The sequence below is a fragment of the Choloepus didactylus genome, chromosome 18, assembly GCF_015220235.1.
Source record: "Choloepus didactylus isolate mChoDid1 chromosome 18, mChoDid1.pri, whole genome shotgun sequence".
NCBI classification, from domain to species: Eukaryota; Metazoa; Chordata; class Mammalia; order Pilosa; family Megalonychidae; genus Choloepus; species Choloepus didactylus.
The window spans coordinates 10669740-10938216 of record NC_051324.1 but is presented as its reverse complement, the minus strand read 5'-3'; the positions used below and the strand labels follow the sequence as shown (position 1 = coordinate 10938216).

The following is a 268477-nucleotide window of genomic DNA, read 5'->3' as shown; positions in this document are numbered from 1 at the left end:
TGTCTTAGTGACCTGCTGGCTGATCTTCTGGCAGGACGGAAGTTTCCAGAAGGATGAGGGAGGTGGGGAGGGACCCTGGGGCATGAGCTGTGGAGGCCCGGCCTGGCTCTTGTTTGCTGAGTCCCCAGGCTAGTCAGAGATCGCGGGTGTCAAGGAAGAGCAGGGTCTGTGGGCCAGGGGTCACCCCAGCCCCGGCCCTGGGGCTGCAGGGGAAGGTGTCATAGCCGTGGAGACCCCCGCAAGCCCTCTCAGACTCCTACCCTCTTCTGGAATTAGCACCCCCTCAGTCGGGTCTAGAGCACCTCAAGTACCTTCTACATATGGCAGTGACTATGGGGTTCTTCAGGGATATGGCAGGAGAGGGGCCAAGGGCAGAACCTAGGGCTCAGGCCAGTTTGTGGGGGTCGCAAGCTAGAGAGCTGCACCCCAGCTTCACTGGGCAGGCTCTTTCCCGCCCGTGCCTCCTTGTGCCACATTAATTAGGCTGGGGGTTGCCATGGTAACTGGGAGGTGACCTAGAAAGGAATTAGGGCAGGGAGGAGACCCAGCCCCCAGGGACCCTAGGGCCTGGCACCCCGTCACCCAAGGACCAGGGCAGCATCTGGGGCTGAGGCCCAAGGCCTGAGTCCGGAGGACAGCCCCGACCCTCCCAGCATCTCTGGCTCAAGTTCCAGCCTTGGGCTCTTGCTCTTCCCCGGAGCAGGAGGCACATTTGCTGTGTGCGTGTGTGGGGAGGGGTTCTCTGGATCCGGCAGATGCCCTGAGGAGGGCCACCCCCACCCCCGCCTCTGTTGGGCTTCTGAAAAGTCTGCCTGGCATTTGGAGAAGTGCTCAGGGCAGGCTGGTGGGGGTGGGGAGGGGTCCCCGCCGGGGCTAGCGGGGTGGGGGGGTGGGGGATCCGGTCTTGCCCCCCAGGGATGGGAGTGACATGTCCCCTGAGCTCCGGGCTGGTCCTCAGCAGTCCTGGGAGCTGGGCGGTGCTGCTTCCGGGCTGACTGTGTCCCTGTCCCCCACCCCTGGCCCGCCCGCCCCGTCCCCTCGCAGATATCCGGGACTCCGGCAAGAAGCCCGTGATGCTGTTTCTGCACGGCGGTTCCTACATGGAGGGCACTGGGAACATGTTCGACGGCTCCGTCCTGGCCGCCTACGGCAACGTCATCGTGGCCACGCTCAACTACCGGCTGGGCGTGCTGGGTGAGGGCGGCGGTCAGCTCCGGGGGGCGGGGCCTGGGGCGCTGGGTCCGGGGGGCGGGGCGGGGCCTGGGGGTGGGTCGGGGGCGGGGCGTGACCCGGGGCGGGGCCTGGGGAGCTGGGTCGGGGGGCGGGGCGGGACCCGGGGCGGGGCCTGGGGGTGGGTCGGGGGCGGGGCGTTACCCGGGGGCGGGGCGTGACCCGGGGCGGGGCCTGGGGAGCTGGGTCGGGGGGCGGGGCGTGACCCGGGGCGGGGCCTGGGGAGCTGGGTCGGGGGCGGGGCTCTGTCAAACTCCGCAGAACCGCCTGGGGGCTGTGAGCTGCCAGGAGAGGGGGCAGGGGCGCCGTGACACCCCCAGAGTCCCCCCTTTCTTCCTCTACTCCCAGGTTTCCTCAGCACTGGCGACCAGGCTGCAAAAGGCAACTATGGGCTCCTGGACCAGATCCAGGCCCTGCGCTGGCTCAGTGAAAACATCGCCCACTTCGGGGGTGACCCCGAACGCATCACCATCTTTGGGTCCGGGGCGGGGGCCTCCTGTGTCAACCTTCTGATCCTCTCCCACCATTCGGAAGGTACTGGCAACCTCCCCGGCCTGCCTCAGCCTTGCCCCTCCCCGTGCCCCTGGCCTGCCGGGTCCCCCTCCTTCTGCCGGAGCTCAGGGCCCTGCCTGAGCCCTGCCTGTCCCTCCAGGGCTGTTCCAGAAGGCCATCGCCCAGAGCGGCACCGCCATTTCCAGCTGGTCTGTCAACTACCAGCCACTCAAGTACACGCGGATGCTGGCGGCCAAGGTGGGCTGTGACCGCGAGGACAGCGCCGAGGCTGTGGAGTGTCTGCGCCGGAAGCCCTCCCGCGAGCTGGTGGACCAGGACGTGCAGCCCGCCCGGTACGGGGGTGGGAGCGGGCCGGGGCCAGGCCATCCCTCTCCTTGCAGGTTCCAAGGAGGGTGAGGTGACAGGTGCCTGGAGAGGTGGCCTTCGGGCCCTCCGGTGACCCGCCTTCTTGTCTCGGAGGCCGTTCCTAAGTGGAGGCGCCTGGCCAGGGAGGGGTGCGCAGGGTGCAGTGAAGGGCTTCAGGGAAGAACTCCCGGGCAGCCCCAGTGTCCCGAAGGACTCAGGGGTCTTTCAGTGGGGAGGAGGGTCTTCCAGCGTGTGATTGGGCTCAGCAGGCTCTGGGCTGGAGAGGAGGCCGGAGAGCGGGTGACGAGACCCTGACCCCTTCTCCCCAGCTACCACATCGCCTTCGGGCCCGTGGTGGACGGCGACGTCGTCCCGGATGACCCTGAGATCCTCATGCAACAGGGGGAGTTCCTCAACTACGACATGCTCATCGGCGTCAACCAGGGCGAGGGCCTCAAGTTCGTGGAGGACTCCGCGGAGAGCGAGGACGGCGTGTCAGCCAGCGCCTTCGACTTCACCGTCTCCAACTTTGTGGACAACCTGTATGGCTACCCCGAGGGCAAGGACGTGCTGCGAGAGACCATCAAATTCATGTACACGGACTGGGCCGACCGGGACAATGGTGAGATGCGGCGGAAGACCCTGCTGGCGCTCTTTACTGACCACCAGTGGGTGGCACCAGCCGTGGCCACCGCCAAGCTGCACGCCGACTACCAGTCCCCCGTCTACTTCTACACCTTCTACCACCACTGCCAGGCCGAGGGCCGGCCCGAGTGGGCAGACGCGGCGCACGGGGACGAGCTGCCCTATGTCTTTGGCGTGCCCATGGTGGGTGCCACCGACCTCTTCCCCTGCAACTTCTCCAAGAATGATGTCATGCTCAGTGCCGTGGTCATGACCTACTGGACCAACTTCGCCAAGACTGGGTGAGGGCCTGGGGGGGCCTGGGGGGGGCACACCCTCCATCCTCAGCTTGTCCTCTCCTTCTTCTTTGCACAACCATCCATTCCGCCATTAAGGCACCTGCTCTCACCTTCTCTTGCTCGCTCGACACTCTCAACACCTGCTCTGTGCCAGGCACTGAGCTGAGGGTGGGAGACTCGGGAGAGTTGGAAGGGTCCCTGTCCTCTCTGCAGGTGGGCTCATGCGGTGGCTTTGGCTTGGTCTCTGCCTCACCTCCCCACCCTCTCTTTCTCCTCCCAGCTCTTCTGTCCATCCATCCGCCCCCTTGGGTCTGTGTGTCTAAATATGTGTGAGGGTTTCTGTCTGTCTGTGTTTAGTTCTGTCCCTAGGTCTCCATCTCTCCTGAGATCGATCCATTTCTCTCTTTCTCGCTGCCCTCTTTGCTGTTTTCTTTTTGCTGTCTCTGGCTGCTTGTGGGTTCCCCCTGGCTCTTTGTCTCTCTGATTCTGTTTTGATTCTGTTCTGATTTCACTTAGTCTTGGCTCCCACCTCTCAGTGGCCATCCCTTTTTCTGCCTCTCTCTGTCTCTCAGTCCCCATCTCTGGCAGTTTCTCTGTCTTCATATCTATTTATGTATTTTTGCCTGCCAGTCTATATGCCCTGTCTATCTGTCTCTCTGTCTTTCTGTCTCCCTGTCTCTCTCTGCATCCATGTCCCTTCCGTCCCCACTTGGCCCCCAAGAGCACGGCGCCCTCATCCTCCTTTTCTTTCCTTCCTGTGCTGCCAGCGACCCCAACCAGCCTGTGCCACAGGACACCAAGTTCATCCACACCAAGCCCAACCGCTTCGAGGAGGTGGTGTGGAGCAAGTTCAACAGCAAGGAGAAGCAGTACCTGCACATCGGCTTGAAGCCCCGCGTGCGCGACAACTACCGCGCCAACAAGGTGGCCTTCTGGCTGGAGCTGGTGCCCCACCTGCACAACCTGCACACGGAGCTCTTCACCACCACCACGCGCCTGCCCCCCTACGCCACGCGCTGGCCGCCGCGCCCCCCGCCCGGCGCCCCAGGCACGCGCCGGCCCCCGCCACCCGCCACCCTGCCGCCCGAGCCTGACCCCGAGCCGGGCCCGCGGGCCTATGACCGCTTCCCCGGGGACTCCCGGGACTACTCCACGGAGCTGAGCGTCACCGTGGCTGTGGGCGCCTCCCTCCTCTTCCTCAACATCCTGGCCTTCGCCGCCCTCTACTACAAGCGGGACCGGCGGCAGGAGCTGCGGTGCAGGCGGCTCAGCCCGCCGGGGGGCTCGGGCTCCGGCGTGCCCGGGGGCGGCCCCCTGCTCCCCGCCACCGGCCGCGAGCTGCCACCCGAGGAGGAGCTGGTGTCCCTGCAGCTCAAGCGGGGCGGCGGCGTCGGGACGGACCCTGCCGAGGCCCTGCGCCCCGCCTGCCCGCCCGACTACACCCTGGCCCTGCGCCGGGCGCCGGACGACGTGCCTCTCCTGGCCCCCGGGGCCCTGACCCTGCTGCCCAGCGGCCTGGGGCCCCCGCCGCCCCCTCCACCCCCCTCCCTCCACCCCTTCGGGCCCTTCCCCCCGCCGCCCCCCACCGCCGCCAGCCACAACAACACGCTACCGCACCCCCACTCCACCACGCGGGTATAGGGGGCGGCTTGGGGAGGCCCCCCTCCCCGGCCCTCCAGGCCACCCCGAAGGCAGGGAGGAGGACCTGGCGACAGGCTCTTCCCGCTGGAGCCGTCTCGCGTCGAGGAGCCTTAGGTGGCCATGGGTCTCCTCAGTGGGATCCGAGTTTCTCCCACGCAGAGAGGCACCTGGGCCTTTGGACAACTGGGGGTGTTTTTTGGCCCCTCCATCAGGGCGCCAGTCTTCGGTGGGTGGAAACGGGGAATTATTTTCCCACGTGGAGGTGCGCGTTCTCACCAGGGGGTGTTTTCCCATGTGCAGGGTAAGGTTTTTTTTTTGCCACCCTGGACACATGTTGGCCCCCTCAAAGAATTTCTGCAGGGGTGTGTACCCCGTAATCCTGTTCCCTCATGCCTTCTCCCACCTCGTCCCCCACCCAGCCCTATGGAGACCCTGGAAGCGGTGTGTTCACAGACAGTGACCCTTGGCCACCAGACAACACAGCAAGAACCCCACAGCCCCCTCTCCTCCCCCCCAGCAAAGCATGTTTACCCCCCGCGGCACAGGTCAGGCCAAGCACATTCCCCAGGTAGGTGCCCACCTTCCACAGATGGCAGACACAGGTTTCCTGCAGGGGGGAGGGTGCAGATCCGTGCACCCCTGTGCTGCCCGGGAACTTGTTTTCCCCATGGGTCCAGGACATGCTGCTCTGAGTGGACACATGTTCTTGCATGTGGATGCGTGTTTTCCCATGCAGACAGCCCCTTTCCTCCCAGTGCACCCCCCACCTCCCTGGCCCAGCACTTGTTTCTCCCCATGTGGCAGGTGGGAACAGACTGAAAACAGAAGCTGAGGGGGATGGACAGATCCAGGGGGAAGGCTCTGGCCCTCCTGCCCCCAGAGATGCTGAGTTGGGGATGGGGGGGGGCAAAGTCCACCCACAGAGGCCATGCATGTTTGACCAAACTCCTCACTCCAGTCCCTGGACAGCCTTTCCCTCAGACCATTGCTCATCTATGCCAAACTGGGAAGGTGGGTTTGAGGGGGTGGGGGTAAGACCCTTTTCCAAAATGTGCCAAGGATTCCCCGGTCCTGGGCTAGGTCAGGGGACACATTGGGGGCTGCTGGGATCTGGGCAGGGGTGGGGGGTGGCAGTTAAGGGAGCCCAGCCTGTGCCTCTCTTCTCACTCTATCTTGTTCCTTCCTCTCTGCCTCAGTTTCCCATTCTCCTCCATCTCTGTCTCCCTATCTCAGTGTCAGATCAACTTCCCCACAGCTGACCTCACCCCACCTTCTTGCCTACTCTTCCCCGGTCTCTCAGCTGCCAGGACTCCAGGCAAGGGGAGGGGAAGAGAGAAGAGAGCTTTCCCCGGAGGGGTTGAGGAGAGAATGAGGTCAGCCTCCAGGGGAGCAGGTGGAAGGGGCAGTAGGAGGGGGCTCAGGCACAAGAATTTGAAAGGAACCGTGTGAAGTAACTGCCCGGAGGGAACCTGTGGGGAAAGACTGAGTCTCTGGGGCAGAGAACAATGTCTGATGTCCGGGAGGGCTTTGAGGGGCACCAGTGGAGGAGGAGAGAACCCTTGTCTGCTGGCCCTTTGTGGGGTGTGAGTGCCAAACTTGAGTAGGGGCTGGGGTGCTGCTTCCCACTGACACCCAAATCCAAAGTCCCTGGTCTTGACTCCCCAGAACGTTGCCTCCCGACAGTCCCTGGCCCTTCCTCCCTCCACCCGTGGAAACTTAGTTCTTTTCTGTCCCCTTCCTCTGCCTGGACTAGCTCCACTCCGAGCAGTCACACCCTCCAAATGCTAGGGCTCTGGGCCCTGAACCCTGGAGACAGATGCCCCCTGAACTGGGACATGGGAGAGGGGCTGGGGGACCCCATGATTCAGCCACGGACTCCAATGCCCAGCCCCTCTCCCCAGAGCAATTCCCTGATGATCCCATGTCCCCCCACCCCAATCCTTTGCGGCTCTGTACACATTTTTAAATCTGGCAAAAGATGAAGAGAATATTGTAAATATAAAAGTTTAACTGTTGGTCGTGCCTGCTGTGATACTGGGTTGTGAGCAGTGAAGTGGGGGCCTCTGCAGAAACAAGTCTGGGGGAAATGAGGCTGCGGGATGAGGGAAGAGAGGGGTCCAAGCCCTGAGTCCTTTTCAGTGAACGGCCCTGAGCTCTGCAAGAAGGGGGAGTGGGTGCCAGGGTGCGGTGGCCAGGGTAGTAGGCTTACGTGGGAAGTAAAGATCAGGCCCTGGGTCTGTGCAGAGGCCACAGCCTGGCATAAAGGAGGCGGCAGGGGCTGATGGGGGGCGGCCGCCAAGGTGGCCAGAGGGCCTATGGGCTGGTCCTGGGGGTCTGGCTAAAGGAGAGGTACCAGCCTGAGAGGGGTTTGGCCTGGGCCCAGCCCAGAGGGTCGACCACCCCAGGACTCACAGTGACCCCTTGGCACATTGTGAGGGAGCACCGAGCACCATTGTGACCTGCTTAACCCACCCCCCAGGAGCCTCTGGTCCAGGCAGGTGGGCTGGGGGCCTAGGGGCCCAGGTGGCCCTAGGGTCACCACCCATGGCCATAGCTGAGCAGCCACAGCCCGGGTGGGCCTCGTGTCACAGCCCCAGCACCAACACCTGCCAGGACCTGGGCAACTCCATCCTGGTGCTGCTGGGCCTCGTCATCTGTATCAATATCGGCATCAACACGGTGACCCTGGTCAGGGCAGGGCCGGGCGGGAGGGCCCCGTGGGGCAGCTGGGGGCAGGCCCGAGGGCCACGGCCTGCCTGGGCTCACCGTGTCCTCCCCCACCTAGCTCTGGCGCCGACTCCGTTTCCTCTTACGCCGGGCATTCCGTATTATTTGTGAGAAAGGTAAGTGGGGTGTGCACTGGGGTGAAGGAAAAAGGGGCTTCTAAGCCCCAGTGCTGGGGGCCCCTTCCCCTTCTGCCCTCACAGCCCCGGGGGCTGCACAGCTTCCCTCCCTGGGCTGCCTCTCCCCCCCTCACCTCTCCCCCATCCACAGAAGCCCTCAAGTCCTCTTCACCCAGGAAGCGGCGCATCTCTCAGCCCGCGAGGAAGCAGAGCTCCCAGGACGTCCACCTTCGATGCACCATGGACCCTGTGACAATGACCGTGACCCCCCCACCCACTCGCCGACACCGTCATCGAGGCTCCCCCACCCGCCGTGCCCACCGCCCCGCAGCCTGGGCCCCTGACACCAACGACGAGGAGCCCCCAGGCCAGCACCCAGCCATCTGCTCCCACAACTGGGATTGCCCCGAGGGCTGGGAAGCCTTCAAATCCCCCCAGGGGATGTGGGCTCCCTGGGCCCAGGACAGCCTGGAGCCAGCGGCCCAGACCATCCGCTTCCAGGAGACCATAGAGGGAAGGCCCCTCAAAAGCGAGGTCCAGTCCAAGCTGGGCCTCCAGGCTTACGTGTACCCTGTGAACCCCCCACCTCCCACCCCCGAAGCCCAGAGCAACAGGAACAGTGGGCCGGAGGCGGAGGTGGCCCCATGCTCGCCTGCCCTGCCGCCCACGCGGGGTCCCGCTCTAGTCCCCGACATCCCCCGGCACCGCTCCTCTGCCCGCGTGGTGTACGATGCCCGCGACGTGAGGCGGCGGCTCCGGGAGCTGACCCGGGAGGTGGAGGCCCTGTCCCACTGTTACCCTCTGGCCTCCGGTTCTAGCACTTGTGAGGGGACGGGCCAGGACTGGGTGTACCATTCGCTGGCAGGGAAAAGACTAGAATAAAAAGGAGAGAGGAGGTGGTTCGTGGTGGTTTTTGGGGGTCCAGGGCCCACGCAGCTCTCAGAAGCTCTGGTTGCTAATGAAATGATCTCCCTAGCAACAGGGCCTAGGGAGCCCCGAGGACCCTCATCAGCCTCTCGCCCTCCCCAGGGCCTGCCCTCGGCCTTTTCCCAGTCCCCCCTCTCCACCCCTGGCTCCTGGGTCTCAGCCCATCCTGCGCAGGAGGGGAGGCCCCAAGTCTCCTGGCCTTAAGACGTCAGCGGTCTGGGCCCAGCCAGAGTCCAGGATGAGGCTGTAGCCACAGGCGAGACGTGGATGGTCACCCTCTCTGAAGCCCCGGTTCTGTGGGGAGGGTTGGCTGCGAGTGAGGGTGTCTAGGCCTTCAGAGTTCCCCGTCTGAACCTCAAGCTCCTATACCCTCAAGCAGGCTTGGAGCAGAGGATGAAATATGGGGGATTCTCACAGGGCTGCCTCACATATCGTCACGACCCTCTGTGTCCTTGCAAGTCTGGTTAGCTCTCCCCTTGAACGGATGAGGAGACTGAGGTTCAGAGAGGACAAGTGACTTGTTCATGGTCACATGGACACCAGGGGTCAAGTTCACGGCCTCAGATGCTCCACCCCCTGCTCCTGCAGGTGGATTCCCAACTGAGGGATTCCCACCGACTCCATCCAGCCCATCAGAATCTCCCAGCTGTCTCAGTTCTCCATATGAGCTTCCCAGAATATTCCATCCCACTGGACAGCCAGGGAACGAGGCCCTCCCTTCCAGATGATTGGGATCACACATGTGTATGCACACACACACACACACACGCGCACACACACACACACACACACATGCACCTACTCAGGAACACGGAATCATGTGAGTGAGCCCATGCTAAAGGAGTGGACCTCACTTTACCCACAAGGTGGGTTCCTGGAATGTGGGAAGACCCACATTTTGTCGATTACATTCAACATTAGTTATCACTTTAAGTTAAATCTGTTCAGTAGACACATCGTGAACACCCACTACCAGTTTGAAAGCTTGCTGGGAAATGCTCCCTGTCCTTTACTCTGATTCTCCAGAGTGGTTCATTGCATCAACAACGGTCTTATGGTCCCCAAGACACACTTTCATGAACCTTAGGGAAGGACCTGGTACAACTCAAAGAATCATTTGTCTGATGTACAGTTACATCTATTTTGTGCTTTGTGGATTTCATGTGGTTTCTGAAGGTGGCAGCTAACAGAATTTTACAATTTGGAGGGAGTGGCTCAGCGGGAGGTCAGTCATCTGGGAAGGAGAGAAACCCCAGTTGGGAGTGGGCCAACCCCAGCCAGGCAGGTGTCAGTCCTGCTCTGAAGTTGAGGGGCTGGGGGCTCAGTGACCCTCAATGGCACCTAGGTCTGCAAGCCAGGCCAGGAGGGGGACAGATGGGGTGGGGTGCTAGAGGGACTGACAGGAATGGGCAGGGCAGGAGAGGTTGGTGCAGTGACCCCAGGGGGCAGCCCCTCCATCCAGTCACCCTGGTCACTGGCCCCAGGGTAGCCATATGTCTTCAAAGAACAAAGAGGTAGAGGAAATTCTTGGTGCACGATTTGAAGCCCGTGAAGACTATCTCATGACTGTAGCTACCAAATTTTCAGCTCAGGAAACAGGGTGAGCTAAGCAAGCCCTCATGGAGACTGAGACTGAAATTTGAGGTTTCTGGGGACTGGGCTCCCTCAGGTGGGTGCTGAGGGTAGGGATGGCCAGCAGTGCAGACCAAAGAGCTGCCACCTCTCCATTGTGTCTGCCCCCAAGTCGCCTCATTGTCACCCAGCTCCCTCACCAGGTGGTAGGTGTCCCCAGGGCCTTGCATGAGCGCAGTGTGGGTCGGGCCGGTGGGGAGAGGACAGCCCACATGGCCCTAGGACCCCCCCACCATGGAAGACCAGCTCTGGTGTGATAACGTGGGGTGCTGCAATCAATACCAAGAAAGCTCCCAGAATGCTGAGGACTTCCTGCTCCTTCTGTGTCCAGAAAACCTCTGACAGCTGGGAAGGGACAGGCACGTGGCTGGCATCTGGTCCGGGATTCTGGTTTCACAATGGCTTTCTCCCAGGACATTTCTCTCTAGGTGTCAGGGGGTGTTCTCTTAGTTTCTCCCAGGGAAACTCCAGACTAGCAAAACTCTACTTTCAATGGCCATCTCCAAAATGTGTCTCTAGGCTGCTCTGAGGTCCTTCTTTTTGTGAGCTCTTTTATAGGACTCCAGTGATTAAATCAAGATGCACCCTGAATGGGTGGGGTCCATATCTCCATGTGAATAATCCCATCAAACCTTTCACTCACAGTTCATTGAGTCACATCTCCATGGAAACACTCAATCAAAGGATTCAAACCTAATCAAAACTATTACATCACCCCACAATATTGCATTAAAGGGTATGGCTTTTTCTGGGGGACATAATACAGATACAAACTGGCACACAGGCTGTTCTAGTTTGCTAATGCTGCCAGAATGCAAAACACCAGAAATGGACTGGCTTTTATAAAAGGGGGTTTATTTGGTTACACAGTTACAGTCTTAAGGCCATAAAGTGTCCATCAACAATGGGTACCTTCACTGGAGAAAGGCCATTGGCATCTGGAAAACCTCTGTTAGCTGGGAAGTCACGTGGCTGGCATCTGCTTGCTCCTAGGTTGCATTTCAAAATGGTGTTCTCCAAAACATCTGTATTTGCTTCCAACAGCTGTCTTCAAAATGTCTGTCTCAGCACCAGCTAGCTGTGAGCAACTTCTGTCTGAGCTTACATACTGCTCAGGCAAACTAAACAAGGCCCAGGCTGAATGGGCAGGGCCACACCTCCATAGAAACTATCCAATCAGAGTTATCACATACAGTTGGGTGGGTCACATCTCCATGGACACTGAACCAATAGGTTCCAACCCAATCAACATTAATACATCTGTCCCCACAAGAATGATTAAAGAAAATGGCTTTTTCTGGGGGACATAAATATACAAACCAGCACAAAGGCCTATCCCAAAACTTCAAGGCCAATATCTTGCCAGACTCAGGAGGGGTCAAGGGGTGAAGGGAGCTCAGTATTTTTAAGGAAAATTGCTTGAATGAGTGAATGAGTGAGTGGGCAGCGAGGGGGTGATGGACGGAGGGGAGAGGGGAAGTTTGTGGGGCTCCAGGCCTCATCTGACTGCCCAGACTGAGGTCACCCAGCCCCGGCCCTCCTCTTCCTCCTCCTCCCTCAATGTGACCCCAACCACCCCCACATTGTGACCCAGTCCCTCTGCCCCTCCCTCACCAGGATAAAAGCAGGGTAGGGGCAGGGGCAGGGGCACTCTGTTTCTGGCAAACATAGGGGGGCCAGGGGCCCAGGCGGTTCTGGGACCCCCAGCCATGGATGAGGAAGCCCACCACAGAGCCCGAGTGTGCTCTGGCTCCAACCCCGGGAAATGCCAGGAGATGGGAGATGCAATACTTTTGTTTCTGGGCACCATCATCCTGCTCAACGTGGGGTTCAACGCAGTGACTATGGTCAGGGCGGGGCCTGGGCTGAAGGGTGGGGGGAAGTCTGGGGTCTCACAGGGGCTGAGGTGGGAGGGTTGCTGGGATGTGGCCAGAAAAAGGTGGGAAATCAGGGCTCACCTTACTTCTGGACTCTCCTCTCCTCTGCTCCCCTCAGCTCTGGGCACAGCTGAAGAGCTTCTTGGATAACGGACGCAACTATTTTTTCCCCAAAGGTGAGTGACTCCAGGGATGGGCTCCAGGGGATGTGGGCCTGACCCCTTTCTTCTATCCCTGACCCTTTCCTCAGCCCCTCAGGGACCCAGGCCTTGTCCCATCCCACCTCTCCCTGCAGACACGAGGCACAGCTGTACGGGCAGCCATCCCCGGTGCACGCGCTGCTCCACGGACCCCAAGACCCAGAGCCCGAGAGCCTCTTCCCGCTTACGTCGCCGCCGAAACTTCCGGCCCAGGCACTCTAACCACCAGGACTCCTGGGTCCCAGACCGGAAGGCGGAGAAGGCTTCTAGGGGCGGCAGGATGCCACCTCCATGTGGGCACACCGGGGCTCCCACGGAAGCTCCATGGGGACCAAGGAAGGAGGAGATGATGGGAGCTGGGAAGGCCTCTCGGGTCAGGGCCTTAAAGGGCCAAGCCTCCTTTTACACCAGGCCAGAGACCCCGTCCCAGATCCAAGCCCCCATCCACAGTTTGAAGGGCCAGGACCCAAACACAAGCAAGGTGGACATGGTTCCACTGTCCTTGCCCCAAGAGACCCCAGAGTATGCCCCACCCCAGTCCCCAGGCCAGGTTCCTGTGCGCCCTTCAGCCCAGGCCCGGACCCACTCCCCGGCCCATGCTCCTCTCACCCACACCCATGCCCACACTCTGGCCACTGCCCCAATCTTTGCCCTAAATCCTCCCCCCACTCCTGCCTCAGCCACTCCTCCTATCCCAGGCCCCACCCCAGCCCCTGCCTCCACCCCTGCCCCAGCATGTGTCAAGGGCCTGAAAATCCCTCCAGTCACTGCCCCCACCCACACCCACATCCTAACCCCTAGTCCATCTCCTCTGGCTGCCTTCAAATGTGGGGTTTCAACCACACAAGTGGTGTACGATAACCGCAGGATAAACCAGAACTGTGTCTACGTATGCAGGCCTCAGAACTCTGGGTATTCCAAGAAGGACTTGTGTACCTGCTCCAGACCCCAGGAGAGACAGGGCTCTGGTATGTTTGGGCAAACATCAAAGCTACACATTGGGGATGGAACCAACTCCCTCACAGGCTCTGGACTGGGCTACCCTGGGCTGAGGAATCTGGAACAGAAGATCTCAGGTGACGGCCAAGACAAGCTCTCCCAGCCAAAGACCTTGCCTTACAGTTCTGAGAGGAGGGACATGGACTCCCAGGCTCCAGTGTACCCCAAGTTCCTGGTCTACTCCCAGGAGGCTGCATCTGCTAAACCTTGCCTTCATTTTCCAACAAGTGCCCAGAGTTCACCGCCCACTGTTCCCCCACCATATACTCTTTCCCTGCCTCTCATTCCTCCCAGATCTTTTGTCCTTTCTCAATCCACCAGCCCTCAGAAATCTTCCACCACATTTCAAACCCCCACCTGCCTTCCAGCTTGCAAGTCTCCTCAGCCCATCCCTCCCCAGTACTCCACCGTTTCTAAACCTCTCATTCAATCACAATTCCCCAACATTCAAAAAAGTCTAGGCCTTACCCAAGACCTTGGTCTCCAAAGGAGCCCATGTCCTTCAAAAGACTCTAGCATTCACGAGAATCCAGGCCCTAAACAAAATCCAGGCCTCCAAAAGAATCCCGGCCATAGCCAAGCATCTTATCTCTGCAAGAGCCAAAATGCTTCCCAAGATGCTGGTCTTCACAAGACTCCAAACCTCTCCCAACAGTCTGGCCCCCAAAAGAGCCCAGGCCCTGCTCAAGATTTTGGAGGCTATAAGACTACAGGTGTTGTCCGAGACCCAGGAGTCTTCAGAAGCCTGGGCCTTACCCAACAGTCTGGCCTACAGAAGAGTCCAGCCCTTTCCCAAGACTCTGGAATCAATAGGAGCCCAGGCTTTGCCCAAACCTCTGAGCTCTGTAAGGGCCCAGGCCTTATCCAAGACTTATCTAAGACTCAAGTTAACAGGAACTTGGAACATACCCAAGACCAGAATCTCCACAAGGGCCCAGGAATTAATCCAGATCCAGGCCCACATAAGGGCCCAGCCCTTACCCTAGACTCGGGTCTCTCCAAGATTCCAGGCCTTAACCAGGAATCTGGCCTCCACAAGGACTCAAGCCTTGTCCAAGATCCTGGCCTCCACAAATGCCCAGGGCTTGTTCGAGGTACTGGCTCTGCCCAAGGCCCTCTTCAGACCCCAAAGTCAACACCGTCCCTAACGAAGTCATCTATATCCAAGGACCACCCTCAGAAAGAGGATGGAGAGAAGCACATACCTTGGACTTCTGTCCCACTCAGCCAGAATTCCTGCCCTTCCAAGGCCCCGGGGATGTGCAGTGACCTGCAAACCTTCTCAGAGGTTCCTGTACTAATTGAGCTAAAGCCACCCTCCCGGAAGGCAGCCAGCGAAGACTGGGTGTACCACCCTGTATCTACAGTTCCTTCAGCCTGCCAGACCTATCGCCAGATGTCTGTGCCTCCCAAAATCAAGTCACAGCTCCACTTTCTTGGACCAGGTGCCCGGGCTGGGCACGTGGTCTTTGACGCCCGCCAGAGACAGTTAGGAGTGGGCAGGGACAAGTGTGAAGCTCTCGCCCCCAGGCGCTTTCGCCAAGAGACACCCAACAACTCAGGGCAGAGCAGCAAGGCGTAATGAAGACCTTGGATAAGGAGGGGGCAAAGGGACAGCAGGAATAAAGAGATGAGAGATGAGAGCAGTGTGCTGTGGTTGTTTGGGGACACCCAGGCAGCCCCATCCCTGACACTGGCCACCGACAGGGTCTGGTGAAAACTGGAACTATCCTAGCCCCTGCTTGGTCTTTATGCCAGTATAGAATTTAAAATTCTTTTACTGAGTTGCACTATCTACATTTCAATTCCTCACGAGCCCCATATGGCTAGTGGCAGCTGTATTAGCAAGGATTCAGAACATTTCCACTGTCACGGAAAAAATTATTGGAGAGTCATGCTCTAGAGTTCAGAGGAACTTTCCCTTCCCTTTCCATCCACCTCCAGCATCTTCAAAGCTCCCAGAGAGCCCAGAGAACTCAGTTTCTCTTAGGATGGCCCAGAGGCCACCCTTTGATGCGGTCGCGGTTACTGCTTCTAGGGGGAGTGGCGGCCGGTAGCGGAGCCCTCAGCTCTCGGGGCTGCTTAAAGGGTACCGGCGGCGGGGGCTCTTTCCCGGAGGCGAGGGCGAGGCGGAGGACTTGGCCGGGTCCTCGGCGGGAGGCGTGCAAGGTGTGGAGGGCGGCGATAAGGACAAGACACTCTTCATCCAGTAGGAGCATGCGCCAAAGAGAGAGAGAGTTTATTCAGGGGTGATTACAGGTTATATAGGCTGGTAAGAAGGGTAGGGCTGGAAAAGAGGTGAAGTAGCCTTAAATGGCAATATTGAAGGGAGAGGGGCTAGGATTGGTTCTGAGAGGACGCAGGAGCCGTTGCAGCGGGCGGGAGTTGTTCTGGCCACGGTGCATGCGCGCTGGCGGTGGCAGGAGTTGCCTTGGCACAGGGGAGTGTGCGGGTAAGATAAGGAGGTGGGGAAAGGGTGGTTGGGAGAAAGGCGGTTCCCTCCGGCAAGCCTCCCCTGCCCGTGACATTTTGGGTGAGGAAAAGGGAGCTGCCTTGACCTCGCTCCTCAGGCTCGGGGGGGCTGCAGAGGGCACTAACGCCCGTACCTACTACCCTCCCCAGGGGGTGATATCAGGTCCCCTGGCCCAGGCCTGGTAAGCCGAGGTACAAGCTCAGTCACCCGCACTTTGAGGAGGAGGCAAGATGGAGGGATGCCTGTCACCCCAGGCCATGAGAAGGAACACAGTCTTCATTCACTTGTCTTCACCTGGCTTCTTGGGTCACAGGCAGATTGATGGAAACCTGCATCTCCAGTTCTGGGCTGACTTTTGGGGCTCTCAGTCCCCCAGGAGCCCCAGCCCTGGTTGCTGAAGGAGAAGATCATTCTTTGTCAGTGAGGCCTAGGAACCCCTGAGGCCTGGGTGCCCCGAATGGAGCTCTGGAGTCAAAGAGCCCCCTCCTCTACAGGTCCCTAGTTTTTCTAGGTGTGTCCCTGCTTAACTCTCTTGCCCATAAACTTAGGCCTGCCCTGCACTGGAGACTGTCCCTGGGCAGAGGGAATGTATGGAGTCCCAGCGATGGACTGCTCTGGTCTGTGAGCTAGTCCCTTTATCCTTATGCTTCCTACCCGTTATCCTAGCTCCTGGTACCACCCTGGATTTCAGCTGTGTCCTTGTCCCTGATAGCACAGATTACTGAAAGCAATTTCCTGCCCTTGATAATGTTCCAGTGCCCTGCCCCAAACCACTGAGAGTTTCCTCTGGATTTGATCTTCAGTCTTGATGACCCTTCCTTGTGTGCACATAAGCTGTGTCGCTCAAAAATGTTTCTCTGCCACCTCATATGTGTGTCTCGTCTCTCGGCCACATGTCCTTCTTGAGTCACTTCCTGAATGTTCCTGCCTAACACTGCCACCACTGATCCCACCTCCGTGGCTCAGCTCTGTGACCTTGGGCAAATCATGTGCCTCTTCTTTGGGCTGCAGTTTCCTTATCTCCAAAGTGAGGGACTTATAATTGCATGGAAGAGCCCTCCCAGGTCTAAGTGACCAGAGCTACTCACACGGGGGCCCCAGGGGCCCCAGGATTTATCTCCCATTATTTGCTATTCAGGTTCATCCTATCACGCCTCTTCCCCAACTCCAGGGCATGCTTGGGTGGGGTGGATTGGCTTTGGAAAGACACAAAGTGGTCTATTTCCGTAGAAACTACAACTTCCATCAGGCACCGCTTCAGCAGAACGGGAAAGGCTGTGGGGGCCTGACGCCATCGCCCTATGCATTCGGGAGACAAACTACAACTCCCAGGAGAGCGCGAGATCTCAGCAGTATGAAACCAGGGCGTGCACTCTGACCTGAGGCGGGCCGGGTGGGAACCACTCCGGAGAGTCACCCCAAAGGGGTGCGGTCGTAATCTAACTGTGGGGCCAGGTGGGCAAGAGGCAGAAGTTACCTGTTGAATCCTTCTACCCACCCTCTTCCCCACTCTTGTGGCTACCCCTAAAAGGGAAGCTGCAGAACATAAGCCTCGCCCAAAAAGAGGTGAAGGAAAACAGCTAAAGGAAATCGCTGGGCCGCTGCAGGGACTGGCCACTGCGTCCCGTAGGAGGGACCCAACAGCTACTTTCTACCTGCTGAGTCAGGTGAACTGGCCCTTGGGGGTGGGGACTGCATGAGAGAAGGCCAAAGACGAAGGCGGTATTTATTCATTTTGAAAGCTACATTTGGAGCTGCTCATCTGCAGACCCAGTTGTACATTGTGTTTGGGACCCTCACTGGGTCTCTGGAAAAGGGAAGATATGAGGCAACTTCCCAGCAACAAAGCACAGGTCGGTCTCCGCTGCCTCCGGTCTGTGTTTCCCGTTGCCAAAAAGGATAGACTCACGTGGCTTCCACGGTCTGGGGGGGGGGGGTGCCACATTGTGGGGCCCACCACCCCTGACCCCAGCCCAGCCGCTCATGGACATCGACTTCTGCTCTGGGGCGCAGCTTCAGGAACTGACCCAGCTGATCCAGGAGCTGGGGGTGCAGGAGAGCTGGAGTAACGGGCCCAAGCCGGGACCAGACGTCCTCCGGGCCAAGGACTTTGTTTTCTCTTTGTTTAGTAAGTAACCCTCCTTGATTTCAGGAACTCGCAGGTCTTGGCCAAACCTTGTATCCAGCCTGGCTTTTGACCACGTTCCGGAGATCTTTTCTCTTCCTTTAGGCCTGGTTCACGGTTGGGACCCCCGTTTTCCTCCCATGGCAGAGCTCTTGCTGCTGCATGGTGGGATTCACGAGGGCTCCCTGGATCTGGGACCTGCACCACTGGGTCCCTATGCCCGGGGTCCTCACTACGATGCCGGCTTCACGCTCCTGGTGCCGGTATTTTTGCTGGACGGCACTGGGCCGGAGCTGCAACTGGACCTAGAATCCTGTTACGCATGGATCCGCCTCCCAGAGCTGCAGCGCGGATCCTTGGTCCGGGAGGCCTGGCAGGATTGCCTAGGACCTGCGGTCCCAGGAGGACGTGATTCCATCAGACCGAGAAGGAAGGAAGTCTCAAGAACCCAGAAAGCTCCCCGGACCAGCGGCACAATAACCTCAGTGAGCCTGAGCCTCATGTGATTTCGGAAAAATCAAGTACAGTTGAGGAAACTGGGTGGTGACGTCAGCAAGCCAGCTGTCGAATGCCGGGGCCCGCAGCTGTCCGAGGCGTGGGAGGCGTGGCCCACGCTGTGCCCCGCCCAAGTTGCTGCCTGGTTCTTTGCCGCGTTGGCCGCGGTCGCCGAGACCCTGATTCCGGTCCCAGGCTCTCCGCGCCTGGTGCACGCAGCCCGCCACGCAGGGTTCACCACCGTTCTCTTGGCCACTCCGGGTCCCCCGCGCCGCCTACTGCTCTTCGACCTGATCCCCGTGGTGTCCGTGGCCGGCTGGCCCGAGAGGGCTCGGAGCCACTCGTGGGCAGGCCCGCTAGCTCCCGGGCCGGCCTCCTTCTACCTGGTGCCCGGCGGCAGCACGGAGCGATCCGGCGCCTGCGGCTGGCAGCTCTGCTTCGCCCGCCAGGAGCTGGCGCTCAAGACGCGCATACCCGAGCCGCTGCTGCAGGCGCAGGCCGCGGCCCAGGCGCTGCTGCGCCCGCTGGTGGCGGGGACCCGGGCCGCGGCGCCCTACCTGCTGCGGATGTTGCTCTACTGGGCGTGCGAGCGGCTGCCCGCGCTCTACCTGGCGCGGCCGGAGAACGCGGGCGCCTGCTGCCTCGGGCTGCTGGACGAGCTGAGCCGCGTGCTCGAGGCTGGGGCGTTGCCCCACTATTTTCTGAGGGGCCGAAAGCTCCGTGCGGGGGACTCCGCCGCCGCTCTGCTCCCGGGGTTGGCCCGGCTCCGTGGGGACCCAGCCGGGGCTCTGCGTGCCGCGGTGGAGGAGGCCAAGGCTGCGCGCAAGGGGGGCGGCTTGGCGGACGTGGGGGGCGGGACCCATTAAAGATGTTGCTCCTGCCCGCGTGGAAAGTGCTTCTTCTGGGGAGCGGGACGTGGAGGGCACTGCCCGCGCGCCTCTCCTGGGAGACAAACGGAGGACCCCGTTCTACAAGGCCTCCTGGGGGGTTCCTCCCCGTATCCCCGCTCCGGGTCTTCCCGTTCCGGCCTTTTCACTCTCCAAATGTGAAGCCAGCGCCGTTTCCGCCCCAGGGCAGCCTCCCGCCATACCGTTTCCCCTAATTCTTTTGGTCTTTTCTCTTACAAGTCTATAAAAAAGGGGGAGATATCTTTGCTGACAAAACGCAGAAACCAGGGGTTTGCAGCCTGGAGAAGAAGCAGTTTGGTTCAACACACTAGCAGGGGTTTTAAGGGGGCCGGACTTCATCCCAGGCACCATCTCACCACCACCATCTCTCCAGTTCTGCCTCTTTTTTCAACAAGTTCTGGCCTCACTCCATCCAGGGCTGCAGGGACCCCCGTCTCAGTTCTTGAGGCAGCTGCCATTCTGTCTGTCTTAAGAGCACTCCTCATTCAGAGTTCTGTTCAGGGGAGTCGCCTCCCTGTCCCTCCTCCTCTGAACCCCAAGAGGTGCGGCCCAGCCTGGGCTCTGTCCTCACTCTCCTACGCCAAGGAACCCCTGGGTTCCGTCTGCCCAGCCCCCCGCCCCCCTCCACACTTTCCCCGCGTCTCCGCCCCCCGCCCCCGGGAGGAGGGGGAGTTGCTGTCGCCGCCGCGGCCGCTTCAGCTTTCCGCAGCCGCTTTGCCTGGTCCAGCCGCCAGGCCCAGGGCACCGTCTCGCCGGACCAGGGAGCTTTGCTGAGACGCCCTCGCTCCTTCTTGGAGGGAGGGAGGGGCCTGGAGCCAGAGACAGCACCACTGTAGCCAGATCAACAGGACAGCACAGGGTGAGAGGCGCCGGGAAGGAAGAGGGGTGCTGTTGGCGGTATCGGGGAGGAAGCAGGATGGTAGGAAGCTCAGACTGATCGATCTGAGGAGGAGGGAGCCTGTTCACATTTGAGGACCGGTGACAACGTGGGTACACTCCTCGTTGGGGTGGCTATGGGGTGTTGGCTGGGTTAGAGGATGTGGTATCTAAACAGCAGCAGCTGTCCGGGAGGAAATTTAAGGGGTAGCCAGAAAAAAAGGGACCCTACTTATTTTGATGTGACAGAGGGCCCCGCAGACAATCACCAGAGGGCCCTGGTGATTCCACTGGGAAGAGTGGTTTGGAGATGACTTGGAAAGGAGTGGAGGGTGACAAGGTGAGGAAAGGGGCTCAGTAGCTGGAACCCTGAGCTACTAAAAGTGGGGGTGACTTGGTGAAAAAAGTCATTGTCTAGTGAGAGAGAAGGCCTGGGAACTTCTCATGGAACCAGATCAGCCTGGCGTTCCAAGACATAGGTTTTGGGGATTTCAGGGGAAAAATGTGGGGATCCTCTGGATTTAGGGCGTGGCAAAGGAAAAGACACCAAGGTTGGATTCTTCCCTGACACCAGACAGCTCCCCAGAAGGAGGTCAGGCCAGCTAATATCCCCAAAGCAAAGAATCCACACTCTTTAGATTACAAGAGTGGATTTGGCAGGGATGCAGGGCCCCAAAACAGTGTGGAAAGGTGCCTGGGGCTACTGGAATGGCATCTTGGAAATTTTGAGGGTATTGACATTGTGAGATGGGAAGTGGGGACAGCAACACTGGAGAACAGGGAAGGGGGAATTTTCAGGTGGGGGCAAAATTTGAGGCTGGGGTCAACTGAGGGGCGAGCAGGCTGCTGGGTCGGGAGGAGCCAGCGGGGCCCAAGGATCGGAGCTGGCAGCTGCGGGGGGCTCAGCCTCAGGTCCTGTGGGTGGGGTGGGGAGTCCGGGGGCCCGAGCGGCAAGAGCATGCCCTGGTGAGCGGGCTTCTGTTCTCTGGGGGAGCCCAGCGCGCTCCGGGCGCCTACCGGTTTGGGGGTACCTCCTCCCGGGGCGCCATGGCGGCGCTGGCCAGTAGCCTGATCCGGCAGAAGCGGGAGGTCCGCGAGCCCGGGGGCAGCCGGCCCGTGTCGGCACAGCGGCGCGTGTGTCCCCGCGGCACCAAGTCCCTTTGCCAGAAGCAGCTTCTCATCCTGCTGTCCAAGGTGCGACTGTGCGGGGGGCGGCCCTCGCGGCCAGACCGCGGCCCCGGTGAGTGCGGCTGGGGCTGGGGCTCCGCGCCAGGGGTCTCTCTGGGGGGGTTGAGGCCAGGACCCTGGAGAGTGGGTCCCGGTTGAGGGGACTCCCCGGAGAGTGGGTGGGCCAGGAAGACACAAGTCCCAGCCTATCAGACTATGCCTCGGTTTCCTTCCCCTTTTCCGGTCACCCGGACTCTCCTTGCTTTCGAGGGCAAGGGGAACGCTTGAGGGGCTAAGTCTGGCGCCGCGAAGTCTCGCAGCTCCTACCTGCACCCCCCAATACGGGAGTCCCCACCCCCACCAGCCTCGGCCCATGTGCCAACTCTCGCGATCCTTTAAATCGCGAGCCGAGGGGGCGGGGGGTGGGGGTGGGGGGTGGTTCTGGACGCCTGGGTCACCCCGAGGATTCCTGCGGCCCCGGCCGCCCCGCCCCCGCCGCGCTTCTCCCGCTGCTCCCCGCCTCGGCTCGGTTCCTCCAGGCCGAGCTCACCTGGCTCCGGGCCAATCTCCCCAGCTCTCCCCCGGGGGGCCCTGCAGTTAACTCGCCAGCGCCCCCTCCGTGCGCCTCCTCCCGAGACCTGCGTTCCAAGGAGGGAGCTGGGAACCCCCGTTATCCACGAATTCCTCCTCGACAGACTCAGACATCGGGTCCTACTGGCTCAGCGGGCCTCAGAGACAGTAGGCGGGCTGCAGATGGACAGGGAGACTGGGGGTCGTACCATCTACAACAGTGGGGGGCAGGGGAGATGCGGACAGCAGGTACCAGAAAGAGAGCTGTGAGGATTAGCATGAGATCCCCGTCCAGATACCACAGACAGGGAGCCCCTCTGATCCCACTCCCACTGGCTCCCAGCTCCCTTGGGGGTGGCGCCTGGTGCCCTCCTGCCCCCGCCAGCGGGCCTCCGCAGTGGTACAGTCCGCAGCCCACCCTCTGACGACTGGGCCCCCACGTGTCGCAGCGTGCCTCTGCGGCTCCCTGGTCTGCTTCACCCCATATCTTTGGTAAGGTACCCCGTGTTCCCCCACCCCAGGCAGGTTACCTGGCTGAAGGGAGAGGCTGAGCCTCAGAGAGGGCTGGGCCGCCGGGAGCCAGCAGGTGAACAGACAGACAGACAGACAGCAGATGGGCCAGTTTCAGACAGGCCGGCTCTGCCTGGCTGGAGCCAAGCAAGCAGCAGCGCAGCAGCAGGTGCTGAGTCAGGGTTGGGCCCAGTCCCTCCCCCATTCCTGAAGGGGCGCCCCCCACCCTGTGGTCCCCTTACAGCCCCCCCAACACACGCACACATTCCCAAATACAGGCCCCATCAGCAGCTCTGCCGGTCTCCCTCCCTCCTCTGCCTTTTGATGTCTCTCTCTCCCTTCTCCCTCCTTCCCTTCCTCCCCTTCTTGTTGAGCTGTGGAGTAGGAATTAAACCATTTACATGAATTTCAGTTAATTAAACTGAAACCTTATGGGTAGAGGAAGCAGAAGGGGCCCACACCGAGCTTCCTCTGGTGTCAAAGAGAGGTTGGAGAGAACTTGCTTAGAGGGCCGGAGAGCTGGGCCCTGGGACCCCCTTCCCTTTCTCCATTCTCCTTTCTTCCGTCCCATCCTGCCAAGGGTAGGAATGCGTCTGGGAACAGACATATCATTTTTTAAAGATGACTGTCTCTCTCCCCAGAGCCTCAGCTCAAAGGCATCATCACCAAACTGTTCTGCCACCAGGGTTTCTACCTCCAGGCGAATCCCGACGGGAGTGTCCAGGGCACCCCAGAGGACAGCAGCTCCTTCAGTGAGAGGGGACGCCAGCTGGGGAGGGGAGGGGGGTAGGAGGGACAACTGTACTCCCTCTTCAGGCTCTGTTGCTTGAGTCTGTCACCTTGACCCCCAAGGGAAGGGGTGGAGCAGGGGTGGTGGGGGAAGGCGGGGAGGGGAGGGTGGGCTTGAGTGGGGGTGAGAGGTCTGGGTGCTAATGCCCACTCTCTCCACCCCCAGCCCACTTCAACCTGATCCCCGTGGGGCTCCGTGTCGTCAGCATCCAGAGCGCCAAGCTGGGTCACTACATGGCCATGAACGCCGAGGGGCTGCTCTACAGCTCGGTGAGATGCTGCAGCTGAGTGGCCTGGGGTACCGGGGGCTCCCCAGCATGCAGCCTTCCTCAACCACAGGCCTTTGTGGCACTGGACTCCCTTTCCCCCGAGCTTTTGCTGATGGCCTGTCATTACTGCCCACCCCAGGAAGGGGGTCCCTCTAAGCAAGCTCTCTCCAAGCTCTCTTTGACTCCAGAAGAAGCTCAGTGTGGGCCCCTTCTGCTTCCTCTAACCATAAGCTTTCATCTCAATTTGTTTAAATTTCCTTAAATGGTTTAATTCCTACTCCACAGCTCAACCCAAAGGGAGGAAAGAAAGGACAGAGAAGGGAGGAAGGAAAGGACAGAGAAGGGAGCCCAAGACATCAAAAGGCAGAAGAGGGAGGGAGACAGGCAGAGCTGCTGATGGGGCATGCATTTGCGAATGTGTGTGTGGTGGGGGGTGGGGGGGCTGTAAGGGGACCACAGGGTAGGGGTGCCCCTTCAGGAGTGGGGGTGGGATTCGGCCCAACACTGACTCAGCACCTGCTGGCTAGGGCCTCGCCTGGCCCACAGACGGCCTGTCTGACACTGGCCCATCTGCTGTCTGCCTGTGTGTGTCTGTCAGCCTGCTGGCTCAGGGGGCCCAGCCCTCTCTGAGGTTCAGTCTCTTCCTTCAGCCAGGTAACCGCCTGGGGTGGGGGACATTGGGTACCTTACCAAAGAAATAGGGGGAGGGGGACCAGGGAGCTACAGAGGCAGGCTGTGTCACGTGGGGGCCTGGTCCTCAGAGGGTGGGCTGCAGACCGTACCACTGCGGAGGGCCACTGGCCAGTGCAGGAGGGCACCAGGGGCCACCCCCAAGGGAGTGGGATTGGTGGGATTGGGGCCAGAGGGACTCCCTGCCTGTCGTACCTGTATGGGGACCTCATGCTAATCCTCACAGCTCTCTTTCTCCTGCTTGCTATCCACATCTGCATCTCCTCTGCCCCGCTATCCTTGCAGGTGGTATGACCCCCAGTCTCCCTGCCCACCTACTGTCTCTGAGGCCCTCTGAGCCAGTAGGACCCGATGTCAGAGTCTGTCGTGGAGGAATTCTTGGATAATGGGGGTTCCCCAACTCCCTTTTTGGAACACAGTTCTCGTCTCTGGAGGAGGCGCACAGAGGGGCACGCTGGTGAGTTAGCTGCAGGGCTTCCCTGGTGAGAGCTGGGGAGATTGGCCTGGAGCCAGGCAAGCTTGGCTGGGAGGATCCGAGCTGAGGTGGGGAGCAGCGGGAGAACCGCGGGGGTGCCGGGGGCGGGGGGGGTGCAGCCCGAGCCGCAGGAACCCTGGGGGTGACCCAGGCGTCCAGACCCCCGCCCTCTAAGCTCGGGATTGAAAGGATCACACGAGTTGGCTCATAGACAGAGGCTGATGGGGGTGGGGACTCCCATATTGGGGTGTGGTGGCAGGAGCTGCGAGACTTCGGGGCACCAGACTTAGCCCCTCAAGCTTTCCCCTTGCCCTCGAAAGCAAGGAGAGTCCGGGTTACCGGAAAAGGGGAAGGAAACTGAGGAATAGTCTGACAGGCTGGGACTTCTGTCATCCTGGCCCACCCACTCTCCGGGGAGTCCCCTCAACCGGGACCCACTCTCCAGGGTCCTGGCCTCAACCCCCCCAGACAAAGAGACCCCTGGCGCGGAGCCCCAGCCCCAGCCGCACTCACCGGGGCCGCGGTCTGGCCGCGAGGGCCGCCCCCCGCACAGTCGCACCTTGGACAGCAGGATGAGAAGGGACTTGGTGCCGCGGGGACACGCGCCGCTGTGCCCACACGGGCCGGCTGCCCCCAGGCTCGCGGACCTCCTGCTTCTGCCTGATCAGGCTACTGGCCAGCGCCGCCATGGCGCCCCGGGAGGGAGATACCCTCAAACCGGCAGGCGCCCGGAGCACGCTGGGCTCCCCCAGAGAAGAGAAGCCCGCTCACCAGGGCATGCTCTTGTCTCTCGGGCCCCCGGACTCCCCACCCGACCCACAGGATGTGAGGCTGAGTCCCCCGCAGCTGCCAGCTCTGATCTTGGGGCCCCGCTGGCTCCTCCAGACCCAGCAGCCTGCTCGCCCCTCAGTTGACCCCAGAGTCGAATTTTGCCCCCTCCTGAAAATTCCACCTTCCCTGTTTTCCACTGTGGCTATCCCCACTTCCCCTTACTCGAAGCCAAGACCCTCAATATTTCAATGATGTGATTTCAATAACCAGGCACCTCTCCACCCTATTTTGGGGCCTCACACCCCTGCCAAATCCACTCTTGTAATCTAAGGGGTGTGGATTCTTTGCTTTGGGGACATTAGCTCCCCTCACCTCCTTCTGGGGAGCTGTCCAGTGTCAGGGAAGAATCCTAAATGCAGAGGATCCCCCACTTTTTTTTCTCTGAAATCCCCAAAACCTATGTCTTGGAAGGCCAGTCTGCTGTGGTTCCGTAAGAAGTTCCCAGGCCTTCTCTCTCGCTAGACAAGGCCTTTTTCCACAAGTCACCCCCACTTTTAGTAGCCCAGGATTCCAGCTACTGAGCCCCTTTCCTCATCTTGTTACCCTCCACTCCTTTCCAAGTCACCTCCGAAACCACTCTTCCCAGCAGAATCACCAGGTAGTTGTCTGCAGGGCCCTTTGTCACATCAAAATAAGGAGGGTCCCTTTTTTTCTGGCGGCTCCTTAAATTTCCTCTAGGATACTTGCTGCCGTTTAGATCCCACATCCTCCAACCCAGCCAACACCCCATAGCCACCCCAAAGAGGAGAGTACCCACAGTGTCACCGGTCCCCAGATGTGAACAGGCCCCCTCCTCATCAGAGTGATCAGTCTGAGCTTCCTACTATCCTGCTTCCTCCCTGATTCCTCCCTGAACTCTGAATGAGGAGTGCTCTTAAGACAGACAGAATGGCAGCTGCCTCAAGAACTGAGACGGGGGTCCCTGCAGCCCTGGATGGAGTGAGGCCAGAACTTGTTGAAAAAAGAGGCAGAACTGGAGAGATGGTGGTGGTGAGATGGTGCCTGGGATGAAGTCCGGCCCCCTTAAAACCCCTGCTAGTGTGTTGAACCAAACTGCTTCTTCTCCAGGCTGCAAACCCCTGGTTTCTGCGTTTGGTCAGCAAAGATATCTCCCCATATTTTATAGACTTGTAAGAGAAAAGACCAAAAGAATTAGGGGAAAGGGGTATGGCAGGAGGCTGCCCTGGGGCGGGAAGGGCTCTGGCGTCACATTTGAAGAGTGAAAAGGCCAGAATGGGAAGACCCGGAGCGGGGATACGGGGAGGAACCCCCCAGGAGGCCTTGTAGAACGGGGTCCTCCGTTTGTCTCCCAGGAGAAGCGCGCGGGCAGTGCCCTCCACGTCCCGCTCCCCGGAAGAAGCACTTTCCACGCGGTAGGAGCAGCGTCTTGAATGGATCCCGCCCGCCAAGCCGCCCCCCTTGCGCGCAGCCTTGGCCTCCTCCACCGCGGCACGCAGAGCCCCGGCTGGGTCCCCACGGAGCCGGGCCAACCCCGGGAGCAGAGCGGCGGCGGAGTCCCCCGCACGGAGCTTTCGGCCCCTCAGAAAATAGTGGGGCAACGCCCCAGCCTCGAGCACGCGGCTCAGCTCGTCCAGCAGCCCGAGGCAGCAGGCGCCCGCGTTCTCCGGCCGCGCCAGGTAGAGCGCGGGCAGCCGCTCGCACGCCCAGTAGAGCAACATCCGCAGCAGGTAGGGCGCCGCGGCCCGGGTCCCCGCCACCAGCGGGCGCAGCAGCGCCTGGGCCGCGGCCTGCGCCTGCAGCAGCGGCTCGGGTATGCGCGTCTTGAGCGCCAGCTCCTGGCGGGCGAAGCAGAGCTGCCAGCCGCAGGCGCCCGATCGCTCCGTGCTGCCGCCGGGCACCAGGTAGAAGGAGGCCGGCCCGGGAGCTAGCGGGCCTGCCCACGAGTGGCTCCGAGCCCCCTCGGGCCAGCCGGCCACGGACACCACGGGGATCAGGTCGAAGAGCAGTAGGCGGCGCGGGGGACCCGGAGTGGCCAAGAGAACGGTGGTGAACCCTGCGTGGCGGGCTGCGTGCACCAGGCGCGGAGAGCCTGGGACCGGAATCAGGGTCTCGGCGACCGCGGCCAACGCGGCAAAGAACCAGGCAGCAACTTGGGCGGGACACAACGTGGGCCACGTCTCAGGCCTCTGACAGCTGGCTTGGTGACCTCACCAGGTTCCTCGACAGTACTTGATTTTTCCAAAGTCATGTGCAGCTCAGGCTTACTGAGGTTATTGTGCCACTGGTCCAGCACAAACCATCTCGATCTGATGGATTCAACCACATCCTTTTGGGTCTGCAGGTCCTAGGCAATCCTGCCTCACCTCCCAGACCAAGTATCCTTGCTCCAGCTCTGGGAGGCAGATCTGTGCATAACAGGATTCCAGGTCCAGTTGCAGCTCCGGCCCAGTGCTCTCCAGCAAAAATACCGGCACCAGGAGCGTGAAGCCAGCATCTAGTGAGGTCCCCGGGGAAAGGGACCCAGTGGTGCAGGTCCCAGATCTAGGGAGCCCTCGCGAATCCTGCCATGAAGCAGCAAGAGCTCTGCCATGGGAGGACAGCAGGGGTCCTGGCGGTGAACCAGGCCTAAGGGAAGAGAAGAGATCTCCAGGACGTGGTCAAAAGCCAGGCTGGATACAAGGCTTGGCCAAGAGCTGCAAGTTCCCGAAGGCAAGGTGGGTTACTTACCAAGCAAAGAGAAGACAAAGTCCTTGGCCCGGAGGAGGTCTGGTCCCGGCTTGGGCCCATTACTCCAGCTCTCCTGCAGCCCCAGCTCCTGGATCAGCTGGGTCAGTTCCTGAAGCTGCGCCCCAGAGCAGAAGTCGATGTCCGTGAGCGGCTGGGCTGGGGCCGGGGATGGTGGGCCCCACAATGTGGCACCCCCCCTCCCCCCCAGACCGCGGAAGCCATGTGAGTCTATCCTTTTTGGCAACAAGAAACACGGACGGGAGGCAGCGGAGACCGACCTTTGCTTTGTTGCTGAGAAGTTGCCTCATATCTTCCCTCTTCCAGAGACCCAGCGAGGGTCCCAAGCACAGTGTACAACTGGGTCTGCAGATGAGTGGCTGCAAATGCAGCTTTTAAAATGAACAAATAAATACCACCTCCCTCTTTGCCCTTCTCCCATGCAGTCCCCACCCCTAAGGGCCAGTTCACCTGACTCAGCAGGTAGAAAGTAGCTGTTGGGTCCCTCCTATGAGATGCAATGGCCAGTCCCTGCAGCAGCCCAGCAATTTCCTTCAGCTGTTTCCCTTTACCTCTTTTTGGGCCAAGCTTATGGTCTGTGGCTTCCCTCTTAGGGGTGGCCACAAGAGTGGGGAAGAGGGTGGGTAGAAGGATTCAACAGGTAACTTCTGCCTCTTGCCCACCTGGCCCCACAGTTAGATTACGACCACACCCCTTTGGGGTGACTCTCGGGAGTGGTGCCCGCCCAGCCTGCGTTGGGTCAGAGTGCACGCCCTGGTTTCATGCTGCTAAGATCTCGCGCTGTATCCTGGGAGTTGTAGTTTGTCTCCTGAACTCATAGGGCGATGGCATCTCGTCCCCACATCCTTTTCCGTTCTGCTGAAGCGGTGCCTGATGGAAGTTGTAGTTTCTATGGAGATAGACCACTCTGCGTCTTTCCAAAACCAATCCACCCCACCTGTGCATTCCCTGGAATTGGAGAAAAGTGTAATAGGATGGACCTGGATAGCAAATAACCAGAGATACAACCTAGGGCTTGGGAGAAGTAAGGGCCCCTGGATCCCCTGTGTGAGTAGAGGAGCTCTGGTCACTTGGAGCTGGGAGGGCTCTTCCATGCAATTATGAGTCCTTCAGTTTGGAGAGAAGGAAACTGCAGCCCAAAAAGGAAGCACATGTTTTGTCCAAGGTCACAGAGGTGAGTAAGGGAGGTGTTGGAAGGGGCTCCCCAGCTAGGTGGGCAGGCATCTTTGGGATCAGTGGTGGCAGTGTTAGGCAGGAACATTCAGGAAGTGACTCAAGAAGGACATGTGGCTGAGAGAAGAGACACACATACGAGGTGGCAGAGAAAACACTTTTGAGCCACACAGCTTATGTGCACACAGGGAAGGGTCATCAAGACTGAAGATCAAATCCAGAGGAAATTCTCAGTGGGTTCGGGGCAGGGCACTGGAACATCATCAAGGGCAGGAAATTGCTTTCAATAGTCTGTGCCATCAGGGACTGGGATGCAGCTGAAATCCAGGGTGGTACCAGGAGCTAGGATAATGGGTAGGAAGCATAAGGATAATGGGACAAACTCAGACCAGAGCAGTCCATCGCTGGGCCAGGACTCCATACATTCCCTCTGCCCAGGGACTGTCTCCAGTGCAGGGCAGGCCTAAGTCTATGGGCAAGAGAGTTAAGCAGGGACACACCTAGAAAAACTAGGGACCTGTAGAGGAGGGGGCTCTTTGACTCCAGAGCTCCATTCCGGGTACCAGGGCCTCAGGGGTTCCTAGGCCTCACTGACAAAGAATGATCTTCCCCTTCAGCAACCAGGGCTGGGGCTCCTGGGGGACTGAGAGCCCCAAAACTCAGCCCGGAACTGGAGATGCAGGTTTCCATCAATCTGCCTGTGACCCAAGAAGCCAGGTGAAGACAAGTGAATGAAGACTGTGTTCCTTCTCATGGCCTGGGGTGACAGGCATCCCTCCATCTCACCTCCTCCTCAAAGGGTGGCCTCTGAGCCATCCGAAGAGAAACAGTTCTCTGGGCTCTCTGGGAGCTTTGAAGATGGCTGGAGGTGGATGGAAGGGAAGGGAAAGTTCCTCTGAACTCTAGAGCATGACTCTCCAATAATTTTTTCCGTGACAGTGGAAATGTTCTGAATCCTTGCTAATACAGCTGCCACTAGCCACATGGGGCTCGTGAGGAATTGAAATGTAGATAACACAACTTCAGTAAAAGAATTTTAAATTGTATACTGGCATAAAAGCCCAGCAGGGGCTAGGATAGTTCCAGTTTTCACCAGACCCTGTTGGTGGCCAGTGTCAGGGATGGGGCTGCCTGGGTGTCCCCAAATAACCACAGCACACTGCTCTCATCTCTCATCTCTTTATTCCTGCTGTCCCTTTGCCCCCTCCTTATCCAAGGTCCTCATTGCTCCTTGCTGCTCCGCCCTGAGTTGTTGGGTGTCTCTTGGCGAAGGCGCCTGGGGGAGAGAGCTTCACACTTGTCCCTGCCCACTCCTAACTGTCTCTGGCGGGCGTCAAAGACCACGTGCCCAGCCCGGGCACCTGGTCCTAGAAAGTGGAGCTGTGACTTGATTTTGGGAGGCACAGACATCTGGCGATAGGTCTGGCAGGCTGAAGGAACTGTAGATACAGGGTGGTACACCCAGTCTTCGCTGGCTGCCTTCCGGGAGGGTGGCTTTAGCTCAATTAGTACAGGAACCTCTGAGAAGGTTTGCAGGTCACTGCACATCCCCGGGGCCTTGGAAGGGCAGGAATTCTGGCTGAGTGGGACAGAAGTCCAAGGTATGTGCTTCTCTCCATCCTCTTTCTGAGGGTGGTCCTTGGATATAGATGACTTCGTTAGGGACGGTGTTGACTTTGGGGTCTGAAGAGGGCCTTGGGCAGAGCCAGTACCTCGAACAAGCCCTGGGCATTTGTGGAGGCCAGGATCTTGGACAAGGCTTGAGTCCTTGTGGAGGCCAGATTCCTGGTTAAGGCCTGGAATCTTGGAGAGACCCGAGTCTAGGGTAAGGGCTGGGCCCTTATGTGGGCCTGGATCTGGATTAATTCCTGGGCCCTTGTGGAGATTCCGGTCTTGGGTATGTTCCAAGTTCCTGTTAACTTGAGTCTTAGATAAGTCTTGGATAAGTCCTGGGCCCTTACAGAGCTCAGAGGTTTGGGCAAAGCCTGGGCTCCTATTGATTCCAGAGTCTTGGGAAAGGGCTGGACTCTTCTGTAGGCCAGAATGTTGGGTAAGGCCCAGGCTTCTGAAGACTCCTGGGTCTCGGACAACACCTGTAGTCTTACAGCCTCCAAAATCTTGAGCAGGGCCTGGGCTCTTATGGGGGCCATTTGCTTGGAGGTGGTTTTGGCTATGGTAGACTGCAGTCTCTTGGATAAGGTCCAGATTCCTACAGACTCCAGAGTCTTGTATAATGCCCAAGCACCTCTGAAAATTAGAAGTTTGGGTGAATGGCATGTTCTTCTGGAGGCCAGAGGGTTGGGTGAAACTTGGGCCCTTTAGCATACCAGCATCTTGAGCAAGGCCTGGGCTCTTTTGGGGGGCAGACTGTTGGGAGAGGCCTGGAGTCTTGTAAAGACCAGCATCTTGGGGAGCATTTTGGCTCTTGTAGAGATAAGATGCTTGGCTATGGCCGGGGTTCTTTTGCAGGCCTGGATTTTGTTTAGGGCCTGGATTCTCGTGAATGCTAGAGTCTTTTGAAGGACATGGGCTCCTTTGGAGACCAAGGTCTTGGGTAAGGCCTAGACTTTTTTGAATGTTGGGGAATTGTGATTGAATGAGAGGTTTAGAAACGGTGGAGTACTGGGGAGGGATGGGCTGAGGAGACTTGCAAGCTGGAAGGCAGGTGGGGGTTTGAAATGTGGTGGAAGATTTCTGAGGGCTGGTGGATTGAGAAAGGACAAAAGATCTGGGAGGAATGAGAGGCAGGGAAAGAGTATATGGTGGGGGAACAGTGGGCGGTGAACTCTGGGCACTTGTTGGAAAATGAAGGCAAGGTTTAGCAGATGCAGCCTCCTGGGAGTAGACCAGGAACTTGGGGTACACTGGAGCCTGGGAGTCCATGTCCCTCCTCTCAGAACTGTAAGGCAAGGTCTTTGGCTGGGAGAGCTTGTCTTGGCCGTCACCTGAGATCTTCTGTTCCAGATTCCTCAGCCCAGGGTAGCCCAGTCCAGAGCCTGTGAGGGAGTTGGTTCCATCCCCAATGTGTAGCTTTAATGTTTGCCCAAATGTACCAGAGCCCTGTCTCTCCTGGGGTCTGGAGCAGGTACACAGGTCCTTCTTGGAATACCCAGAGTTCTGAGGCCTGCACACATGGACGTAGTTCTGGTTTATCCTGCGGTTATCGTACACCACTTGTGTGGTTGAAACACCATGTTTGAAGGCAGCCAGAGTAGAGGGACTAGGGGTTAGGATGTGGGTGTGGGTGGGGGCAGTGACTGGAGGGATTTTCAGGCCCTTGACACATGCTGGGGCAGGGGTGGAGGCAGGGGCTGGGGTGGGGCCTGGGATAGGAGGAGTGGCTGAGGCAGGAGTGGGGGGAGGAGTTGGGGCAAAGATTGGGGCAGTGGCCAGAGTGTGCGCATGGGTGTGGGTGAGAGGAGCATGGGCCGGGGAGTGGGTCCGGGGCTGGGCTGAAGGGCGCACAGGAACCTGGCCTGGGTACTGGGCTGGGGCGTACTCTGGGGTCTCTTGGGGCAAGGACAGTGGAACCATGTCCACCTTGCTTGTGTTTGGGTCCTGGCCCTTCAAACTGTGGATGGGGGCTTGGATCTGGGACGGGGTCTCTGGCCTGGTGTAAAAGGAGGCTTGGCCCTTTAAGGCCCTGACCCGAGAGGCCTTCCCAGCTCCCATCATCTCCTCCTTCCTTGGTCCCCATGGAGCTTCCGTGGGAGCCCCGGTGTGCCCACATGGAGGTGGCATCCTGCCGCCCCTAGAAGCCTTCTCCGCCTTCCGGTCTGGGACCCAGGAGTCCTGGTGGTTAGAGTGCCTGGGCCGGAAGTTTCGGCGGCGACCAAAGCGAGAAGAGGCTCTCGGGCTCTGGGTCTTGGGGTCCGTGGAGCAGCGCGTGCACCGGGGATGGCTGCCCGTACAGCTGTGCCTCGTGTCTGCAGGGAGAGGTGGGATGGGACAAGGCCTGGGTCCCTGAGGGGCTGAGGAAAGGGTCAGGGATAGAAGAAAGGGGACAGGCCCTCATCCCCTGGAGCCCATCCCTGGGGTCACTCACCTTTGGGGAGAAAATAGTTGAAATGATTTCTCAAGCTCTTCAGCTGCGCCCAGAGCTGAGGGGAGAAGAGGAGAGGAGAGTCTAGAAGTAAGGTGAGCCCTGAAGTCCTGCCCATGTCTGACTACATCCCAGCAACCCTCCCACCTCAGCCCCTGTGAGACCCCAGACTTCTCCCCACCCTTCAGCCCAGGCCCCACACTGACCATAGTCACTGCGTTGAACCCCACGTTGAGCAGGATGATGGTGCCCAGAAACAGAAGTATTGCATCTCCCATCTCCTGGCATTTCCCGGGGTTGGAGCCGGAGCACACTCGGGCTCTGTGATAGGCTTCCTCATCCATGGCTGGGGGTCCCAGGACCACCTGGGCCCCTGGCCCCCCTATGTTTACCAGAAACAGAGTGCCCCTGCCCCTGCCCCTACCCTGCTTTTATCCAGGTGAGGGAGGGGCAGAGGGACTGGGTCACAATGTGTGGGCAGTTGGGGTCACATTGAGTGAGGAGGAAGGGGAGGGCCAGGGCTGGGTGACCTCAGTCTGGGCAGTCAGATGAGGCCTGGAGCCCCGCAAACTTCTCCTCTCCCCTCCGTCCATCACCCCCTCGCTGCCCACTCACTCATTCACTCATTCAAGCAATTTTCCTTGAAAATACTGAGCTCCCTTCACCCCTTGACCCCTCCTGAGTCTGGCAAGATATTGGCCGTGAAGTTTTGGGATAGGCCTGTGTGCTGGTTTGTATATTTATGTCTTCCAGAAAAAGCCATTTTCTTTAATGCATTCTTGTGGGGACAGATGTATTAGTGTTGATTGGGTTGGAACCTATTGGTTCAGTGTCCATGGAGATGTGACCCACCCAGCTGTAGGTGATAACTCTGATTGGATAGTTTCCATGGAGGTGTGGCCCCGCCCATTCAGCCTGGGCCTTGTTTAGTTTACCAGAGCACTATGTAAGCTCGGACAGAAGGAACTTAGACAGACATTTTGAAGACAGCTGTTGGAAGCAGATACAGATGTTTTGGAGAATGCCATTTTGAAATGCAACCTAGGAGCAAGCAGATGCCAGCCACGTGACTTCCCAGCTAACAGAGGTTTTCCAGATGCCAATGGCCTTTCTCCAGTGAAGGTACCTGTTGTTGATGGACACTTTATGGCCTTAAGACTGTAACTGTGTAACCAAATAAACCCCCTTTTATAAAAGCCAGTCCATTTCTCGTGTTTTGCATTCTGCCAGCATTAGCACACTAGAACAGCCTGTGTGCCAGTTTGTATCTGTATTATGTCCCCCAGAAAAAGCCATATCCTTTAATGCAATATTGTAGGGGCAGAGGTATTAGTTTTGATTAGGTTTGAATCCTTTGATTGAGTGTTTCCATGGAGATGTGACTCAATGAACCTTGAGTGAAAGGTTTGATACGATTATTCACATGGAGATATGGACCCTGCCATCCAGGGTGCATCTTGATGTAATCACTGGAGTCCTATAAAAGAGCTCACAAAAAGAAGGACTTCAGAGCAGCCTAGAGACACATTTTGGAGACGGCCATTGAAAGTAGACTTTTGCTAGTCTGGAGTTTCCCTGGGAGAAACTAAGAGAACACACCCTGACACCTAGAGAGAAACGTCCTGGGAGAAAGCCATTGTGAAACCAGAATCCCGGACCAGATGCCAGCCACGTGCCTGTCCCTTCCCAGCTGTCAGAGGTTTCCTGGGTGCCATCTGTGTTCTGCGGCAAAGGTAGCCTATTGTTGATGCCTTGCTTTGTAACACTTTATGGCCTTAAGACTGAAGCTTTGTAAACAAATAAACCCCCTTTATAAAAGCCAATCCATTTCTGATATTTTGTGTAACAAACTGGAACAGACTGAAACCCAGAGCCTGACATCTTCCTGCCCAGGATGTGCCCAGATATAGGAGCCCCAGGGTCTTGGGTGGGGCTGAGAGACACAGGGTAGGTGCCTTGCTTGGTGCTTTGGAGTCTGCACCTGTAAAATCTACTCAGCTCAGGGTGCAGGCCCAGGAGGGGCCTGATGGCAGGGGCCCAAGTGAAATCCCACCAAGAGCTTCTGGAGGCCAAGGGCAAGGGCAAGGGCCGGGGCTGGCAGAAGGGCTGGTGTTTCCAAGCCACAGACCACAACAGCACTTCCTGGACCCCGTTTCTTTTTATTTTCCCCCTCTATGACCTGTCCAGCCAGTTAAGTTTCCCAGCCCGGCTCCTGTGCAGAGAGGGCCTCGAGGCTGAGGTGGAAAGTGGTGGCAGCGAGTGGGACCACGCTCAGCTCTCCTGCACCTGGCGCTTGAGCTCCAGGCTGTCGTACACCTGGTAATTGGCTTTGCCCCCTGGGGTGCGGCTGAGTGGCACGAAGGTGGTTGGGGGCGGGGTGGGCTCAGCAGCCTGGACCCTGGGCAGGGGCTGGGAGGAGTGGGGGGGCAGGGCCGAGCCAGGAGCTGGGGCCCGTGGGTGGGAGGTCTCGCTCCAGATGGTGAGGGAGGTGGAGGTCTTCAGAGGGTGCCGAGCGGGCAGCGTCTCAACCCAGTCGGCCGCGTGGCGCTGGACCTCATGGGGGTCCCGGGTGCTAGAGTTCAAGTGTCCTGTGGACGGGTGGGGGCTGCGGGTGGGCTGGCTGTAAGCATGGCCAGGGAGGTTCCGCCACTGGGACTGTGGGGAGTAGAGCTCCTGGAAATAGGGGGCCTCGGGCCAGGGGCTCCGGGCCACCAGGGCAGGCTGGGGCTCAGAGCTCTCCAGGCCGCGCCGTCGCGGCTCCCAGGAGTCATACAGCAGCTGGCCCCGCGAGGGGTAGGGGCTGTGCACCCCAGGGACCCAGGAGGGGTTGGGGGGCAGCCGGCGGGGCGGTGGTGGAGCCAAGTCCCACTGCTCGGCCTCCACATTGCCCCAGACACGGGACTGGGAGCAGCGGGGCCCGTAGGACTGCAGCCTCAGCTCAGACTTGGCCTCCACGCACTTGGGCACGCGGCGGAGCTCGGGGGCCAGGTAGAGAGAGGGCGGCGGCAGGCTGGCCAGGATCCCGCCCTGGGCCCCACAGCCCCAGGTTGGAGTGCAGGCCCAGCCTCGGACAGAGCCCTCTCCAGCCCCGACGCGGGGGCTTGGGGTGTGGGAGGGACAGGGCATCCTCGTCCTGCAGGTAGGACTCCGGGTTCTCCTGGTCAAAGCAGGGCACGGGCCGCAGATGTGTCATCTTGCGACTGCGACGTAGATCACGGTGGAGCTGTCTGGGTTTCTGTGGTCTCTGTCGGTGGCTGCAGCGGTGGTGGCGGCAGCGGCAGCCACAGCAGTTGTGGAAACGGTGGCAGGAGGAAGAAGAGTAGGACGTGGGCTGGGCCATGTTCACCTCTACGGGGTCCAGAGCACAGTGGATATGGACATCCCTGACTGGGGCCTGGCTCTGACCCTTAATGGAGGCTTGTCGAGTCTGCAGGTTGTCATCTGGGGTGGCAGGGGGCCACGCGGTCACAGCAAGGAAGAGGTCAGAGTTGGGAGGTCCCCTATCTCTCTAGCTGCCATACTCACTTTTCTGACAAATTCAACAGACCATCTTGTCTAAGGCATCCTGGAGCCAATGCCACATCTGGGGGTGGGGTGGGGTGGGAGTGAAGGTAAGACTCTGCCTCCAGACCTCACCCCTTCCCAGCCAAGACTGCTCCCACGAGTGGGGGTGCAGGCTGTGGCTGGATCCTCATCCCCTCACTGTCCACACTGACCACAGCCATCACTGACCACAATTGCCATGTTGATCCCAATGTTGACAAGAATGATGAGGCCCAGCAGGAGCAGGAAGTCCTCGGCATTCTGGGGGCTTTCTTGGTATTGATTGCAGCACCCCACGTTATCACACCAGAGCTGGTCTTCCATGTTGGGGGGATCCTAGGGCCACCTGGGCCGTGCCCCCCCCCCCACCGGCCCGACCCACACTGTGCTCATGCAAGGCCCTGGGGACAGCTACCAGCTGGTGAGGGAGCTGGGTCACAATGAGGTGTGTTGGGGGCAGACACAATGGAGAGGTGGGAGCTCTTTGGTCCACACTGCTGGCCATCCCTAACCTCAGACCCATTTGAGGGAGCCTAGTCCCCAGATACCCCTAATTTCAGTCTCTGAGTCTCCATGAGGGCTTGCTTAGTGCACCCGTTTTCCTGAGCTGAAAATTTGGTAGCTGCAGTCAGGAGACAGTCTTCACGGGCTTCGAATCGTGCACCAAGGATTTCCTCCACCTCCTTGTTCTTTGAAGACATATGGCTACCCTGGGGCCCGTGACCAGAGTGACTGGATGGAGGGGCTGCCCCCTGGGGTCACTGCACCAACCTCTCCTGCCCTGCCCATTCCCATCAGTCTCTCTAGCACCCCACCCCATCTGCCCCCCTGCCGGCCTGGCTTGCAGACCTAGGTGTCATTGAGGGTCACTGAGCCCCCAGCCCCTCAACTTCAGAGCAGGACTGACACCTGCCTGGCTGGGGTTGGCCCACTCCCAACTGAGGTTTCTCTCCTTCCCAGATGACTGACCTCCCGCTGAGCCACTCCCTCAAAATTGTAAAATTCTGTTAGCTGCCACCTTCAGAAACCACACGAAATGCACAAAGCACAAAATAGATGTAATTGTGGATAGGACAAAGGATTCTTTGATTTGCACCAGGTTCATCTCTAGGGTTCATGAAAGAGACGCCTCGGGAACTGTAAGACAGTTGTCGATGCAGTGAACCACGCCGGAGAATCAGAGTAAAGGACGGGGAGCTTTCCCAGCAAGCTTTCAAACCTGTAGTGGGTGCTCAGGAAGTGTCCACTGAACAGAATCAACTTAAAGTGATAACTAATATTGAATCTAATCAACAAAATGTGTGCCTTCCCACATTCCAGGAACCCACCTTGTGGGTAAGGTGAGGCCCAGCTCCTTTAGCCCGGGCTCACTCACATGGTTCTGTGTTCCCGAGTAGGTGCATGTGTGTGTGTGTGTGTGTGTGTGCGTGTGTGCATGTGTACGTGTGATCCCAATCATCTGGAAGGGCAGGGCCTCGGTTCCCTGGCTATCCAGCAGGATGGAATATTCTGGTAAGTTCACATGGAGAACTGAGGCAGCTGGGAGATTCTGGTGGGCCGGATGGACTCGGTGGGAATCCCTCAGTTGGGAATCCACCTGCAGGAGCAGGGGGTGGAGCATCTGAGGCCGTGAACTTGACCCCTGGTGTCCATGTGACCATGAACAAGTCACTTGTCCTCTCTGAACCTCAGTCTCCTCATCTGTGCCAGGGGAGAGCTAACCAGACTTGCAAGGACACAGAGGGTCGTGACGATATGTGAGGCAGCCCTGTGAGAATCCCCCGTATTTCATCCTCTGCTCCAAGCCTGCTTGAGGGTACAGGAGCTTGAGGTTCAGACGGGGAACTCTGAAGGCCTAGACACCCTCACTCGCAGCCAACCCTCCCCACAGAACCAGGGCTTCAGAGAGGGTGACCATCCACGTCTCGCCTGTGGCTACAGCCTCATCCTGGACTCTGGCTGGGCCCAGACCTCTGACGTCTTAAGGCCAGGAGACTGGGGGCCTCCCCTCCTGCGCAGGACGGGCTGAGACCCAGGAGCCAGGGGTGGGGAGGGGGGACTGGGAAAAGGCCGAGGGCAGGCCCTGGGGAGGGCGAGAGGCTGATGAGGGTCCTCGGGGCTCCCTAGGCCCTGTTGCTAGGGAGATCATTTCATTAGCAACCAGGGCTTCTGAGAGCTGTGTGGGCCCTGGACCCCCCCAAAACCACCACGAACCACCTCCTCTCTCCTTTTTATTCTAGTCTTTTCCCTGCCAGCGAATGGTACACCCAGTCCTGGCCCGTCCCCTCACAAGTGCTAGAACTGGAGGCCAGAGGGTAGCAGTGGGACAGGGCCTCCACCTCCCGGGTCAGCTCCCGGAGCCGCCGCCTCACGTCGCAGGCATCGTACACCACGCGGGCAGAGGAGCAGAGGTGGGGGGTTCACAGGGTACACGTAAGCCTGGAGGCCCAGCTTGGACTGGACCTCGCTTTTGAGGGGCCTTCCCTCTATGGTCTCCTGGAAGTGGATGGTCTGGGCAGCTGGCTCCAGGCTGTCCTGGGCCCAGGGAGCCCACATCTCCTGGGGGATTTGAAGGCTTCCCAGCCCTCGGGGCAATCCCAGTTGTGGGAGCAGATGGCTGGGTGCTGGCCTGGGGGCTCCTCGTCGTTGGTGTCAGGGGCACAGGCTGCGGGGCGGTGGGCACGGCGGGTGGGGGAGCCTCGATGACGGTGTCGGCGAGTGGGTGGGGGGGTCACGGTCATTGTCACAGGGTCCATGGTGCATCGAAGGTGGACGTCCTGGGAGCTCTGCTTCCTCGCGGGCTGAGAGATGCGCCGCTTCCTGGGTGAAGAGGACTTGAGGGCTTCTGTGGATGGGGGAGAGGTGAGGGGGGAGAGGCGGCCCAGGGAGGGAAGCTGTGCAGCCCCCGGGGCTGTGAGGGCAGAAGGGGAAGGGGCCCCCAGCACTGGGGCTTAGAAGGCCCTTTTTCCTTCACCCCAGTGCACACCCCACTTACCTTTCTCACAAATAATACGGAATGCCCGGCGTAAGAGGAAACGGAGTCGGCGCCAGAGCTAGGTGGGGGAGGACACGGTGAGCCCAGGCAGGCCGTGGCCCTCGGGCCTGCCCCCAGCTGCCCCACGGGGCCCTCCCGCCCGGCCCTGCCCTGACCAGGGTCACCGTGTTGATGCTGATAGTGATACAGATGACGAGGCCCAGAAACACCAGGATGGAGTTGCCCAGGTCCTGGCAGGTGTTGGTGTTGGGGCTGTGGCCGCTCGGCTATGGCCCCTGGGCTCCTAGGCCCCTGTATTAATTAGGGTTCTCTAGGGAAACAGAATCACCAAGAGATATCTATAAATATAAGATTTTATAGAAGTGTCTCACGCAACTATGGGTATGCATGAGTCCAAATTCTGTAGGGTAGGCAACAAACTGGCAACTCCAATGAACTCTTTAGGAAACGCTTTGCTGGTCAGCTGAAGAAGAAGTGAAGGTCTTCTGTCTTGCTTAAAAGTCTTCAACTGATTGGATTAAATCCAGCTGATTGCCTTCTCTCATTGTGGAAGACATGCCCTTCATTGATGTCATCAGTCACAGCTGCAGCCAGTTGGCTGATGGTTTAATAAACCAGCCTTCTGGTTTATTAACCAGCCACAGACATCCTTGCAGTAATGGTTAGGCCAGTGCTTGCTTGACCAGACACCTGGGTACCATCGCCTGGCCAAGTTGACAAATGAACCTAACCATCACAGCCCCCAGCCCACTGTGCCCCCCACTCTGCCAGCCCACCTTCCTGGACCAGAGCCTCCTGGTGGGGGGTGGGGGGTGGGTTAAGCAAGTCACAATGGTGCTCGGTGCTCCCTCACAATGTGCCAAGGGGTCACTGTGAGTCCTGGCCAAACCCCTCTCAGGCTGGTACCTCTCCTTTAGCCAGACCCCCAGGACCAGCCCATAGGCCCTCTGGCCACCTTGGCGGCCGCCACCCATCAGCCCCTGCCGCCTCCTTTATGCCAGGCTGTGGCCTCTGCACAGACCCAGGGGCTGATCTTTACTTCCCACGTAAGCCTACTACCCTGGCCACCGCACCCTGGCACCCACTCCCCCTTCTTGCAGACCTCAGGGCCGTTCATTGAAAAGGACTCAGGGCTTGGACCCCTCTCCTCCCTCATCCCGCAGCCTCATTTCCCCCAGACTTGTTTCTGCAGAGGCCCCCACTTCACCACTCACAAACCAATATCACAGCAGACATGACCAACAGTTAAACTTTTATATTTACAATATTCTCTTCATCTTTTGCCAGATTTAAAAATGTGTACAGAGCCGCAAAGGATTGGGGTGGGGGGACATGGGATCATCAGGGAATTGCTCTGGGGAGAGGGGCTGGGCATTGGAGTCCGTGGCTGAATCATGGGGTCCCCTAGCCCCTCTCCCATGTCCCAGTTCAGGGGGCATCTGTCTCCAGGGTTCAGGGCCCAGAGCCCTAGCATTTGGAGGGTGTGACTGTTCGGAGTGGAGCTAGTCCAGGCAGAAGAAGGGGACAGAAAAGAACTAAGTTTCCACGGGTGGAGGGAGGAAGGGCCAGGGACTGTCGGGAGGCAACGTTCTGGGGAGTCAAGACCAGGGACTTTGGATTTGGGTGTCAGTGGAAGCAGCACCCCAGCCCCTACTCAAGTTTGGCACCCACACCCCACAAAGGGCCAGCAGACAAGGGTTCTCTCCTCCTCCACTGGTGCCCCTCAAAGCCCTCCCGGACATCAGACATTGTTCTCTGCCCCAGAGACTCAGTCTTTCCCCGCAGGTTCCCTCCGGGCAGTTACTTCACACGGTTCCTTTCAAATTCTTGTGCCTGAGCCCCCTCCTACTGCCCCTTCCACCTGCTCCCCTGGAGGCTGACCTCATTCTCTCCTCAACCCCTCCGGGGAAAGCTCTCTTCTCTCTTCCCCTCCCCTTGCCTGGAGTCCTGGCAGCTGAGAGACCGGGGAAGAGTAGGCAAGAAGGTGGGGTGAGGTCAGCTGTGGGGTGGATTTTTGTGAGCCGACCGAAGACTGGGAACACAAAACAGAGAAAAAAGGGCAATTTTGTGGGGAAAGACGGATGTCCAGTGAGGGGAGGTGGCGGAAGGCGAGTGGAGGAGAGAAAGCAGAGAAGGGGAGGGTGAGGATGGAGGTGGGGCAGAAAAAATAAGCCAAAAAAAGCAATATTTATTTGCAAGAAAAAGAAACCAGGGAAAGAGAAAAACATTCCTCTAACCCTATTTTGATCCCTTCCCCGGAAAAAGTCATGCCTCCAAGAAAAGACTGGTTTTGGGGTGGTGGGGTGTCTGAGTGGGCCGGGGGCTTATCTTAAGACATAGTCACTTGGCTAGAAAGGATTTGGCTTGTCCGTGTGTTTGCTAATGTCTGGAAATGAAACGGTGTTAAAAGGTACCAAGGCCTAGTACAGAAATGGCCCTGGCTGGGGTGCCCGGCATGTCAGAACCTGTGCAAACCAAGGCAGAAGGTGGAGTGGGGAAAGAGGGAAACTAATCCTGAGCTCCAGTGGATCTGTAAATCTAGGGCTCGGTGGCAATGAAGAAGGGCATAGGGCTCTGGGAGCTGGCTGAGCCTGGGGTGGGGTGTTATACCCTGGCTCTATCAGTTTTGGAAACCCCAGAGCCATGTCAGGAAAAGGCTTTGGGGGTGTGTTAGTGTGGAAAGAAATATTAAAGTCGGGGTCAATGGGAGAGGGGGTCCCCAGCTCCCTTCATGGAACGCAGGTCTCAGGAGGAGGCGGATAGAGGGGTGGGCTGGCAAGTTAGCTGCAAGGCCCCCCAGGGAAGAGCTGGGGAGACTGGCCTGGAGCCAGGTTACATTACGTATGATTTATTTATGATTGAACTAACGGCTGCAGCACTATTCTGTTTTCTTTTTTTTAATTCATTTTTATTGAGATATATTCACATACCATGCAGTCATACAAAGCGTACATTCAATTGTTCACAGTACCATTATATAGTTGTGCATTCATCACCCAAATTAATTTTTGAACATTTTCATTACCACACACACAAAATTAATAAGAATAAAAATTAAAGTAAAAAAGAACAATTAAAGTAAAAAAGAACACTGGGTGGTTTTTTTTGTTTGTTTGTTTTGTTTTGTTTGTTTTTTGTTTTGGTTTTTTTTGCTCCCATTTTTCTACTCATCCATCCGTACACTGGACCTGTTTTCTTTTTTTATACAGAGGACAAGATGGTTCCATGTTATTTTTAGCTAAGAAGGTAGAGATGGGCTTTTCGCTTTCCTGAAAATATTCACAGCTTTTAACTGTTCAGCTTCTCCTGTAGTGTAAACTTCTAATATAGGAGTTGAAGGATATGAATCATTTGTCATTATTATAGTAAGACTTTTCACTTTTTCTTATTTGGAAATTGTAGTTTAGTGTTTTGGAGTAAAATTTTGTTAAATATGCTTCTATATCAGAAGGAATAACTGGTTCTTCACCGGCAGAATAGAAAGCATCAGGTGGTATATGAGATCGGCTGTCTGATCCCTATAGAAGAGAAGGAGTTAGCGTTCTATTATCAGACTTCTCAGTAGAGATATCATCCTGTGACACTGGTTTGACAATTGGCACTTTTGTGAATTTTTAAATTGTATCAGTTACTTTTTGATGTCCTCCCCATGATTTCAGGGTTTTGGAAGGACCCCTTTGGCCATGTCCTCTTTCTGACTTCTTAATTCTAAAAATTGACAGGCCAGCACTTCTGTATCATTATATCTCTTACCTAATTGCTCTGGAAGGCCTGATACTAAAGCAGAGGTGGAAGCCCACATATTTTTTTAACTGTAACTTTTCCTTTAACTTGCAGATTTCTCTGTCTTCCTTGAGACAATTTGCTATAGCTAGCCATAGTACACATAATGATGGTAGCTACAGCTCATCTGTTATTTTTACTAAATTTTATAATATTTTGTTCTTATAATATATTTTTAATGGGATAATTACCTGAAGGTCAGAATCCCATTTTCTGGCCACTCTGCCCCTTTACATAATTCACATTGTGGCCACACAGAGATACAATAATGTACTAACAATTTTTTTTTTAAAATGACACTCTTCAAATTTAGACCAGTTTTTAGGAATAGTTCCCAAGGGAGGTGTAGCCAACACACTTTGAGAGTTTCTCATGGCTGGGCAATACCAACCGAAATTCACAAACACAGAACATCAGAGTAGGAGCTCCTCAAATGCAACAGGTTCCCCACACAATGCAAACTGTGCAAACTGCACAGATTCAAAAGGAGAACCACAAATCCGGGGTCACAGATAGTGGGGCTCAAACCCACCGAGTCTGCATGCACGATCCCTGGATCAACTCAATTAGCCTTTTTACACAATAGGCTAATTGAAACAAAAGGAAGCAAAGTGAACACAACAAACAAAAGATCACACACTTACCCAGCACAGGGTAAGTCTCGATTGCAAAGTCACCTTCACCCAGATGTGCCGGGTGTCCATCCGTGGCAGGTGACCCCACCTGGACTCTCCAATCCTGATCCTCCAGGAAAAATTCCAGGGCAGCTGCTAGGCACAGAGCTGAGGAGTCCAAATTCCTGGGCAGCCAATGAGACATGAATCGGGGCTGCACTAAAGGCAGCGGGAATCCCTTTGTGGTCAACAAATTGATACCATCAGAAAACACAGTTCTAAATAGTCAGGCCTGCCTGATCTTGCATCAAACAAAGAAGCAAGTCTCTTTGCTTTGGTGAGAAGGTGAATTTATTGAGGATGCATCAACAAGGAACTGGAGGAAAAAAAAAAAGTTTCCAAGACCAGTTCAGAGTGTGAAGAATTGTTTGGGCTTTTATAACCCAAAACAGACAAAGAAATGGCCAGAATCCAGAAGAAAGCAGAAGGGGGCAAAATAGAAGAGAGGAAGCTGTTTGGTCAGAATCTCCTGTTATCTTGAAGTCCTTCCCTCATTCGGGTTTGTTTTTCAAGAAGGTGCTGCCTGTGATACCACATGGTTAAATCCGTCATATCCTACTACAGGCAGTGCTGGGAACAGAGAATAAGTTTTTGTTGTTGCTGAGATTACAGCAATAGCATGTTATTTTAACAGGGGCTTTTCATGCTTAGAATAACTCAAGGCTGCTTGAGTGAAGTGATCTTAATAAACAGTTTTTTTTGTTTCTCCCTCTATTGGCTATTGAAGAGCATACTAAGCATTTTCCAGCTAAAGAATTATACTGAGTAGTTTCTACTTATCCAGTTATCAGATCCTGGGCAGGGAGAAGTCAGGCTGTTCCAGCCAGGCCCACCCCAGGACTTCAAGGACAATATCTTGCCAGACTCAGGAGTGATCAACTGGTGAAGGAGGTTCACTATGTTCAAGGAAAACTGCTGGAAAGACTGAATGAGTGAGTGGGCAGCAAGGGGGTGATGGAGGGAGGGGAGAGGGGAAGTTTGTTGGGCTCCAGGCCTCGTCTGACTGTCCAGAATGAGGTCACCCAAGCTCAGTTACCAGCCCCGGCCCTCTTCTTCCTCCCTCTCCCTCATTATGAATCCAAATCACCCCCCCCCCACCATTGTGACCCAGTCCCTCTGCCCCTCCCTCACCTGGATAAAAGCAGGGGTAGGGGCAGGGGCAGGGGCACTCTGTTTTTGGCAAGCCTCTGTGGGCCAGGGGGCCCAGGTGGTTCTGGGACCCCCAGCCATGGATGAGGAAGCCTATCACAGAGCCAGAGTGTGCTCTGGCTCCAACCCTGGGAAATGCCAGGAGATGGGAGATGCAATACTTCTGTTTCTGGGCACCATCATCCTGCTCAACGTGGGGTTCAACGCAGTGACTATGGTCAGGGCGGGGCCTGGGCTGAAGGGTGGGGGGAAGTCTGGGGTCTCACAGGGGCTGAGGTGGGAGGGTTGCTGGGATGTGGTTAGACAAGGGCAGGACTTCAGGGCTCACCTTACTTCTGGACTCTCCTCTCCTCTGCTCCCCTCAGCTCTGGACGCAGCTGAAGAGCTTGCGAAATCTTTTCAACTATTTTTTTCCCAAAGCTGAGTGACCCCAGCGATGGGCTCCAGGGGATGAGGGCCTGTCCCCTTTCTTCTATCCCTGTCCCTTTCCTCAGCCCCTCAGGGACCCAGGCCTTGTCCCATCCCACCTCTCCCTGCAGACACGAGGCACAGCTGTATGGGCAGCCATCCCCGGTGCACGCGCTGCTCCACGGACCCCAAGACCCAGAGCTCGAGAGCCTCTTCCCGCTTCCGTCGCCGCCAAAACTTCCAGCCCAGGCACTCTAACCACCAGGACTCCTGGGTCCCAGACCGGAAGGCGCAGAAGGCTTCTAGGGGCATCAGGATGCCACCTCCATGTGGGCACACTGGGGCTCCCACGGAAGCTCCATGGGGACCAAGGAAGGAGGAGATGATGGGAGCTGGGAAGGCCTCTCGGGTCAGGGCCTTAAAGGGCCAAGCCTCCTTTTACACCAGGCCAGAGACCCCGTCCCAGATCCAAGCCCCCATCCACAGTTTGAAGGCCCAGGACCCAAAGACAAGCAAGGTGGACATGGTTCCACTGTCCTTGCCCCAAGAGACCCCAGAGTACACCCCACCCCAGTCCCCGGGCCAGGTTCCTGTGCGCCCTTCAGCCCAGGCCCGGACCCACTCCCCGGCCCATGCTCCTCTCACCCACACCCATGCCCACACTCTGGCCACTGCCCCAATCTTTGCCCTAAATCCTCCCCCCACTCCTGCCTCAGCCACTCCTCCTATCCCAAGCCCCACCCCAGCCCCTGCCTCCACCCCTGCCCCAGCATGTGTCAAGGGCCTGACAACCCCTCCAGTCACTGCTTCCACCCACACCCACATCCTAACCCCTAGTCCCTCTACTCTGGCTGCCTTCAAACATGGTGTTTCAACCACACAAGTGGTGTACGATAACCGCAGGATAAACCAGAACTGTGTCCATGTATGCAGGCCTCAGAACTCTGTACACAGAAAAGACTTGTGTCCCCCCTCCAGACCCCAGGAGAGACAAGGCTCTGGTACATTTCGGCAAACATCAAAGCCACATAGTGGGGATGGTACCAACTCCCTGACAGGCTCTGGACTGGGCTTCCTGGGGTTGAGGAATCTGGAATGGAAGAGCTCAGATGACGGCAAAGACAAGTTCTCACAGCTGAAGACTTTCTCCTACAGTTCTGAGACAAGGGATGTGGATTTCCAGGCTCCAGTCTACCCCAAGTTTCTGTTCTACTCCCAGGAGGCTGCATCTGCTAAACCTTGCCTTCATTTTCCAACAAGTGCCCAGAGTTCACTGCCCACTGTTCCCCCACCATATTCTCTTTCCCTGCCTCTCATTCCTCCCAGATCTTTTGTCCTTTCTCAATCCACCAGCCATCAGAAGTCCTCCACCTCAGTTCAACCTCCCACCTCTCTTCCAGCCTCCAAGTCTCCTCAGCCCATCCCTCCCCAGTTATCCACTGTTTCTAAAATTCTCATCCAACCCCAATTCTCTGACATACAAAAGAGTCTAGGCCCTACCCACGACTTCGGTCTCCAAAGGAGCCCATGCCCTTCAAAAGACTCTAGCATTCACGAGAACCCAGGCTCTAACCAAAATCCAGGCCTCTACAAGAACCCCAGCCATAGCCAAGCATCTTATCTCTACAAGAGCCAAAATGCTCCCCAAGATGCTGGTCTTCACAAGACTCCAGGCCTCTCCCAAGATTCTGTCTCCCAAAAGAGCCCAGGCCCTGTTCAAGATTCTGGAGGCTGTAAGAGTACAGTTGTTGTCCAAGACCCAGGAGTCTTCAGAAGCCTAGGCTTTACCCAACAGTCTGGCCTGCAGAAGAGTCCAGGCCTTTTCCAAGACTCTGGAATTAACAAGAAGAACCCAGGCCTTGTCCAAACCTCTGGGCTCTGTAAGGGCCCAGCCCTTTCCCAAGACTCAGGTCTCTCCAAGATTCCAGGCCTTAACCAGCAATCTGGCCTCCACAAGGACTCAAGCCTTTTCCAAGATCCTGGCTTCCACAAATGCTCAGGAATTGTTCAAGGTACTGGCTCTGTCCAAGGCCCTCTTCAGACCCCAAAGTCAACACCGTCCCTGATGACATTTGTATCCAAGGACCGTCCTCAGAGGGAGGATGGAGAGAAGCACATACCTTGAACTTCTGTCCCACTCAGCCAGAATTCCTGCCCTTCCAAGGCCCCAGTGATGTGCAGTGACCTGCAAACCCTCCCAGAGGTACCTGTTCTACTTGAGCTACAGCCACCTTCCCAGAAGACAGGCAGCCAAGACTGGGTGTACCACCATGTAGATACAGTTCCTTCAGCCTGCCAGACCTATCGCCAGATGTCTACACCTCCAAAAACCAATTCACAGCTCCACTTCCCTGGATCAGGTGCCCGGGCTGGGCATGTGGTCTTTGACACCCACCAGAGACAGTTAGGAGTGGGCAGGGACAAGTGTGAAGCTCTCTCCCCCAGGCGCCTTCGCCAAGAGACACCCAACTCAGTGCAGAGCAGCAAGGAGTAATGAGGACCTTGGATAAGGAGGGGGCAAAGGGACAGCAGGAATAAAGAGATGAGAGATGAGAGGAGTGTGCTGTGGTTGTCTGGGGACATCCAGGAGCCCCATCCCTGACACTGGCCACCAACAGGGTCTGGTGAAAACTGGAACTATCCTAGCCCCTGCTTGGTCTTTATGGCTGTATAGCCAAACTCATTATCCTCAGGGCTCTAGAACAGCATTGTCCAATCCAGTAGCCACTAGCCAAATGGGGCTGTTAAAATTTTAATTGATTAAAGTAAAATAATACTTAAAATTCTATTACTGAGTTGCATTATGTACATTTCAAGTGCTTAGAAGCCCCATGTGGCTAGTGGCAGCTGTATTAGCAAGGATTCAGAACATTTCCATTGTCACAGAAAAAATTATTGGAGAGTCATACTCTAGAGTCCAGAGGAATTTTCTTTCCCTTTTCAGCCACCTCCAGCATCTTCTAAGCTCCCAGAGATCCCAAAGAACTAAGTTTCTCTTAGGATGGCTCAGAGGCCACCCTTTGAGGAGGAGGTGGGATGGAGGGATGCCTGTCACCCCAGGCCATGAGAAGGAACCCAGTCTTCATTCATTTCTCTTGACCTGGGTCAAGCCACATCGATAGAAACCTGCATCTCCAGTTCTGGGCTGAGTTTTGGGGCTCTTGGTACCCCAGGAGTCCCACTCCTGCTTGCTGAAGGGAAAGAACATTCTTTGTCAGTGAGGCCTAGGAACCCCTGAGGCCTGGGTGCCCCGAAAGGAGCTCTGGAGTCAAAGAGCCCCCTCCTCTACAGGTCCCTAGTTTTTCTAGGTGTGTCCCTGCTTAACTCTCTTGCCCATAGACTTAGGCCTGCCCTGCACTGGAGACTGTCCCTGGGCAGAGGGAATGTATGGTGTCCTGGCCCAGCAATGGACTGCTCTGCTCTGTGAGCTTGTCCCATTATCCTTATGTTTTCTACCCATTATCCTAGCTCCTGGTCCCACCCTGGATTTCACCTGTGTCCTGGTTCCTGATAGCATAGATTATTGAATGCAATTTCCTTTGTTTGATAATGTTCCAAAGCCCTGCCCCAACCCCACTGAGAGTTTCCTCCGGATTTGATCTCCACTCTTGATGACCCCTTGTGCACATAAGCCGTGTGGTATTGCAGGACAATATCCCTACTGAGGAATCTGATGATGAGGATGCTGACTCCTTCTCTCCATGCTGCTCTCATATTTCGTCTTCTAATAGTAAAGAACCAGTTATTCCTTCTGATATAGAAGCATATTTAACAGAACTTTTACCTAAAAACACTCAAGTACAGTTTCCAAATGAGAAAAAGTGGAAAGGCCTTACTATAGTTACTGGGACAGATGTTTCACACCCAAGTCCCATATTGGAAAATTATACTGAAGGAGACTCTAAACAGTTAAAACAACTGTGAATATTTTCAAGAAAGCAGAAAAGCCCTCTAAACCTTCTTAGATATAGATAACATGTAATCACCTAGTCCTCTGTGAAAACAGGATGGGCTGCAGCTGTTACTTTAATCATAGAGAAGTCATAAATAATGTATCAAGGATGAATACAGTCCAAGTAAAATGTATATTTATCAATATGATGTAATGGCTAAACTAATCAATAGAATAAAAAAAAAAAACTACGTTAACAAGTTAGAGACAAGTAATAGTAATGTGTTTTCTAATTTTGTTTTTATACAATTAAAAGTATGTTATATTGCTCTTACTGAAATCATAGCTTAATTAAAATATCAGTGGAGTTTTACAGGCATTCAAGGAGAAGTCTGATAACATAGATACCTTGTTTTGATCTTGAGACACTCATTGAGATGTTTCGCTTTGTGTTCATAAATCATCATTTAATGTAAAAATAGAATATGATTTGATTGAATGTAAATCAAAAGTGCTATAAATTCTCTGAGGCAAGAGGGCACTGTCTGATCTCATGTCCAGCGGTGTCTGGAGAAGTGGGGGCTCCCAGGCTTGGTAATGTATCAATTAATTTTTACATTGCAAAATTCTCCTTTTACCTTAAGTGCTTGTTCCGGTTTGTTAATGCTGCCTTTTCACAAAACAGAAATGGATTGGCTTTTATAAAGAAGGCTTATTTGATTACAAAGTTACAGTTTTTAGGGCATGAAGTGTCCAAGGTAAGGCATCAACAATAACTCACTGGAGGATGGCCAATGGCATCTGGAAAATCTCTGTTAGCTGGGAAGGAACATGGCTGCCGTCTGCTCCAGAGTTCTGGTTTCAAAATAGCTTTCTCCCAGGACATTCCTCTCTAGGCTGCAGCTCCTCAAAAATGTCACTCTCAGTTGCTCTTGAGGGGTTTGTCCTCTCTAAGCTTCTCCAGAGCAAATGTCTGCTTTCAAAGGCCATCTCCAAAACATCTCTGCAAGCTGCAGCTCCTCTCTCAGCTCCTGTGCATTCTTCAAAGTGTCCCTCTTGGCTGTGGCAAGCTCGTTCATTCTGTCTGAGCTTATATAGTGCTCTAGCAAACTAATCAAGGCCCGCACGGAATAGGCAGGGCCACAACTCCATGGAAATTATCTAATCAGAGTTATCCCCTACAATTGGGTGGGTCGCGTCTCCATGGAAACAAGCAATCAAAGAATTACAATCTAATCACCACTAATATGTCTGCCCCAACAAGACTGCATCAAAGATAACGGAGTTTTGGGAGACACAATACATTCAAACTGACATAGTGCTCCCTTACTAAAAATCTGTTAAAGGTGAATTGTTACCTTGAGTGTTCTAACTACTGTCTGTCCCTATACATTTTACAAGTGGGAGGTTACTTGATGAAACCCAAACCCAATGAATCATAACCTGATTAGGCTCAGGCCTTTTCTAAAGGAAATCATAGGTCTGAGGTGTAAAGAGATGAACCCATGACAGTGGCTCAAAAGTGTTTTCTCTGCCACCTAATATGTGTGTCTCTTCTCTGGGCCACATGTCCTTCTTGAGTCACTTCCTGAATGTTCCTGCCTAACACTGCCACCACTGATCCCAAAGATGCCTGCCCACCTAGCTGGAGAGCCCCTTCCAACACCTCCCTGGCTCAGCTCTGTGACCTTGGACAAATCATGTGCCACCTTTTTGTGCTGCAGTTTCCTTATCTCCAAAATGAGGGACTTATAATTGCATGGAAGAGCCCTCCCAGTTCTTAAGTGACCAGACCTCCTCTACTCACACAGGGGATCCAGGGGCCCTTACTTCTCCCAGGCCCTAGGATGTATCTCTGGTTATTTGCTATCCAGGTTCATATCCCATTATGCCTCTTCCCCAACTCCAGGGCATGCCTGGGTGGGATGGATTGGGCCTTGGAAAGAAGCAGAGCGGTCTGTCTCCATAGAAACTACAACTTCCATCAGGCACTGCTTCAGCAGAACGGGAAAGGATGTGGGGCGTGACTCCAAGGCCCAGGGAGTTCCTGAGACAAACTACAACTCCCAGGAGAGCGCCAGACCACGGCAGCTCGAAAGGAGGGCGTGCACTCGACCTGAGGTGGTGCCCCGCCGGCACCACTCCCGAAAGCCTCCCCAAAAGGGGCGTGGTCGTAATCTAAGGGCGGGGCCAGGTGGGCAAGAGGAAGAAGTCACCTGTTGAATCTTTCTACCCACCCTCTTCCCCACTCTTGCAGCAACCCGTAAGAGGGAAGCCGCAGACCATAAGCCTCTTTCGAAAAGAGGTAAAGGGAAGTAGCTAAAGGAAATCTCTGGGCTGCGGCGGGGACTGGCCTTTGCATCCCGCAGGAGGGACCCAACAGCTACTTTCTACCTGCTGAGTCAGGTGAACCGGCCCTTAGGGGTGGGGACTGCATGAGAGAAGGGCAAAGACGAAGGCGGTATTTATTTGTTCGTTTTGAAGGCTACATTTGGAGCCCCTCATCTGCAGACTCAGTTGTACATTGTGTACACTCGCTCGGCCACTGGAAGAGGGAAGATCGAAGGAGACTTTTCGGCAAGAAAGCAAAGGCCAGTCACGGCTGCCTCCCGTCCGTGTTTCCGCTGGCCAAAAACGATAGAGTCACATGGCTTCCGCGGTCTGGGGGGCGTCCACATGGTGGGGCCCACCGCCCCCGGCCCCAGCCCGACCGCTCACGGACATCGACTTCTGCTCTGGGGCGCAGCTTCAGGAACTGACCCAGCTGATCCAGGAGCTGGGGGTGCAGGAGAGCTGGAGTAACGGGCCCAGGCCGGGACCAGACCTCCTCCGGGCCAAGGACTTTGTCTTCTCTTTGCTTGGTAAGTAATCCTCCTTGCCTTCGGGAACTCGCAGCTCTTGGCCAAGTAGCGAACCCTCTCCGGCTTTTGGCCACGCCCCCACGATCCCTTCTCTTCCCTTAGGCCTGGTTCACCGCCGGGACCCCCGTTTTCCTCCCATGGCAGAGCTCTTGCTGCTTCATGGCGGGATTCGCGAGGGCTCCCTGGATCTGGGACCTGCACCACTGGGTCCCTATGCCCGGGGTCCTCACTACGATGCTGGCTTCACGCTCCTGGTGCCGGTATTTTTGCTGGACGGCACTGGGCCGGAGCTGCAACTGGACCTGGAATCCTGTTATGCATGGATCCGAGTCCCAGAGCAGGAGCAGGGATCCTCGGTCCGGGAGACCTGGCAGGATTGCCTAGGACCTGCGGTCCCAACAGGACATGATTGGATCCATCAAACCCAGAATGAAGGAAGTCTCAAGAACCCGGAAAGCTCCGTGGACCAGCCGCACGGTAATCTCACTGAGACTGAGCCCCATGTGTTTCTGGAAAAGTCACTTATTGCCGTTCCAGAACCGGACTCTCCTCGGCGTGACGTAACCGATCTTGACTCTCCCTCCTCATTGAGTAAACTGAGTGGTGACGTCACCAAGGCAGCTGTGGAAAGCCGGGTTCCGTCGCCGCCGGAGGGGTGGGAGGCGTGGCCCACGTTGTGTCCCGCCCAAGTTGCTGCCTGGTTCTTTGCCGCGTTGGCCGCGGTCGCCGAGACCCTGATTCCGGTCCCAGGCTCTCCGCGCCTGGTGCACACAGCCCGCCACGCAGGGTTCACCACCGTTCTCTTGGCCACTCCGGGTCCCCCGCGCCGCATACTGCTCTTCGACCTGATCCCCGTGGTGTCCGTGGCCGGCTGGCCCGAGGGGGCTCGGAGCCACTCGTGGGCAGGCCCGCTAGCTCCCGGGCCGGCCTCCTTCTACCTGGTGCCCGGCGGCAGCACGGAGCGATCGGGCGCCTGCGGCTGGCAGCTCTGCTTCGCCCGCCAGGAGCTGGCGCTCAAGACGCGCATACCCGAGCCGCTGCTGCAGGCGCAGGCCGCGGCCCAGGCGCTGCTGCGCCCGCTGGTGGCGGGGACCCGGGCCGCGGCGCCCTACCTGCTGCGGATGTTGCTCTACTGGGCGTGCGAGCGGCTGCCCGCGCTCTACCTGGCGCGGCCGGAGAACGCGGGCGCCTGCTGCCTCGGGCTGCTGGACGAGCTGAGCCGCGTGCTCGAGGCTGGGGCGTTGCCCCACTATTTTCTGAGGGGCCGAAAGCTCCGTGCGGGGGACTCCGCCGCCGCGCTGCTCCCGGGGTTGGCCCGGCTCCGTGGGGACCCAGCCGGGGCTCTGCGTGCCGCGGTGGAGGAGGCCAAGGCTGCGCGCAAGGGGGGCGGCTTGGCGGGAGTGGGGGGCGGGACCCATTAAAGATGTTGCTCCTACCCTCGTGGAAAGTGCTTCTTCTGGGGAGCGGGACGTGGAGGGCACTGCCCGCGCGCCTCTCCTGGGAGACAAACGGAGGACCCCGTTCTACAAGGCCTCCTGGGGGGTTCCTCCCCGTATCCCCGCTCCCGGTTTTCCCATTCCGGCCTTTCCACTCTCCAAATGTGACGCCAGAGCCCTTCCCGCCCCAGGGCAGCCTCCGGCCATCCTCTTCCCCCAATTCTTCTGGTCTTTTCTCTTACAAGTCAATAGAGAAGAGGGAGGCACATTTGCTGACACAACGCGTAAAGGAGAGGTTTGCAGGCTGGAGACTAAGCAGTTTGGTCGCACAGTAGCAGGCGTTTTAAGGGGGCCGGACTTCTTCCCAGGCTCGATCTCACCACCATCATCTCTCCAGTTCCCCCTTTTTCAACCAGTTCCGGCTTCACTCCATAAAGGACTGCAGGGACCCCCGTCTCAGTTCTTGAGGCGGCGGCATTCTCTCCGTCTTAATTCCACCCACTCCCCCATCCAGAGTTTCGTTCCGGGGAGTCGCCTCCCTGACCCTCCTCCTGTAATCCGCGAGACGTCCCCACCCTCCGCCTCCGGAGAACCCGGGGGTTCGACCCCCCTAGCTCCACCCCCACACTTTCCCCGCGTCTCCGCCCCTGCCCCGCCCCCGGGAGGAGGGGGAGTTGCTGTCGCCGCCGCCGCTGCCTCAGCTTTCCGCAGCCGCTGCCGCCGCTTCGCCTGGTCCAGCCGCCAGGCCCAGGGCGCCGTCTTCGCCGGACCGGAGTGCTTTGCTGAGACTCTCTTGCTCCTTTTTGGGGGTCCGGGACGTCCAGCCGGGCGCGGGGGAAAAGCTCCGCTTGCGGGGGACAGGGAGCGAGGAGCCTGAGCCAGAAACACCCGTCGCCGGATCAACAGGACAGGACAGGTTGAGGGGCGTCGCGAAGAAAGAGGGGTGTTATAGGCGGTATCCGAGAGGAAGCAGGATGGTAGGAAACTCCGACTGATCGCTCTGACTAGGAGAGGGCCTGTTCACATCTGGGGACAAGTGACATTGTGGGTGCACTCCGCTTTGGGGTGGGGGTAAGGAGATTGGCTGCGATGGAGGGTGTGGGATCTAAACAGCAGCACTAGTACCCGAGGAAATTTAAGGGGCAGCCAGAAAAAAAAGGACCCTCCTTATTTCCATGTGACAGAGGGCCCTACAGACAACCACCTGGTGTTTCCGCTGGGAAGAGTGGTTTTAGAGGTGGCTTGGAAAGCAGTGGAGGGTGACAAGGTGAGGAAAGGGGCTCAGTAGCTGGAACCCTGGGCTACTAAAAGTGGGGGTGGCTTGTGGAAAAAGGCATTGTCTAGTGAGAGAGAAGGCCTGGGAACTTCTTACAGAACAGAGCAGCCTGGTATTCCAAGACATAGGTTTTGGGAATTTCAGGGAAAAAAAGTAGGGGATCCTCTGGATTTAGGGGATGGCAAAGGAAAAGACATGAAGGCTGGATCCTTCCCTGACACAGGACAGCATCCCAGAAGGTGAGGCGAGCTAATATTCCCAAAGAAAAGAATTCACTCTTTAGATTACAAGAGTGGATTTGGCAGGGGTACAGGGCCACAAAATAGGGTGGAAAGGTGCCTGGGACTATTGGAATCGCATTTTGGAAATTCTGAGGGTCTTGGCTTCGGGAGAGGGGAAGTGGGAAGAGCAACAGTGGAGAACAGGAAAGGGGGAATTTTCAGGTGGGGGCAAAATTCGAGTCTGGGGTCAACTGAGGGGTGAGCAGGCTGCTGGGTCCGGAGGAGCCAGCGGGGCCCAAGGATCGGAGCTGGCAGCTGCGGGGGGCTGAGCCTCAGGTCCTGTGGGTGGGGTGGGGAGTCCGGGGGCCCGAGCGGCAAGAGCATGCCCTGGTGAGCTGGCTTCTCTTCTCTGGGGGAGCCAAGCGCGCTCCGGGCGCCTGCCGGTTTGGGGTATCTCCTCCCGCGGCGCCATGGCGGCGCTGGCCAGTAGCTTGATCCGGCAGAAGCGGGAGGTCCGCGAGCCCGGGGGCAGCCGGCCTGTGTCGGCACAGCGGCGCGTGTGTCCCCGCGGCACCAAGTCCCTTTGCCAGAAGCAGCTTCTCATCCTGCTGTCCAAGGTGCGACTGTGCGGGGGGCGGCCCTCGCGGCCATACCGCGGCCCCGGTAAGTACGGCTGGGGCTGGGACTCCGGGCCAGGGGTCTCTGTGTCTGGGGGGGTTGAGGCCAGGACCTTGGAGAGTGGGTCCCGGTTGAGGGGACTCCCCGGAGAGTGGGTGGGCCAGGACGACAGAAGTCCCAGCCTGTCAGACTATGCCTCAGTTTCCTTCCCCTTTTCCGGTAACCCGGACTCTCCTTGCCTTCGAGGGCAAGGGGAACGCTTGAGGAGCTAAGTCTGGCACCCCGAAGTCTGCAGCCCCTGCCCCCACCCCCCAATATGGGAGTCCCCACCCCCATCAGCCTCTGCCTACGTGCCGACTCTCGCGATCCTTTCAATCCCGAGCCGAGGGAGCTGGGGTTCTGGACGCCTGGGTCACCCCGAGGGTTTCTGCGGTTCCGGCCGCCCCGCCCCCGCCGCGCTTCTCCCGAGCTCGCCTGGCTCCGGGCCAATCTACCCAGCTAACTCTGCAGCCCACCCCCTCTGTGCGCCCTCCTCCCGAGATCTGGGTTCCAAGAAGGGAGCTGGGAACCCCCATTATCCCCGCCATACTCCGAAATCGGGTCCTACACGCTCAGCGGGCCTCGGAGACAGCAGGCGGGCTGCAGAGGGGCCGGGAGACTGGGGGTCGTACCACCTACAAGTGGGGGGGGGGCAGGGGAGATGCGGACAGCTAGCGACGAGAAAGAGAGCTATGAGGATTAGCATGAAGCACCTGTCCAGATACGACAGGCAGGGAGTCCCTCTGGCCCCAATCCCACCACTTCCAGTTCCGTTGGGGGTGGCCCCTGGCGCCCTCCTGCCCCGGCCAGCGACCCTCTGCAGTGGTACGGTCCGCAGCCCACCCTCGGAGGACCGGGCCCCCACGTTGACACAGCCTGCCTCTGCAGCTCCCTGGTCCCCCTCCCCCTATTTCTTTGGTAAGGTACCCAATGTCCCCCACCCCAGGCAGGTTACCTGGCTGAAGGGAGAGGCTGAACCTCAGAGGGGGCTGGGCCCCCGGGAGCCAGCAGGCTGACAGACAGACAGGCAGACAGCAGATGGGCCAGTTTCAGGTCAGCTCTGGGCCAGGCCCAGGCCCTAGCCAGCAGGTGCTGAGTCAGCATTGGGTCCAGTCCCACCCCCACTCCTGAAGGGATGCCCCTACTCTGTGGTCCCCTTACAGCTCCCCACCCCCCAGCACATTCGCAAATACAGGTCCTTCAGCAGCTCTGCCTGTCTCCCTCCCTCCTCTGCCTTTTGATGTATCTCTTTCCCTTCTCCCTCCTTCCCTTCCTCCCTTCAGGTTGACCTGTGGAGTAGGAATTAAGCGATTTAAAGAAATTTAAATAAATTGAGCTGAAAGCTTATGGTTAGAGGAAGCAGAAGGGGCCCACACTGAGCTTCCTCTGGAGTCAAAGAGAAGTTGGAGAGAGCTTGCTTTGAGGACCAGAGAACTGGGCCCTGGGACCCCCTTCCCTTTCTCCATTCTCCTTTCTTCCCTCCCATCCTGCCAAGGGTAGGAATGCGTCTGGGAACAGACATATCATTTTTAAAGATGACTGTCTCTCTCCCCAGAGCCTCAGCTCAAAGGCTTCGTCACCAAACTGTTCTGCCGCCAGGGTTTCTACCTCCAGGCGAATCCCGACGGGAGTGTCCAGGGCACCCCAGAGGACAGCAGCTCCTTCAGTGAGAGGGGACGCCAGCTGGGGAGGGGAGGGGGGTAGGAGGGGACAACTGTACTCCCTCTTCAGGCTCTGTTGCTTTGAGTCTGTCACTTTGACCCCCAAGGGAAGGGGTGGAGCAGGGGTGGTGGGGGAAGGAGGGGAGGGGAGAGTGGGCTTGAGTGGGGGTGCAAAGTCTGGGTGCTAATGCCCACTCTCTCCACCCCCAGCCCACTTCAACCTGATCCCCGTGGGGCTCCGTGTCGTCAGCATCCAGAGCGCCAAGCTGGGTCACTACATGGCCATGAACGCCGAGGGGCTGCTCTACAGCTCGGTGAGATGCTGCGGCTGAGTGGCCTGGGGTACCGGGGGCTCCCCAGCATGCAGCCTTCCTCAAACACAGGCCTTCGTGGCACTGGACTCCCTTTCCCCCAAGCTTTTGCTGATGGCCTGTCATCACTGCTCACCCCAGAGCACCTCCTCCAGTACCCCTCCAATCCCTACTCCTCTATCAGCCCCCCAAACACCCCCAGATTCTTTGGGGGTCCAACTCCTTCAGCCTTCTGGGGCCCCTACTTCTCATCCTACCTCCTCCAGCCTTCATTATTACTCACTTCCCTAGAGTCATTCAGGATATGGTGTGATGATCAGTGGGGGCAGAGTACAGAGAGGGGACCTTCTTATTTAGGGCCCCCCAAAGTCTAGCTCCTAACTCTGAGGGTCCCACAGTCTCTTCCTTGTCCTCCCTTTGCCCCCACTTTCTGCATGGACTCAGAAGTTGGAACCCCCCACCCCCAATCCACCCCCGACATGTAGGGATTACATCCTGGCTTGTTTCTTCCCAGGGCTCCTTTCAGCCCACTGATGTGTCTGTTTGTCTCTGTCTGTGTGTACCCTTGGGGGCCTTTGTCTCCTCAGCCACACTTCACAGCCGAATGTCGCTTTAAGGAGTGCGTCTTTGAGAATTACTATGTCCTGTACGCCTCTGCTCTCTACCGCCAGCGCAGTTCTGGCCGGGCCTGGTACCTTGGCCTGGACAAAGAAGGTCGTATCATGAAGGGAAATCGAGTCAAGAAGACCAAGGCAGCCGCCCACTTTGTGCCCAAGCTCCTGGAAGGTGGGTATGGCCTCAAGAAAAGGTGGGCCACCTGGGAGGGTGTTGATCTTGACATGGACAGTTGGTGACACTCGGCTCAGGCTACAAGTGTCAAGAGGACCACTGTTCGGACAGGTCCAGCCAGGAAGGCTTTGGTCTTTGGGGATCTGGGGAGCTTTCCTCCTGGGGCTTGGGGTTCCCAGAAGGTGAAGATAGGAGAAAGGAGCCCTTTCAGAGTTCTGGCTCTGCCTGGGTGTCTGTGAACCTAACTCTCCTTCCCTGCTCCTCTTTCTCTCTCCCCTTCACAGTGGCCATGTACCGAGAGCCTTCTCTGCACAGTGTCCCTGAGACCTCCCCTTCCAGGCCCCTGCCCCCTGAAATGTAGTCCCTGAGCTGGAGGCTCTCTGCACTCCCACTGAGCCAGCCACCGCCACGGCCTGTCTCCCAGCCCTGCTCTCCCCGCTGCCTGCCACACCCATGCCCTAAAAGTAGCCAGGTCCCACCAGGTGCTTTTCCCTGGGGGAGCCCAGGGGCTAGCTGTGACTTCTGGGGCTGCTAAGACCCTGAGAACCTTGAGCCCGTGAAGGGGTCCAAGAGGGGTAGTGTCTGAAAATGGTCCTGACACATCAGTGTCTTCTTTCTTTCCACATGCACGCACCCCCAAAGCCTTTTCCTGAGATGGCACTGGGGTCTCCAAAACTGATAGAGCCAGGGCATAATACTCCCCACCTCAGGCTCAGCCAGTTCCCCAAGACCTGCACCCCTTCTTCATTGCCACTGAGCCATAGATTTACAGATCCACTGGAGCTCAGGATTAGTTTCCTTCTTTCCCCACTCCACCTTCTGCCTTGGTTTGCACAGGTTCTGACATGCCGGGCACTCCAGCCAGGGTCATTTCTGCACCAGGCCTCTGTACAGGAACCTAGGCATGTTACCAGGCTCTGTTCTGGATCCATCAGACTCCTGTCCTTGACCCAGACAGATCCCTGGTTTGCAAGTAGAGGGAAGCTGGATTTGAGCCCTGCCCAGCCATGGCCTTGGCCAAAACTGGGACCAGTCTCAGGTCACCACAGGCTTAACCTTCTTATCCCAGAGATACCCAGTTCTAGATCATGGTGTTCTAGACCTATACAGAGCCATGCTTCCTCCTGAGTCTCAGCTCTAGGACATTGATCACAACTGTCAGCCCTTCCCTCTAGAATGGAACTGGGGCCTCTATAGCCATATTATTAGATCTATATAGAGAGATCTAGAATAAGTTCTAGATCCACCTCCCACCTTCTCATTAAGACTGGGCTTTGGAAAGGACCCACTATGATTCATAAAGATCTAAGTTCTGGATGAATTGAGAACCACGTCTTGTTTTTCCTAGATAATTTTCTAAAAATTTTATTCTTCCATATAGAACACTAACCTTAATTTTAAATGCAGTTTCTAGCCCCTGGAACTCAGCTGGAGTTCTGCTGGAGGAAAAGAGTCTGGGAATCGCGGAGGAGTTTTGGGAGGATCCCTGGCTTATCGTAGGGAGGCTGGGATGAGGAAGAGCCCGGAACCCTGGCATGGTGGAACCTGTGCTGGGTTTGGGGGGCCATGAACTCTTACCTACCTCAGCAGGAATTCCTTCCAGGTCCTCTTTAAAGCTGAGGTGTTTAGGGTAATGGGTCTGGGAAAAAAAGGACAAGTGAGACACAACCTTGACCCCTAGTTACTATACCCCAATTCAGCAATAAGTCCCACCCCTTTCCCTTACAGGCCAAGGTGGGTGAGGGCCTCTTGGGCCTAACCTCAAACACCCCCAGACCTTCTAATTGAAATAGAATTTGCTTTACCTTACAGCTTATAACCTCAGCTGGGTTGTAGGTGCACAAAAAGGGCCTGAGCAGATCTTTCGGAAAGACGTGGAGAGCTAGGGGCAGGCCTGGGGTAGACCCGGAGCCCACTAGTGAGCTGGGAGACTCCCAGTTGCCTCAGACCTGGGCTGGGTAGACAGAGGAGCCCCTGAGAGAGATGCAGGGGTGCAGTCAGGTCACTTTTCCTCAGGCTCTTCCTACTTCTGGCTTGTTGCAGGAGGGGTGGATGCCCCTCGCCCACACAGACCCCGTTCAGGCTCCACCCGTCTCCTGCTTCCGCTCCCAGGGCTCTGGGTCTCCACTCCAGGCTTTCTCTATTAAAGACGATTTATACAACCGAGTGTTGTCTGTCTGTGGGTGGCGGCACCGGCAGTTGCTCGGGGTGGGACAAAGGCCCGGGGGCGGGGCGGGGCGGGTGGGCTGGCGGCCGCCCCCCATACAACAGGTGCACATTCCTGGGCGGCTCGTCACTTCCCCTGCGCTGGCAGTCCCGGCGGCTCACAGAGCGAACTTGCTGAGTGACGGGGCTGGGCTATGACCCTCGGGCCGCTGCTGCTGCTGCTGGGGGCTCTGGGGGCGCCGCTCGCTCCGGGTATGTCTGGACCCTGAGAGGGCAGTGCCAGGGGCCGGGGTCGTGGCCGGGCACCATGGCTCCACTTGGTGCTCTCCTCCCCCAGGCGCCCACGGCTCGGAGGCCGAAGGCCGGCTCCGCGAGAAACTTTTCTCGGGCTATGACAGCTCGGTGCGCCCGGCACGGGAGGTGGGCGACCGCGTCCTGGTCAGCATTGGTCTCAGCCTGGCGCAGCTCATCAGCCTGGTGAGGGTCGCGGCCGAGGGGAGGTCGGGCCCCGACAGGCTGGGGGGCGCGGCTGTGGGCAGGGTGGGCCGGAGGGACAGGCTGGGTTGGGGCCTGCGGAGAGGCCGGGCCGAGTGCCGGGTGAACAGTTAGAGAAGATTGGGCCGAAATCGGACCAATGGACACGCATGGGCGGGGCTGCCGGGCACCCGGGGGTGGAGCCGGGGAGGGTGATGGACGGGTCTCAAAACGAACTGGGACTGGCGGACCCGCTGGGGGGCGGGCTGGCAAGGCGGGGGCGGAGCTTGGCGCGGGAGGCGGACAATAAAAACGGCGGGCGGCGATTGGCTGCTGGGCCCTGGGCGGGGCTGGTAGAAGGACAGGCCCCACGTGCCGATAGCAGGAAGGGGTGTTACAGAGATACAGGCGGGGCCTGGACCCAAGCAGATGGGGCTTAGAAGAAGGCCGAGATCCTTCGTTTCTCTCCACCTCTCTGCACCTCTGCCCTTTAAATTTTTCCCTTCTAGAACGAGAAGGATGAGGAGATGAGCACAAAGGTGTACTTAGACCTGGTACGGAGACCCTGTGGGGGAGGGGGAAGGGGAGCTTTCCGCTGCCTTTACAGTTTTCTCGAATATCCAGCCCAATAAGAATACTTTTTGCGTCACGATCTCAGAAAACGCGTGTATAAATGAAACAGAAAGAAACAGCCGCTTCAGTGCCTACCTTTACTACGGGACTTTCACTGCATGCATTTTTCATTCTTCTCTTTTTTTTTTTAACATGTGTTTTGTCCCACTAATTTGATTCTCCACCCACAAACTGCAGTTTCAAAAATACTGTTTTAGAGGATAGCTGGTTGCAACCTCATTTTTTACAGACGAAAACATTGGGGCCCAGGGCGGGGGACGGGGAAATTGGGTGATGTGGGTCCCAGCGAGTGGCCTCCTGACCCCCAGCCCCTATCCCCGCTACTCCCCTCCCTTGCATTCCCTTCGGCTTCCCTCGGGATCCCAAGTTCCGTCTCGGCCTCCAGCCCCAGACAGCCCCTCAGCCTCTGCTCCTCTAGGAGTGGACTGACTACAGGCTGAGCTGGGACCCCGCGGAGCACGACAACATCGAGTCGCTCCGCATCACGGCTGAATCCGTGTGGCTACCAGACGTGGTGCTCCTCAACAAGTAGGATCTTCACAGGTTTCGGGCGGTGGGGCGGGGCCTCCGGAAGGGGCGGGGCCTGACCCCAGACGAGCCGATCCCTTCCCCGCAGCAATGACGGAAATTTTGACGTCGCTCTGGACATTAACGTCGTGGTGTCCTCCAGCGGCTCAGTGCGCTGGCAGCCCCCGGGCATCTATCGCAGCAGCTGCAGCATCCAGGTCTCTGGGTCCCACCCAGGAAGCTCCAGGCGCTCTGAGGAACTCGCTCCCCCGGAGACCCTGACTCCCCAGCGACCCCTAGGCCTCCCTTGTTACTCACCATGACCCTCATCTCTCTTTTGCCCTCCTGGTTTTCCGTTGAGTTTCTTCTTCTCTGTACACTTTCATTCAACCCCAGTCTTCCTCAGTGACCTGCCCCCATTTCCTCAATGGCCTCCCTGACTAATCTGCCAATGCTCCTGTGACTCCACGTCCCTGTGATCTCCCCTGGGATCCCTCTCTCCCTAGTACTCCATTCCTCTGATCCCGATCTCCCCTTTCACCTTCCCAGCGATCTCTCAGACTCCTCCAGCCTCCACCAGTTCTCTTGCAGCTCTAGTGACTGCCCGCTCCATCCAGGTCACCTACTTCCCCTTCGACTGGCAGAACTGCAGTATGGTGTTCCGTTCCTACAGCTATGACAGCACAGAGGTTAGTCTGCAGACGGGCCTCGGTCCCGACGGGCAGGAGATGCAGGAAATCCACATTCACGAAGGGACCTTCATTGGTGAGTGGGTGTGGCACCCGTGCCCAGGGTCTTTATGATTTCCAGTTTCCAAGAGGCTGATGAATAAACCCCATCAGTGATGATGCAACTTTATGGGTCAGCAAGGTGGGTATGACTGTCTACACTTCACAGATATGGAAATTGAGGGTTGTCCAAATTCATTAGAGGTGGGCTGCCCAGCCCAGTGTCCACAGCTAGCCCCTTATCACAATAGCCCCTTTAGGGGCTGGCACCAACTAGGACAGCTCCCACACCTGGGCCCCATGCTTCTACTCTCCCCCACCCAGAAAATGGCCAATGGGAGATTATCCATAAGCCCTCCAGGCTAATCCAGCCTCCGGGAGATCCTATGGGAGGAAGGGAAGGACAGCATCAGGATGTCACCTTCTACCTCATCATTCGCCGGAAGCCTCTCTTCTACCTGGTCAATGTCATTGCTCCGTGTGTCCTAATCACTCTCCTGGCCATCTTCGTCTTCTACCTGCCTCCAGATGCAGGTAAGAAGGGAAGGGGCCCCAGCCCTCCCTCCCACCATTAGTTTAGCTCCTTCCTCTTCACCCTTCATGCAGGTGCAGTTTTCCTGCCACCCAGGCCATCCTGGATTGTGCTCCTGCCCATCCAACCCAGGTTTTCCCTTCAACCAGAGCCACCCCATCTGGATCCGGGTTTCCCTTCCCACCAGCTGAGCCCAACCTCAGGCTTTGCCTCCCCTCTGCTGCCCCCTTCTCTCCAGCCCAGAGAGGGGACATCTGGACTTTGTCTTCAGCCCTAGGATCTCTGAGGAACTTCCTCTTCTCTGACAACAAACTCCCCAGCTTAAACAATGCTTCCTGTCTCTTTCCCCATTCCCAGCCTCCCCCTCTCCCACTTTCCAGACACTAACTAGTAGCCCCTCAACCTCCCATCTCCCTGGGCAATAATAGCCAGCATTTCTCTGGAAGCAGCATGTGGTAATGGGTAACCTGGGGCAAAGCCCTTGGTCTCTGTGCTTCTGGAACTGGGGGCAATTACCATCCCCATGAGGAGGGTTACTGTGAGGATTACCTGAGTTAAGAGAACAATGCCTGGAACTCACTAAGTTCTATGTAAGTGTTGGCATTGCTTTTACTATTTTTGCTATAAGATAATACAGTTAACATGTTACATACATTAACTCAATTCTAATCTTTACAACCACACTGGGAGGGAAGTACTGTATTGTGGGTACTATTTTGTAGAGGAGGATAAAGAGGCTGAGAGAGTTTAAACTCATTTGCCTGACATTGGAGTTATTGAAGGGCAATGTCGGTACTCCAGCCCGTCTCAGTGCCAGTCTGATGCAGAGTCCCGAGATCCTTAACTCTGGTAGTCAAACAGGCTTTCCTCCTCTCTGGCATCAAGTGCCCTCTATCCAGGAAAGGTGAGTGATGCAGCTCTAGAACTCACTTCCAAGTGTAACCCCTACTCCCTCCTGGAGCAGGGCAAATCTTAGAACCCAAAATTCTAGAACTGAAGTAGAGCAGAGCATGAAAGTCATTCATTTCAATACCTTCCATGAAGTTTGCAGTGCCTGTAGTGTCCACAAAGAAAATCAGCCAGCTGGCGTATCCTCAAATACTTTCATTTTTCGACCCTTCAGATTGCTTTGTACTTCCTGAAAAAGCCTCAGGAGTTGGTCTCTTTATTGATGGGACAATATTTGTTGAGTGTCTCTGATCTTCTAGACACTGGGAATACATCAATGAATAAAAGAGACAAAAATCCCTGCCCTCATAGAATTTATGATCTAGAAGAGAGACAGTCAATTAAAAAAAAAGTCTCTTATATAGTATATTAGAAGAGGACAAGTACTAAGTAGAAAAATAAAGTAGGAAAGGAGGTTGGGGAGGATGAGTGGGGGGAGGAGTTGCATTTTAAAAATAAGATGATCATTAAATGTTTCACTGAAAAGGGCACATCTGAACAAAGACTGGAAGGAGGCAGGAGAATAAGCCAAGCAGATATCTGGGGGAAGAATGTTCCAGGCAAAGGTCCTGATGTTGAGAGTGTGCCCAGCATGCTCAAGGGACAGTAAGGAGGCTGAGGTGACTGGGTGAAGTAAGCAAGGGGGGAAAAGTAGGAGAAGTCAGAGAGGTAACGGGAAGGCTTCACAGGCCTTAGTGAGGGTTTTGACTTTTATGTGGAAGGAAATGAGGAGCCACTGGAGGGTTTTGAGAAAAGGAGCTGTCTGATCTGACTGACGTTTTAACAAGCTCCATCTGGCTGCTCTGCTGAGAACAGTCGGCAGGGGGCAGAGGGTGAGGCCAGGAGGCCAGCTGGGAGCCCTTCGTCATCATTCTCCAAGAGGTGATGGTGGTTCAGATCAGGGTGGTAGTGGTAGACATGATAAGTCATCAGTTTCAGGATATATTTTGAAGGGAGAGCTAGTAGGGTTTGCTGTGGATTAGTAATGGGATGAGAGAGAGAGGCGAGGATGACGCCAAGGATTTTGGCCTGAGCCCCAGGAGAGACAGGGTTGTCATGAGAAGGAGAAGACTATGCAATAAAGGGGTAGCATTGGTGGTAGGGGAATTAGGTATGGACATGTTAACTTTGCGATATCTCTTTGCTGTCCAAGTGGAAATGTTAAGGAGGCAGGTGGATATGTTCCCGGAGATCAGGGCCGAGGTTCACACTGAATGCAGATGACCTTTCCAGAAGCCTGTCCTTGAGGGGGCTGGAAACACGATGTATAGAGATGGCCTTCTGGCAGGGCCTAATCCCTCCTCTTTCCCCTTTGCCTCCCAAAGGGGAGAAGATGGGACTCTCCATCTTTGCCCTGCTGACCCTTACTGTGTTCCTGCTGCTGCTAGCGGACAAAGTGCCTGAGACCTCCCTGTCAGTCCCTATCATCATCAAGTACCTCATGTTCACCATGATCCTCGTCACCTTCTCAGTCATCCTCAGCGTCGTAGTCCTCAACCTGCACCACCGCTCACCCCATACTCACCAGATGCCCCTTTGGGTGCGACAGGTAAGAGAGATCTCCACCCCCAATCTGTGTTGAAACTCCCAATCCTAGTATTAGGCTTTTTGCCCAGGTATGGATCCTCGTGCCCACCAACCCCAGCTCCAACCTTCCCTTTCATGGACCATAAGGAGAACTGCAACTACCTGGGAGAGTTGTTGAAGTGCTAAGATCCATTGGGTTTGAAACCTCACACAATGAATTTTACTCTCCCATCACTGTCATTCCATTGTTCCCACACTGTCTTCCTTAATACTGCCCATCCTCGGTCCAAGGGCAACGTTCTCCGGGTTGGGCATTATCAAGGTGGGAGTCCCCAGTACCTCTCTTTTCAGCCCGGATGCCCCCTGAAGAGCTCTGAAGGCTGTGTGGTTGCATTTCCTTGTCTGCGTACGTCTGTGGGACCGTGTGCACTAATGCAGAGGAATGGGCGTGTGGAGTGGGGGGGTTGACTGCTTCCCTCCTGCTCTGAAAGCATAAGGGCCCCCCCAACACGCCTCTTCTACTCCATCTGCAGATCTTCATCCACAAGCTCCCTCCGTACCTGGGTCTGAAGAGGCCGAAGCCTGAGAGAAACCAGATGCCCAAGCCTCCTCCTCTAGCCCTCAGAGACTCCTCAGGAAGTGGCTGGGGTCGGGGAACAGATGAATATTTCATCCGGAAGCCGCCAAGTGATTTTCTCTTCCCCAAACCCAACAGGTAGGACGTACTTCCCCAACACCCACATAGAAGGGAGAGGGAGAACTACAACTCCCAAAAGACCGTGCGGAGGCAGGCGGCCCTGGCTCCCGGAAGATGCTGTGATTGAACGTCATGGGAGCTGTAGTATCCCTCCAGCTGTGCACTTTGCGAGCAGGTGGGACAGCAAGCCTAGAGGGGTGGGAGCAGTTGCTGGAGGCTGCAGACGCTTGTTGAGGTCGCCCCTAGTTTTGAGACCCGGCAAGTTACCGGAGGCGGAGCTAGAGCTCCGGCGTGGGGGCGTGTCCTTGCGCCGGGGGCGTGGCCAAACAGTCAGCCTCCCCCAGGTTCCAGCCTGACCTGTCTGCCTCGGACCTGCGGCGATTTATGGACGGTCCAAACCGGGCAGTGGGTCTGCCTCCCGAGCTGCGGGAGGTCGTCTCCTCCATCAGCTACATCGCTCGACAGCTGCAGGAGCAGGAGGACCACGACGCGGTAAGTCCAGTGACGGTGGGGCCGGGCAGGGACCCTGTGACTCTGGCTCCTCCCTGAAACTCAGGCTCCGCCCCCAGCCCTGGGTTTAGTTTCTGACTGGCAGCTTGCCTCCTTTGGTCCCGCCCCCTGATTTCCCACTGGTCCTTCACGCCCCTCCATCGCCCCGCGTCCGGGCCGTGGGGGTGGGCCTCCCTGGGGGTCGGGCCCGGAGCTCAGGAGCAGTGTCCTCGGCCGACCCCCAGCTGAAGGAAGACTGGCAGTTTGTGGCCATGGTAGCGGACCGCCTCTTCCTATGGACCTTCATCATCTTCACGAGCGTCGGGACCCTCGTCATCTTCCTGGACGCCACGTACCACTTGCCCCCTGCGGACCCCTTTCCTTGAGGACGGCAGGGCGGAGACGCAGGTCCCCCGCCAGTTGAGCTGAAAATCCTCCGGTACTCTCAGCCCCCGTTTCTTCCCTGCCTCTTAACTCCTTCACCAGAAATCCAGCCCTCTCCCGTCTGGTTCCTGGGGAGGGAGCTGAGTGGGGCTGAGGGCTGGGCTTCGGTGTGGCGAAAGCAGGGCCGTGGGTCCACCGGGAATGCGCCATCAGCTTATTTACTTTTTGGGTTCTTGAAGGTGCTCCTTTGAAGATCAACATCTAGGCCCCCAATGGGCGGGAACCAAGAACAAGAATTAGACAAAGTCCTGTGAATGCAGGAACGGTGTCTTGCTCACCAGTGTCCCCAGCACCTGGCTTAAGTCCTGACCAGTAGAAGGTAGCAGGTGCTTAACAATTGAATGACTAGGAAAAAAAATTGGAAGGAAATACACCAATTGATAGTGCTTATCTTTGCATATTGGGACTATTGTTCATTTTTTTCTTTCCTTTTGCTTTTCTGTAACTTGTTTTGAAATGAGTATTATCTTTCAAGATGAAAAAAAAAATTAAAAGTTCTTTCTAAAAGCATGCTTGTAATGTGTTTGTAATGAGAAAGTGTTTTAAAGACTTCCATTCATGTTCCAGCTCTGGTGCGCAGACCTTGGACAAGCCATATAGACTGCCCCGTGCCTCAGTTTCCTCATCTGTACAATGAAGTTAATAATAGTAGCTGCTCCTTAGGGTTGTCTGAGGATCATCGGAGAAGGTAACGAAAGCACTATATAGTACATATCAGAGGTCACAGACTGGTGTTTGGCCCATGTTGCAGGCTGTAGGCCTGTGCAGTTTTTAATTGGCAAACTTTTGAAATTGGAATATTTCATGGACAATTTTGCATTTCTGGTTTCTCTTGAAAAAACTTTAAAAAGCACAGTAACACCAGTTCTGGGTTCCCTCTTGGCACCAACCCGCCAGAGCTGATTAGCGGCTCCCCACTCTGGGCAGTGCATTTGCCCCGGAATTCCCTACAGCCTCTACCCACCTGACCAGCTTCACTCATTCTCCCTGTCCAGCCTCCATAACAATAGAAAAGATTCAGGGAAGGGGAGGCCATAAGGGCGGAAGTCCATGGGAAGGCTAGGAATGGAGAGAGGCCTCCGCCTGCCCTGTGGCCATCACAGGTTCGTTTTGGGCCTCTGTTTCCTTTCACCCTGGGAGAAGTGCTGGACAGGTTTAAGGCATGGCCCCTCTGGGACATGGTTGTGCACCAGCCTTGTGAACTGGACTGAATTAATGTTTCTCTCTGGAGCTTGGCCTGAAGGCAGCTGGATCCCAGAGCCGGCAGCTAGAACAGGACTGAGCGTCAGCAGGCCCTCACGCCTACTGCCCTGCTGGAAGTCGTCCTAAGGGAGAGAATAGGGCTTCAACTCCCAGGGATCCCCAGGGCACAAGACTAGCCTGTCCTTGTCCCCCAGACCCACCAGCCACGGAAATAATCGCACCTGGCACCCCACTGCGGAGCACAGTTCGTTTGTCTTGTTGGTTTATTGGCCTAGAGAGTTGGACACACACACAAATGCGGAGATAAATATCACTCAGTTTCTCTAAGTCTGGGTCCTCACTACGTGTAGAGCAAATCTGTAGAATTCTAAACCTCGCGTGCTGTGGCACAGAACCATGGCCCCCCACTCCACCATCACCCCCCTTCCCATGGGGAGAGAGGGCACAGACTAACAAGACTTGAGAATTTCCAAAGGATGAAATCGCAAAATCCCAAATTTCCAGCATCTGAAATTCACAATATCCAAGCCCCCCACCTCAAATACATATATTTTAATCTCCACTTCGCCACAATTTCATCAGTTGCCCAGGACCACCACATGTGGGAAACTATTTTCCTAAATCATAGTTTCAAAAAATGTCTACAATCTCAGCTGTCCCCAAATAACCAAGGTTTTTGAATTTTGACCCATTCTGAAATTCCAACTTCTGGGTCCATCCATACTCAACCCCTCCCATCTCCTGTGCCTTTTTGGCCTCAGAGAAGGGCAGGCAAAGGACAGGGGGGATCAGAGTCACCTGCGCCCCTGCCTCCAGGCCTTCCTCAGTCGCTCTTGTGGTTCCGCTGTATGTATATATAGATATAGCTGTATATATCTATATATATCTATATAATTTGTGTGTTGATATATATATATGTATTCTTTATTATGTATGTTTTTCGCAGTTTTTCTAAAGTGCCAGAAACAAGATTTGTGGGACATTTTTAGTGATTTTTTTTTCTTTTTTTGCATTTTCCCCCATTTTAAACTTTTTCCCCCCTTAAAAAAATTGGAACTTGGTACATTCAGTAGGAAACTCTTCACTCGAGCTGTGGCCAAGACCAAGAAAAGTGCAAAGAGACAGCAGGGGAACGAAGGAGCGACCTTCCTCCAAGGTTAACATTCAGGGAGCCTGTTGGAAACCTTCTCCCCCTTCCTGTAGGATGGGAGGGTACAAGGAGGCAGGAGGACGCTTCCGTCCCTCCCCCGACTCTCCTCCCTCCAGAAGCCATGGTCTTGCCCTCCCAGCTGATGCAGGGACGGCAGCCATCTTGGCCCCAGAACACAGTAGCTGGGGAAAAGGCTGCCATTTCCATGACAGCAACTTTTTCCCTTTTTAAAAATGCACTCCTCTAATTCCCATTGGTCAAATTTGCTCCCCCAAACTGGCTCTCCCCTTGGAAGCTGTCTTTTCGTGGGGTGGTGGTAGGAAGTGTTTATCCAATCACAGAGGGGGACGCCCAGTTTTCAAAGACAATTAGGAGCAAACGTTTCTTCATCTCCCCCACTGGAAGGAAATACAGGGACCCCTGACCAGGGTAAACTAGTGCAAATTGGGGATGAGGGACTATTTAGGGTCCCTGCACCCCATCCCTAGGCTGGGATCTTTGGGTGTGGGAACTGAGTCAGAGATGGGGTGTAAGGTGCTATTTTGGAAAGAAAGTTGGTGGGGGTACCCCAAAGCCCACCAGGCGGGTAAGATGGCTCCCCACAGACCACATGGAGTGACTGGTAAGGGGAGTGACACTGGGGAAGGTGGGGGCGAAGGTAAGGATGGGAGGTCATGTGCAAAGCTCGGGCTCACCCACCCATCCAACCCCCATCGTTTTTCTGGCTATTTGGTCTAGTCTGGGAGAAACCATCAGGAAAAAACAGGGAGGAAGAAGATTCCTCTCCCCGTCTCATATGGAGCTTCTCCCTCCTGGCCCCCAAATCTGGTTTGGCCCAGAAGAGGCCATGTCTCGAGGCAGGAAGAGGTGTGATCTGCTCTCCTCTTTTGCCTTGGAAGAATCTGGGGCTTACCGGATTTGGGGGTCAAGATAGGGCCAGCACTGGTGCTGCCTGGGCTGGGAAAGTGATCAGCCATGGAACAGAGGGGTAGCCCTCCCTCCAACACCTGCTTGACCTGGAATGGAAGAGACCATCTCCATGTCCAGGAATCCAGGGAGTACTATGGAAGATCCAAAGGCATGGAAGCCCAGGAAGGCATGGCATCTTAGCGTGAAGGAAGCAGGAACATAGAAACCGACCCTGGGAAAAATGGGATCCAAAGCCATGCTCCCAGGTTGTGGGGCGGGTATCACAATGGTCTGGTCCAGGCCCTGGGCCATGCCACCCTCTCAGCTGGGGTGGGGTAGGGAGAAGAAACAGAATGGAATGTGCTAGGAAGCATCTGGGGAAGGAAGGGCTGTAGGGGAAGAGAAAGCTTCAGAATGAGGGGGAGAACACTGGGTGAGAGAAATGGTTTCCCCCCAGGGTTACGAATCAGCAGGGGTAAGGGCTAGACATTCAGAGCTGTTGGGGGCCGTGAGGAGAGATTCATGTAAGTATATTGCTCAGTTGCCCCAAGGGCTGGAGAAGGGACGGGGACTGCCCCTGCCCCTCATGGAGGCCATTCCCTGGAGAATTGAGAGGGGAACCACCCAAGATCCCTTCCCAGGAGATGGGAGAACTACAATCTCACACAAAGCAGCCTGACCCCTGAGCTCCAGGGGCCCCCCCAAGTCCCTGCACAAGAGTGTGGAGGGGCTCCCAAGGGGCAGGGAGGCCAGGGCGCTGGTAGTGGTGGGAGGGTTCAGGGAGGGTAGCATCTGGTGAACGGGGGGAGCTGGCCCGAGAGCTCACCCCACATCTCCCTTCTGGGTTCTCTCAATTCCTGCCCTTTCCCCTTCTCCCTTAGAGGGGACTGGAGGAGGAAGAGTTGGCGGGGCTGGGGGCGGTGGCGTTGGGGGTGCTCCTTGAGGATTCACTGTGTAGCCAAAGACCCCTGGGAGGAAGGGAAGGGCCCCTGCCCCCTTCTCATCAGGTAGGACCATGTTGAGAGCAACCGGGAGCGCGGCCAGGTTGCTGAAGTTGTAAGGGTAGGCAGCGAGGAGCTGGGGGCCGTAGACGAGGGGGTAGGGCTCAGGGTAGAAGGTGACTTTGGCAGCCCCCATCCCCTCCATCCGGTCCCCCTCCCCAGGCCCCACCGGCCCTTCACTTCCAGCTTTCCCCCTGCCACTGCCAGGTTCCCGGCCGCTCCCAATCAAAGCCAGTGGAAATTCCTGCACAGGCGGGTATGTGTAGCTGCCCGCTCCTGGCGCCATGGGGGGCTCCTTGCCCCCCGAGATGACAGGGTCCTGGAGCGAGGCGGGCTCCAAAGCTTCCTCAGCCGCAGCGTTTCCGCCCCCCGCCTCCCCGCTGGACGACGAGACTTGCATCTCTTGGGGGGCCTCCTCCTTGACATCCCCAGGCCTGGCGCCGGCGCTGCCCTTGGAGTAGGCAATGACGGGGGTGGGGGTGCCCCCGGGCCTCTCGGCCGCATGCCTCTGCCCATGGCGGCTCAGGGCGGCTGCCGTCTTGCACACCTTGGCACAGTGAGGGCAGGCGAAGCGGGTGGAGGGCTTCCGTCCAGCCCGGGAGCCGTGGGGCCCCCCGCTGTGGGCCTCCTGGTGCTTTCGCAGCTTCCTGGGGGTGGTGAACGTCTGGGCGCAGTCCCCACAGCGGTGCCTCCGCTCGCCGCGGGCGCGCCCCGCCGGGCCCTCAGCCGCTGGGGGGTCCTCCCAGCTCCTCCGCTCCAGCTTCTGTCTCCAGCGGGGTGGCCGGCGGCCCCTGGGCACCCCACTGCCCCCGCTGCTGCCCCCGCTGGCGGTTCCAGCCTTGCGCTTAGGCTTGTACGAGTAGTAGGGCCTCCAGAGCTGGTCTTCTCCTCCTGCCTTTGCCTCTTCCTCCTCCTCCTCTTCTTCCTCCTCCTCCTCCTCGTCTTCCTCGCTCTCTTCCACCTCCTCTCCGCTCAGCTCCCCGGGACGCAGGTCGGTTTCTGAGATGCGGCGCTTGACGATGGCCTCCTCCCCGATCCGCACAGTGATCTGGCACAGCGGAGGGGGCGCCTGCAGCTGGGAGGGGCCCCGGCCAGGCCCCGCTGGGGCGCCCCCACTCCCAGCAATCCCACCCACGGGCTTGGCTGTGTAAGTCAGGGTCCTCCCAGCCCGTGGGTTCCGGCTCTTGCTCTCCTCCGTGGCTGCGGCTGGCCCCGCTGCTGTGGCTGGGCTGACTGCTGGGGCTGGACTGGTTGGCGTGGCGGCTGGCTCAGGGGGCGGAGGCGGGTATTCACGTTTCTTGGGGGGCCTCGGGGGAGCGGTGTAAGTGATGACCGAGGCGGCCTGGCCACCCCCCGTGCTGGCTGGTCCACCCCCCGCACCACCACTGCTACTGCCCCCATGGACGATGACGGAGGGCGCTGGGTGGGCAAAGGTGATGACAGAGGGTGCTGGGCCAGGCTCCGGGGCAGGCTGGGGCCCTGGTGGTGGGCTAGCTGGCATGGCTGCAGGGGCCGGCGTGTCGAGGCTTGGAGACAGCGGGGCCTCAGGGGCTCCCTGGCTGTAGGTCTTGTACGGCCGCTTGGCTGCACGCATGGGGAGCAGGCGGTACAGCTTGAGGGTGTTGAGCTTGGGCTTATAGCCGCCGTTGGGTGTCTTCTCACTGGCCAGGAGGCCCGGGCTAATGCCATGGAAGGCTCGCTGGTGGGTCTTCAGATTGTAGTAAGTGACAAAAGTCTCCCAACAGAAGATGCACTGGTACCTGGGCCAGGACGGCAGGGAACAGGGCAGGAAGAGAGCCACTTGAGTCAGGGCCTCAGCTTCCCGTGTCCTCTGCTGCCCCCCACGCCAACCTCTTCTGCCCGCCACCATCTGCTTGCCCCCCCCACCCCTCTTCCTGCTGCTTTTCTCACCCTGGCAACCTCAGGAGTCCTAGCTCGGCCCCCCACCGGCTGGGAGACTCTAGGCCTCCAGCTGGCCCATCGTGACTCGGGAACAAGCACATACCCTAAGTCACAAAGCTTTCCTCTGACGCACACATGACGCAACGGGAAAAGGCCTTGGGAACACGGAGGCAGCATAGAAATACAAGGTCCTGTTCTGAATATTCTAACTATTGGTGGATGTGCCCCAGCTCCCCAGTCCCCTCCCGTGAGGGCAACTTTCTCTTTCCTTCTCTGCCGTCTCCACAGCGCTGAGCCAGGACGTGGCTGCTGAGGAACAGCAGCTGAAGGAACTGGTGGCTGGAGGGAGATGGAGGGGTGGGCAAAGGTGGGCAGGGGCTGGTGGGGGAGCGCGCAGGTCTTGGGACGACTTTCTTGGCTCCCTGTTCTGCCCGATGCCTCCCTGACTACATGGTCCCTGGGCCCCCTCTACCCTCCAGCCAGCTTGGGGGCTCACCTGCGCTCCCCAGTGTGCCACACCTCGTGCTTGGTGCGGTACTCGGCCAGGGCGAACACCTTCTCGCAGTAGCGGCAGGGGTACTTCCTCCGCCAGGAGTGGACGTTGCTGTGCCGCTTTAGGCTCGACAGGGTCACGTAGGAACGCTCGCAGGCTGCGCACACATACAGCACGTGGCCGCCCACCACCTTCACCACATGCTCGGGGCCACCACGGAAGCCCACTGCAGGGGGCAGGGCCGAGGCGTCTACTCCTGCAGGGCCTCCGGGGCCAGAGCCCCCGGCAGACCCCCGGGTGCTGGCCCCCCGTCGGCACTGGGCCTCATGGGTCTGCAGCCGCTTGGGATGGATGAAGCTTTTCCCACACTGGGGGCAGGGGAGGGGCCGCCGGGGCAGGGGGGGCTGCGAGTCGGGGGCCTGGGCCTCAGCCCCACCCCCCTCCCACTCCCCGGCTGGCCCGGGACCCGGCCCGAAGCTGTCCTCTTCGGCCTGAGAAGGGGCCGCGGGGGCCGGGGCAGGAGGTCCCCAGGCCTCTCCTCCCTCCCCCAGGCCCTGCAGGCGGGAGATGCCCAGGCGCCGCCCCAGGGCTCCAATCTCGGCCACAGCTGCCCCGTCCCCTCCGCCACCAGGCAGGGCGAGCCGGGCACTGTAGATGAAGTTGAGGACATCAGAGAAGGCAGCTGCGGGCACTCCCGGCAGCTCCAGGACCCGGGGCGGGGAGGAAGCAGGAGGTGAGGCTGGAGGGGGAGAGGAGGAGAAGGAGGAGGAGGAGGACGAGGACGAGGAGGAGGAGGAGGACGAGGAGGAAGAGGAAGAAGAGGACGAGGAGGCGGCAGTGGTGGCGGCAGCGGTGGCGGTGGCAGGGTTGGGGGCCGAGACCCCAGTCACGGGAGGGAGGGGCAGCGGGGCCGAGGTGAGCAGGGCCTCTCTGAAGAAGGGGCTGGAAGCAGCCAGGACGCTGCGGTGAGCAGGGAACTTGGTGTCTCCGGCTATGAGGGTGACGTCACAGAAGAGGCCGCGGAGCCGCTGCTCATTGAGCTGGCGCAGCACGGCGGGGGCGTGGGACGGGTCCGTCACCTCTGCAGGGCGGGGCATGGCGCCAGCCTGGACGGGGGAGAAGAGGCCGGGGGAAGGGGCCATGAGGACCCAAGGGAGGGGGCTGAGGTCCTGACAGCAGGGGGGCGTCTGGGGAGGGTCTCAGAGGCCCGGCAGAGGGCAGGCCTCCAAGATCGGGGTGATGGGCTGGGAGGGCTCAGCGACCGGAGGAATCGCTTCAGGTCGCGGAAGTCAGGGATTAACCTTGGACCCCGGCCAGTGTCCACGACCAGTATGTCGAACATCTGGGGCCGGAAGCGGCCTAGGATCCCTCAGGTCACGGTGAAGGTCAAGGGGACATGACCTCCCAAGTCACCGAGAGCGAGTAAGGGACGGAAACGCTCTCACTGGAAGCAGGAAGAAGCCCCCACATCTCCTGAGAACCATTTCCCAGGCCTTCCCAGCCTCGACAAAATGGCTGCCTGGCTGGCCGGGGCCGCGGCCCAGCTGTCCGTGGCTGCCGACCTCGCGGCCCCTCTCACCTGAGAGCACAGCCACCATGGAGCGCGGGGGGGTGTGGCTCAGCAAGTCCCTTCTGCTGGGCCTCTTCCTTCTGTGGAGAAACAGAAACCATGTCAGGGGAACCCAGAGGAGGAGGAGGCAGGGAGCGCGTCCTCAGGGAGGGAACCGGGAAGGAAGGGACCCCAGGAAGTGGGCTCCCCGGGGACGCCAGGGCTGCTGGGCATGGCCTGACCCCTCCCTGCACGGGGGCGCCTCTGTCAGGTTGTGGTGTCAGCCGCGTCCATGTGGGCCTGGGAGGTGACACGATATGTGGCAAAGCTTCTTTTACTCGCCCTGAGAGGTACAGCAACAAGACAATCTGCAAATTCCCAATTCACTGACTGCCGGACTCAAAACAAGACACGCCGCAGCCAAATCCCACAGGTCTGGGGAGGCCTGTCAGATGACTCTCAAGTCCCTTCTGCCCAATCTTCGGGGCTCCAAGGAAATCACAGATTTGCATGTTGCCTTTCTTCGCAATGGCCTCATTTACATATCAAACTAGATTTGCGTGAGCTTTTTTAATGGACCAAGCAACTAGACAGTCAAATGAGGAGAGGGCCTCCTCACAGCACCCCGCAGCCCCCACATCAGAGCGGGGGCTCTGGCCTGGGTACCAGGTGACCACCCAAGGCCAGGGATGCACACGCACACGCACAAGCCTGCTCCAGTCCCCAGACGGCACAGGGAAGGGGTGCCCTTCCTTACTCTGCAGCCTGGCGGCCTCAGGACTTTGCCGGGATGTGCGTGTGTGTGTGTGTGTGGGGGGGGGGGGGCTGGAACCCCATCTCAACTCTTGGGTCATACAAAAGGAATAGCAGGCACCCCAAATGAGAGCTGGGGCCCTCACCAGCCCTGAAAGCACCTCCTAGCCACTTGCCCCTGCGAGCACCATTTTTCAGATGCAGATCCAAGTTCCCGAGCCTTTACAGTGACTAATCCAAGGTCACACCTTGCTGGGACCAACAGGTGGAGCCTGTCCACAAAGCCAAGGCTGCGGACCTAAAAGCAGAGCCCTCAGGCCTTTGTCTCCCCTGGAAGCTTGCCCCTCTGTTTGGGGTCACCCTTCCAAATGCCCAGGGTCACGTGTCCTCAGTGTTCTGCATCGGATGAGTTCCTCATATAATCCCCCCACACACACACCAAATGTTCTTTTCCCATTTACCTCTTATGCTGGCTGGAGTAAACAAGCCCCCGCCTGCCTTACTTTCCCCAAAAGACTGCCCTGACACCACCGCTGGGTGGGAAGAAGGAAGGTGGTCAGAAGCATGATATCAGAAGTTTGAACAACCCTTGACTGCCAGGCATGGATCAGATATTCGATCCAGTGTAACCAAGCGAGTTGTTGGACTGCGGGAAGGTAGGGAATCCTGGGGAGAGGCCGTTCTTGGGGCTGCCCACTCCATTCCATACCAGCACCCTGGCCCACTGGGACCCTCGAGGGTCAGGCTTGCACTGTCTCAAGAGGCAGCAGTTAGCACCCCCACTTTCAAATGACAGACTGAGGCTCAGAGACTTTAGGTAGCTGGCTCAAGGATATTTAACCAGTTAGAAGTGGGGCTGGCATCTGACCCCAGAAGTCTGGCTCCAGAGCCTGTGACCCTGACGACTACACCGCACCTCACACCTGAGAAGAAGGGCATGTTTATGGCCCCCACTGGCCCCTCTAGTTGCCTTTGGGAACATTAGATGAACGGCCACTTCCTCCCAGAGGTAGCAGCCCTGCATACGTGAGCAAAGCAAATGTTCAATTCAGGTTCCCGTTTATCCCCTAGGCTGGGACTGCCGAGCTGCATGACCATCGTGGCAGGCTTGGCACTACTGGTGCACGGCAGTGTGCTGAGTGCCAGGGTTACCCCGACAAGGCAGTCAGGGATCCTCAGAACCCCAGGGGACTAAAGCTTGATCAGCCTCTTGTAGCAGCCATTTATGAAATACTGATGTGCCAAGTATAGGGCGTCATACCATTTTAACACTTCCAATGACCACGGAGAGGCAGGGGCTATCATCAAACCCATTTCACAGATGAGGAAACTGAGGCTCAGAGAAATCGCATACTCCAAACTCCCCACTTTCAGGTTGAGGGAATGTAGGGGTCTCTTTGCTAACCAACCCTGCTCTCCAGAGTTCAGGGTCCCCATCATCGGAAGGTTTAAATGAGCTAATAACTGGCAGTACCTAGAAGAGGACCTGGCATGCAGTAAGTGGTCAGTAAGTGCTGGCTCTTGGTAGTATCTTGGAACTCAGTCCCAGAAAACACTGGGGGAAGTAGTGAAGACAGAAGCAGAGATCAGACTTCACACTAGGTTTGGCGGCTCTGTGGCTTTCTCTACTCTCGTCAGGCAGCGTGACCTTGGGGTGCCAATGAGGCAGGAGTCTGAACACAGACGTAGACACACTTCACCTCTTGCTGTTCCCTCTGCCTGGAATGTCCTTTCCAGGTAACCTCGTCACCTTGTCGCCCCACCTCCATTAAACCTTGATTCAAAGGAGCCTCCCCTGGCTGCCCCCTACCTCCCTACTACCCTACTTTTGTTTTCTCCTTGGCACTTAGTAAAACATATTGTTCATTTATCTCTAGAATGTAAGCTCCGGGAGGGGGGTGGCAGGGATTTTTATCTGCTTTGTTCACTATTGTATCTCCAGGGCATAGAACAGTGCTTGGCGCACAAAGGGAAGTAGGAGAATGTGGGGTGAAGGAATGAACCTGCCTCTTCAACCTGCCTGGAGTCTGTCCACCCTCTGTGGTCGAGTCAGCCAGGAGCTGGGGACAATGACTGCAACTCGACCCCTTCTGCAGGACTCGCAGTTTGCCTGATCCACTTCCAGGGGCTTGACATACATCGCCTCATGATATCTTCAAAACCGCCACCCAAAGCGGATGATCCCAATTTTCCAGAATGGGAAACCGAGGCTCAGAGAGGGATATGCCTTGCTCAGGGTCACACAGCTTGAAAGCAACAGAGTCAACACTCGCACCCAGGCCCCTCTCGCTCCCCAGGTGCTGAATCTTTCCCCTGTGCCACACTGCCGGATCCTGTCCTGAAGGGGCCTGTGACTGGCCAGCTGGTTACATAAATCACCACGCAAGGCCTCACGTGCTAAGTGCTAAATGTGTCATGTCTGACTCCACCCTTTCCCTCGCTCCCCACATCCAGTCACCAAGTCTGGTCAAATCCACAGCCAAGCTTCTTGGGAACGGCTCTGGAAGTCGTCTCCGTGCCCCTTGCCCTCCTCCTCTGGCCCCCAAGCACTAGCATGGCCTATGGCCGTGGCCGCCCAGCTGCCCCTCTGCCCGGGGCCCTATCTTCTTGCATCCAGCCCTCCTCCCACTGCAGGGCAGGGTCCCCAACTGCGGCGCAGGCATTCGTTCCCACACTCAGAAACCTCTGCTGGTCCCCACAGGCTCCAGCATAAAGTCCAAACCCCCAGCCAGGCCCTCAAGGGCTCTGGTCTCTAATCCTGCCTTGTCTTGCGTTAGTCTCCCTTCAAGGCCCCGGGGTGCCGCCCAACCCAACCATGCCCCTGCTCCCTGCCTTTGCCTGTAGAAACGCCCTTTCCCCAGCCTCTTCTCAAAATCCCGCCCGAGTGTTCAGGTCTAACTCAAATGGCACCTCTTCCTTGGTCCTCCCGGCACACAGGACAAGGCTCAATTCCTCTGCTCATCAACATTTCATGCCCGTGGCCAGTGCCCCACAGTGCACAGCGGCAGGGCTTTAGGCTCTTGTTCCCTCCTCATTCAGTCTTCTGAAATGGATGGGTGCAGATGCTGAGTTCTGCAGAAATTGGGGAGAAGTACTGGGGCGAGGGGCACAGAAAGGCAGCAGAGTACAGTGGTGATGGGTGCAGGATACAAACCTGGCAGCCTGGGTTCAAATCCAGCTCCCTCTTAGCAGCTAAAGTGACTTTGGGCCGATTACTTCATTTCTCCCTTGAAAGAGGGAGGTGATTACAGTACTGACTTCCACAGGGCCGTAGTGAGGCCTAAATGAGCTCTCCCACGTAAAGGCACCCAGATCTGTGCCTGGTGCACAGGAAGTGCTCAGTTAGCATTATTATTATTAGTGAAGCCCAATAAGGGGATCCCCAGGGCTGGCAGAGGGCTGCCGGTGACTGGTCCAGGTAGAACCCCAAACCCTAGATACTTCCCAGTTACCTTCCCCCCAAGCTATGTCCCAGTCCTGTTGGAAGATGGGTAAGGCAGGTAAATAGCCCCAATTTACAGGTGAGGAACTGAGGGTTACTCAGGCAAAGTGCTACCTGACAGACTCAGTTCCAGTGTAGGGCTCCTTCCCCTCCACCGGGCCCCTGCGTGTACCTGTTGTGGAGGCCTCAGCACCCCCCAGCACCCCCCTTCCCCGACTCATGCAGGAGGGCCTGGCCACAGGGCCCGACCCCCCCTACCCCAAGTCACTTACATCCTCAAAGCCAGGCCAGGTGCACACGTAGGGCACACACACCACTCACTCACACACACACACACACAAACACACACACCTGCAGAAGGGCCCAGGCCCCAAAGGTGAGGAAAACCTGTTCTGAGAAATCTGCCTAGTGAGCAAATTCCATTCCCAGACCCCTCCATGGTCACACAAGCGCAGGAGTGCGGCCTGGAGTGCGTCAGAGGAGGAGAGGCGGAAAAGCCAGATACACCCGCAAGGGGGGCAGAGAGAGGGCGGGGGTGGCGGGGGGGTGGCGAGAGACTGAAAACTTTGCATTGCTTTTTTCCATTTTCGCGACAGGAGTCATACACCTGGCCTTGACATAAACATGGCCAAGGAGCCACAACTCAGTGCAAGCCCACTTCCCTTGCAGCCGACCTGGCCTCTCCACCCGGTGACCCTGACACTGTGGGGGTGGGGGGAAGAACGCAGACCCCGCACAAAGGCTGCGACAACACCCAGGCCTCCTGGCTGCTGCCCTTGCTCTGCCCCATATTTATCTCCCTGCTTTCCCCATAACATCCTCACGCAGCCCCACACCACCACTGCCACTCCGAAGCCAGGCACGCACACACAGCCCGCTGCCGGCCTCTCGGGGCCCTAGTCACGCCACCTCCCTCCCCACAAGTGTTTTCTGACCAGCTTGCCTCCCAGTCCAGCAGCCCGGACAGGCTCCCTCAGCCGACGTCACAAAAGAATCTCATAGAGAATGTTGCAAACACACAACCTTCCCCTGGCTCTCGGCTGCCCACAGTCCCATAAACACAAGCTGCACATTCCGCCCTGAGCCCCTTGCACCGGTGGCAGCCAACCCGCAGCACCCGAGACACACCCTGGGGTTTCTCAGCCCCCATGCGCCATCTGTGGGACCTGAGTTCTAGATGTGCACCCCCCCATTGCGACCCGCTTGTCACACAGCCACCCAAATCCAACCAGAGGCCTGTCCTCACCACGACTGGACCACACCTCAGCAGGGCCACCGAAAGGGGACCCAGACGTGACGCCTTCTGACTCAAAGATACGCAACCGCCCCTCCAAATGGGCACATGTCCCCTGCACTGTGGTGCCTCCACAACATACACACCATGCCAGCTATGCAGAAAACCATTCACAAACAGCTCATCGGGGGAGCACAAGACACATACGTGCAAGAAAAGCCAAGCTTTAGTAGAAAACATACCTCAAACCCCACATCTAACAAACTCCGCACTCAGACGAATTGTGCCATGCTTCAAAAGTCCATCTGTCACCCAAAGCCACAGGGCCACACTTGGGATTCTGCCCCACCACCCTGGACACCCCTCTTGCCTCTCTGCCCTCAGAGCCCAGAGAGGGCCCTACGGGGACCCCCACCCCCCCCACCCCGGCTGCCAGACCAGCAAACGGTGGTGCCCAGGAGAGGTTTACCTTGCCCCACAACACAGCAGCGAGACACAATCTCCAGGACTCACAGCCACAACCTTGCCCCGACGGCGCGGCGGCTCCAGGGCGCCTGCTCCCCTGCGCACCCCGCACACCCCAACTCTGGGGAGCTCGGCGGCCCACCCCTCCCCCTCTCTGCCTGGCTCCTACGCCATCGCCCTCCCAGCAGCTTGCAGCGCCTGCCCGGGCTCACACCCGCCCCACCCCACCCCCAACCTGCCCCACGGGGGGAGGGGGACCCTAGGCTGCAGAATTAACCCTTCAAAGTGTGTGCAGGGGGTGAGCGCGGCCCCTCCCACGGCCCCCGGCGATCGGGCGCTCCCCCCTCCCCGCCGCCACCCGACCGGACGCCACACCAGGGCCCCCTTAGTCGCCCCCCAGCGCCGTGCGCGCCTGGAGGCGGGGCCAGGCCCAGCCCCCGACCCCAGAGCCCCCAGGTCAACTCCAAAGGGGAGCCGGCGGGGCGCGGGGCGCGACGCGGACCCCCGCGGCGCCGGGCAGCGGGGAGGGGGCCCGGCAGTTGGCTCCGGTCCGCCCTGGTCCTGCCCGGCTCGCCCCGGGGCCCACCTGACTGCGATGGCGCCGAGTCCACCAGGCCCGGCTCATCACCGTGGCCGCCCCCGGCCGCTCCGGCTTCGCCCGCCTCCAGCTCCGGCTCCGGCTCCGGCCCCGGCCCCGGCCCCCCCAGCGCCCGGCCCCGGCCCGGCCCCGCCGCCGCCGCCGCCGCTGACATCATCGGCTCCCCCCGCCCCGGTCCTACCCCCACCCCCACCCCCGGAAACAGTCCCCCCCCAGCGCCACTGCCGCCGCCGCCGCCGACAGGAGGCCGGCGCAGCGCAGCCGACACACGGCTCCGGGCTCCCGGCTCGGGGCGAGCGCGCCCGACGGCCTTCGCGGGGCCGATCCCGGGAAGGGGACCGCGCGGCGCCGGGCGGGTGGGCACCGAGCAGGCCGCGGCCGGGCTGCAGCCCCCGTGCAGGGGCGCACGACCACCCACTACCCGGGAAGCGAGCCCCCTCTCCCCCCTACACCCTCACCCCCGCAAGCCCTTCACTCAGCGGGACACACACACCCTCTCCGGGAGCTGACACAACATGGCAGGCTCACAGGCCCAGTGGGACCAACAGAGCCGGGGTCAGTGCACCCACAGGGGCAGCCCCTTGGACACGCGCACACCCTGGCAGGAATGTGCAGGGACACCCCCTCCTCCACTCAGGCCCCGGGCAAGAAAGGGCCAAGCCATTGGGGGCAGAATACTTCAATGACCAACCAGAGCAGAAGCAGAACAGGGAGCTTGGTATTTTGTCCCCATGGGCCCAGGTGTCTGCGTACTTGGGTGTAAATGCAGAAGCCTTGGCCCGGGCCTCTGGGGACAGCACCAACAAAATACCCGGTGGAAGCACACAGGGAAGAAGCATTCCTGAAACCCTAGAGGGAGAATCCCAGAGACTCCTCCCTGGTGTAGGAAAACTCAGAACTCAGGAGCCAGAGAAGCCAGAACTTGGGAGCTTGTTTCTTTGAAATCTTTCTGCAACAGGGCAACACATAAATAAACAAATTAATTAAAAAATCCAGGAAGTCTCATCGCAGAGCTAGTTGTAAAGAGAAAAAAATAATAATAATAAAGAACCTACACTTGGGAGTCACGGGGACATAGATATAAAACAAGTAGAGTTGGAAACAATGAGAAAATAGGTCTGTCCCCACCTGAGGGAGGTGCCGGGGAAGGGCCCCCCACCTCCCCACCTGGGGGAGGTTCCAGGGAGGAGCCCCACCCCCTCTCCAACAGGTCACAATGGCTGGAGCTCTGAAGGGCCCAGGCCCCTGGAGCCAGGAGGAGAGGAGGGGATCCCAGGAGAGATGGTGAGTGTGGGGGCCAGGGGGGATGGAGCACAACTCTACCTACCTGTAGCTTCTGGCTGCCCCCCACCCTCCTCCCTGAACTTTCCAGCTGTCCTAGAGACACCCACAGATGAAATCCATAATGTGTACCCACATGTCCCTGGAACCTGTGACATCACAGATATAGACAGCCTCTGAGGCCGCCTCCCGATCCTCAACCCAATAGTGCATCCCTGGATCCTCTGTTTCTCCTCCCTGGAACAACTTACCCAGAGAAGCATTATGCTCCAGGAACCTCTCATTCCTGCTTTAGAGGCTCGAGGCCCACACTGCACCTCACCCATCTTTCAGGCCTCTTCTAGCTCCTAAGAGTTCCTCAGCAAGAGAGCTTGCCCCCTCTTGTATCACAGGGTCCCAGACCCTACCCTGGCATCTGCCCTGACCCAGGTCCCCCAGGCTGTGGCTTCCCTCATGCCCAAGCTCCTTTCTCCCTTACAGGCTGGCAGTCACCCCTACTTCAACCTGCCCGACTTCACCCAGCCGTCGCCACCCTCCACTCCGTCCAGCCTCCCCTCAAACCAGCGCATCCGGCCCTCTGATACCACCAAGGGCCTGCTTGTGGCCTTGCTGGGTGGGGGCCTGCCCGCCGGCTTCGTGGGCCCCTTCTCCCGTATGGCTTACCAGACTTCCCACTTGCCCTCGCTGGAGCTGCTCATCTGTCGATGCCTCTTCCATCTCCCCATCGGCCTGCTACTCAAACTGCGCGGCGACCCACTGTTGGGGCCTCCCGATGTCCGGGGCCGGGCCTGCCTCCACGCCCTGCTCAATGTCCTCAGCATCGGCTGCGCTTACAGTGCAGTTCAGGCGGTGCCCGCGGGCATCGCTGCCACCGTCCGCAAAGGTTCTTCTACCATCTGCTCTGCTCTCCTCGCCCTCTGCCTGGAGAGCCAGGGTCTCAGCAGCTATGACTGGTGTGGCCTGTTGGGCAGCATCCTGGGACTGATCATCATTGTGGGACCCGGGCTGGGGACACTGCAGGAAGGGACCACGGGCATCTACACCGCCCTGGGCTACGTGCTGGCTTTCCTGGGTGGCATGGCCCTGTCCCTGGGGCTTTTGGTGTATCGTTCCCTGGACTTCCCCTCCTGCCTACCGACAGTGGCCTTCCTGTTTGGCTTGGTGGGGCTGGTGACCTCTGTGCCGGGGCTTTTTGTGCTGCAGACCCCCGTGCTGCCCAAGGACCCTCTGAGTTGGAGCTGCGTGGTGGCAGTGGGGATCCTCGCCCTGGTCTCCTTTGTGTGTGTGAGCTATGCGGTCACCAAGGCCCACCCGGCCTTGGTGTGTGCTGTCCTGCACTCGGAGGTAGTGGTGGCCCTGATGCTGCAGTACTACGTGCTCTATGAGACTGTGGCACCTTCTGACATCATGGGGGCAGGGGTCGTATTAGGCAGCATTGCCATCATCACCGCCCAGAACCTCAGCTGTGAAAGGGAGGGCCAGGTAAAGAAGTGAGATCGTACTGGAGAGCTTGGGGGTTGGGAGGGCAGGGGTAAATAGGAGAGACTGCAGTTCCCACATGGGAGAACAAGAGACTGAAAAAGAACTGATGTGGAAGAGGGACACCGCTGAGAGTCAAGGGGTGACTTGGGGACTTGATGGAGAGGGAATACCTAGGGGACCAAGCCTTAAGGGGCAAGGGTCTGAGGAGCAGGTCAAAAGGGCTGAGGTTTTGTGGGGCAAGGCAGAGCAGGATGTGGGTCATGGGGAAGATGCCCCTCAGCAACAGAGGAGTGTCTGAGCATTTGGGGTGTTTAGGCAAACAGAGCCAAGCCATTGCACTGGGGGAGGGGAGCATGCCTTTTTCCCCAGAATGACAGTTTCTATTCCTCATGGTTGTGCCTCCCCTCCTTGGGGTGCTGAAGTGACACATCAAACAAGGATCCCTCTGAAAATGGCTCTGCAGTTGGCGTCATCTTCGCTTTGGAGGGAGAGTGGAAGTCCTACACCGCTCATACTGGAGAATTCTTTGGGATCCTCCTCCCCCCCACCCCCAAATCTTATTTCTGAAATATTTTAGAAGGGGGAGGATTCGCTAATATTCAGATTCCTTGACCCCGAATCCCCCAGGACTTTCGTGTCCCGCCCCGTGGTTAATCTGCTTTTCCCGGATTGTCGCGGTCCCGTGATCTCTCCCGGACAGTGGCCGGCCTCCTTCCGGTACAGGCTTCCGAGGTGAGGCCTCTTCGAGCGACTCAGGCCTGGGATCCAGGACCAAGGCTCGGCGCAGTGCTCCGTTAGAGGCCTGGAGATATGCCCACCCATCCCCGGAGGCCGCTCGACAAATATCGGCTACTTCCGGACAAACAGCTGGCCTCGCCATCTTGGTCTCTTCATGCATATTCAGCGACAGACTGCATATTCATGACCAAGGACGGCCCCAGCACTCTCCCCACCCCCCGCGGGAACCCGCTGGGGAGTACCCGCCCGGCACCGCCTCCTTCATTACCGATTCGCAGAATAGACCATTTTCCAGCAGAGGGGGGGGTACTATTTGCTGAAGGTGAAACCATACTCCAGAATAAAAGCGGCCTAAAATTTACCCTTGGTTCTTCAGATTTTAAACCTCAGTGCCGGAGTGGGCAGCGAGGGGAGACGGCAGGAATAAAAAATTCCTCTCCCCCCCCGTCATTACAAAAGGTCGTCCAACCAGGGAGCCGGGAAAAGACGATCAACGACACAAGCGCGCGCCCCGTGCAGGCCAGTGCAGTCGGCCCCGTAGCGCAAGGGAGGGCGGGAAAGGAAGGGGCGGGGATGCCAGGGCGAATCTATAAAAGGCGTCATTCGGCCAGTTCGCTCTTCAGAAGCGCCGAGAGCGCGGCCGGGGCGGTTGGAGAAGAAGGCGGCTCCCGGAAGGGGGAGAGACAAACTGCCGTAACCTCTGCCGTTCAGGAGCCCGGTTACTTATTTATTCGTTACCCTTTTTCTTCTTCCTTCCCCCAAAACCTTTTCCTTTCCCCCCTCTTTTTTTTTTTTTTTTTTTTTCCCTTTTTGGGAGACGAAAAATCTCCGGGAAGGGGAAGAAGCCCTCCTCTCGCTCCTTTTCATTTCCCCGCCTCTTTCCCTCCCCCACCTCTCCCTTCTCCGGCCTTTTCCTCCCTTCTCGGGGAGGTCCTTCCCGGTGGCCGCCCGGACGAGGTCTGAGCGCTTAGGTGGAGGCGGCGCAGGCTTTTTGTAGGGAGGTTTGCGCCTGCGCAGCGCGCCTGCCTCCGAGATGCACGGGGGTGGGCCCCCCTCCGGGGACAGCGCATGCCCGCTGCGCACCATCAAGAGGGTGCAGTTCGGCGTCCTCAGCCCGGATGAACTGGTAAGCGTCTCCGCCCTCCCACTCCCCCTCCCTCGCGCGCCGGCGGGCGGGGCTTGAGGTGGCCGCGGGGACTCCGGGCTTTCTGGCTGCCTGACCCGGACGGGATCCGGCCGAGTGGGTCAGCGGCGCCGAAAGCAGCGCGGGGCCCGGCCTCGCGGCCTCCCGGAGTTCAGCTTTGGGAGTCCTGTGTCTGCGACAGGGGGCTGGCCGCAGTGCCGCTTCGAGGAGACTTACAGGAGGGGCTGGAGGACGAGAAGGAAGGAGAGAGTGACCCGATCCCACGCCTCAGGGTTGTCGACTTTGAACGACAGCAGGCGAACCCTAGGAAGTTTTCGCGAGTTTGGATAGGAAGCGGGGCCCCAGATTCTTTTCCTCCCCCTTCCTCAGTTGTTAATTGAGCATCTGCTTTGTGATGGACACAACAGACTTTGGGGACACAGAGCTGAGCGAGATAGACAATAAACACAAGTAAACGAAGGAACAAGATAATTCACTCAATGGCAAGTGCCTTGAGTAAAATGAAATGGGTAATTGGGCAGAGAGAGAATCCCTGATATGGGGCTGCTTCCGATGGGGTGGTGTCGGGGAAGGCCTGACTGGGGAGGTGACATTACCCAGCCGGTGAGAAGCAGCCATCTGGTCCATGGATTCTAGGGCAGGAGCTTTTCACACAGAGGAAACAGCAAGTGCAAAGGGCCTGAGGGAGGAATGAATCTGGCATGTCCCAGGGACGAAAGGCAGCCAGTGTGGATGGGGTTGAGTGGGTGTTAGAGAAATAGACTGGAGAAAGGGGCGGGGGCAAGCTAGGTGGGATCTTGTAAGTCATGGTAAGAAATCTGAATTTTTTCTTTAATCATTAGTTTTAATAGGAAATTATTGGAGAATTTTAAGCCAGAGAGTGACATGATCAAATTTACATAACAAAAAATGCTGTGGTTTTCTGAAGACCTGACGTGGCAGGGTTAAGAATGGAAGCTGAGAGAGACCAGTGATTAGGGTAGTCCCAGGGGAGAGCTGTTGGTGGCTTGGACTGGGTCTTTTGTGGAGTTAACTGGAGGGAGACATTTGGCTGGGGAAAAGGAAGTTAAAGGGCCGTGTTGTGGATGGAGACAATTTTGCTGGGCCAGAGGACTCAGCTGGGTGAAGGTTGAGTCAAGAGTTAGAATGTCCTGACCTCATACCACACCACAGAATAAATTCCAGATGGGATTAAGGTTTAAATCTTAAAAAAAAAAAAAAGAAAGAAAAAAATCTGTGAAAGTTGCTTTTGGAGGCCTAACACTAGAGGCAGAAACCCTAAATAATAAAGAATTAATTATAGGAAAGTTTTATCGAGTGCCTGCCATTGCTAGACATTTTACTTATGAGAAAGAGTAAAGCTATTTCCCTACATAAGAATAAGAGCCACTTGTCTTTATCAAAAACACCATGGACAAAGCTAAAAAAGCAGATTGGGAAACAATTTGCAATGTGACTTACAAGTTAGATATCTTAATATACAAAGGAACTCTTATAAATTGGTAAGAAAAGCACACATCTGCTACAAATGGATAAAGAATATAAATAGGCAGTTCACAGAAGTAGTACAAATGATCAAAAAACATTCAGCTTACTAATTATCAAAAAAGTCTGCTTTAAGATATTTTTTCCTTTATCTGATTTTTCTCTGTTGGCAAAAACTGTGGGAAATAGGCATGCTTGTGCATTGTTGGTAGGAGGATAAGTTGGTAGAACCTTTCTGGAGAACAGTCTAGCAATTTTATCAGTCTTTTCATAGTGAAATACCCTGGCACAGCATTTCCACTTTTAAGAATTTATCCTTAAACAACAACTCTGAATTTCTCACTTCAAGTGTGCATGTCCCTCTGGCCTTACCTGGCTCCACCTTTCTGTAGTTGCTTGGACCCAGAACCTCAAAGCCAGCTTTGATTCTTCTTTCCCACAACCTCCCTTCTGTGTCCATCTTGAAGTCTGTCGGTTCTGCCTTTCAAAATTTGTCTGGATTGCAGCCATTTATGCCCACCTCCATCTCGACCACTGTGCTTCCCTGTCTTTCAGCCCACCGCCATCCTTTCCATGGACTAGTGCAGCAGCCCTGGCCCCTAGTTGGCCTTCCTGCACGTGGCAGAACAGCTAGAGAGATCTTTTCATCACGTGTATGTGCTCTCCAAAGGCCTTTCCATTCCTTACATTCAGAACAAAATCCAAACTCCTTACTGTGGGCCCTGCTTGCCTCTCATTCCCAGTCTCCTTCTCGCTGCTGTTCTTGAACCACACTGCCCTGCTTGTTCCTCCAACACTGCAAGCTCAGTCCTGTCTCAAGGACTCTATTACCCACGGTCCCCTGCTGGAACCGTGTTGTCCAGACCTCACGTCAGCATGTTCTCTGTTCAAATGGCACACGTTAGGAATGCTCCCCGGTCACCGTTTAAAATAGCACCTCCTGCACTCTCCACTCTGTATTCCCTGCTTTTTTTTCCCTTGTAGCCTGTCCCTACCTGAAAAGGTGGGTTTTTCTGCTTCTCCATCCCTCGTGAGAATGTCCATTTCATGAGGGACCTTATCTGTATTACACACCTCTGTCCCTGCAGCCCCCCGGATCATGTTAAGCTCCTAATGAAAATTAGTCGAAGAAATTATTGACTTGGATGATTGCACACTCACATATGTAGAAGGATTTTTATTGCAACATTTGAAAATGTCAATTATAAACAACCCAAATGTTAACGGGAACCCTGTTGAATAACTCAGAGTCTGTTCTTAAAATAGAACAAGACCTTTCCCATAGGTTAAGCCTGCTGGTCCTAAACTGGGCTGCGAGGTGCCCCGAGGCACTGAAGCAAGCTCCAGGGACACAGTGACAGGCTTTAAATTTTCTAGAGAAACTAGAAAATTTTTGTTTCCTGTCCAGGGACTTCTATTAGAGGTAGCTCAGTTTCAACATTAGATGGTGCTAAAGCTCTTTTGATGACGTCACACCTTTGTGAAGCTGCAGCTTTATGGTTTACTGACATCTGGGCAAAAATCAGCATGGGGCAAGAAATCAGGGTGATGCTGTCCAGTCTGATTCCAAGGTTTGAGAAGTTGTGCAGTGCCCAGCAGGTGCCATTAGGAAGTAATTGTGGCTGTATGAGAAAGAAACTATTTTGTTCTTTTAATTTGTGTGTATTGGTTTCTCAAATGACTACTAAGTTGATAGCACATAAATACTTAAGTTGTTTGGATCTAGTTACTTAAAAAGTGGATCTCTTGGGTATTTCTTTTGGCCTAAGGAGTGCTGTGAAAAAGTTACTGAGAAGCTAAGGGCACTGTGAACTGATAAAAGTTTGAGAATCTTTGGATTAATTGAAAAGTTACCAAATCATGTGCAGAATAAGGTATCTCATTTTGTAAAAATGAGAACACATTTACATTTTCATAAAAGATTGGAAGCTGTTCACAAAACTTTACAGGGGTCATCTCTAGGGTGTAGGATTATGGGGCAGGGGGGACTTTGATTTTCTTCTATGTTGCCCCTTTGTTTTCAGGAAATAAAATAACAGTTTCACTTTAGATAAGGGGATGGCTGGGTGGGGGGACAGGTGGTATTTAAGCTTAGAATGTTTTCCAAAGGTCTAGGAACAGGAGCATACTGGAGGTGGAGAGGGCTCTTAAAATTGGCTGTGAGAATTGGCTGTTTTTTGCTGTTATAAGGTGGTTTCGGAGCTGCCAGGCACTAGGGGAAGGAAGGAAGGAAGGCTCTTGCTAGGGCTTCATGCAGAGGGAATGGGGTGCTTGATTAGATTTGAAGGAGGTGACCCCAGTTCTTTAAAAACAACCATTCATTGACAGCCTACACGAATGCATAACTTAATTTATTTATACCTTAACTTATTCTAAGGAGGATATAAAGCAGTAATGTAGTCTTTTAGGGAGGGTGTGGGCTACACTGGTGAATCTGAAGATTATCCCTGCCTTCAAATTATTTCTAATCTAGTGAGGGATTTCTATACATGCCACAAATGTTCACTGAGCCCCTACCAGGTGCTGGATACTGTGCTGAGCCCCTAGGGCAGAAGATAAATAGAACATGCTCCTTGCCCTCCAGGATTGCAGCCAGTGGGAGAGACAGATGTGTAAACATATAATTAAGGAAGTTGGGCTAAGAAGCTTGCTAGGGTGTGGATAGAGCTAGGACAAGTTAGAGGAGACTTTACAAAGAGGTGACATCTGAGCTGGGTCTTAAAAAATAAACAGAAGATTACTCAAGGGGGGATGTGAAGCAGAAGTGACTCTGAGAAGTCTCTTCCAGTTGGAGCACAAACGTGGAGAGCAGGAGCTTGTGGTATCAGATAAAGCTGTAAAAGTGGGTGGAGGCCAAATTGTAAGGATTGTGAATGCTTTGCTAAGGCAGAGGGAAGAGAGGAGCATTTATTGAGACTCTGCCACAGGCCTTACATTCTGGAGAGGGGCTGTCCCGGAAAGAGGGCCCAGCCCGTGCCCGGCCACCCCGAAGAGTCTACCTTTATCCTGCAGGCTATAAGGGACCAGAGCTGGGCACCAGTGTGCTTTGAGTGTGATCCAAAATGACAGTTTGTTAATTTGTGGTGGAGGGATCATCCTTCCCATTAAGCAGAAGGCTCGTGTTTGCTGTCCAGGCCACCCCCCTGCCCAGTCCCAGAATGTCCAGGGGCAGAATTGGGAACCGGTGGGGCGGCTGGTTTGCTGAGCAGAGGGTGGGGAAAGGTTCCGAACAGGACTTCCTCGAGGCCCCTCTGGAGTGACTTCTGGCGGACAGATTCAGGCCTGCTCCTGCTGTTTTGTTTCATTCAAGGGGAGCAGACCCATTCTTGGTGTTTCACCTCAGCACATGATGCAGCTGACAAGGCTCCAGCTTAGTTAATTGAGCCCCACACCCGGCCTGCCTCTCCGAGATTACCTCAGGCCGTCTTTGTTAGCTGTGGGGGTTCATGACCTTTTCAGCCTGGAGACTGTTCTGGTTTCCACCCGGCAGTGGCTGATCGGGTCCATTACGAGGGGATTGCTGCTCGGCCTGTCGGGGGGCAGCCTTCTCCCTTGTTTCCGAGTTCCCCGAGGGCACCTCCCTGTGGTGGAGGGTCCTGGGCTGTTTAGTTCAGTTTAACAGACATTTGCTGGGAGCCTGCCAGGTGTCAGGTGAGCACAGGGGATCCAGAATGAACGAGGGGTGCTGCCTGCCCAGAAGGCACTTATGATCTCTAGGGAGACAAACCCCAAGGTGATTGCCTGGCATTATAGCAAGTGCAGTGACAGAGGGACTGTGGCAGACAGAGGAGGGAGGGGAAGCCGTGGACGGGCTTTTGGGAGGAGCAGTGTGAGTCTGGAAGCAGGGTTTGGTCGGTGGGGAAGGCGTTCCAAGCTGAGGGGGTAGCCGAGCAGAGACCCGGAGGGGTGCGGGGCAGGTGGTGCTGGGTTCTACGGGGTAGATAGGATGGTGTGGCGCCTCAGGGAAGCACTTTTTATAAGCTGTCCTGCTGAGTTTGGACGTCACTGTGAGGACAAGCAGGCATGGCTGATTAGATTTTCACTTTAGAAGGAGCATCCTGATTGTGGTGTGGACAGGCTGGAGAGAGAAAGGCTGGTGGCCTAGGAGAAAGCTCTAGTGTTGGCTACAAAGGAAAGGCCAGAACCAGGGCAGTAGTTAATAATGTTGGAGAAGAAATATTCAGGAGGTAAAAATGACCAGTACTTGGCAAATGATTGCGTAGCTGTCACTTATTGAACACCTGCAGCTCTGGGCTGAAGTGGGCTAATAAGTTCCTGATGGTGGCATTGTTCTTAAATGATAGAGCTAGAATTCCAAGCCCAGGATCTGACCCCAAACCAGGTCCTTCCGCCTGTTTTATGCCTGAGATTAAGGAAGGGTGAGTTTAAGTTTCCGCCTTGAGTGCCACCACCTGAGGTGGGGACTGAAGGAAAAGGAGAGGTTTTTGTGCAGAAAGGAGTTTGCTTTCAGACACGTTGAGCAAATCCCACAGAGAGTTAAAGATGTGATTCCCGAGTCCAGAAGGAAGGTGAGGCCTGGAGGTAGAGATGGGAGTCATGAGGATATAGAGACTGCTGTGGGACAGCTTCCAGGGAAGGATGAGAAGTGTGGAGAGCCAAGCCCTGGGGAGAGTTTAAGGAGCAGCCATGGCCGAGGAGCCCAGGAAGAGGACTGAGAGGAGGCAGCCAGCAAGGCAGGGAGGAGTGTGGCGTGGGAGCAGAGGACAGCTGCAAGGGGGCTCTCGTCTGCAGTGGGTCCCATGCAGCTGAGGGGCGCCAGGCTGCGTGGGTGGCGCTCCTTGGCTCTCGGGAGTGGTTCCAGTCCTGGGGTGAAGACAGCTGTGCGTAAGCACTAGTGATCACTGCATTTTGCTGACTTGAACTCGCCGGTCTGTTTTTTTCAGCACAATGTAGTAGAGAGAAGGCCCAGGCCAAACCACTAGACCTGGGTTCAAATCCTGGCTCCACCATTTTCTTGCTGCTTAATCCCAAGCTAGGCAGTTTCCTTGTAATCTGCAAAATGGTGACCGTGGTGCTTGCTTTGGAATTTAGTTTGAAGAGTGAAAATCAGCGAGAACTTGCCCAGCACCAAGAAGATATTAAACTGATTCTAGAGTTTAAATAGTTACTTGTGCCGCAGCGTGGTGGGGTGGGATGAGCATGTGCTCTGGGGTCAGAGAGGATTGGGTTTAATTTCTGCAGCTCTTTCTGATCCGGGGCCCTGGGCAAGTCACTGCACTCAACCTCAGGTTTCTCAGGCCTGGAAAATCGCACTGCATTCCTAGGAGCTTAGTGGTTAGAACTAGAGATATAAAGTCGTGAGGATGTTTGGCACCTGGCATGAAGTTGATACCCAAATGGAGTTTCTTATTCAATCTTCTAAGTTCCCTGCTCTGGGAGTTTAGTGGACCAAGGCCTAGCTAATTTAAAAATCCTTAGCTTTCAGTGCCAGAAAGGATCTAACGGTTGCCTCTGCCAACCTCTAACCCAGGGCAGAAACTGCTCCTCCAACCCACGTCCAGTTCCGAGTGCTCTGCCTCTCCTTTTCCTTCACTGAATAGGCCCCCCTGAGACCTGGCTCCACCTTTCTCCAGCCCTTGGTTCTGCCTTCATCTCAGGAGGCACTCGGCTCTCCTGTCCTATAGTGTCCTATAGTGAAATCTCCAGCGGGACGTGGAAGGGTTCAGGCAGGCAGGCCCTTGCGAAGGAGGGGAACGAAGAGTCAGGGCCACATTTGCCAGTGCCTTGTTCTCATCAGGAGCCGAGGTTCGAGTTGGAAGGCATGTCTGGAGGTGGGACCCCTGGACTGCCAAGGGCCGGGAGGGGTACAGGTTCAGGGAGGTTCCTGCCAGGGACTCAGATTTGTGGGTTTGATTTCAGCTCTAGGGAAGAAACAAGGCATTGATTTTTTTTTTTCCTTGAAACTTTTTATGGGTAGATCCTATAGATATGTGTTACCTAGAATCCACTTTTTATGGAGCCCAGGCTGAGTACCCTGTCCCCAACAGTGACTGAAAAGCTTTTGGTCTGTTGCATTCAGTGTTGGCATTTTCAGAGGGACACACGCTCATCCCCCTTCTCCTCAACTGGGCTCAACTCAGCTAGTTCTTCTGTAGGTAGTTTAGGGTTCTCTCAGACCTCAGAGCCCGCCCCACCTCGCTCCAGTTCTGACAGTTGGAAACCAGGGATCTCAAATAGTTGTTGTCGGCCTTTCTTTTCTACAGAAGCGAATGTCTGTGACAGAGGGAGGTATCAAGTACCCAGAGACCACTGAGGGAGGCCGCCCCAAGCTTGGGGGGCTGATGGATCCCAGGCAAGGGGTGATCGAGAGGACAGGCCGCTGCCAAACATGTGCAGGTAAGTGCTGGGGGCCGGTGTAGAATCCGGGGGGGGGATGGTGAGAGGCGTGGGTCTGAACAGAAAACCAGGGCTGAGGGCAGCCACCTGGAGCTCTGGCCTCTGAGGTCAGTGGAGCTGGAAGGAGGGTGCCTGGTGTGTGCTCCCCAGGAAACATGACGGAGTGTCCTGGCCACTTTGGCCACATTGAGCTGGCCAAGCCTGTGTTTCATGTGGGCTTCCTAGTGAAGACAATGAAAGTTCTGCGCTGCGTCTGCTTCTTCTGCTCCAAACTGCTGGTGGACTCTGTGAGTGGGTGAGGGGCCCTGGCCTGGGGAGAGGGGCTCCTTGGCAGTGGGGGAAGGTCAGGCCCAGCTGACCTTGCTCTGCTTTGTCCTCAGAACAATCCAAAGATCAAGGACATCCTGGCTAAGTCCAAGGGGCAGCCCAAGAAACGGCTCACACATGTCTACGACCTTTGCAAGGGCAAAAATATCTGCGAGGGCGGGGAGGAGATGGACAACAAGTTCGGTGTGGAGCAGCCTGAGGGCGATGAGGATTTGACCAAAGAAAAGGTGGCTGGAGCTGGCGGGACTGTTGGGAGGCAGTGGGTGGGCCACGGTCAGAGGCCTGGAGGGAAGAGTGAACAGCAGCAGTAGATGAAACGGGAGCGTGAGGGAGACAGGAGCTGGGGGCTGGCCTTGACCGCACCCCTGGGCCCTCTCTGACAGCGCTTCTCTCCCCGGCAGGGCCACGGTGGCTGTGGGCGGTACCAGCCCAGGATCCGGCGCTCGGGCCTGGAGCTGTACGCAGAGTGGAAGCATGTCAATGAGGACTCGCAGGAGAAGAAGATCCTGCTGAGTCCCGAGCGGGTGCATGAGATCTTCAAGCGCATCTCGGACGAGGAGTGCTTCGTGCTGGGCATGGAGCCCCGCTTTGCCCGGCCGGAGTGGATGATCGTCACTGTGCTGCCTGTGCCCCCCCTGTCCGTGCGGCCCGCCGTTGTGATGCAGGGCTCCGCCCGCAACCAGGTCAGCGGCTTCCACACTGTGCTCTTGGCTGGGTGGGAGGGCGGGGTGAGGTGCGCGGGGGCCCACGGCGGAGGAGGAAGTGCTTGGGAGCTGTGCAGGCGCCCTGGGTCTGAGCGTACCTGCTATCACCAGCTGTGCGACCTTCAGCGGGGTCCTTAATGTGGTTAAAGGTCATGAAGGTGCCTCCTTAGCTGGAAAATGAGAGTGATGAGGCCTGCCTCCCGGGGTGGGATGAGAGGCGAGCTGTGTGCCTGGCACACGCAGGACGGGCACTTGGTAATGGTGGCTGCTGTTGTGACGATGACGATTGCCTACCTCAGGATGACCTGACCCACAAACTGGCCGACATCGTGAAGATCAACAATCAGCTCCGGCGGAATGAGCAGAATGGCGCGGCAGCCCATGTCATCGCAGAGGATGTGAAGCTCCTTCAGTTCCACGTGGCCACCATGGTGGACAATGAGCTGCCTGGCTTGCCCCGCGTGAGTCCATGCGCTCCCTACTGCCGCGCCAGGGAGCAGAGTGGAGTGGAGCCCACGGGGTCGCCGCCATGGGGCCTCGGCTCAGGGGGAGGGGCCAGTGCTGACTGCCGGTTGGCGCCCCTGCCCCCTGTGTCCTCAGGCCATGCAGAAGTCCGGGCGTCCCCTCAAGTCCCTGAAGCAGCGGTTAAAGGGCAAGGAAGGCCGAGTGCGAGGGAACCTGATGGGCAAGCGAGTGGACTTCTCAGCCCGAACTGTCATCACCCCCGACCCCAACCTCTCCATTGACCAGGTTGGCGTGCCCCGCTCCATTGCCGCCAACATGACCTTTGCAGAGATCGTCACCCCCTTCAACATCGACAGGTGCGCTCCATCCAGAAGCCCAGCCTTGGAGGGGCTGGGGAGACCCCCCCACAGTGGGCGCTGCTTCAAGAGAGGGTGCCCAGTGGTGCCCTCCCCACCTTGGGGAGTGGGCTCAGAGTGAGGTGGAGGGAGGGTAGAAGTTTAGAAGTTCAGGCTTCCACTTGGGCTTGGGGGAGAGGTAGCATCGAGGGCCTTTGGGGGCAGTGCTCTGTTCATTGCACCTGCTTCCTCCCCAGACTGCAGGAACTTGTGCGCAGGGGGAACAGCCAGTACCCAGGGGCCAAGTACATCATCCGCGACAACGGCGACCGCATCGACCTGCGCTTCCACCCCAAGCCCAGTGACCTTCACCTGCAGACTGGCTACAAGGCATGGCGCCGGGCCAGGGCCTCCCACCCACCAGGGCAGGAAGCTCTCTGGGATGGGGCAGGCCAGTGTGGGGTTTCTGAGGCTGTCGCCGGCATTAGGATCCAGGCTTGCTGTCTTTGAGTTTATTGGGGTACCGTCTGTACAACATAACATTTCCCATCTTCACTCCTCTTAAGTAGACAGTTCAATAGCGTTAACAGTATTCACAATCTTGTGCCACCGTCACTTTCTTTTTTAAAGGCTACTTACGGCTGCCCACCACTGACGTCCAGGGTAGTTGTGGCATAAACCCAAGGGCAATGTGAAAGGTGTATAGGGCACAGAAGAGGGCTCTGTGAGGGAACAGAGAGCAGAAAGAGTCTTCGTGTTTAGAGTCTGCCTTGGTTTTCCCCTCTAACTGAGTTCCTTGAGCCATTTGGGCACTGTGTCTTTCTCATCTCTGATAACCTGGTATCTAGCTCAGGGCCTGGCCCAAAAGGAGCATTGGGCTAGTGTTTGGGGTGAAAAAGCACCCCAGAAGCTTACATTTCCATCTACAAAGCATAGAGGGCCCTCGTCCTCTCATTTTTCCTCTGCGGCCTTTGCTGAGCTCTCTCTGCCCCTCGCCCCCCTAGGTGGAGCGGCACATGTGCGACGGGGACATTGTCATCTTCAACCGGCAGCCCACTCTGCACAAGATGTCCATGATGGGGCACAGGGTGCGCATCCTGCCCTGGTCCACTTTCCGCCTGAACCTTAGGTCAGTCTCACGACTGTGGGCAGCAGGCCGGGCTGGTGGCTGGGGCCTGGCCACTCCCCGAGGTTTCACTCTGACCTTTTCTCTCTTTGCCTCAAGTGTGACAACTCCGTACAATGCAGACTTTGATGGCGATGAGATGAACTTGCACCTGCCCCAGTCCCTAGAGACCCGGGCCGAGATCCAGGAGCTGGCCATGGTGCCCCGCATGATCGTCACCCCCCAGAGCAACCGGCCCGTCATGGGCATTGTGCAGGACACGCTCACTGCCGTGCGCAAGTTCACCAAGAGAGACGTCTTCCTGGAGCGGGTGTGTGGCCCTGGGGCTGAGGCTGGGGCTAGGCCGAGGCCTCTGGGATAGCGAGGAGGGCAGGGAGGGTGGGGAGCTGTGAGGTTTTTGTCTGGTCTGCACTGAGCTGACAGGACTGCCATATACCTGGTGAGGTGGAAGGAAAACTCAGAGGCCAAGAAAAGTGTGTGGCTCGAGCACCTCACTTCATTCTTTAAAATTTTACGTAGTTGCAAAATTTCAGGTGTTGTCTGTGAAGTAAAGGTGATCTCGTTGAAATTTTATCTATCGAATTATTTTTACCTTGTTGCCTAATTCTAAAAGTAACTTGTGCTTATTGTTTAAAAAAAAAAAAAAACACACACAACAAAATAAAAAACAGTTTCAGTGAATTTTTTATTAAAAATTTGGAAAGCACTCTTCCTGGTATCCTTTGCCTCCGAAATCTGGCTTTTCCCCTCGGGCAGGTGCCTCCCCTGACAGTCCTGAGCAGTGAGGCCTGCGGGTCTGACTTCCCGTCTTCCTCTCACAGGGTGAAGTGATGAACCTCCTGATGTTTCTGTCCACGTGGGATGGGAAGGTGCCACAGCCTGCCATCCTGAAGCCCCGGCCCCTGTGGACGGGCAAGCAGATCTTCTCCCTCATCATACCAGGCCACATCAACTGCATCCGCACCCACAGCACCCATCCCGACGACGAGGACAGTGGCCCTTACAAGCACATCTCTCCAGGGGACACCAAGGTAGGGCCTGGCTTCTGGATACGCAGGGACAAGATTTGGACTGGGGGCCGGAGCAGGGGCCTTGAGTGGGTGCTGTGTCCCCAGGTGGTGGTGGAGAATGGGGAGCTGATCATGGGCATCCTGTGTAAGAAGTCCTTGGGCACGTCAGCCGGCTCCCTGGTCCACATTTCTTACCTGGAGATGGGTCATGACACCACTCGCCTCTTCTACTCCAACATTCAGACCGTCATCAACAACTGGCTCCTCATCGAGGGTGAGCGTAGGGGCTCTGCCACGCCTTCTCTGAACTCCCTCTCTCCTTCTTTCTGCTCTTCATCCATTTCTCTTTCCTCTCTGGATTCGGTGTCCCTCCGTCTACTTTCTGGGCTCCAATTCCCTCCCGTCTGTGAGTCCAGAGAGGGTGTTGCTGACGCTTCTCCTTATCTCTAGGCCACACCATTGGCATTGGGGACTCCATCGCCGACTCCAAGACGTACCAGGACATTCAGAACACCATTAAGAAGGCCAAGCAGGATGTGATAGAGGTGAGCTGGAAGGCTGAGCAGGAGGTTCTCCGGGACTTTGACCTCACATTAGCAAGAACAGAGGGGTTGTAAGGGTTAGAGGGAACGAGGATCGTGCAGGGGTTCGCTCTCACTGGGAACTCTGCCCCCTCCTTCGTGCCCCAGGTCATCGAGAAGGCGCATAACAACGAACTGGAGCCCACTCCGGGGAACACTCTGCGGCAGACGTTTGAGAACCAGGTGAATCGCATCCTCAATGACGCCCGAGACAAGACTGGCTCCTCCGCCCAGAAATCCTTGTCTGAGTACAACAACTTTAAGTCTATGGTCGTGTCTGGAGCGAAAGGTTCCAAGATCAACATCTCCCAGGTGGGAAGCCCTGTCTTGGCACATATGGGGCCACATTGAAGGTTGGGAGGAGGAGGAAGGTTGTGTGTGTGTGTGTGTGCGTGCGCGCGTGGGGGTGGGGGAGTTGGGGAAGAATGTTGGGGACTCTTACTCTCAAGGGAAAGGGAGTTAACTCCACCTACCCTTCTCTTTCCCAGGTCATTGCTGTCGTCGGGCAGCAGAACGTGGAGGGCAAACGGATCCCATTTGGATTCAAGCACCGGACCCTGCCTCACTTCATCAAGGATGACTATGGGCCCGAGAGCCGTGGCTTCGTGGAGAACTCCTACCTGGCTGGCCTCACACCCACCGAGTTCTTCTTTCATGCCATGGGTGGTCGTGAGGGGCTCATCGACACAGCTGTCAAGACTGCCGAGACTGGTGAGGCCTCCTTCAGATCCAGGGCCCCCCAAGGGCTGAGAAACCCCTAGGGGGTCAGGATTCTCAGGCTAATGGGCTCTAGTCCCAGAGATGTGATGAACAGCCCCATTCTCATCACTATACAGCATTCCATCATGCCGAGCCTGGCTCTTGGACTGCCATGTGGAGGGTGGTTCACCAGGGACTCTGCTGGGCCCACCAGCCAGCTGGTGGTGGCCGTGGCTTTCATTGAAAGTTCTCAGGGGGATGGGGTGGATAGTAGCCCCCGAAGAGCTGACTCTTCTGCAGATGGGTAGGTTAAGGCCCCAGACTGGCCAGCAAGGGCTTGTCCCAAGATGGGGAGTGTCTTGGGACTTTGGCGTCCTCTTCTTGCCTTGGGTCCCACCATCAACCATCGCCCCCAGGATACATCCAGCGGCGGCTGATCAAGTCCATGGAGTCGGTGATGGTGAAGTATGACGCGACCGTGCGCAACTCCATCAACCAGGTGGTTCAGCTGCGCTATGGCGAGGACGGCCTGGCCGGCGAGAGCGTCGAGTTCCAGAACCTGGCCACCCTTAAGCCTTCCGACAAGGCTTTTGAGAAGAAGTGAGGAGGCGGGCAGGAGGGTGGTTCCTGTCCTTGGGGCTCAGGGCCTGAGTTGTAGGGTTACCCCCACCTCAAGAGATGGCCTGGGATGCGTCTGGCGGTGGACCTTACCTTTTAAAGCTCTTTCCTCACCCCTATGAAAGCAGCTATGAGACGGGAGGTGGGGTGCGGTGGGGGGCACAGTTGGGACCCACCCCACCTTCGTCCCTGGTAATGGTAAGAAGCAAGCCCAGAACAGGGTGTGTGCTCAGGTCCCATTCACGGTACAGTCCTCGGGCCTGGACCTTCTATTTCTCTGCCTAGAATTTTGTCCCCAAAGCCCTGTTCCCTGGACTGTGTCGCTTTGGGGGCCTCACCCGCCGAGAAGCCTGGTGAGACCCCAGAGCCCACCTGGCCCCCTGACTCCCCCACCTGCTGCCTGCAGGTTCCGCTTCGATTATACCAATGAGAGAGCCCTGCGGCGCACGCTGCAGGAGGACCTGGTGAAGGACGTGCTGAGCAACGCGCACATACAGAACGAGCTGGAGCGCGAGTTCGAGCGGATGCGGAAGGATCGGGAGGTGCTCAGGGTCATCTTCCCAACCGGCGACAGCAAGGTGCGTGTGGGTGGCGTGTGCCGGCCTGGGGGCGTCCTGCCGCGGGGTGGCTGTCCCTTGACTCCTCACCTCCCTCCAATCCCTCCTCTCCCAGGTTGTCCTCCCCTGCAACTTGCTGCGCATGATCTGGAATGCTCAGAAAATCTTCCACATCAACCCTCGCCTTCCCTCCGACCTGCACCCCATCAAGGTGGTAGAGGGTGAGTACCTGCCCAGATAGGCTCTAGGCCGGGCTGGGGGGCTGGAGCCTGCTGGGCCCTGACCTGACAATCTCCTCATCCCTTGTTTGGCCCCCAGGAGTCAAGGAATTGAGCAAGAAGCTGGTGATTGTGAATGGGGATGACCCACTAAGCCGGCAAGCTCAGGAGAATGCCACGCTGCTCTTCAACATCCACCTGCGATCCACACTGTGCTCCCGCCGCATGGCTGAGGAGTTTCGGCTCAGTGGGGAGGCCTTCGACTGGCTGCTCGGGGAGATAGAGTCCAAGTTTAACCAAGCCATCGTGAGTGCGGTCCTCACCTCTGCCTTGTGTTTCTCCTTTTACCTGTTGTCTTTTCTGGGCTCCCACCCAGGCCCACCCCTGCCCACCATCTCCTAATAAGGGCTCTCTTTGGTGTTTGGTGCTCTCTACTTATAGCGACCCGATAGTGGAGGCAGAAAAGGGGGCTTGGAGAAAACGGGTGCCTGTTCCATATGGTGGTCACACTGGTAGTAAGTAGCACAGCTGGGATTAGAAGTAGAGCTGTTGTTCTTTATTTTCCTAATGCCTGCTGTGTGTAGAATTCTAATTTAGCTGGAGGTGGGGAATGGGAGAGAGGAACTAGGAAAGAGATTTACAGATAGGATATGCTATCACTGCCTTTGAGGATTTTACAGGATAATGGAAAAAGAGAAAAGACTTATAATTAACTATAATTACAGGCATGCATCTGAATACATTTCATGTAAATCCCATGATGTAAATTAAATACTTAAAAATGCATTAGGAGAATAAAATACTTAGAAATAGATTTAATCAACATAGCCCATGAGCTGTATGCTGGAACTTCAAAGCATAGTTCAAAGAAGTAAAAGAGGAATGAAATAATTGGAAACACATCCTATGTTTGTGGGTCAGAAACTTAAAATTATTAAGATGTAATAATACTACCTAAAGCCGTCTATAGACTCAGTGCAATCCCTAGCAAAATCCTAGTAGCATTTTTTGCAGAAATGGAAAAACCCATCCTAAAATTTGTATGGAATTTCAGGAACTAGAAGCCAAAAAAGTTTAGGAAAAGAGGAATAAGGTTTGAGGACTCACATTTCCCAGTTTCAAAACTTACAACAAAGGTACAGTAATCCAGACACTCTGGTACTGGCCTAAGGGATACCCATAGGTTTGACATCAAAAGCGCAAGCAACAAAAGAAAAAATAGATAAGTTGGATTTTCATTTTTTTAAATTAAAAACTTTTGTGCTTCAGAGGGCCCCATCAATAGAATTGGAGAAAATATTTCTGAATCATGTATCTGAAAAGGGACTTGTATCCAGAATATATAAAGAACTATTATAATTCAATAATAAAAAGATAATAAAAAATAATCCAGTTAAAAAATGTCAAAGGATTTGAATATAGACATTTCTCAAGAAGATATACAAATGGCCAGTAATAAGCTTATGTAAAGATGCTCCACATCACTAACCATCAGGGAAATGCAAATCAAAACCACAGTGAGACATCACCTCACATCCACTAGGGTGGCTAAAATAAAAAAGACAGGGGCAAGTGTTGATGACGGTGTGGAGAGATTGAAATCCTCACGTAGTGCTCATGAGAATGGCACAGCTGCTTTGGAAACCAGTTTGGCCGTTCTTCAAAACGTTAAATATGTAGTTGCAGCAGGACCCAGCAATGCCATTTGTAGGTATGCATGCAAAAGATTTGAAAACTTATGTCCTCACAAATAGCTACACACAAACATTTATAGCAGTACTGTTCATAACAGCCAAGCAGTGGAAACAACCTTAATTTCCATCCCTTGTTGAATAGATAAACACAGCATGTGAGGGAATATAGAGTGACAGAAAGTAATGAGCTATCAAGCCACAGAAAAACATGGAAGAACCTTAAATGCATATTACTAAGTGAAAGAAGCCAGTCAGGAAAGGCACTATACTGTACAATTGTAATTAAACGGGTAAATCTTCTGGCATGTGATTTTATCTCAATGAAAAAATAATGCATTAAGGAAGCTTCTTATTAGGAGACTGTTGCAAGATGAGTTATTTCCCTTGTAATTTCAGGATACTTTCAGAAGTTTGGATTTTAGATGGTAACATATCATTTTCTAATGTGCAGCACATCAGTGCTAAAGGGTGTTCTGTAAATTGAAGCCCTGACTGGTGAAGGAGATGATCAAATAAGACTCCTGTTTTTTAAGCTTGCCTTTCTTTTCCGAGCTCCCCTGCCCAGTGTACCTTAAGGTTAGAGAATAGTCCAATCTGCCTCCTGCTCCAAGCTGCCGGAAGTGAGGGCTTTGCTTTTTCTGAGACCAGCTTTCCTTCCTCCTTAGGCTCACCCTGGGGAAATGGTGGGAGCTCTGGCTGCCCAGTCTCTAGGAGAACCTGCCACCCAGATGACCTTGAACACCTTCCACTACGCCGGTGTGTCTGCCAAGAACGTGACTCTGGGTGTGCCCCGACTTAAGGAGCTCATCAACATTTCCAAGAAGCCAAAGACCCCCTCACTTACTGTCTTCCTGCTGGGCCAGTCTGCCCGAGACGCTGAGCGAGCCAAGGTAGGGTTGGAGGTTGATGGGCTCCTTGGCAGGATGGGAAGGAGAAGATCTCTTTCTCCTACAGAAAGGGTTTGGGATTTAGGAGAGTTTGAAGAGGTTTTCGGAGTCACCCATATCCGTGTGTCCTCAATCCCCCCTTCCTTTCCAGGACATTCTTTGCCGCCTGGAACACACAACGTTGAGGAAGGTAACAGCCAACACAGCCATCTACTATGACCCGAACCCCCAGAGCACGGTGGTGGCTGAGGATCAAGAATGGGTGAATGTCTACTATGAGATGCCTGACTTCGACGTGGCCCGGATCTCCCCCTGGCTGTTGCGTGTGGAGCTGGACCGGAAGCACATGACTGACCGGAAGCTGACCATGGAGCAGATCGCTGAAAAGATCAACGCAGGTGAGGCCGGGAAGGCAGGTTGGTGCCAGAGTCCTGCCTGGGCTCCCATCTCTGCCGTCGTCAGTGTCCTCTAGTCCTGAAAGAGCCACCCACCCGTACCCCTTCTGGGTACCAGTTCTGCTCTGCTCCGTCAGGGCACTTCCTCTTCAGGAGTAGGGTCAGTTCCCCTCCTCGTGTTTCACCTCCTTCTTTCTAGAGGGCTTCTGTGAGCAGGAGGGAAGCCACCAGAGAGCCCTCTGCAGTCTTTCTCACGGTCCGTTCTCATCCCCACCAGGTTTTGGTGATGACTTGAATTGCATCTTCAATGATGATAACGCAGAGAAGCTTGTGCTCCGAATCCGCATCATGAACAGTGATGAAAACAAGATGCAAGAGGTAAATGGGACCCAAGAAGAAACTTGACACGTCAAACAGGAAACCATTGCAGCTTGTTAGCGACCAAAAAATTTTAAATGAAAGCACCCTTGAGGGGCCAGTGACATCCACCTAATATAGGAATGGAGGCTAGTAGAAAGTAATGATTTTCAGAATTCTCAGCAGCAAAATTCTTTGAAATCAGAAGCAGCAGCCGAATAGATAAAACAGTTGGTGTTGAACTGGGGGCAGGTCCCTACAGCTTGTTGTCCTAAGGCAGGACCAAGCTCAGCCATGGGGCAGGGGCACTGTTGGGGACAGGTTGGACAGGAGGGCAGGACGGTGGTGTGACAGCAGAGGGGACAAGACCCAGGAAAACGCCCACCTGTAGCCTCACTCCTGGGCTTGGCTCCTGAAACTTTGCGGAGGTGGGCGCCTGATTCACTAACAGCAAAAACTCAGAACTCACCAACTACTGGACTGTAGAACAGTTAAGACAATTCTGACCTATCAGGTGGAATACACTACACATCCATTAAAAGAGATGGCTGTCAAGACAGAAACAGCCTGAGAAGCAGTAGGTTAAGTGCCAGAATCACCCCAGAAAAGTGCTGTGTGCTCCTCATGGCCACTGATGTGCACGTCTCACAGAGCCAGGAGCTGGGCAGGACCACAATAGAGGAAATTACGTTAGGATAGTGGGGTCGTGGGTGCCTTCTCTTAGGCTTCTGTTAATATTTCCTTAAAAACATGATAAAAAAATAATCTCACAGAATCTGAAGAGGGCAGAGTCTGGCGGCCTGACTCTTCTGGTCCCTGAGGCGCTGCGGTTTTGGGGGTGAGAGGGGCCCAGAGGCTTCACTCTTGTTGCAGGAGGAAGAGGTTGTGGACAAGATGGACGACGATGTGTTCCTGCGCTGCATCGAGTCCAACATGCTGACCGACATGACCCTGCAGGGCATCGAGCAGATCAGCAAGGTGAGCCATTCCCTCCCCGAGGCCCCTTCCGCCCCCACCCGCACCCCTGACCCCGCCCCTGAGCTCACCGTCTCCCCTCCAGGTGTACATGCACTTGCCCCAGACAGACAACAAGAAGAAGATCATCATCACAGAGGACGGGGAGTTCAAGGCCCTGCAGGAGTGGATCCTGGAGACGGACGGGGTGAGCTTGATGCGGGTGCTGAGCGAGAAGGATGTGGATCCCGTGCGCACCACGTCCAATGACATCGTGGAGATCTTCACGGTGAGCCCCACCCCCCACAAGCTGCACCGCTCTGCTCCCCCTGGGCCTCTCTGGCTCTTGGGCCCCCGGGCAGCAGTTGCTTTCTGTTATCTCCACTACTGGCTTTCCTTGCTCGGGTTTTTTAATGTCTGAATTAATCCACCTTTGCATCAGCTCCTGACCTTTCTCTGTTGGTCTAGGGGGTGGCAGGAGCCGGGGTGGGGGGAGGGCAGAGCCTCTGGTCCTGACCCCTCCCCGCCCCTTCTCCGCCAGGTGCTGGGCATCGAGGCCGTGCGGAAGGCCCTGGAGCGGGAGCTGTACCACGTCATCTCCTTTGATGGCTCCTACGTCAATTACCGGCACTTGGCCCTCCTGTGTGACACCATGACCTGTCGCGGCCACTTGATGGCTATCACCCGCCACGGAGTCAACCGCCAGGACACTGGCCCGCTCATGAAGTGTTCCTTTGAGGAGACGGTAAAGGCCGCACTTCTGCCCGGGTGGGAGGAGAGAGAGAAGGGAAGGAAGGGGTGCTGGGGGGGAGGAGGGGCTTCTCTGAGTGAATGGGCAGCGGCCTCGGGGCGCCCCTTCCCCGCGTGGTGCCCCAGGTCATGCCCACGGTGGGCGGTGAGGGGGCCTGATGGGGCGGTGCCTCCCTGGCGGTTGTGCAGGTGGACGTGCTTATGGAAGCGGCCGCGCACGGGGAGAGCGACCCCATGAAGGGCGTGTCCGAGAACATCATGCTGGGCCAGCTGGCTCCGGCTGGCACTGGCTGCTTTGACCTCCTGCTGGATGCGGAGAAGTGCAAGTACGGCATGGAGATCCCCACCAACATCCCCGGCCTGGGGGCCGCTGGACGTGAGTATGAGCTTTAGCCGCTGGAACCAGGCCCTGGATGGGGCAGCACCACCCCTAGGTGCCCGTCCTCATGAGCCCTGTATGCCTCCTTGCAGCCACCGGCATGTTCTTCGGCTCAGCACCCAGTCCCATGGGAGGAATTTCTCCTGCCATGACGCCCTGGAACCAGGGTGCAACCCCTGCCTATGGCGCCTGGTCGCCCAGTGTCGGTCAGTAACCCAGCCCGGGGGAAAGAGCCTTCTCGGTAGTTCAGAGGGACAGTGAGCCGGGGCCTTAGAGAGGAGCCATGGCTGGGATGCTGGAGGGTGTGGCGAGCTAGGGAATGGTGCGGGAGGGTTGGCTTGGGCTCCAGCTCTGGTTTTAACCTGTTTCTCTCACTCGGCAGGGAGCGGGATGACTCCGGGAGCAGCTGGCTTCTCGCCCAGTGCTGCCTCAGATGCCAGCGGCTTCAGCCCGGGTTACTCCCCTGCATGGTCTCCCACCCCGGGCTCCCCGGGCTCTCCAGGCCCCTCAAGCCCCTACATCCCCTCACCAGGTAAGCTGTGCTGTCTGCAAGGGCCTAAGTTCATTTCCTCTTTGATCCTTCCTTCTGGATGAGTCTCTCCGTCACTCAACTGCCTTGTTGGCTTTCTTTCCACAGGTGGTGCCATGTCTCCCAGCTACTCGCCAACGTCACCTGCCTATGAGCCCCGCTCCCCTGGGGGCTATACTCCCCAGAGTCCTTCTTACTCCCCCACTTCTCCATCCTACTCACCGACCTCTCCATCCTATTCTCCAACCAGTCCCAACTATAGCCCCACATCACCCAGCTATTCCCCGACTTCTCCCAGCTACTCCCCAACCTCTCCCAGCTACTCCCCGACCTCTCCCAGCTACTCTCCAACCTCTCCCAGCTATTCTCCAACTTCCCCGAGCTACTCACCAACATCACCCAGCTACTCACCAACCTCTCCTAGCTACTCACCAACCTCTCCAAGCTACTCACCAACATCTCCCAGTTACTCACCAACTTCACCCAGCTATTCTCCAACCTCCCCCAGCTACTCACCAACCTCTCCGAGCTATTCGCCTACATCTCCGAGCTACTCACCAACTTCCCCAAGTTACTCACCCACCAGCCCTAACTATTCTCCAACCAGTCCCAATTATACGCCGACGTCACCCAGCTACAGCCCAACATCACCCAGCTACTCTCCTACTAGTCCCAACTACACACCAACCAGCCCTAATTACAGCCCCACCTCTCCGAGCTACTCCCCAACTTCACCCAGCTACTCCCCAACTTCTCCAAGCTATTCCCCTTCAAGCCCACGATACACACCCCAGTCTCCAACCTACACCCCAAGTTCTCCCAGCTACAGCCCGAGTTCTCCCAGCTACAGCCCTACCTCGCCGAAGTACACCCCAACCAGTCCTTCCTACAGCCCCAGCTCACCAGAGTACACCCCAACCTCTCCCAAGTACTCACCTACCAGCCCCAAATATTCGCCCACCTCTCCCAAGTACTCACCTACCAGCCCCACCTACTCACCGACCACCCCAAAATACTCACCGACCTCTCCCACCTACTCACCCACCTCGCCTGTCTATACCCCAACCTCCCCCAAGTACTCGCCCACCAGCCCCACCTACTCTCCCACCTCCCCCAAGTACTCACCCACCAGCCCCACCTACTCACCCACCTCCCCCAAAGGCTCCACTTACTCGCCCACCTCCCCTGGCTACTCGCCCACCAGCCCCACCTACAGCCTCACCAGTCCGGCCATCAGCCCGGATGACAGTGACGAGGAGAACTGAGGCTGCGCAGGGCGCGGCGGCTGCAGCTGGCTAGGGAGAAGGGCGCCTGGGGGGCACTGCCGTCCTTGCCCCCCATGTGGCCACCCAGCCCAGCCCCCTTGTACATAGCTCCTTGTGACAGAGCTCCCCGCTGAAGTTCCGACCCCGTTACTGATGGGGTTTTTGCTCTTGTTTTCTAATCGTGCTTTCTCAGAACCCACCTCCCCAGCTGTGGTGTTCTCTCCTACCCGCCCCCACCGTGCCTGTCCCCTAATTGAGGACCCTTCCTTGCCTGTGGCTTGACTGGGGCTAAAGGATATTTTAACTTCTTAGGGGTAGTTCCAGCTCTGGGTCGTTTCATCTGATCTTCAGAAAGAGCAACGCTAAAGCTGCCTTTTGTCTGTTATTTTATTTTTTGAAGTTGAAATAAAGTTTGCTAATTTTGACCAAATGTACGCATATCATGTGCTTCATTGGGGTACGGGGGAGGCAGGGATACCCAGGCCCCTGCCCCCTCCCTGGTCCTTCGGCCCACCTGCCAGGCGGTATGGGGGCCAGAGTGAGAGGGGACCCCAGACCTGGCCCTGAGCAGACACCGCGTCCCTGCTGCGCGCCCGGAAGTGGGCCCAGAGCTGGGGTCCTCAGCCTAAAGCAACACCGAGCGGGCAGGCTTCTAACTCATTTTACTGATGTTCGTGATACAGAATTTGGAAACGCTTAGGAAGGTGTGATACAGAAGCAGAAACATAACCTCCCTTAATCCCACCACTAGGAGGCATATTGCCTTTTGGTATTTTGTCTACGCATTTCTCAGTCACTTCTAACAAGTGAATGAGAATGTAAGTTTCACTTTGGCCTCAAACCAACCATGAGAATATTGTGGGTGCCAGAAGATATTTTAAAGCCAAAGTTAAAGCATGCAAGGATAATTGGCTGTTTTCAATTGGTCAGGTCATATTTTCTTTCATTAGCACCTTCCTAATATATCAACTTTCTACATCCTCTGCAAGAGTTATTTTTGCCTTTAGATATTTTTAGTATTAAAAAAAATTAAACTTAAATTATTTTAAACTAATTTAAACTATTATTATTTTAAACTTTTTAATTATTCAGAGAATAGTACAGAAGATGCTATGACCAACACTTACTAATTTATCACAGATTATAGATGATACTTTCCCATATTTAATCCAGATCTTAAATTGTTTGAAAGAAATAGGATGTGTTTATTATAAAAGATTAAAATAGCTAGAAGGAAAGGACTGAAATGGTGAAACTGTAACCTATAACATTCTTTGAAATTTGCTATATAGCTACTTGTTAAATTGTAATTTGAAAGTTACCACCTTTTTGTATATATATTTTTCACAATAAAGCAATAACTGAAACTATGGTACTGTAACCCATAACATTCTTTGAAATTTGCTAACTATTTGTTAGACTGTACTTGGAAAGTTATTACGTCTACGTAAATATGTTATATTCCATAATTTTTTTTTAAAATACATCACACACAAAAAAAAGATTCAAGCACTGTGGAAAAGTACAAAGGAAAAATGTCGGTCTCCCCAAATCACTACCACTTAGAAACTAGTGTTTCCAATTGGTGAGTATACTTTCAGACATCTCTTTCATATAGACTAAAGGGATAGAAGTTAAATAGAAATTGATTTACAAGAATGGGATTATTCTTTACGTATTCTTCAATAATTTCAATAATTTTAAGAAGGAAAAAAGTAAGTGAAACTGATGAATTTGCTGGATGTCATATCAAGTGTTTTTTCCTCTAAGGAATATTCCTAAAAGATCCCTTTAATATTAAAAAAAAAAGAAAAAAAAATTATTGAAACGTTGGTGATGCTATGCTATTTTAGAAAGCATATAAAGTTTAGACAGTATGAATTGATTCCCTAATTCATTCTAATGTTCCCCCTTGTTTTTTTGTTTGTTTTTTTATGTTTTCAGGAGTTTATTGTGTATTTAGGTTGCTTTTTTTTTTAATTAAATTCAGTTTTATTGAGATATATTTACTTTCCATACAATCATCCATGGTGTACAATCAACTGTTCATTGTTTGTTTTTAATTTAAATTTTATGTGGTCTAAAAAACAAAGTGAAATGCCTGTATGCCTCTCATTCAACTTAAGAAATTGAGTCTTGGTGTCTCTTCTGTGCCCCTGCCACAGCATGGCCCTCCCTTTTCCCAAGGGGTTAGCATTTTGAATTTCATGTTAATTGTTCTTTTGTTTTCCTTCATAGCCTACAATGCATACATCCTTAAGAACATTAATGAAATGACATTGAATTTATTCTTTGTGATGGGCGTCTCTTAGTCAACATTTTTAGTGACTCATGAGATTGAAGTGTGTTGCTATCCATTTTAAAGTGAACATTTTTACTACAGTATAGACTCTTAAAGTGTTTAAATATGTACTTTATCCATTCTACTGTTGATGGATATTTGTCTATTAAAACAATGTAACCGTGAAAATTTCTGTGTGTGTCTCATGGTGCACACACATCTGAGTTCCTCTAGGGTATATTCTGGAAATAGAATTTCTGGAACACTGGATGTGTACTAAGAAAAGCCAAACTTCCAGAATGATTTTACTAGTTTACAATCCTGTGGATGGTGGCTGAGAAATTCCCTTGCCCCACAATCTCTCTAATAATGCAGTATTGCCCAAATTTTAAAAGTTTGCCTATCTGTTGGGTATGAAATAGTATTTTGTTTTTACTGAGATGAAAGTCACATAACAAAATTAACCATTTCAAAGTGAACCATTTATGGTCATTTAGTACATTCACAGTGTTTTTTCAACCACCTTCTCCATCTAGTTCCAAAACATTTTTACCACCCCACAAGGAAACCAGGCACCCATTAAGCGATCACTCCCATTCCCTCTTCCTATAAATGGAATCATAAATACATGACCTTTTGAGTCTGGCTTCATCTGCTCGGCATAATGTTTTCGCAGTTCATCCAAGGAACAGTTTTCAGTAGCTTCTTCCTTTCTATGGCCACAGAATATTCCACCGTATGTATATTCCCCATTTTGTTTATCCATTCCTCTGTTGATGGACACGTGGGTTTCCACCTTTTAGCCACTGTGTCTGATGCGTGTACATGTACTTGTTTGAGTCCCCGTTTTCAATTCTTTGGGATATACACCTAGGAGTGGAATTGCTGGGTCATATGGTAATTCTATATTTAACTTTTTGAGGAACCACCAAACTTTACCACAGCGACTGAACCATTTTACATTCCCACTAGAAATGTGTAAGGGTTCCAGTTTCTCATCCTTGCCAACACTTAACTTTCACTTTTTAAATTATAGCCATCCTAGTGGGTGTGAAGTGGTATCCCATTGTGGCTTTGGAAATAGTATTTTATCATGCTTTTAATTTGCATTTCCTGGGGGTTGCTAAGGAGGCTGAGGATCTTTTCTTATTCCTGATCTTTTCTTATTCTTTTTCCTCCTCTGTGACATGCCTGTTTGTTTTTTGTCCATTTTTTCCACTTTGGTTGTCTTTTTGTGATTGATTCTTAGGAGATATTTATATGGTTAATAAGCTAATAATCCTTTGTTGGCTATATATGTTGCAATTAAATTTCCAATTTAATGGCTTGGCTTTTCACTCTATTGTCTTTAGTTCTTAAGCTATTGTAGTTGAATTTACCATTTTTTTAAATGTTTTATGCTTCTTGTATGTTGTATGAAATCCATCCCTATGCTATACAATATTCTCTCATATTGTCTTCTGAAAGTTTTACAGTTTTTCTTTTGCCTTTTACACCTGAAATTGATTTTTATTTGGTGGGAGAAAGGGATCCAATTTCATTGTTTTCTACATGGACAACTAATTGCCCCAGCATAATTTACTAAATGACCCATCCTTTTCAAAGTGTCTGACTCTCTTCTCCAGCTAAATTATTTCCATATATACATGGATCTGTTTCTGGTCCCTTTATTCTGGTCCATTGTTCTAGTTTTAATTTAAAAGAAGAATTATTTAAAATTAATATACTTTTTATTATATTTTGAATATCTAGTATGGCAAATCCCACCCCCACCCCCCAACCCTAACTTGTTGTTCAGTGATATTTTGGCTGTTTTCGGCCCTTTGCCCTTCTGTAAAACATTTAAACACAGCTCAACAAGTTCCATAAAAATAACACAGCTAGGATTTTGTTAAAGTTTCAGTAAATATATATAGCTTATTGTGAGGAGACTTATCTACATCGAGTTCTCCTAACATAAAACATGGCATATTTCTCAACTTATTTAGTTTTGCTTTTATGTCTTTTAATGAAATCATATAGGTTTTCTTCTGAGAGTTGCACTTCTTTTGTTAGATTTGTTCCTGGAGTCTTCACATTTTTTACTGATATTAGACAGTCTCTTTTTTTTTATAACTCATTTTCTAATGTCTCACTGTACAGAAATGAAATTGCTTTTTGAATATTAGTTTTACATCTAGCAAACTTTGTAATCTCTTTTAATCTATTAATTTATGTGTAGATTTTTTTTTTTTTTTTTAGTTTTCTACATAGACAATCATATCATGTGCAAATAATGGCAAGTTTGTTTCCTCCTTTCCAATTATTTTAACTTTTATTTCCTGTGTTACTGTATTTCTAAGACTTTTTAAAAAATTTTTTTTAAAAATTGTCTTTTTTAAACTAAGTCTTTTTTTTTATTTTTTTATTTTTTGTAGTCTTTTGAATCATTGTTTCCTTGTTGTTTTTCCTCTAGATGCTCGTAAGATTTTAATTTTATTTTTGATTTTCAACAATTTGACCCCTGGAGTTCCCTAAGATTTTTGTATCTGTAAATTTATGTCTTTCACTATATCTGGGAAGTTTTCAGACATTATGTCTTCAACTAATTTTTTCTCTGCTCCATTCTCTCCTCTCTTTATGGGAATTTAAGTACATATATTTTAGACTTTTTTTATCTTGCCCTATAGGCCCCTGAGGCTCTCTTCATTTTTTTCAACCTTTTTTTTCCCTTATTTAGATAATTTCTATTTATCTTCTTCAAGTTTACTGACTTTCCTCTGTTATCTACATTCTGCTATTAACCTATCCAGTGAATTTCTTGTATATTAGATACTGTATTTTTCTGTTCTAGAATTTTCATAAATATGTATATTGAGATTTTCTATCTTTTCATTCATGCATTGTGGGAGTTTATTTCTGAACCTAATTTAGCCTAGTTACAATAGCTATTTTAAGTTCTTGTCTAATGATTCCAACTTTTGGGTCAACTCAAGATTGGCTTTGTTGATTTTTCTTTACCCTTTTGAATGGGTCACATTCTCCTGGTTCTTTGCATGTAAAGTAGTTTTGAATTGTATCTGGACATTGTCAGTGTTACCTTGTGGAGACTCCAGATTCTGTAATATTCTTCAAAAAAGATGCTTTTACATTATCAGGCAATTAACTTGCTCAGACTCAAAGTGCAAATACAGTATCATCTCGGTTCAGCTATCTCAGCTTTAGCTATAAGGTGTTTTGTGTCTGTGGTTTAGGAATCAGCCAGAGAGTTGGGCAGAGTTTATTCACAATTTATTCACAGAATGTGGGGCTCCCTTTCTCTGACTCTCCTTTCCAGGATTTCTCCCTTATTTTCTGATGGCTGTGGTTACCCTTGGCTCTGTCCCTAGTTCTGACCAGAAAGACACTGGGTTTTCTCTGATTATTTCAGCCACCATGCTCCACATCACAAGTTGGCTCAACTTCAAGCTGAAGCCTTAAAAATGGGAAACTGATCTCACTCTAGTCATTTCTCCTAAGTTTTGACTTCTCTTCAAAATCTGCTTTATGGTGCTTTGTTCCTGAATCATACAAGGATCTTACAGTGCTTCAACTCTGAGCCCTCTCTTTCAGTTTCTGTACAATTATTGCCCAGTATTTGAGTTCTGTCCTGTTCTAATCCTCATCAGTTATACATATTTTTCTATCAAAGTTTGTTTAGATTTCCTGGCATATTTAACAACATCTTTGCTCACTGTCCCTTCCTTCGTCTCCAGTTTTCCATCTGGGATCATTTTTCTTCTGTCTGAAGCACACCCAACAGTTTCCTTTTCAGAGGGTATATTGGAGTTCACCTTCCTCAGTTTTCGTTTAACTGATCATCTCTTTATTTCATCCTCATTCTTTTTTTCATAGGAGTTCTATTGAGATTTAATGCACAAACCATATAATTCACCCATTTAAAGTGTATGATTAAATAATTTTTAGTATATTCACAGATATGTGCAACCATCACCACAATCAATTTTAGACCATTTTCATCACCTCAAAAAACAAAAAGCAAAACAGAACAAACCCATACATACTCTTTAGCCATCACCTCCTATCCCCATATCCCCACCAGGCCTAAGTAACCACTAATCTACCGTCTCCACAGAGCTTCTTACTCTGGGACATTTCATGTAAATGAATTATATGTGGTCTTTTGTGTGTGACTTCTTTTCTTCCTTCATTCTTGAAAGTTAGTGTTGCTGAGTATTGAATTCTAGGTTGGCCATTCTTTTCTTTCATAATACTGAAGATTATTCCTTTGTCGCCTGGTTTTACTTGTTCATACCCTGAGAAGTCAGCAATCAGTCTAATTGCAGGTTGGTTTTTGTTTTTTTTTTTGTTTTGTTTTTGTTTTGTTTTTGGTAGGAAAGCTGTCTTTTTCTCTCTGACTACTTTTAAGGTCTCCTTTTCCTTAACATGCCACAGTTTCTCTATGAATGTGTCTCAGTGTGACTTTCTGTTTATCATAGCCTCTGGTGATATGGTGCATTTCTAGATATGAGGATTGATGTCTTTTCTGGAGACATTTCCAAACATTTCTGGAAAATATTGCCTCTTTTCCATTTTCTCTGTTGTCTCCTGGAATTCTGATAAGATGTATGTTAGGCCTTCTGACACTAATAGTCCATGTCTTTTAACCTCTCTTTTGTTTTCTGCCACTTTGTCTCTCTCAAATGCATTTTTGGGACAATTTCTTCAGATCTATCCTTTGCTTCATGATTTCCTTTGGTTGTGCCTAATCTGTATATTTTCACCACTGAGTTGTTTTGTTTCAGTTTTTATATTTTTTCCTTCTAGTGTTCTCTTTGGTTCTTTTAAAATCTGTTTGGTCATTCTATATGGTCTTTTAACCCTTGCTCATATTTTCAAATTTTTCTCTGATTTCTTTCAACATACCAGTCAGGTTAGGCTAGGTTATGCTATGGTAACAACCAACCTGAAAACCCCAGTGGTTTAAGACAACAAAGTTTTTTTTTTTCCCACTGCACTTTGGTCAGGTCTGTGTTCTGTGTTGCTGTCCTTGTGTGGGACCTGGGCTCATGGGACAGTCCTGTTTCAGCTTTGTTGGTGGTGATGGTGGAGGGAGAAAGAACCTGGTGAAGCCCACATGAGTTTCTTTTTTTAATCATATTTTTTAAACTGTAGAATATAACATATATACAAAGAAGTGATAACTTTCCAAGTGCAATTTAACTAGTATTAGCAAATTTCAAAGAATGTTATACGGTTACAGCTCCACACTTTCAGTTATTTCCTTACTGTGAAATATAACATATACACAAAAAGGTGATAGCTTTCAAATTACAGTTTAACAAGTAGCTATAGAACAAATTTCAAAGGATGCTATGGGTTACAGTTCCACCATTTCAATTCTTTCCTTCTAACTATTCTAATACCCTAGCAACTAGAAGAATAAAATTATATAGAGATTCAGTATTCATAATCCTTTGTTAAATTCCATCTTATCTGTTGCTTCACCTGCCTCTAGTCTAATCACTTTCCTGATCTTCAGGGATGTCTAGGCTGTGACCATCCTAACCTATTCATGTTGAAAAGGGGTGTTGACATTATGGGAAAAGGGGACACACCTGGTTGATATTCTTGAAGAGCTGTTGTCTCTGGGTTTTGGGGACTTAGCTGGCATCGGAGCTCTCTAGAGAATTTAAGTTTCTGAAGAATAAACTTAGTGAGTGAAACTTTTAGAGTTTCAGATATGGATCTGCGTATTCTTTAGGGTTTGGGGGACTACTATTGACTTGGGCATATCATACTGTGGCCATTTGGCATGTCTAGATGAAGCTTGCATTGGAGTAACCTCCAGGATAGCCTCTTGACTCTGTTTGAATTCTCTTAGCCACTGAAACCTTCTTTTGTTGCCTTTCTCTTCCCTCTTTTGGTTAAAAAGGCCTTAGAGAGCACGTGACCGAGACCCATGTTTATAAAGCTGGGGAATTGGAAGGAACTGCCTCCAGAAACACAAGCTATTATTCCACCTTCAGTTCACAGACATCAAGAGCATCAGCCAGCATCTATTATGAGAAATACTGACCCTCAGCTACCACCTGCAAGAACTAAAGAAAGAAGAGCTAGGAGGAGTGGAGGTGGTATATGGGAACTATTTTCTCCATGATTTTTCTGTGAACTTACAACTTCTCTAAAAAAATAATAATAATTACAAAAAAAGGAAACCCTCTACCCCTTAGCAGTCACTCCCCATTCCTCCCTATCCCCAGCCCCTGGGAGCTACAAATTTGCTTTCTAACTCCATAATCAGGTGTTTCTGCATGGATCCTGAAATGCTAACTCTAAAATTTATGGTAAGGGCCAGCCAAGAAGAGCTGAGACACTTGTGAATGGAGGAATAAGAAAGGAGGGTTTGCCCTATTAAATACCAATATTTATTATCAAAATATTATAATTAATACGACATAGTCCTTTCAGGGAGTTAGAAAAACTGATCACTGGAATAGAATAGAAAGCCCAGATACTGACTGTTCCAGTATGGTAATGCTGCCTGTTAAGCAAAATACCAGAAATGGATTGGCTTTTATAAAGGGGGTTTATTTGATTACATAGTTACAGTCTTAAGGCCATAAAGTGTCCAAGGTAATGCATCAACAGTCGGTACCTTCACTGGAGGATGGCCAATGGTGTCCAGAAAACCTCTTTGTTAGCTGGGAAGGCACATGGCTGACGTCTGCTCCAAAGTTCTGGTTTCAAAATGGCTTTCTCCCAGGATGTTCCTCTCTAGGCTGCAGTTCCTCAAAAACGTCACTCTTAGTTGCCCTTGGGGCATTTGTCCTCTCTTAGCTTCTCCAGAGCAAGAGCCTGCTTTCAACGGCCGACTTCAAACTGTCTCTCATCTTCAGCTACTCTCTCAGCTTCTGTGCTTTCTTCAAAGTGTCCCTCTTGGCTGTAGCAAGCTTGCTCCTTCTGTCTGAGCTCATATAGCACTCTAGTAAAGTAATCAAGGCCCACGCAGAATGGGCAGGGCCACACCTCCATGGAAATTATCTCATCAGAGTTATCACCTACAGTTGGGTGGGGCGCATCTCCATGGAAACAACCTAATCCAAACGTTCCAATTTAACACTAATATGGCTGCCCCCACAAGATTGCGTCAAAGAACATGGCTTTTTCTGTGGGACATAATATATATAAACTGGTACACTGATCTATGAATAAGCAGAATTCTAATATATCATAGTGGTAGAATGGCGGATCAGTGGGGATCAATTAGTGAGGCTGGGGGAAAAGGCTAACCAAAAAAAGAAAGAAAGAAATCAGAGTCCTATCTCATACTCAAAAATCGATTCCAGATGGAGTAGGAATTTAAATGTCAAAAGAGAAACTCTTTAAACTTGTAGTAGAAATAGGTTAAAATACTTTTTTCTCAGACTCATCTGGAGAAGAATTTATTACATAAATTGAACACAAAAGTGCTAGCTGTAAAAGAAAATATTAATAGGTTGAAAAAATTAAAACTCAGATCATCTCGTCATCAAAAGATACCATGAAGAAAGTGAAAAAATAAGTTACAAACTGGGAAAGATATTTGCAACACATAAAACTGACAAAAGTTTAGTATCAAGAATATATAATGAACTCGTAAGCCCAATAAAGAAAGGACAAACCACCCAGTAGAAAAGTGGACAAAAGATATGAACAGGGATTTCAGAGGGGAACAGCAAACAATGAAGAGATGTCCAACTTCCTTTTGTAATCAGGACACTCAAATCCAGCCTATAGTTAGATATCGCCTTACTCTCAATTGATTGGCAGAAATTAAGAAGTCTGACAATAGCAAGTATTGGAGGCTGTGGATCAACATGTTCTCTTGAACATTGCTGAAGGGAGGAAGTACAGATTTGTGCAAACTATTTGGAAAACAGTTTGACATTATTTGGCGGAGTTGGACATTTGCATACCCCAGGCCCTAGCGTTCCAGTCCCAGCTACGCGCCCAGAGAAACCTGCCTCAGGCACGAGGAGGCACATCTAGACACGCTCATAGCAGCACTGCTTGTAACTGCAAAACCAAGGAGACAACTCAAATGTCCATTGACAGGAGACCGAATACATAAATTATAGCATAGTCACACAATGGAAGAGCAGACAGTAGTTTGAATGAGCTGCAACATGGACAGGGAATTTTTGCAATCAAATATCAAATGAAAAAAGTAATCTCAGAAGACTATGTGATACCGTTTTTTGAAAAAGTTAAAATTAAACTAAAACGAAGCAATATTTTATGTATGTGTATATGTGTGATAAAATCAACATAAAGAAGCAAGGGACGATAAACACAGGGTTCAGGCTAGTAGTCACCCTATGTTGGGGCCGGCAGGGGGGCAGGTTGGGTGAGAAGCCCATAGATAGACATAAGTTGTCGCCAGTGTTTTGGTTCTTGGTTTAGTGGGTTCACGGGTATTTCACTTTGTTTTTGTTTTTTTTAAAGTCCATAGTTCATTCAGATTTCCTTAGTTTTTGCCCAATATTCTTTTTTTTTTTTTTGTGATTGTTCACATACCTTACAATTATCCATAGATCCAAAGTGAACAATCAATTGCCCCTGGTACCATCATACAGCTGTGCATCCATCACCACAACTGATTTTATTTTTTTCAATTTTTAGAACATTTTCATTACTCCAGAAAACAAATAAAGACAAAAAAGGAAACTCAACAGTTGTGATAAAAGGTACAAATATGTTTTTACATGAGGGAGAACAAATCAATGTAAACTAGAGACTATAATTAACAGAAACATTGTATTATGCTTCCTTTAATGTAACCATCCCCCTCCGTTGTTGACCCGTAGTATTGGTATAGTACATTTATTACTGTTGATGAAAGAACTTAAAATACTACTAACTGTAGTACATAGTGTGCAATAGGTACATTTTTTCCCTATATGCCCCTCTATTATTAACTTCTAGCTGTAGTGTCATGTATTTGTTCTGGTTCATGAAAGATATTTCTAATATTTGTACAGTTAATCACGAACATTGCCCACCATAAGGTTCACTGTTTTATACATTCCCATCTTTTAACCTCCAGCTTTCCTTCTGGTGGCACACATGACTCTGAACTTCCCCTTTGCACCCCATTCACACACCATTCAGCACTGTTAGTTATTCTCACAATGTGCTACCATCACCTCTGTTCATTTCCAAACATTTAAGTTCAACCTAGTTGAACATTCTGCTCATACTAAGCAACCGCTTCCCATTTTTTAGCCTCGTTCTATATCCTGGTAACTTATATTTCATAATTATGAGTTTACATATTATGATTAGTTCATATCAGTGAGACCATGCAATATTCGTTCTTATGTGTTTGACTTATTTCACTCAATATAGTGCCCTCAACATTTCTTCATCGACCCATTTTTTTTAAGACGCTTTTGTTCACACACCATGCGTCCTAAGTTAACAAACTATGATTCCCTGTATAGTCACATATTTATGTGTTCACCACCCTCACCACTATCTATATGAGGACATCTCCATTTCTTCCACAAAGCAGGAGAAAGAGTCAAAGAAGGTAGAGAGATAAAAGAAAAAAGAAAAGGGGAAAAACAAACAAAACAAAACATGATAGCTAGGAAGCAACAAAAAGAAAGATAACATTAAACTAAAGTAAACTAGTCAGACATTACCAGTGCTAAGAGTCCCATACCCCTCCTTATACCTGCCCCCGTACGCATTTAGCCTTGGTATATTGCCTTTGTTACATTAAAGGAAGCATAATACAATGTTTCTGTTAATTATAGTCTCTAGTTTACATTGATTTGTTCACCCTCATATAAAAACATATTTGTACATTTATCACAGTTGTTGAGCACTCTAGGTTTCACTGAGTTATATAGTCCCAGTCTTCATCTTTCCTCTTTCCTTCTGGTGTCCCACATGCTCCTAACCTTCCTCTTTCAACCATACTCATAGTAATCTTTGTTCAGTGTACTTACATTGCTGTGCTACCAGCACCCAAAATTGTGTTCCAAACTTCTCACTTCTGTCTTTTCCTTTCTGTCTGTAGTGCTCCCTTTAGTATTTCCTGTAGTACAGGTATCTTGTTCACAAACTTTGTCATTGTCTGTTTGCCAGAGAATATTTTGAACTCTCCCTCATATTTGAAGGACAGTTTTGCCAAATATAGGATTCTTGGTTGGCGGTTTTCTCTTTCAGTATCTTAAATATATCACACCACTTCCTCCTTGCCTCCATGGTTTCTGCTGAGAAATCTGCACATAGTCTTATCAAGCTTCCTTTGTATGTGATGGATCGCTTTTCTCTTGCTGCTTTCAGGATTCTCTCTTTGCCTTTGACATTTGATAATCTTATTATTAAGTGTCTTGGCATAGGCCTATTCAGATCTATTCTGCTTAGGGTACGCTGTGCTTCTTGGATCTGTAATTTTATGTCTTTCATAAGAGATGGGAAATTTTCATTGATTATTTCCTCTATTATTGCTTCTGTCCCTTTTCTGTTCTCTTCTCCTTCTGGGACACCCATGACATGTACATTTTGCGTTTCATGTTGTCATTCAATTCCCTGAGATGTTGCTCATATTTTTCCATTATTTTCCCTATCTGTTTTGTGTGTAAGCTTTCAGGTGTCTTGTTCTCCAGTTCCTGAGTGTTTTCTTCTGCCTCTTGAGATCTGCTGTTGTATGTCTCCATTGTGTCTTTCATCTCTTGTGTTGTGCCTTTCACTTCCATAGATTCTGCCAGTTGTTTTTTCGAACTTTTGATTTCTACCTTATGTATTCCCAGTGTTTTCTTTACAGCCTTCGTCTCTTTTGCCATATCTTCCCTAAACTTTTTGAATTGATTTAGCATTAGTTGTTTCAATTCCTGTATCTCAGTTGAAGTGTAATTTTGTTCCTTTGACTGGGCCATAACTTTGTCTTAGTGTAGGTTGTAGTTTTCTGTTGTTTAGGCATCTGGTTTCCTTGGTTACCCCAATCAGGTTTTCCCAGACCAGAACAGGCTTAGGTCCCAGAAGGACGAAATATTCAGTATCCAGTTTCCCTCAGGGTGTGTCTTAGAGGAGGCCTCAAGCCACTGTGCTTTTCTGCCCACTAGGTGGCGCCTGTCGGCCTGTCACTCCCCACTGGTGTAAGGAGGTGTGGCCTGTGGCTGTTTTCCCCCAGGCTCTGGAGTGCGGTTCTGAGTGGAAGGCGGGTAGTAGATCTGGGCACCACCTCTTTCCTCTTAAGGAAGATATGCCCCCTAGGGAGTTTTCCTTTGCATATAAATAGGTTGTCTCTCTGACTCTGTTATCTCCACCCTTGTCTGGGTCAGAGCCCTGTGAGCTGAAAATGGCTGAGGCTTTCTCCACTGACCTGCTCATGTTGAGAGAGAAAAAGGGACAGAAAGCCCCCTTTCATGGTCAGTCCATGGCCTCCAGTTTCACCCATCAGCCAGAGATAGCATCCGGTCCTCTGGGCTCCCCCTCCCAAGACATAGAAGTCCCCTGGTTCTTCAAGGTGAGTCATCACTAAAAGCGTCTGTCTGCTTGTTGGGGATTTGCAGCTTGTATTGATTAGTCCACGTTTGCCAAATAAAATCCCAGTTGAAGCTGGACTGAGGTATATTTGCTTGTTCAGAGAGTGCTGCTCTCTAGCACAGTGAGGCTTTTCAGTTCAGGCTGCCATGGGGGGGGGGGCTCTCAGCTTGGGTACACAGTTTCTACTCACAGATTCTATGCTGCGATCTCAGGCATTCCTCCCAATCCAGGTTGGTTCACGGTGTGTGGACAGTCACACTTGTCCCCCAGCAGTTATTCTAGATAATTTACTAGTTGTTCCTGATTGTTTATTAGTTGCTCTGGGGGGGGCTAACTTCCACTCCTCTCTATGCTGCCATCTTCTTCTGTCTCTCAGAGGTGTTTTTAAAATAAAATTTAGCATTCCACCATCTTTCCGATCCACCATAACGGTGCTCGTGAACGTCCTGGCTGATTCTCTCAAGGCCAAGAAGAGGGCAAATGCCAGGTTCTTGTTAGGCCTTTCTCCAAAGTCATCGTCCAGTTTCTAACTTATCATGAAGCAAGGTTACATTGGCGACTTTGAAGTCATCGATGATCACAGAGCTTAGAAAATTGTTGTGAACCTCACAGGCAGGTTAAACAAGTGTGGAGTGATTAGTCTTAGATTTGTTGTGCAACTGAAAGACCTAGAAAAATGACAATAATCTGCTCCCCTCCCACTGGTTTGGTTTCATTGGACTGACGTCCTCAGCTGGCATCGCGGACCACGAGGAAGCAAGATGAAAACACGCAGGAGAGAAAATCATAGGATTCCTCTTCTAGGGATGTAACATTTACATGCAAATAAAATGCCTCAATGGAAAAAAAAACTGTAATTAAATACAATAAAATAGGGACATGCATTGAACAACAACAATGAATGTCATGAGCCATGGAATATGCTTAATCCAGTTTTGTGCACCACATCTAATGTCAAAAAATTAGATTTTGAAATGCAATCCACCACCTTAAGATTAAAGTAGGAAAGCCAAACGATCATTTCAATAAATGCAGAAAGGTGCATTTGAGAATTTCAACACAGCTTCATGATTTTTTTTTCATTTAATATCTTTATTCACCAATTTAACATTGTTTCATATTCCTTGTATAATAAGGTTTTCTTTAAGTTTTAAATTTATGTTTAAAAAAACTGACAGTTCAATTATTCTTGTAGTGTTTCACTTAAGAGCATAAACATTCTCTTATGTGTTCAAAGGAATATTACCACAGTCATTAGATTATCCTGGTTGTAGCACAAATATCTAATCTAGGGGCATGGTCCCCACCTGAGCAATTGCTGAAACATGTCCAATAGACCAAGCAAAATGTCAATAGTAATAATAATGACAGCTTCATGATTTTAAAAAATAGCAACAAACTCTTAGCACCTGATGAAGAGTATCTACCACAAATAAATCAGAAAAATCATCCTTAATGGTGAAGCATGAGAAACGGTCTTTTTTTAAGTCTAGAAGGGGACAACAATGACCTTTATCATCATGTTTATTCATCTTTGGGCAGGAAGTCCAAGACAGACAATCTAATCATGTTACCTAATGACTCTTACTTTGGTCAACATAACACAGACAACCAGAATGCGAGAATCACAATCACACAACTATAAATGCCTCAACTGCTGGAAAGTTATACAGATATTCAATTTTTCAATGTTAAATTTCTTGAACTTGATCCCTGTACTTGAGTAAATATTCTTGTTCAATCCTTGTTCATAGGGAATATACATGGATATATTAAGTGTTAAAGGAGCATGAAGTTTGAAAACTACTCTCAAATGTTTAGAAAATGATAGCTAGATAGATACAAAGATAGATGATAGATAGAATGATGAAAGAATGATATAACAAATGTGGTAAAATGCTAAAAGTTGGTAAATCTGGGTATCCAGGTGGGGGTATAGTGTTCTCTGTATTGTTTTTGTATTATTTTTGCAACTTTTCTGTAAGTTTGAAATTATTTCGAAAGAAGACATTTAAAAACAAATTCAATTGGTGAACCACTGAAACATGATTTGGAAAGAAGTGGAGGGTAACAGCCGGATTAGCCATCCCCCTGCCAGCCTTGCCTCTGACAGGATCTCACATACTCCACGACACACTGAATGGTTACTCACCACCCTTAGGCCCTCCTCTGTTTGTAAATTCTGAATTGGCACTTGAAACTGATCAGGCTCTATTACAACACATAACAATGATCAGAACAATCGTAAACCCGCTGCAATGCCCCAAGATTCCCAGATTTGCAATGATAGATCAGCAGGCTATTTTTCCTGGTGTAGAAACACATTCAAAAACACACCCTGAAAACACTAAGAATTTAATTTGTCTGTTTGGTCGCAACATTTTCAAAATTGCAACACTATACGTGAGTCATTGCTGAAAACAGGAAAAAAAGAGAATCTTTCAGGGTTTCAAGTGCTAACTGTGACTTTTTACTTTCAAGGAGAAAATAGAACACATGACCCAGAACCTGTGTTTCCAAAGCTGGAGCAACTGGAAGGATTGCTATTCCAACCTCAGTTCCAGGGAGATGGATGGCATCAGCCAGCACTCATTACCAGGTACAACACTGACCCCCAGCCATCATCTGCAAGAACTAAAGGGACAGGGGCTATGAAGACGTCTCTGCAGTTCTGCTAATTACACCTGTTTCCAAAAGTTTTGAAATTTGGAAGTGAAACTTGGTCATCTGTGATTCTTGGCTGCAGATGCCAGCTTTTGACAGGTATACTCTCTTTTAAAACATCTGACCCAGCATGCCCTTACGAAGCTCATTACTGCAGAGGAGAGGCTAAACCTGCTTATAATCGTGCCTAAGAGTCTCCCCCTGAGTACCTCTTTGTTGCTCAGATGTGGCGTCTCTCTCTAGCTAAGCCAACTCGGTAGGTGAACTCACTGCCCTCCCCGCTACGTGGGACCTGACTCCCAGGGGTGTAAATCTCCCTGGCAACATGGGATATGACTCCCGGGGATGAGTCTGGACCCGGAATTGTGGGATTGAGAACATCTTCTTGACCAAAAGTGGGAAGCGAAGTGAAACAAAATTAAGTTTCAGTGTCTGAGAGATTCCAAATGGAGCCAGAGGCCACTCTGGTGGGCACTCTTATGCACTATATAGATAATCCCTTTTAGGTTTTAATGTATTGGAATAGCTAGAAGTAAATACCTGAAACTATCAAATTCCAACCCAGCAGCCTTGACTCTTGATGACGATTGTATAACAATGTAACTTACGAGGGGTGACAGTGTGACTGTAAAAACCTTGTGGATCACGTTCCCCTTTATCCAGTGTATGGATGGATGAGTATAAAAATGGGGACAAAAACTAAATGAAAAATAGGGTGGGGTGGGGGGGATGGTTTGGATGTTCTTTTTTACTTTTATTTTTTATTTTTATTCTTTCTGGTGTAAGGAAAATGTTCAAAAATAGATTGGGATGATGAATGAACAACTATATGATGGTACTGTGAACAGTTGATTGTACATCAACTGGATGATTGTGTGGTATGTGAATATATCGCAATAAAACTGAATTTAATTAAAAACAAAACAAAACAAAAACATCTGACCCAGGCAATGCTCCCTGCACCCGCATTCTCACAGGCCTGGGGCTTTGTGAGCAGGTAGCCCCTGCTCACTCTCCAGCTTCCTCCAGACACTGTCACCTTCTCACTCACCACCCTCCAGATACACAGAACTCCTCTCAGTTCCTCCAGGGTGCATGGCTCTGGATTCTACCTCCAGGCCTTTTCACAAACTATTCCCTTGGCCTGGAATGTTCCGTCCCCACACTGCACCCTGCCAGAGATCTCCTTTAAAAAATAAATAACAGCTTTATGGAGAAGTAATTCATATACCATAAAACATACCCTTCTAGACAGTAAAATTCAGTGGGTTTCAGTATATTCACAGAATTGAGCAACAATTACCTCTAATTTCAGAATATTTTCATCACTCCAAAAAGAAACCCCAGACCCATTAGCAGTCATTCCTGCTTCCCCTCTGCCTGTACCTAGGCAACCAGTAATCTACTTTCTATGCATTTTCCTAATCTGGACATTCTATCTAAACGGGATCATATCACATGTGGCCTTTTGTGACTGGCATCTTTCACTTAGTTTGTTTTCAAGGTCCGTTCATGCTGTAGTATGTGTCAGAACTTCATTCTTTTTTATGATTGAATAATATTCCATTTTTTGTGATTTCCCACATTTTGTTTATCCATTCATGATGGACATTTGGGTTGTTTTCACTTTGGGGATCTTATAGATAAGTCTCCTATGAACATTTGTGTCCAAGCATTGGTGTGGACATGTGTTTTCAAATCTCCTGGGTATACATCTAGAATTTGAATTGCCAGGTGTTCCAGTTTGCTAATGCTGCTGTTTTGCAAAACACCAGAAATGGATTGGCTTTTATAAAGGGGGTTTATTTTGTTACAGAGTTAACAGTCTTAAGGCCATAAAGTGTCCAAGGTAAGGAATCGACAATAGGGTACCTTCAATGAAGTATGGCCATTGGAGTCCGGAAAACCTCTGTTAGCTGGGAAGGCACGTGGCTGGCGTCTACTTGCTCCCAGCTTGCATTTTAAAATGGCATTCTCCAAAATGTTGCTCTTGGGGCATTTTGTCCTCTCTTAGCTACAGCTCCTCTTCAAAATGTCACTCTCAGTTGCTCTCTCTGGGGTCCCTCTGTCTGTGAGCTCTTTTTATAGGACTCCAATGAACTAAGCAAGACCCACCCTGAAAGGATGGGGTCACATTTCCATGGAAACATTCAGTCAAGAGGTCACACCCTAATCAAAGGTGTCACTCACAGTTGGGTGGGTCACATCTCCATGGAAACACTCAATCAGAAGGTTCCAACCTAATCAACACTAATAGTCTGCCGCCACAAGACTGCATCAAAAACTATGGCTTTTTCTGGGGGACATAATATATACAAACCAGCACACCAGGTCATAGGGTAAGTCCATGTTGAACATTTTGAGAAACTGCCAAATTGTTCCCCAAAGCAGCTATACCATTTTAATTTCTCCCCCAGCAAGTGTGAGGGTTCCAATTTCTCCACATCCTCACCAACTCTTGTTGTTTTCCACGTTTCTTATTTTAGCCATCCTAATACATATGAAATATCTCATTCTGATTTTGATTTGCCTTCCTCTGACAACTCATGATGTTGAGAATCTTTTCATGTGCTTATTGGCCATTTGTATGTTGTCTCTGGAGAAATATCCTTTCAAATTCTTTGCCCAGTTTAATTGACATATAATTCACACACCGCACAATTTTTCCATTTAAAGGGTACAATTCAGTTTGGCGAGACCTCAGAAAGTTAAGCGTAGAATGACCATACGACCTGGCAACCCCACTTCTAGGTATTTACATACCCCAAAGAATTGAAAGGAGGGACTCAAACAGATATTTGCACAGTGATATTCAAAGTGGCATCATTCACAATTGCCATAAGGTGGAAGCTGCCTGTGCCAGTTTGTATATATCATGCCCCCAGAAAAAGCCATATTCTTTAATGCATTCTTATGGGGACAGACGTATTAGTGTGGATTGGGTTGGAACCTATTGGTTCAGTGTCCATGGAGATGTGACCCACCCAACTGTAGGTGATAACTCCGATTGGATAATTTCCATGGAGGTGTGGCCCCACCCATTCAGCATGGGCCTTGTTTAGTTTACTGGAGCACTATAAAAGCTCAGACAGAGGGAGCTCATAGCTAGCTGGAGCTGAGACAGACATTTTGAAGATGGCTGTTGGAAGCTGATGCAGACATATTGGAGAACGCCATTTTGAAATGCAAGCTTGGAGCAAGCAGACTCCAGCTACGTGCCTTCGCAGCTAACAGAGGTTTTCCGGATACCAGTGGCCTTTCTCCAGTGAGAGTACCCTTTGTTGATGGACACTTTATGGCCTTAAGACTGTAACTGTGTAACCAAATAAACCCCCTTTTATAAAAGCCAATCCATTTCTGGTGTTTTGCATTCTGGCAGCATTAGCAAACTAGAATACCACCCAAGTGTCATCATTGGATGAATGGATTAAAAAAAAAATGCGGCATATCCATATGATGGAGTATTATTCCACCATAAAAAAGAATTTAAGATCTTAAAAGTATGCATGAAAAAATTAGGATATTAAAGTGCTGGCAGAGTTCCAGCCCTGGCTCAGACGCTATAGAGCTTACATCCTAATTGGGAGAAAGCCACCTGCCAGGCACAGTGGATGCTGAGAAAGCTCAAATGGGCTGACCCCACCATCTGGGGCCTTCTCACCAAGGGCCTGTTCCCTGTGAGGCCCCCTCCAGCTCCCTCCCCTCCTCCCTGACACCCCCCACCTCAGGCTGCCCAGGACATATCCTCATGGGTGGCTCCTGCTTTGCTCGGTCCTTTCCTCCCTCTGACTGTCAGTGAAACCTCCACTTCCTTCAGCCCAGTCCCAAACTTGCTCTTCCCTGCTCGTCCACAAACTTTTTGTGGGTGTCGACCAGGGCTGTGATGGGGACATAAGGACAGGACGGGGGTTGTCCTGGCCCTCCAGGGGCCTGCTCGCCCACACACGTAAAAGTTCCTTCTGAGTACACGGCAGTATGTGGCCTGAGAAGATGAGTATTGCCATAAACTGAGGGGCACCAACCTCAAACAGGCCGTGACATCATTCGAAAATATTTAGGTTCTGCCTACTATGTGACAAGCACTTTTCTAGACACTTGGGAGACATCCATGAACAAAACAACCATAACTATAAGCCTCCCTGCCCTTGGGGAGCTTAGTTTCAATGGGAGAAGTCACTCAATAGACACATGACACCATAAATGTAATAAAAAGTAAATTGCATCACACGAGGAAAGGGGATCCTTGCTCCGAAGAATAGGGAGTTCCGGGGCCAGGAGTCAGACGCAGCATTAATCAAGGTGGTTCCGGGCGGGCCTCACTGACAAGGGGAGATTTGAGCAAAGCCTTGAAAGCGGTGAAGGAGGAAGCCACGTGGAAATCTTAGGAAAATGCCTTCTAGGCCTTGGGCCTCCACCAACAGTGATTCTCCCCTTCCCGCTCCAGGGAACATTTGCCAATGTTTGGAGTCATTTTTGGTTGTCACAACTGTGTGTATGTGTGTCACCGGCTCGTAGTGGGTGGAGGCCAGGGATGCTGCTGAACATCCCACAATAGCAGGACGAGCCTCACCATGAGGAATCGGCCGGCCCTGACTGCTGATAGTGCCGCAGTGCAGAAGGCAGAGGGAACGGATGTGCAAAGGCCCTGAGGCAGGAGTGTGCTGGTGTTCAAGGGACAGTGAGGAGGCCGACATGGAAGGAGCCAGGAGAAGGTGACAGGAGGTGAGGTCACCAATCCAAGTGACCTGAGGAGCCACCGCAGGATTCCGAGTGGAGGGTGGCGTCTTCTCCCTAGGAAGGCTCAGTCTGGCTGCCTGCGGAGAACAGCCTGGGGCCAGTGGTCAGCAAGAAACAGGGAGCCCCTGCAGTGATCCCCGTAGGCAGCCTAGGATGGGGAGGGGTTGCCCTAGCTTCTCATACTTTCTCCTCTCTCCTCTAAGCTCCCTCCCCTCCGCTCGCAGCTGAATCCCTCACCTCAGAAACAAGGAGCGTTGGTGATGGCGTTGGCAGGTGGCCCAGGCCCAAGGCGCCCTCCTCTCCTTCCTTCCGGCACAGGCCGAGCCCACCAAGCCGGCCCAGGACGCGCCCCCGGCCTCTCCTGTTACCCCCACATCCCTTCACCTTCCACCTCTTTCTGTGCCCAGACCCTTCCCTTCACGCGGGGTCCCCATGGGGAGCCACTCGTGTGAACCCTTGGAATTCTTTTTTTTTGAAAGACCCCAGGGCTTCCCACCACCTCGCAGTGTGGATTCTTTGTACACTCCTTTAAGAAATTAAATAGAAAGGGAGCATTAAAAATACTTAACAAGGACAATCAAATCTACTAAAAGACACGTCCGAGTTGTTGCTTGGTGGGTACAGAGTGTTTGAAAGTGTTGGAAATTTTTAAATAAAGCTAATAATTAAAAAAAAAAAAAAGAAAAACCTAACCACCCTCCCCTTGACCCCACGTCTGCTCCACCCCAGCACCCACCACCCTCTCCCCGCCCCTTCCCAGCCCAATTTCACCTTCAGGCCCCGCAGCCTGGCTTCCGCCTCCCTGACCCCACCGCCCCCGCCCCGGAAGCGGAAGTGGTTCCAAGCTGCGGACCACGCCCAACTCGGGTTCCCTCACCAGCTGGCGGCTCCCCCGCTGTTTGCGCCTCCTCTTCCGTCCGGAATGGCGGAGCTCCTTCCTTTCTCTCTCTCCTCTTTCCCATGGCCTTTAAGTGTCATTTATTTTAAATGAGGGATACCTCCAGCCCGGCTGCCCCCAGAATCCCCAGGGGCTAGGCCTGGCTGTCCCTCAGGCACCTCAGACCCCACAGCTCACAGCTGAACTGGCCTTTGTCCCCAGACCTGTTCCTCCCAGGGCTTCCCCATGGCGGAGATGTGGTTCCCGCACCCACACGATGCTCTATCCGTCCAGCTGCCCTTGGCTCCTTCTCTCCCCTGGGATCATCTCCAGATCCTGCCACCGTTCCGCTTCAAGGGTGTCCGCCTCTCTGCATTTGTACGGCCTCCGCCTTAGCCCAAGTCCCCCCCATCTCTGTCCCTCAGACAGCTGCAGGGGCCTCCCAGCAAGCTCAGTTGCTCCCTCCAGGCTCTTCTCCGTGATCTTTTTTAAACACGAGTCTCAAGCTTCCCCTGCTTCAACCAGCTGTAAGGGCTTCCTCTGCTCCTGGCATAAATTCCAAATCTCTGACCGGGCCTCGCCGCTGGCTGCCATCGTGCCTTCACCGGGCAGCCTGTCTTTCCTACCCCGGGGCCTTCATGAGCCTTCTGGGGATGCCCTGGAGCCCCTCTCTCTCAGGCTCACACAAGCTGGGGTTTCTCAGCATGGACGGCCCTTCTGGGATGCCCCCATGGCACAGCTCCCCCCTCATGGCCTTCACATAGTGCAGCCAGGATGTCATTGGGTGGGTATTTATCCTCTTGGCGGGAGCTCAAGCACCCAGCCCGGCACCCGGTCCACAGCCAGGCTCTGCAGATTTCTGCTGAATGGATGAATGAAGGAATGAATGAATGATCAAATCTCAGGGGAGAGGGAATGGGACAGGTGATGAGTGCAGGGGGAGTGTACAGGCAACAGCTTGGAAAGCAGGAGAGAGAAGCTTGGGCAGGGTTTCCAGCTGGAGGGAGCAGTGCACACTCAGAGGTGGGAAAGAGGGGGCTGGGTGGGCCCGGCCCTCACTGGGCCCTAGAGTCTGGCCACAGGGCCCAGGGGACCCATTGAGGAATTGGAACCACACTGTGATGTGATGAAAATGCTGTTTCCGGAAGATTCATGTAGCAGCAGGGTGCAGGATAGACATGGAAGGAGAAGACACCAGAGACACAGAGTGTCTTGGTTCGCCTGGGCCACTGTGACAAACATCGCTGACTGGTTAGCGTAAACCACAGGAATTTATTGTCTCACAGTTTTGGGGGCTAGAAGTCCCAAGTCAAAGTGTTGGGAAGGCCATTCTTTCTCCAAAGTCTGGTGTTCTGCTGCTGGCATCCTCCGTCACATGGCGATCTCCCTCTCTGGCTTCTATTTCTATGTCCAATTTCCTTTGTTTATAAGGACTTCAGCCATCTTGGTTTAAGGTCTTCCCTCACTCAACTTGACCTCATCTAAATTGGATCTTCAAAGATCCTTTTCACAAAGGAGTGTACACCTCAACTCATAATATCTTCAAAGGGCCTGTTTATAAGTGAGTTCTTACACTGGGGGTTAGGATTTGAACGTATCTTTTGTTGGGGAAGTGATTCGATCTGAAACACCCGATCAGACAGAATAGAGAGTACATTCCTTATGTCCAAATACAATTTCCTCTGGGTATAACGAAAAATACCTTGCACGGCCCCTTGCAAGCAAGTGAGGACTAAAAATAAATATTTGTTAGGAATGATTGGCTAGCAGCTACTCTGTAATTGTCAACTGACTACTAGCCCAAAGATGACATAAGAATGTACAAAATATAAACAAGCCTCAGCATCCACCAAAGGTCCAAGGACAAAGCCAGTATTGCGAAGGGCACCTGGTGTGGTTTGGCTGCCCAGGATCTCATCCGCATGCCTGGGGAATTTCCCATGGAATGCATGTTGGCAGGAAGCAGAGCTTTTCACTGACTACAGAGGCCCCCCAAACCAGGCATTCACTTTACCAGCATCCCCTGAAGCTGGTGTGGGGGTCGTGACCCAGATTGAGCCAGGGCAACCTCTGCCTTTGATTTGGGGGGCTGGTGAGGCAAAGCTACGATATCCCTAGAACATCCACAGGCCACTGGGGCCCGTACGGTCCCCACCAGACCAGCTCTGCGGGGAGCTTTGGCCGCCGGCCCTGCTGCATTTTCGTTGACCCACTTGCTTCCTGAGGCTAGTTATCCAGGCTTCTGGAGATTCTGGGAGCTACCTATGACCTTCCAATGAACTTCGTTTTTGCTTGAATCTGCCACAGATAATTATGATCGCCTTTCATCAAAAACTGTAATGGCTCAGCCACAGACAAGGTCTCCAGGCAGAGGTAGGGGCATTAAGTCCCGCTCAGCTGAGGGCCTCCTAGCGGCTCTAGGCCCAGACTCTGGCCAGGGCCCTGCTCTAGCACAGCGGGAGGGGACTCAGAAGCTGTGGGGATAGAGGGTGCCCCTAGGCTGGGGGCAGCTGCAGCACCCAAAAAGCACATTCTCCTCTGCAGACCCACCAACCGAAACTCTCGGGATGGGCCAAGCAATCTGGATTTTAACAAGCCCTGTGGGGGATTTGGATGCACTCTAGTTTGCCCTCAAACTTCAAGGAGGATCCATTTGTAGCAGGAAAAAGCAACAGACAGAAACCAAGAGGCCCCAGTTCCAGCCTTTTGACTAATGAGCTTTTTTTTTGAGTCTGCTTTACCTCTCCCAGTCTAGGTGTTTTTGTCTATAAAACGGGGATCATAATGTCAACATAGAGGTTTCGTTTGAGGGTTATCATAGTCCGGCTAGTAAGCAGCTTGGCAAACGTAGACAGGGCCCCTCCTTTCTCGACCTCATTTTTTTCTCTGAAACATGCTGATAACAACCCTTGCCTCCCAGGCTTGTTTGGAGAATCAAGGAAGATAAAACACAAAAGCAGTTAACAAATATTTAACCCAGACATATGTTACTACAGTTTGAAAAAAAAAAGGAAGAAAATACAGATATATGCTACAACATGAATAAACCTCAAGAAAACGTTATGATAAATTAAAGACATAAATGTACAATTGCATAAATGTTCAGAAAAGGGATCTCTCTAGAGAGAGAGCAGATTAAATGTTGTCTAGGGTTGGGTGGTGGGAATAGGTATTGCCAGCAAAATAGCTTATTATCTGGGGGATGGTGATATGTTCTAAAACTGGATCATGTTGTTTCCACAATTCTAAATTTACTAAAACTCACTGAATTGTACACTTACAAGTAAACGTATCGTATGTAAATTATTGCTCAATAAAACCATCAAAAATAAAATTCAACCTAGACACCAACACAGGGTAACGTTGAGGCTCACTCCTTGGCTTGCTCCTTCAGCAGACATTGGGCTCCTGCTGTGTACATTAGGCAGTGGGGATTCAGCGGTGACCCAGACAGACACAGTCTCTGCTCTTGAAAGTGCTCATAATCTAACTTTTCAACTCAATCAGGCTAGAGTGCACTGCACTGCTCTTATTTTTACAGGAAACCTTTTCATGGCAGTTATATGCATGTGTATATGTTGGCACGTGTCTATGTGTGTGTTTGTAGATATACAGATTTGGATTTAGATTGAGTTTCGTTTGAAAATCCACATTTTAAAAAACCTGTTGAAAAAAAGAAAACATTGCTGATGATTGAAACCAAAACAAAAAAAAAAGTGTTGATAGCTTTTTCATTGTGAAGCATTTCATTATTTATTTAATTTAGCATAGAAGATCATGCGGATGGGAATAAGAGTATATGGCAAAAATTCTGTCACCACAGACTCCCAGGCACCTGGTTTCTCCTTCCCCAGAGGAAGCCAGTGGTACCTGTTTCTTGCATCTCCTTCCAGAAATTTAGGCTGTGTTATATGCAAGATAGATGTGAGCATATGTCTGAATGTGTTTTGCATCTTGCTTTTTTCTCTTAATGATACATCTCAGCATTTGTTCCTTAAATGGCTGCACGATATTCCGTCATGTTCATTGAATGCTTTAGCTTTTGTCTGATATTTTTCTACTACAAAAAAATTCTATAAGAAAAGAACACACTGCTATAAATGTGTGCTGTGAGACCCCACCTCTCCTCTCCTGCAGTACCCCCCTCCTGGCCTGATTTCTTTTGAGCCCATTTCCCCATTTGAGATCTGAAAGCTAGACAACTACCCAAGACCTCACTCAAGACCAGAAGCCAGTGGAGACCAGAATCCAGCTTTCCCACTTCCCCAGACACCACTGGCCAAGGGGTTAACAGCTGTTGGCAGAGACAATGTTTTCTTTTTTTTAAATTATTGATTTATGCATTTATGTTTGATTTCCCAGCAGGATCCAAGGCAGGTGTCATTGAGGTATTAGAAGTTGTGTTTGCTTTTACCACATTCTCTCCGGCTGGGAGGGAGCCCAGATGGTCTGACCCAAACAGACAAGCCAGGACCGAGTCAAGCCACAGCTTAGGACCAAGGCCGAGGTAGGAGCCAAGGGCCAGGGGCCAAGCCAGACCCTCTGCCACTAGCCCACCAGCCAAGCACCACGCTGCCCAGTAGAGCCAGGTCTAAGGTGGGCCAAGCAGGGGTGTCTCAGGTGTGCACTGCCTAGAGCCTGGAAGCTTCATGACACTCCATCCTTGCTTCAGGCCGTGTCTTACTTACCCTTAAGGCACATGGGAAATGGGTACAGAGCTGGGGGTGAAGGTAGAAACCTGTGACTCAGGAAATCCTGAAAGAGTCAGATGGAAGAGGAGCAGGTGGACATCAGCCTAACTTTCACCTCCTCAATCTCAGAATGCTGAGCCCTCCTCTCAGCCCACCAAATCCTACCCAGCCTTCAAGGCTAGGGCCTCTTCCTTCTGCTTCAGAGGTTAATGGAACATGTGGGGAGAAAGGAGGTCACTTTGGAGACCCAAGTTTGAATTCTGGTGCCTCCGTGTCCTGCCTGTAGCATTTGAGCAAAATCATTCATTCTTTCATTCAACAAGTATTTGTTGAGAATCTTCTACGTGCAAGGCATTAGCCAGGTTCTAGGGAACAAAGATGAATAAATCACAGTCCCTGTACTCAAGAAGCTTACAAGAGGATAGTCAGGTGAGTAAACAGATGACGGCGTTACGGGACAGTGATGGGGCCAGGTGAGCGTGGGCAGCTGTGGAACCCAGAGGGTGGCCCTAGCCAGGGAGAGAGCGAGCAGAAGAAGCTCTTGAGGAATTCCTTGGGACCAAGTGAGGAAGAGCGGTCATTCATTCAACAAATATATAAAATGCCCCCTGTGTGCCAGACACCAAGCCAGGCACGACAGGTACAGTGTTCCACAAGGCAGACTTAGCCCCTGCAGTCCTAGAACTTCATACTCTAGTGAGGGAGACAGGTAGCCCATTAGCAAATAAATATAAATGGTGGAAGTGCAATGATGGAAACATACAAGGTGATGTGATCGAGAATAACTTGGCAGGGGATACCAGTGCGGAAAGGGGGAAGGAGAGGAAAATCGTGTGTTGTGGGATCAGAATGAGAGGCATCGTATTGACTTTATTAAAGAATATTTATAAAAATCCTCACTGTGTCCACTAAAGGGTCCAGGAGCTATGGCAACTCTAGTAGTTCTGAGCTTACCTAGTCTCAGCCCTTGATTTCTAAATACCCTTCTCCATGCAAGGAACCAGAATTCCTGGAGGAAATAGCTGCTGAATCTAGGGTTGGAGCTGTGAAAGTACAAGGTATGCCCACAACATCTTATTGTACCAGAGAGAAAGAAAGGGCTCAAAATATGAAAAGGACACAGCAGCCAGATGGCTAAATTTCCCAGTGGAAAGATCTAGAACAATTTAACTATTAAAATGGATAATGACTTAATAGGCTATAATGCATTAAGTCAAAATAATATACATGAGTAATGATATGGTTATACTAAAAATCAAAACAGTAAGAAAGGAAGGAGGGAGGGAGGATATGGAAAAGCTCATCCTTATAGTGAAATGCAATTAATAAAGAGGGAGAAGTTAGAAAATCTGTGTTTTGAAATGCACATAGGAATAACCACAAATCATTAATAGATACCAAAACCCTGGGGGTGAAAGTTTGTTGGGGAACAGGATTTTTACAGACCCTCAAAATATCTTTCCACAGTCTCCTTATTAATTACAAAAATTAAAAAGGAACTTTCTAGCAGGGAAGACTGGCAACATGACCTTAACCAGGTGATCAAACTTATCATCAATAATGGGATAGACTGATGTCATGTGCCTCCTGATGAGATGCACTGAGAAGGGCACGGCACCATTTCTATGGTTTTCCTGCCCAAAATGCAAAACCTGAATGTAATCACAAGGAAAGAATCAGACCCCACTTTAGGATCACTCTAGAAAACAACTAGCATATACTCAAAAATAGGAAAGACAAAGAAGGGCTGAGGAAATGTTCTAGATTAAAGGCACCTAAAAAGACATGACAACTAAAGGCAACATATGATCCTGGATTAGAAAAAAAACAATTAGAAATCATTATAAAGGACATTATTGGGACAATTGGGGAAATTTGAATATAGATCTAAGACTAGATAATTTAATTGTATAGCTATCAAATATCCAGAATTTGATTACTGCAGTTAAGTAAGAGAAAATCCTTGTTCTTAGGAAATAAGAATTTAAGGGTAAAGCATCAGTGGTCTGCCACCTATAATATTATTATTAATAGTAAGTATATATATATATGAAGTTATATACGTATGTACTGTACTGGCAACTTGGCCATAGGCTTACAAATCTTCAAAGTAATCTAAAAACATTCCCAATTTAAAATACTTTGGGGTGAATCCAACAATCAATTATGGAAATCCTATATAAACTAGATTTGTGATACCAAGTTGGGAGAAATAAAGAAGGAGCCAAATTAAATATGGCACACTTTTGCTTCTAAAATAAGTAGTGAAGGAAAGCTGAAGCTAGAGAGATAGGAGGTGAAGGAAAGAGAGTCTCAGAGTGGGGGGTGGGGATGGGGAGCAATAATAGATGCTGCAAAGAGTAAGATGGGGGCTAAGTCACCCACCGGACCCAGAACAAGGTGGGGCCCTCTGGGAACCTCAGGGGGTCATGCTTTCCGTGGAGGAGTGGTGAGAGCAGTATTAGGGTACATAAAGCCTGGGGGAGGCTGTGTGGGGAAGGGGATAGGAGCAGAAAGAAAAGAAAAAAAGGAAAAGGGGCTCAGGATAAGGTCTTGAGGCATCCAGGGGTTTTATTTCATTCTTTTAAAATAAAGCTTACTATTTCTGACCAAAAGGGTGAGGTGGCTTGGGGGTGTGATGGGGTGGGGTAATGATGGACACTCAGTCCTTCTCTGGGTCTGGTACAAACTTGTCCCAGTTTACCCAGGACCGTCATGGTTTTAGCAGTGAAAGCCCTGCATCCTGGGAACTTCCATAGTCCTGGGCAAACCGGGACAATTGGTCACCCCAGCTCCATAGGGATTCCCCTCCCCGGCTACTGCCACCATTGAATATTCATTAGCCATTGCCTGCCCTGGGGAGTTGGACTATATTTAGTCATTCAAAAAATTTCAGCAGTAAGCACCAGGCACTTCGCTGGGCACTGGAGATGTGATGGCCAGTCAATATAAAATTCCTTCTTTGCATTTAAGTAATAAATAATCAAATTGGGCCTTTAAGGCAAAATGAAACACACAAACAAGCCTCATTTTCCTTCATTATCGGGGCAGAACATTTGAGAAGACCAAGTGTATAAAAAGGCAGGGAAAAAAATCATACTGGCATATTTCCTTTCAGTATTTTTCCTACAGTTTTCCCAAGTCACTTCTGATCAGAGTCCAAAAAAATGCAAGTTAATTTAAATTTTGGCCGCAAACCAAGAACAAAAAGGTTAAGTGGATTAAATCAATTTTTCAAGCCAAATTGAAAGGGTTTGAGGATGATCTGCTGTCTCCAAGGGTCCACTCCCTGTTTTTTTCCATCAGCAGGTGTGATCTCAGTCCTGGCACAGGCGGTAATGGCTTTTCATCTTCTCAGCAAGGCTTCCTGCTTTATCTTTTTTTTTTTTTCTTTTTGCAAATTAAAATGTTGCATTCTCCTGATAGCAAATTAAAAGGAACAGAGGAGATTATGAGGAAAAACAAAGCAGTGCCTCACCTCTCCCCACCCTACCCCACCCCAACTCCACCCACCACCTAGAGACAACTCCTTTTCTTTCTGTTGTTAGTTCTTCTGGAAGTTATTTCCAAAATCCTAGTTAAAATGTTCATACTTTTACTTCTTTTTCTAAATTGTGGTAATTTTATATAACATAAAATTTACCATTCTTAAGTGTACCATTCAGCATGATTAATTAAATTCACCACTACCTAAATCCCAAACTTTTTCATCACCCCAAACAGAAACTCTGTATCCATTAAGCAGTAACTCCGCTCCCCTCTAGCCAGCCCCTGGTAACTTCTCATCTACTTTCTGTCTCCATGAATTTACCTATTCTGGATGTTTCATATAAATGGAAACATACAGTATTTGCCCTTCTGTGTCTGTCTTATGTCGCTTAGCATGATGTTTTCAAGGTTCATCCATGTTGTAGCACATATCAGAAATCCATTCCTGTTCATGGCAGAGTAATATTCCACTGCATAGATAGATCACATTTTGTTTATCCATTCATCTATTGATAAACTAGGGCTGTTTCCACCTTCCAGCTGTTGAGAATAATGTTGCTATGAACATCGGTGTACAAGTACCTGTTTGAGTCCCTGTTTTCAATTCTTTTGGGTATATCTAAGAGTGGAATTGCTGGGTCATTCTATGGTAATTCTGTTTCACTTTTTGAGGAACCACCAAACTGTTTTCTGCAGCAGCTACACCATTCTACCTTCCCACCAAGAGTGTGCAAGAGTTTCAATTTCTCCACATCCTCACCAACACTTGTTATATTCTGATTTGTGTTTGGTTGATTTTGTTCTAATTATAGCCACCATCCTAGTGGGTGTGAAGTAGTATCTCACTGTGATTTTGATTTGCATTTCCCTAATGACTAGTGATGTTGAGCATCCTTCCACGTGCTTATTGGCCAGTTGTATATCTTCTTTGGAGAAATGGCTATTCAGATCATTGACCCATTTTTAAATTGTGTTCGTATTTTTGTTGCTGAGTTGTAGGAGTCCTGGATATATTCTGGATATTAAACCCTTATCGGAAAAATGATTTCCAAATATGTTCTCTCACTTGGTAGTCTGTCTTTTCACTTTTGTGATAGCCTTTTCATGCACAAAAGTTTTAATTTTGATGAAGTCCAATTTGTTGCTCATGCTTTTTAGTGTCATATTTAAGAATTCATTGCCAAATCCAAGGTCACAATGGTTAACGCCTATATTTTTTTCATAAGCGTTTTATAGTTTTAGCTGTTATATTTAGGCCTTTGCTCCATTTCTACCTGGCAGGCCACTGAAGTTTAAATCAAGGACCAACTGATTTGTGGAAGGAAATGACAACCCCCCCCCCCCCCGCCCCTTTAATGATCTCCTCATGTTCTTTTCCAGTTTCTTCCAGGTCAGTTTTTTCCTTTAGGTGCAGCCCATAAACTCAAACCCCGTCTAAACTGACAAGGACGACGGTGCCTTAGCCTCAACCACACAAGCCATGCTCTGCCTAACGGTGGACTCCTTGGGTCTGGAGCCCTAAATTAATGATCCGCTTGGGTCCGACGAGCTCCGTAGGAGCCGGAGGCCGCTCAGCGCCTCACCAGCCTGCACGCGGGGCTGGGGTCGAGTTCACGGTCGTGTCTGCTTTCGCCCTCCCGTCTGCCTCCCACGGATCTGCCATCACGTGTGCGTACTCCCTCCTCGGCCGGCTGCACGCTCACAAACACCCTCCCTGCTTTCACACGCCCAGGCGGCTGTGCGCCCCTTCCCGGGGTCTCGCTTGCGACCCTGAAATCTGCTTGGCACGCGCTCCCCTGGCTCGCGCAGAGCGCAGCAGCGCGCGCTCCGGGTTCAATCACGCGCACACAGTGTCCGGCTTCCTGTCCTCACCCCCCTCCCGCCCCGCCGTTTCCCTGGCCCCTCCCTCTCCCCAGCCCGCCCCGCCCGCCCGCTCCCCCTCCCCCGATCCCTCGGGTCCCGGGATGGGGGGGCGGTGAGGCAGGCACAGCCCCCCGCCCCCATGGCCGCCCGTCGGAGCCAGAGGCGGAGGGGGCGCCGGGGGGAGCCGGGCACCGCCCTGCTGGCCCCGCTCGCGCTGGGCCTGGGCCTGGCCCTGGCCTGCCTTGGCCTCCTGCTGGCGGTGGTCAGCCTGGGGAGCCGGGCGCCGGCGTCTGCCCCGGTGAGGCCCGGCGGCACACCTCTCCCGGGCAATTAGGAGGGGGGCCTGCAAAGCAGCTGATGGGGGCGGGTGGGCTGCTGAGGGGACCGGAGGAGGGTGGAGGGCGGGATGTCAGGTGGAGCAGGGTAAAGCTACGCTGCCTCCTTCCCAGCAGGAGCCTTCCCGCGGGGAGCTGCTGGCAGCGGAGGAAGAGGACGCGCCCCCGCTGGTGAGTGGTGTGGGTGCGTCTGAGGGCAGCTGGGCAGGTGAGATGTGTGCAAACTGGGAGTGCAGGGTGTGTGCTGGCCGTGCCGGCTGTGAGGTGTGTGCAGGGGGCATCTGCCAGCCGTGTGTGCACGGAGACTGTGTGTGCGTGGATGTGTGCCAGCTGTGTGTGCCAGCTGTGCGCGGGAGGTGTGCACCAGCCCCGCGTGTTGTATGTGAGAGTGACAGCCTGAGTGCAAGGGGGTTGAGCTGGGTTTGCACCAAGTGAGCATGCAGTGTTCCTGGCTGCAGATGAGGAGCGAGTGTGAGATGGGTCAGCCTGCCCTGGAAGGGGATGCTGGTGTGTGTCAGGGCGTGTGCCCGGCGTGCGTGCCGCCTGGGAGTGGGAGTGTGTGCAGAGCACCCGCCAAGTGAGGGGGGTGTGCTGGTTCTGTGCCCGGCGGGAGGGTGTGGCTAGTCTCTGGAGGGCTGGGGCTTGACCCTGGGACCTTGCTTGCCTTCCTCTGGCCCCACAGCCACACTTGGATGAGGGGCTCCATCCTTCCCAAGACTGCTGGTTGGTGGCTCTGCTGACCGGCCCTCTGTCCATCTGTCCGTCTGTTTATGCCTCTCGAGCGTCCCCCGCAAGATCCTGGTTTACCTCTGCCCTTAATTCCCCCTAGGAACTGAATTTCCCGACAGAGGAGAGCCAGGATCCTGCGCCCTTCCTGAAACCACTAGCCAGGCGACGCAGAAATGGTGAGCGTCCCTCTACCCCACCCATCCCCAGGGCCGGTCTCTGGTACATTCATTTTTGCTTTGGTTCATCACAACAGCCCCTGGAAGCGGACGGAGCAAAAGCCATTACCCACACTTACTGACGGAGAAACTGAGGCACAGAGCTTGAAGGGGGATTCAGAGTTAGGCTGCTAGCTAGTGGAGACCCTCCCTCTAAAGCTCCTTCCCCCTCATGGACCTGCTTCTCACTTCAGATCCTGCCCCACATATGAAGGGGGCTGCCAGGAGTAGAGGATCCCTGGGGTTCTGTTGGGGATGAAGTAGCGGGGCTCAGAGGCCCTATACCTGGTTTGCATGGAGTAGTCTTGGTTTATACTTGTGATCTCAGGGTGCCTGTTCCTAGCACCCCTTTTGCTGTCAGAAGCACCCCAGTTTGGATGATAAATCATATACACCCTCTACTTGTGACGGGCCTTGAGGCTTGAGGTTCTGGGGCCAGGGGTCTGGTTACCAGTAAGGAAGTCAGACCCCTCAGATAGGTGCATGGCTGGGGGCGCGGCTCCTGAGCCCCCAAAAGGGGCAGCTTTGCCCACCTGTCTTTCCTGGATTCTCAGCAGCTAAAGGCCGGAAAACGCGGGCTCGGAGGGCAGTTGCAGCCCACTATGAAGGTGGGTGACGGCTGAGCCGTGTAGGGGTGGGGGCGGCAGAGGGGCTGGGTGGGTGGGTGCGTGGGAGGGACAGCCTCACCAACCCTTCCCTGTCCTTACAGTCCACCCGCGGCCTGGACAGGATGGAGCGCAGGCGGGTGAGACCCCATCCCCACTTCTGGGCTCTGCCTCAAACCTGCGAGAGGAGTGTCCCTCAAAGCCTGTGACTTCCCCTCCCCCTCCCTGCCTTCATTCCCCCCCAACCCCCATCACCCTCACCACCACCACCATCCTGCAAGAGGTTCTTGAATTCCCCAGGGCTGGGTTCTCTGGGCTCCCAAACCCAGGTGTGGGACCCCCTTGGGGGCACTGTGGCAGATCCTCCCACCAAACCAGTCCACCTTTCCCCTTCAGCTCTTACTCTTCCCCAAGAGGCACATTTGAATCTTTTCCCTTTTTTTCCCCTCCATATTCCATCAGTCTTCAAGACCCTGTCATGTTTCCCCAGCCTGTTTCTGGACTCTGCTTGTCTTTTCCATCCCTCCCTCAGCGCCCCACCCCGAATGCCAGCCTCTGGCCCTTCAGCATTCCGGTCTCTCCCCACCCCTCTTCCTGTCCCATCTGTGCTGCCTCGCTCGGCTCCCCTAAACCTCTCTTTCGTTATTCTGCTGATTCTCTGCTTGGCTCTCAGCCTCTCCACGTTCTGGTCTCGGTCTCGCTTTTCCTGCACATTCTCACGTATTCCCTGTGCCTGTGGGGCTGAATCCCCTCTGGGCTTTGCACATGCTGTTCCCTCGCCTGGAGCACCATTCCCCTGGGAAGCCTGGGCAGGATGACAGCTTGTTTAGGGTTTGTCAGCAGATATGGTGAGAAGTAGATGGATTCAGCGTGTGTCTTGGAGATAGATCAGGGGAAGGGAGGAATTGCACATGGCTGCTAGTTGTTAAATGGGTATCTTTGGGAGTAAGGAGGCCATTTACTAAATGGGGTTGACCATGGAAGAAATAGGATGGAGGGTGAATTAATAACTAAATTTGAGATGCCTGATAATAGATGAGTGAGTAAATAATAATAAGGAAGTGAATTCCACACATAGCTAGCTGGGCATACGAGAGCAGCTCAGGGGCTAGGTCAGGACAGATAAAATCAGAAGTCACCGTCTTATAGAAGGTGTAGGATTGGATGAGACACCAGGGAAAAGAGTTTCTGGGAAAGACCCTGAGAAGGAAGCCATGCGGACTTGGGCACCCAGAAGAGAGCAGAGGGGACCACCCAGCAAAGGAGATTTAGAAGGACCAACCAGAGAGAGAAGAAAACCAGCGGAGGGCTGTGTCCTGGAATCTAAGAGAAGCCACTGTTTGGAGAAGGAGAATGTGGCTGTCTGGGTTGAATGCGGCTGAGAGGTCACAAGAGATGAGAACAGAAAAGTGACCTGGGGTTTGATAACATAAAAAGTCAGCTGGTGACCTTGACGACCTTGACAGGGAGGATTTCAGAGGTGCAGGTGGGATGGAAGTCAGCCTGGATTCAGTTGAGAAGAGAATGGGAGATAAGGAATTGGAGACAGTTGACAACACTTTCCAGAAGTTTCTCTGTGACATGTGCAGAGAAGTGGGCTAGAACATGGAGAGGGATGTGGGTCAGGGAAAAACTTTGTCCTTTTAAACACTAGACAGCCACTGTACCAGGGACTCACATATTCTACCTCATCTAACCCTCACAATGTCCCTATCCTAAGGAAGATATTCTGATGGCCTCCATTTTACAGATGAGAAAATCAGGTCTCAAATCACATAACTAGTTGGAGGTTATGGTGATAGGATGTGGTGGAGCCAGGATTTTGTGTGTGTGTGTGTGTGTGTAACATTCTATGGGTTTTGGGTAGGTGTGTGTGTGTGTGTGTGTGCTTTTTTATTTAAATTTTTGAAATTATTTTTAATTAATTTATTTTTCAGAGTGGTTGTAGTTTTACAGAACCACACAGAAAGTACAGTGATCCCATTTCCCCCTCACACACACATTCTTCCCAATGATAAACATTTTGCATTAGTGTGGTATGTTTGTCACAGTTGATGAACCAATATTATTATAATTATAATTAATAACTGAAGTCCATAGTATACATTAAGTTTCACTCTTTGTGTTGTATTGTTCTATGGTGTTGTGTTTTTTAAAAAACTTTATTCTGGTGACATATCGACAACAAAGTTTCCTGTTGTAGCCACTTTCAAGTAGCATCCAGTGGCGCTAGTGACATTCACCATGTTGTGCCACCATCTCCACGTGGAGCCAGGATTTGAACCTGACTAGGTACCTTGAACACAGCCTGCGTGGGAGGCGGGGTGGGTGGGTGGATGGGTGGGGTTACCTGCAGGGCTGACCTCTGGGAACGTGGGAGGGGAAGGGATCCAGAAACAAGAGGGGCACATGATCCTTTGCGACAGCAGGGCCGGAGGAGACTGTGAGACCAGGGAGGCTTGTCGATTTGATGGGGGGAGGCCTGGGGGACATATCAGGCAGGAGGTTTGAGGACAGATGTTACACAATCCTCCCGAGGCATGCCAAAGCCAGCTTCGTGGGGGAAAGTAGGACTGCAGGCAGTAGAGGATGACGTGAAACTGTAGAGAACAGGCACCTCCGCCTGCCTCAACCAGCCTTTGCTCACGCTGATCCTGTAGCCGGGAATGCCCCTCTCCCTGCTACTTGTCAGGCCCTGGCCCAGTCTTCCTCCCCTCTGTGTCACTTTTTTTTTTTAGCAGTACCCAGACATTCATTCATTTGTTCGTTCATTCGTTCAACTCGTGTACTGAGAATCGACTGGGTGCTAGGGAATGAGCCGGATGCCTACGTAAGACCCGGACCTATTCTCAAGGAGTCATTGTCTAGGAGAGGAGACAGGTCTACAAATGTGTAATTACAGTGTGATAGGACAAGTTCCATAACGCAAGTAGCTGAAGATACCTGGTGGCCTAGAGGAAGACAAACTTAGCTTTACAAGGGAGTCCAGGACTGCGTCCCCAAGAAATGTGACTTTGTTGGGCCTTGGAGCCTGAGTATAAGATGGACAAAGGGTTAAGGACATTCCAGGTCAAAGGAAGTGCTTGTACGAAAGCCTTGAGTTTGCCAAGAGTTTGAGGAGGCTGGAGGGGCTGTGAGAAGTTCAGTGTGGCTGAAGCTAGAAGTACTGGAGGGGCAGGATGGGGTATGAGGCTGGAGAAGGGGACAGAAGCCAGGTCACAAAATGAGCATGGGAATCATTTAGGGGTGAGCTATCGAAAGGATGAGAACAAGGAGAGGCCTTTTAGAAACATCACTGTGGCCTTATGTGTGCAGGGAGTAAGCTGGAGGAGGCAAGACTAGAAATGGGAGGCCCGAGGCGGAGAGTGGCCCCATAAGAAATGTCAGTGAGCAGGCTGGGGAGGGAGATGGGACAGAGATACTTCGGAGGCAGAATTGGTGGGAACTGGTGATCAATGAATAAAGTTGGTATAGGAGAGGGAGGCTTGGGTACTTCATGGTGGAAGCATGAGCCAAAATTGTAAGGCAGACAGTAAAGCAAGTTTGGGGTGGAACGGGAGACAAGCTCAGTCTTGGCCAAGTTGAGTTTGAGCTGGCCATGGCTATTTCAATGGCGGCATCTACAAGGGCAAGTACACTTCAGGGCTGGATACTCAGCTCTGGAGTCTGCAGGGTTTATTTAGGTCATGGTAAACCCATCTTCAGGAGTGATATCATCCAGCAAGAATGTGTGGCTTGAAAGAGTAATAAGGACCCAGGCCTGGGGTTGGCGGAGGGCGTTGGGCTGGAGAAAGCAGCTGCCCAGGCTCCTTGAGCCCAGCTGGTGAGGATGAGGGGAGAGGCCTGTGAACCCAGACGAGAGCTGCCAGCCCCGTTCACCTCCTTCCCTCTCTCTTCCCACCCATGTTCACTGGGCACCTGCTCAGAACAGGCTGTCCCCAGACGCCGGGGATGCAAGGGCAAGCCAGACAGGGTTGCCCCTGCTCTCGTGGGGGAGTCAAACCCCAAACCAACACATACATAAATAAATGAGATAATTTCTGATGTTGGTGACTGCTCTGAAGAAAATGGGGTGACTTGAAGAGATCAATGGGGAAAGGAATGGGACTGGCTATTCAAAACTGGGTGCCTGGCACTTTAAATATGTTTTCCCACTGCTTTCTTACCTCCCATGGTTTCTGATGACACATCAACACTTAATCGTTTTGAGGCTCCCTTGTTGAGACACGTTGCTTCTCTCTTGTGGCTTTCAGAATTCTCTCTTTATCTTTGGCATTCAATAGTTTGATTATACCATAGCACAGAGTAGGTTTATTTGGGTTTATCCTGTTTGGAGTTCATTGAGGATTTTGGATGTGTATACACATGTCTTTCATTAAATTTAGGAAGTTTTCAGCCATTATTGCTTTTATTATTCTCCCTGCTCCTTACTCTCTTCTCTTTCTGGGATTCCCATAATGAATATATTGGTATGCTTGATGATGGTATCCTCAGGCTCTGTTCACATCATTCTTTTTTCTTTCTGTTCCTCAGTCTGGATAATTTCAATTGTCTTATCTTCAAGTTCACTGATTCTTTCTTCTGTCAGTTCTTATCTGTGTTGAACCCCTCCAGAGAATTTTGAATTTCTGTTACTGTGAGCTTTAGCTGTGTTTGGTTCCCTTTCATAATTTCCATCTCTCTATAGATTTTCTCTTTGTGTTCATCTATCATTTTCCTGATTTCCTTTAGTTTTCTGTTCATGTTTTTGCTTAGCAATTTGAGGTTATTTAGGACCATTTTCAAAAAAGTCTTTGTCTCTCTCTCTCTGGAACATGATGGTTTGATCCTCCTCACTGACGGTTTCTGATGCTTTAATATCCTCCTTTGCCAAGGTCTTTGTTTCCTGTTTCTTTGAATGTTCCATAAACTTTTGTTGAAAACTCGATATTTTGACATTTTAATGTGTTATCACTGGAATTTAGACTCTGAGACGTCTGTTACTTAAGCTTGTATCCAGCAAGTGTTATGACAGAGCTTTCCTTGAATGCCAGGAAGTAACAGGAAAAAAAAAAATGAGAAAAAAAAGGAAAAAAACCTTTCCCAGTTTGGGAGGATTGTCTTCTGCTCTCCTCTAGAGCTTTTCCACACAATGAGTTTAGGGAATAGCTCGAGGCCAAAGCATAGGGGCCTCAATCGTCCTTTCTGAGCACAAGTCTTGTCTTGGGCATGATTATTTGGCCCTAGGATTTCCCTCATTTACACAGATACCAAGGTCCCCTCTTCCCTAGGACAGTTTCCTCGTTGTCCAGGCACTGCACTGTATGTTCTACAGTCAGTTATTCCTTTCTCAGGCAGCCACTTGACTGCTCTCCCACAGCATTCTGTAAGTTAGCTCTGTGAGCTGCTTTCTACACACAGGGCAAGTTCTGGGACAGTAAGTCCCTCAGGCCACCACCGGACAGATCAGGCCAGACACACAAGCTACCAGTACGTGTAGGATGGTTACTCTAGTCCACCTGGAACTGGGACCAGGGATCTGCACTGGGAGCCTGGGACACCTCCATGACTAGCCAGTGAGGGGCAGGGAAGGGCTCGGCCTGGGCACTAAGAGATCCTATGGCTTTTTCTTGATTCAGCACTGTTACTCAATCCTTTCACTGTTTTCTGGAGCTCTGAGCAAGATGTTTCTCTGCCAGTTCTTGCGGATTGTTCAAAGTTTAACAAAGATTGGGATAATTGTGTTTCAGTATTCTTAGTAAATTACTGGGATGAATGCTAGTTATAACTCCATTAAGAACAATGAATAAAATAATTTAATGGTTTGTAAAAAAACAAAAAACAAAACAAAAAACAAAAACTGGGTGCCTGGGAAGTTCTCTCAGCTGAATTGAAACCTGACAGATAGAAGGTGCTGGATTTTCTCTTTGTGTTCATCTATCCATGTCCATCAACAGATGAGTGGATAAACAAAATGTGGTTTATCCATGCGATGGAATATTATGCAGCCCGCAAAAAGGAATGAAGTTCAGATGCACACTACGACATGGATGAATCCTGAAGATGTCATGTTGAGTGAAACAGGCCAGATACAAAAGGACAGATATTGTCTGACCTCACTTATATGAAATAATTAGAATATGCAAACTCAGTGTCAGAAATTGGAATACAGGTTACCAGGGACTGGGGGAGGGGTGGGGAGTGGGCGTTAAGGCTTGATGGGAACGGAATTTGTGTTTGGGATGATGGCAAAGTTTTGGTAATGGATGGTGGTGATGGGAGCACAACATTGTACATGTGATTAGTGCCACCAAATTGTATACTTGAAAGTGGTTAAAATGGGAAAACTTAGGTTGTGTATGGACAGAAGAAAGGAAGGAAGGGAGGGAGGGAGGGAGGCAGGAAGGTGCCAGCCGGGGAGGAGCCCTGAAAGAGTGTTCTGGGAAGAGGGAAAAGGAGTGGAAAGTCCTACAGGGAGAGTGAGCGTACCATGTGGCAGGAACCCAGAGAAGCCCAGAGTGGCTGGAGACTTGTGAATTGGGGAGCATGTGTGGGGGATGAGATCAGAGAAGTAGATGGGTGGACCACAGAGGACCTGGAAAGCCACTCGATACAATAAATGCTTTATTGTTTTATTATTATTATTATTATTATTTTCCAATTTGCAATTACTCTAGCTCTAGAGGTTTTTTTGGTAACAGCTTTATTGAAATATAATTCACATACTATACAATTGACCCATGTAAGGTGACAGATGAATGATAAAATGATTTTGAGTATATCCACTGAGTTGTGCAACCATCACACAACCAATTCTAGAATATTCTCATCACCTTGAAAAGAAACACCATACCCTTTAGCTATCACCTCTCAACATCCCATACCCCCAATCCAGAGCAATCACTAATCTACTTCCTGTCTCTATAAATTTGTCTATTCTGGACATTTCGTATAAATAGTCATATAATATGTGGTCTTTTGTGGCTGGCTCCTTTCATTTAACATAAAGTTTTCAAGGTTCATCAGTTTTGTAGGATATATCAGAATTTTATTCCTTTTCAGGGCCCAGTAATATTCCACTGTATGGCTATATGCCACATTTTGTTTATCCATTCCTCAATTGATGGATATTTGGATATGATTTTTATTTTTAATTTTAGTAATTCAAGAAATATAGGATTCAATTAATGTAAGTATAAGAGACAAACAATATAGATGTAACTGAAGTAAAATATAAAAGTCACCCCTCCCCCCTGCTTCACCGTCAATCTTACTCCTCTCCCCAGAAGTGACTACTGGGGATAATTTGCTCTGTATTTTCTGGTCCTTTCTGTTGCATGTTTGATCATATACCTGTTGGATTTCTTCACCTAACTTCTTCCTACTGTATAGCAGAGACCCCTGTTGGCCTGGGGATCTGCATGTCTTTTGAGCCGGGTGTGCTCCAGTTGTCTGTAAGCTCAGTGGATCCTTGCGGAGCACAGGGCCGTCTGTAAAGGGACTTCTCCTTCTCTCCGAACACTAACAACGTTCAGGTGTGGACGGGACAGTGCGTGGCTGGGAGGAGGCCAAAATCAACAGCTCCAACCCACTGCGTTACGATCACCAGAGGGGGGAATTCATGGTGACCCGCCCTGGGCTCTACTACCTGTACTGTCAGGTAAGCTCCACTTGACTCCAGGCGGTAACTGGGGGAGAAGGGTTTGATTTGGGGGGGGGGAGGGCATAGGGGGCAAGCTAAGGCTGCAGAGGGAGAGCTTGGGGTTTGGGTGGGATGGGATGCAGCTGCAGGCCTGCCCCCCAGGTGCACTGCCCCCCCTGCCCCCCAGGTGCACTTTGACGAGGGGAAGGCTGTCTACCTGAAGCTGGACCTGCTGGTGGATGACGCACTGGCCTTGCGCTGCCTAGAAGAGTTCTCGGCCACCGCGGCCAGCGCCCTTGGGCCCCAGCTCCGTCTCTGCCAAGTGTCCGGGCTGCTGCCCCTGCGGCCGGGGGCCTCCCTGCGGATCCGCACCCTCCCTTGGGCCCATCTCAAGTCTGCCCCCTTCCTCACCTACTTTGGACTCTTCCAAATTCACTGAGGGGCCCTGGTCTCACGGTGGGTTTGCCCAGCTGCCGACTCCCCACAACGGCTCTCCAGGCAGCCCGGTCCCCTCTGCCCCTCTCTCTGTCAGCTGCCAGGGCTCTGACTTGTTTTCCTTCCCACATAAATATTCCCCTTCTTCTCTTGCAGCTCCCCCCCTACCCCTGGTTCTCCACCTCACTAGTTCCCCAACCCCTGACCTTTCCAAGCCCCACTTATCTCCTGACCCTGATCCCGGCTGCAGCCCCAGGACAGTGTGTCTACTGTCCTCTGGGGTCCGGGAGGGTCCAGAAGTCCCCTCCTCAGGCACCGAGAGGGGCTGGGCGGACTTGGCGGCAGGAAGCCGAAAGACTAGGGAGCGGGCCAGGAGTTCCCCAGCGTGAGGGGTGAGAAGGCAAGACAAGCTCCTCCCCTGAAAAATTCCCTGTGGATTTTTAAAACAGATGTTATTTTTTATTATTATTGTGACAAAAATGTTGATAAGTGGATATTAAAGAGAATACATCATAGCCTCTCTCTTTATTGGGGCTTAAGGGACGTTCTCAGGGTAGCCGGGGGGCGTGGGGAGGGGGTCTGGACTTTTGGGAGAGGGGTGCAGGGCGGTGGAATCCAGAGCATCCTATGGGCCAGGAGTTGGGGAAACTGGGCCTCTGACCCCGAGAGTGAGCCGAGAGTGGGAAGGCGGCCTGCCCAGGACAAAACCAGTCCTCCGCCCAAGGTACAGCAGGACGGGCCTCATTTACCTAAGAGGCGGGCTTCCCCTGCAGGGGAATCCCTGGCCCTGGGAGGAGCCGGGGCCCTTCCTCTTGGCGGCCTCGGGCCTGGCCGGACAGCAGGTGCTGGCACAGGCCCCAGGTGGGAAACGGGGAGGGAGCAGGTCTGGAGGGGGCCCAGGCCCCTGGGGAACCCAGGCCCCTGGGCCCCGGGAAGGAATCGTACAGTGGCAAGGGTGCTGGGGCTGCCTTCTGCTCTCTTTGTCCATAGCCTTATGTAAGAGCTTTTCTCAGGAAACAGGAAGTCTCTTGCTTGCCAAGTTCAGCACAGGGAGTAGTGCAGGCCTGATTCCAACACGCCCGGCCCGGCCTTAACCCCAGAGCTCTGCCGGTTTTTTGCTTCTGTGGCCGTGATTTTCCTTCCCCCAGCCCCCCACCTTCAGTCACTCCTAGCAAGCCACCCAGATCTCCCACGCCCGAGCTGGAGAGCCAGATGGCGGCCACCCTCGCCCCCGACCCTCACCCCTGCCCAGCTTGTCCTCCATCCCTCCTCCTGGCACCTTGCCCCAGAGCCAGCCAACCTTCCCTCCCCCCACTTCTGGGGCGGCCCCAGGGCTCCTGTGTTCAGGCCGCTCTTCCTGGGTGTCACTGGCAGCCCTGTCCTTCCCAGAGGGACTGACACCAGATTCTCCTGAGACTGGGGGACAGGGGTGGGGTCTCAGGCAACACCTTGGCCCTTCCGCAGGGTGCTGGGAGCACCAGACAGTGCTCCCCACTTGCTTTCCTCCTCCCTCCTTTTCATTCTCAAGTTCCTTTTTATTTCTCCCTTGCCTAAGCCCTTCTTCCCTTCTGCACCATTGCCCGCCCCCCCCATCCGCCCTGCCACCTCCTTACTGCCCCACACCCGAGGCCACAGCTGTTGGCAGTGTCCCCAGCTCATGCCAGCCTCCTCTCCTGCCTCGCCAGCCCCCCAAGGGCTCCCGGGTGTCAGAGAGGGCCCGGTCCAAGAGCCGGCACTCTCTGTTGCCCTCTGGTTGAGTTGGGGGGCGGCCCTGGGAGCCGTGGCTTGTGCCATGGCCTTGCTGACCCAACAAACAGAGCTGCAAAGCCTAAGGAGAGAGGTGGCCTGGCTGCAGAGGACTGCAGGCACCCCCCCGAAGGGAGAGGGGTACCCCTGGCAGAGCCCCCAGGAGCAGGTGAGTGAGAGCAGGAGTGTCTGAGAGAGAGAGATGGGTGGCAGGGGGTCTCTGGGCTTCTCGGCTCCTGCCTCCTGGTGTGCAAAGTTTCAAGTGGGTGCAGAAGAGGGTCCCAGGTTTAGAAGTCAAGGGAGTGGCCGTTCCAGGAAAAGAAACTGTTAAAGATTACTGCTTCTGATGCCTGGCAGATCATGGAGGACTGCCAGCTTGGAGGCTGAGGGGGCTGGGGAAAGGGGCCTGGGAGACCTGAGGCATTTCTGGGGCACGTGGTAGGGTGGCAGTGGCGGGGAGGGGTTGGGGAGGGAAGGCTGTCTGGGGCTTTTACTTTCTTGGTGTAACTCCGACCCTCTTTCCAGGAGAAGAGCCGTGATGACCTGGAAACCTGGAATGGGGGGAGATCCCGGAGAAGGAGAGCAGTGCTCACCCATAAACAGAAGAGTGAGGCCTCCGGGGTGCAGGAGGGGTGGGAGGTGACCAAGCAGCATGGGATCTGCTGCCCCGGGGTCAGGGGGAGGGTGGAGGGAAGGTAGAGACTAGGCCACAGGGGTGGGTGGCTGGCCCTGCTGAGATCCCCTCTTTCTCCCCTCAGAGAAGCACTCAGTTCTGCACCTTGTTCCTGTTAACATTACCTCCAAGGGTGAGCACTGTTTTAAATAATGGCGTGGCGGCGGGGAGGGGCAAGAACTGGGAAACTTGGGGCTGGCATCTGGGCTCGAGAGCATCATAGAGGTAAAAAAAAGGTGAGAGCCACCGTGTCTAAGAGCACAGAGAAATCCTAACTGTCATGCTCCTCACCTCCAGAGGACGCTGATGTGACAGAGGTGATGTGGCAACCAGCTCTTAGGCGCGGAAGAGGCCTGGAGGCCCAAGGCTATGTTGTCCGAGTCTGGGACGCTGGAGTTTATCTGCTGTATAGCCAGGTAACCCTCACATGCCCTGATCCTCGCAATGGGGCCTGGAGGCCTCCTCCTCCCCGAATGCCCCAGTCTGAGGGGTCCCAATCCATCTGTCCAATCCAAGTTCAGAAGATCACCCCCTCCACTCCATTCCCGGTCTCCCTTCTTGGGGCTCCTGAGGCCCCTCAGAACTGAGCCAGGCCATCCTGTTCTCCACCTCTCCCTCCTGCCCTGCCAGGTCCTGTTTCATGACGTGACTTTCACCATGGGTCAGGTGGTGTCTCGGGAGGGCCAAGGAAGGCGGGAGACTCTGTTCCGATGTGTGCGAAGTATGCCCTCCAACCCCGACCGGGCCTACAACAGCTGCTACAGTGCAGGTGAGGATCACCTGGGCAGTGGAGGGGGCTGTGAGGGGAGTGGGGTACCTCTGACCCGGGAAAGTGGGGAGCTACGATGGGGAGCCGGAGTCTGGGGAGAGCAGAGCTAAGGAAGGGCAGAATACCCAGATCCTTCCAGACAGTGCAAGGTGGAGCTGGAGAAGGGAAGTGGGGCAGCAGCGTGGGGAGGGCTGCTTCACTGAGCATTTACTTCCTCTCTTTCCTTAGGTGTTTTCCATTTACACCAGGGGGATACTCTGAGTGTCATAATCCCCCGAGCGCAGGCCAAACTCAGCCTCTCTCCACATGGCACCTTCCTGGGGTTTGTGAAACTGTGATGGTGCTGTCAACGGTGGAAGGGTAGGGTGAGAGATACTGAAGATGGCAAAGAGCTGGCTAGAGAAAGGCCTGGAATGGGCAGGAACAGAAGCCTCTTGGGCTTCCCTTTTCCCTTCCCACCCCCATCCCCGAGGCTTTGGTTTCGTGGATATTAAAGAGGTGGAATATCTTGCTTTTATTTCCCATCCAGTCCCAAATTCTTGCCTGGGGGGTGGGGGGGGGTGGGGTGTCAGTGGGGGGTGCCGGGCATTGTGCCACTGGACTGGCTCCAGAGCAGCAGCGCCATCTGGCGGCAATTCCAGGGACTCGCCTGCCTCCTGGCCCCGAGGAAAGCCCCCACTCCCGGGCCGCACCTCTCTCCAGGTACCCTGCCTCTTCACCCCACAAGAAGCCCCACCCTCACCTGACGGGCCGCCACCTTCCCTACACTTCCTTCTCTCCATCTCCTGGACCCCTGTTTCTGTCTCTGTCTCCTGAGGCGTGTTTATTAGGCGCCAGTCTGCAGGGGGTGCCCGACGACGGCCCCCTGGCAGCCACGTTACTCTTGAAGCCCCACATTTTGCCCTTCACGTTCTTCACTGCCCTGGCGTGCAGGCCACTCCCAGTCCCTCCGGGCTGGGACTGATCCCGGGGAGCCTTGGATGGATCGCACGTCCTGGTGCCCGCCCTCCCTCACTCCTCCGAGCCCTCCTTTCTGCTCAAGCCCTGCTTAAAGTTGAATAAAAGAGAGTGGAACGATACCACGGATCCATTTCCCCCACTACCTCGCCTGGGCCCCCGTCCCTATACCGGGATCTCTCTTCCCTCCCAGATCCTCTCTGGCGCGTCCTACTGAACTGTGGGAGCCCCCAGAGTGAGACCCCTCGAGACCCCTCGAGGCCCAAGGAGACCCGGTTTCGCAGCCGGGCTTGAGACCAAAGCGACTTAACACGCAGGCGCAAGAGAGCAAGTGGGAAGCATGCGCGAGTGGCTCAGGTCGGCGGGTGTGCGTAGGCGCAGGCCGGCGTTGGCCTTGGGGGCGGGGCGGTCTCGTGGTGCTACGTTGTTGGGTAGGCGGGACCAGGAGCGTGGTGGCCGCGCCGGCGCTGTTCGCCGGGTGTGACGTCGTAATCGTGCGCCGCCACCGCCGGTGGGCCTGGGGCTCGCGGGAGGGGAAGGAGGAGGAGGAGGAGAAGGAGGAGGAGGAGGAGGGGAAGGTGGTAGAGGTGGAGGCTGAAGCCGAGCAAGAGGCAGCCGCGCTGGGGCGGCTCGGTAGCGCGGCGCGCGACCCAGGAGCGTTGGAATCTTGAATTGAGGCGGCTGCGCCTGAAGACAGCAGGAGTGGCGGGACTGCCGCCGTCGCCGGAGAGATGAGCCGGGAAGCCTGAGGCCGGAGACGCCCGCCCTCGGGCCCGTTCCCCCGGCTTCCTCGCTCCCGGTAAGGACGCCCCTTTCCTCTCCCCCCAGTCCTGTCTCGGCCTCTCCTATTCCGGGACCTCGCTCCCACCTAACCGGGTCCCAGAAGACCCTCGAAGGGCTTTCTGAAGGCCCTTGCGCTCTGAGCCGTCGGATCCTGTAGGACCATACCGGGGACGGGGCAGGAGAGGGGGTTGGGCCCGTCAAGCTCGCGCGGTTCAGTTCTACCCCAGCGCCCTTCTTCGGCTGCCTTAGAACGGATTCGGTTCTTTTTCAGTTTCCTTCAAAAATCCTTTTCCCTTTCGTCAGACTCTAGTTCCTGAACCATAGCCTTGGCGTACCCAGCATTCCCTTCTGAGACGACCTCAGATTCCACCCTACTCCAGCCGCCATTCACCTAGGGGTGGTAGAGGAGAACTTTTTCTACTCTTGCCCACGGTTTCCTTGTGGAAGTTGTGTTCTCCTCAGATACCTCTGTACAGTGTCAGGATTCAGTGCTGAGATATTTCCCTAAGCAAAGGTATCATCCTTACTAAGCACTCAAAGGATGCTCCTCATGGTATTAAAATAGAGCTAGAAAGTACTGGGTTTGACCTGGGATCTGAGAAATAAGAGCCCCTTGACACCTGCTGTATAGCTGTTCTCCGTTGCAGGGTAGGGATGATGGCAAAGTCTCAAACGGCCCCTGTGGATCATGTTAACCTGGAAGATCTGAAGTTATGAGTTTTGCATTTTTTCTTCTTTTTCTAGTTCTTTTGCCTCTGAATCCAGGGAAGGCATGCTGAGGAAGAAGACACGATCTGAGATCAGGATGTTTGGATTCTGACATTCTAACCTTTGTTCTACAGGCTACTGGAAGATGAAAGAGACTTTACAAGGGACCGGGTCTTGGGGGCCTGAGCCTCCTGGACCTGGCATAGCCCCAACTTATGCAAGCCCCAGGCGCGAGCGTCTTCGTTGGCCCCCGCCCCCCAAGCCCCGACTCAAATCAGGTGGAGGGTTTGGGCCAGATCCTGGGGCAGGAACCACAGCGCCAGCCAGACGCCTCCCTGTCCCTCGGCCCTCCTTTGATGCCTCAGCTAGCGAAGAGGAGGAGGAAGAGGAGGAAGAAGAGGATGAAGATGAGGAAGAGGAAGTGGCAGCTTGGAGGCTGCCCCCCAGATGGGGTCAGCTGGGAGCCTCCCAGCGGCCTCGCCCTCCCCGCCCCACTCATCGAAAAATCTGCTCACAGAGACGACGCCGAGCTATGAGAGCCTTCCGGATGCTGCTTTACTCAAAAAGCACCTCGCTGACATTCCACTGGAAGCTTTGGGGGCGCCACCGGGGCCGGCGGCGGGGCCTCATGCACTCCAAGAATCATCTTCCACCCCAGGAAGGGGGTGCGACACCACAGGCACCATCCCCCTGCTGTCGTTTTGACTCCCCTCGGGGGCCACCCCCACCACGGCTGGGTCTGCTAGGTGCTCTCATGGTTGAGGATGGGGTGAAAGGGTCTCCACCTGTGCCCTCTGGGCCCCCCATGGAGGAAGATGGGCTAAGGTGGACTCCAAAGTCTCCTCTGGACCCTGACTCAGGTAAGGTGGGAAAGAGTTGGGGGAAGGGGAAAGGGCTAAGAGTTTGGAGCTCCAGATCTTTTTACTGTGGTGAAAACTGAACCTGAGGAAAGCAGGATGGCAGAGTGAGGGATCTGGGATAGCTGTAAAATGTCTTAAGTGCCATTTTGAGGAGGAACCAAGCCTGGTGTGACAGTCAGGGCTCAGACACAGAATTCCAAAGTAGATGTTCTATGGGCTTGACTGTATGGATGAGAAAAGGAGCCATGGTTTTGAGAAATCAGACAGTCCTGTCCACTTGAAATCCCTGTTGTGTGTTCATCTCTAGAGGGCGCCATTCTCATAGTGGTCTGTGGATGGTGTCTTTCCGGGTAGTGCAGTGCACAACCTGCACAGTTGTACCTCACATTCTTGCTTGGAACAGTTCCCTGTTGGAGAATCCCAGCAAAATACAGTGTCAGGCTTTTTATCTCTTTATTAAACATTTAAATTTTTGTTGCACTTTTACCATATGCTAGTACTAGGCATACAGTGGTGACAAATAATCTCTGAAATTTACATCTCTCTGAATCCTAATCTACTTTCCTTCTGCCTGTGAGTGGGTAACTCTTCATTCTGTCCCTTCATAATCACTTGAACATACTTACCTCACACTTTGGAGTCTCCATTTTAAGGGTCAATATTGGTAATCTATCATTCTGCTTCAGTTCATCCTTGGGGGGTTATAATGTGTATGTATCCTTAGTCCTCCCATTTGCCCTTGCTCTGGGCCAATTTCTCAACTCTATCGTGTTTCCCCTGCCCTATAGGCCTCCTCCCATGTACTCTGCCCAATGGCTTTGGGGGACCACCTGGGCCAGAAGGGGAGCGCAGTCTGGCACCCCCTGATGCCAGCATCCTCATCAGCAATGTGTGCAGCATCGGGGACCATGTGGCCCAGGAGCTTTTTCAGGGCTCAGATTTGGGCACTGTGGAAGAGACAGAGAGGCCTGGGGAGAAAGCTGGCCAACACAGCCCTCTGCGGGAGGAGCATGTGACCTGCGTGCAGAGTAAGCAGCCCTTGAAAGACCTGGGCTCTCCCTCAGCAGACTCCCAGATCAGAGCCCTGGGAGGCCTCACCCCACCCCTCTCTCCCTTGTCCTTTCAGGCATCTTGGATGAATTCCTTCAAACATACGGCAGCCTCATCCCCCTCAGCACTGATGAGGTAGTAGAGAAATTGGAGGACATTTTCCAGCAGGAGTTCTCCACACCTTCCAGGTGAGGCTTGAAAGACAGATGCCGTTCAAAGGATGGCTGTGACATTTCTCCCAAAGAATGCTGCTGCCTTTTTCTCCCATAGGCAGGTATAAAGCTAGAGCAGACAAGAATCTGCCGGTAAGGGGCCAAGTCCTTGTAGCCAACTGGAAGGGTCTTTACTTGGAACCTTGAATCTTTTGTATACCTGAATTTTATTCATGTGCCTCCTTCTTGGGAGCAACCCTTTAAAAGGACCTACGACCAAAAAGAAAAGAGACAGTTTAGACTCTTATTCTAGGCAGTAGGAGGTATATCTGTGTGCCCTGGCCCCCTCGTCTCTTACGTGACCCCACCTTTGGCCCACTCAGGAAGGGTCTGGTGCTGCAACTGATCCAGTCATACCAGCGGATGCCAGGCAATGCCATGGTGAGGGGCTTCCGAGTGGCCTATAAGCGGCATGTGCTGACCATGGACGACTTGGGGACCTTGTATGGACAGAACTGGCTCAATGACCAGGTGAGCAGAGGTGGAGAAGCAAGCCTGAGAGGGGATTCAGGGAACAGCGTGTCTGGGGTCCTCTGTATGGGGGAGCCCTGTACCCATGCCACACCCTCCATGGCAAGTTGTCTCCGATCTTCCTCCCAGGTGATGAACATGTATGGAGATCTGGTCATGGACACAGTCCCTGAAAAGGTAGGCCCAGCCTGGCACTTCTGTCCCCAAAAGGAGCAGGGTCCCAGTGGAATGCCAGGGAGAGAATGAGGATCAGATAGCTGTAGAGAAACGGAAATGAAAACCAAATTCAGGTTTTTAATCTCTTGGTCAGGGAATCTTACTCTATTTTTTAGCAGATGATAGCTCTGGAGGAATGCCATTTTTTCTTGTCTTTCTGGGAAGTAGGCAGAGAGAAACACATACAAAGAGACTGAGATATCTGCTCAAACTACTGGGTGGGTAACACTAAAGTGCTCCTTTCTCAGTTCTAAGCAGCTTTTTCAGCCCCTTTCATCTCTTTCATTTTAGGTGGCACATGGTAATCTGTTAAATTCAAATCTGTAATCCTGGCCATGAATTTATCAATTCTATTCCTTTCCCCCAGTCTTGAGTGTTCTTTCCCGATAGTGAATCCCAAGAATTGGGGATAGAAAGCTGTAAGATAAGGTTAACAGTAAGTTGTGTTTTTTTTTTACCCTAACTGAATTGGAGTGAGGTTGTTGAAACTAGTCCTTAGAGCCACAGGGAAATGGCGTGGACTGGATAGAAGGGGAGGGATATGGACAAGTGGGAGATTTCAAGGGAGGGGCCGAGTCTTTTAATTCCATCTAGCTCTTTTGTGTCATTGGGACAGGTGCATTTCTTCAACAGTTTCTTCTATGATAAACTCCGTACCAAGGGTTACGATGGGGTGAAAAGGTGGACCAAAAACGTGAGTTGTGAATTCACATCTACTTGTGTAACACTTTCTCTCTAAAGGGTTAAGAGTTCTGTTTTCTATGAGCCCTTTCCCCCAACCCTGTTCATCCAATCTCTCAAGTATTTATTATAAAGGCCTGCCGTGTGTCAGGTACTATGCTAGGCCCTAAGATTACAGTATTAAACAAGGAGAATGCCTTCCCCTATGGGGTGAGAAAAACAAACCAGCTAAATGTCAGCTAACAGTATGTGCTGTGAACAAATGAAAACAGGGTAATGTAGAGTGCCCGGGAGGCAGCCACTTTAGATTAGTGGTCTAGGAAGGCCTCTCTTAGCTGAGATGTGAATAATAAGGAACCAGCCATATGCAGATCTGGAAGAAAAGGGTTCCAGGCAAAGAGAACAGCAAGTACATGGGACCCAAGGTTGAGAAAGAGCATGTTTGAGGAACAGAGAGCCCATGTGGGTGGCCTCCGTAGTTGAAGCAATTATGTCAGAGAATAGATCCGTGAGCCATGTAACGTAGGCCAAGGAGGATGGGTTTTATTCTATGTGCACTGAGAAGCCCCCGAAGGAAGAGTTTTAACTAGGCTGGGAAGTGATTCAGGTTTTAAATCCCTGTTTGAAAAGGGGGTAAGAGTAGAAGCAGGCAGACTAACCAGGAGAGGATCACAGTAGTCCAGATCAGAAAGTTAGACCAGAGTGGTAAAGGGAGAGAATGAGAGAGAGAGAGAGAGAGAGAGAGAGAGAAAGCAGCTGTATTCAGGGTAAAGATGGATTGGACATGGAACATGAAACAATTGGAATCCAGGATGATGCCTAGGGTTTTCGCCTAAGTAACTGGGGAAGATTTGTGGAGGAGCAGGTTTGGTGAGGAAAATCAAGAATTCTTTTCTCTCCTTCATTCTTCCAGTTCAAAGGCCAGGAAATTTCCACAATGAGGGAGAACCATTGGCTCTAGTGTCTCGTAATTTCTTTTCCTGGTTCAAAAGCTTATGCCCAAATGACAGCTAGGAAGCAGCAAAAGGAAAAATAACCTTAAATCAAAGTAGAATAAAGAATCAGACAATACCACCAATGTCAAGTGTCTAACATGCCTCCCCTATCCCCCCCTCTTATCTGCATTCACCTTGGTATATCCCTTAAAAATATTAAAATGTGAACTCTATCCCCGCTTCAAAAACACTGACCACCCTGAGGCCACAGTAAATGAAAGTGAATTGGAGATTAGAAATTACAGGCGAAAGATGTCTCCAAAAGAAGTTGCTTATTTTTTCATATGTGACATGGTGCAACACTGAAGAAAAGGCAGGGAAAGATGGCTTTCGCACATATTCTTGCAAATTTTTCACTATATGTTTTCTTATTAGTGAAAACTTCTAATGAATATAACATTAGTGATATTTATCTTCTAGTGGGCAAGGTTTTATCAGATCAATTAATTTGCAATAGTATAAAATATGTGTGTATATAGATTTTAATGTTGGATTATTATAATTTTTAAAAGCATAATTTGTGCTATTATAATACCATTTTGACCACAGGTCTATACACAAATCTTGTTGGTCTAATTTAATAAAATGAGAGGTTTGCATCTTGGGAAAAAAAAAAAAAAAAGCTTATGCCCTTAGAGACTAGCAGGGACCACTGCTTCAAGTAGAGTTGTAGTTGACATATAGTGGAAAGAACTTGTCCTTCTGTATACCTGGGTTTGAATCCCACCTCTGCTATATCTTACTCTGACCTTGAGCACATTACTTTACTTTCCCAAACCACCATTTCCTCGTCCGTTAGGTTGAACATGAGAACTTCCTTTTAAGTTTGATTTGAGCATTTACAAACATATAGACCTGGTTCTAATTGCATTGTGAACACTGAACTGATTTAATCCTTATCACAAAAGTATGAGGTGGGTACTACTATTTTCACCCTCTTAAAATTGAGGATCAAAAGTTTATTAAGTAGCTTGCCCAGGGTCATGGCCAGTACCTGGAGGAGCAGGATCTGAATCCTGGCAGACTGGCCCCGGAGTCCTGAGCCTGGGCTCATCTCTAAGGCACCTTGAATGCACGAGATGTGCACAGCTGATCAGGGGCTCCCAAATGTTTGTTCTGTTATCACCTCTATCCTGCTGTGTCCCTTACTCAAGAATCTAGACATCCAGATGCTGGCCTTGCCTCACAGTCCAGGGCCTGGGTCTTGGGTTCGCCCACTTGGTTCCCTTGCCTGCCCCTCCCTTTCCCTGTGCTGTCTCACCTGACCCCTGGCACTGCCTTTTCAGGTGGACATCTTCAATAAGGAGCTGCTGCTAATCCCCATTCACCTGGAGGTGCATTGGTCCCTCATCTCTGTTGATGTGAGGCGACGCACCATCACCTATTTTGATTCGCAGCGCACCCTAAACCGCCGCTGCCCTAAGGTTTGAGGGGAAAGGGGAAACACTGGCAGAACCTGGGGAGATTCATTGGCGAGGCATTCCAGGGGGAAGGGTGGGTTCTGGGACTCCTACCCTGGGGCCAATTGGGAAATACAGTGTCGCTCCCCCCCCACCCCCCATAGCACATTGCCAAGTATCTACAGGCAGAAGCTGTAAAGAAAGACCGACTGGATTTCCACCAGGGCTGGAAAGGTTACTTCAAAATGGTGAGTTTCCAGAGGGAGGAGTCGGCGGTGGCAGTGGGGATGGTGGTGGGAGGCAGAAGTTGAAGCCTTATTCTTGGGAGTCTCCAGGTGAAGGGAGTACCTTCTTTCTTTCTCTAGAACGTTGCCAGGCAGAATAATGACAGTGACTGTGGTGCCTTTGTGCTGCAGGTAAGCAGATGACAGGGACCTTCTGCCCCTCCAGCTCCAAAGTCAGTTGGGGCAAAGGAGTGGGAGGGGCTGGGGGGCTGGATGCTGTGTGCCCCTCATTTGGCTCACTGCCAGTTGTGCAGCAGGGAGGAACGTGTGAGAATGCAGAAACCGTGATTTCATTGGTCCTCTCCTGGGTTTCTCCATTTCACATCCATTTTCCATTTCTGGCCCTTGGTGTTTGGCCCTGATACAGCTGCCCTCTGACCTCCCAACTCAGTCCATTCTCTCCCTTTTACACTAGGTGTATCACGAAGCGAGTAAGAGCATTTAGCTTTCTAATCATACTTTTTTGGAATCTCAGCTCATGTCACTCTGGCTCCCTTTGTATGGGAATTGGGGGTGCTTCAGAAAGACTGAGAGAGATACATTCATATGAAATGTGTAGTGTAAGCTCTGACTTGGGGGGATGCTCAGTGAGTGGTTCTCATGGCCTGCTTTGTTAACACCCAGTACTGCAAGCACCTGGCCCTGTCTCAGCCATTCAGCTTCACCCAGCAGGACATGCCCAAACTTCGTCGGCAGATCTACAAGGAGCTGTGTCACTGCAAACTCACTGTGTGAGCCTCGTACCCCATGCCCCAAGCCTGTTAATGGGCAGGGGGAGCATGGGAGACCCTTCCCAAGAAACTCCAGTTCCCTCTTGCCTCTTCCCACCCAGTCCCTTTGTTTTTTCATATTTAAATGTTTTGATTTCTGTATTTTTTTTTCTTTGAGAGAATACTTGTTGATTTCTGATGGGCACAGGTGGCCATGGAAAAGCCGCTTTCTCCCTCTGTGTTCAGTGGACTGTGGCCTTGTGGCCTAGGTGGGACAGTCACCCGTCACCCCCCTTCCATGTCAAGTGTCAGGAAGATAAGTGCTGGGGGTGGTGGGCGAGAGAGGGATTACTGCCTGCCAGATCTTCAAACTTTTTTTTTATATATATATATATAAATGCCACGGTCCTGCTCTGGTCAATAAAGGATCCTTTGGAGATAAATAAGTGGTGGTCTTCCTTAAGGGGCCTCAAACTGTGGTTGTGCTGTATCTCAGGCCTTTCAGCCAATGCTGCTAGCTAGCCTTTCTTGGGTCTGGAGACTTCAGGGCCAGCTTCCCTGGCTGAGGAAATGCCAACACATGTGTTCACCACCCAATTAAATCCCCCAGCCAGGGGAGCAGAGGGCTGGAAGGAGCAAGCCTCCAAAACAAGGGAGCTTGAGACCTGCTGAAGCTGGGGAATAAGAGACTGAAGGAACTGGGGAAGGAGAAGGCCAGGATTCCCCAGTTATACAGAATGCCCTTTTAGCCCAGCAGTAGTTTCTTCAACCCTCCTCCTCCCTCCAGCCAGAGGAATCCTTTAGAACAGGACCCACTCCCGGCTCTTAGATTTTGGCTCCTCCTGATCCCATTATCCCGGGGCGGCGGTGACGGATCTATCCCTACTGCAGGCAGAGCGTAAGTAAAAGCTGGATCCCTGGAGCAGAGGTAAAGGGAAGTGGTAGTCCCGGGAGCCAGGAAATCCCTGGAGACTGAAACCTCGCCCCCTTTTCGTGATAGGACCTACAAGGCCACATGACTAAGGCACTCTCGCCTCCGCACGTGTAGGGGTGCAGGGCCCCAAGATGGCTGCCAGGCCTCGAGGCCCGACTCCTATATGTCACTTCCGTACCGGCGAGAAGGGCGGGCCCTTCAGCCAATGAGGTTGTGGGGCGGGCCTTCGCTTTGATAGGCGTTTCAGCTACCCAGTGGTGGCTGCGTACCAGAGCGCCTACGAACCAACGTCACGTCGAGTTGCTCAGCGCCGGCAGGCGGGGCTGAGGTGGCCAAGCCAATGCGATGGCTGGGGCGGGGTCGGGCGCTCTTATAAGTTGTCGATAGGCGGGCACTCCACCCTAGTTTCTAAGGATCATGTCTGCGAGTCAGGATTCCCGGTAAGAAAGGCATATGCAGGAGACGGGTTACTTACCCTGCCGCTGCCTGCCGAGGGCCCCGCCAGGGGGAGCCGAGGCTTACCGCCCTAGGCCCACCAGGGTGGCGGGGAAACCAGGCCGGGAGAAATCGTCCTGGGGGACTGAGGGGGAAGATCCGCGGCCGACGCTGCCACCGGGGCCTAGGCAAAGGGAAAGAACAGAGCGGCCCAGCGTGTGAGGTTCGCTAGGAGGCCTGGACCCGAAGCGGTGCCGTTCTCGAAGCCTTGGCGCTGAGTGGTGAGACTAGGTCGCGACCTAGCGTGAGAAGGAGGGAGAGGCGGCCGCGCTGCGTGGCCCGCCCGGCAGGGCCGGCACTCACGGCCGGGGGGAGGGCTGGCGCGCGCGGCGCTCGGGAGGGTTCTGACGGGACCACTCGACGTCGGCGGGGGTGCCTGGTCCCTTCGGTCCGGTCGCTTCGCGGCTTAAGTAGGGGTCGGGGAGAGGAAACTGGCCGTTCAGGGGGTTGGTTTTCTTGGTGGCCAGGCCCGAGCCTGACCCCGAGGACCGGCCTCGAGAAGCACCGGGAGCCCGCCTGACGCCGGGCGGGCGGGACCATTTTGCCGCACGAGCCAGGCAAATTGCGGATGGCCAGGTCCACTTTCCTTCGGGGGTGAGGTACGGGAGGGGGACGCCATTTCGTGACGGGGGCGGGTGGGGAGAGGGGATTGTCCCATAGCGGGGAACATGCCGCCGGGTGGTCGAGAAGAGCGAGCACATGGCGTCCCGGGGGTTCCCCCTCCCCCTGCCTGCTTTGCTTCTAAGTGTTGTGCAATCTCCCCCTTTGCTCGCTCGGTTGGGGCTCATTGTGCGCGAGGCCGCCACCGCCCGCGGCCTCCCACATCCGGGCATCGCGAGGAAGGGGGGAGACAGTCTGGAGGGAGTGGGGGAGGGCGCTGGCGTAATGACGTGGGGGAGAAGGGGCTGTCCTCCCCTCCAATCTGCGAGGTGAAGGGCGGGACTTCCGGCGGGCTCGGGCCGGCGCAGGGAGTGCACGCGCTGGCGCTTTGCGCGGCGGGCCCGGTACACGTGGGGCCCGGTGGCGAGCACCGTATCCGGGCACGGGAAGCACGGCGGTGCACCTTTCGGCCTGGGTCTCAGGAGACTCAGCCCATCTTGTCGGGGGCGGCCTGGCCTGGGTCCCTCCCGGGGACCGGGCAATAGCCTGACCCAGTTTTAAAGCATCCTCGCTATGAGTCGTCTGGGAACTAGTGAGGGTTGGGTCGGTGAGTGAAGGCCAATAGCATCATGCAGGGCCTGTTACTGGTTGAGAAAGCCCGGCTGTCAAGACGTGTCCCATTCAGACAAGGACAAAAGCTTATACTTTAATTGACAGATCCAGAGACAATGGCCCCGATGGGATGGAGCCCGAAGGCGTCATCGAGGTGAGACTTGATCCCTTCATTATCTGTGAGAAAGTCTGTGCCACCGACAGTGCTCCCTCCTTCCTGAAGTGGGCGCTTAAAGGGATTTCAGTTTAAACTAAAAGCACAATCCAGGACTCCTTTGTAAAGTATAACTTAAGTAATTGGGTCCTACCAAAAAGGAACTCTCAACTCCTTTTTAGTGAGTTTTTGAAAGTCTTATGTGAATTCCTAGAAGTATGTCACAAGATGTGTCTACTTGATTTTTGTCCTCCCTTCTACAACCCTCTTTTACAAGTAGCCTGGCCCCTAAAAAGTGGTTTCTCAGACCATCTAGAGCCAGCATACTTCCTTAGAGAGCTTGTGGGCTCTGAAGCCTCCAAGCAGGCCCAAGGACCCCTTGGCTCCAGGGCTAGATCCCAGCCTCACCTCTTCCGTTTCTCAAGCCTTAATTTCTTTGCTCCTTACAGAGTAACTGGAATGAGATTGTTGACAGCTTCGATGACATGAATCTGTCAGAGTCCCTTCTCCGTGGCATCTACGCTTATGGTTTTGAGAAGCCCTCTGCCATCCAGCAGCGAGCCATTCTTCCTTGTATCAAGGGTGAGAACTCTTCGCCCTCCCTGGCCTGGAAGGAGTGGCATTTGGTGGTGATGCCCATCTTACATATCATTCAGGGACAGAGCAATCCCTTGTTTATCCCAGCTTGGCTTTGTGTCATGCCTGTGCCTGGTTCATGCCTAGGACACAGGGAATAAGATAGTGCTTGGGCCAACTGGTACTTGTTTTTATAGGCATATTTTTAGCCCCACTTAGTGTAGTACCTAACAAGTTGATTTTCTCTCATTTCCAGGTCCCATACAATTGTGTAACTAGTTTGTGAAGTACGTACTGTGGCATGTAGCTTCATTTTTTGGTTGCTTATTGATCTCATTAGGCAGGGCCTTCAGTAGCTTATGATCCCAAAGCATGTATCCTCTACCACATACATCTTAATCCCCTTCTAACATGTTTGTTTGCCTAGGTTATGATGTGATCGCTCAAGCCCAATCTGGGACTGGGAAAACGGCCACTTTTGCCATATCAATTCTGCAACAGATCGAATTGGATCTAAAGGCCACTCAGGCCTTGGTCCTGGCTCCCACTCGGGAACTGGCTCAGCAGGTGAGAGCGTGGCTCTTTGCCCTCCTCCCAAGGACTGATTCAGAAATGGTTAGCATAAGTGAGAAGTCAAAGAGGAGTCCTCCTCAACCACCACTACCTTGGGAAGAACTGCTGTGTGGTGTAGGTGGAGTGGGGGAAGGAAAACGATCTAAAGTGAGGAAGATGGGTTGGTAACTTGTAGATCACTCAAGATTTCTTGATTTTGTAATTATATAATACTTTGTCTATCCAAACACAAGCACCACTTCCTCCACCTGTTTTCTGAGTCAGATGGAAAGGCTGCTGGGTGGAGCCTGGCTGGCTGGGCGAGTTTGGTGGCTGGTTTTATGAACAAACCCCTTGACAATGGGCAAGGAGACACCTGATTGATGGTGTTGCTCTTATATCAGTCAGGGGCAGAACACTTCTAGTCCTTTGTTCATCCTAGCTTGATGCCTGTTTGGTGGCCAGAGCTGTTTCATGCCTAGGGCACATACGTTCCCTAAAGCTGGAGTCTCGTTTTCTTCCTGCATCCTAGATGAGAAAGAGTCAGACACTGGTCTCATAAGTAAGCTGGGCTCAGAGGATCTATTTCTTTTTAAATGTTCTGTGGCAGATAAAGTGATCATTCTGGTTCTAATTTGTGGGCAAGAATAACATTAGCAGAAAGTTTGGTAGAACCTCATTCTAAGCATGTTCACTTTGGGCAGTTATGTCCAGACAGCACACTTCTCAACAGTGAACTTAGCTCAGGTGGTGTGGCAAGGATGCAGTAGGACACGCGTATGTCATAGGGTGGGTTAACCGACTTGTGATAAATGATCACAGTTTCCAGAAAGTGAATTCAGGGGTTTAACTGAAGTAAGACGCCAAATTGAAGTTATTCTTCCAGACGCAGCGGAGTGAGCTTCACCATCCTGAATATACACTCAGGAACCAGACCGAGTTCAAATCTTGTCTCTGCCGGTGTGATTTTAAGTGGATTATTTAACCTCTGCTTGTTTCTCCTGTAAAATGGGTTTAAAAACAAGGGCCTTTTTTCAGTCACTGGAAAGATTTGAGAAGCATTGCAAATGAGGCCTAGCACAGTTAAAACTAATAAGTATTTACCTTTCTCTCTGGGTTCAGATACAGAAGGTGGTGATGGCATTAGGCGATTACATGGGTGCCTCCTGCCATGCCTGCATTGGGGGCACCAACGTGCGTGCCGAGGTTCAGAAGCTGCAGATGGAGGCTCCCCATATCATCGTGGGGACCCCAGGCCGTGTGTTTGATATGCTTAATCGGAGATACCTGTGTAAGTATCTCTTCTCCAATTTTCCAGTCCCTGGGTTACTTCCCTCTGGGTGCATGTTTTCCTGGGCTTTCAACTTAAGCCACTGCCCCATTCCCAAGAACGTGAGTGTTCCTTTCTGAGAGAACTGCTCAGTGATGAGCCCCATGCGTGTCATCTGAGCCTGGCTCCCCTGGTGCGGCAGCCCAGGTAGTGTTCTACTTCCAGGGGTTGCTGTCTGGCCTGGTGGGGATTCTGGGCAAAGGATCAGTCTCTGTTTCCTGAGAGCAGACCACCTGCGCCCTTCTTGTTGATCAGCAAAGTCGGGTATTTCTCATTTCTCAGTTCCTCTCTCGGGTTTTCTTTTCCCTGTAGCTCCCAAATACATCAAAATGTTTGTATTGGACGAAGCTGATGAAATGTTGAGCCGTGGATTCAAAGATCAGATCTATGACATATTCCAAAAACTCAACAGCAATACCCAGGTGAGACCTTGACAGAGGCTTTATAGTTGACACTTCATTTGTACAATATAGCGTAGTTGGGTTAAAGAGCAACATCGTGTACAAAAGGAACCATAAAGAGTCCTGAGGTCTCACTTCAAGCGTTGATTTCTGTTCTAGGTGTGATTAGGGAAGGGAGTACCCCACAGCCTAAGGAAGCTCTTTTTTCCCAATAGGTGGTTTTGTTGTCAGCCACAATGCCTTCCGATGTGCTTGAGGTGACTAAGAAGTTCATGAGGGACCCCATTCGGATTCTCGTCAAGAAGGAAGAGTTGACACTGGAGGGTATCCGCCAATTCTACATCAATGTGGAACGAGAGGTGGGGCCCAGTGTGGGAGGCGGGCCTGGCAGTGGGCTGTTGGGTATAGCCCCTGACTGGTTTTCTCCCTCCAGGAGTGGAAGCTGGACACACTGTGTGACCTGTATGAAACCCTGACCATCACCCAGGCTGTCATCTTCATCAACACCCGAAGGAAGGTTGACTGGCTCACTGAGAAGATGCACGCCCGAGACTTCACTGTCTCTGCCATGGTGAGTTTCTCCCACTTGGCCAGTTACCAGCAGAGCAGATGTGTTTCTTAGTAGAGTCCTAGTGTGTGCACAGGTTCCCATACTGTCTAAAGCTGGTTGCCTCAGAACCCACATGCCCCCCAACTGTCCCCTTCTATTTCCTTCACAGCATGGCGACATGGACCAAAAGGAACGAGATGTGATCATGAGGGAGTTCCGTTCGGGTTCTAGCCGCGTACTCATTACCACGGACCTGCTGGTGAGTTAGAGAGGAATTTGGGGAGGCCTGGGAAGGAAAAAGGGAGAGGGAACGGAGCCAAGGTGATTCCCTCTCCAGGGGGCTACCTAGTGCCCCTCTCAGGAAAGTAGCAACTTGGAATAAAATCTGGCAAGCCCAAGGTCTTTCGGAGAGAGGGGATGTTTTTCCTTTTGCCTTCCTTTGGCTGCCTACATATGTATCTCGAGTCCTCTCTGGGTAGGCTGTATTATCTTTTTCTCTTGATGCACACGCTGAAGTTGTCATCTTTCTTGACATAGGCGAGAGGCATTGATGTGCAGCAGGTTTCTTTAGTCATCAACTATGATCTTCCCACCAACAGGGAAAACTATATCCACAGGTAAGTGTAGAATTAGAAAATGTATCCAACCCCTCACCTGCCCAGTCCTCCTGGGACAGAAGCTTCTGGTTTTTCCCATCACACCTCTCAACTCCCTTGTCCTGAGACAGCTTTATTGCCTTCCAGAATCGGTCGTGGTGGACGTTTCGGCCGTAAGGGTGTGGCTATTAACATGGTGACAGAAGAAGACAAGAGGACTCTTCGAGACATTGAGACCTTCTACAACACCTCCATTGAGGAAATGCCCCTCAATGTTGCTGACCTCATCTGAGGGGCCGTCCTGTCACCCAGCCCCAGCCAGGGTCCATTCCTGGGGGGCCGAGGAGGAACAGGAGGGGGGAGGGAAGGGAGCCAAGGGATGGACATCTTGTCATTTTTTTTTCCTTTTTTTTTTTTCTTTGAATAAATGTCACTTTTTGAGGCAAAAGAAGGAACCGTGAACATTTTAGACACCCTTTTCTTTGGGGTAGGCTCTTGCCCCAGGCGCCGTCTCTTCTCCCAAAAAACACTAATCTGCTTCCCTAACCTAGTCACCTCCAGACCCCAGGGGCTCTCCCCCCACCCCAGCCAAAATCTTCAGAAAATGATTCAGGGGGCTATCTGTCACTCAACCTCATTTGCTGGACCAAATCTGGAGGGGAAAACCCCTGAATAAGGTAGCCCAGGGGCTTGTCCCCAGGTGGGGGGAACAGGGGAGAGAAAATGGTAGCCATTTTTACATTGTTTTGTATAGTATTTATTATTGATTCAGGAAAACAACACAAAATTCTGAATAAAATTACTTGGAAACTGCCTGTTTGGGCTCCTCATTTCTTACCTCCCCTCCCCTCCCCCCCTCCTGCTGGGTACATCTCCCTTCTCCCTGTCACCAGCCTCTCTTTTGTTCTATCCAGATGACTGGATGGCCATTTTCTCAGCCCTGAGGTGTGGCAGGACTGGCCGTCTGGGGTTGGGTGAGCACTGAGGAGTGTCTCACGTCAGCTAAGACAAGTGGAAACCTAGTGCCTGTGTTACCTCTCAGGCTTGTTCCACAGAGGACCCAAAATCTGACTACTAAGCCAATTTTAAGTTGGGCAACTGAGTCCCCAAGGGCCAATTGCCCAACCCTGGCTCATGCTGCATCCACGTGATACATTTCTGAAGACAAGGCCAGTCATCCCCTACCTTGAAAATTTCATGACTAAGAGATTGGTGGCTGGAGCTGAGGTGCCTGAGTCAGACTGGGGGTTGGGATTATCTCAGCTGCAGGAAGTAGGACTTGCATTTCCTCCTTTTCCACGAGAAGGCAGAGGGACAGCAGGGCTGGTGGAGCACAGCGCTGGTGCGGGCAGAACCGAGCTGCACGGGGTGAGGCGGTCCTGCCATGAGGCTGGTGATCCTCTTCTTGGGGGCCCTGCTGGGGCTGTTGGCAGGTAAAGGGGAGCCTGGAGGGAGGGAGTCCCTGGGAAAGGAGCTGCCCTGGGTTACTAACCAGCCTCTTTCCCTCTCTGCTGAAAGCCCAGGGGTCAGGAGATGACTGTCCCCACAGAAAGTCGGCCACTCTGGTGCCCTCCTTCACGGTGACACCTACAGCTACAGAGAGCACAGCAAGTCCTGGGACAACCGGCCACAGAACTACCCGGAGCCACAGGACCACACGGAGCCACAAGACCACCACGCACAGGACCACCCCCACCACAGGCACCTCCAGCCCCCCAACAACCACGCACAGGACCACCCCCACCACAGGCACCTCCAGCCCCCCAACAACCACGCACAGGACCACCCCCACCACACACACACGCACCTCCAGCCACGCACCCACCACAGCCACTCCCGGTCCTGCCACCACCAGTCATGGAAACACCACGGCTCATCCAAGTAACAGCACTGCCACCAGCCCAGGAACCGCCACCAGTTCCTCCCACCCAGGGCCACCTCCCCCCTCCCCGAGTCCTCATCCGGGCTCCAAGGAGGCAGTAGGAGACTACACGTGGCCTAATGTTTCCCAGCCCTGCGTCCGGCTCCAAGCCCAGATTCAGATCCGGATCCTGTACCCAACTCAAGATGGAGGCGAGGTAAGGTGGGGTGTGGTGAGGGGCCAGAGGCCAGTCCTGCTGTGGCACAGAAGGGAAAAAGGAAGTGGACAGAAAGGGGACAAATACAGGGTGGGGATGAAGGGAACAGGGAACTGCACATGGCCTGGCCACATAGTCTTGTGACACTCGGATCTCTAACTTCCGCAGATCTGGGGCATCTCTGTACTGAACCCCAACAAAACCAAGGCCCAGGGGGACTGTGGGGGTGCCCATCCCCGCCTGCTTCTCTCTTTCCCTTATGGACAGCTCAGCTTTGGCTTCAAGCAGGTATTGCTCTCTGACTTGCCCCTCACCCCACACTCGCACCCTCCAGGTGCCCTGTCCCTGCTGATCCCTTGCCACGCTTTGTGCTGTGGACATGGGTGGCACTCCCCTCTGCTTCCTGAACCTTCCCATTCACCGCCCCAGGAGCCAGCACAGAGCGCCGTCTATCTGAACTCCATGGCCGTGGAGTACAATGTGTCCTTCCCGCGGGCGGCACGTGAGTGTCCCTCCTTCACTTGCTCATTACCAGCCCTGGATGCCTGGGCCGAAGGGCCCTAAAGCTGGGGGGTGGGCAGTTGGATGTGGCTCTGACTCTTTTTCCACCCCTTCAGAGTGGACATTTTCGGCTCAAAATTCATCCCTTGAAGACCTCCAAGCCCCCCTGGGCCAGAGTTTCAGCTGCAGAAACGCGAGCATTACTCTTTCACCAGCTTTCCACATCGACCTGCTCTCCCTGAAACTACAGGCCGCACAGCTGCCTCCCATGGGAGTCTTTGGGCCAAGTAAGACCTACTCCTGCCTTCCTAGAACTCTTCCACTGCACTGAAAGCCCCTTCCCCAAGTCCCCTTTCTCACACCCCCACCCCCTCCCTCTGGCGGGCTTGGCGTGGCTGCCGGGCACTTGCCCTCCCTCCTACAACAGGCTCTGCCCACCCTCCTCTTTTACCACTGAGCTCCTCACCAATCTCAGGCACCCCCATTCCCTACCTCCCTACCTACTTGGCTGTGTCTTTTTTTTCCCAGAGCAGGTGCAGGTTTACAGAATTAACCTTTCTAACAGGTTTCTCTTGTCCCGGTGACCGGTCCATCGCAGTGCCTCTCATCATCGGCCTCACCCTCCTCGGTCTCCTCGCCCTGGTGTTTGCTGCCTTTTGCTTCGCCCGGCGGCGCCCAGCCACCTACCAGCCCCTCTGAGCACATGCTCCAACCCCCAGGAGGTGCCTCGTTTCCTCACCTGCAGCTGATCTAGAGACAAAGTTCTCCCTCCCTTTCTCTCTTGAACAATAGATAATGCGACCGGGGGGAACGAGGGGAGAGGTTTTCATTAGATGTGACAAGTGTCCCCCAATAGGAGAGTGGTTAAACCTACACAAATCTTTGTCCTTTTCCTTATCCTTACAGGGATTAAAAGTTGTCAGTTTTTTGCTACATGACTTTCTGTGCCTTCGATACTTTGGGTCTCAGGAAATCAGGATGAAAATGTCAGCGTGTGGCCGAATGCTCTCATGTGCCATCCCCCAAAGCCTGGCACGGCTGGTGCTGGATCTGCCACACCGCCACACTTCCCTCCCATCCTCCTCCTCTTCTGGGGCCACTGGCTGCTCAGGGTCACCCTCCCCACCAATCCAGGGGAGCCATCCCGGCAGCCTTCCAGGCCCTCAGATACAGGGAAGGGTGCAGGAGGCAGAAATTAGCGTGGGCGGGAAGGCCACCTGTGTCATTTCCTTTTCAAAGGCGGTGCCAGTGGCCCCCAAACCACAGTGCCCTGTCAGCTGTGTCCTGAACAAACCGATTAAGCTGTTTCTGCCCCTGAGATGTTCTATTCTGTTTGCAAAGGTTTCATCAACCATGGGAACAGTGGATGCTCTGAGCTACACTTACACACACACACACACACACACACAGTGGATGCTCTGAGCTACACTTACACACACACACACACACACACACACACAGTTACCCTGTGTGTTCCTAGAAAACAGCAGGCCCCCAGCCTGAGCTACCAGCAGCGCAAGCCCCAAAGTCCCTGGGGGGTTGGGGGCTGGGATCGTCCTAGAAAGGGCCTCCCCAGCTACCCCAGCCTGCACCACCGCAGCACCACTGAGGTCATGGCGCCATCCCTGGGGGTCAGGATGAAGATGCGGAGCCCTACCACCCCCTCGCGGACATGTGGGACCTCTTGCGGGGCGGGGGGGCGGCGACGAGCTGCTGACAGCAGGCACAGGGAGGCGGGGTGGGGGTGGTGAGGGGCTCCGGGTATTGAGATCGCGCGCTGGATGGGGGCACAATGCGCCCCCAGCTCCAGTCCAAAGTGCCTTCCCATGGAGGGTTGCGCAGCCACCCGGCCTCGCTTAAAAACCCCGGGGCCGCCGCCGTGGGAGTCCCCGCAGGGCTGTGGGAGGGCCTCCCACACCGCCTCCTCATCAGCTTCGGGGTCTGGGTCCCCGCAGTTGCTGGCGCACCCACCCTCCAAGGCCGGGGCCAACACGAGGAGGGTGATGTGTAGGGCCCTGCGCGCTGCCCGGCGCAGACGGGCCTGTTCCCGCCGGCGCCATTCCCTCAGAAGACGCCGAGAGAAGAGGACATGAAGGGCTAAAGCGCCCCCATGCAACGCCATTTTGGAGACCTATGCTCCTTCTCTTTCAACTTCGAACAATATAAAGTTGGCAGAGAGAAGATAAGATGGCCCCGAGCAGGAGGAGCGAGGAAAGGCACGTTCTTAGTTCTTGCTTCTGAACTGGCAGCGTGAACAAAGGCGCGAAAGGAGTAACTGCGCAGGCGCAGAGCGTTAGCACGCCTTAAAATTTGGACGGCAGGGTGCGTCCAACACGAGGTCTCTAGGAGACCTATTTTACGCTACTGAAAGCAGGGTGGTGCGGCTTAGTCGCGGAAAAACGAGAGACGGACTGCCCTGAGCGCGCGCATGCGCAAAGCATGGCGGGCTGCAGAGACTGGCGGAAGCAACCTTTGCAATATGGCGGCTGAGGCGGCCGGACTGCTCAGACGGGTGCTGGTGCCAATTCTTCTACCTGAGAAATGCTACGACCAAATTTTCGTTCAGTGGGACTTGCTTCACAGTGAGTGTTTTCTGATATCCTGTCCAAGTTCTGCTGGAGTGACCCTGGGCCATAAGTGGGGACATGATCAGGCACTAAGGAACGGCAGCGGCTTCTGTCGCGCCATGCTGAGCGGAAGTCACTTCTGAGAGGGGCGGAAGTGTCTCGAGCTCCGCGGAGGGAGGGGGAGTCGCCAAATGGAAGTACTTCCTTGTGAGACTTATTCTCCCCTTTCGATCTTTAGCAATATCGAGAGACGAAAAGACTTAAAGCTCACGAAAACAATAAAAATTTGATCAAGTCGTTCCAGCCTTTAGTAGAGCTCTGTACCTTCAGGAGCATGGTTAAACTTAATTCAGAGTCTCTGATGAAGCAGGTCTTCGACGGCTCTCCCAAAGGCTCCTGCTACTCTGATTGTTGCCTTCCAACCTCCACGTTTGCTTACGGTTTAATTTTGCAGTAACCTGCCTTCCTCTTTCCATCTGCAAGACAAATCCACAATAGCAAGGCCCACCTCAAACATCCCCTTTGGAAAGTCTTCCCGGTCAGTTCCTGGCGCCCACTGTGTCACTTTGTTTTAGCTCCATTCATGCCCGTGAGAGTGTTGACTGCCAGTCAGCTAAGCTCCTTGTGGGGAATCCTTCAGGGCTTAAGTTAATGGGGGGCCAGAGCATGAAAGGAAGCCTTGAAGGGATATAGGGAGACTTGTCCTTTCAGAGAGAAGACATGTGAAGTGGATCAGCCAGTTGCTCAGGGGAGGGAAGGAAAGAACGACCCCTGGGCATTGCTCAGCTTTATACAGAGAAGCAATGGCGACCCTTGGAAGTCAGACCAAGGAGTTTCGATGTTATTCCATAGGAAGATTGGGTGAGAAGGGAGGCATGGTAAAAGCTGTTTGGGAAAGTCATCTCTTCTGAATGTGAGATGGTTTGGAGCAGAGAAGACCAGGCATTTGAGACAACCCAAGTCCTCCTTGTGTAGAAATGTCAGGCCTCAGGAGGGGCTGCAACTCACAGGAGCACTTGAAACCTGTGAGCCTGGGCTGCCTTTTGAAAGCCCTGGCCTGGGTTCCAGAGACTTCCTCTCCTCTTACCACTTTTTCTCTTCTCAGTCCCCTGCCTCAAGATTCTCCTCAGCAAAGGCCTGGGGCTGGGCATTGTGGCTGGGTCACTTCTGGGTAGGTATCATCTTCCTTTCCTGGTGCTGGGGCGGGGGTGTCGAGAGACCCCCAGGCAGGTCTGTAGGTGTGTTGCGCTACCAAGGGTTGGAGGCACCTCATTCCTGCCCTTCTCATCCTTCCCCCAGTCAAGCTGCCCCAGGTGTTTAAAATCCTGGGAGCCAAGAGTGCTGAAGGGCTGAGTCTCCAGTCGGTCATGCTGGAGCTAGTGGCATTGACCGGGACGATGGTCTACAGCATCACCAACAGCTTCCCCTTCAGGTGAGGGGCCTGCCCTTTGTCCCCCAGGCAAATGCCCACAACTCTAGATGGGGCCCCTATGGAGGCGAGGAGAGGTCAGTATCCTCAGCAAGCCCAGGACAAGTCAGTCAGGGCTGGGGGCTCCTGGAGGCAAGAGGTGAGGGATCAGCAGGACCCAGATGGATGGGGTGTGGTGGTTCGCCCTGCCCCTTTCCAGGCCCGCCTTTCTCCCACCCCTTGACTCTGCAGCTCTTGGGGTGAAGCCCTGTTCCTGATGCTGCAGACAATCACCATCTGCTTCCTGATCCTGCACTACAGAGGACAGACTGTGAAAGGTGCTGGGATTTACCCAAGAACGGGCTCCAGCTCTCAGGTGCCCTGCTGGGAGCTCAGGCTGGGGGAAACTGGAGACTGTTGAGAGTTTGAGGATTCCCTGTCCCCGACTCCCAGGTATCACACTCCTAGCCTGCTATGCGCTAGTCCTGCTGATGCTGCTGTCACCGCTGACCCCGCCAGCTGTAGTCACCCTGCTGCAGGCCTCCAACATGCCTGCCGTGGTGGTAGGAAAGGTGGGTACTGGGGAAAGGGTGTGGGGGGAGCAGGGTGGAAGCCCCAGTGTGCAGGGGTGTTGGGCTGAGGGACTGGGGGATGGGAACACTGGAGTTAAGTTGCTGGAACCAAGGGTCTCATCTCCACCCTTAGCTGCTCCAGGCGGCCACCAACTATCGCAATGGGCACACGGGCCAGCTCTCAGCCATCACAGTCTTTCTGCTGTTTGGGGGCTCCCTGGCCCGAATCTTCACCTCCATTCAGGTGAGTGCACCTTCTTCCCTCTAGAGGGCACTAAAACCTCATCTGCTGTCCCCCAGCTGACAGTCAAGGCTGCCCCTCTGGAACCTTTGTCCTCAGGGGAACCCTGCTTGAGCTATGCAGGTGACCCTAGTTTCATCCCTTACTCCCAGGAAACTGGAGACCCCCTCATGGCTGGAACCTTTGTGGTCTCTTCCCTCTGCAATGGCCTCATCGCAGCCCAGCTCCTCTTCTACTGGAATGCAGAGGCTCCCCACAAGCAGAAAAAGGAGCAATAGGGCCAGCTGGCTACCGGAGTCCATTCCATGTTTCCATTCATCCACCCAAACTCAGGGTCCCCCCAGGCTGAGCCAATCTGCTGGTGTGATTTTTAGATTCAACATTCCCCCCTTTCTCCACAAACACAGCTGCATCACAATTGCAACTCCTTGAGCCAGGGGTTTAGTGGAAAGGCGTAATTGGGGGAACTAGAGCCTTAGAAATGAGAGGATGGGGGTAGTTTTTCAAGTGGATATGTTGACATTTATTGGGTTCTGTTCTAAGTACATGTGTTATTAATTCATTTAATCATTTGGCTGGGATTCCCCCTTTAGCAGTCATTTCTAGCTACTTGCTTGTTCTGGGCAAAAGGTCTTGCCCTGTCTGCACAACTCCCCCTTCCCATGGTGTCCCAGAGGGCAGAGCCCGGATAGGGCCAGGGCCCATGGGCTGGTGGCTGCCTTCCCCCCCCTGCCTGGCTGGGATTGTCTCCTGGACCCTGTTACTGGGGGTGGGGGGAAAGGGGACAGAGAATGACTCACGCAGGGCCCCGGGGTGGGGTGAGGAGGTTCCTGCTCTGGCAGGTTCAGGCAGAAGGGAGTGGAGAACAGAGGTGGTTCCTGTTGCAGCGAGGGGGGGCAGAGATGGGACAAAATAAAGACTCAGAGGCATGGTTCAATCATATAAAACTGTTCTTACAAAAAGTGAAAGTATTGTGTTGCATCGCCGGCTCTCGCAGCAGGACACAGCCTCCCTCAGAACCGTGTGAGCCAACACAGGAGGGAAAGGGTGAGAACGGAGGGCAGGGCCCTTCCTGGGAGGTACATGGCCCCAAAGGTTAGAGGTGGGTCAGTGGCAATGGGGCACCTGAGAGGGGAGGGTTGTACGCAGTGGGCGAGCCTGGGGGGACGTAAGGGGTATAGGGGGAGAGCAGCTCGCCCTGGAGCTTAGGGCCACTCTGAGTGAAGGGGCACGATGAGGGGGCCTCTGGTTTACGGTGGGAAGAGCTGCAAAGAGAGAAAGATGGGGGTTAAAGGGCACTGCCCTGGGCCAGAGGTGCTGGGTAGGGGGGCAGACCTACCAGTTCTGGGCAGACAGAGGTGAACTTGCCACCCACCCAGCCACCCATGCCCGGCTACCCAGGCCCTCCCTGCCAGGTGCTGATGGTACGGAACCAGACCCTGGGATGGCTTAGCAGCGCAGCCATGTCGGGGCATGCTTTAGAGCGCAGCTTGCGTGCTGCGTGGCTGTTTTCTTCCTTTGGGGCAGGAGGCCAGAAAAGGCTTGAGTTAGACTTGGCCTCTCCTTGCCCCTGGGGCTTGTAGAGGAAGCCGGGTCAGGCACGGGCCAGCAGCAGGGGAGAACGGGTTATCTAGCTAACTGGGACACCATCCCGCCTAATGGGGTCTCTCGTCTGCCCTTTCAGGGCTGACACCTCCAGATGGAGAAGTATCCTCTAGGAAAATCCCGGGCCGCGGGCGCCCTCCCACGCGGTCCCGGGGCACCGACATACCCAGCGTGGTACCCGCCAACCAGGCCCTCACCCCCGGGCTCAAGCAGAGCCTAAGCTCCTCCTTGCGTCCTCTCCCTGCGCCCCCCAGCCACTCACCCGTAGCCGCCGGGCAGGTAGGCTGTCGAATAATTGGGGGGCTGGTACCCAAAGCCTCTGCTTTGGGTGGTCACGAAGCCCGGCCCCCAGACGGCCCCGCCGCCCCCCTGGCTGAAGTGGGAGGGCCCGGCGCCGGGGCCCTTGGCCTTGCGCCGGGGCCGGTACTTGTAGTCGGGATAGTCGCGCAGGTGCCGGGCCCGGAGCCGCTTGGCCTCCTCCACGAAGGGCCGCTTCTCTTCCTCGCCCAGCAGCTTCCACTGCGCGCCCAGGCGCTTGGAGATCTCCGAGTTGTGCATCTTCGGGTGCTGCTGCGCCATCTGGCGGCGCTGGGCGGAGCTCCACACCATGAAGGCGTTCATGGGCCGCTTCACTTTCTCCGAGGGGAGCCCGGCAGGCACCACCGGCTTCCCAGCGCCCTCCGGCTCCTGGGGCCCCGAGAACGAGGAGGAGGGGGGGGCCGCGAGGCCCCGGGGCTCCAGGCTCCAGGCCTGGTCCTGTGGGGAGCCGGGGAGCGCCATAGGGGGTTGGGGGTCAGCCTTAAGAGGGCGTCCTGAGCGCCCTCCCCTCCAAAGGGAAGCGTTGCTCCCCAAATCCGGTATACTGGAAATGGAAGTGGTTTCCTCGTCCGGAGTCGTCTCGGAGAAAGAAGTGTCCTTAAAGAGTACACACCGACTCCCAGTCCCAAGTCCTTAAAATGGAGCCCCTGCTCCCAACCAGTTCGGCACTTTGGAGAGTCGAAGGCAGAGCCCGCGCGCGGTGTTGGTGCCGCGTCCTGGAAAGTTGGCGCTCCCCTTTCCTTCCGGCTTCGCAGCCCACCCGACCCACGAGGCCCTTGCCCCCTACCCGCTACTGGCGACGGGACGGGCCTTGGGTGGCGGCGGTGCGCCCAGGCGCCCTCGGTCTCCGGAGCTTCGGCAGCTGCGGACGGCGCAGCCCCGGTGCTGCCGCCCCGTCCGCCCTGGGCTCGGCGTCTGCGGCTGGCGGCCCGGCCCGGGAACGGCCTTTAAAGAAGGGCCCCTCCCCGTCCCTCCCAGGAGACCGCGCCTCCTCCAGGGCGCCAACATCCCCCCGCCCTTAGGCGAACCCAGGTGCCCGGTTTTCCCAGCCCCCAACGCTTCCCCTCGGGGTACCACGCCCCCTCCCCACCCAAGACCTAGAAGTCAGAACTTCCAGCCCCAGTGGCTAGGAATGCCTTCCCCTCCCTCCTTAAGCATTGGCGATTTATAGAAAAATCCCTTCCATGAAGGGATCAGCACAGGGAAAAAAATAGGGACCAAAGGCCCTCGGGGTCAGTCGTCCAGGCATCCAGGAGGAACCTGGAAACGTGGCCTCCCACTCCAACCCCTTTTCCAGTGCCTATGGCTCCTCAAACCCTGACCTGCCTCTGGGGTAAGAAACGCAGGCAGAGGGAGGTTAGGCCATTTTTGTTTACTGAGTCATCCCAGCAGGTGCTTGGGCAAGGATTCAACCCCTCTCCAGGTAAAAAACAAAACAAAAAATCAACCCATAAACCACCCCGGCTCCTGCCCCCAAAGCTAGGTTTCTCCACCACTACAGCATGGAATTAAGGCAAGTTTCTAACTCAAACCTCGGAGTCAGTCGGTTCCTGGCAGGGAGCCAGGCATCCAGGACGACTCCTGCCAGCTGAAGGGCGGGTGAGGAGGATGCTGGAGGAGCCTGGCTCCAGGAGAGCAGCAGCAGGAAGGAGGGCTGGGTGACCACCGGGCTCCAGGGGCTCTGGGGAGGGAACCCTGCTCCACGGGCTGCCCAAGGCCCAGCCCAAGCCCCAGGCCCCGGGTGATCCGATTAAGCAGCCTGCCGGGTGCTTGGCTCTCAACAGGAGCAGCTCCAGCTGTGGGCAGCCCTGCCCAGCCCGGCCTGTGACTCAGGAGATGGGAGTGGCCCAGCTCCCCCACCAGCATGCCTGCGGGAGGGGACAGGAGGCGAGGCACAAGCGACCGCCTCTGGACCAGGAGGGTACCTGGGCCTAGGGAATTTAGGAATGCCAGGAATTCCCAGAAGAGAGACCAAATTTGGGACACCAGAGAATAATGAGAAGCCAGGTGTGGAGGAACAGGAAACAAGGGCCAGGGGCCAGGGAAGCTCAGTGCTAGAAAAACGGAAGGGCCCAACTAAGGATAAGGAAGGCACAGGAAGCAGAGAGCCATTTGGATTTTTTTTATTCTCTTTTTAAATACTGTACAGTGAAAAATAAATACGCCTTCTCATCCACCAGACAAGGCTGGCCACCCTCCCCCTAGGGGACCTTGTCACCCCCCTCATACACACCCCTGGTTCTACTCCAAATCCCTACTCATGCCTCCCATCCACTTATACCCTTACTATCCCCGTCTTCCACAGTGATGAGGCCCCAGAAATGGGTACAGGATGGGAGGAGGGATAACAGGGGAGCCCCCCTGAACTGCCAACTCTGGGTGGGTCAAGGAGCACCCCCCACCAATAGGTGGAGAATGAGGGTGTTCAGAGAGAGATGGGGGCATTAGAGGATAAAGGCACATCCAGTCTGATGGGGAAGGAGAGAGGCTCCCCTCGCCCTGGGTAGGGTGGACAAGAGGGAGGGGGGGTATGACCCTGTTACACACCCCTCCACTAGCTCCTGGAGGTTGGGGGGGACCCAAGCTGCTGTGCCACCCCCCTCCCCCCTAGATAAGAGCAGCTCCAGCGCAGGTCAGTTGGGCCTGTGAGGGCCGTGGTGTTGGGCAGCAAGCGAGATGGAGAAAGGAGGGATGCAGGCTGGAGGTTTTATGAAACCCCGTTCACCAAACTACCCAACTCCAGGGGGACTGAGAGCTCCCCATTCTCCGAGGGGCCCTTAGGAAGCTTGCTGACAGAGTCACCCTGAGGGAGAAGTGGGAAAGAAAACAGAGAGGGAAGGGGATAAGTAAGTTCAGGTGCACAGCATTCCTGCCATCTGAGCCCTCCTGGCACCTGGAGACTCACAGGTTGGTGCCCTGGCCTCTCACTGAGAACCAGAAAACCTGTACCAAACTTCCTCTCAACCACTGTTCAAGATGCGATCTAAACTCCACCAGACACAGCCTTCTCTGCAATTCAGTAAGCGATTTCTTTGGGAAATCTCCTCAGTAAGAGATTTCTTTGGACTCCTTGCCTCAAAATAACAACAAAAAGGGGGAGGGGGTTGCCATATCTTGTTTGCCTACCTTCTGTCCTGAAAGAGAGTCCTCTGAGGGTTTAGTACGTTCCAGGGGTGGCCGCTGGCGGCTCTGAGACTCTGCTCGTGAGATATAGTCAGCCACAGTCACTGGAGAAAACAGAGGAGGATAAGAGTCTCAGAAGGAGCTCAGGAATGCAGTCTCTAGAGACCCACTCAACCCCCAACTTCTGGTTCCCACAGGGAAGGAGGCATCCTGCTCTCTCAGCTCAGAGGAAGGCCTCTGGCATCCAGTGTTAGCTCACCTGGCTGGCGGTCTCCACTGACAGATCCGTCAGTCCGGTTACCACGGTTACGGCGGCGGCGGCTCCGGTTACGACGCTGGGGTCTTGCCTCATCTTCTGTGGGACAGGGAAAAATGAGAATCACACATCCAGTGTCCCATTCCTTTATTCTTGTCCGTCTATAATTCTTCAGATCCCAGGCACCCCTCACCAAGGCCATTCTCTGTCATGCTGGGTCCATCAGATTCCAGGCCTCCATCCATGACCGTTCTGTCTTCGTCAGTGCGGCGGCGGCGGGAGCGACGGCGTCTAGCACTTGCTGGAGGGGGTTCCCCAGGCTCTGAATCAACTGGGGGCTCTGGTTCAGATGTGTCCAGCAGGCTGTAGGGATTACTGTCTGGATCCTTCAGCACTGGTTGGAGGAAGAAGAGGTGGGAGTCAGGTGTCCACTGTGCCCTTAACTTTCCTCTTGGCCCACAGTCATGAACCCAGCTGTCTGGTACCTGAGCTAATAGATGAAGAATTGTATCTTGAGTTGGGCCGGGGAGTTGGGGGCGGTCCCCGACCCCGGCCCCCAGTCGGCCGCCTCCGGCTTTCTTCCCCCCGGGTTGGGGGATCCCGGTCTCCAGGCCCAGCTCGGTTGGGTTCCTCTCTCTTCTCTGACTCCGTCTCAGAAGCTGTGGAGGGGTCTGAGCTGGGGCCTAAAGAACATGGGTTCAATCAGGGCAACTCACCCCACCCCAGGATCCATCACAGCCCCCAAACTGGAAAGTCTCCTTCTCACCCATAAGTCCCCCAGCCAATCACCTCTTAGTCATCTCCATCACCCTTTTCCTATGCTTCCACCCAGCCCTCTGCCTCTCCCCACAAGCCCCACAGCTTGCCTCCCTCTCCCACAGGTGTCTCACCATAGGCTGGACCGCCAGTCCTCCGGCCCCGGCCACGGCCCCCATAGCTGCCCCCATAGGTTCGTGTGGTGTGCAAGGAGGAAGAGGAGCTCTCATCAGTGGTATAGCCAGCTTTGTCACTACCACCGCTGCCCCGCCCACTCCCAGGAGGCCGGAAGCCCAGCCCAATCTGCCGAAGCTGTTCATCAATTTGCAGCCTCTCCAAGCGAAGCTGTTCCACCTCCTGGTTGGGTAGAAGATGGAAGGAGACAGGGAAGGAAAGGGAAGTGTGAGATGAATGGATAGTCCCCTTCCTTCTTGCTTTTCCACCCTGGCCATCCCTAGATATCTAAGCTCTCAGAATGCAAAAAGAAAGACATTATCTTAACAGGGAAAATTCTGAGAGGCAACCCCACAGCCCCACATTTTCACCGAATAGTTACTGTCCACTCAGAAAGTCAAGTTGGGCACCACAACTGCTAACTTTATCTACCAGCAGTCGCAGTTCCCTGGTATCCCCAGCCCGTGCCTCTCCTGGCTTCTAGCGCAGGTACCTGCAGGTAGGAGAGGTGATATTCCAGCAGGGCCTGAGCATTGCTGATATTCTCCCGGGTGCCGACAAATATGAAGGGAACCATTCCCTAGAGAGCAGAGGGAAGGAGAGTCAGATAGAAGTGTTAACCCCACCACATCTCTGAGGGAGCCCACCCACCGGGGATCATTCTGGGTTACAAATCTATAAGGGAAAACAAGTTTCTGGGCTTCAACCCCTAGAAATCCCAAACCTCAAAGAATGACTTTGAGAATAATCCCACCTTCTCCTGGAAGCCAACCTCTAAACCTAGTTGCCCCATACCTCTTCCCTGGGGTTCTTCTTGTCGTTATCACCTTCTACACGAACCCTCACCACACCAGATTTATCCACAATCTCTTGGATCACTTTCCCGTTCTTTCCAATCACTTTGCCTAAATGGATAGAGGAGGAATTAGGTCTTTTACTTTTTTAGGAATGACAAAAGAATAAAAACAGATAAGATAAACAGTCTTCCAAACCCATCATCCCCATTCCACATGAATATTTCAACTAACTCATTCTTCTGCTTGTAGGATGAGTTTTCACAGGACAAAATATTACAATCCCAAGAAATTTGTTCTTCCATTTTCATCACTCCTACTACAGATTGTTTGCTTACTGCTTGTGAAACTGGGAGTCCATGGGTGGGGGGTGGGGGTGGGTTGCTGATCTGACTATAAGCCCAGAATTACTTTAAAGAATCTCACATCTGCCCCTCAACTGTGTTCTCCCCCCAACTCACCAACCAGGTTCCTGGGCACTTGCACTGAGTCCTCAGAAAACTCAAGGTAGCTTCTGGCCTGTCGGCATGCCTCAGGGGTCTAGGGGAAAACGAGGAGGGAATTAGTTACTAGAATGTAGGACCTGCATCTCAAACAATGGTCTTCTCGCCAACTCTGGAGAAATGCACTGGTCCCTCGAAGTCAGGGACAAAGGGCAACATACTCAGCTTTCCTTTCGAATACAACCTCTCCTCTCTATTCCCTAAGGGATCCAGATGACAGGTATCTTTTGCTGACCTCCCCATAGATGCGGAAAGTGCAGGTCTCTTCACCCAATTCAATGGCAGTCACCCCAGGTACTTTTCGGGCCTGCTGGATGTTGGCACCATGAGTCCCGATTGCCAGCCCCATCAGGTCCTCTCGCACTGTGAACTCCTCTTGGAATGCTGCTGCCAACTGCTTACTGGTCTAAAAGGAAAGGCATCGGAGGAAATGTATGGGTGGGTGATGAGGAGCAGGTAAATCTCAGAACACCCGTCCCAGGGATCTGATCCTTTATGTAACTTCAGAAAAAACATGTGCAAGGAAGCTTAAGAAAGGAAACCAGAACCACCTCAGAGCCTGTTGACCACCTGAGGACTTGCTTTTTAATGTTTTCCATTTTACAAACAAATACTACCACCCCTCACACTAGGGGACTTTTAATCCTGCTCCTTCCTCATGCCAATGACTTGCACAGAGGGTGATGAGGGCAGAGCTTGGGATGGAAGCCCCCAAAGTTCTAGACATGGCTCTAACACTGTGTGTGTGTGTGATCCTGAACAAAATACACTCTATATGCTTCTGTCCTGTCATCTGCTAAATGACTACATCTGGCATACCTCATTCTCAGGACTAGAACTGAACAAGGTTGATGTGAAAATAATTTTCACAAGGTAAATGCAACTGTAAGGAAATAATCACCTTATCCAAACTATTATTGACCCCTTACAAAATAAAACCCAGGGTTCAGAAAGTTGAGTAGAAAGCAAGGGGTTAAGAAAAGCAAGAAATTAGCCTATGGAACACAGGTTCCACTTCATTTTGCAACCAGCCCTGAGAGGAATCCCTGAGTTCAGGGGCTGGAAGAAGGAACAGTTTGGGAAGTGAGTCTCAGTAGGAAGCACCAAGTAGGAAACTATCTGAAAGGGACATCCCCGGTCTGCAGTCCACTACTTCCTATTTGCAAGACGGATGGGGCTGAATTACATCAAGGATTTGCACTAGGTAAAAAGAGAAAACTAGAAAAACGAATTACACTGGGAGTTCAAAATAACTAAGCTGGGGACGGAGGGGAGAGGTACAACGATCGGCAAGAGTCTGCCAAAAAAGTTTGTGAAGGCATTATGCACAAGGGTAAGGGTGATGTTTTATTTCTTAAACTGCCTCATGGGTACAAAGGCATCTGTTGTATCACTTTATCCTTGATACATACTTTAAAACAATTCTTTTGCATCTATTCAATACTTAATAAATGGCTTCTAATGAAACAAAAGAAACTAAGGGTAAGATTTAAAAAAGAAGATGTCCCTAATTCTTAAAACCCTACCTATGGCTAACTTTAAGATTATCTGGTGGTGTTCACCACACAGTTCAATACAGCTAAGTCCTAAGAGAGTTGAATATTCTAACTTTTGTCATCAGGAGACCTGCTAACTCGGAACTGGAGCAGATATAGCTCGTATCATCTGGGGGTAATGGTGAATTTTTAACTGCCAGTGCCCTGAGCAGTGTCCCTGGAGAAGTGAAAGAGTACTGTGATCCAGAATTTGCACAGGCTCCGAGAAAAGCTCCAGAAAAAGATTGGTGGATGCTTAAACATACACACACACACAAAATCCCTACTCATTTCAAAGGGAAAAAGGAAGCAGACAATCATAGAATGCCAGAACCCAAAAAGCCCTTGTAGAAATATTGTAGTCTTACCACCTCATTGTCACTGATGAAGAATCTAAAGCTCTGTGAAATAAATGATTTGCTAAAGGTCAATTATTAGACAAAGCAAATTTAGGATTCCAAGTCTAGTGGTCTTCCCAATGTTCAAACGGTTCTCAAATATACCCCACAAAGCCCTCTGGTTCCTAGAGGTGATTTGGTGGTGCCGGGGGAGGTAAGAGCCAACCCTACCCCTCTTTTTCACTCTAAAATAGAGCTTCTCCTTTTGATCTGTTTAAAATCTCACTTGATCAAAGAGTCATATGCTAAAAAAAAACAAGTTTGAAAACACCTGCACTATAGATGATGGAGCTCTGCCATCTGGAGGAGTCTGAGAGAAAACAGCTGACCAGGTTTAACAGCCCAGAAAGACTTGAGTCTTTTTGCACCATAAGCACAAGAGCATGGGTGGAGGATGAGGCAGGAAGAGGGAGAATGATGCCATTCAGCAGTAAGAAGCAGAGCCCAAACTTACCTCTAGGTGCTTGGTAGCCTCTTCATTGCGGGACATGAGTAACAGTTTGGTGCGCAGGCTTCGGAAATGCATATCACCCAGCAGAGATGCCCGCTTGACAGGGGCTTCTGTGGTTGACTGAGAGGAAACCAATGGATAAGGAAAGCCATGAAAATTGCTTTGAATACATGCTGAGGGTGACCCAGGAACTATAAATCAGAATGTCTGAGTTCTTGGTAAAGGATGGGAGTTTAAGAAATGAAGCCACAGAAGAGGAAAACCACCGTCAGTTAAATAAGGGCCTACTATCTGGGTGCCTAAGGTAAGCAGTTTTAGGTGGTAAGCAAGGAGCAAGCACAAGGAGAGAACTGTACAATCTATTTTTGAGATATCTGGATATTTCCAAACATCCAAGAGAGGGCCCCAGCCCAGATTCCAATCTGATTACCAGGTTAAAAAAAAAAATTTAAGTCATACATGAGGGAGACTAAGGAAAGGTAGGGCTACCTGGGCTAGTAGGGGTCTGGAGCAATTAAGCAGAACACTCAGGTTCTCTCTGACAAATAAATACAAGCACATTCTAACTCCTCCCTTTCTGCAAAAAGGTTACAAGGGGGAGAAGGAAAAAAATGTTGAAAAGGCTCATGTGAAATTCAGGGCAGAAGAAACTCACCAGAATGAAGAGTTCACTATTCGTGATGTTGAGAAAGATGCAGTTAGCTCCCAAAGCTTTCTTGAACTCTTTATGGACATTTTCATTGGAGCAACTACAGACAAAGAGTGCAGTGAAAAGTTGAGGGGAGAAAGAGAGGGGCTGGGAAAATAAGAAAAGAAAGGCTGCAGTAAAAGAGGGGCAGGGAAAATGGAGGAACAAGAGTACTTAGCAAGAAAGGACTCCAGAGGGCCAGGGGAACAAGAGAAGACTGGAAAGTGGGAGGGGGTCTGAGAGAAATAGGCACAGTGATTAGGATTGTCAACAGGGACTATGAAGAAGACCTCTCCCCCCAACTCCCAACACCCCGAACACTCACGCCTCTCTGAGATCCTCGGGCACAGCCATGGTAACCTTGAAGAAGCTGCCTTTGGTTGCAAGGGGATTGGGATTGACCGGCCGGAGCCGCTCCAGGGTAACAATCTCATTGTAGGTGGCATCACAGGCAGCATATTCAATGACATAGAACTGGCAGGGGAGAGAAAGCAGAAGCTCTGGATGATCTGAGCGTCTACATCCTACCTTTTTATGAACAAAATACTTGGTTCAGCAGTTCTCCACAGCCTTCACCATCACTCACATCTCCCTTCATCATCCGCACCCGGGCCAGCCACCAGCCACAAGGTTCCTGCTCATTGGCTCGGGAATAAACCTGAAGAGAAGTTGAAAATAAAAAATGTTGAGGACCATCCTCAGACATCAGGAATAAGCTTTAAGACACCTGGGGTACTCCCTAAACCAAGAATACAAGAAATCAAAGGAAGGAACTGCTAATTAAAAATCAGAATGCACTGGGTTTTAGATGCTGTTACCACAAATGGAAGCAAAGTGAATCCCTTGAAATTGGGGAAGTCCCCAAGAGTTTGGCTGATCACAACAGTGACGGAAGGGAACAGTTACAAAGCCACAAGGAACCTTTCTGATTTGCACTTACTTTTCTACAGTCTACATCTCTGGATGTGGTGGGAGAGTGAGTGAGAGGAGCTTTCGATCCTCGTTCAGGATAAGGGAGACACAGAATCCTGGGAAAAGTGCATTCAGAAGGGGTGGACTCCATGGCCCTTACCTCCACCTCATCTCCTTCCGTGATCTCCTTATTATAGTCAGCAGGAGGTGGTAGCCGGACATCCCCAAAAGGAATCTGTCTCTCACTCTGCCAGCTGTAAGGGAAATGGTGAAACGAAAGCTACTCAGACTGATGGAGTTGCCCATTTCTTCAGAAAGGAGTTACTGCCTCAGTGGACAATTTATACCTTCCCTGGCAATTTGAGGCCAAACCTTAGGCCCTGCTCTACAATGGTGTCTTCCTTTTCTTGCTAGAATCTAAATATTGGGTCAAATATCCCCCAATTCTCACCAAATTTTCAGGCCCTTTCCTCTCCTGGCATCCACTTAAGTTGCCCACCCAAACCCTCAGCTCTCCCCCACTTATTACATGCCTCATAGGACTCAGCTGCCCCCTCTTCACTCTCCTTCTAGGACCTAGTATGCTGGATTCTCTATTCCCAAGGTCTTACTTGTTTTCAAAGAAGATGGTGACAGAGTCTTCATGGACATCCTTCACAAAGCCCTAGAATGGATTTTAGAAAAAGGTAAAAAGAAAAAATGACCGTTTACTATCACCTCAGGCATCAAGGGAACAGAGACAATTGGAGGCCCTTAACTAGGGTTTTGGATGGGGACACAGAAAGACTATACTGCGGAAAGAATACGACTGTTGAGAAAGACAGAAGGGAAATGATACTGGCATGGAAAGAGATGTGGCAAAATCCAGAATCCAGAAACAAGATGGGACAGGAATTAAGTAGAAAGGGGACGCATCACCTGCATCAGAACAACCTGGAACTGGTGGTCTACTCTGGCTCCCACTGTGGCCCCTATCTGTCTGCCTCCTGTTGTGCTGAGCAGCCTGCCAGCGTTCAATTAAAATACCAACAGCATTCAACAAGGCTAAGAATATCCCATGAGACAGTGTGAGGCTGTCCTGGAACACCTAGAGGACATCAGGATCTGCCAAGAAAGAGAAGGGTCTAGCTCCCCAATATAGCAAAAGACCTGAGCAAACTTGGTGCACTCATGTCTGAGTCCTAGGAGGATAACCAGAACATGGGAGAAGTTCAAAACGATGAACATAATTTACAAAAGGAAAAATCAGGACCTAAGAGATGTCCGAGTTCTGAGTGCCTGAAGAACAGCATCGTCAAGAATTTGAAAAGGCCCCCTATCTTGAGATCATGACCAGGGAGATGAACAGGGATGACTGAATAGCTGGTCCATCTCCAATTTTCTACATCCTCACTGAGGTCAAAATCTGTATGCTCAATCCTATGCTCCCAATTTTTCTACCTTCTCTCCATATTTTTCACATACTTAAAATCAGGGGTTTCTAATTTTGATCAAGTCCAATTTAAGAACTTGCTCTTTAACAGATTGTGCTTTTGGTTTCATATCTAAGAAATCTTCACCTAATCCAAGGCCACAAAGGTTTTCTCCTAGAAGTCTTACAGTTTTTTGTTTTGTTTTGTTTTACATTTAGGTCCATGATCTATTTTGAGTTAAATTTTACATATGGTGTGAGGTATGGATCAAAGTTCATCTTCTACACATGGATATCAAGTTGTTACAGCACCATTGGTTGAAAAGACTATCCCTTCTCTATTGAATTGCCCTTTCAGCCTTGTCAAAAATCAAGAGACAAAAATGAACATATAGCTCAGTGGCTAGAGGTCTTCCGGGAGTGATAAAAATATTCATTATCTTAATTGTGGTATTGGTTTCACAGGTATAAACATAAATATATGTCAAGATTTACCAAACTGTGTACTTTAAATATGTATGCTTTATTGTATGTCAATCAGACCTCAATAAAATGGTTAAAAAAAAAAATGGAGGTTCCAAAGACTAACAACACACAGGAACTCTTTCTGTTTTGCAGCTAGGAGCAAAAGCTGAGCTTAGGAGAGAAAACACCAAAAACACCCTGGAGAATGCACGCTTTTGTTGTGCACCTCAGAGCACTATTCAATCACAGACACTTACTATACTGTCATTTTCTCATGATGGGAAAAATCTAAATCTAACTCTAACACTTGATACAAGCCATCTTTTTCCTCTTTCTTGTTAAGAAGCCCTGGTTCTTTCTTAGAACCTTACTACTGCCCAAGGCATCAGTTCTCCTGGTACTTCCTGGCCTCTTTCTTACACATGTTTTATCTTTCTCTGCCATTCCCTTCCCCAAGAATGGTTTCTTCCCACTCTTCATTCAGATTCATCAATACCCATTCCTACCACTCTTCCCTCCATACTTCTGAGGCACTTTCCGCCTCACGATTTGCCTGAATCCCTCTTCCCTTTGCAACTTAATTGTCTTCTTCCCTCCTCTCACAACCAGTAACACTTTATACCTCCCCTCTTCTTTCCCATTTGTTACTTTACAAGGGTCAGTCTGGGTTTCGAGAAACGCTTCAACCAGTCTCTTCAGCTAACCAAAATGTCTACCTCCAAGTTCTGAAAATAGTTTATTAAGACAGAGTTAGCCATTCTTAAAACATTTTAGGGAATGAGAAAAAAAAAGAGATAGAAGGAGAGGCACTTGCTTGCCTCTTCTGTGAAGAGATATGCTTGTTTAACAGAGGCTATGCCTACGGCTCTAATCCGATTGGCCTCCAACATGTTTGGGGTGGCCCTCAGGTGGGGGATCAATAGTACCTGGTTGTTTCCCCAAGGCAGGAATGTAGAGCTTAGAATGGAGTCTCCCTTCACATTTCTCAGCAGTTCAACCAAGCTTCATTTGCTCTTATTCCTCCAGGATCTTTTTCTTTCAAATATTGCCCCAAAATCAGCTCTCTCCCCAACTTCACATTCCAACCAAGACCCTGTTTCACTCCATATACTGGTTTTTTCCTCCAAGAATACCAGTGGTGGAAAGTGAGCTCCTAATTCTGCTCAGTCCATGCTCCTTAGGAAGATAAGCAGGTGAGGACAGAGCAGGTAAGTGAATCTGTCAGGAAGACAGGGGCTAGACATCCAGAATATGACAAATCCTGGCTTTGGCTTCTTGGCCTCAGGACCAAGCAGAAGAGGAGAGAGCCCTAGGTTCCTCCCACCTACGTACTTCCGTTTCCTCAAATTAGAAGCTATGAAATTGGTCCCCACCTTTAACCTATCTTCTAGTTCTGGGCTCTCAAAAGAAAAGAGGAAGTTCTAGGAGAAAAGCAGGAAGGCTCTGGGTAAAACCCATGTGCTGGAGCTTAGGATTCCTTAAGAAAGGAATGGGAGTTAGGATATCCAGGCAAGGTCTGAAAAATTGAATGACTGTGCCCAGAAGGATGAAAAGGATGAGTACAACTTAAAGAATAAAGTACATTAAGTTCTGACAGAAAAGAAAGGGTTGGTGGGGTTAACTACAAGATAACTTAGATCCCAGATCTGACATCTGCATTTTCATCTTGGAAGAGGATCAACAGTAGGACCTAGTTCTGAGAAAGGAGAAAGAGATCTTCCAAAATTTATAGTTTTAAAAGCAGTGTAAACACTCCTTGATCCACTCCAAAGTCTGCTGAGTCATGAATATTAAATCAGTAGCAAGGTCAGTCTGGATAAGTGTCTATATGGCACTGAGAGCTGAGGAAAGATTAGCCTGAAATTTAGGGATTTGTTGTTGTTGTTTTTAACTGGAGCATGGGGCAGAAAATGCTAGAGTGGCCAGAACACAAAATCCACATTACCTGGTTTTCAACTCAACGCCAAACTCTACTCTTGGGACCAAAGTATCCTGTCTTCTGGACAATCAATGGTCTAACATTGCCATAACCCACAGGGAGAAAAGGGAAAAATTCAGAGGAAGACTCTGTGTTGGACCCTTATTACGTGGAAAGGGAACTGTCTCCCTTCCCAACCATCTGATAAGAGTTAATTTGAACTGGATACCAATCTTTCCCAGCTATGCTTGGCTCCCATGCTTCCCTGAACAAAAGTAAACATCATCTCTTGATCTCAGACTCAATTTAAAAATCATTTTAAATCATTTTTCTTGCAACCCAGAAGGGGGGGGGGCACAGATAAAGGACAATGGAGCTAACATCTTATGGGGAAGGTTATTTCAGCAAGTTCAGGGGGAAAAATACGATCTATCTGAACCAGAACTTAGACTTTTTCCAAAGAAAACAAATCTATGGGGGCAAACTTGAAGAAAACGTCCCAAGAGTAAGAAAAGTATGCAGAAAAAATGACAGAAGAGTTCAGTGAGGAGCTTCCTTCAAGCAAGACATGAAATAGGGTGGTTCCTGATGATTACAGAGGTATACAGAAATAGAAGTATTAGGATAAAAAGTCAAAGGCTTGAACTGAGAGGGAAGTTAAGACAGACAGACACAGGTACCCAGAGACACCGGTTTTAAAGAAATCTGGTGCAAGGACTAAGGCGGGAATGGACAAAGGGTAAAAAAAAATGCCTACATTGAACTCAACAACTGAAGTTGGGACAGAAACCATTCACTCCCAGTGCAAATATGAGACCCTTCCTAGTTAAAGTAAGATATGATTTCACACAGTAGAAGCCAGAGGAAGTCATTTCCAAGGGCATAAAGGTGGAGAGGTCTATTGTGGGAGAAAGGCTTGAAGAGAAGTGAAGGAAACAGGGCTCTTCTCATAAGTGATGTTATGAGAAGATTATCAACTCCTCAGGGTGAAATCAAAGAATGAGACAGCAATCAGGAAAGTCTCTGTGACAATTCCAGACATAAGGTCCAAAGAGGTTCAGAATAACAGTAACAAAGAAATATTCTTGGGAGGCAAGAATGACCTCCCTCCGGCTTAATCTAAATGGGGAAAAAAATGTCCTAGAAATTGAATTCAGAGCAGATGAGGAGGATGGTCGTAAAAGGAGTTCTAAGGAACCAACTCCTTGGTGAAGGGAAGGCTGAAATAAGCAAGGGTCTTTGAAAGATAGTCCCTTTCTCCTTCCAAAAAAGGCTACAGGCAAATTCCCAAATTGAGAGTTGGCAAAAAGTCTTCTAGAAGTGGAAATCCTTAAGAAAATAAACAGAAGGGATCCTCATGAGATAGATACCCTTTTAGAGATTATGACATATGAAGCTTTTACATTCCTCAAAAATGGAGAAAGCATATGAATGATCTACATGCATCTGAGGTCAAAGTGCGATATCAGAAGTTCATCCCTGGGTAGAATGGTGGACCAGCTGGCCTTGGGGTAAAGCGGGTGGGGTGCAAGACTGGTAAAAAGATGGCACCTTATGGTTGGGAGGCAACCTGACCCTGAAATAACCCAGAGTACCTAAGGTCAAAGATGCCATATACTATAAATGGATTCTGACCCTTTCTCCTTGGGTTGAGAACAGGAATAAACAATGAAAGTGGGGTGATTCTCCAGAGCCAGTGTGTCTCTCAGAGGTCTCTCAAAGGAAGATGAAAGGACAGCTTTGCACAAGACGGGTAATGGAGGGAGAAGAAAGAGAATTCTCTATGTGCTTGGACAGTGGGAATGATACGATTAAGGTCTGAGCTATGTCTTTCCACTGTGAAACAGGAAAAGTCAATAAGAAGCTGGCTAAATGGTGTGTCTTCTAGGGAAAAGGGGTGGCGGAGGGCACAGATTCAGGCACAATAATGCCCTGCCATTCATTTTCTCCGAGATAGAGGTAAGAAGCAGGTATAGTACAGAGATCAAAAATTAAAAAAAAATACAAAAATAAAAGAGCGTTAATTCCCAGAGGTTTCCCCAGGAAGGCTGCGGGTGGGAGCGTGGCCTGTGTAAGGTCCTAAAGGTCAGGACTTCGTTGTCGAGGCTGCATCCCGCCCCACTCTTCCCGGCTCTGGGAGGCGGCCAAAGGCCGGAGTACCCGATCGGCGCGCCGCCTCACCTTGTAGAAGGCCCCGTTGGAGCCGCGCACCTCGACGGGCAGTCCTGGCTCCACATCCCCCCCAGAGGCCAGGCCGCCCATGGCGCTGCCACCGCCTCCGACTCCCCCGGAGGCGGCTGCAGCAGCGGTCTGAGTCCGGGCCGGGCCCGGCCCCCGGCGTCTCCCCGGAGGAGGAGCCGGAGGGGGAGCCGCGGGGGGCGGGAGCCGGGCCGGCCCCACGGCGGCCCTGCCACAGCCAACAAGCAGGGGGCCGGGGCCGGGCCGCTCCCCGTCCGCCGCCGCCGCCTTGGTCTCCGCCACCGTGAGGGAAACGGCCGCCGCCGCCGCTGCCTTCGTCACCTCAGCTTCCGCCCGCCGCCGCCGCCCCCGGTGCTGCCTCAAACCCGGGACCCGCTGCTGCCGCTGCCGCTCCACGGCCTCCACCTCCCCCTGCCGCCGCCGCCGTCTACTGCGCAGGCGCACCGGGCACCCGCCCGCCGCGCGCGGGGCCCCGCTGGCCACGGCGCAGGCGTCAAGGCTGGTAACCCAGCTCGCGCTCGCCAGAGCATCGGGGCTTCCACACGCTCCTTGGCTCTTTCACGCCCCCTCCTGGTCGCTTACTCGCGCTTGCGCAGAGCGAGATTAGCGCTCTTTCTTCGCCACCCTACCACTCCACCCCGCGGATCTCTTCCTTTCCCCGCCCCACAGCACTGAGCGCTGACCAATCACGGGGAGGGAGGGACCGCGCTCGCTCAGTGGGATTGGATTTCTGGCGCCGCTGGTTGTACCACACCCACTTCACCACTAGGAGCCCTACCAGGCTTGGACAAGTTAGGGATGAGCATGCGCAGGAACGACTGCTTGGTCACTTTCCCCACCTTTGTCTTTTCCTGGTGCGCACGCTCCAAAGTGAAAAAAAAAAAAAAAAAAAGGAGGTGTCGTAAGGCAAAAAGTGTCCCACGCGCGTGCGCTGAGCTTTACGGTCCATACATAAGCTTGTATTGAATCTCTAAGCTCCTCTAACTTTGCCTTGAGGATATTACAAGATGATCCTCATCATGTATATAATGAAAGGTTAAAGAATAGTATCAAGGCCATGGCTAAAAGCAAATGCAATTTGAATTGGCACAGACTCAGAAATCTAAATGCTGAGGAAATTCAAAATAGGAAAAATTGTCATGGGGTAAGGGTAGCAGGGGGAAAACTCAGGATTCCTGATCTAAGCCAAGAAAGTTGGAATTGAGTAAAACAGCACAAAAATTAGAATCATGTGTCGTGCATTTGATCATTTCACAAACATTTATTTAGCCCCCCACTATGTTCCCATCACTGAGCTAAGTGCTTCGGATTCAAAGACAAGACATAGTCCCTGATCTCAAGGGGGTTGTTTAAACAAATAAGTGCATAGAGTGCAACTGAAGATGTGATAGTGATAGGGGCTAGGTATAGAGGGAACCCAAAGGAGATGATGGTTAGCAGGAGATGAGTGGCCAGGAAAGACAGAGGAGGTGGTGGAAAGGTGCAAAGGTGATGCAAAAAAGCAGAAAGAGTTTCCTTTGGGGAACCACATCGAGTTCAACTAGTATTTAGCATGAAGTAAGGAGCTGCAGGAAGCTGGACTGTCAAGGACTTGTAAATCAGGTTAAGGAGAATGGCTTTTATTTTATCAGTAATTGGGAGCCAGTGAAAAATTGTAAGCAGTAGCATAATGTGATGAGATTAGCATCTTACAATTGTGGAGAATAGATTGAAGGGTAAGGGTGGTCCTGAAGGCAGAGAGACCTGTGAAAAGAGAAGCTGAGAACTGGCCTGGATTAGGGCTCTGGCCAACAGAGGTACAGGATGAATTGGAGCCTGTTAGATTTGAACTAGAGTCAACAAGAATTGGTGATTGATGGTGGGGTGGCGTGAGGCCAGGAGAAAGTGAAGTAGTTGGGAGGAACTCAGGACAATTCCCAGATTTCTAATTTGTATTACAGAGTGAATCAGGATGTCAATCAGAGACGAGAGAACACAGGAGGCAAAGGTTTGGAGGAGAAGGTTGTAAATTCAATGAGTTTGGTTTTGTGTTCTTTCTGTTTGAGGGCCTATGGGCCATCCAGGTGGAGATGTTCCCTTGTCTCAACAAATTTCTCTTTCAGGTCCCAGATTAAATATAATTTCCTTAGCCTTACTAGGTTAGTCCCCCCATCTTACACCACCAAAAGCAACCTATACTCCTTTGTGGCCCTCATCACCATTGTAAAAATAATTTTCTCAGTGTCTTTCTTTCACTATCACACTGTAAGTTATGTGAGGTCAGAGACTGGGTTCCATGTCTGTTTGTCCCTACTGTTACATACCCAGCACCTCACAGTTCCTGGCCCAGGAAGTATTAATTGAGTGAAGGAAACAAATGTCCTACAGGTAGATGGACACACAAGTGAGTGGCCCAGGAGAGGTTTAGGTTAGAAAGGTGCTTGTGGAAATCATCAGCATATTAGTCATAGTTAAGCCAGAGGAGGAAATTAAATCTGCAAATAAAAGAGTAGACTGAGAAATGAATAGGGTCCATAACAGAACTCTGAACCATGCCAGTGTTTAAAGGCTGGCAAAAGAAGAGGTGCCTCCAAGAGCAACTGAGAAGGACCAGAAGTAACTACAGGAGCAGAAATGGTCAGAAGACCACCAGCAGTGATTCTGATGAGTAGAGAGAGTTAGAGAAATTAAATGGGGCAGATTACCAAGAATGCTGGTGGTCAGACTGAAGAGTTTGGGTTTAGACTCTTAAGCATAGGGAAGGACTGAATTATTTTTTTTAAAAATGGCACTGTTCTGAATTGAATTGTGTCTACCAAAGACATTTTCAAGTCATAATCCCTGTCATTGTAAATTTATGTGTAAAACGGGTGTCTGAAGATGTTACTAGTTAAAATGAGGCCAAACTGGATTAAGGTAGCTCTAATCCAGTATGACTGGATGCCTGGAGTCCTTATAAGGAGAGGAAATTTGGACACAGGGAGACAGATGCAGAGAGAGAGAGAGAGATGGCCATGTGACAGAAGCAGAGACTGAATTATGCCAGCACAAGCCAAGGAATGCCACAGATTGCAGGCACCCACCAGAAGGCAAAGAGAGGCATGAAATGGATTGCCTCTTTAAGAGGAAGCAGGGCCCTGCCAACACCTTGACTTTGGACTTCTAGCCTCAGGAACGGTGATAAATAAATTTCTGTTGTTTATACCAACTAGTCTGTGGTACTTTGTTACAACAGCCCTAGCACACTAAGACAGGCACTGTCACCAACTTCCAAGCCTCTGGCACCAACAAGTTTCTCAGGGTTGACTTTTCCTCTCCCTCATCTGCTCTTGTTCATTCAGGTAAAGGGTGGGAGTGGGGAAAAAAGGGAACAGCATTTCAGACAGGGGAATGGCATTGCAGAAGGCCTAGAGGGGAGTGTATAATGGACTTGAGGTACTGAAAATAGTCCAACACAGCTGGAACAGACTTGGAGAGGAAACCTGGCTAGAAGGGTTGGCTTAGGCCAGAGTTTGGAGGACTTGAAACATACTTTGATGCTTGGACTTTCTGCTGAGAATGGTGGGAGCCATTATGTGATTTTCAGCAGACTTGCATTTTGTGAGATTATTAGCTGGAGTATAAAGAATGTTATAACAGGATGTCCCAGCTTGCTTTAGAATTTCTAAATAGATAGAGATATTGGGAGGAAGATAGAAAGGTGGATAGATTGATAGAGGGATGCTTAGATACTGAAAATGGGAATTAAATGAAAGTTTACATACTGAATGTCAAGACTCTCCCCTCCTCCTAACTTCTTCCTCCCCAGATCTTAGAACACTTGTAACCAGGTCCATAGCCTCCAAGCAGGAGTCTTCTCTGATGAATCTGATCAGACAAGAAAAAAGACCTACTGATACCGAAATCACAGCTTCCTCAAGGAAATGGCCTAGTGGATCCCCCTTGTGCCGGTTTGAATGTATTATGTCCCCCAGAAAAAGCCATATTCTTTGTTGCAGTCTTGTGGGGCAGACAATTTGGTGCTGATTAGATTTGCATGGAAATGCACCCCACCCAACTGTAGGTGATAACTCTGATGAGATATTTCCATGGAGGCGTGGCCCCACCTATTCAGGGTGGGCTTGATCAGTGGAGCCATATAAATGAGCTGAGGGGCAGAGGGAACACAGTGCAGCTGTGAGCGACATTTTGAAGAGGAGCTACAGCCAAGAGGGACACTTTGAAGAAAGCACAGGAGCTGCAGATGAGAGACATTTTGAAGATGGCCATTGAAAGCAGACTCTTGCTCAGGAGAAGCTGAGAGAGGACAAATATCCCAAGTGCAACTAAGAGTGACATTTTTGAGGAACTGCAACCTAGAGAGGAACGTCCTGGGAGAAAGCCATTTTGAAACCAGAACTTTGGAGCAGATGCCAGCCACGTGCCTTCCCATCTAACAGAGGTTTTCCAGACACCATTGGCCATCCTCCAGTGAAGGTACTTGATTGCTGATGTGTTACCTTGGACACTTTATAGCCTTAAGACTGTAACTGTGTAACCAAATAAACCCCCTTTTATAAAAGCCAATCCATCTCTGGTGTTTTGCATTCCGGCAGCATTAGCAAACTAGAACACCCTTACAGGAAAGCCCACAAGCCTCCCCACCTCCCACATATGCACACATATGGTTTCTAGTTGGTACTCTATTGCCCCACACTTAAGTAAGAGCAGACAACTGAGGATTACCAGACATCTGAGGAGAGCCTCTAAAATGAAAAACAGAAGCCAAAATAAAGAGAAAGAATTTAAATACTGTGTATATATATATAATATATATATTAAATATATATTATATTATATATATGAATTATATATATTATGTATATATTAAATATATATGTTAAATATATATTTAAATACTGTATATATACATAAATTTCTTAGAAGAAATGGAGGCTATACAAGGAGAAAAGCAAACAACAAAAAACTATCATAAATGTTCTGAGAGATTAGAACATAAATCCATGAAACAATGGAATATTTTTTAAATGCAAAGAACAGGCACATTTTATGAAAATGCAGAGAACCGAAAAGAACTCTTAGAAATTAAAAATATGAAAGCAGAAGTGAAAAGTTCAATAGAAGAGTTGGAAAATAAAATTAGTCTCACAGAAAGTAAAGCAAAAATAAAGATAGACAAAAAGTAAAGAAAATATAAGAAAATGAAAGGACTAGTCCATGGGATTCAACCTCTAAATAAAAGGAGTTTCAGAAGGAAAATTTGGAGATAAGTTAGCATACATAGGAAACTAAGCAGACAAAGGCAAGGAAAGTATTAATTCTGGGGAAAATGAAAATGGCACAGGAAATAAAACAATCATAATTCTACCACATGGCTCAGCTATGAAGAGTATTTGCATCATCATAATAATGTAAACACTAAACACAGATCCAACCAGAATTATGACATAATAATATTCGTATATTGGAAGGGTCTTTCCCTGGCACCGCTGGCTCCCGTGGAGCAGGAAGTTCCGGTGTAGCCAAGATACAGCTCCATATGTAACTCACCAAGGCCAAGGAAGGCGTTGCTGCTGGAGGCTTAATGGACATTAAGGTTGCTTTGTAAGAGGGGCTGGAGACTGCCTCATTCATCACCACCCAGCACGTGGAATCTGCAAAGCTGCCAAAGCCTCAGACAAGCACCAGGCCCACCTTTGGTGTTTGCATCCAACTGTGATGAGCCTGTATTAGCCAAGTTGGCAGAGGCCCTTTGTGTTGAGCACCAACCTAATTAAGGTTAATGACAGCAAGAAACTAGGGAAATGGGTAGGCCTTTGTAAATTGACAGAGAGGGAAAACCTGGTAAAGTGGTTGGTTGCAGTTGTGTGGATGTTAAGGACTATGGCCAAGAATCTCAGGCCAAGGATGTCACTGAAGAATCAGTCATTCAAATGCAAGTAATGAACAAATAAAAACTTGTCACAAGCTCTCTCTCTCTCTCTCTCTCTCTCTCTCTCTCTCTCTCTCTCTCTCTCTCTAAATATATATTAGAAGCATGGGAAGATGGGAAGTGGGGTGGGGTGATGGAGGAGTCAGAAAAAGAGAGCTAGTTCCTCATCTTCGACAGTGAGAAGGCAGTAGCTAATGCCTAAAATGGAAATATCCAGAAGTAGCAATATTTGTATTCTAGTTTGAGTTTGAGATGAAAACAAAACAAAACAAATACACAGAATAAAAACTCAACTGAAAGTGTTTGCCTTTGAACAGTGAAGGGAGTTGGGGGACTACTGATGTTTTGTTTTGTTTTGTTTTTAATACTAGCCTTGTAGAACTGTTTGCCTCTTTAAATGTAGTTGTACTATAATGTACATCTATGATTAAAAAAAACATTGAAGAAGAGATTGGGAGATAGGAAGCTGTACAATTTTTGAAGAGAGATGATGGTGGAAATGGGGAGACAGAAGAGGAGACAGATCTGAGAGATGTTTTAATTGTTTTCTCTATTCTCCCTGTCGAAAGCCCTCCACCCTGGCCTAAGGGTACATCGACTGAGGAACAGAATGGTGAACTGTGGTGTGTGCAGACAATGGAATATTGAGCAACTGTGAGGAGGAGTGAAGCTGTGAGACACACAACGAGGTGAATGGATCCTGTAGACAGCATTTTGAGTGAAGTATGCCAGAAACAAAGGCAAACACTATAATGCCTCACCAATATGGACTAACTGCAATGTGTAAACTCAGAACTGAATCTTAGAACACAGCCTAAGAGGGGAACGATTATTGTAATGGTCCCTAGATTGTAAACTCTTACAGCAGTCACATCTATTCCTGAATTGTAATGGCTATCTCCAGACTTTGAGATGCTGATCCCCTAGTGTATAACCTGATTGGTCTCTGGAACATTGGGTATCTCTGTGACACGTGAAACTCATAGCTAGAGCTCAGCAGATATGAATGTCAGTATTAGTGCATACAGCAACTGTTAAAAAAAAAAAAAAAAAAGGCTGAAAAAGAGCCCAGACTTCAATTAGTGATATGAGGCCAAAGGGTAAAAGTCGAAACTGGCTGTGTTTTAAAACTTTAACTTCCATGTGAGACTAACGGAAGGGATGTCTATTTGGTGCAGGATCTATGTTTTCTAAATAGTATAACTCTACAGTCAATTTGTTCAAACACCTCAATTACATGGAATTTTGAATAGGAAGTGAGATATGGTAGGTTTGTACAGGTTAGAGTGAAACAGTGACACATCCCAAAGTGATTTGGGCAGAGAATAAAAATACATTTGCAGGGCCTCCCTGAGGAACTGGGGGACTTCCTCACCTGGACTGATGCTGATGTTGTCACAGACATTGAGGACCGGCAGTTTGATGTGCTGAGCCCTCTGTCATGGGACTTGCCCTTGTGAAGCTCGTTACTGCAAGGGAGAGGCTAGACTTGCATATAATTGCCTCTAAGAGTCTCCCCCTGAGTACCTCTTTGTTGCTCAGATGTGGCCTTCTCTCTCTCTCTCTAACTAAGCCACCTCAGCAGGTGAACTCATTGCCCTTCCCCCTATGTGGGACCTGACTCCCAGGGCTGTAAATCTTCCTGGCAACGTAGGATATGACTCCTGGGGATGAATCTGGACCCAGCATCGTGGGATTGAGAACATCTTCTTGACCAAAAGGGGGGTGTGAAATGAAACAAAGTAAAGTTTCAGTGGCTAAGAGATTTCAAATGGAGTCGAGAGGTCACTCTGGTGGACACTCTTATGCACTATACAGATAACGCTTTTTAGATTTTAATGCATTGGGATAGCTAGAAGTAAATACCTGAAACTATCCAACTCCAACTGCGGGTGACTGAGCTTGTACCTTGGCTTACCAGGCCTGGGCCAGGGGACCTGATATCACCCCCTGGGGAGGGTAGTGGGTACGGGCGTTTAGTGCCCTCTGCAGCCCCCCCGAGCCTGGGGAGCGAGGTCAAGGCAGCTCCCTTTTCCTCACCCAAAATGCCACTGGCAGGGGAGGCTTGCCGGAGGGAACCGCCTTTCTCCCAACCGCCCTTTCCCCACTTCCTTATCTTGCCCGCACACTCCCCTGTGCCAAGGCAACTCCTGCCACCGCCAGTGCGCATGCACCGTGGCCAGAACAACTCCCGCCCGCTGCAACGGCTCCTGCGTCCTCTCAGAACCAATCCTAGCCCCTCTCCCTTCAGTATTGCCATTTAAGGCTACTTCACCTCCTTTCCAGTCCTGCCCTTCTTACCAGCCTATATAACCTGTAATCACCCCTAAATAAAGCCTCTTTGGCGCATACTCCTACTGGATGAAGAGTGTCTTGTCCTTATCGCCGCCCTCCACACCTTGTACGCCTCCCGCCGAGGACCTGGCCAAGTCCTCCGCCTCGCCCTCGCCTCCGGGAAAGAGCCCCCGCCGCCGGTACCCTTTAAGCAGCCCCGAGAGCTGAGGGCTCAGCTACCGGCCGCCACTCCCCCCCAGAAGCAGTAACCGCGGCCGCATCCAACCCAGTAGCCTTGACTCTTGAAGATGACTGTATAACAATGTAGCTTACAAGGGGTGATAGTGTGATTGTGAAAACCTTGTGTATCGCACTCCCTTTATCCAGTGAATGGATGGATGAGTAGAAAAATGGGACAAAAACTGAATGAAAAACAGGGTGGGATGGGGGGATGATTTGGGTGTTCTTTTTTACTTTTATTTTTTATTCTTATCCTGATTCTTTCTGATATAAGGAAAATGTTCAAAAATAGATTGGGGTGATGAATGCATGACTATATGGTTGGATGATTGTATGGTATATGAATATACTTCAATAAAATGTATACTTCAATAAAACTGAATTTAATTAAAAAAAAAAGTGAGTGGAAGTACACATGTTTTAAGTTAAAATAAAATGCTCATTAAAAAAAAAAAAAAAGCCCCCCACCCTAAATGCCCTCTCTTCTGTTCTTCCTGCAGTTGCCAGTACCCAAGCTCTTGTCACCCCACACCAATCACCCCCAACACCCAACAGAATCACCTTAGAGGAGGCTAATGAAGTGATGAGTGGGCAGGAGCACAAGGATGTTGGGGAGTGCAAAGGCACCCTGCAAAGAACTGGTAAGATTTGGGCCAAAGTGAGAGTAACAGCATAAAGTGTAAACTCTGAGAACCAAAGCAAAGCAAGATGGGGCAAGATAAACTTTCCAAAGTTTATCTAATATTTAGGTTTCATTTATTCATCTTTTGAAGAAATAATACACGGACATTGCACAAAACTCAGAAGGTTCGAAGGGGTACACAAAGAAATGCAATCTTCATCTTTCCACCCCCATCTCCTGGTCCAGTAGCTCCTTCGCTACTCTCTCTATGCTTTCATGCCTCCTTCCAGAAATAGTCTATTCTGTGTTAAAATTTCAATTAAAGAAGCCCTATTACTAGATAAGTGGCTCATGTTTAAAAGATATGCACCCAGGCTAAATTGAGATGAGGGAGACTGTGGGCCTCTGGCTCCAATCTCAGGAAAGGGGTGAGAAACCTCATTATCTTTTGATCAAGATTGTCCTAATGGCCCATGAGCAGTAAATTGGTGTCAAGGGTCAAAAACTGGCAATTCTCAGGGAGAATTTGATCCTCTAGATGTTCTGTTTGGCTGACACTCCTCCCTCCCTCCCTCCCTTCCTTCCTTTTCTTTTTTGGAATTTTAAGAGTGCTCATCAACCTTCTGGAGTCTAGACTTCCATAGGTCCTAGTCCTTACAATGTACACCTTTATATTACCTGCCAATCCCCTTTCCATGTCTGAATTTTCTTCCTGCTATGACTATTTAATCAACGATTCCTCAGCAAAAGGAACAATATGTCACCATTAAAGCGATGACAGATACGTATTTAACAACACAGGACTACGTTTCTGATATACCATTAAATGGAAAAATAGGTTGCAAAAGATTACGATCCCATAAGCCCCTGTTCATTCAACTGATTATATCCATGTTTGTTCATTGAAAAAAAATCAAAGAATCCATATCAAAGGGTTAATAGTGGTTATATAAGTAAGGCTATGCATTCTACTTTTATTTTCTGTGTAAGTTCCAATTTTTCTACAGCAAACCTGCATTGCTTACATAATAAAACATTAGGAATATTGGGAAGAAATGAGCTTTTTTCCCTCCTTGTCCCCAAAGATCCTAAAGGTTTGTTTGGGTTTTGCTGAACTTGACTCTCTTGTATGCTGTATCACACTGAAAATAAAGACTTTGTGAGTTTTGAAAAAAGAAAAGGCAACCGCTAGCAGAATGGAGTTTTAAAGTTGGGGTAAGTGTTTCTTCCCAGAGTCCCTGAAACGCTACCACCAGGTGGCAGCCGATTTTATTTAGTCGTCAGCGAGCCTCAGTCCTCCAACCAGACCCAAATGTGACTGAGAAGTCTACTATGCCAAGCTAGGCCTCTTTGGGGCTCCCCAGGCTCAGTCCGTTCAGCTTCAGCTTGTCTTTTCCCCATACTCCACTGGCCAGAGCCAAGACTCTGAACCATTTTCATCATCTTGGGCCCATGCTGGCCCCCAGGAGCACTACTCACTGGCCAAAACTTTCACCTCATCTACCCAACAACCACATCAGGACCTAGTAATTATCATTTATTTTTCAGGCTCCACAAGGAGGTAGCAAAACCTCTTCTCTACCCTCCTTCCGCCAGGAAGGCCTCTGGCTGTGGAGAGGGTCCCTGAAGAGAGTTTGAACTGGTGGGGAATGGGGAGCTCACATATGCCGAGGGCTGGCCTAACCCTCAGCAACGGGCAGGGTCCTGATAGGGGGGCTGGAGTCGGCGAAAAAACGAGACAGGCACCTTGTTGTGTCTGGGTACGAAGATGAAATCTCCGACCAAGCAGAGCATCAGAGCTTTATTTTTATAATTTTCTATAACATACACACTAGCATTTAGGCATACAATACTAGAATAGTTTGGCTAAATTTCAAACATTATTTATTTCTACACAATGATCAATGGGCTAGCAGGGACAGATTCCCTGAAGCATAGCAAGACACAGTGCTTGGGTACAGGCATTGCAGTTCCTATTATTTAGTACCCAGCAATCTCTAACTATTTTTTGTGTTCATGTTTTTGAATTTGTTAATCATTATGTTTTTATTTCTTCTAGCTAACTCTTTCAAAGCTTGGGAAGGGGGATTTTGAGCAGAAAGGGTGACCTATTGTCTTCTAAGAAAGGAGCAGGCATTTTCACTACGCTGACGCTAATGCAGGGTAAGCCGCTGGCTCATTAATGTAGCTAGGTGTGGGAGCATGTCACCATCACAGAGCCCAAAAGACACCAAATGAGAAAAAGAAGCAGTATGAATGTAAGAAACATATAAGAAACAGCATAAGAAACAAATTCCTTTTAGGCAGGAGTCATAGGTGCCACTCGATGCTCCGCCTTGTGGAACGGTCACCATGACACGTACTGAAGGCGCAGGGACTGTGCCACTAGGCCGACTGCCGGGTGCTGAGTTGGCTGCCCACACACGTACAGGGCGAACCCTAAGGGATGGTGTCACCTTCCAGCCAACTTCCTCATCGCCTGCTCTTCAAAGCGGAAGGAGTGCCAGCCCTCAGCTTCAGTCAGATCATGGGCTCCTAAGGCCTTGTAGAAGTCCATGGCCCTCTGGTTCCAGTCTAGGACAGCTAGGCGGAACTGGGAGCAGCCCTTATCCAGGCCCACCTGCGGGAGAAGACATCACTCACTCACCTGGGGTTAAAGCTTTCTCACCCAATATTCACAGGGTGCCACCCCACCCCCCACCCCCATATATCCTTGCTTCTCTAGGGTCTAGGTGGTGGCTGCCATCCCAGCCAGACCGTCACTGCCCTCCTCACCTCAGCCACCTTTTTGATTATTTTGGAACCAATCCCTTGACCTGTTGTGGAGAGAAAGAGCTGAAAACTTTGAGCTGAAGGTCATCAGAAAAAGCCATAGACTGGAATTAGGGGGCAGGGGATGGTGGTTGGGTCTGTGGGTTTCTTTGCTCCCAACCCAGCCTCCGCCTCTGCCCAGTACCCCGATACTCCAGCTTCACATAGATGTCTTCCAGATACACGTTGCGCCCCGTCCAGGTGCTGTAGATGAAGTAGTACAGCCCATAGCCCACCAAGAAGGGCCCTGAGAGAGAGAAAGAAGGGGTGAAGCCTCCAGCAGCCGGGAGAGAGAGACCACTGAGGCTGCCTGGGAGGGGGACGTCTGCGGTGCAGGTGTCCTTACCTTGCGGCTCAGCGGGGGCTGGAAGAATCTCTGCCACCAAACAGTGATAGAAAGGATGCTCTCCAAAGCCATCTGCTCTCAGGGCTGCAGAGATTGGAGAGGTGGGAAGGAGGACCTGCGTGCACGCCCACCCTGCAGCTTACTGCCAGGGAGAAACCATCCCTCACTTCCTCCCCGGCCTCCTTCAAGGTCCTGGGCTCCCACCTTCTTCACTGATCTTCACCTGATTCGAAAGTTTCTCGAACTCGGCTAGTTCCTGCGGCGTGGGGACGGAGGCCAGTTAGGGGGCCCCGCGGCTCCCGGAGCAGGACCTCCAGGCGCGCCCCTCCCCTTCTCCACCGCCCCCCACCCCATCCCCGCTCTGCCCCCCCGCTAGGACCCTGGTTTCCCGCTCGCAGTTTTCACCCGAATTAGCCTCAGGATGTCTCCACAGTCTCCCTCCTCCGCCTCTCGGATCCGCACGGAAGCCATCCCGGTCCCGTCGCCTGGGACCAAAGTCCAGACCCGCAGCTCCGTTCCGCAGATCTGGGCGAAGGGTAGCTGGGACCTTCCTAAGAGCCTGCAAGCTCGGATCCCCCAAGGCCGAGGGGAGCGTAGGGTGGGGGTTGGGCCGCCGCGGGCTGGGAGGCGGGGCCGGGTCCCCGGGGGCGGGGCCGAGGGGAGGGGTCGGCCGAGGCGGCCCAGGCCGAGGGAATCCCGCCCCCTGCCGTCCTACACCCGCCAGCCAATCGGCTTGCAGAGTAGGCTCGTCCCCGCCCCCGAGCCCCGCCCCCGACGGGTGGGTCTCGTGACTGGGTCCCCGGGCAGGGGTCAGGGCTGGGGTGCAGAGCTTCCCGGCTGTTGCTATTATCTTATTATCTGTTTTCCGGGCTCCAGCCGCGCGACCCCGCTGCTCAAACATCTCCCTCCGCCCTTCTGTAGTTGAAATATACAGTGGGCGCCTGCTTTACCTTCACTCCCACTCGCCCGCTCATGCAAGCCCACTCTGACCTCGGTGAGCCCTAAGACCCCGGCTTGAAGGCTGTTTCCTCCAGCTTTGGGTGGTCCAGAGCGTCTTCTCTCCTGGCGACATTTGCATTTTAAAATGGGGCAGGGAGAAGGTGATGAATTTCTACTGGTGCAGTGTCGGGCCCTGAAACAAATGGCTAAGGGAGGATGTTGGGGCGAAGGGGGCCGGGGCTCTTAGTGTCCATAACTCCTCCGCAGAGATAACCACCTCCCTACCAGGCAAGCTTCGGGCCTGGGAAAATTCCGAGGGAGGAGCTCACACCAGATACCAGGAACCCAACGGGTCCCTATCACTCCCCATTTCACAGACGAGGACCGCTGCAGCGCGATGGGGGAGGGACTCGCTCAAGGTCACGGAGCTAGATATTTAGGATCCAGGCCTGTCTCAGCTCTCGCCCTGCTGGAGGATGCTACTTGGAGAGCAAGGCAGAACTGTTTCAGGCCCCCAGGCCGGTGGAGGCAGCCCCCGCAGGCGGCAGAAGGCTCGGAGGCGCTAGGTCAGTTTCTAGAGGAGGGGAGGGGAAGTGGGGTGTCCTCTCCCGGCTCATTTACTTTCTCTGGCGTGGGGGATGGTGGTGGAGGAACTGTGTCCCTCAGTCCCATTTGTCCTCATTGGGGCGGTAGGGTCAGTGCCCCCGTCTCCTACCCCCCTTCTTCCCCCCGGGGCAACCTTTAACCCTCCACCACCCCTGCGCAGGCTGTCTGCTCCCACGCCGTCTCCCCAGACTTGTCTGAGCCGCAGAGAGGAATAAAGTTGACTATGGAGACTAGAGGCCCCCTGGCCGTGTCGCAACCGCTGCTGTTGCTGCTGCTGCTGCTGCTACCGCCTCACACCCACGAGGGACTGGCTCTGGGACGTTTTCCCCCCACCCAGGTGCAGGGGTGGGACAGGGCGCTCAGTCCTCTCTCTCCTTTTCCGACCCTGCTGCAGTTCCCCTCCCTCTGTCCATTTCTGACATGTCCTTGTTCCAGCTTATTTTCTCTTTCTGTTAGAGGCCCCAGGACCCTCCTGAACTGCATCTCATCAATGGCACAGGACAAGAACCTGTCACCATCATGACTTTTGACATCAACAAAATCATGAAGTATGGAGCTGACCCAGCCGCTTGACCTAGTTCCCTGACCCTCTCCATCAGCTCTTCTTTCCCTGTCTCCCAGTCCTTCATTCTTTCCCCGCCCCCAGCCCCACATTTACTCTCCGCGGCACACCCCGTACACAGTCTCTCTTCTGTGTCTCTCCAGAATCTCCTCCTCCTTTGAACTTCGAACCTGGGATCCGGAGGGAGTGATTTTTTATGGGGATACCAACCGTAAAGATGACTGGTTTGTACTGGCCCTTCGGGATGGCAGGCTGGAGATCCAAATGCACAATCCCTGGGCCCAACTCACCGTGGGTGCTGGGCCCCGGCTGGATGATGGGACGTGGCACCAGGTGAGCCAGCAGTGAGGGGAGGGGTGTCTTGAGCTGGTCTGATGAGGGAAACAGAACCAAGTTCAAGTGCCTGATCGTTCCAGGACACTGGGTCAATTTGGAAGACGGTGGCTGGAGCCACCCCAGGGGCCTCTGATTCTGCCTTTCTCCTCCTTCCTGCAGGTGGAGGTGAAGAGCCTTGGGGACTCCCTGCTGCTGAGGGTGGATGGGGAGGAGGTGCTGTGCCTGAGGCAGGTCTCTGGGATGCTGGCCAACAAACCCCAGCCCATCATGAGGATTGCGGTGGGGGGGCTGCTGTCCCCCCCCCCCCAACCTCCGGCTGCCGGTAACTGCATCACAGGGGAGGGGCAGGGGGACACCTTGGCCTTTAGGCAGCCGTGGGGGTCCAGGCCCAGGCTTTTTTTTTAAACCATTTTTTAAATCGTCGAATGTAACATATTACCTGGAAGTATAACTTTCCAAATACAATTTAACAACTAGCTGGCAAATTTCAAAGAGTGTTATAGGTTACAGTTCCACAGTTTCAGTTATGTCCTTATTGTGAAATATAACATATACACAAATAGGTAATAACTTTCGAATTACAATTTAACAAATAGCTATAGAACAAATTTCAAAGGATGCTATGGGTTACCATTCCACCATTCAATTCTTTTCTTCTAGCTATTCTAATACCCTGCAACTAAGAAGAGCAACTAAGAAGAAGAAAATTATATAGAGATTCAGTATTCATAATCCTTTGTTAAATTCCATCTTGTCTGTCTTCCTCTAGTTTAATCATTCTCCTGATCTTCAGGGATGTCTAGGCAGTGACCACTAACCTGTTCATGTTGAAAAGGGGTGTTGATATTATGGGAAAAGGGGACACATCTGGTTGATGTTCTTGAAGAGACTATTGCCTCTGGGTTTGGGGACTTAGCTGGCATAGGAGCTCTCTGGAGGATTTAAGTTTCTGAAGAATAAACTTAGCGAGTGAAACTTTTATAGCATCTCAGATAGGGACCTGGGTATTCTTTAGGGTTCAGGCCCAGGCTTTTGAGGAGAGGGGATGGAATGAGAGCTGGGCAGGGCAGCCCGAGTGCTTTTGTTTCCAAGGGCTGTAAGCTGAGAGTGGGGAGGCTGGGACTGGGGCTCAGAGGCTCAGATCCCCAACATCCCCAGATCTTCTGCTCCCCACCCCCCAGCTGGTCCCTGCCCTGGATGGCTGCCTGTGCCAGGGTATTTGGCTGGACCCGTGGGCCCAGACTTCAGTTTCCACTCGCACTGGTTTCAGAGGCTGTGCTGCAGAGTCCCATCCTGGGATATTCTTCCCTCCAGGGACTTGTGCGGAGTTCAGCCTCCAAGGTAAAGGCTCTTTTTCCCTCCAAGGCCTGCTCTGCCTTCCCCTGCCTGCCTCCACCGCTAGCCACCTCCTTCCATGAAGCCCCCGCCTTGAGGCCTCAGAAGGGTCCTTTCTCCCCCCAGATATCCCCCAGCCTCAGGCAGAACCCTGGGCTTTCTCTCTGGACCTGGGGTTCCAGGTGGCGGCTGGCACTGGCCACCTCCTTACCCTTGGGACCCCAGAGAACCCTTCTTGGCTCAGTCTCTACCTCCAAGATCAAGTAAGAGGGGGCACTGTGTCCCCATTCATTGGAGCCTGGGCACAGCGGCTGGGAGAGGGGCCCTCAAATTTTGACAGTTAGGAGGGCTTCAGGCTGGCAACCCTGAGGCAGAGACTCATCTTGAAACTGCAGATGACTTTGACTTAGGTTTCATATTTATTTGGGGTGAGTATGGCTTTATAGAGGGTCAAGCCAGGAAAATTAAGGCAGAATTTAGGTAACGGGAATAGGCAGATGGTGTGGCTGGGAGGCTGAATTAAGGCAGCTAGGGGTGGAGGCCGCGAGGGGTGGCTGTGGCTCTTTCTTTCTTCCCTTGCTTATGTCCCTGTCCCCCCTCTGCTCTCTGTAGAAGGTGGTACTGTCTTCTGGGCCTGGCCCAGGGCTGGACCTGCCCTTGGTCTTAGGTCCCCCTCTGCAGCTGAAGCTGGATATGTCCAGGGTGGTCCTGAGCCAGGGGTCAACAAACCAGGTCCTTGCTATGCCTCCCGAGGACCCTGTCCCCCTCCTCAATCTCTGGGCCCAGCCTCAGGGGCGCCTCTTCCTGGGGGCTCTGCCAGGTAAGAGAGGAGAATGATGTCCAAGTTTCTCTGCACACCATGGAAACAGCTAAGGGGAGGGGAGAGAGTGGGAAGGGACACATCTGGAGGGAGAGGGAACCTCTGGGAGAAAGGAGGAAAAGGCCACAGAAGAGGGAGCATGAGGGGACAGTGGCAGGAAGTTGGTTGAAAACTTTGGTGGGGAGAACTGGAAAGTTGGAGAGAAGCTTCTGGGTGGCTCTAACCCACCCCTATCCCACCCTCCTCCAGGAGAAGCCTCTTCTGCCTCCTTTTGCTTGGACGGCCTTTGGGCCCAAGGCCAGAAGCTGGACATGGACGGGGCCCTGAGCAGAAGCCAGGACATCTGGACTCACAGCTGTCCCCAGAGCCTGGGCAATGGCACCGACACCTCCCATTAAATCCCTGCTTAAAAACCATCTTGAACGTTGCGCATTTGTTTATTCAACATTTATTGTGCACCTGCCATGGACCGGGCCCGGAGTCAAGCTTTGGGTTATACTGACAAACAAAAACCACCCGGGTTCCTGCCCCCTGGGTGCTCACGGTTCCATGGAAGACTGACAGAGAAGGGTATAGTTGGAAATTGGTGAATGCCTTAAAATCAGGGAGTAGGGAGTGTGACAGCTTTGTGGCCAGGAGGCCATAACCTAGTGTGGGTGTCAGAGAAGTCTTCCCCGAGAAGTGGGGACTTCCTAAGCGGAGCACACATGGACACACGCTCACCAGACACAGCTCACCTTCCGGGAGCCGGGAGCCCACCTCCTCTTTCCTCATTGGAACTTCGGCTTCCTCCCTCTGAGATCAGGAGGGAAGGAAAAGATGGGATTTTGTTCCTGTCTCAGTCCTGCTGATCCTTTGGGCTGCCTGTTGTGTCCGGAGAAGCAGCGGCAGGGGGCGTGAGAGGGTTGTGGAAAGATGGGGGCAGGGGTTCCGGAGAAAGCGGGGAGACTTTGGGGGAAGGAGAAAAAGAGAGGGGAGTAGAGGGAGGAGGGCACCTCTGTTTCTTCCAGTCTCGGTCCACTTGCTGCATTCCCAGACGAATCTGTCTCTACTCCATTAAACAAGAACTGGCTTGTGTTGGTCCCAGCTGGGAAGAGCAGGTGCAGGAGTCTCGCTCCCTCAAAAGAATATGGCAGCCCAGCCCTGTGCCCCGTGCCTCTGGGGAATCCTGGTGACCCAGCCTCCTGGGGCACCCTGAAGCTCCAGTCCTCAGCCCCCACCTCTCAATCCTCATCCTCCCCCAAAACTGGTAACCCATCCCCCAGTCTCCAGACCCCATGGGAATCCCAGTGTCTCAGCCTCGTAGCTTTTTCAAAGATCTGCCTCCAGGTAACCAGGCAACCAGGTGAGTCACTCCTTGGACCTGCTATTCCCTTCTGCAGGGATCAGCAGGACCTAAGTGACCCCAGGGTAAGGGGGCTGCAGGAGAGTCCCCAGTGTGGAAGACAAGTCACAGGCCCTTCCTTATGTGCTCTGGATCTCATGTCTGCAGGGTCTTCACCTGCCTCCGCCAGCCAGCAGGGTTTCCTAGGAGAGTCCTCAGCCCAGCCAGGTGGCCAAGATCCAACTCTGATCCCTGATCGGTGCTCAGTCGCAGCCTGGGCCACCTGGATATCTCCATTCCACTGATGTTTCCTGGGCACCTACTACATACCAGGCAGTGTTTAGACACAGGGGTTGCATTGGTGAAAAGGACAGGCACATCCCTGCACAATACCATGGGGGGATGGGGGTACAAACAGCCAGAAACAAGAAAACAAATAAATAAATTTCAGATAGTGGTTAGGGATAGAAAGGGAATAGAATTCTGCAGTATAATTGAGGGGGTCTGGGGTGGTCAGGGAAGGCCTCTCGGAGGAAGTGTCATTGGTGCAGAGACCTCAATAATGTAAAGAAGGCAGTCAAGTGGAAGCAGGGGGTGTAAGTGGCCGGGGGAGAGGGAAGTTAAAGGCCAGGCTACACCTGGGTACCCCCCACCCAAGGGCTTATTCTGAGGGGCAACTTCCTGACCTTGCTGTCCCCCAGGACTCTCCCAGGGCTGGCTTTTCTCTTCTCTCTGCCCCCTTGCCAGGACACTGTGCCTCCAAGCTCTCTTTCTCCAGCCTGCCCTAGATTCCGAGATTCCTGATCATCATCCAGAGCTCTCTACACTCTTTCATTAAGGCTGACTTTGCCTTGACACAGACTTTACCAGGCCCCTGCCAAGGGCACCTATGATGCCCTCCCAGTGCCCCCTGCCTCCTCTACCCCACCCCCCCAAACTTTCCAGGGCTTAGCAGCACACCCTGCAGCCTCTGAGCCTGGTGTGTCCGCTCACTGCACCCTAACCACTAGTCCTTCCTCTCTCTCTCCCTCCTTCTCTGTTTATTTCAACTAGAATTTATTGGCTCCTGACGTATTCCAATCACCATGTTAGACAGTCCAAGGGACTCTAAAGATGAATAAGACTTGGTCCTTCCCCTGGAGAACTAGGGTCATGGAAGGGAGAGAAACAAGTAAAGGGAGAGAAACAAGTAAAGTGCTGTCTTTAATAGAGAGATCTATGAAGTGCCAAGATCATTAGGACAAGGCAAGTCATTAGATATGTGAACCTGAACAAATGACCTTAACTCTCAGTTTCTCCAGCTGCAAAATGAGGAAGTTACCGTCTCCATAGGATTATTGTGAGGCTTTGATGAAATCACGTATGCAAAATGTCTAGCACCAGCACAGTGCTTGGCTTACAGAAAGTGCTCCGTGTTCGAGATCTTGTTATTAGCCTCATGCATAGTTCTTGAAATGTCAAGTCTGAGCCTGCCTTCTTGAAATGTAAGTCTCGACCTGCCAGCTATAAAAGATGAGGAAGGGCATGTGCTGTGGCTGAGCCGCGGGCAGGATGAGATGGATTGAGGGCAGACTGGGGAGGCTTTTTGGCCACGTGGTGAAAGGCCCTCATTCCATCTCCCGTTGGTCCTGGCCTATGTCACCCCTGCGCACGTGCTCTCCTCTCCCTGCGCTGATAGATTTTACAAAAGGCGCTGTGGGCAGGCAGATGCCCAGTCTTGGAGGAGGCGGAGACAAGGGAGGGGCCTGAGGACAAAGTAGGACAATGAGTAAAAAGAGGCTGCACCCTAGAACACCCGTGCAGTGGGGAGCCCTGTGGGACCCATCTTGTGGCTCCTGTTTTTCAGTTTGGAGCAGGCATTGCGGGTGAAGTGGTGGCAGCTCCAGCCCTCCACAACTATCAGCCTCTTCTTGCAGTCTGGGCACAAATGCAATATGGCCGCAGCTTCCTTGCGGTTCCTGAAGCCGCTGTGCGCTTAAGCTCAGCCCATCTGGAGCTCGCATTGGTTCTAGCAGCCGTCCCATTCCGATCGGTGGCTCCCAGAGGGTGCCGCGGCAGGATGTCCGCGCTTCTCAGTGGTCAGCGTGGGCGCGTGCACGCACCAGGAGCACCAATTGGCATCCTGGATCTGCTGGGTGTGCCCCGTCCCCCACTCCGGCCCATACACGCTCTGCCTGCCTCCTGCAGACACGCTTTGCCCTGGGAGCCGGCCTGGCAGATATGCATCCATGGAGGAAACGGCGACCTGGGCGGCCCGGGATGCAGGAAAGAAACAAGGACAAAGAAGAGGCGCCCCGCATCCGAGACTGTGGGCGTTTTCCAGGAAGTTCGGGTAACCGAGGAGCAACAACCGGACGGAGACCAGACCCGCGATGCCTTCCCAAGGCCTCTAAGTTGACTCCAGAGGTTCCTATGAGCCAACATGAAAATTAGAAAAAATGTTTGTGCATCATATGCCCTTGGGGTATGAAACAGCACTGAAAGGAGCCTGGGATATGCTCCCGAAGAAAACTCCCCCAGCCTGGCATGTACTGGCCTTAGAAGCCTGACTGAACATTTCCAGAGGCTCATTTGTCCATCATCAGAAATGGGAAAGCTGATCCTCAAATTCATATGGAATTGCAAGGGACCTCAAAGAGCCAAAAACAATTTTGAAGGAGAACAAAATTGGAGTACTCATATTCCTTGATTTCAAAACTTACTACAAAGTTACAGTAATCAGGTAATCAGGTACCTTGTACTTGGTGGTATTAGACATATGGGTCAATGGAATAGAATTGAGGGTCCAGAAATAGACCCACACATCTATCACCAACTGATTTTCATAAAGGGTGCCAAATATGGGCAGATGGTGCTGGGATAACTGGATATCCACAAGTAAAAGAATGAACTTGGACCTCTATTTCAGATACACAAAGATTAACTTGAAATGGGTTGTGCTGGTTTCGATGTATTATGTTGCCCCAAAACACCATTATCTTTGATGCAGTCTTTGCTGCAGGAAAATATTGGTGCTGATTGGGTTGGAGACTTTTGATTGGATGTTTCCGCGGAAATGTGATCACTCAACTGTGGATGAGATCTTTCATTGGATAATTTCCATGGAGGTGTGGCCCTGCCCATTCAGTATGGTCCTTGATTAGTTTACTGGGGCACTGTATAAGCTCAGACAGAAGAAGCAAGCTTGCTACAGCCAAGAGGGACACTTTGAAGAACGCACAGGAGCTGAGAAAGGAGCTGCAGATGAGAGACAGTTGAAGATGGCTATTGAAAGCAGACTCTTGCTCCAGAGAAGCCAAGAAAGGACAAACGCCCCAAGAGCAACTGAGAGTGACATTTGGAAGAGGAGCTGTGGCCTAGAGAGGAACATTCGGGGAGAAAGCCATTTTGAAACCAGAACTTGGAGCAGACGCCAGCCATGTGCCTTCCTAGCTAACGAGGTTTTCCAGCACCATTGGCCATCCTTCAGTGAAGGTACCCGATTGATGCTTTACCTTGGAACTTTATGGCCTTAAGACTGTAACTTTGTAACCAAATAAACCCCCTTTATAAAAGCCACTCCATTTCTGATGTTTTGCAATCTGGCAGCATGGATCAAGGACCTAAATATAAGAGCGAAAAGCTATAAAACCCTTAGAAGAAAACATAGGGACAATTCTTCGTGCCCTTATCTTTGACAATGAATTCTTAGATAAGACACTAAAATCATGAGCAACAAAAGAAGCAATAGATAAATTCTACTTCATCAAAACTTGCCTGCATGGTGAACTTTCTGCCCTCCCCCGTACATGGGATGTGACTCCCAGGGGTGTGAATCACCCTGGCAATGCGGGAAATGACTCCTGGAGATGAGCCTGGACCCAGCACTGTGGGACTGAGAGGATCTTCTTGACCAAAAGGGGGAAGAGAGACGAAACTAAATAAGGTTCCAGTGGTTGAGAGATTTCAAATGGAGTTGAGAGGTCACTCTGGAGGGTATTCTTATATGCTATATAGATACCACCTTTTGGTCTTTAGTGTGTTGGAATGGCTAGAGGGAAATACCTGAAGCTGTCAAACTGCAACCCAGTGACCTCGATTCTTGAAGATGATTGTATAACTATATATAGATTGCAGCTTGCTCTCCCTTTATCCAGCATATGGACAGATGAGTGGAAAAATGGGGACAAAAATTAGATGAAGAATAGGGTGGGATGGAAGGGATGGAAAGAGTTAGGGGTTCTTTTTGCTTTTATTTTTATTTTGGAGTAAGGAAAAGTTTCAAAAATTGATTCTGGTGATGAATGCACAACTGTATGATGGTGCTGTGAATAACTGTATACTCTGGATGACTGTAGAGTGTGTGAATATATCTCAATTAAACTGTATTAAAAAAGTAAATGAACAATGGGAAGAGGGGAATGAGATGTTTTGGATGTTTTTAATTTTAATTTTAATTTTGTTTTTTGGAGTAATGAAAATGTTCAATGTTTGTGGTGATGAAAACACAACTATATGATGATACTGTGAACAACTGTTTGTACACTTTGAATGATTGTATGTTATGTGATTATATCTCAATAAATTACATTAAAAAAGGTTGCCTGCATGAAAGGATTTTATCAAGAAAGTGAAAAGACAATCTACAGAATGGGAGAAAATACTCAGTTTTTGATCAGTACTTAATATCCAGAATATATAAAGAACTCCTACAACTCAACAACGAAAAACAAACAACCTAATTAGAAAATGGGCAAAGGAAAAGGACAGACATTTTTCAAAAGACGATATACAGATGATCAATAGCGCATGAAACAATGCTCAACATCATTAGCCTTTAGGGAAATGCAAATCAAAACCACAATGGCATTCCACTCCACACCCAAAGAATGGGTATTATTTTTAAAATGGAAAATAGCAAATGTAAGAGAGGATACAGAGAAATTGGAACACTTGGGCATTGTTGGTGGGAATGCAAAATGGTACAGCTACTGTGGAAAGTAATATGGCAGTTTCTCAGAAAGTTAAACACAGAACTACCATATGACCAGAAATTCCGCTCCTAAGAATATACCCAAAGGAATTGAAAACGGACTCAAACAGATACTTGTACACCAGTGTTCATAGTAACATTATTTACCATAGCCAAAAGGTTCAAGAGCCAATGAACAGATGAATGGATAAACAGAATGAGGTATATCCATACAATGGAATATTAGTAAGAGGTAAAAAGGATAAAGTACCGATATGTGCTACAACATGAATGAATCTTGAAAACATTATGCTGAGTGAAATAAGCAAGATACCTAAGGATAAATACTGTATGATTCCATGTATGTAAAATATCCGGAAGTAGTAAATTCATTGAAAGCAGATTAGAGGTTACCAGGAGCTGGAGGAAGGAAGGAATGAGGAATTGTTGTTTGGTAGGTACAGAATGTTTGTAAATTTTAGAAATTTTGAAGTAAATATATATATATTGCTATAAGTTGAGTGTTCATATTCTCAGTTTATGTGTAGGAAGAATGAAATACAGAGGAGTTAAAATCTGACATCCATAAGGGTAGTAGAGTGCACAGTGTGGCGTATGTCTGCAGTAGAAGAAGAATTTAAGCTCAGATTTCCTAATTTAAAGTTAAGTGATTTTCCAATATAGTCACATCTATCTCAAAGCTAGCAAACAAAATATAAACTACTGAAAATGCTGTTACTATTTCTTTAATAGCTAAATTGAACAATAACTGTTTTGATAAGATAAAAAAGAAATTAAATTTAAACTATTGTTAAATAAAACATGCATGTAAGAACCAACTTCACCTTTAAAGGAAAAAACACCATTTGTAAAATGAGTCAAGGAAAAATATACGTGGAACATGTTTTCAAAATTTCCACAAGAAGCAGGCTGGCACTGTAGGGATAGCAATCAATTTTTGAACAAAATTGTTCGCAATTATTGTATTACTCTTCTATTAGTAACATTTCTATTAAATAATCAATTAGTTAATTGATTTTATAAAAAAGACATATAAAACAAGGGCTTGCTCTCAAAGAGCTTACAGTCTGATTGAAAGGTAAGACATATCCCAGAGTTTTCAACCCAGTTGCTCAAGTCAAAAGCTCAGGCCCCAAACTTGATGTCCCTCTTTCTCTCATCCCCCACAGAATGCGCCACCGTACTTCCAAAATAGATCCTGACCCCATCTTCTTGTCTCTGTCTTCAAACCTGCTTCTCTGGTCCGAGGTGTCTATATCTTCTGCCAAGTGGTCTCCTGGCTTCCCATAATCCATTTTGCACACAGCAGCCAGCGGGATTTTCATTAAATTTAATCACGTCACTCCCCTGCTTTTAAACCTTCAGATTGCTTCCACGACGGTTAGACTGAAATCCAAACGACTCCTTTTGGCCTACGAGGTCTCATATGACTCGGCCCCTGCCTGCCCTTTGGATCTCATGCTGCATTACTCTTCTCTCTCCACTTGAAAACCAGCTTGTTGCACTTGCACTGCCCACTTCTTGGAAAGCTTTTTCCTCACATCTTCCCTTGGCTCCTTCTGGTCATTCAGATCTCAAGTTAAAAGGCACTTCCTCAGCAAGGCCATCCCTGACCACCCAGGTGCTTCCTACCACATCACCCTGATTTATTTTTTGCATAATGCTAACATTATTTTTGTTAGATCCCAGAAGAAGAAACTAATATGCAGAAGGAGTTTCTGACCCAGGGGCCCCGCAGCTTATCTCACAGTAAACAGGTGCCCCATGAACTAAAGAATGAGGCTGTTCAAGGCTGTTCAAGGCTGTTCCAGCCACAGTGGTGCCTCAAAGGCGGATAAGGCAAGATCAGATATTCCATAAGATGAACAACCAAAAAGGCCTGCTCTCTCTAGATAGATAACACAGCTGCTTTCCTAAAAAGAATACTGTCTGAGAACCCTAGCAACCAATCAGCCCAAAACTTGATAGGCACTTACCCAATCCAGGGATAGTACACCACAGCAGACACCCTTCCCAACGTGGGTTTCTTTTTTCGTTAAAAAATGCTGCTGTCAGATAGAGAGCTGGAGCCATTATCTTTTTTTCCTCTTTTCGCTGGCTCCCACCTGCTTTCTTCCTCTAATAAACCTTAAACTTTATACTTAAACTTTGACTCGTGCATTGTGTGGATTCCTGAGCGACTCTGACCTAACAATTGTCTTTGTTTGTTTACTTCTATTGTCTACCAGAATGAGTGCCTTTGGAGCATGGGGAGAATAGCGCTTGGCTGCAAGCAAATGCCCAACTGGGCGGGCAACGAATGAATGAAGCAGGAGTTGGGGCTGAACTCTAAAGGGCGGACAGTCTTCCAGAACAAAGGAATGAAAGGGACAAAGGTGTGAAGTCAAAAGGGAGCACAGCCTTTCCCGGGGTTGGCTGGCTCAGCCTGCAGTCGGCTCTAGTGGGAAATGAGGTTGAAGACGCAGGCCGGGTCTAAACTGAGGTTGAGACCAAAGAATCTGAGCTCCATTCTGCAGGGTAGCAGGAAGCCACTAAAGACCTTTGGGCGGAGGAGTGGCCTAATTGAAGCTGTATTTGGAGAAGATTAATCCAGAGCCTGCCACAGAACAGGCTGAAGCAGGGCCAGCTGCATAATTTGCAGACCCCAGTGCAAAATGCAAATGTGGGGCCGTTGCTCAAGGAGCAGGGAAAAAAGTGCCATTAAAGGGACTATAATATAAAATAGTTTCCTGTCCTCCACCTCCTTCTCTTGAGTTGTCATGATGTTTTTTATTTGCTACTTAATGTTCTAAGTAAAGAAAATTGAATGTTTTTCTACCTTCAGCTTACTGATGAGTAAGGAAGGACTGAAAGGAAAAGGAATATGGCGTTCCCTTTCTTTCCCTTTCCTTCTATGTCATCCTTTCCAGCCTAAGTGGTTGGCTAATACTGGGAAATAACATGATGAAGAAAGGATATAATGCAGTGCTTTGATCATCCCAGTTTCTTGGAGCATCGGTGCCTTCTTTCTGAATTTGAAGCAAGTTCTGGTCAGTGTCACCACTTATTCCACTGTAGACATAACCCACTACTTTGCACTCACTGAGTCTCGCTGAGTTTCCATGCATCGTGGACCCCCCCAAATTCTGTGCTCATGGAGCGTGGCAAATGCTGTATGTGAATAGGAAGGCATTAGGGCACGTGTGTCTTCTGCTCACAAGCATCCTCTATCGTCCCATCAGACTTCATTTACAAAACCCAGGTTCAAAGATAAAATTAAGACTCTCAAAATGGCCACAGCAGAGCATTAACCCAAGTATGCAGCCACCCTGAGCCTGGGTCGCAAGCCCATGAAGTTGGCCCTAAACAGAGAGAGAGAGTGCAAACAGACATGACAGACTAGCTGTGAGCTGTTGAGGACTGGGGCCAAGGATTTGCAGTGAGCATGGAAAGAAGAAAGGCCTCTCCCAGGAAAGGTGACAAGACTGGAGAGAGATGAAAAGAGATAATGATTCTATCGCATGAGATTCTTAATGGTAGACTCTTCTAGTCCTTATTAGGTGGTAAGAGCTGCAATCTTGGACTGGCCCTGCCTGGCCTCCCCAGGCCTGGCAGTGCACGTGGTTTCTAGCAGGTCCTGGATGAATGTTGGTTGAACCAAACAGGCAAGTGAGGAGGGCATTTCGGGCGTGGGGATCAGCAGAACACCTAAGCAGACCTGGCTGCGGGGCGGGGCTCCCCGGGCAGTGCTGGGGGCTGGGCATGTGGAGTTGGGAGGGATGCACCCAGAGAAGCCTTGGGAAGCCGGGTCTCCGTGATAAGGAGGGCGGTGGCGGGGCCCTGCGCATAGAGAACCCAGTGGTGTGGTGAAGGGGCTGGAGAAGGAGGTGTTGGGGGGACTGGTGGCAGCTCCCACGCCAGGAATCTCGCTCCTGTGGCGGCCTGTCTCCCTGTCTCAGCGATTTTTCTCCGGGTGGCCTGCTCTAGCTTCCATCCACTTCGCTCCCAGTCTGTCTTGATGTCTGGCTATTTCCTGCGGTCTTTCTCCGCATCTGTGTGCGGGATCTGCGTCTCAATCTCTTTCTAACTGCCTGCCTGGGGCCCTCACCTCTGACAACATATCTGCTTCCGTCTTGTCTCTGAGTCTCTCTGGGGTTATCCTTCCCTCCATCCCGCGTGGACGCGTGGACACGCCCTCCGCCCCCTCCGCCCCTCCAGAGGCTGCCCAGCACCTGGGGTGGGGTTAAGGGAGAGACCGCCTTGTCCCCAAGAGGCGGCAGGGGGCGGGCCCAAGCCTCTCTCCATATCTGCATATGCATGAGGTCGCCCGGGCCAGCGGCGAGGGGGCGGGGCTTCTGGGGTGGGAATGGGGCGGGCGCCCCCAGAGTCGTTGAGTATAAAGACCGCGCGCCGCGGCTGTCGGCTCCGCACTGCTGAGGAGCGGAGCCTCCGCCTGGGGGGCCCCCATCCCTGGCAGTCCCCCAACTGCGCGTGCCGCCCCACCCCCGCGGCCGAGCCACCCCTGTTGCGGCGGTCTCCGCCCGCCGGAGGAGCCGCGAGCGGTCACCCGCCCCGCTCTGCAGCCTCCTTGCATCTCGGCTTTCGGGGCGGCCCCCTCCCCCATCCTTCCCCGCCTCTTTGCACCCCGCTTTTTTCTGCATTTCGCTCGGGTTTTGTAGCCGTCTATTTTTGCACCTCTTTTCGTTTTGCCTCTAGGCGGTTTGGGGGCGAAGCTGCATTCTCACCCTAGCCCCTTTTTATCCTCCCTTGCTGTGACAGCCCCCCTCTTCATCGCAGTCGGGGGAGCCTGGGATCGGTGCATCTTCCGCCGCGCTGTCAGCACCCCGCAGCTCCTGCCTGTGCACCCCGGAATTTGCGGCAGCTGCATATCTGAGGGAGGGGTCTCCTTCGCCCCCGTTGCCTTTGCACCCCGGTCGTTCTGGTGCGTGGGGGTCTTCGGCGCGCGGCGTCCCGGTTTCTCCGCAGCCCCCCGCCCAGCGCCGGGAGTCGGCCCACTCCGCCAAGATGGTCATCCAGAAAGAGAAGAAGAGCTGCGGGCAGGTGGTTGAGGAGTGGAAGGAGTTCGTGTGGAACCCGAGGACGCACCAGTTCATGGGCCGCACCGGGACCAGCTGGGGTACGCGGGGCGGCCGAGCGAGGGGCGGGGGCACCGTCGGACGACCCCTCGGGGGGCCGCAGGGTCCCCTCCTGGGTGCCCGGAGTCCGGCCCTCCTGCCGGGCTCTGGGCTGGTGGGGGTGAGGGGGTGGCCGAATCACCGGTCTAATCTCCCCGGCTGGCCGCTGCGGAGGCGGAGAAAGTAGGTCACCGCCGCCTGCTTGCCCCCCGCGGAGCCCCCTCGGGCGGGGGGTCGCGGGCTCCGCGCGCGTGTCCGCGCCGCGGCGCTCGCGCTCCTTCTCCGGGCCTGTGAGCCCCGCACGCTCGCCCGCCCTGCGAAGAGCGCCCCTTCGCTCCCCCGGCTCTCGCCAGCTCACTAACCCGGTCTATTTTTAGCTCGTGCCCACCCCCCGGACCCTGGGAACCTTCTCCAGGGGGCGAGTCTTGGAGAGGTGGGGAGCGTGTGGCGGAGGTGGGGGGCGGTTGGTTCGCGGCAGAAGTTGTCTGTATCCCATCGCCGAGCGTCTGGAGCCTTCTGTGGCTCTTGTGAGTGGCGGTCTGTTGGGGAGGGGCGGCACTGCCAGGTCTCTAGGCTAGATGTGCGACTCGGAAGTCAAATGTCGGCAGCGGAGGAGTGGTCACTGGTGGTGAGATGAGTGCATCATCTAGCGGGGTGTGTCTGTGGAGTTGGGGCTGCGCCGGTCGCCCCTTACCCCATACCATGGCGAGGGTCAGTGGCTGTGGAGCCAGTCGTGTGTGGTCAGGGGTCTGGTGACCAGCCTGGGTGCAGGTGAGGGGTGGCCTTCCTCCAAGGGGCTTGTCAAGCTGTGAAGTTGGAGCATAGGGGGCTCGGTGTGACAGAATTTACAATTCATCCAACACTGGTTGAACACTGTCCCCATCAACCCACCCACCCAGGGGCCCATGAGGTGGGTCCACGCAGTCCATCCCTTCAGGAAACTCCAAGTCCAGTTTGCTAATGCTTGGGAGAATCTGGGGAGGCTTCATGGTGGAAGTGTCTTCTGAGATGAAGGCCCAGGTGCCTGGGGTGCTGGAACCAGCAAGCACTTACTTACACTAGGCTGAGTGATGATGCCAAAGACATCACCAAGGGCCTAATCTTTGCTGGCAAGGCCTGTCAGAGAGTCTGTCCTTACTCCCTGCCTCTGCCTTGGGTGTGGGGCCACCATGGAAGTTGCTGGACAGTGGTGGCTGAAGACTTTGTAGCGAGGCTGTAGGGTTAGGTCCTTTGTTTCAGGAGGTGCGTTCAAGGTGTGGCTCCTGTGGGGTGGTGGTCGGGGGCGGGACAGCGAAGATTTCGCTATTTGAGTGTGGCTCTTGAGGGGTGGTGGTCCATACCAGCCTAAAAAGTCGGTGTGTTAGGACATTTTTAAGCAGTTGCATCAATCCAGGGGTAACAGATGCTGTGCCTATTTCAGGGCCATGGATGCTTGAGAAGTTGGGAATCTGATCCCAGGCAAAATTGTGGTGGCCTATACTTGGGGTTGTCCCAGCAACGGGAATTTAGGTCTCCTGTGGCCTCCGCAAGGTCCTGTTTCACTGTTCCCTAGGACTGGGAGGGGGCTGGGAGTCATGGCAGGAAGCCAGACACAACTGCTTGTTTCCAGCTTGTCTCATTTTGCTCCCAGGGGGCGGCTTTGAGACGTCCCCATGGCTCTGGGACCCGTCCCAGTGCAGGTCTTGAGCGAGTAGAGCGGTGGGTGGAGATACTGGAAGTCAGAGTGGGAGACTTGGAACCTACTGACCCTGTCTCCTCCTCCTCATCCATAGCCTTCATCCTCCTCTTCTACTTTGTCTTCTATGGCTTCCTCACGGCCATGTTCACGCTCACCATGTGGGTGATGCTTCAGACTGTCTCTGACCACACCCCCAAGTACCAGGACCGACTGGCCACGCCTGGTGAGTGACGAGGTTCCTCCTGCCACCCCTCTATGACTCGTGTACCTCCAAGCCTCCAAAAGGAACTCACAGGCTGAGAGTTGGTGCTGATGATCCAATCACTCTGTGCTGGGAAGTTCTTCTTGAAGTCTGCCTTCCTTCTCACTTCCTGCAGCTGGAAGCTATGTGATATGGGGAGGTGGCAGATGTTCCCAGGAGATCTCCCTCCCATGAAGAGGATCTCAGATTCTCACCTCCCCCTCATCCTGGTGCTCCCTATGTCCACGTTCTTCCCTCAGTGGGTGGTCCCTTATCTCACGTACACCCTACCCCTCTGCCCTCATCTGCTATAGGCTTGATGATTCGCCCCAAGACGGAGAACCTTGATGTCATTGTCAACGTCAGTGACACTGAAAGCTGGGACCAGCACGTTCAGAAGCTCAACAAGTTCTTGGAGCGTGAGTGTGGGGCTGGTCGTGTGGCTGTTCAGGACCTTGGGCAGGGGATTGGGGACCCTGGAAACAGGATGTCAAGCCCACGCCTCTCTCCCACCTCCACAGCTTACAACGACTCCATCCAAGCCCAGAAGAATGATGTCTGCCGTCCCGGGCACTATTACGAACAGCCGGATAATGGAGTCCTCAACTACCCAAAACGTGCCTGCCAGTTCAACCGGACCCAGCTGGGTGACTGCTCTGGCATTGGGGACCCCACTCACTATGGTTACAGCACGGGGCATCCTTGTGTCTTCATCAAGATGAACCGGGTACCCATGACTTTGGTCCCCAGGGAGAACGGAGGTGGGAGATGGGGCTACCGTCTCTGCTGCCAATGGGACAAATGAGGGCTACAGGGGTTTTTGGATGCTTGGGTAGCTGGAGAGGTGGGTCCTTGGAGGGTGAGATCCACAACTGGAATACCTGTGTCTCTGACAGCTTCTTCCTCTAACCCTCACCATCCTCCCTCTTCACTCCAGGTCATCAACTTCTACGCAGGAGCAAATCAGAGCATGAATGTTACCTGTGCAGGGAAGGTGAGATTTGGGGCCTTGTTCACCTGCCCACCCATTTGTTCTTCATGGTTTCCGTGTAATTCACTCATCTCTCCCTATCCTTCTTTGCTCCTAGAGTCCCCACTACTATAGGGACAAGGGGGTAAGAGTGGATCCCAATATGGCTTGAACCCAAAGGTGCTCCTAGCCCTGCTGCTTCTCTCTAGGATGCAGAAACTTGGGCTTCTGGCTTCTCTCCCTCACCTGTCCACCTTCTTTCTTCCCTAATTATCCATGCCTTCTGCTCTCCTCCCATATCTCACCTGCTCCCCAGTGCTCTTCAGGGAGCTGGTAGCTGCTGATCTGTTGGGACCACTAAGTTGTCTTAGGAACCCTGCTCCCCCATCTCCATTCTCTGTAGGAATTTGCTCTCCATTCACACCCCCTTCTTGCTTCCTACTGATCCCTTACTCATTTATCTGTTCTCTCTTGGCTGTGCTCCAGAAACCGATTCCCGAGGATGGGGTAAGAACTCGGGGTGGGAGTGGAGTAGGCGGCGTCAGTGCCTTTAGCACCCTTCAGGAATTCCCAGCCTGATGAGAGTTAGGACAACCTGCTCCTGTGTAGACAGCAGACACACTCAGACTCATCGCTCAAGGGAAACAGATTTGAGATGGGAATAATCTAGGGGCAAAAGGAAGTGTGGGGAACCCTGAGCTTCCCAGTTCCTGCCACCCCTAATGTGGGCTCTCCCCACTAATCCTCCAACTCCCAGCGAGATGAAGATGCTGAGAACCTCGGCAACTTTGTCATGTTCCCCGCCAATGGCAACATCGACCTCATGTACTTCCCCTACTATGGCAAAAAGTTCCACGTAAGTGTCATGGGAGGCTGGGATGTTGGTTCTTGAGGAGAGCTGGGTTCTTGGTGGTGAGGGTGGGTTGCCATAGGCCTGGACCCTCACTCTCCAGTTCTGGCCCAGGTGAACTACACGCAGCCCCTGGTGGCCGTGAAGTTCCTGAACGTGACCCCTAACGTGGAGGTGAACGTGGAATGCCGCATCAACGCAGCCAACATCGCCACAGACGATGAGCGAGACAAGTTCGCCGGCCGCGTGGCCTTCAAACTCCTCATCAACAAAACCTGAGGCCCCTTCCTCCCGCCCCTACCTCTTTCCCGTGGATGCTTCTGGAATGTCCCTGACCCTGCCTGATCCCTCCCTCACCCACCCCAAAGGTATTTTTTATAACAGAGCTATGACCTGTCTGAGCCTCACCCTTTTCCTTTACTTCTCAACCCAGCCTGGTGTCCCATTGCGACTTCCTGGCTACACATGCTTTCTACCGTCTTCTCCCAGCTCTAGCTGAGCCAGAGACAGGGAGCATGTTGGCCACCGAGGGGGCCAGGGAGGAGGTGGCTCCTTCCTGGGTCCACCAGGCTTTAGCTGTGAGTGGATGCCCCCTTTTGTCCCTTCCTAAGCTTTGGCATTTGTCCCACAAATTTCCTCCTTCATCTACACAGGAACCATCTTGGTGGCTTTTGACTTCTCTGGCTCCTCTGGCAGGGCTTTCGCCACCTCTTCTCCCTCCCCATTCTCTCCTCTGAAAGGAAACCGTCTTTAATCGAGGACAAGGTGGTGGTGTGAGCCTTTTCCCTATTTCTTTGCACATTTGATGTCTTACCGTATGGTGACTGCGTGAGCTGGGAAATGAGGTTTCCTCCCCGGGGGAGGGAATGGAAGAGAAGTCTGCTTTGACTGATTCTTGCACATTCTTTAGTGCATCCCCACTCCAGTTCCTGACCTCTCGCATCACCCGAACAGCCTCTACTCAAGAGGACAGACTTGGCCTAGGCTGAGGATCCACTTTGTTTTGGCGGATAGATCCCTTCCCCCTTCTGACTTTCCCAGAATATCCTTCCAGCTCCGCTTCCCAGGGTGCTCTGGGGGAGGGGCCACCCACTTGGTTCTGTCCCCAGTGGCCACCTTGGAAACATCAGCCGGCTGTGGGGCTCCTCCACCTCCGCCTTGGGGTCTAGTTCTGCCCCCCCCCCCGCCATCCTCTCTCGGACTTTCCTTAGCAAGTTATCGACTAACCACTAACTCCGCCCCTTTCCTCTGCAGCTCGGCCTGCAACTTTCAAAGGGGCCCCTCAGTCTAGGCTCTGAAAATCTTGGTTCCTTCTCCTGCATCCTTCAGACCCTTTGCCTTTAAAAAAAAAAAAAAAAACAAAGCCCATAATGCCCATAGAATGTTAAATGAGGGGCCTCCTGCTCTGAATATTCTTTAGTTATAAGGATGTTTTAACTCTTTCTCCTCCAGTTTCCCTGCATTTCCTCACCCTTTCACCACCCGTCCCACCCTGGTTCATTTTTAATGCCGCAGCCCGTTGCAGGTGTGCCCTTCCCTGTTGGCCTGACTGGATCTGCCTCTTCCCGCCCCGTCCCCATGTTTCCCAGCTCCCCCAGTGGTCTCTCTCTGCAGTTATTTAATGCCTGTGTCAGATCTACTGTAAAAAGAGGATAAAGGACAATAAAATGAGAGCAATTATATATATAAATATAAATCATACATGGAGTCCTGCGTGTGGGTTCTTCCTTTCTGAGCATTTAGAAGAGCCCCAGAAAGGGGGAAGGGGAGGGGTGGGAGGATTGGGGTGATCCTAGGGGTTACCCAGGCCTTCGGGGGGTGCCCACTCCCCATCTCTGACCTCTTCCCTCCGGTGCCCAGGTATCTAGGCCTTAACCACCAGCCCACCTTTACCAGTTGAATGCACACTATCTTGAGATCATGCAATGTCAGAGGGGCAGGAGGCCTGCCCCCATCTGCTCACTGAAACTTAAAATGCCTACTATGTGCGTTCCAGGCACCATGAGGACACACTTAGGAAAGAGACAGACTCCCTGCCCTCCAAGGGTGAAGAACACACAAGAAACTCTCAGACAAGGTAGACCTACACCTGCCGCAAGGAAGGGGCGAGAGCTGTGGAGGGCAGAATTGAAAGCATCAACCACCTTCTGCTGGGGGGTTCAAGGGGAAGGCTTTTTAGGGGCAGCATTTAAGGGGGCTGGTTGAAAGGATGGGGTGGTCTGGGGAGAGAGGAGAGCATCAGCAAATGCTTGGAGACAGATGAGACAAGTTGATGAGAAGAAACGGGTCATAAAGAAATTAGAACCGTATGATCCTCATTTTGTGTGAGGAGGTACATACACACACGCACACATATATGAGCATAGAAAAGATGATGCATGGGTATGTGCTATGTTTCTTGTGGTTACTTATGGGAGAGGGGATGGATTTATAGTTAACCTTCATTTCCTTCCTGGGATTTATTTATACAACTCGTAAATTTTTTGCAATGAGTCGGTCTTAATGTTTGTCGTATGCATATGCCTAAATATAAACACAATTGTTATAAATGCATAATGGGCACCCACACCCCTCATACACAAAAGCATCATTGGTTTTTGGATACTATTATACCAAAATTGAATCCTATTATATATCCTTTTCTGTACCTTAGTTTTTTCAACTCAGTTTATTGTATCAATACTTTACCTGGTAGAGTTCTAATCACTTGGAAATGGCCATTTTTCTATTGGGTTGTTATTCCCTTATTGTTAGAGCTCTTGAACAATTAAAGATTTAAACTGTTTTCTGCATTGCAGAATTTCCCCCAATCCATTGTTTGCCTCTTAACTTTGTGATTTAAGGAGTTTTTGGCTTTCATTTAGTCAAATATAAAGCTTTTCTTCATAGTTTCTGGGTTTCCAGTCTTAATTAGGAAGGTCTTCCCAGTTCCCAGGGTATACTTGTATTTTATAGATTTTTTTTTTTTGGGGGGGGCAGGAATTTAATTTCATTAACTATTTTTTTTTACATTAATTCATCTGGTTTATTTTTGTTTCTTTTTGTGTGTGTATGGTGTAAATGAGGGATTCGATTGTATTTGATTTTTCCAGTTGTACCAGCTTCATTTAATGGGGAAAAAAAAAAAACCCTAAATGTATTCTTGTTGAATTGAAAATGCCAACTTTGGCCATACAATAAATTCTCCTATATGTTGAGATCTGTTTCTGGATTCATTACTTGCTTCCCCTGTTTTGTCTGTCACTCTATTCCATAAAACATAGTGATCAGATTCCGGTAGTTTTCATGTTTTCTGATATCTCGCAAAGCAAGTAGGAGCCCATTCTTTTTCTCTAACAAATATTGGCTATTTTTGGGCATTTATTCTTCTCTATAAAATTCGTGATAATTTTACCCAATTTGCAAAAGCAAAAATCATCAACATAACTTATTAGGATTCTCCTTGGAGTTGCATTATATCTATCCTTTTTTTTTCAGAATTGACTTCTTATAAGGATATTAAGTTTTCCCACGTGAGAACCTAAACTAACTTTTGTTTGGATCTTGGCTTATGTCCTTAAATGACATTTTATAATTTTCTTCATACAGGTTCTGTGCCATTCTTTTTAAATTTATCCTTTTTTTTTTTTTGCTTTAGCCATTAATCTGGATGAAATGTTTTTTACCATTCTCTTTTCTCAGTGCTTTTACTTGAAGATAAAAGAAATCAGTATTTCTATACTTATCTACTATCCATCTACCTTACTAAACTCCCTTAATTCCATAAAATCTCTATTTTAGGTACATAATCATATGATCAAAAAGAAGTAATTTTTAAACCAGCAATTTCTTCTTTTATTTATTTTTTGGACCCTTTCATGCCCTAAAACCATTAGTTGTGATAATGTACATCTCTGTCTAGTTTTTAATTTTAATTGAAATTATCTTAGAGTTTTGCCATGTGGGATAATATCGACTTATCAGTATTCCATTACCAGCCTACTACTGTTTTAATTAATTTTTTTTTTTTTAAGAATGGCTGTTGACGTTTAACCCAATTCCTTTCAACATCTGTTGATATGACTGCATATTTTCTTCTTTAATTTGTTAATGTAATGAATTATGTTGATACATTCTCTGCTATTAAATCAACTTTGTGTTCCTGGAATAAACCCTACATGGTCAGTTGTGGCAGCTCCTGATTCATTGATGTATTTTATTTGATAATATTTTATATAGATTTTTCATCAATCTATATATTATTTGGTTTGTAGGTTGTTTTTTTTTTTTTTTTTTTTTTATCATTATCAGGTTTAATTTCAACAAAGCCAGCATAATTTTTACATGAATTTGGAATTTCCCTCTTTTCCTATGGTCCAGAATGGTTTAAATGACAGTGGATTCATTTCTCTTTTGTTCTTTTTTTAAAAAACGGTTTCAGTGGCTTTTTAAAAAGTTCCTGCTTTTGGATTTATCCTTTCAACCAGATTTGTTTTCTATTTCAATAATTTCAGCTTGCATCTTTACTTTTCTGGATGCATCTGAGGTTGTTTCTTTTCTCTTTCCCTCTCTTGAAATAATGAAGGCATTTAAGGCTATACATTGCCCTCAGAGTACAACTTTTGCTGGGGTTCATAGATATTTAGGACCCTGTGTTCCCGAAATCAAGAAGATTTTTGAAATAAAAATATTAAGATATACTGACTTAAGGTTGCGAATTGCAAGTCAGAATTGGAAGTCATGAGGAAATTGGGAGATTTGACTCCAGACCTCAATGGGATAGGGTTTGGGCTTTGTGAGACAGGGCAAGGGCCAGCTCTGCCATGGTATCTGGTATCAAGTAAGGTACCAGTGAATACCTGTTGATCAGATGGATGATGGCTGAATGAGTACAACCAGATGGAATGGAGTAGGCAGCACCAGAGAGGCTGGCAATTCACCAAAGGTCACACAGCTCAAAGCAGAGCTGGACCCAAAACCCAGGCTTCATAATTCTCAGTCCAGTGATCTATCACCTCATAATGAAATGATCAGCAGAGCCAGAAGGGATCTGTTTCCTAAAGGATACAGAGCTAGGAACATAATTTAGGGAAACGTTGAGGGTGTGGGGGTGTTGCATGCTGGCCAAAAAGGCCAGGGGTGACCTAGGGAGAGGAATGAGTTTCAGGAGCTGTGGTTTGCCAAGGCCCTGGTGGGAGGTGGAGATGGCTAAGGGAAGGTGATTCCAGGTCTCCTGGGGAGAGCATTTGGCCTTCCCTAGAGCAAGAAAGAAAATAAACGGTTTTGAGGTCAGGGAGGCTGGTGGCTTCACAGCTTTTGGGGATCCTTGGGGCAAAACAAGGGGCTCCCTCTGGCACTTTAATTCTGATTGACAGGCTTGGAGGGTAGTGGCCCCGGAAGCCCTTCTAGATCTTGGCACCCCCACCTCCCCCACCAGGAAGGAGGCAGAAGGACAAGCCATGTCCCCACTGTCTGGCCATCCCTCCAAGCACTGGCTCAGGCAGCTGCGGGTAACAGGGACAGCCTGCCCTCAGCCCCCCTCCCTGGGAGCCGGCAGCTCGGAAGAACAGGACAGGGTGGGGGTGTGCTCAGCCCCCCATCCCCAAATTCTCCTCCCCACCCCAAGAAGCCCTTTGAAAGGTTTTCCTGGCAGAGTTTAAAGCTTCGATTCATTCCACTACCTGGCATGAGGCCCAGGAAGAGGGGATGCTGGGAAGGCCCCAGCCCTCACCTTAGCCGCCCCCATTTTCCTGGGGCCCTGGCTAGCTAGCGGACCTCCCACTGGCCTCACTGCAGCCGAGAGCACCCACCCCCTTTCGCCTTGAGGACCCAGGTATCCCGGCCCTCTCCTGTGGAGCAGATGGCCGCCCCCGAGGCTCAGGCTTGCTAAATCAGACATTTAAATCCCATAATCCTCAGTGAGAGGCTGATGCCAGCGGTGGGGGAGAACCTTGTGCCAGCCCTGGCAGGAGGGGAGGAGGGACAGTTGGTTCCCGAGTTATGAATGGAGCTCCCCCATCCCTTGTTGTCATGCAGCCTGCAGACTGCACCAGTCTCCAGCTTTTGTTCCCCTCCCGGAACCCGGGCGCTGAGCCCCCGGCCCACACTCCCTGGGCACTCAGGTGTCATCTCCTTGCTCACCCCTGGCACCTGCAGGCCCCAGGGGCAGTCTGCACAGGCACTCACTCCTCAGGCACACAAGTGGTAGGAAAATTTTATTGTAAATAATGAACCGATATAAAAATGGGATATCAAAAGGGAAGGGAAGGATGCAGGTGGAGAATACAGATGTGCCTTCTAAATACAAACAAAAGGGGCCCTGAGCATCGCGGGGGGCATGGGGGAGGAATAGAACAAGGTCTTGGTGGATGTAGATCCTAGAGCGAGGGATGGGGTGAGATTTCCTTTTTGGGGCTGAGGTTTACACCAAGAGGTTACATAGGATTTTGTTAGGCCAGCAGAGAGGGGACTTGAAACTCCCTCCCCAGAACCAGCTGCCTAGTCACGGAAGCTATCAACCCATCAGCCCCAGCAACAGGGAACCAGCAGCCGCAAGGGGGCTAATCCCAGAGGCCATGTAGAAAAAAGGTGGTTTCTAGGCCAGACAAACATCATTTCATTAATCCTCACAACCAATTCTGTGAGGCAGGTACGATGATCATCAGCATTTTATAGATGTGGATGCTGAAGTTAGAAGAAATTAGACCACCTGAGATAGCTTCCCTGGCTGGTACAGGGGGGATCTGGACTTCCAACCCAGTGTGCTGCTGGTGCTAAATCTAACCCTTATGTGTAGGATCATCTTCCCACTTCTCCCAAGCCTTTCTCGGAGTAGAAGCCAGAAAAGCTAAGCTGGAGGGTCTCAGCTCCCCTTCAAGCCTCCCAAAACACCAGTGCAGGATAAATTCTTTAGTGGAGCCTCAGACCAAGGTAAACCGAAGACTTCCTGGGTGTTTCTGAGGCACACCTATACCAAGCAGGGGTACAAGCACCCAACCTGGGTTCCCAAATGCCAAAGGAGGGGGCCGGGGGAAGGGGTGGGTGTCTGTGGGGACAAGAAGCAGAGTACGTCAGTCCGAGTCAGGCCCCTCCCTCTTGAACATGAGTTTTTTATGGCGGGAGGTAGACTGCCCCTTCTTAGACTTCAGGTGGCTGTAGAGGAGACAAAAGGTGGGGGTGGGGGGGAGAGTGACACAGCGTGTGAGCGTGAGTGTCTGGGTCCTTCTTCCCAAGTCAGGGCTGTGAAGGGCATGCGACTGGAGAAAGGGGAATTTAAGTTAAAACAGAAACCACCGCCCGCTGAGCACTTTGGGATACTCTTCTAAATCCATCTCTTGCTAGTCACTTACTCCATTTTACAAACGAGGAAACTGAGTCTGAGAGGGAGAGTAACAAGGTCACAAAATCCCTGCTAGGACTGGCAGAGCTGAGCATCTGCCCTCAAACCCTGGCTTTTCCACAAAGTTACAGGCCCCTACTCAAAACCCCGCGGCTCTGAGCTAGGAGTTGCTGGAAATGGCAGAGAGGCGTCCACTATCATCCCTGGACTTTGGGGGGTTCGTGGACCCCCCAAGGCAGGGAGCTGGCTGCATGATTCAAGTGGAGAAAGACTCTAAGGGAAGGTTTGAGCGGGGTTGGGAGCCAATGGGAGGGGGTCCGTTGACTCTTACCCTGGAGGTGGGATTAGTAAATTGAACCCCAGGCTTTCTGACAGTGGCTGGGAGGGGGTCCGGGTCACTCACCTGGAGTGAGCCCGGCTCCCCTCTGGCTCCTTCCCAGCCTGGGCATCCTTCAGCTCTAAGGCTTCATTCAGCTCTCGGAACATCTTGAAGCGTTCATGTCCCCTGATCTGAGGGCAGGGTGGGGGTTGGGTGGAAGAAAGAAGTATTGGGCAAAGTCACAGAACCATCTTCACACTCTTTCGAACAATTTTCTCTTTGAAAAGTGGTCCTTTAAAATGTACATTATGGTACAAGGTGTTCTTGACCAGGAATGATGGTCTCCGAGGCACCACTGCCCCCTGCTGGCAAAAGCCCTAATTGCAGGCAAAGCAGCCAAGAAAACATCTAGAGCCCTAGATTTGAAACTTACGTATTTCAACATGGTAATATTAACTTTACAAGAGTCAGAGTTACCAGGAGAGGAGAGGATGGATACAGAAACCTGGCCTAAGGAGGAACAGAAGAGATAAGTCCCACATTCTCTACATTTACATCTTTTCTTTCCTATCCAACCCCTCTGAGTGGGAGTAAGAGCCTTGTACCTGGAGAGTGAAGTACTCTCCATCCAGCGGCTTCTTCTTTGCTGGGGGAGAAGAGCCGGTGGTGGTGGCCAGTGCTGGGGAAGGGCGAGAAGAGGACTGAGTGAATTTGGGGCAGAACTGCAACCTCCCTGCCTGCTCCACTCTTCTCGCCCCCCCCACCCCACTCCTCTCCTTTCACCCCCTTGCTCCATTCCTCTCGCCTGCCTGCTTACCTCGCTTAGTGGTCCCAGCGGGGGGCTCATGGCAAGGCTCCCCCTTCTTGTGGAAATTTTCTTCCTCTGTCCTCCTGTCTCGCCCAGGACAGGCACAAATTCGCACCTCAAAGCTGCCCCGTCCCAGCAGATTGCCACTGTCCAGAGTAAAAAGAGGGAGGCAGGAGGCAATAAGAAAGCTGGGCCCCACCAGCCCTGCTCTCCTGCAAACTAGTCCCACCTACTCCCAGTTACCCATATCCTCACTGTTTGGAGCCTAAGCACTAGGTCTAGGCAAACGGAAAAGCCACAGGTCAGAGAAAAGAAAACTGGGAGGTAGGAGGTTCCACACACGGGGATGGGAGCCAGAGGGAAGGAGAGGATGGGAGAAAGTGGTGAGGGGAGGGACCCAGGGAGCAGAGATGGGCTGAAGGCTGGGGAGGAGTGTGCCAGGGTGGAGGGTGGCAGGTGGGGCCCTACTTGGAATCTTCAAGGGTGATGATGGTGAGGATGGGCCGCCGGTTCATGCCCCCCATGCAGGAGCTGTTACACATGAAGTTGTAGTGGATGGTGGTGCAGTCAGAGCCGACCTGGGAGAGAACACGGGCCTCAGGGAAAGCTGCCCAGCCCTGGGGAGCTCTGCAGCCACCGGGGGAGGCCTTTAGCCTCTGTAAGCCTCAGTCTCCTCAGCTGTGGAAAGGGGATAATCCTGCACACTTCCCAGGACTCGGAGGAGGCCAAATGAGAAGCAGGAAGTAAGAAGCAGGAAAAAGCCCCCCTCCCACCTCAATGGCCACTGACTCCCCCCTACCCAGCACCTCAGGCCTCCCTTCCCAGGAGACCCCACTGGCAACCCAGACCTCAGGCATCTCATAGGGCACCACCACACTGTGTCGGAAAGTGTTGCTGTCGTCCCAGTACTCGGCACGCGGATTTCCTTCCACCCGGATAAGGTGCTGAGGTGGGGCCAGACCTAAAAGCCATTGGGAAGGACTCAGGGGCTTGGGGGACCCCAGGCGGGCAGCCCCACCCCAGCCCCACCCCAACCCCAGCCCCGAGCCCTCACTGTCGCTGTAGTCCGAGCAGCGCTCGTGGTGGGGACAGCGCCGCACGACCTCGGTCATGTGCTCTGACTTCTTGTAGATGGCCATGGCCCTGACGCGGGCGCCTGGTGGGGGTGGCGAGGTCACCCACAGCTGCACGGGGCAGGTCTTCGCCAGCTGGCAGAACAGCTTATTGAGGGCAGGCGAGTACTGTGGGACGAGGAAGGAGAAAGAGTCAGAGGGCAGGGGGGCCAGTGCCTGGGGAGGGGGTTGTCAAGGAACAAATGTGGCTGAAGCATCTACTGGAAGCCACACGCTGTGCTGGGAGGGAAGCTACGGAAGTGACACGGACGGGGGTCCCTGCCCCAGAAGCTGACATTCAAAAACTTGGCAATGAACACAAGCGAGGAAAAAAAGAAGAAAAATCCGGTGCCCCCATGAGTGATTAAGCTGAGGATAGTGACAGTATGACAGGAAGGGAAGAAAGCAAGCCAAAGGTCGGGGGAACAAACTTTAGTGGCAGGTCAGAGGTCAAAGGTCACAGGCTATATGGGTGAAATTTCTAAAGATGTCTAAAGATGGACAAGAAGTCAAAGGCTGAAGAGGACCCCCCCCACCAGAAAAACCCAGGGGGATATGGCCAGGCATCGAAAGCGCACATGAAAGCTCGCCCTGCGGGGCCACTGACCGTGCAGGTGACAGATTTGGCTGTCCCAGAACGCAGGAAGCCCAGCTGGAAATTATAGACGCCAGGGTATTCCTTCTGGGAAGGGACAGAGGATGACAGGGGCCAGGGGGTGGCGGGGGCGGGGGCGGCTGGCACGGGAGTGGTGGCCAGTGCAGCAGCCGCTGGGGTTCCCACAGGCTCCTCTGGGTTGTTCAACCAGCTGGCAACATCTTCCGGGAGGAACAAGTCATCCACCGCGGATGGCGAGGGGGACTGTGAGGGGTTGGGGGACAGGTGTGAGAGCTGCCAGCTTCCCAGCCCCTGGCCCTGCAGCCTCTGGCTCCTTCCCACCCCCGAATCCTTACCAAAACGTTGTTCTCAGGAAGGCTGAAAGGCAGAGAGTAGATGGTCAGTATTGCTTGGTGCTTCCCGTGGGCTTTTGCTAGGGGCTGGGGGCTGGGGTGGGGACAGTGGATCTGCCCTTCCCAAGAGGACATCACTCACAGTTTCCATAAGTCTGAAAATGTCTCCTGACTCAGAGGGGGCTCGATGCTGAGATCTGACTGTGGCTCCTCCATTGCAGTCCCTGCAAGGCAATCTGGAAAGGGGGGGTGCCCTTAGAAGCAAGACCACCCAGGCCCCCAATATCCACCAGGGCCTGGAACAGCCAGGGACAGGACAGCTCTTTCACCATATCTTTTCAGAGAGGGACATCCAGCCTTCCTGAATTGGTGCCCTGCTTCCTGCTAAAAAGGACGAAGTAGCCCGGAGTCCACCTGGGGGGACAGAAACCTCCCCCGACCCCTGATCTATAGCCCCATCTCTCTGATCCCCTTCATCGCAAAGCTTCTTTAAGAATCAGTCTCCACTTCTCACCTCTCACCCATCCCCTCCTCCAACTGCACCCCCAGAATTCCCTTGGGACTGGCTTACAAATCCCTGATGACCCAGTCCCTGCATACCTTTTTTTTTCTTCTGACTTTTATTGTAGTAAAGTATAGACAAGATAACTTGCCCCATTTTAAACCCTTTCAAGCATACAATTCAGTGGTGTTAATTACATTCACAATGTCGTGCTACCCTCATCCATCCATGACCAAAACTCTTCCATTGCCCCAAAACTGAAACTCTGCCCCCATTAAGCTGTAACTCCCCCTTCTCCAGCCCCACCCATGCCTCTGGCACTCTCATATCTTCTCCTGCCCGTTTCCTTGGTCTCACCTCCCAGGGGTGCGCTAGCCACACCGCCTGTCCTTTTCTGCTTAAATCAAACACTCCAAGTCCATTTGAATGGTGGTTTCCCCTACCTGGAACGCTCATTTCCCGTCACGCAGTAGGCACTCCCTCACTGAGAGAGCTCATCTTAAATGACACAATCAAACAGTCAAACTCCATCACATCCCCTTACCTCAATTCTCGTAGAACCTACACCATCTGATACTTTTGCTCATTTGTTCAGTCTATTCCCCCTAGCAGAATAATTCCCCCTTGGGGCGGGGAAGTTATCTGTCTTATTCCCCAGTATTAGCCCAATGCCTGGAACACAGTAGGGCTCAATAAATGTGGTGAATGAATGAATGATTGTGTTGCCAGCCTGTCATGGGCGGTAGAGGTAGCAAGGAGGATGGGGGGCCTGGGCCAGAGGCCTCTGCTATATGGCTGTCCCTTCCCCTTCTCCCAGACCAGCTTCCAAATGGCCTCTTCACGCTGTCCTTCTTGATGTCAAATATGTTATTGACTTTGCTGAGAAACATGGTGGTCCTAAAGGTTCCTGCTCATGACACTTTTCTTTCTGTCTTTCAGGGGTTGACAAACCGCCCCCCCACCCCCCACCCCACGCAGGCTCTTTTCTTTTTAAAACTTTCTAATCTTGAGATAACTTCAAACTTACAAGCAAGTTGCAAAAATTACACAAAAACAATACCTAGAACTCCAACACCCTCCCATCCACACACTCAGATTTACCGATTGTTAGCATTTTGCCACATTTGTTATATATTCTGTTTATCAACCAATCTATCAATCAAACTATCATCTATCTATTTTCTAAACAGTTCAAAGAATTGCATGCATCAAGTAGGCTCATTTCTAATCTTCCTCAACCTTTATCTCCGCTTCTATGTTGGTATAGGGCTTTCTCTGATATGTATTTAAAGAGTCTGCAAAATCCTTTCACCTGGGTTATCTCATTCCTCCTGATAACCATACTCCTACTTTATAGGTGAAGTTGAGTCTCCCGAAGCTAAATGACCTGCCCACGTGCACAGGGAAGGTAAGTGAATGAGCTTTAAGGAAATGACCATTCACACATCTATGAATAAAATGCTCACTGCACCTCAGTCTAGTCTTGTGGGGCTCGCTCTTGAATTCAGTTAAGGCTTGAGAGGCAGACCTTAGCTGACAAAAGTCCTCCCACTGAGACGTCAATGATAGCCCTGATGCCCACGTCTCGGGCAAGATGGGATAGATTATGAGCATGTGTGGAGAGAGGCAAGAGGGAGTGATCCCAAACATTTGTTTTGAGGGGTCAGGGCTAGAGTTCCCTAGATCCATGGTCAATAGACTTCTATTGGAGGGAGGGACTCAGATGTTAAAAGCCCCAGGTTTGACATTGTACTGTTGCTTCATGACCTTGTACCACTGCCCTTCATTTCTCCAGGCCTCATTTTTCCTCATCTGTAAAATGGGAGTTTTCACAATGCCTATCTTAAAAGTGTTAACTTTTTGGTTTCTTCTCTTACAGGAACTGAGTTTTCCTTATCTTTGTGTTTTAAGTGAAAAGTGCCCAGGGTCTGGGGGCAGACAGGCTGGGCCCACACCAGTCTCATTTCCTAATGGCTGTGTGACTTTGGGAGGTCACCTGACCTCTCTGGGCCTTAGTATCCTTTGCTCTCAAATGAGAATCATTATATATAGTAGTGACTTCATCTGGTTATTATGGGAACTGTAAAGAGCAGAGAAAGTACCCAGCATAGAGCAAGAACTCAATGTTAGCTCTGTTTGTTATCCTAGAGGGAGTACTTTATGATGGTGGGTAGGTGTGGCTTTTGTGGCATGTCCCCACCCCTCATTAATCCAAGCTCACCTCCTTCAGGGAGGTCCTGGGATGCTGGGCCCAAGGTCACAACCCTACCTGGAGGCAGACAGCCCCTCGGACATAGGAGCTCTCCCTGTCGCCATCTTTTTAATCCTCAGGAGCAACTAGATTCTCAACGTTTCTTTCTCTAAAGAGCAGGCAAAGTCAGCACTGGCAAATCTTTTCAGAGCAGGGACTTCCCTTGGTCCCTTGGGTACCAGCCCGGGGGCCATAAAACAAAATCATCAGTGGCTGAAATGGACCTTCTGAGTGGTGGTGGCTGGAAATTTACCTGGGAGAGATGGGCAGCCCCAGCAGGGCAGGTCCTGGCTGGGAACTGTTGCTGTCAGTGACTTATCTCATGTAATCCTCTCAAAAAACCAAGGGTTAGAGGGATTAAATCACTTACTCAGGTTCATCAAGCTCCCAAGGGGCAGGGCCAGGGAGTTGAACCTGGGTCCTCTAAAGCCACATCTAAGCTCTTACATGATGTGACCTGGAGAAGGCATAAAAAAGTTTTTTGGCTGTAAGTGATTTGAATGAACAAAAAAATTGATCTTGGAAAGTTCTAACGTAGCAGTCGGTAAATGGAAAACATGCCCACCTTACTTTACAAAACCACTTCTAGGTAGATTCCCTAGAAAAATGTTTGCACATGGGGCATGCCAGTCTTGCACAAAAATGTTTAGGTCAGGGTTGTCTCTAATGGTGAAGGACAGGAGACATGTAACTATCCGTCAGCAGGGAATGGCTAAACCAAACGTGGTATATTCACAAGAGAAATTTACTACAGCAGTTTAAGGAAATTAAACAGTATATATAATATGCAAACAGATATATCTCAGGAATACTTGGGTGAAAAATACAATTTGTAGGGGAAGAAACTCAAAACACAGTAATGCACGCAAATAGTTTATGTAGATTAAAACCCACAAAACTACTATTTATTGTTTATAAATGTATTTATGTAAAAGTGTGAAAGACAGGCAAGAAGAGTAAAAATTCACAAAATCTATGACAGCCATGGTGTCAAGGAGGGGTGTATGTAATGCTTATGGGACTTGGGTCACAGTCAAAGGGGGCTTTAGCTTTATTATTGAAGAAATATAAAGAGAAGGCATCCACATATTACCTGTGTCATTGGAATATGGAAACAAGACAAAATGTTCAGTGTTAAAATTTACATATGTTGCAACACACAAAAATTAATTGTACAATTTTGATTATGAAATTTGACAAATTTTGATACAGCCCTGAAACCCACCCCTATCAAGACAGAGATATTTTCCTGTGTTTTCTTCTGAAAGCTTTATAGCTTTATGTTAGGTTGGTTATCCATCTCAAATTAATTATTGTATATGTTGTGAGGTTGGGGTCAAGTTCACTGCCCCCCAACTCCTGCAAGATTGAATATTCAGTTGTTCCAGCAACATTTATTGACAGACTTTCCTTTCCTCATTGATTCACTTTGGTGCTACAGTAGAAAATCCATCACGTAAGTGTCTTTTTCTGGACTCTATTCTGTTCATTGGTTGTTTTGCATCACTGTAACTTTGTCATCATCTTGAAATCAGGCAGTTTAACCCTCCAACTTTGTACTACTTTTTCATTTTAGAATCAGCTTCTTAAATTCTACAAACAAGCCTTCTAGGATTTTAACTGGGATTGAATTAAATCAAGGGGGAGTACTGACATCTTAACCAATCCATTGTTTCAAGTCTTTCTTTAATTCTTTCAGCGATATTTTGTGGTTTTTGATATGGAGCTCTTGTCCATCTTCTGTTACATTCACCTGAGTATTTCATGGTTTTGGATGCCATTATAAATGGCATGGCTTTTAAAACTCATTTTCCAACTTAAGACTTAATGGTTGCTAGTATATTCTATATTGTCTTTGTAACCTGCAACCTTGCTATATTCATTTATTCATTCTGGTAGCTTTTTATGGATCTTCTATTAGGACTTTTTAGGTATATAATTTACGAGCTGTGAACAAAGACAGTCTTATTTCTTCCTTTCCAATTGCTATGATTTTTATTTATTTTTCTTGCCTGGTTAAGACCTCCAGTTTAATGCTGAAGAGGTGAGTGGAATCCTTTTTTAGTTCCTGATCTTAAGAGGAAAAACATTTTGCTTTTATGGTCATTGTTAATGGTGAGTTGATTGGGGATGCCCTTTATCAGACTGAGAAAGTTTCCTTTTCCTAGTTTGCTGGGAGTTTTGTTTTATTTTTTAAATCTGAAAAGATGCTGAATATGGCCAACTGCCTTTTCTCCATCTGTTGAAATGATCATAGGATTTTTGTCTTTTAATCTGTTAGTGTGGTGAATTATACGGATTGATTTTTGAATGTTAAATCAACATTGCAATCTTGGGATAAACCCCACTTGGTCAGGATGTATTTTTTTTTATATATATATATTCCCAGGTTTATTTGCTAAAATTTGTTAGATTTTTATGTATACTTGTTAATGGGATATCAGTCTGAAATATTCTTCTCTTGTATAGTCCTTGCTGACCTCATAAAATAATTTGGAAATGTTCTCTCCTTTATTTTCTGAAAGAGTTTGTATAAGAAGGGTATTTTTTCTTCCTCAAATATTAAAGAGAAGACCAAAGAACAGAGGAAACAAATAGAAAACGTACTAAGATGGTAGACCTTAACCCAACTGTAGAATAATCACATTAAATTAAATGGACTGAACACCCCAATTAAAAGCAATTCAGTGGGGAAAGTTGATTTCAACAAGTGAAGCTAGAACAACTAGACGTCCATATAGGAAAAGAAGAAAAGAACTTTGACCCCTACCTCACACTATAAACAAAATTAGTTTTTAATTAATTCATTCATGATGGCTCACAGACCTAAGTGTAAAAATATAAAACCACAGTGGTTCTACCAGAAAATATAAAAGAAGATCTTCATGATCTAGGGATAAACAAAGATTTCCTAACCAGGGCACAGCAAGCACTGAACGTAAGGGAAAAAAAGAAGATAAACTGGGACTTCCAATTAAAACCACTCACTATTCAGCTAACAAATAGGAAAGCAACAGGTTAGGAGAAAACATTTATAATGTATATCTGATGGAGGACTTGTATCCAGTATATCTAAATAATTCCTATAATTTAATAATAAAAATAAAAGGGGAAAGGCTTGAAGAGCCACTTCACATATGACATGTAACTGCCCAATAAGCAAATGAAAAACTACTCAACATCACTAGTTAATAGAGAAACCCAAATGAAAATCACCATGATAAACCACTACAATTAGAAGACTGACAATACCAAATGTTGGAGGGGAAATGGGACAACTAGAACTCATATCTTGATGGTAGGAATGTAAAATGGTAAGGTACTTTGGAAAACTGAGAGTGTCTTATATATCTACTCTCTGACCTAGCAATCCCAGTCCTAAGCATTTAACCAAGATGAAAACATATGGCCACAAAAAACTGTACAAGAATGTTCACAGCAGCTTTATTCATAAAAATCCCACACTGGAAACAGCTCAAAAGGTCATCAAAAGGAGAATGGATAAGCAATTGATGGCATATTCAGACGATGGAATATACTAAATAAAAAAGAAGAAAATATGGACACATCCATTCATACATGCAATTAACAAGGATGAATTTCACAGATTATCATGCTAAAGGTGAGAGGCCTGACAAAAGGAGCACATACTGCACGACTGCATTTACAGAAGTTCTCGAACAGGCAAAATTAATCTATAGTGAGAGAAAGAAAGGTGAAGGTCGGAAATGATTGGGAGGAGGCATGAGAAAACTTTTGGGGGCGACGAAAGTGTTACATATTTTGACAGGCGTGTGGGTAACGGGTGGTTACATTTGCCAAACCTCATTTACCTATGCACTTAATATGTGTACATTGCACCGCGTGCAAATGCTACTTCAATTAAAAAAAAAAAAAAAAAAAGCGTTGTTTCCTAACAGGTGCGTGGTAATTCACTGCTGTATGAAACGACTGCGCCCTAAGTGATGAAGATGCTGGAGAAACGGATTCGCAGGACTTCCCGCAGGTTCTGCCGCCTCCCACAGGGAAGAATCAGATAGGGCACCGGGGTGGAACTTAGGACCTCGAGGCCGCCTCTCTCCTGCGCCCGCCCCTTCCGTCTACCCGACGTTCGGCCTGCGTCCTAAATTGGAATCACTTTGCCCAAATCCGGATGTAAGATAAGCTGTTTCTCCGGTACAGACAAACCTCCCATCATTACCCTCTCTCATCTTTGTTTCTCAGGTGTACCCCTTCTCGACAACACCCAGGGTTTGCACTCTGCATACTTTTTTAACCTCCCCGTCGCATGCAATGGTAGCGTCCGCCCTGATTGCTGCAACCCTGGAGCACACCATTTAAAGGGGGGAGGAATGGAGCTTTACATCAAAATAAACACCCCTTCCTTTCCAAAATCGATAACCGAGTAGTCCAGCGGAAGAAAAAAAAGCAGGGTGGGGGGACAGGAACCTCCCTCCGCAAGTAATAGGAACCAATCTAAAAGACATTTTCTCTCTTTTTACCCCCCCTCTCTTCGGGAGACTAGTGAGCTGCCCCCAAAAAGAAAAACCGGAAATGCTAGTGCAAGTGGCAGAAATGCAAATGTGAAGCCAAACAATAACAGGGCTCCCTGGCCTCTCAGATCCGGACAGTTCTTAACAGTGCCGCAGGCAAACCCCAGCACTTCCTCCTTCCATTGGTGGACAGTCTTTAAGTGGATTTTCTCCATCTAGCGGAGCAGGGGACCGTCTGGAAATACCACTCCAGGAAGAACAAAGGTCCGGAAGTTGTGGGACCTTTCTTAGCGGCGTGGGCTTCCCCGATCACCCCAAATACTTTCGGGAAGGAGCCCAAGGTTCCACCACGATGCCATGGGCTCTCAAGTCTCGAGCCACGATTTCCCAATGTTTCGAGATCGCAAAGTCTCAGACCCCAATGTCTGAGCGTCTTATTTAATGATTCCTCATACACTGCTCTGGATTGGGAGGTAGGGGACCACTTAGGCCCCCTCGAGGTTCCCCAAAGCCCCACTTCTCCGCCCAGGCGTCCAATTCTGCGTTCGGTTGGTCCTAGCATCCCCATCATTTACAGCCTGGCTTCCCAACATTGCATTCCCATGTTGATCCCGCTAGCCAAGCTCCTATTGTCCCCAAACTCACTAAGCCTTCACTGCTCCCACCCCCCGCCCCTTCAATTCTTCGAGCTGAAAATACAGAGCCGAGAGCTCTTGACTCAGAGAAGACTCATCAAGCTCAGTCGGGGGCTTACCCGAACCTCAGGGGAGCGTGTCACCGTCCTGGGAAGCACGCTCCGAGCCCGGACGCCAAGTGCCCCCGGAGCCCAGCGGCTACCTGCGCCCGGGATGGAGGCTCGAGATTTTTGAGGGGCTCAAAACTTTTAGCGCCAGTCTGAGCACATGGGAGGGGAAAGTCCCAATCCCGTCAATCCTCGCGAGGCTCCTGGCACAAAGCTCACAGTCGCCATGACAAGTAAGGGCAAGCAATTCGCCTGCAGGCGGAGGCGAAGGGGCGGGGAGTAGGAGAGGAAGGCACTGAGAGAGCCAGGATTCTCGTCGAATTGGAGCTGTAGCTGCTAACATTTTGAGGCGGGGACGATCCACAAGCCAGAGCTTCGAGGGCAGTATTGGTGGAAACCATTTCAGAGAAAACTTGTCACTTTGTCAAATATTTAGGGTGGAAGGAAGAAAATCTCTACACTTGCTTTTCCTTCTTCTTGGAGCACCCCTTCCCCCAGATAGCCGGATAGCTTCTTCTCAAAAGCTAAAATGTCACCTTTTAGGAAAGTCGTCCTTGATATTCTAATCTAACGTATTCCCCCAGATACTGATACTCAGTATCACATCATCTTGTTTAATTCCCTCCACAACCCTTATCACTGTCGGAAGAGATTTGTTCATTTGTTCGTTGCTTTCCATGCACAGCAGAGTAAGCCTTATGAGGGTAGAGACTCTGTCTCTCTTCTTATTCGTAGTTGGAGTCCCTAGTACCTAGTACAGTTCTGGGTGTCAAGTTAGGGTTCGAAAATAAGTATTTATTGAATGAATGAAAAGGGAGGGAGGTTTGAGAAAGTGGGAGAAAGGAAAAAGTGAGTCAAAAACAGAAGTCAAATATACCGCTGGCGCCCTCTGCAGGTGAGGGGAAGGTAGGGACTTTAAGTACCACCGCGGTAAGCGGCAGGGGGCGCTCAGGCACTTCTCGCCAAGATAAAAGCCCTCGGACGACAGCTCCCAGCAGCCACTGGGGCCCCAGGACTGAATGGGAAAGGCAACCCTGTGACTTGTTATGTTCCCTCCCCGCCCCTCCCATGGGTTTCCCGCGAAATCTGATCCGGGATGCGAAGGTCCAATCAGAAGGCGGGCCCAAATCCCGCGAGAGCAAGTGGCGCGTAGCGCCTCACGGGGTGAGGAGCGCTGTGTTTTCAATCTAAGGTGTGTTGCCTGTTGGTCTCGTCTGCCAGGGGTCTTCTGCCCACTCCCGGGAGAGGAAGGAAAGCAAGGTGCGTTTCTCCAGTTCTGCGTCCGGATCCCTGCGAACTTTGGAGCCGTCCCGGCCCCTCTGCGGGCCAGGCGGCCGGTAGCCAGCGGGAAGAAGGTTGCCCGGCCCGGGGCCAATGCCGGCCGCTCTTCCCCTGCAGTATGAAGACGCCGGAGACGCGGCCGTTCCCTCCGGACTGCTTTCCTTCAGTCCAGGCCCCAGCTCCAGCCCGTCACTCTCCCCCAGCTTCCCCGACGGATAAAAATACGAACCCTGAGCCGATGACACCGCCTCCCGATGGGGACGGTCCGCCCCGGATGTCCCCAGATCCCGCGGCTGGCTCAGCTGTGTCCCAGGAGCTGGGGGAGGGGAACCCAGCTGCTCTCTCCACTTCCCTGGAAACGGGGTTTGGTACTCCTGGTAAGCTGAGTCCTCGAATTGAGGAGCAAGAACTTTCTGAAAGTGGCAGCCTTCCTGCAGAAGAAACGAACGGGCCAGAGCTGGGGACTGGAGAAGCCATGGAAGGTTCATCGGAGGAACCAGCCCCAAAGAGTGAAGATTGCATGGAACCGGTTCTAGAGAATGAGGGATGTACGGAACCGGCTCCAGAGGATGAGGGATGTACGGAACCGGCTTCAGAGGATGAGGGAAATGTGGAACCGGTTCCAGAGGATGAGGGATGTATGGAACCAGCTCCAGAGGATGAGGGCTACATGTAAGTGGTGATCGCAGTTGACCCTGGAATCGGAGGAGGTTGGAAGAGTGAGATAAACCTTATCCACCAGTCCTCAGCCCCACTTCTCCATGGTCGTTTCCCTTTACTTTGGCAACCCAGGTTTGTTCCCCCTGTCTTCCTTCCAGCTCTTGGAACTACAGCTTCTCCCAACTACCTCGATTTCTCAGTGGCTCCTGGTCAGAGTTCAGCACCCAACCTGAGAACTTCTTGAAAGGCTGTAAGTGGTAAGTAAGGATAATGGGACAGGGATAATCACTCTCAGGATTTTCATCTGAAAGCACCCCAGTTATCTGGGGAAGGAGTAAGAATCCCTCTTAGAACTTCTCTGGAGGACTCAGGGGATTTAACCCAGAGGTTAGCTCAGCCCAAGCCCTACACATGGAAAATGGGTCTGTCCAGCCTTCTAACTCTTTCCTACTTCTAGGGCCCCTGATGGTTCCTGCATCTTGACCAATAGTGCTGACAACATCTTGAGGATTTATAATCTGCCCCCAGAGCTGTATAACCAGGAGGAGCAGCTGGAATATGCAGAAATGGTGAGGGTTGGGGCTAAGTGCCCCTTCATCACACACTGCACCTTTAACTCCTTCCACGTAGCCCAAATATCATCCACACGTCTCGTGTTCACGAATGGGGCTTTTCTTCATGAATTTCCACAGCTAGTGTTCTCTTCCCTGAATTCTGAAGCCATTTAGAGAGATGTTTCTGCCTTCTATAGTCAGGAATCTGTCTTTTCCATATATATATATTAAAAAAAAAGGTAATAGGGGATTTCTCATGGTAGTACTTATTTACAGGTGTGTATTGGATGACTACCGATATGTCTTTTGTGGAGTTCAGTGCTGGGATAAAGTGGTGAGCAAGACAGTTGAAGAGCTGATTTGCTTTCTTGTGTGGGAGACAGACAAAAAACAAACAAACATGTAAACCAATAAGTAGTCAAGGTCATTATAGATTATAATAAATACTGTGTATAAATGCTGTGAAGAAGATAAACAGAATGAGGAGAGAATAACTGGAAGATACCACTTTGGATACCACTGGTCAGGGAGGGGCTCTCTGAAAAGGAGATATTTGAGCTGAAACTCGAGGGACCAGTCGTGCAAAGAGCCCGGAAAGACCATTCCTGGAAGAGGCAATAAATTTCAAAGACCCAGAGCTGGGGAAGAGCTTTGTGTGTTCAAAGAATAGAAAGAAGGCCAGTATGGCTGGACTGAAGTGAGTGAGGGGGAACGGGGTGGGGTGAGGATGGAGAGGTAGCCAGAAGCCATGTCTTGGAGGGTCTTGTGGGTAGGGCATTTGAAGTTTATTTGGGAAGCCCTGGAAGGTTTTTAAACAAGAGTGAAATGATGGCTGAGGTTTAGAGCCTGGATTGTGGGTGGGCAAGAGTGAAATCAGGGAGACCCATTAGGATGAATTTATCACGGTTCAGGCAAGAGGTGGTGGTGGCTTGGGTGGCTTGGGCTAGGGTGCTGTGAGGAGAGATGGGAGATTCGGGTGGATTTGAAGGAACTTTGTAGGTCTTAGAGAGCGATTGGATGTGGAGGTGCAAGGAAGGAAGCAATCAAGGGTGATGTCCAGGTTTTTGCAACTGGGTGGATGGTGGTACAGTTTACTCAAGGGGAGGAAACAGGGATATAAACAGGTATTGAGACTGAAATCAACGGGTTTTAGCAACATTAAACGTGAAATGTAAAGCTAAGGGGAGAGATCGGTGCTGGAGATAGATTTTGAGAAGTGGGAGAGCATGTAGATGGTATCTGCCGTCTTCAGGTTGGATTCAATCTGGAGAGAGAGTATAGATGGAGGAGAAGGCCCAAGCAGAGCCTTGAGCTCTCCAGCATGTGGAGGTGGGATGCAGCAGAAATTATCAAGACGGAGGCTGAGAGTCATGTCTATTGCTTCTGCTGGATGGAGTCAGATGAATTCAGAGGCATGACCCAAGTACACATTAGTGACCTTGACATGATCACTTTCAGAGGAGTGATGGAGGCAGAAGTCGATTAGGGTGGGTGAAAGATTAAGTACAGGCAATTCATTGAAGAAGTTTTGCTGTGAAAGGGAGCCTCTGGAGTGGTGACCAGAGGGAATGTGGGACCAGAGAATGGTTTATGGGTCACATCTGTGGGGTCAGAAACAACCCAGTACAGAGGGAGAAATTGATGTTGTAAGAGAGTGAGATGATAACAAAGTCCTCAAGAGAGTGGATGAAGACAAGATCTAAACCATGTTAGAGGGCTTGGCTTTCACAGGCACAGAATCCTTTGCAGTAGGAAGAAAGGCAGAGCGTAGGTTCAGAAGCAGCCATTTGGTTGTTGGAAGAGTTGGGTATCTCTGGCTCTGGGCTTTTTTCTCAGTGATGTATAAAACGAGGTCACCAGCTTAAGGAAAAGGGTGTGTGAAGAAAGAGCAGAAAGTGTGAAAACTACGCAGGAATGTGGTGGTGTTGCTGTTCTTTGCTCAGCCCTGTTAGAAGTTTGTTATCCATTTAAAGCGAGACCAGTTAGCGTGGTTGCACATTTTTCCCCAGCAAGATAACCGACTATAGCTTCTCGGTTTGTAAAATGAGGATGATAATAGCACCCACCTCACGGAGTTGTGAAAATTAAGAGTTAATAATGAATTAATGTAGAGCGCTTCAAACAGTGCCTGACTCAACAACAAAAAGACAACCCAATTAAAAACTGGGCAAAGCGCTTGAGTGGAGTTTATCCGGAGAAGATATATAGATGGGCAATTAGTACATCTGCATCATTAGCCATTAGGGAAAGGCAAACCAAAACCACAAGGAAAAACCACTTCATACCCATGAACATGGATACATACTTTTTTTTTTAAAGAAAGAAAAAAAAGTACTGGTGAGGATGTGGACAGATTGGGGCCCTGTGCATTGCTGATGGGAATGTAAAATTGAGCCGTTACTGTGGAAAACAGTTTGGCGGTTCCTCAGAAAGTTAAACGTAGAAATGTTACCATATGTTCTGGTATATACCCAAAAGAATTGTAAACGGGGACTCAAATAGATGCTTATACACTGATGTCCACAGCAGTATTATTCACAGTAGTTAAAAGGTGGAAACAATCTAAGCACCCATCAGTAGATGAATGGATAAAAAGAATGTGGTCTATACATAAAATAGAATATTATTCAGCCATAAGAAGGAATGAAGTTCTGATACATGCCATTGTCATGAGTTCGTCTCTTTATACCTCACACCTATGATCTCTGTTAGAAAAGGCCCAGGACTTACCAGGTCATGATTAAATGGGTTTGGGCTTCATCAAGTAACCTCCCACTCAATTTAGGAGTATAGGGATAGACAGTAGTTTAAAAGTAAAGAGCACTCAAGACAACAATCCACCACATTTTTACTAAAGGAGCACTTAAGGTAAAAGGAACAAGTTTACAATGTAAACATAAATTGATATATTACCAAGTCTGGGAGCCCCCCACCACCACCACTGCTCCTCCAGAGGTAGCTGGACATGAGATCAGAGATTCCCCCTTGCCTCAGTTACAGAGAATTTATAACACTTGTGGTTTACATTCAATCAAATCATATTCTATTTTTACATTAAGTGATGCTTCATGAACACAAATGTCTCATGAAGTGAAGCATCTTAAAGCATGAGTGGTGCAAGATCAAAGGAAGGTATCCATGTTATCAGAGACTTAGACTTGAATGCCTGTAAAATTCTACTGATAATGTTTTTACTGGTTAAGCTATGATTTTTGTAAGAACTATATAACATACTTTTACTTTATAAAGACTAAAAATTAGAAGAGATTACTATTATTTGTTTTCTAACTTTAATATAGTTTTTCCATTTTATTCTATGATTAGTTTAGCCATTACATCATATTGATAAACATACATTTGATTAGGACTGTATTCAACCTTGCTACGTTATTTACGACTTCTCTATGATTAAAGTAACAGTTGCAGCCCATCCTGTTTTCACGGAGGACTAGGTGATTACATGTTATCTGTATCTAAGAAGATTGAGAGGGCCTTTTTGCTTTCTTGAAAATATTCACAGTTCTTTTAACTGTTTAGCGTCTCCTTCAGTATAATTTTCTAATAGGGGACTTGAAGGATATGAATCATCTGTCCCAGTTACTATAGCCTTTCCACTTTTTATAATTTGGAAATTGTATTTGAGTGTTTTTAGGTAAAAGTTCTGTTAAATAGGCTTCTATATCGGAAGGAATAATTGGTTCTTTGCTATTAGAACAGAAGACATGAGAGCAGCATGGAGAGAAGGAGTCAGCATCCTCATTATTAGATTCCTCAGTAGAGATATTATCCTGTGACACTATATCATGGATGAACCTTGAAAACATTATATTTAGTGAAATAACCCAGATACAAAGGGACAAATATTGTATTATCCCACTTATATGAAATATCTAGAATAAGCAAATTTGTCGAGCCAGAAAGTAGATTATAGGTTACCAGGGGCTGGGGGTGGGTGAAGAAGAGATGGGGACTTAATGCTTAATGGGTACAGAGTTTCTGTTTGGGGTAATGACAATGTTTTGGTAATGGATGGTGGTGATGGCTGTACAATATTGTGAATGTAACACTATTGAAGTATATACTTGAAAGTGGTTAAAATGGGGAATTTTATGTTGTATATGTAACCCCAATTAAAAACAAAGTTGCTGTTATATATATATATTACCACATTAAAAATAAAGAAGAAAAAAACCAGCAGTACCTGGTATATAATAAGTGCTCAAAAAACAATAGAAGTCATTGGTGTTAGTCGAATGCAGGCATGGAATGGGAAGATAGGCTGCCTAGGGTTTGCTAGGAGAGAAAAACAAGGGTGTCTTCAGGGTGTCTGCTGGGATGTGCTTGCGAGATGGTAGATCAGAATCTAAGCTGGCTATGGAAATGGATTGTAAATATATTTTTGATGGAGCCGAATAATCGTTGTGGTGGAAATTGTAGAACAAGTGAACTGGATGGGCCCGAGATCGTAGTCAGAGATTAAAATCAAGGTGCACCATTGCTGGTGATAGCAAGGCCTGGGACACAACCGTGGGAGTGGGTGGCTGAGGTGGAGTGAAGGCTGTGGTTGTGGGTACTGAGGAAGTCAAGGACTGAGAGAGGCCGGGGCACTGGATGTGTCCATTCATTCTTTCATTGATTCATTCATTCCACAAATTTTTGTTGAGAACATTCCAGGCACTGTTTTAGGTTCTGGGGATTAGGCAAGAACAAAACAAACAAAAGTCCCTGACGGTGAAGCCTATATTCTAGTGTGGGGAGCAGTGACTTCATTTCAATGAAGAAATGAAAGAAGTAAAATATATATCTAACAAATGCCATGAGGAAAAACAAAGCAGGGGATAGGATTGAATTCTAATTTTGAAAAGTATGGTCAGGGAAGCTCTCCCTATTACGGTGACATTTGAGCAGACATGTGAAGGAAGGGAGTAAGCCACGCTGCTGTCTGGGAGAAGAATGTACCAGGCAGAGAGAACGTCAGGTTCAGTGGCCCCGTGGAAGTCACCAAGGACGATCACAGGAGCATCTGTTGGGGAGAGAGGTGATGAACCAGGAGGTAGTGTCAGTGCATGAGGGAGGGTGACAAAAAGGGGGGTAGCTAGTCTGATGGCAGGAGCTGCAGAGGAGCTGGGGTTTGGGGGGATGAAAAGATTGGGAAATGACAGTGGGGAACAAGGTTGATGCCCACCCATCTCCTGTCCTTGAGGTGTATACAGGGGTTAGCCAAGGTCAGGCAAGTCCAGGGGTGAATGGAGCACTGAGAAGAGAATGAGAAATAAGGGAACATGTCAGTCCTAGAGTAGGGATGTCAGTGGCCATGATTCAAGGATTTGGGAGGGCAAGGGGGAATGTGGGGTTGGGGCGGATGAGTTGTGGAGCAGTGGGCAGGTCATGGCACTCGTGGATAAGCCAGCAGACCAGGACATCTCTCTTGCCCAGAGGTGTCAAAGGGGGTACAGGTCTTGATGGCAGACTAAAAGAGGAAGGGCACCCTGTTCAGGGACGGTTGTGAACGCTCACCCACCATGCAGTGCTTCAAGATCAGAGGTCTAGTCCCCTACAGAAACGAGTACTTGGGGTAAGGGGGTAGCACTGGGAGCCCTGGGCCTGGGACCCAGGGGTTAAGTTGGGGCCAGGTGGGTGTGAGTAGCTGCCCAGAAAGAGCTCAGCAGCAGAGAGGTTTTTTCAGGCAAGGCGACTCGGGAAACGTGGGAGGGTGAGCATTTTCTACAGAAACTCATTTAAAAGAAATGGGAATGTTACAAAGGAAAAGAGTCATTCCCTAGCACTCTACAAAGTCAGCCCTTTTAAATTTCTCTACAGCCTTTTGAAGCTCCAAGTATTAAGGCTTTGTAAGAGGTTGTAATCAAATAGTAGATGGTTTTTTATACTGCTTTTTGTCTTGAACCATCATCTCCTAAAATGTTTTTCACGGTATTCCACTCTTCATATTTACCATGTTTAATGGTATATGATATTACGTTGAATGCCTACAAGAATTTTCTTATCTCTTCCCCTGCTTTTGACATTTGGGTTGTTTCCAGGTTGTTGTTTGTTTATATCATACATTATTTTTCAATGAACTTCTTCTTGTATTTCAAGGGGAGATTCGTTTCTTAGAGAAGTTTTGTAAGTAAGAAATACCCTAGGACGGATAGTATTGATTTTTTTTTTTAATGTATTGTGTTACAGATAATCAATTTGTTTTAAAAAATTTTTGTGCAGGTTTTTTTTTACTGCTGTTACCAATGTATGAGCATGCCAGTTTTATCACAGCCTCACTCATTAGACATTTTCATTTTTAATGTCTGCAAATTTAATATTGGGAAATGGATAGAAATTATAAAGATGGGGAAATTGGGGGAGGACATTTCAGGGGGTATTTCTATACACCTGTGTGCTGCTTCTCCCTGGAATAGTTGCCCAACTCCTTTCCTCCCTTCTCTGCCTTCACAGAGTGTTCTGGAACTCCTGTTCCTGACTCTTGAGCTTCTTCCTTGCATATTCTCCTACCGTGCGGCCCTTGCCTGATGCCTTCCCTTCCCCTCCAGCCCTTTCCAGTGGAGACTTTCCATCCTTCTGTGCCCTGCGGAGTTCAGGTCGGAGTAGGGGCCTGCCCTCATTCCCAAATGCTGTATCCAGACAACTGTTCCTTCTCCTTTGTAAAAGCTTTTCCTTTGAGGCTTCTACCCTCGGATTCTCCCTCGTCCACTAAAATGCACCCCAAGTCCTTCCATCAGCTCGGTGTCCTTAGGTATCCAAACCGGAAGCCAGGGCCTCATCCTTTAATCTTCCTTTTCCTAGAGCCCCCACATCCGGTTAATTACCAAATTCCATCTAGACCACCTAATCTTTCTTTTTTTTTCTTTTATTTTAAAATTTTTGTTGTGTTAACATTATTAAAACATGAAATTTCCCATTTTAACTACTGTCACTGGTGTTAAGTACATTCACAATGTTGTACCACCATCACCCCAGACAGAAATTCTACTCGTTAGGTATTAACTTTCCATTCCCTAGCCCGACCCCCACCCCGTACCCTGTAATCTGCTTTCTGTCTCCACGAATTTGCATATTCTAGTTATTTCATATAAGTGAGATCATCTAACATTTGGCCCACCTAATCTTTCTAATCCTTCCACTTCTCTCTGCTCTGCTGCCTCTATGTTAATTCGAGGTACTATTATTTTGGGTCTTTGAGTACCGAAACAGTCTTTTGTCTCCGTTGTTCATTAAAAAATTGTTGGTTGTACACTAGTGTTGCAAAATAGCAAGACAAACATGGTTGCTGCCTTCTCAGAAAGGTGTGATGCCATGTAAGGAGCCCAGAGGGCTAGAGAAGCCATGTGGCAGTGGCACCTTGCTCAGCCGGAGGGGTTGGGGAAGCCTTCCTGGAGGAAGAGGCATCTCAGAGGCCTGAAGGATGATTAGGATTTAACCAGGAAGAATTGTTGGGGGAGGTGAAGGAAGAACATTCCAGACTCAGAGACTAGTTTGTGGGAAAGCCTGCAGGTTGCGAGTGTGGTGAGTTGGCACTGAGAGAGCATCAAAAGGGTGAGTTATAGAAATATTAAGGAAGTGAGTAGAGAGAGATGAGCCTCGGGAAGTGGATGGGGATTAGGGGCTTGGTAATGGAAAGCTCTATAAGGAGATTGACTCTTATACCCAGGATTATGTGCAGGCACTGAAATGTGTTAAGCAGAACAGGGCCGCTGTCCAGATCTCAGCGTTAACAAGGTCCCCAGGACCTCGGTGTGGCTGCAGTGTGGAGAATGGACAGGCAGGTGGAGTGTGGGTGCAGAGAGGCTCGGAGAACATGGGAAGTGTTGGAGAGATGCTGGCAGGAAGGCTGTGACCTGCCAGCAGGATCTGAGGAGTGGGCAGATTCAGGAGAAACCCGGGAGGTAGAATGGGCAAGATGTGGTTGCACCAGGAGTGGAAGGGAAGTGAAGAATAATGGAAGTCAAGGCCAGGTCTCAGGTTCAGGCTTGAGAGTTGGGTGTGGAGCCCAGCAGGAGCCGCAGGTTTGAGGGCGGAAGAGGCTGAGTTCACCATGGCCGTCCGAGGGCAGCCATCCACCAGGCAGTTGGAGATACATGTATGTTGAGATTCAGTTTTATTTAGGTTACTAGCTAGGTAAAAAGCATACAGAGTGTATATGGGTCGGTGACACCACCTGAGGTCTAGCAAATTCTTGACAGAGTTGATAGCCAGACAATTTCAAGATTTCTACAAACCAGTACAGAAAAGACAACCTAGTAGAAAAATGGACAAGAATTATGAAAAGGTGTACTAAATAGCTAATCAACACATAGAAATATGTTTAACCCCACTAGTAATGATGGCAATGCAAATTCATACCATTGTGAAATACCATCTCTGATCCTCCAAGTTGAGGACAATTTAAAAGCCTGGCTACACCAAGAGCCACAGAGCATGAGGCCTTCTTACACTCTGCCAGTGGGAGGGTAAATTGGGATAAGCACTTGGGAGACAAATTTGACATTATCTAGCAAAATTGGCAAAGCACACACCAGACAGCCGAGTAATTTCACTCTTTAGCAGAAGCTGTAGAGAAAGCCCTCCCACATGTGTACCAGAATGTTAAAACGCACAGCGTAAAAATAGAACAAAAGTGACTGTCAGCGGGAGAAGGGTAAGTCAGTCTGGCTGCGTTCGTGCCGTGGAGTATTGGGCAGCAGTGAAAACGCAGGACTCAGAGCTAAATGGATCAGCGTGTCTGGGTCTCAAGGACAATCACAGAGGGCTACGTCCTGTATGAAGCCACTAATGTGAAGTTCAAAGACAGGAGGGCTGATGTTGCATATTGTTTGTTTTCTGTGTCACTGTCTTCCAAAATAAATGCACAAGAATGATAAATTCAGGGTAGTGTTTACCTCTGAAGAGAGGAGGAGTTCTAGAGGGAAGGGCTTTTAATGGTTTGATATAGTTTATTTGTTAAGCTAGGAAGAGAGGTCACAGGGTTGCTTTTTGCTTTGAATTTTAAATTTACTTTGTTTCTTTTTTAAAATATAATTCTTGTTAAAGGTTCAAATGGCACCTCGTTGATGTTAGTTTCTGGGTTGGGATGTTAGCTGTTTCCTTCAAAGTGTTTAAAAAGACATAGGATAAATCTGCATGGATTTGGGGGCCTAAATCTGACATTAAAGTCTGATATGACCCCGGTATATTGAGATGAGGATTCTCTCCTTTATATTTGCTGCCCCTTCCTTCTCCTCCTGGGTAAGTGCCTACAGATGGTCTGCCTCTCTGCCTAAAACGGCCAGAGACACATGTCTCTGACTCCTCCCCGCTGAGTGACCCCAACACCCCCATTTCCATGCAGGTTCCCGTCCTTAGAATGGCGGAAGGTGACACCATCTATGATTACTGCTGGTACTCGCTGATGTCTTCAGCCCAGCCAGAGACCTCCTAGTAAGTGATGTTCTTTGATCCCCACCCCCTGGTTTCAAGAGAGCTCTCTTCCGAGAGAAAGTTAGGGGGGCAGCCTCACTCGGGAGGGGGAAAGCCCGGCGTGCCCTTCCGTTGGCTTCCTCCCCTTCCTTTGACAGTGTGGGAGCCTCAGTGTCCATGTCTCTCTCAGCGTGGCCAGTAGCAGCCGAGAGAACCCGATTCACATCTGGGATGCCTTCACTGGAGAGCTCCGGGCTTCCTTTCGCGCCTACAACCACTTGGTACGGCCTCTGAGCTCCTCCGCCCCAGCTCTCCTCCTGGCCCAGCTTCCTTTCTTGAGGCCAGCGGAGGCCTTGGTAGCTGTTTTCAGCCTCCTCTTGCCCCCAGGATGAGCTGACAGCAGCCCACTCGCTCTGCTTCTCCCTGGATGGCTCCCAGCTCTTCTGTGGCTTCAACCGCACTGTGCGCATCTTCTGTACGTCTCGGCCTGGCCGCGACTGCGAGGTCCGCTCCACGTTCGGTGAGCATCTCTGTCCAGGGGAGGAGAGAAGGGAACGGGACCACTTCCTGCTTTCTGTGAGCCAGGTTCCCCACGTGTAGGGTTTCACTTCTTCCTCAGTACAGCACTGGGAGGCAATTCCATGCCTAGCTGCAGAGGAGAAAAAAACAGACTTCAGAGAAGGAAAGAAACTTTCCCCATTCTTGCCAGCTCATAGAAGAGCTGGTTCACTCCTAAGCCCATACCCTGTCTGCTGTGTATTTTTGGTCTCCAAAGTCTTAGCATCTCTGGAAATTTGAGGTGATGCTGATTCCATTTTCCTGTAAGCTTCAGCTGTCCGTCCCTTCAAGGAAGAACTGAGGTTTAAGAGGGAGGAAGCAGGCCTTGGGCACTTAGGTCCTTTAGGGGGTTGGAAGGATCTGGGCAGAGGGCTTTGTCCTGCTTGTGATGAGTGGGGCGGGGGAAACTTGAGTCCTAGCCTATTGGCTCTGGGACAGGAGATGGACATTTGTGATCTGGTTCGTGCCAGGTGCCTTTGCCCTCTCCACCACTTTGTTCCTTCCTTCTCTAGCCAAAAAGCAGGGCCAGAGCGGCATCATTTCCTGCATAGCCTTCAGCCCGGCCCAGCCCCTCTATGCCTGCGGCTCCTACGGCCGCTCCCTGGGTCTGTATGCCTGGGACGATGGCTCTCCTCTTGCCCTGCTGGGGGGGGCACCGAGGGGGCATCACACACCTCTGCTTTCACCCTGATGGCAACCTCCTCTTCTCAGGAGCCCGCAAGGTAGGGGGGCACACCCTGAGATCCCCAGTTAGGGGAGCAGTAGGGCAGGGGCGGGGGGATGTAGTCTGCCATGTGTTCGGGGATAAGGGGTGGGAAAAGATCAACCTCAGCTAAAGGAGTGCCTGTAGACCTGGAGGAAAGCAGGGATGTCTGGGGGAGGCGACCTCCCAGGCCCCATTATGTGTCTGCAGGATGCTGAGCTACTGTGCTGGGATCTCCGGCAGCCTGGCCATCCACTGTGGTCCCTGAGTCGGGAGGTGGACACCAATCAGCGCATCTACTTTGATGTGGACCCGTGAGTGACTGGCTCCATCCTGCCATGGGCCCTGATGCCCCGAGGGATGCCAGAGCCTGCTGTAGGGTCGCAGCTCTGGGTGGGGGACAAGTTTCCTGCCCCAGGGGTGAGGCCTCTGTGTCAGCAAGCCTCTTCTTTCGCAGGACGGGGCAGTTCCTAGTGAGTGGAAGCACTGGCGGGGTCGTCTCTGTGTGGGACACCAGTGGAGCCGGGGATGAGGGGAAGCTGGAGCCTGTGCTGAGTTTTCTGCCCCAGAAGGACTGTACCAACGGAGCGAGGTCAGCAGTTCAGTTCCACAGTCTTGGGGCTTGAGTTGGGGAGGGAGATGAGCAAGCTTCTCATGACAGACCCTGTCCCGACTCTCCTTCCAGCCTGCACCCTAGCTTGCCTCTGCTGGCCACTGCCTCTGGTCAGCGGATGTTTCCAGAACCCACAGAGAGTGGGGATGAGGGGGAACAGGAACTAGACCTTCCCCTGCTCTCCATGCGCCACGTCCACCATGAATGTCGTCTCCAGCTCTGGTGGTGTGGAGGGGACCCAGACACCGGCATCCCGGACGACCATCAGGGCGAGAAGGGGCAGGGAGGGACAGAGGGAGGTGGGGGCGAGTTTATATAAAAAGGTTTTATATGATAATAGAGTCTGTGTGTATTTGGGGAGGCAGATGTTGCAGGGGAGGGGGCTGGTGGGCTCCCCTGTCCAGCGGTACCGGCCTCTGGCATATTGTTCCTGAAACCAGGGGTTGAGAGGCGGGGCTCGCGGGAGCCAATGGGGCGGCTGGGCTTGGTGTGAAGTCACGTGGTAGGGGTGGGGTTTCATGCCATTGACTGGTTGGTTGCTAAGCAACTTGGTAAACTGACGTGAGGGGTGGAGACCTGTTTGAAATCTCACTCCCAAGGTGGGGGCTGCAGGGGTCAGGGCGAGCGTGGCTGCGCTCGCTGTGTCAGACTGCTGGGTGTGACTGTGTGAGACTGCAGACGGTGACAGACAAGTCGCCCGCTTCCTCGCTCCCACACTACCGCCGTCCAGCTGCAGAGGGCCCACCCCTAAGCCCTGGGGGAAGGAGTGCACTCGCATCACCTCCCTCCCCTGGACTCCCCAAGAGGCTGAGGGTAGCCAGAGTCAAGGACACACCTGAATGAGTAAAGGTGCTGAAAAATACAGACGTCGCACTCAGTGTTCCTGTTAGATTCGGGACAAGTCAGGGTCTAGCTCCCTCCGCAGCTGTCGTCGCTGCCCTCCCTCTTTCTCATTTCTGCCTGCTCTTGTCTTCGGGCGGTGGGGGGGTGCGTGTGTTATTTAGAGCAGCGACCCCCCCCATCCCCCGGGACACACACGCACCCCTTGCCAAACCCGGGGGTGGGGCGGGGGTGGGCTTTGAAAAGATACAGTCCACAGGCGGTGCGGTTTGGGACTGGAGGCCCGAGAGGGGAGGGGAGGAATGTCACCTCTGCCCGGAGGTGCTGAAAGCAGGGCTCCTACACCCGGCAAGGCCAGGCCTCCTCCCTTCCCCCAGGATAATTGGAAACAGCCCTTCCCGCAGAGTGAGGCTGCGGGGGGGGGGGGCGGAGGTCCTCCTTTTCCTTTCCCGGCCCTCCAGGCAGGGCCCACGTTCACCCCCGACTCTCTTGCCTTCCACCCAATCCTCGGGTGACAGTGAAGGGCCCCCCCTCCCACCAGGGGCAGGAGCCCAGCAGCCTGGGTTTGGTTTCGGGCTCTATCCCCGACGTGTGACCTCAGGCCAGCCCCCGGGCCTCCCGGAGCCTTAGTTTCCCCTTCGCTCCGGTGGGGCTGTCGGCTGAGCCCCGCCCACCCCGCGCAGGTGGGCGTGACAGTCAACTCCGCGGCGCTGGGTGGCGTGCGAAGCTCTCAAGGTTGTCCTCTCCCGAGCCGCGGGGATGTTTGGGGACCCGGGAGGCTGCGGGAGCGAAAGGGGCTCAGTTCCTCGGGTGGAGGGGGCGAGAGCCTTCCAGGGTGTCAGAGGGGGGATTCCACGCGCTAGGGCGATCGGAGGGCAGGAGGGGAGCCGGGCCGAGGCAGGGACCGAGAGGGACAGCGGGCGGGACAAAGGGGGCGTGAGGGAAGGCGCTGGGGCGTGAGGCGGGGCCGCAGGGCCAGGCGGCGGCCGGCGCGGGCGGGCGGTGCGCGAGGTGAGGGAGGTGCGGGGGGCGTGGGCTGCGGGAGCCGCCGCCCGCTCCGCCGCCAGCTCCAGCTCCGGTTTTTCCTTCCACCATCCTCTCCCCCTCCCCGCCGCTCCTTTAACTCCCCCCTCCTGGACTCGGGACTGGTTTCCTCCCTTAGCCCGCTGCCCTCAATCCCGGCGAGGCTGGGGCTTCAGCTCGGCTCCCCCTTCCTCCCTCCCGCGTCCGGCGCCCCATGCCGCCCCCTCCCGGCCCCCGGCTCCCCCAGTCCCCCACTTAGGGCCCCGCACAAAATCCCGGGGTGCTGGAGCGTGGGCCGGGGGGCGCAGGGCGCCTGCAGACGGCCCCGGGAAGGGCTCTTGCGGGGCTGCGCGCTCTGTAGCAGGGGCGCAGGCAGAGCAGGAAGGGGGTCCGGGTGGGAGCTTTCGGGGCGTCAGCCACGGGGGTGATCGGGGCTCGGTAGCCAGGGGAGCCGAGGCAGTCACCCCAAAGGGTGAGCGACTTTGGGGGAGTTGGTGCCTCGCCCCCAACCCCAGGCCTTCGCGGGGTCATGGGGGCCCCCCTTTCTGGGCCAGGCGTTGTGCAAGGAGGGACCCTGCTGCTGCTCGGCTTTTTGGGGATAGTGTCTGGGCTCAGCCTGGAGCCTGTCTACTGGAACTCGGCGAATAAGAGGTGAGCGGCCTGGGGCTGGGGAGATCCCACACCCCAGGGGCAGGGGAGTGGGAGCCTTGGGGACTTTGAACGACCGGCTCCCATCACAGAGAGGAGGCGGGAGGGAGAGTGCTGGTTCTCTGATGGGAGTTGATCGGTTACTAGACCCGGATGATCTTGGGGCTGGGAAGGCAGACTCCTGGGTCCCACACTGAGCTGGATGTGAGTGATGACAGCGAGGTGTCAGGAGTTTGAGAGACCCAAAGGGGCCAGGATGAGAACATTCGTGGGTAGTGGAGGATGGTGGAGTGGTGGTTTGGATTTGTGGGAGACAAGCCGGGGGCTGGGCTTGGAGGGAGCCTGGTTAATGTCAGCTCTCAGGAGAGAACAGCTGAGTAGGTGCTGGCTGAGGAGCTGAAGGGAAGGGCAGGGCAGGGTGCCTCTCTCCCCAGAAAGGACTCAGTGTTGGAGACCAGTGGGAAGGGGGCTCAGTATGGGGGCTCTGGGGACAATTTTCCTGAGGTTCCCTGATCCTTCTAAATAGTCTATATCCCAACTCTTGCCCACAGCAAACCCTTGGCTCAGTAGCCTCCCAGCCAGAAGATATTTTTGCCTCCCTGGCTTGGGGACTTTTTCTAGAGGAAACTTTGAGCCCCACCCCCACCCCAAAGCCTCCTTCTTTCCCTGTTGCATCTGAAGCCCTGAGGACCCCTGGCCCCTTCCCCCATCTGTGCTGCAAACTCTTCCATCAGACCCCTCTGCTCCGGGGCATGCTTGCTTTGCTCTGAAAAGAGGCCAGGGGTCAGATGAAACTTCAAGCCACACTGGGTGGACAGGACCTTTGAGAGGTCTTGCTTCCTTGCAGATCCCGCTCCCCGCCAGCAAGAGTTCTGCGTTTTGAAAAACTTCCCACTTCTCTGGGGAGGCTGTGCGAGGCCCTGGGAAGAGGGTGGGCTTTGGAATTCATCGAATCCCAGGTTTAATCCTAGCTCTGCTGCTTTCAGCTGTGGGCCTTGGGCGTGTCACTTAACCTTTCTGAGTTTGTATCCCCAATTCCTACAGCTTTTATGAGGATTTGAGGTAAGGTGTTGTCAGTAAAGGGGAGCTAGGATTATTGTTTCTTCTCTCTTTACATCACAGCCTCCCTCACCTCTCCCAGTCCCGGCATTCCTCCTTCCCAGATCACTTTGGGTATAATCCCAGGGTCTCAGCCCCCTCCCTACCTGCCAACACCCAGCTGCCGTCTGAGTATCAGGTGTAGTCTGAGGTTGTAAGTTAGGTTTGTTCTGATAGGGTTGGGTAAAAAAAGGAGTCAGGGGGTTCTGCAGGCTCTTTTGGGCACTGGGTGGGAGGGAGTGGGCCATTTGGGGGTTTGGGAGGACAGAGCAGCAGCCCCCCGGGGCCCGGTTCTGAGACTGTTAGCTGTCAGTGTACGGGGAGGGGCTGCTGGTGGATGTCTGGGCCGAGGGAGGCTTGTGTTGGTTGTGATCAGAGAAGTCAACTCCTTCAATTCCAAAGTTATAGAACGTTTGCCCTAGGAAGTCTGAGGCCCCAGGTGGGTGGACCCAACAGGGCAATGACCTGGGCAGCTGGTCTACCTACCCTGGTGCCCAGTAGCCCCAGTTAGGGCCATTTCCAGACCAGGCATTCCCCTCCTGTCACATTGCCTGGCTAACTTCGGATGCTGACCTGGATCACCCTCTACCTCCCCCCACCCTGCCCCATCCCTTTAGCCCTGAAATTCAGTGGTGGCCTGGAGGAGGGGGCCTCTGTCCCCATGGTTGACGGCCGTGGAACAGTGAAATCACCTGGGAGGGGTGGGCTGTGTGGTTCCAGAGAGGCCAGCTCCTTGGTAACTGGCATCTTGTTGCCATGGCAACAGGGCCGGTGATGGAGCGAGCGATGGCAGTGTGCATGTGGTGAGGGCGGGCTGAAGAGTGCATTTGGGCACACTGAGGGGCAGGAGACCTCTGAGCTTGGCGTCCTGCTGTTTCCAAAGTGAGCTCGCAGGGCCCTGGGTGCCAGTTCTGTAAAGAGCAGACTTTCCACCGAGACAAAGGCAGGCAGGAGCCGGCTGAGAATTGCTAGTCCTGGAGGAAGGTGGGGAGGGAAGGTTCTGGGCACCAGCCCTGTGATGCCTCCTCCTAATTGTCCTCCTCCCCGTAGGTTCCAGGCAGAGGGAGGTTATGTGCTCTACCCTCAGATCGGGGACCGGCTGGACCTGCTCTGCCCCCGGGCCCGGCCTCCCGGCCCCCACTCCTCTCCCAATTATGAGTTCTACAAGCTCTACCTGGTAGGGGGTGCCCAGGGCCGGCGTTGTGAAGCACCCCCTGCCCCAAACCTCCTCCTCACTTGTGACCGGCCAGACCTGGATCTCCGCTTCACCATCAAGTTCCAGGAGTACAGCCCCAACCTCTGGGGCCATGAGTTCCGCTCACACCACGATTACTACATAATTGGTATTGATGGGCACGGAACAGGCAATGGCGGGGAAGAGCCCATGGGATCGAGGGCAGATGAGGGAGGGGACCACTAGAGCCAAGAGGGAGATCCCTGGGCCCTCAGGCCAGGGCATGGGGACAGAAGAGGGGCTCGACTCTGGAGGTGACTTTTCCCTCTGGCTTTTTCCTCCCAGCTACGTCGGACGGGACCCGGGAAGGCCTGGAGAGCTTGCAGGGCGGCGTGTGCCTGACCAGGGGCATGAAGGTTCTTCTTAGAGTGGGACAAAGTGAGTGGGGCTGGGGGGAGCCAAGGGAGCTGGGACAGTGCCATCATGGTCGGTGGCAGCTATCTCAGCCCCTCTCTTGGGTCTGCCCCTTCTCCAGGTCCCCGAGGAGGGGCCGCCCCCCGAAAACCCGTGTCCGAAATGCCTATGGAGAGAGACCGAGGGGCAGTCCACAGCCTGGAACCCGGGAAGGAGAACGTGCCAGGTAGGAGCCAGGGTCCAGCCTCCTGCCTTCCCCAGCCTCCTCTGCTCTTGGACCCCAGCTGCCCCCTGTCTTCACCCTCTCCCCTCCCTCTTTGGTTTTGGGGGCTGCCATACAGGAAAGAGAAGAGGAGAGGAAGGGAAGGTGGGAGGGGAATGGAAGCCAAATGAGGAAAAGGCTCAATTAGAACTAATTAGCTAAGTCAGTGCTTCAATCAGCACTGACAGGGAAGTGGGGAGGATGACGTGGCGGGGAGCCGCAGGGCTGGACACCTGGATTCTGAGCAAGGTTTGGGGGGCAGGGATGGTGGGGGTCCCCAAGGGTTCTGGGCACCGGTGGGGAAGCCTGTGGGGACTCCCAGGGCTGGGTGTCCAGATACCCCGGTGGCTCCTTCAGCGCCCCCCCTCTTTCCTCCTTCACCCCTTCCCTGCCAGGTGACCCCACCAGCAATGCAACCTCCCGGGGTGCTGAAGGCCCCCTGCCCCCTCCCAGCATGCCCGCAGTGGCCGGGGCAGCGGGGGGGCTGGCGCTGCTCTTGCTGGGCGTGGCAGGGGCTGGGGGTGCCATGTGCTGGCGGAGACGGCGGGCCAAGCCTTCGGAGAGTCGCCACCCTGGTCCTGGCTCCTTTGGGAGGGGAGGGTCTCTGGGCCTGGGGGGCACGGGGGGCATGGGACCTCGGGAGGCAGAGCCCGGGGAGCTAGGGATAGCTCTGCGGGGCGGAGGGGCCACGGATCCCCCCTTTTGTCCCCACTATGAGAAGGTGAGTGGCGACTATGGGCATCCAGTGTACATCGTGCAGGATGGGCCCCCCCAGAGCCCTCCAAACATCTACTACAAGGTATGAGGGTGCCTCCCCTCCAGCTCTCCTGGATCCAGCCCTTTTTGAGGTGCTCCCTCCAATTTCATTCATGGTTTGAGGGATGCCTCCAGCATTTCCTTGGCCCCTCCACCCCTCCACCTCCTTTGTTTCTCCTGGCTATGCCCCCGATCTCCACTTCTAGGATACCTTAAGACTTCCACTGAGTCACCTCCTGCCTTTCCATTTGGGCACGTGCACCCCTGTCTGTCTTCATTCCTGGGTCCTATTCCTTTGGGGAAGGGGCAGAGGCTCAGCCTCCTCTTCTGACTGTGACCCAGGTACCCTTGTCCCCCTCACCCAGAGAGCTGGGGGTGGGAGCAGCCTGTTTTTTGGTTGGCATCTCTTCCTTTCTGCCTCTCACTGTTTTTCTCTTCTTTTCTCCTCTCTCTCTCTTTCTCTCTCGTATTCTTTCTCTTTCTTCCGTCTCTAGGTCTGTTCTTCTTTTCTAGCACCCCCTCCCTACATCTCCTTTCACCCTCTTGCCTTCTTATGCTGCGCCTCTCCCATCTCCTGGGTGGGGTCGTCAAAGCCTTTCTCCCCTCAGCTCTTGGTCCCTCTTCTGAACTCTCTTCCCAACCACTCCCCTCAGTCTGCCAAAAAACAGGGGGCCTTGTGGGAAAGGCTCTTGGCACTCCATCGCAGTGCCAGGCATGGGCAGCAGGGCCCCCTTCTCTTCACACTTGCTCCAGCCATTGGGGTGGTTGGGTCACGACAGCTGCTGTGAGAAGAAGCGTCCCGTTTTGCCCAGGAGTGGCCAGTGGCAAGATAGGAACCGGTCGGGACATATATGGACTCGGCGTGATGCTGAGTGGACCCCTTGGGACAGGAAGTGACTTGCTCCAGACAAGAAGCGACCAGGCCTGGACAGAAATGGCCTGGGAAGTGGCAGCAGCAGTGCAGCAGCAACTGGAAGTGCCTTCATCCAGGACAGGAAGTCGCACTTCTGAAATTGGAAGTGGTCCGGCTGGAACTTGAAGTGGCTTAGTCTGGGTGGGTGGGTGGGAGTGGGAGTGCGAGGCGGACGGTTCTTACTATGTGGAGAAGGGGGGCAGGAAGAACTTTCCGTTTCAGGAGGAAGCTGGAACTTACTGACTGTAAGAAGATAGAGGACCGAGGAGGACTTTCCTAGCATTCAGTGGCACTTCCCCGGATCTCCCTTCCCTTGTGTTCTGTGCTGCTTTTAGGACAGCTAAGATGACTGCCATTCTGCTGTGGCAGGCCCAGTTTGTCTTGTGCTTCCCTTCCCATAGCCCAGTATAATCTCTGTTTATCAGCAGGACTACCCCAGAACCCACGTGCCTCCCCTAGTAACCCAGATGGCTGTCTCGTTCGTCAGATCCTCCATTTCCTACCCCCTTCACTCTCAACACAGCTCCCTTCTTAGTGACCAAAATGGCAGCCTACTGACTGGCCTAGCTGACAGCGGGACTTAGCAACTGCTGCTGTTTCCATAGTGACCAGCTTATACCTCTTCCTGCTCTTTAGTGCACAATTGGGTGTTGGCCTCACTTCCCTTCCAGCTCAGATTCTTTAGATCAGAGCCACCCTTGGGCACCAGTTGGCCACCTCAGTCACCAGCCAAGATGGTTGCTTTGTCCACCAGAGGCTAAGTCATCTCTCTGGTGCTGCAGTTCCCAGCTCCTTCCTGATTTTTCTAATCCCTCCTTCTGGGGATCAGGAAGTTAATATTGCCATGGGGGAGGTGGCGGGGTATGACTGTCACCTCAATAGTTTTACTGTACAAGGGAAATTTGAACAAAAACCAAAAAAAGAATAAAAAACTTCAAAAGTTGACAAGAAGGCTGGAGAATGGACATGAACTGGGAGAGAAAGCATTGGCTTTCAAGCTGGGGGTTGGATCGGGTGATGCCAAGGGGAAGGGTAGCGAGAGGGTTGGTTTGGAGTGGTGAGGGGTTGATGCACGGGGTGGGGATAAAGCTCCTGAGTGAGGGGCCTGGGGAAGGCAGAAGCTCGACAGGCCATCACCGGAGAGAGGAGAGAAGCCCAGCTTCTGGGAATATATGGGAGTGGCCAGTATATTTGGATGGCTAGAAAGTGGCTACACGAGGGGCAAGTTGGAGTGTCTTCTTGCTACATCAAATCACTGGAAACGAGGCAAGACAGTCAGAAACTGAATGGTAAAAAAAGTGCATGTGTTAAAGTATATTCCTTACGGCTCCTACCCAAAGTGCCTCTGACTTGGAGAGTTTTGCTGTTGGGGTCTCAAATGAGAGAAGGATGTGGCTGACCAGAATAAAAAGTGGCAGGGACACTGGGACCCAGTTTCAAGCTCCCTGGCCCTGAGTTCCCTCTAATACCCACAACCCGGGCTCTCCTCCTCTACAGAGCTCAGGTGCCTAGCCCCCTGGCCTCAGTCCCGTTCTCCACCCACAAAGGCAGCCATCAAGAGCATCACTGGAGCGAGTCAGCCGGGGTCACAACCCTTGCCCCACCAGCCCCTCCCTTGACTTTAGGTCCCTTCCCGCTGCCTCCCATCTGCCTGGAGGTCAAGGGTCCCCCCCTTCCACTCCTATGTCCAGTGGGACCCCTGCCCCTCCCCCCATCTGAACAAGATGCCAGGGTCCTGGGAGGTGTGGGCACTGGAGGAGGGGAGTTGAGATATGGGAAGCCAGGTGCTGGGCTCTCGCCTCTCCTGGA

At 52.1% G+C, this 268477-nt stretch overlaps 28 protein-coding genes, 4 non-coding genes and 3 pseudogenes across 50 annotated transcripts in view; 26 read left to right on the top strand and 9 right to left on the bottom strand.

The window, feature by feature from the left end:
- Positions 1-6667, top strand: part of NLGN2 (neuroligin 2) — an 11609-nt gene extending 4942 nt beyond the window's left edge. The window contains exons 3-7 of the mRNA XM_037809663.1: positions 1045-1194; positions 1579-1764; positions 1883-2075; positions 2418-3014; positions 3779-6667. Coding sequence (XP_037665591.1) covers positions 1045-1194; positions 1579-1764; positions 1883-2075; positions 2418-3014; positions 3779-4652 — 2000 coding nt within the window. The 3' untranslated portion in view covers positions 4653-6667. The remainder of the gene's footprint in view (positions 1-1044; positions 1195-1578; positions 1765-1882; positions 2076-2417; positions 3015-3778) is intronic.
- Positions 6668-6782: 115 nt separating this feature from the next.
- On the top strand, positions 6783-8377 carry SPEM1 (spermatid maturation 1). The gene is made up of 3 exons (XM_037810438.1): positions 6783-7340; positions 7438-7495; positions 7647-8377. The coding sequence occupies exons 1-3, from the start codon at positions 7197-7199 to the stop codon at positions 8375-8377; spliced, it is 933 nt and encodes a 310-aa protein (XP_037666366.1). The 5' UTR covers positions 6783-7196.
- Positions 8378-11763: 3386 nt separating this feature from the next.
- LOC119514608 (uncharacterized protein SPEM3-like) lies at positions 11764-14712 on the top strand. Its single transcript, XM_037810436.1, has 3 exons — positions 11764-11901; positions 12050-12107; positions 12227-14712. The coding sequence occupies exons 1-3, from the start codon at positions 11764-11766 to the stop codon at positions 14710-14712; spliced, it is 2682 nt and encodes an 893-aa protein (XP_037666364.1).
- Positions 14713-14760: 48 nt separating this feature from the next.
- On the top strand, positions 14761-19434 carry LOC119514607 (transmembrane protein 102-like). The gene is given in 6 exon segments (XM_037810435.1): positions 14761-14838; positions 17507-17533; positions 17536-17731; positions 17834-18139; positions 18142-18253; positions 18255-19434. Coding segments are annotated over 6 exon segments (1554 nt in total). The 3' UTR covers positions 19090-19434.
- A 1526-nt stretch (positions 19435-20960) lies between these two features.
- LOC119513736 (fibroblast growth factor 11-like) lies at positions 20961-30335 on the top strand. Its single transcript, XM_037809180.1, has 5 exons — positions 20961-21247; positions 22896-23006; positions 23210-23313; positions 24288-24459; positions 26622-30335. Exons 1-4 carry the CDS (start codon positions 21055-21057, stop codon positions 24294-24296), a joined length of 417 nt encoding a protein of 138 aa, XP_037665108.1. The 5' UTR covers positions 20961-21054; the 3' UTR covers positions 24297-24459; positions 26622-30335.
- Positions 26344-28218, bottom strand: LOC119514606 (annotated as a pseudogene).
- A 73-nt stretch (positions 30336-30408) lies between the features above and the next one.
- Positions 30409-33573, bottom strand: LOC119514604 (uncharacterized protein SPEM3-like). Its single transcript, XM_037810434.1, has 3 exons — positions 33436-33573; positions 33233-33287; positions 30409-33113 (listed from the first exon to the last, which is right to left on the bottom strand). The coding sequence occupies exons 1-3, from the start codon at positions 33571-33573 to the stop codon at positions 30409-30411; spliced, it is 2898 nt and encodes a 965-aa protein (XP_037666362.1).
- A 1828-nt stretch (positions 33574-35401) lies between these two features.
- SPEM2 (SPEM family member 2) lies at positions 35402-37096 on the bottom strand. Its single transcript, XM_037810433.1, is given in 4 exon segments — positions 35402-36260; positions 36262-36670; positions 36755-36812; positions 36962-37096. Coding segments are annotated over 4 exon segments (1461 nt in total).
- A 1907-nt stretch (positions 37097-39003) lies between these two features.
- On the bottom strand, positions 39004-40741 carry LOC119514602 (annotated as a pseudogene).
- A 4711-nt stretch (positions 40742-45452) lies between these two features.
- LOC119514601 (uncharacterized protein SPEM3-like) lies at positions 45453-48319 on the top strand. Its single transcript, XM_037810432.1, is given in 2 exon segments — positions 45453-45615; positions 45913-48319. Coding segments are annotated over 2 exon segments (2526 nt in total). The 3' UTR covers positions 48276-48319.
- A 3511-nt stretch (positions 48320-51830) lies between these two features.
- LOC119513740 (transmembrane protein 102-like) lies at positions 51831-53955 on the top strand. Its single transcript, XM_037809181.1, has 2 exons — positions 51831-52534; positions 52637-53955. Exons 1-2 carry the CDS (start codon positions 52321-52323, stop codon positions 53953-53955), a joined length of 1533 nt encoding a protein of 510 aa, XP_037665109.1. The 5' UTR covers positions 51831-52320.
- Positions 53956-55803: 1848 nt separating this feature from the next.
- Positions 55804-61044, top strand: LOC119514401 (fibroblast growth factor 11). Of its 2 annotated transcripts, none has more exons than XM_037810145.1 (5): positions 55804-56130; positions 57680-57790; positions 57996-58099; positions 58768-58882; positions 59170-61044. In XM_037810145.1, exons 1-5 carry the CDS (start codon positions 55938-55940, stop codon positions 59244-59246), a joined length of 600 nt encoding a protein of 199 aa, XP_037666073.1. In that variant the 5' UTR covers positions 55804-55937; the 3' UTR covers positions 59247-61044. The 2 variants fall into 2 exon arrangements, with proteins under 2 accessions (XP_037666073.1, XP_037666072.1); XM_037810144.1 differs by having other exon boundaries at positions 55807-56130; positions 58684-58882.
- A 138-nt stretch (positions 61045-61182) lies between these two features.
- Positions 61183-70174, top strand: CHRNB1 (cholinergic receptor nicotinic beta 1 subunit). Of its 4 annotated transcripts, none has more exons than XR_005212816.1 (12): positions 61196-61303; positions 61389-61528; positions 62035-62079; positions 62577-62686; positions 62775-62883; positions 63283-63430; positions 63718-63927; positions 66199-66422; positions 66934-67115; positions 67442-67589; positions 67832-68025; positions 68598-70174. XR_005212816.1 is itself a non-coding variant. In XM_037810142.1 (11 exons), exons 1-11 carry the CDS (start codon positions 61246-61248, stop codon positions 67970-67972), a joined length of 1515 nt encoding a protein of 504 aa, XP_037666070.1. In that variant the 5' UTR covers positions 61198-61245; the 3' UTR covers positions 67973-68542. The 4 variants fall into 4 exon arrangements, 1 of the variants encoding a protein (XP_037666070.1); XR_005212815.1 differs by lacking the exon at positions 68598-70174 and adding an exon at positions 68210-68542 and having other exon boundaries at positions 61197-61303; XM_037810142.1 differs by lacking the exon at positions 68598-70174 and having other exon boundaries at positions 61198-61303; positions 67832-68542.
- On the bottom strand, positions 69474-82856 carry ZBTB4 (zinc finger and BTB domain containing 4). 2 transcript variants are annotated; one of them, XM_037810140.1, is made up of 4 exons: positions 82718-82856; positions 76268-76338; positions 74692-75794; positions 69474-74053 (listed from the first exon to the last, which is right to left on the bottom strand). In XM_037810140.1, exons 3-4 carry the CDS (start codon positions 75783-75785, stop codon positions 72115-72117), a joined length of 3033 nt encoding a protein of 1010 aa, XP_037666068.1. In that variant the 5' UTR covers positions 75786-75794; positions 76268-76338; positions 82718-82856; the 3' UTR covers positions 69474-72114. The 2 variants fall into 2 exon arrangements, with proteins under 2 accessions (XP_037666068.1, XP_037666069.1); XM_037810141.1 differs by lacking the exon at positions 82718-82856 and adding an exon at positions 82136-82211.
- Positions 82857-83186: 330 nt separating this feature from the next.
- Positions 83187-85794, top strand: SLC35G6 (solute carrier family 35 member G6). Its single transcript, XM_037810143.1, has 2 exons — positions 83187-84013; positions 84491-85794. Exons 1-2 carry the CDS (start codon positions 84011-84013, stop codon positions 85502-85504), a joined length of 1017 nt encoding a protein of 338 aa, XP_037666071.1. The 5' UTR covers positions 83187-84010; the 3' UTR covers positions 85505-85794.
- Positions 85795-87263: 1469 nt separating this feature from the next.
- On the top strand, positions 87264-109496 carry POLR2A (RNA polymerase II subunit A). The gene is made up of 29 exons (XM_037810139.1): positions 87264-87356; positions 95084-95216; positions 95367-95503; positions 95597-95770; positions 95945-96226; positions 96547-96708; positions 96848-97068; positions 97305-97437; positions 98052-98176; positions 98273-98483; positions 98995-99204; positions 99289-99457; positions 99634-99728; positions 99873-100076; positions 100253-100475; positions 100880-101063; positions 101488-101659; positions 101754-101859; positions 101957-102162; positions 104216-104440; positions 104589-104835; positions 105110-105210; positions 106063-106167; positions 106250-106432; positions 106685-106888; positions 107083-107269; positions 107365-107478; positions 107655-107804; positions 107910-109496. Exons 1-29 carry the CDS (start codon positions 87264-87266, stop codon positions 109064-109066), a joined length of 5913 nt encoding a protein of 1970 aa, XP_037666067.1. The 3' UTR covers positions 109067-109496.
- A 31749-nt stretch (positions 109497-141245) lies between these two features.
- LOC119514209 (tumor necrosis factor ligand superfamily member 12-like) lies at positions 141246-151643 on the top strand. 4 transcript variants are annotated; one of them, XM_037809865.1, is made up of 7 exons: positions 141246-141486; positions 141641-141694; positions 142353-142428; positions 143025-143075; positions 143177-143212; positions 150587-150711; positions 150881-151643. In XM_037809865.1, the coding sequence occupies exons 1-7, from the start codon at positions 141328-141330 to the stop codon at positions 151130-151132; spliced, it is 753 nt and encodes a 250-aa protein (XP_037665793.1). In that variant the 5' UTR covers positions 141246-141327; the 3' UTR covers positions 151133-151643. The 4 variants fall into 4 exon arrangements, with proteins under 4 accessions (XP_037665793.1, XP_037665791.1, XP_037665792.1 ...); XM_037809863.1 differs by having other exon boundaries at positions 143022-143075; XM_037809864.1 differs by having other exon boundaries at positions 141638-141694.
- Positions 151644-151951: 308 nt separating this feature from the next.
- On the top strand, positions 151952-154840 carry TNFSF13 (TNF superfamily member 13). 2 transcript variants are annotated; one of them, XM_037809867.1, is made up of 6 exons: positions 151952-153043; positions 153400-153481; positions 153633-153680; positions 153845-153963; positions 154214-154316; positions 154545-154840. In XM_037809867.1, exons 1-6 carry the CDS (start codon positions 152786-152788, stop codon positions 154652-154654), a joined length of 720 nt encoding a protein of 239 aa, XP_037665795.1. In that variant the 5' UTR covers positions 151952-152785; the 3' UTR covers positions 154655-154840. The 2 variants fall into 2 exon arrangements, with proteins under 2 accessions (XP_037665795.1, XP_037665794.1); XM_037809866.1 differs by having other exon boundaries at positions 154178-154316.
- A 998-nt stretch (positions 154841-155838) lies between these two features.
- SENP3 (SUMO specific peptidase 3) lies at positions 155839-164086 on the top strand. 3 transcript variants are annotated; one of them, XM_037808957.1, is made up of 11 exons: positions 155839-156072; positions 156899-157624; positions 158413-158652; positions 158751-158862; positions 159210-159357; positions 159487-159534; positions 160190-160267; positions 162536-162673; positions 162814-162897; positions 163015-163065; positions 163558-163668. In XM_037808957.1, the coding sequence occupies exons 2-11, from the start codon at positions 156910-156912 to the stop codon at positions 163666-163668; spliced, it is 1725 nt and encodes a 574-aa protein (XP_037664885.1). In that variant the 5' UTR covers positions 155839-156072; positions 156899-156909. The 3 variants fall into 3 exon arrangements, with proteins under 3 accessions (XP_037664885.1, XP_037664886.1, XP_037664884.1); XM_037808958.1 differs by having other exon boundaries at positions 156801-157624; XM_037808956.1 differs by lacking the exon at positions 155839-156072 and having other exon boundaries at positions 156910-157624; positions 163558-164086.
- Positions 164087-164956: 870 nt separating this feature from the next.
- Positions 164957-171258, top strand: EIF4A1 (eukaryotic translation initiation factor 4A1). Of its 2 annotated transcripts, none has more exons than XM_037809556.1 (11): positions 164957-165017; positions 166390-166438; positions 166888-167020; positions 167442-167581; positions 168689-168857; positions 169209-169318; positions 169513-169656; positions 169731-169868; positions 170017-170106; positions 170385-170464; positions 170591-171258. In XM_037809556.1, the coding sequence occupies exons 1-11, from the start codon at positions 164995-164997 to the stop codon at positions 170733-170735; spliced, it is 1221 nt and encodes a 406-aa protein (XP_037665484.1). In that variant the 5' UTR covers positions 164957-164994; the 3' UTR covers positions 170736-171258. The 2 variants fall into 2 exon arrangements, with proteins under 2 accessions (XP_037665484.1, XP_037665485.1); XM_037809557.1 differs by lacking the exon at positions 164957-165017 and adding an exon at positions 165094-165293.
- On the top strand, positions 167036-167170 carry LOC119515026. The gene has a single exon (XR_005212924.1). It is a non-coding gene; the product is annotated as a small nucleolar RNA SNORA48 (small nucleolar RNA).
- On the top strand, positions 167916-168057 carry LOC119515027. Its single transcript, XR_005212925.1, has one exon. It is a non-coding gene; the product is annotated as a small nucleolar RNA SNORA48 (small nucleolar RNA).
- Positions 168984-169122, top strand: LOC119515036. The gene has a single exon (XR_005212933.1). It is a non-coding gene; the product is annotated as a small nucleolar RNA SNORD10 (small nucleolar RNA).
- On the top strand, positions 170162-170302 carry LOC119515016. The gene has a single exon (XR_005212914.1). It is a non-coding gene; the product is annotated as a small nucleolar RNA SNORA67 (small nucleolar RNA).
- A 385-nt stretch (positions 171259-171643) lies between the features above and the next one.
- Positions 171644-173960, top strand: CD68 (CD68 molecule). The gene is made up of 6 exons (XM_037809558.1): positions 171644-171876; positions 171962-172521; positions 172690-172809; positions 172951-173023; positions 173139-173309; positions 173588-173960. The coding sequence occupies exons 1-6, from the start codon at positions 171828-171830 to the stop codon at positions 173719-173721; spliced, it is 1107 nt and encodes a 368-aa protein (XP_037665486.1). The 5' UTR covers positions 171644-171827; the 3' UTR covers positions 173722-173960.
- A 1430-nt stretch (positions 173961-175390) lies between these two features.
- Positions 175391-178226, top strand: MPDU1 (mannose-P-dolichol utilization defect 1). 2 transcript variants are annotated; one of them, XM_037809011.1, is made up of 7 exons: positions 175392-175604; positions 176695-176760; positions 176889-177021; positions 177250-177335; positions 177451-177569; positions 177703-177813; positions 177963-178226. In XM_037809011.1, the coding sequence occupies exons 1-7, from the start codon at positions 175451-175453 to the stop codon at positions 178086-178088; spliced, it is 795 nt and encodes a 264-aa protein (XP_037664939.1). In that variant the 5' UTR covers positions 175392-175450; the 3' UTR covers positions 178089-178226. The 2 variants fall into 2 exon arrangements, with proteins under 2 accessions (XP_037664940.1, XP_037664939.1); XM_037809012.1 differs by lacking the exon at positions 176695-176760 and having other exon boundaries at positions 175391-175604.
- A 516-nt stretch (positions 178227-178742) lies between these two features.
- SOX15 (SRY-box transcription factor 15) lies at positions 178743-180433 on the bottom strand. The gene is made up of 2 exons (XM_037809013.1): positions 179678-180433; positions 178743-179075 (listed from the first exon to the last, which is right to left on the bottom strand). Exons 1-2 carry the CDS (start codon positions 180193-180195, stop codon positions 178907-178909), a joined length of 687 nt encoding a protein of 228 aa, XP_037664941.1. The 5' UTR covers positions 180196-180433; the 3' UTR covers positions 178743-178906.
- Positions 180434-181840: 1407 nt separating this feature from the next.
- FXR2 (FMR1 autosomal homolog 2) lies at positions 181841-195713 on the bottom strand. Of its 2 annotated transcripts, none has more exons than XM_037809010.1 (17): positions 195299-195713; positions 189935-189987; positions 189484-189577; positions 188998-189069; positions 188737-188885; positions 188379-188472; positions 187727-187843; positions 185575-185745; positions 185298-185376; positions 184838-184947; positions 184536-184622; positions 184003-184225; positions 183598-183795; positions 183306-183506; positions 183116-183208; positions 182860-182960; positions 181841-182536 (listed from the first exon to the last, which is right to left on the bottom strand). In XM_037809010.1, exons 1-17 carry the CDS (start codon positions 195377-195379, stop codon positions 182441-182443), a joined length of 2019 nt encoding a protein of 672 aa, XP_037664938.1. In that variant the 5' UTR covers positions 195380-195713; the 3' UTR covers positions 181841-182440. The 2 variants fall into 2 exon arrangements, with proteins under 2 accessions (XP_037664938.1, XP_037664937.1); XM_037809009.1 differs by having other exon boundaries at positions 183116-183211; positions 195299-195712.
- On the top strand, positions 195378-201249 carry LOC119514600 (annotated as a pseudogene).
- A 5315-nt stretch (positions 201250-206564) lies between these two features.
- Positions 206565-208436, bottom strand: SAT2 (spermidine/spermine N1-acetyltransferase family member 2). 2 transcript variants are annotated; one of them, XM_037808941.1, is made up of 6 exons: positions 207926-208129; positions 207725-207776; positions 207521-207604; positions 207320-207421; positions 207139-207179; positions 206565-206983 (listed from the first exon to the last, which is right to left on the bottom strand). In XM_037808941.1, the coding sequence occupies exons 1-6, from the start codon at positions 207989-207991 to the stop codon at positions 206816-206818; spliced, it is 513 nt and encodes a 170-aa protein (XP_037664869.1). In that variant the 5' UTR covers positions 207992-208129; the 3' UTR covers positions 206565-206815. The 2 variants fall into 2 exon arrangements, with proteins under 2 accessions (XP_037664869.1, XP_037664868.1); XM_037808940.1 differs by lacking the exon at positions 207725-207776 and having other exon boundaries at positions 207926-208436.
- Positions 208365-212534, top strand: SHBG (sex hormone binding globulin). Its single transcript, XM_037808939.1, is given in 11 exon segments — positions 208365-208514; positions 208837-209025; positions 209254-209402; positions 209522-209613; positions 209771-209960; positions 210123-210260; positions 210262-210285; positions 211145-211304; positions 211425-211561; positions 211911-212118; positions 212368-212534. Coding segments are annotated over 11 exon segments (1458 nt in total). The 5' UTR covers positions 208365-208492; the 3' UTR covers positions 212517-212534.
- Positions 212535-222821: 10287 nt separating this feature from the next.
- ATP1B2 (ATPase Na+/K+ transporting subunit beta 2) lies at positions 222822-230464 on the top strand. 2 transcript variants are annotated; one of them, XR_005212825.1, is made up of 8 exons: positions 222822-223530; positions 225301-225429; positions 225762-225866; positions 225969-226174; positions 226385-226441; positions 227175-227273; positions 227382-227635; positions 229264-230464. XR_005212825.1 is itself a non-coding variant. In XM_037810169.1 (7 exons), exons 1-7 carry the CDS (start codon positions 223419-223421, stop codon positions 227544-227546), a joined length of 873 nt encoding a protein of 290 aa, XP_037666097.1. In that variant the 5' UTR covers positions 222822-223418; the 3' UTR covers positions 227547-228680. The 2 variants fall into 2 exon arrangements, 1 of the variants encoding a protein (XP_037666097.1); XM_037810169.1 differs by lacking the exon at positions 229264-230464 and having other exon boundaries at positions 227382-228680.
- A 2982-nt stretch (positions 230465-233446) lies between these two features.
- On the bottom strand, positions 233447-245925 carry TP53 (tumor protein p53). Of its 2 annotated transcripts, none has more exons than XM_037809580.1 (11): positions 245773-245925; positions 237915-238008; positions 237776-237797; positions 237432-237683; positions 236767-236953; positions 236561-236673; positions 236181-236290; positions 235722-235858; positions 235510-235583; positions 234989-235095; positions 233447-234398 (listed from the first exon to the last, which is right to left on the bottom strand). In XM_037809580.1, exons 2-11 carry the CDS (start codon positions 237986-237988, stop codon positions 234317-234319), a joined length of 1158 nt encoding a protein of 385 aa, XP_037665508.1. In that variant the 5' UTR covers positions 237989-238008; positions 245773-245925; the 3' UTR covers positions 233447-234316. The 2 variants fall into 2 exon arrangements, with proteins under 2 accessions (XP_037665508.1, XP_037665509.1); XM_037809581.1 differs by having other exon boundaries at positions 245779-245915.
- A 1034-nt stretch (positions 245926-246959) lies between these two features.
- Positions 246960-259859, top strand: WRAP53 (WD repeat containing antisense to TP53). The gene is given in 11 exon segments (XM_037809936.1): positions 246960-247713; positions 247860-247958; positions 248159-248270; positions 257599-257687; positions 257857-257947; positions 258054-258186; positions 258737-258870; positions 258872-258946; positions 259138-259241; positions 259385-259519; positions 259613-259859. Coding segments are annotated over 11 exon segments (1773 nt in total). The 5' UTR covers positions 246960-247159.
- Positions 259860-261855: 1996 nt separating this feature from the next.
- Positions 261856-267577, top strand: EFNB3 (ephrin B3). 2 transcript variants are annotated; one of them, XR_005212773.1, is made up of 6 exons: positions 261856-262054; positions 264200-264492; positions 264669-264761; positions 264859-264963; positions 265395-266777; positions 266891-267577. XR_005212773.1 is itself a non-coding variant. In XM_037809937.1 (5 exons), exons 1-5 carry the CDS (start codon positions 261933-261935, stop codon positions 265802-265804), a joined length of 1023 nt encoding a protein of 340 aa, XP_037665865.1. In that variant the 5' UTR covers positions 261856-261932; the 3' UTR covers positions 265805-266795. The 2 variants fall into 2 exon arrangements, 1 of the variants encoding a protein (XP_037665865.1); XM_037809937.1 differs by lacking the exon at positions 266891-267577 and having other exon boundaries at positions 265395-266795.
- Positions 267578-268477: the final 900 nt, after the last annotated feature.

What these genes read in the sequence shown, in the direction of transcription:
- SPEM1 (XM_037810438.1), top strand. Translation starts at nt 7,197, where the DNA reads ATGGCCATAGCTGAGCAGCCACAGCCCGGGTGGGCCTCGTGTCACAGC. An exon ending in GCATCAACACGGTGACCCTG is followed by an intron (nt 7,341 to 7,437) that starts GTCAGGGCAGGG and finishes TCCCCCACCTAG; the next exon opens with CTCTGGCGCCGACTCCGTTT. An exon ending in CCGTATTATTTGTGAGAAAG is followed by an intron (nt 7,496 to 7,646) that starts GTAAGTGGGGTG and finishes CCCCATCCACAG; the next exon opens with AAGCCCTCAAGTCCTCTTCA.
- LOC119514608 (XM_037810436.1), top strand. Translation starts at nt 11,764, where the DNA reads ATGGATGAGGAAGCCCACCACAGAGCCCGAGTGTGCTCTGGCTCCAAC. An exon ending in GGTTCAACGCAGTGACTATG is followed by an intron (nt 11,902 to 12,049) that starts GTCAGGGCGGGG and finishes TGCTCCCCTCAG; the next exon opens with CTCTGGGCACAGCTGAAGAG. An exon ending in CAACTATTTTTTCCCCAAAG is followed by an intron (nt 12,108 to 12,226) that starts GTGAGTGACTCC and finishes CTCTCCCTGCAG; the next exon opens with ACACGAGGCACAGCTGTACG.
- LOC119513736 (XM_037809180.1), top strand. Translation starts at nt 21,055, where the DNA reads ATGGCGGCGCTGGCCAGTAGCCTGATCCGGCAGAAGCGGGAGGTCCGC. An exon ending in GCGGCCAGACCGCGGCCCCG is followed by an intron (nt 21,248 to 22,895) that starts GTGAGTGCGGCT and finishes CTCTCTCCCCAG; the next exon opens with AGCCTCAGCTCAAAGGCATC. An exon ending in AGAGGACAGCAGCTCCTTCA is followed by an intron (nt 23,007 to 23,209) that starts GTGAGAGGGGAC and finishes CTCCACCCCCAG; the next exon opens with CCCACTTCAACCTGATCCCC.
- LOC119514604 (XM_037810434.1), bottom strand. Translation starts at nt 33,573, where the DNA reads ATGGATGAGGAAGCCTATCACAGAGCCCGAGTGTGCTCCGGCTCCAAC. An exon ending in GGTTCAACGCAGTGACTATG is followed by an intron (nt 33,288 to 33,435) that starts GTCAGTGTGGGG and finishes TTCTCCCCTCAG; the next exon opens with CTCTGGGCGCAGCTGAAGAG. An exon ending in CAACTATTTTCTCCCCAAAG is followed by an intron (nt 33,114 to 33,232) that starts GTGAGTGACCCC and finishes CTCTCCCTGCAG; the next exon opens with ACACGAGGCACAGCTGTACG.
- LOC119513740 (XM_037809181.1), top strand. Translation starts at nt 52,321, where the DNA reads ATGGCTTCCGCGGTCTGGGGGGCGTCCACATGGTGGGGCCCACCGCCC. An exon ending in CTTTGTCTTCTCTTTGCTTG is followed by an intron (nt 52,535 to 52,636) that starts GTAAGTAATCCT and finishes CTCTTCCCTTAG; the next exon opens with GCCTGGTTCACCGCCGGGAC.
- LOC119514401 (XM_037810144.1), top strand. Translation starts at nt 55,938, where the DNA reads ATGGCGGCGCTGGCCAGTAGCTTGATCCGGCAGAAGCGGGAGGTCCGC. An exon ending in AGAGGACAGCAGCTCCTTCA is followed by an intron (nt 57,791 to 57,995) that starts GTGAGAGGGGAC and finishes CTCCACCCCCAG; the next exon opens with CCCACTTCAACCTGATCCCC. An exon ending in AGGGGCTGCTCTACAGCTCG is followed by an intron (nt 58,100 to 58,683) that starts GTGAGATGCTGC and finishes TTGTCTCCTCAG; the next exon opens with CCACACTTCACAGCCGAATG.
- CHRNB1 (XM_037810142.1), top strand. Translation starts at nt 61,246, where the DNA reads ATGACCCTCGGGCCGCTGCTGCTGCTGCTGGGGGCTCTGGGGGCGCCG. An exon ending in GGGGGCGCCGCTCGCTCCGG is followed by an intron (nt 61,304 to 61,388) that starts GTATGTCTGGAC and finishes CTCCTCCCCCAG; the next exon opens with GCGCCCACGGCTCGGAGGCC. An exon ending in CAAAGGTGTACTTAGACCTG is followed by an intron (nt 62,080 to 62,576) that starts GTACGGAGACCC and finishes CTGCTCCTCTAG; the next exon opens with GAGTGGACTGACTACAGGCT.
- ZBTB4 (XM_037810140.1), bottom strand. Translation starts at nt 75,785, where the DNA reads ATGCCCCGCCCTGCAGAGGTGACGGACCCGTCCCACGCCCCCGCCGTG. An exon ending in TGGCACACTGGGGAGCGCAG is followed by an intron (nt 74,054 to 74,691) that starts GTGAGCCCCCAA and finishes GTCCTGGCCCAG; the next exon opens with GTACCAGTGCATCTTCTGTT.
- POLR2A (XM_037810139.1), top strand. Translation starts at nt 87,264, where the DNA reads ATGCACGGGGGTGGGCCCCCCTCCGGGGACAGCGCATGCCCGCTGCGC. An exon ending in TCCCAACCGGCGACAGCAAG is followed by an intron (nt 101,660 to 101,753) that starts GTGCGTGTGGGT and finishes CTCCTCTCCCAG; the next exon opens with GTTGTCCTCCCCTGCAACTT. An exon ending in CCAAGTTTAACCAAGCCATC is followed by an intron (nt 102,163 to 104,215) that starts GTGAGTGCGGTC and finishes CTTCCTCCTTAG; the next exon opens with GCTCACCCTGGGGAAATGGT.
- LOC119514209 (XM_037809862.1), top strand. Translation starts at nt 141,328, where the DNA reads ATGGCCGCCCGTCGGAGCCAGAGGCGGAGGGGGCGCCGGGGGGAGCCG. An exon ending in AAGAGGACGCGCCCCCGCTG is followed by an intron (nt 141,695 to 142,352) that starts GTGAGTGGTGTG and finishes AATTCCCCCTAG; the next exon opens with GAACTGAATTTCCCGACAGA. An exon ending in AGCCAGGCGACGCAGAAATG is followed by an intron (nt 142,429 to 143,021) that starts GTGAGCGTCCCT and finishes CTGGATTCTCAG; the next exon opens with CAGCTAAAGGCCGGAAAACG.
- TNFSF13 (XM_037809866.1), top strand. Translation starts at nt 152,786, where the DNA reads ATGCCAGCCTCCTCTCCTGCCTCGCCAGCCCCCCAAGGGCTCCCGGGT. An exon ending in GGCAGAGCCCCCAGGAGCAG is followed by an intron (nt 153,044 to 153,399) that starts GTGAGTGAGAGC and finishes CCCTCTTTCCAG; the next exon opens with GAGAAGAGCCGTGATGACCT. An exon ending in TTTATCTGCTGTATAGCCAG is followed by an intron (nt 153,964 to 154,177) that starts GTAACCCTCACA and finishes CTGCCCTGCCAG; the next exon opens with GTCCTGTTTCATGACGTGAC.
- SENP3 (XM_037808956.1), top strand. Translation starts at nt 156,910, where the DNA reads ATGAAAGAGACTTTACAAGGGACCGGGTCTTGGGGGCCTGAGCCTCCT. An exon ending in TCCTCTGGACCCTGACTCAG is followed by an intron (nt 157,625 to 158,412) that starts GTAAGGTGGGAA and finishes CCTGCCCTATAG; the next exon opens with GCCTCCTCCCATGTACTCTG. An exon ending in TGGACACAGTCCCTGAAAAG is followed by an intron (nt 159,535 to 160,189) that starts GTAGGCCCAGCC and finishes TCATTGGGACAG; the next exon opens with GTGCATTTCTTCAACAGTTT.
- EIF4A1 (XM_037809556.1), top strand. Translation starts at nt 164,995, where the DNA reads ATGTCTGCGAGTCAGGATTCCCG. An exon ending in AACTCAACAGCAATACCCAG is followed by an intron (nt 169,319 to 169,512) that starts GTGAGACCTTGA and finishes TTTTCCCAATAG; the next exon opens with GTGGTTTTGTTGTCAGCCAC. An exon ending in TCATTACCACGGACCTGCTG is followed by an intron (nt 170,107 to 170,384) that starts GTGAGTTAGAGA and finishes TTCTTGACATAG; the next exon opens with GCGAGAGGCATTGATGTGCA.
- CD68 (XM_037809558.1), top strand. Translation starts at nt 171,828, where the DNA reads ATGAGGCTGGTGATCCTCTTCTTGGGGGCCCTGCTGGGGCTGTTGGCA. An exon ending in CCTGCTGGGGCTGTTGGCAG is followed by an intron (nt 171,877 to 171,961) that starts GTAAAGGGGAGC and finishes CTCTGCTGAAAG; the next exon opens with CCCAGGGGTCAGGAGATGAC. An exon ending in GTCCTTCCCGCGGGCGGCAC is followed by an intron (nt 173,024 to 173,138) that starts GTGAGTGTCCCT and finishes CCACCCCTTCAG; the next exon opens with AGTGGACATTTTCGGCTCAA.
- MPDU1 (XM_037809011.1), top strand. Translation starts at nt 175,451, where the DNA reads ATGCGCAAAGCATGGCGGGCTGCAGAGACTGGCGGAAGCAACCTTTGC. An exon ending in CAGAGGACAGACTGTGAAAG is followed by an intron (nt 177,336 to 177,450) that starts GTGCTGGGATTT and finishes CCCGACTCCCAG; the next exon opens with GTATCACACTCCTAGCCTGC. An exon ending in GAATCTTCACCTCCATTCAG is followed by an intron (nt 177,814 to 177,962) that starts GTGAGTGCACCT and finishes CCTTACTCCCAG; the next exon opens with GAAACTGGAGACCCCCTCAT.
- SOX15 (XM_037809013.1), bottom strand. Translation starts at nt 180,195, where the DNA reads ATGGCGCTCCCCGGCTCCCCACAGGACCAGGCCTGGAGCCTGGAGCCC. An exon ending in TACCTGCCCGGCGGCTACGG is followed by an intron (nt 179,076 to 179,677) that starts GTGAGTGGCTGG and finishes CTCTCTTTGCAG; the next exon opens with CTCTTCCCACCGTAAACCAG.
- FXR2 (XM_037809009.1), bottom strand. Translation starts at nt 195,379, where the DNA reads ATGGGCGGCCTGGCCTCTGGGGGGGATGTGGAGCCAGGACTGCCCGTC. An exon ending in CCAACGGGGCCTTCTACAAG is followed by an intron (nt 189,988 to 195,298) that starts GTGAGGCGGCGC and finishes AATCCATTCTAG; the next exon opens with GGCTTTGTGAAGGATGTCCA. An exon ending in CAGTGGAGACCGCCAGCCAG is followed by an intron (nt 182,961 to 183,115) that starts GTGAGCTAACAC and finishes TGTTTTCTCCAG; the next exon opens with TGACTGTGGCTGACTATATC.
- SAT2 (XM_037808940.1), bottom strand. Translation starts at nt 208,421, where the DNA reads ATGTTTGAGCAGCGGGGTCGCGCGGCTGGAGCCCGGAAAACAGATAAT. An exon ending in TGTGAAGCTGGAGTATCGGG is followed by an intron (nt 207,180 to 207,319) that starts GTACTGGGCAGA and finishes TCTCCACAACAG; the next exon opens with GTCAAGGGATTGGTTCCAAA. An exon ending in TAATCAAAAAGGTGGCTGAG is followed by an intron (nt 206,984 to 207,138) that starts GTGAGGAGGGCA and finishes CTTCTCCCGCAG; the next exon opens with GTGGGCCTGGATAAGGGCTG.
- ATP1B2 (XM_037810169.1), top strand. Translation starts at nt 223,419, where the DNA reads ATGGTCATCCAGAAAGAGAAGAAGAGCTGCGGGCAGGTGGTTGAGGAG. An exon ending in GCTCAACAAGTTCTTGGAGC is followed by an intron (nt 225,867 to 225,968) that starts GTGAGTGTGGGG and finishes CCACCTCCACAG; the next exon opens with CTTACAACGACTCCATCCAA. An exon ending in ACTATGGCAAAAAGTTCCAC is followed by an intron (nt 227,274 to 227,381) that starts GTAAGTGTCATG and finishes GTTCTGGCCCAG; the next exon opens with GTGAACTACACGCAGCCCCT.
- TP53 (XM_037809580.1), bottom strand. Translation starts at nt 237,988, where the DNA reads ATGGAGGAGCCACAGTCAGATCTCAGCATCGAGCCCCCTCTGAGTCAG. An exon ending in TTCCTGAGAACAACGTTTTG is followed by an intron (nt 237,684 to 237,775) that starts GTAAGGATTCGG and finishes AACCCCTCACAG; the next exon opens with TCCCCCTCGCCATCCGCGGT. An exon ending in CTGCTCGGACTACAGCGACA is followed by an intron (nt 236,674 to 236,766) that starts GTGAGGGCTCGG and finishes AATGGCTTTTAG; the next exon opens with GTCTGGCCCCACCTCAGCAC.
- EFNB3 (XM_037809937.1), top strand. Translation starts at nt 261,933, where the DNA reads ATGGGGGCCCCCCTTTCTGGGCCAGGCGTTGTGCAAGGAGGGACCCTG. An exon ending in TCTTCTTAGAGTGGGACAAA is followed by an intron (nt 264,762 to 264,858) that starts GTGAGTGGGGCT and finishes CCCCTTCTCCAG; the next exon opens with GTCCCCGAGGAGGGGCCGCC. An exon ending in CGGGAAGGAGAACGTGCCAG is followed by an intron (nt 264,964 to 265,394) that starts GTAGGAGCCAGG and finishes CTTCCCTGCCAG; the next exon opens with GTGACCCCACCAGCAATGCA.